The 288,358-nt window shown below is 36.6% G+C and overlaps 2 protein-coding genes across 10 annotated transcripts; both read left to right on the top strand.

Moving 5' to 3' along the window:
• Positions 1-10,625: 10,625 nt before the first annotated feature.
• GPR85 (G protein-coupled receptor 85) lies at positions 10,626-16,065 on the top strand. 8 transcript variants are annotated; one of them, XM_074036608.1, is made up of 4 exons: positions 10,626-10,945; positions 12,246-12,363; positions 13,036-13,112; positions 13,459-13,630. In XM_074036608.1, the coding sequence occupies exons 1-4, from the start codon at positions 10,867-10,869 to the stop codon at positions 13,581-13,583; spliced, it is 399 nt and encodes a 132-aa protein (XP_073892709.1). In that variant the 5' UTR covers positions 10,626-10,866; the 3' UTR covers positions 13,584-13,630. The 8 variants fall into 8 exon arrangements, with proteins under 8 accessions (XP_073892709.1, XP_005550614.1, XP_015303446.1 ...); XM_005550557.5 differs by lacking the exon at positions 10,626-10,945 and adding an exon at positions 11,558-12,052 and having other exon boundaries at positions 12,249-12,363; positions 13,036-13,108; positions 13,459-16,065; XM_015447957.4 differs by lacking the exon at positions 10,626-10,945 and adding an exon at positions 12,002-12,052 and having other exon boundaries at positions 13,036-13,108; positions 13,459-16,065.
• A 138,713-nt stretch (positions 16,066-154,778) lies between these two features.
• SAMTOR (S-adenosylmethionine sensor upstream of mTORC1) lies at positions 154,779-273,806 on the top strand. Of its 2 annotated transcripts, XM_005550555.4 has the most exons (5): positions 154,779-155,087; positions 171,613-171,754; positions 191,798-191,968; positions 263,513-263,627; positions 270,609-273,806. In XM_005550555.4, exons 1-5 carry the CDS (start codon positions 154,928-154,930, stop codon positions 271,236-271,238), a joined length of 1,218 nt encoding a protein of 405 aa, XP_005550612.1. In that variant the 5' UTR covers positions 154,779-154,927; the 3' UTR covers positions 271,239-273,806. The 2 variants fall into 2 exon arrangements, with proteins under 2 accessions (XP_005550612.1, XP_015303442.1); XM_015447956.3 differs by lacking the exon at positions 191,798-191,968.
• The last annotated feature ends 14,552 nt before the right edge of the window (positions 273,807-288,358 follow it).

Genomic DNA, 288,358 nt, shown 5'->3' with positions numbered 1-288,358 from the left:
TCAGCTATAATTCTGACCTACTTTGGTTCTTTCTCATTGCGTTTTTTCCACTGACTCTTCTATCATCATAGTACTCATGCTTGGACAATTTTTCATAAGCTCACATACTTTAGAATTGTAAAGTCTCTGGCTATCATCAGTCTGGCAAGGAGAAAAAAATGAAGGAAGAGGGGTGGACTAAATCTCAATCAGTGGTTTCCTCTGTGTTAATCAGACACCCAGGTTCCACAGAGCTGCCTGGATAGCTGCCAGAATCAAGCAGTAAGAGACTTTCAGGCTGTGGCTCCAGTCCCCAGCTCCAACCCTGCTTCACTCACAGCAGCTCTTTCATTATCTGCTTTATATGTAAGTTCCAAGTATGATCACATCTGAAAATTTGTATCACTACCCTAAGAAAAAAGTTCAAAAACCACTGTTAGGTGACTTTTTAAGGTCCTCAGTAGCTCTAAATTTTAAATCCTATGGACTCTAGTAATATAATAACAGTATTAGAGAAAAGAAATGTCTAGTTTAGACTTCTACTTATTACGTGCATTTTTAGATCAGTTGCGGCTCTGACAACTTGAAAAATTTGAATGAGCTTAGAGTAAAATACAGAAACCATTTTGGGATTCCAGCAGTCAACAGTACAGTGTAATAAACCTATAAAAGCCCAGGATATTTGTAATGAAGTTGGGGAACGCTTCTAAGGCAACACATTTTCTGAAGTCCATAAGATCTCAACCTTCTTGCCAAATTGAATCACATTCTCATAAAATGCTTTCCACAGTCCATCTGAATTTAAACAGAGGGAAGATACGAGGAGTGGGAATTTCCAAGTTCCTATGTCTCATAGATATTTGAACTTTTTTGGCTTTTTCTTTGTTTCATACAACTTTGCAAAAGTAGATAAATAAATAGCATTTAACATGCCTAAACAGCTGGTCTGGCCTTCATGGTTTGGGAGATGGAATGCAGTTCAACGGGTTCTGGTTAGTTAGGTTTCTATGTGACCAGTTGCTGAGAGAAACCTTACAAGCAGAGTGCCTCAAAGCCTAACCTCACTGACATAGTAGGGCAGCTGAGACTTCACCAGGGCTCGAGTCTGGGAAAGTGATTTTTCTCTTCACCTCTGGTCATCAACCTGACTTTTCTGCACCTGATTAACTCTGGGACTATAGGAATTCATCTAGGCATTATTATCCTTATCTATATACAAAGATTTTATGCCTGATGACTTAAAGCTGGTTGGAGCATTGGAAATGTATCTAATTTGAATTAAGATGTTCTACAAGTGTTGTATAATACACACTGACTTTTGAAGACTTAGTGAGAAAAGAATATATGAAATATCTCTTTAATAATTTTGTATTAATTATATCTTGGCATAGTATTTGGATATATTGGTTTAAATAAAATATATTATTAAAATTAGTTTTCCCTGTTTCATTTTACTTTTTTATTTCGGCTGCTTGAAAATTTAAAATTACATACATGGCTCACATTAAATATCCGTGGACAGTGCTGATCTACACCCTAAAGGGACTGTGGCATACTGAAAGCACATAATATTTAGTGTGAGAAAAACCTAAATCAAGTTTCTGGTTTTATTATTTCTTTAAGTAGGTCACGTAGCACAAACGCTAACTTTTCCATTGACCTTAGCAAGTTATTACGTCTCTGTGTGCCTCACATAAAATGAATTTTCTCATCAGTAAAATGGAATCATAAAACATACCTTATAAGGTTTTGTGAAAATGAAATAATAAATGTGAAGAACAAAACCTGTCATATTAATAGTACCATATAACTATTAATTATTCATATCTCTCAACTTGCTTTTCCTTATATTGAAAGGAGAATGATACTTTAAAGGATAAGGTTATAATCCAATGAAATAATATATTTAAAATTAATTTATAAATCATTACAACTAGGCACATATGAGTAACGGTTCAGCTCTAAAAGTCAACAAATCTAGGCAATGCTTGATGGTCATTAACAAGTTCAAGTCCTGCCAAAGTAAATATAAGTTCAGCTTTCACACCTTTTCACTCCAGTGTATCAGTAGGTTGGTCTACTATGCATACTTTTTTATTCTATTACAGACTGTTCAAAGTGAAGTTTTAGTAAAAAGTCAAAAAAACTCAGGATTGATGTTAACCTTGCCCAATACTTATGTATATACACATATGCTGGGCATTTAACTTGCTTTCTCAATAATTTTGATACTGAATAGTTACTAGGTTGACTTGAGGCTTTCTATGACATATTATCCTTTAGAAGTATGTGGACATACTGTGAGAAAAAAAGATTTCAATTGTCATATATGGTACAGCTCCTGAAGGGAAGGAAGAGATTATTTTTTAATTTATTTTCAAAGATGCATAAGTGCTTGAACATTTATTAAGAGAAATAGATGCAAAAGAGTCATTTAATTTTTAATTGTGATAATTTTTTTAATGAGACAAGGTATCACTCTGCAGCCTAGGCTGGAATACAGTGGCACAATCATAGCTCACTGCAACCTTGAACTCCTGGGTTCAAGGGATCCTCCCACCTCAGCCTGTGGAGTAAAGTTAGGATTACAGCTGTGTGACACTGTGCCCAGCTAATTTTTTTATTTTTTATTATTTTATATTAATTTAGTAGAAATAAGGTCTTACTATGTTTTCCAGGCTGGTCTTGAACTACCAGCCTCAAGCTACACTCCTACCTTGTGCTGGAATTACAGGAATGAGCCACCACTCCCGGCCCTCTGATAATTTTTTTAAATGGAAACATGCATTCATTTATTCCACTAATAATTGCTGAATGCCTACCTTGTGACAGGCACTACTATAGGAACAGGGACAGAAAGACAGTCAACCCAGACTGAGGTCTTGTCTTCCTGGAGCTATGCAGTATCAAAATTACAGACAGAGCAAGTTAAATATCAAGCATATGTATATATACATACACAACTTCAAGGGTGATGTTGGCATGCATCAATCCAACTTCCTTGACTTTTTACTAAAACACTATTTTGAACATAGTTTGTGAGTAGGATAAAAAATTCAGTCCATCTCTTCACCAAATGTCAAGTTATGTATGTTCTTCTGTAGTAGTAAGACTCATCATGAAACTCCAGCAAGAATCTCACCTATTTGATGCCAGATGGCACAAAAAGCAAACCATTTATAGAGTGGAGAACAAGTAGACTATACACAAAAGTACTGCTGCTGCATGATTCCTAGTCTTTCAACCAAGTTCCAAGGATTTATGTGCTTTAACCCCCATTAGAATTTACAGAAATCAACAGTGCATGAACGGAATAAACAATCCTTAACTGGAAAATGAAGTCTTGAAGATCCCCAAGATAAAAGCCTGTCTTTCATATGTTTTTAATAATAATTTTTTTAAAAATTGACAAATCATCATCATCTATATTTATGGGGTATAATGGGATGTTTTGACCTATGTATACGTTATAGAAAGAATCTATCAAGCTAATTAACATATTAGTCACCTCATCAATTTATCTTTTGTTGTGATGAGAACATAAAAAATCTATTTTAGCAATTTTGAAATACACAATACATTATTATTAACCGTGGTCACCTGTAGTGCAATAGGTCAGTAAAACATTTTCCTCCAGTCTAACTGAAGCTTTTTACCCTTTGATTAACATATTCCCTTTCTCCATCCTTCTCCCTGCCGTCCATTGCCTCTGGTAACCCACTGTTCTACTCTCTGTTTCTGCGAGATTGACTTTTTTAGACTCCACAAATAGATAGATCACAGTATTTGTTTTTCTGTGCCTACTTAATTTCACTTAGCATAATATCCTCCAATTCTGTCTATGTTGTCACAAAAGACAGAATTTCTTTATTTTTTAAGATTGCGTATTACTACATGGTGTGTGTGTGTGTATATATATATGTATACACCACATTTTCTTCATCTATTTTTATCCACAGTGATGGATAGGTTGCTTGCATCAAAGGAAGCCATAGCTTTGCTTACTCATCCACAATGATGGATAGGTTGGCTGTTGTGAATAATGTCGAAATGAACATGGCAGTACAGATATTTCTTGAATATACTGATTTCAATTCCTTTAGATATATACCCAGAAGTGGGATTGCTGGATGATATGGAAATTCCATTTTTAGTTTTTTAAGAAAGCTCCGTACTATTTTCCAAAATGGCTGTACCACTTTACATCCCCTTTAACAGTATACAGGGGTTCCCTTTTCTCCACATCCTGGCCAAGACTAGCTATCATTCATCTTTTTGTTAGTAGCCATTCTAAGGGCCTTTTAAAATCAAATTTTAGAACTGTTTAGATTGTAAGTGGAGAGCAGATCACACAATATTCTGACTTTGCTTATTGGAGGCTAACTGTTGAAGAGCTGCCTCATGTAGTGGAAAACACTCTCTGGGCCGAGTCTGCAGACCAACTGGGTCTTAGTCCCTGACTCGAGCATAAATGTTTTAGATGTAGAAAAGCCAGTGTATGTGAAAGTGTGTTATATAACGCTATGCAGCATATACAACTGTACCTGCATAAGAACATTCCTGAACTGGTGAATGCCTGAGAGGAAATTGTAAATTTTATGTGATGGAATTGTTGTTTTTAATTAACTGATCGGATCTACTATGAAAGAAATGGAAAAGACCCTTGGCTCCCTTACAAGAAATCTGCTAGAAAAAAGTTGGAGCTTACAAAGACCTGTGGTTGTTAAAGAGTTTAATACAAGTAAAAGTGAAATGATAGCAGTCCTGCAGCTGCACACCACACCCCCATAGTAACTAGAGGAGTCACCAGGCTAATTAAAATCGCCAGAAATTTCCACATTCAGAATTCTCATAAGAGGATAGGTCATTTACCTGGATGCCTTCCAGCTTTTTGCCTGGACTACTGCCTTTCAGTTTACCTAGACTACTGTTTGCCCAAACAACTAGCAACTAATTCTGAAAATGTTAGAATCATAGTTCTATTCTACAACTATAATTGGGATTAAGTGATATGAAATGCACAAGTCAGAAAATATTGGAACCCTGGGCATGGGACTATTCCTACCTCCACCTCCTAAGCTTGTTCACATGCCCACCACTATGCAGTATGGTGCCATTTAGAGAGATGATGGGTAACAGCTAGAAGTACAGATTACAGTGTTTGTAGATGTAAGGTATTTGGTATTTTGAATCTCTAGATTCAAACAAGACACATTTTTCATAATACATGCATGCAACAGTATTCTTCATATCCCATAGAAATGATTAAAGGCCCATTAACTATAGCCATGCCAGAAAACAACTGCTATAAATCACTTATCAACTGCCAATACAGGATGTTGTGATTCTAGGTCAGATAAAGTCAACCAAATTCTGTGTGCTGAAATTGTATGCACCCAGCCCTAGTCATTACTACCTTCTAAAAGTGAGCTGCTGCCACCCTGTTTTGAATTGTTGGAGGTTTCGTTCTGTGCTTCCTTGTTCCAGAAATTACAAAATCTTATTATCATCTCTGGACTGTGTTCAAGCTTAGAGGACTTAAAGAGTGATTTGGCTGGTAGCTTTTTTTTAATTATTATATTCAATTAGTAAGATGAATAAGCACTATTTTATATGAGACTTCTTATACTCAGCTCTAATTTAGGCCTGGTAAAGAAGGGAAAGGAATATCTTTTAAAAGGAGGACAAAGAAAATGAAATAAACTGTAATCCTGATTTTTACCCAAGATTAACATCATCTTGCAGTTTTTTTCTGAGAAATGACCAGTTTCTGTTTCAACCCTTTGTTTTCCGTCCTATAGGTAATTATTAATAATCCACAGGCAAAATTAGAGCAGAAAGTATCCATCATTTAAAAGGTTCTTTTTATACTATTGAGCTTTTTACTTCTGTACTGATAAATTAAGTTGTTTTTTTTTTTCAGGATGCACCACCCTTTTTGCTATTAAAAAATTAATGATTGTAAGTCCAAAGCCAGATAAAAGCTGCAGATATTTTGTCATCTATTTGAGCACCAGGTTGTGAGCTCAAGGCATAAAATATCTGCTCTTGGCTCATAATCTGCATGAGAGACATTAACTTATTAGAAAATGGTTTAAAATTACTGAGTGGTAAAGCAAATAAAGAACTATGTAAATGCTAATGTAATAAGGCTAAAAAGCAAGCAAAATTACCCCAAATCCAGAGTAAATCTTTAGCCAAAAAAAACTTTCTGCCCATCATACAAATAATTATCCCAACCTTACAAAATTAAGAGAAACAGAGAGTCCAGTTGGAGCCTGTGCCATTGTCTTTCTTCTTCTTTTATATCCTCCTCCCCAACAGTGCCTAGTACAGCATCCTTTACGTAGTAGGATCATAACTTCCCATTGAACAAAACTGTGCCGAGTATCTTTGATACACTGGGAATGAATAGTGACAAAATAATAGAGCTCATATTCTCATGGAAACTAGAACATTTATTAAATGTATGAAATAACGCTACCCCCCAGGACTTATTCTTAATAGAGTCCTTTTTCAGGTGAAATTAGACAGATGATAGCACACTTCTGTTTTAACCAAATTAAAGTAGTAACCATATTTATGAGGGGTGGGAATTTTAGTTTTGTCTTTGTTTTTATTTTATAGGGTTAAGTTGTAAAGTTAAAAAAAAAAAAGAGAGAAACGAAGGTGGAAGGACTAAACAGAATGCAAGTTTGGTTAGTCAATATGAAAAGCTCTTTAATTAGAGTCTAAGGTAACTTTACTTATCTTAGAGTCTTTACTTTCAGCCATGGTTTAATTATGTTCATTTGTCAAAAAGCTGAACACCACAAAAGCTTCAATAACCATAATCTGCTCATATCATTTAATAAGTGCTTACGGTAATGGTCCTAATGCATTGCATGACTGAGACAACCTCTGCATAGTCAGAGAAAAAAATACCTCCTACTTCAAGGTTTAAAAATCATATTGCATTTTTATTCATGAAAATTCACAATGCATGTAAGATATATGTGACTCTCCATTAACCTGAATAGTAAATTAACTTCCTATTTCTTAATTATTTTACCAACACTTGCTTCTTCTTCCCACCTACCCTTCCAATACATTCACATGCACACACACTCACACCCATGACATACCCATGTGGGGGTCACTTTTTTGTCTTACATGGTTGAGGCTAACTGCATACTAAAAACAAAAAGGCAAAGGTGAATGAGACAACTTAGAATATTTTAACAGACAAAGGGCTTTTCCTCTAAGCTCTGAAGTTTCACCAGGCACTAGTAGGAAAACTTGCATTTGCTCTTTTCATTCACAGGGTCACATTTCAGTAATGTGTAATATAAAAAGAGCTTAAAGACTTCCAGAAGAAGAAACCATGCTGTTATTTATTTTAATAACCATCACTTTGTTCATAAAACATCAAGAGAATTCACTCGAACTTTTATCACTGAGACAGTGCTGTCATTAACGACAAAATAGTTTCTTAGCCTGACCTCATAAGCCTTTAAGCCTGTGTCCCTCACTTGTTAATCCCTTATAGTCTGACTTTCTCTTCTGAAACTGCTTTCTCAAAGATTGCTAATGATTTTCCTCATCACCAGATCCAAGGATATCTTCTTATGTGTTGTTCTTCTAAATCTCCCAGTCACAACTGACACTGATGACCACTCCTTCTTTGAAATTCTCTCCTCCCTCAGGGTCTATATCATCGATGATCCTCCTCTTTTGGTTTGTTTTATGTCTGGTTCTTCCACGATTTTCCTGTTTCTTATATGTAGGCGTCCTCTTTGTTTTTCGGTTTGTTCAAATGGAGGGGAATGGGCATGCTTGTTTATTTGTTTAACCTCAAACTTCTTATCTCTCAACAATCTCTCTCGGCAATGTCGCCCAATAGTTTCTCTGTAAGGACTTTCTGAATTTGGGCTCTTCACTTCCAACTGAGTATAACACATCAACATTTGAATATTCCACCAGCATTTCACATTCAGCATGTCTAAAATTAACTCACTCTTTTCCTTATGAAACCAGCTCCTTCCTTTTTAATTTTTGTTTCCTCCAGTTAATGGTGTCTTCTGCCTCCCAGTTCTTCTCCAAGTTCCCAACCTGAGAGTCTGTTCTTACCCCTTGATCTCCTTTGCTTCCCTGAGCCACTTACTCCATAAGAAATATGGCTCCTCTTCCTTTGCTTCTCTTCATTTTTCCCACTCCACTTCCATCAGTTCAGGCTTTCGCTACTGTGATGTGTCCACCTGTAAAGTGGTCCTACCTCCCAATTTCTTGTAACTTGCAAGATCTAGCACAGTGCCTCACACAGTGTAGAAGGAGCTCAAGAAATATTTGTTAAATAAAGTGAATAAAGGAACGCGTCTTAAAGTTTTCTGAGAGGAGGAAATTGTCAACATAAAGGGAAGAAGAAAAGGTAAACTGCTGAGTTTTCAAAAGCCTGGCGGTTATCTTTAAAATTAAAAATGAATCATATTAACACTTTGGAACCTGTTATGGGGCAGAGCAGAGAGAAAAGTCTAACAAACGAACCTTTTAGCATTTTGGAAAGAAACATGCCAGATTTTTAATCTTTTAAAAACTCATTAACATTCTGAAAAAATTTCACTGTTTGGGATGTTCACAATTATGGTTATTCCCAACTCCCAAGACACAATTTTTCTAGCATATTATTTCATCATTCTGCTCCTCAAATAGATGAATATAATGCCCTAAAAACTTTCAGTTACTTAGATATCATTATGAAAAAGGTCACTTTTTGCAGCAACTAAGATGTGAAAACCATTATCAGCTAAGATGTGAAAGCCATTATCAAAACCATTATCAACTAAGACATGAAAACCATTATCAAAAAAGGGAGATATATAATCTCCCTTTCTATCGGTCACTTATTCCAGGTTAGTGATGTTTTTAAAATAATCAGTCAGAGAGTGTTTCTGTGCAAAAACCCTCAGTGAGAGCCTTTCTTACCAAGATAGCTAAAGTTTTTTTAAAAACTTTAAAAAGGCTCTTTTTCATATACAACTTTAAATTTTGGTAACAGTTGAGAGCACCAAGACACATGTTTTATGCTTTAAGCAGAAGACATGTTATTTGAAATGAATTACTAAAAATCTTTTTTTTTTAGAATGTTTTATTCTAGCCTATTATTCTCTGCAATTACCAAGTGTTATTTCCTGACACACATTTTCATGTAAACAATGCACAGAAAAAAAACACTGCTTTTGCTGAACATGATACTGTGCATGACTTGGCAAAAATCTGAAATAGATTAATTTTGAAAGGAAGGCCATTGGTTTTTAAAATAAAATGGTATATACTTTTTATAAGAACCAAATTAAGCAAATTACATCTGTTTTCCTAATACGCTGATCAATATAGTGCATGTAATATTCCAACAGTTTGTAAATCTTCAGAATCCTTCAAACCCAAGGATTATGGTGTATAGTTATGTTTTATTTGCTTTGTTCTTTTACTCTTAACCTGAAAATCAAATTTTCTGGGTTTGGTGATATAAGGAATAATAAAAAAAAGAAATTAAGACCAATTAAGACTATGATCTAAACAATTTGAATCCATAACTTTACATTTGAGAACTTGTAGATGATATGAAACTTTTGTCAACTTTTAGACATATTTTTTAAAGCCCTGCTGATGAAAGATGTAGCTTCCAGTGTTTTCTCCAGTAGAGTTAATGAACTAGATGGAAAATATCTCATTAATTTCTTAAGTCCCCTTGTGAGGCAAAAAAATGACATTCTTATCTAACAGCTGGAAAAGCTGAAGAATTAGTGGATGTAACTGTGCTCAACTGCAAAGGAAAGAAATAGCTTTAGTATACCCTGAGATGTGGATATGAAAGAATATTGCATACACACATACACTCTCCCTTATTTTTAAGGAATCAATATCTGCTTAAAGAATAAGGCTAGTTAAAACCCTTGGATCTTGGCCCTATAACTTTTGGCAGAGTATATTATTGCTTCATGACCTGGCAGTGCAGTGACTCTTTTAATTTACTTTTAAATAGCTTTTCCCTAATCTATACAACCTAACATCTGACCAATAGTGAATCTTCAGCAAACTTAAGTCTCTTATTCCATACATTTTTTTAAAACTGTAAAAATTCAGGAAATAACTTTTTGCAAAGTACATTGAAGCACTTACTGGGAAGCAAAAAAGCACAAGTTGAATTGATTTATAGTTGCATAAAAACGAATTTGACATTTTACTTAGAAGTTGCAAACCACCGCATGGTTTTGAGTTTTTGAATTCATTTGCTTTGCAAAAAGTGGGATGTTTCACTTGAATGGAAATGCCCTCAAGTTACTTTCAGCATGGCTGTAGGATTGATTTTTCTGGGTTAAGGGAGAACCAAAGTTTAGTGCCCTGTGTATATTCTTTTCTAAAAAAACAAACTATCATCCATGTATTTAAATGGACGTAGGAAATTCAAGAACAAATCAGGGAAATTTAACATCATTTCAGTATTACCAACATAGGGCTTTGTGTAACGACTGTGACATCAAGCTTTAAACAGATAAGGCTTTACCTCGGCTAGTCCAATAGAAATACAGTATGTAAATTAACCCATATTATCTGTATGCTGATTGGCCTGAGTTCCCCTGAATGTCACAATCTCACCATCCAGCAATGAGGTATTTTACTGCCGTCTCGAGATCAGATTATCACTGTAGAGAAGATTTTTATTTTTTGTTTCATTAACAGATTATTATAAAGCAATAAGCATGCAGAAAAAGAAGCAGACGTGTTACATTGGGAATTAATGAAAGCATGTCTGCTAGTTTTGGATAGGAGAACTGGGGAGTTCTTGCTTAAAATTTTATATCATCCCCACAAACAAAACTCTTCGGGAATGGTAAAATAAGAAAATGCATGATTCTAGAGGCATTCCTAAGCACCCACGTGTCAGGCTATGTGGTGTCTGTGGTATCATCCGACCTTTTGGACTGGTGTAAGTTTTACGTATTCGTTATGTTTCTAGTATTTTTCATCTGTAATAACAAAGGGGAAAAAAGGAAACTTGTACAGATAACTGCTTTGACATCACCCATCATTGGTCAGCTGAACTTGCAAGAAGGGAAAAGGAATACTGTTGCTTGGTGGGGTGGAATGCCAGGAATAGCCATTTAAACATTTTATAAGCCTGATTCTTTAGTGACATCCTTTAAGGTAGACTGAATGTAAATCATATTGTAGTTGTCCTCTGAACTTAGCTTTCTCCCTACTTTTACGCATATTTGCGTGCACTGGAGAATAGAAGATGACTAACAAAGACAGAGCTGCCCTAACTTGCCTCCCTTCTTCCCCATTGAAAAGATTTTTTGACTATGGGGAAAATAAATAAATAAATAACTTTTTTTCTTTTTTCCCATTCTTTTCTTGTCTTTTTCCAGCCAACCTGCAAATTTAAAGGTTAGCTGGAGACATCATTTTAAAAAAAAAAAAAAAATCTAAAAGAAGCCTCCGGTGGTTTGGACCACCCTAAAAGGAAAAGGAAGAAAATGTTTGGGGAAGGTTAGGGTTCCGGGAAGCTGAGGGAGGGGGCGGGCGTCCGGGGCACTGTGACTTCCTCGTGCGCTGCCTTTGGGAAGAGGATGGGCCTGAGGTCCTGAAAGGGCCTTTCCAACCCCCCACTACAAATGCAGGGGGCGGTGTGGGGGAAGTTCGGAAGCAGCCACGAAGGGACAAAAGCTTAATGCTGCCAGTTGAACTGGACAGGGCAGTCAATAAACCCGGCCAGCTCTGGAGACAGGTAGGGGCTCCCGTTGGTTCCACAGTGGCTGAAGCAGCCCTGCCGCCGCCCTCGCCACCGCCGCCGCCGCGGCCCCTGCGTTACTGGGGGAAACGGTGCCGCTGCGACAGGGGAGGACGCGGCTGGAGCTCAAGGAGGCTCCAGCGCGCAGGCGCCGCCGAGCCCTGCCTGGATGCTCAGTCAAGGCACTAAGGCAAAAAAAAAAAAAAAAAAAAAAAAAAGAAAAAGAAAAAAAGAAAAAAAAAAAGAATCAGCAATTTATAGAAAGAAGAAGCTATAGTCTGTCGGGATATCCAACGCCAACAGGTAGGAGGATATACTCTTGGTTAAGTTTGGGGGATGTGGGGCAATGCACAATGTTGATGAAACTGCAGGTTCACCGGGAAAGAGCCCTCCCTCAGGTTGTGTGTGTGTGTGTGTGTGTGTGTGTGTGTGGTTTTGTGTGTGTGTGTGACAATAAACTGCATAATGGAAGTACATTCAGACAATGCACCTTCAGTAGGGCTTACTGAGAGTTCCATTTCTGGAAAGCCTTTCAAGACTGAGGAATATCAGACTGCGAATCACCGGGAACGGTTCCTTTGCAGCACAGAAGCAATCTCTCTCCCCATCTTCGCGTATGTAATGCATGTCTCTCTCCCTCTCCCCCTCCTCCACCCTCCCCCCATTATAAATCCAGGGGTGGCGGATTTCAGGTTTCGTAATGTTGCATGATGCGATCGGTATTTACCCTAGGATGTACCGGTGGGGAAATTAAAATCATCGAACGCAGTTTTGCCTGGGCTTCCATCAGCATATTCCGGGCCAGTGAGAAGTGGCAAAGGAAACACGCTTGGTGGGAATAACAGAGGAAGCCGATTTCCCTGGTGTGGTCCAGGCACCTATGAGACAATATGCATTTTGTTTTAAAAAGAAGCCACTTGTGATTTGCAACAAAGGTTATCAGTGTAAATGGGAAAGCCTTAATTGCCCAAGAAATACAGGTTCATGTTATATTCATTTGAATCCAGGCAGCCAAGGTTTACAAATGGAAGTGCATTATTCCTCTGGGTGTGTTTCCCTGTCCAATATTTACATTAACCATTTTAATAATCATGTGGGCTTAAAAGATTTGCCAAAAATGGGGGGTAGGGTGAAGAGGGAAAGACAAATGATTAAATCACATCAAATCTTGGGACAAGTAAGTTCCTATTAATTTTGAGGTCCAATTTTGAAATTTTGCTTTAAGATGAATCAACAAATACTCTTATGCAGCATGAATAGTGGCACTTAAGACATATTTTGCACAGGTTCTTTGGACCCACATCAAACAGAGAAGCTGCCTGTGAAACACTGACAGATACTAACGGATCTCAAAGAAATGTAGGTAGTGTCTCTGCCTCCTAATAGCAATCTTGTAGATTCCATTGCAATTCTACTGGTTAATTCCTGGACTGGCAGATTTTACAAGAATGGGACATTTTATTCCTTCTCTCCTGAAGGTACCTAATCAAATATATATTGTCCAAAATAGGGACATTTTAAAATTCACTTAGCTTGGAAAACTAAACAAGCCAATTCTCTGAAATCTCAAGCAAAAATATTTAGTAAAGCAAATATTAGTATTGAAAATTAAAACTTTATTTGCTTCCCCATAAGTGAACAGCTTTATGTTAGCACTGTCTGACATCATTGCTTGTTAACTTAAGAACTGATAGCTCTTTTTTTTCCAGATATTCTGATGGCAAATCAAATGGAAGAAAAGAGGAAGCATGACTGCAGATCAGATCAGTTCTCTTTGCGGATTATATTTTCAGTAAAATGTATGGATCTATCTTTACCTTGTTCTTATGTCTAGATCATGAGACTTGACTGAGGCTGTATCCTTATCCTCCATCCATCTATGGCGAACTATAGCCATGCAGCTGACAACATTTTGCAAAATCTCTCGCCTCTAACAGCCTTTCTGAAACTGACTTCCTTGGGTTTCATAATAGGAGTCAGCGTGGTGGGCAACCTCCTGATCTCCATTTTGCTAGTGAAAGATAAGAGCTTGCATAGAGCACCTTACTACTTCCTGTTGGATCTTTGCTGTTCAGATATCCTCAGATCTGCAATTTGTTTCCCATTTGTATTCAACTCTGTCAAAAATGGCTCTACCTGGACTTATGGGACTCTGACTTGCAAAGTGATTGCCTTTCTGGGGGTTTTGTCCTGTTTCCACACTGCTTTCATGCTCTTCTGCATCAGTGTCACCAGATACTTAGCTATCGCCCATCACCGCTTCTATACAAAGAGGCTGACCTTTTGGACGTGTCTGGCTGTGATCTGTATGGTGTGGACTCTATCTGTGGCCATGGCCTTTCCCCCGGTTTTAGATGTGGGCACTTACTCATTCATTAGGGAGGAAGATCAATGCACCTTCCAACACCGCTCCTTCAGGGCTAATGATTCCTTAGGATTTATGCTGCTTCTTGCTCTCATCCTCCTAGCCACACAGCTTGTCTACCTCAAGCTGATATTTTTCGTCCATGATCGAAGGAAAATGAAGCCAGTCCAGTTTGTAGCAGCAGTCAGCCAGAACTGGACTTTTCATGGTCCTGGAGCCAGTGGCCAGGCAGCTGCCAATTGGCTAGCAGGATTTGGAAGGGGTCCCACACCACCCACCTTGCTGGGCATCAGGCAAAATGCAAACACCACAGGCAGAAGAAGGCTATTGGTCTTAGACGAGTTCAAAATGGAGAAAAGAATCAGCAGAATGTTCTATATAATGACTTTTCTCTTTCTAACCTTGTGGGGCCCCTACCTGGTGGCCTGTTATTGGAGAGTTTTCGCAAGAGGGCCTGTAGTACCGGGGGGATTTCTAACAGCTGCTGTCTGGATGAGTTTTGCCCAAGCAGGAATCAATCCTTTTGTCTGCATTTTCTCCAACAGGGAGCTGAGGCGCTGTTTCAGCACAACCCTTCTTTACTGCAGAAAATCCAGGTTACCAAGGGAACCTTACTGTGTTATATGAGGGAGCATCTGTAAATCTTTAGCCTTGTGAAAACTAACCTTCTCTGCTGAGCAATTGTGGCCCATAGCCATATCTTGAGAAGAAATTCAAGAATGGAATCAGCAGTTTTAAGGATTTGGGCAACATTCTGCAGTCTTTGCAATAGTTCACCTATAATCCTATTTTAAATCTCAGAGTGATCCTGCTGACTGCCAGCAAAGGTTTGTAATTAAGAAAGGACTGAACCACTGCCCTAAGTTTCTTTATGTGGTCAAAAACTAGATAATGAAAGTAGCAGGTGCTAAGTATCAGTGCTAAATGCTCTGTATGTCACTACATATGAAAAAACATCAAAAAACAATTAGCATTGGACATCTTAATAAATTAAGTTGACATGAGTTAAATGTGTTGATAAAAACTAATTTTAGAAGTTTGAAGACTTTAAAACATTTCATACTATTATTGTTTTGCAAAGACTAAAATATTTGGGGACTTAAAGTACTGTAATCCACTAAAGATGTGCCAATGAATTATTGGAATATCATACTTTAAAAAACCGCCTTGTAAGTTCCGGGGAGCATTCCAAAGCAGTATATTGGTTCCAATTAGAGTTTACTTTTTTGTATTAATACATTGCTATTTCTAAATACCACTTTCCTTATCTACTAGTAAGATTGCTAGCATTGAACTGTGTTATGTGGTTTTTGTTGATTTGGTATAAAGTTTTTCCAATTCATTTATATTTTACAAATGCTAGATATTGGTCTGGGAGGCAACATTAATGGTACCAGCCTGTCACAACTGAGCAGTTCTAATAATGCAGAATAAACACATGTTGCCTTAAAGGGTTATCTAGTATCCTTCATCTTATTTAGCATTGGAGCAAATAGTCAAGGGAAATCGAATCAGTAACTGGTCATGGTCATGCATCTGAAAGTGCATGGAAGATCATTTAGTACTTTTTCCTTTTTTCTCACATGGTTTGAAACTTAAAGTGCACATCACTGAAATAATGAGATTTTCTTTTGAGGTGTGCTACCCTTCCTAGAGTGTTCTAAGAAGCAGGCAGTTGATGTATGTTTATATTTTAAGTCAGCTGTCAAGGGGAGACCACAGCCTTAGTATGACATCCTGCACAATTTGTGAAGCATTTATTCTACTGAAGGCACAGTCTTGTTTATACTTTCTGCACATTCAGTGTATTGGTCATTTAAATTATTTCAGTTTTAACTTGTGAAAGCTTATAATATGATTTCTGGTATTTTAGAAATACATTAGAGTCTGTGAGTCTCATTCTTTAAGATACAGATGTGTGAACTTCAATATAAAGTTGCATTTGCCAAAATTTACCCGTGTAGCCTGTTAATTTTCTTGAAATAAGTTTTACATTTTTGGCACTTAACAGCTTTTTTTGAATCTGGGCGGCAAGCACAAACTAGGAAGACTAGCTTTATTATGGTTTTGTTTTTTGATTCTTGTAGCTACTATATTCCAGACTGGAAATGTATGAATGATAATCAACATAATGCTGATAAACTGACATAATATTATCTTTAAAAGCATTATTTGGTAGTTTATTATAATCATCCCTCTATTATTCTTAAATACCAGTAGTATTTAGAGATGTGTACCTGCTTAATTAATTGGCTCAGAATTCTAATATAAATATCACACTTTAATTTGGAGCATAGTACCATAGAAATTTGGGGTTCTAAATATACAACTTGTAAGAATGGTTTACACCAACATTATGGCAAAACTAGAAAAAGTTATTATTTTTGTTTGCTTTCTGTTGTTTTGTTCATTGGTTGGTTTTTGTGAAGTTTTTTTTTTGGTATTTGATAATTAAGATTAGGAATCTAATAGAACAGAAATCCTATTGCTATAGTACTTCTGTAAAGAGAGTATCAGTATAAGTAAGGAAAATAAATCAATGAAATATTTCGATGATATATGCAACTATTCAGTTTTGCTCATATAAGGACAGCTCAAGCCATGAATTAGTGAGCATTCTGACCTCATTTTTACTTTACACCAAAGTTGATTAGATCTGAGACAAAGTTTAATGCACAACAGTGAGTTGGATCTAGCAATAAAGTCTCCTTGGTACTGAAATCATTATCTAAAATAAAGGAAATCTTATCAAAAAAGATGTTCCGATAACATTGTGATTGCAACTCAAAAAAATTTACAGTAGAAACGTAATTGCAATGATGATAATGGTTAACTTTGCTTAGATGTTCAAATATCACCAGCAATCAGTAGAAAATTCAGCAATAATCTTAAGACTAGAGAGAACAGGTTCACCATTGCATAGACAAGAAAACAGGTATGGGTTAAGAGTCGGGGATTGAGGAGTCAAGAGCAAGGGCCACGTGAAGCTTCCCGACTCCACTGAGCTATTTGGAATAACCGATTCCCACAGTTTTGGTAAGTGACCAGCCCCGGTGATCAGTGAGTCAGGCTGAACTGCAGTGACTTTAAGCCTACTCCTGACTAAGTTGGCATTTGCAGGTCAAGCAGGAAGCAGTTGACAAGACACATCCTCAGTGAATCAATGCCATTTGTAACTCAACTGGTAACAGTGGTAATCAAACAAAATAAAAGGCTACTTCAGTGTCTTAATGACCAAATCACATTATCTATTTTAACACTCATTCCAAAATTCAGTATTTAATGTAATTAATCTTTAATCCATAAAAATACATTCCCACTGTAGCAGGACAGGGGGTGTCCAACTTCCCTGTGAGACTGATTATCAACAATAATGTGTCCCTCTTGGACTTAGCACACATCTGAGATGAATGGTCTTTAAATCGTTTTTCATAATAGTGATGATATGTTTGCTTGGATATGTCTGTACTATTTCATCTGGTTCGTTTTGCACATAATAGATTTATTTGTGAGATGCCTGGCTGAAGCTAGGCATTCAGTTTGCGACTGTGGAATCCTATGCAGGTATTAACCAAGGCAGAAAGAGGTGAGTAACTTGACCAGTTCTCCACTGAGACCCTATTTAAATAACACAAAATTAACCATAGTGATTAGATGAAAAAAATTATTTGTAGATAGGATAACCTATTGACTCAATTATCTTTTGCAGATATCAGCAGGTTGGATTTCAACACCATGATTGTCTATAGAAGTTAACTGATTTATGATTGTTAACACATAAATATGGCCACTTATCCACTTGCCTCAAATTCCTTGAATGCTACCTGAATTGTTTGTTCATTTATTTACTTATTCAACAAATATGTGCTGGGTGCTGGGCTTGGTGCTGAGTGCATAGTGGAAAACAAAGCGGAACAGTCTCTCATTTAGATTTTTTAATCTAGTGGGAAAGAAATAATAAATACATAGTAGCAATGAGTTTTGAGTGTTGATATGGTAAAAATTCCTAAGAAGAACTTGGTCATAATGGCCATAAATGCACTGTTCTCCATTTTCACTTCGGGGCCTTATCATCTTTCTTTGCCCAGTGTTATTTGGGATCTCATATATATTACACATACTCCCTCAACTGAGAGGGAACCCCCTTATTCTATTCAAAGCACCAGGAACCTTTCACCCACACTTAGACGAATCACCATGTTGTATTTTAGAACCAGCTCCCATGTAGTTAATTCTATCTTCATAATAACAGCAAAACCTAAATTTTCCCTTCCAAAGTTAACTTCATATCCCAACTATCCACTTCCAAAACAGAGATATTTCAATTTCTTCAAGAGACATGGAGGTGTCTTTTCTGACATACTCCTATCTTCCTGCAAGATAGGATGAAAATGCGTGGGTAAAATGCAATCAAAGGAATGACTTATTTGTGTGCATCTTACGATGACTTGCAGGGACCCTCCCAAGTTACTTGTGAAACAGGGTGCATATCTTTTATCATTAAAGCATGCCACCCCTTCAATATTTTTATTGCTCCTTAATTGGAATACAATAAAACTCCCTAATCGCCTATCAGCTGAAAAGTTGGTTTGCCCTCCAAAATGTACTTCTATTGCAAGTACGATGAAACTGATTTATAACCATACAGATTATATTTTTCAGCTAAACTGTCATAATGAGTTGGGTTGCACCTGGGATTACTGTAGGACGGTTGCAAACAGAGCCAAAACTCTTCACTTCTGTGTATTCACTATTGGATACATTTACTGGGTTTCATTATTTCATGCCATGTGTAGCATAGGCTGTATTATTATTAAAACAAAAGCAGTTTGCATTAATTTCTTATTAAAAAGAAAAGAAAGAAGCTAAGATGATAAATGGTAATATTTCAAATACTGGCTAAAGACATTAATCAAGGTAGATGGTAACCAGAATTGTCAGATATTTATGGTTCTAAAATCTTGTGAATTTATTGTTCTATGCAAAAATAGATCATTTTCATGTTTGTTAATATTCTCTTATGAATATTTTAAATGGAAATTGCAGGATATACTAAGAATTGTTTACTGCTGTAATTTTTTGTTGTTATTGTCAACTGTGGGCATGTCAGCGTTCTGTGAGTTTCCTGATTCCCTCAGAAACTTTTTTTACACCACATTAAAAAGGTAGAATTGTTCAGTTTTGAGGCAAAAATTCATAATTAGTCTGTATAGTGGTTAAAGTGAAAATAACATTTGCAAATGTCTGGAATTTGTTTTTTGGCCATCAGTCAAAATAGTAAAATAAGTTAAAGGCATATTTGAATTGGAGCAATGTAGAGAGAAGTTTTTGTTGTTGTTTGGTTTTTTTTTGATAACTTTTTTTGCCTAATGCTGCAATGTAACAGGCTCTAAATAATATATTAAAACCAAAAAGCTTTAACTGTATGAAAAGATTATATAAACAAGTCCTGGTTTTTAAAATGGGGCAGGAGTTTTACATCATCCCTTTTTGCCAAAGGGATGATGTCCATTAGCTGCTCAATCCCTTTGGATTAAAAGGCTTTTAAAGCCAGTTTTTCTCTCACCATAGCAGGCAGTTGTGACAAGGGCTGGCTCCCTGAGGAAAGCAAGGAGAATGTGTTTCCCTCTGAGTAACTGAAAAAAAAAAAAAAAAGCCTCAAAGCCTCAGGTGGTTTGGGGTTTGGAATTATTCACACCTGACATTCACAGCCGCTCCTTGGCTTCTGGGGACAGAGGACAACATCATGGTCAGAAAGACCTAGGTTCCAAGTTCAGTTTGGAGGCAGAAAGCAATTCCTTTTTCTTCTCTCTGTGTTTGGAAAATAATAGATTATTGACCCAAATATTAAAACTGATACTATAATGCGTTTCCTGGTTTGTGTGGTTTTGACAGACAATAAAGTAACGTTTCATTTATAAGGGTATTCAAGATTATTGAATAAAGAAGCAAGTCATTCATTATCCCACAATATAAGGAAGATGACTATAATCCTACAATATAAGGAAAAGTGATTATAATTTTTAAAGCTGAATTGACATTTGAGCTTGAACTAGCTAAAGTTAATTAATTGTTTCTTTTCATAGTTTTCAGGGGAAAAATCTGACTAAATAGATGAAAAAAAAGAGTTTGATCTTTTTCATCCAAAAAATTAAAAGTTAAAATATCATTTTCTTCCATGAAAAAGGGAATTTTTGAACATTTTTCTTAAGCATTTTTACTTAGACATAATTCAGTACAACAATCATTTATTGCACATCTACTGCATGCGTGATTTTGGGCAAGGTATTTAACCTTTCTATAAAAAGTGGACTGCAATGGTACATATGTCCTCCGGTTTTTGAGAGGATTCAGGGAGTGTGCATCCTTGTGAAGCCCTTAGCAGAGTGTGACATCTTAAATAAATGGTATTTTTTACTGAGTATGAGGGGCTGGCCCTCTCATGGTTCACCATGTAGCAGCAGAGATACCAACAAATTATGAGACGATGTGCTGAGTACTCTAAAGATGATATGTAAGATAAGTGTTCAAGGAACACAAACAAGCAATGAACTCTGTGAAAGTGGGAGCAGGAAGGTGAGATAGAAAAGGTGGCACTTAAACTCAGTCTTGAAGGAAAATTTTAATTTAATATGCTTGACAAAGTCGAGAAAGCCATTTCAGATAGAGGGAATAACAAGGCGAGCAAAAGGCAATGAGATATGAAAGCTCATGATGTGTTCAACATAGGGATTCACTAATCAGAGAAGTTTATGTGGTGTAGCTGGGATTTAGGTACTGAACTGGGAAGGCCAGCATGGTGTAGAGGTTAAAAAGCGGGACATTTGGAGATTTAAGTCCTTATTCTGGCCCTTACTAGCTCTATGGTCTTAAACAAATCAGTTAAACTCTTTGAGTCTCAATTTGCTGATCTCTAAATTGAGGAATAAGTAGTAGCAACATTTTAAGATTTGCTTTGAAGATTAAATGAGATAAAAACATAACTATTATTTATTAAGTACTTACTATGTACCAAGCTCTGTTCTAAGCACTTTTCATATATTAACTCAGTTGATTATCACAGTAATTAGATGCTGTGATTATCTATACTTTGCAAATGAAGAAACTAAAGCACAGAGAAGTTAAGTAACTTGCACAAGTTGGCAAAGCATTGCTGTAAAGCACTTAGTACAGTAACCAGCACATTGTGAACTTCAGTAAATTCTGGCTATTGTTATTGTCATTACTGCTGCTACTGCTGGTTTTGTTTTGTTTTGTTTTTGTTTTGTTTTCTTTTGTTCTTTTTAGATAGCTGACCAAGGTTACAGACTAATGGGAGCAGAAGTGACGGAGCAGAAACAGAGCTCCCAGCCTTCAGAATTCAGCTCCACCTTGCTGCGCTCTCTCTCCTTTCCCACTGAGAATCTGAAGGAAGCAAAGAATAGTAGTTCTAATATCCCTCTCCGCTTTCATATAGGATTGTATTATTGCAGAAATAGGAGAATCTATTTGATTTTTCAAATAACTTTTTAGAAGAACGTTGTTTAGATTTTAAAAGCGGGCTACACGGTTCACACCAGGTGGGGAGTTTACCTACATCCGGTTCATATTCTTCAGTACTAAATCAATTTTGTCACATTCTATGTAAAGTGATTTAAAGTTGATGATTATCATAGGCTGGGTACAGTCTTTTCTTGGAGTCTGTCAAGTCTCCCTTTAAAGCTCCACCTTCCAGGACCATTATTCCCAGTCCATGTCCCAACTAATTACACTTCTTTCCCTACTCTGATGTTGCTCTACAGCCTTCTGTAACACTAGTGTTTGTAGCTATATATAGTAAAGGGATAATTCATGGAGAATACAATGGCAGAATTACCCCATAAGTACTGTTTGCTTGGTATTTGCACATCACATGGTTTCCCCACTTTTCTAACTCTTGACTCGTGGTCAGCTGTTAACACAACTGGTCATTCGTCACCACATTTTGGTAGGCTGTTGTTTTGGCCATTTGGACCTCTTGCTTTCATTCCACTTGGGCTGGGCTTCCTTCTTTTTATCTGACCTCTTGCTTTACTTCTTACTGGCATCTTAAATAAATGGTATTTTTTACTGTGTCTGTGGGGCTGGCCCTCTCATAGTTCACCATCTAGAAGCAGAGACATCAACAAATTGTGAGACAATGTGATAAGTGCCATAAAGAAGATATGTGAGATAAGTGTTAAAGGAACTCTTGTATCAAGGTAGTTCCAACTTCTAACATAATAGTTGCTGGCTTCCTCCCATGCCAGCTTGGTGCTGTCTGTGGTCTCAGTAAACATAGCTTCTATTTAATTACCTTACGCAGTCAAGAAAAGCATGTCAGCCTAAATGTTAGACAGTGGGCTGCTGATCAGCTACAGGGCAAGGTCAATTCACTTGACCTCTTAGTCCCTTCAACTGTATAATAAAGGGGTCGAGTTCTAAAATTCCACTGGCTTGAAAAAAATCTATGATTTGCCCATCTGGGTCACTGATATTCCCCCGATATAAATGACATGGCTATTCTGAATCAACATAACTTCCCACAGCTGACACTGGTCCACTGAAAGCCACTTCCTATGTGTAGTACTCCACCTAACTAGGTTTCTACCTAAGCGGTTGTAGGCCCAAAGTGATCCCTGCTTGTTGATATCAACACTGGAGAATGTCTACAGCACATTAAAATATTCTTTCACTGGGATTCTGCTTTATTCATGTGCCAACTTCATAATAGCGCTTTTAATTTTAATCAGACAGACTTGATGCTCTGCTTCCATTTCAGATGACTAAATTATGGATATTTGTGCCCCATTATTTCTTTGTATTCTATTCCTTGTATTTTGTATGTTCTCTCTCCAATTATAAATATGTTATAAATAGTTCATGGATTTCTTTTAGAGGGTATCAAACCTGTTTCAAGTTTCTGTTTCAAACATACAAACCAAAAAATTTAGGAAGATGTTTTAATACCACCACAGTTTTCGATTACAGAAGGACCCATTTTTGAATGGATACTTACTAAGCACCTACTTTATACAAGGAGTTCTACAGGGTTGTTAATAAATCCTTTGATCAAACCTGCTACTGGCTTGGGTTTTAGTCTCAGAGACTTGCAAACTGAACATAAATCTAGTTTTCTTTTTATAGATGCTTTTGCTATGCCTACCATTCATTAAAAAAATGACTTTTAAATTTAACCCAGTGCAAAAGTGCATACTATTTTTAATTACACACAAGGCTTAGATTTAAATGTCTATAATTAATAGTACATTTTTATTGATACTTTCTGATTTATATTTTAAAATGATTTATTTTGAAACATTCTTTTTGTATTTTGCATCTAGCAGCTTGTTGACTTTTAACTAGAAAAGATATTCTTACCATGGTAGTAACTTTTTATCTACTATTAAAAATAAGGAAGTTGGTAGGTAATATAGTAGAGAAAATAATCATGCATCCTAGAATTTATAATTCAAAGAAACAAGTGTTCCTGTTTTTAGATGGTCTTGATACACCCACAGAGCACTGGATATTCAGAACAATTATTGCCATCAATGTTTCTGGATATAATGCAACTGAGTTTCTTGATGCAGAAAGAACCTGTATTCTTCTCTGTGGTGTTATTATTTGTTATGCCTGGAAGGTCTTGAGCATTTTCTGTAGTGCATGAGCTCCAGTGCTTTGTGTTTCCATCATGGGCATAAAAAACTGTCATTTTCAGGAAGAAAAAAAAAAAAAGAAGAGAGAAACACATTTTCTACTGTATTGAGTCTTACTGAGAAAGATTTGCTGTTATAATTTTAAAGCCAATTTAAATTGTATGTACATGAAAAAATAGATTCTCATAAATATTCAACTGAGAAACATTCTATTTTAAACCAACTAAAACTATACTTATATCGATAATCATGATCAATTATAATGTGTTCATCATAAGGATGAGGAGGAATATAATAAAGGAAATAGGAGACCCAGCTTCTTGCCTCAGATGCTTCTCCTTGGCAGAAGACAGAAAAACATAGTTAAATATATTTCACCATTAGCAGCAGAAACCAGGATGTACCACATACATAATCACCAAAGAGAAGTTACATAAAGAAATAAGAGAATGGTAGGCACCAGTGATACTCGAAAAAAAAATTATGAGTAGGAGAGTTTGAAAAGTTTGAAAGTAATTTTTAACAAAGGATGAGGCCAATTTTTTAAGTGGTTTAGAATTTGACCCCACTCTTTAAGAACCTTCAGTGTCTATTATATATCTGGGACCAAATTCAAGGCCCATTAATAAGATCCTTTATGATACAGCTTTATTTTTATCTATCCAGATCATTCTCTCATTCTTTTCTGTTTTCCATTCTTTATCACCATTCCATAAATAAACACACACACACACACACACACACACACACACACACACACACACTCCTACTTCTTTTTTATTTTTTTAAATACTTCAAGTTCTAGGGTACATGTGCACAATGTGCAGGTTTGTTACATATGTATACATGTGCCATGTTGGCGTGCTGCACCCATTCACTCGTCATTTACATTAGGTGTATCTCCTAATGCTATCCCTCCCCCCTTCCACCTCCCCACAATAGGCCCCGGCACACACCCCTACTTCTACCGGCATGTAGATACATACTTCTCCTTCTCTCCCAAGCTATCCAACTCAATCTATAGGCCCGTTGGCCTTTAATCACTTTGACCCACAAATTAATTTCTCAATTTTCTGCATGCCAAAATTATAGGTAATCAGTATGTGGCTTTACATGATGAGATGGAGTTCTCTAATTGCTTCAGATTTCTCTAGTAAGATTGTAAGCTCATGGGCCTTTTCTTCTACCTATTTCCTATTCCCACAAAGTATCCTAACTTAATACTAGGCAATAAGTAAATGTTTAATATGGAGAAATATTATTTACATATGATAGAAGAGAAAAAATACTAATTCAAAAAATTGTCCTATCTTTCTATCTCTTTTACTGGCACTCTTTTTGCCCTTGTCCCAGTTGGGATGCTAATTCAAATATTATGTCCAGAACAGGTGAGGTCAGTAAGGGAGGAGAGAGAAAAAAAGAAAATCTGTGATTACAATCTATATAAGCCTCTCCTCTCCCCTTTATGAATGAATATACTAAAATATTTTAACGAAAAAAGAACTTTAAAATTTTCTTTAATGATGATGAATTCTAAACTATTCATACTTTGTCACCTCACTCCCTTATGATTGGTTTCAGACAAATGGCCTATAGAATCAGAAAGGCTATATGACATTTTCTTTATAGCTGCAATTTTCATATAAACACGCTAAGCAATATTGAAGCAATATGTTCAACTTTTATAAGACATATTTTTATTTTAGGACATTTTTCACATTCAACGATATTCACAGATGGGGAACATTTTATTAATCAAGGATATCTCTTAATCTATGCTTCAGTAAGGACCTAAATTAGACTCCATTTAATAGATAATTCATTGCAACTTCAAAAAGTCATCATTTAGAAATCAGTTAAGTTCTAGTAGAAATTTTTTAAAGCCACACTTGCACAGATTACTGAGAACAAGATCAAGAACAAGAGTTATGCTTATCAAGTATAAAATACTGCCTTAACATCCATATATGTTCCCCAATAATTGAAATAAATTTATAAAATGTATTATAGAATAACCCAATTTTTATCAGATGTTTCAAATACAGTGATTGAAAAATCCCTCTGAAACATCATTAAGAATGAGTCCATAATTTCATATTCCATTTCATGTGTTAAGAACATTAACCTAATAGCAACTGAATTTTTAATATATATCTAAGTATACTTTAGAATAATTTTGTTTCATTTCAAATAGATTACAGGCTGTTAACATAAATGCTGTTGAGTTTGGTGTATAATGGCACTCGCTATTTTTATTGAATTATTGTTATCATGATCATAGTTATTTTAAGTCATAATAAATGGGGACAATTTGGGTGTCAGTTGGACATAAGAGTAAGAAAGGCTTATAATCTTAGTTTATCTGAGACATGAACACCCTGGGTATTTATCAGTGATAAAACTGGATAGTTGGATTTCTTGATTTCACAATTTTTTTTTAAAGCAAATGTTGTAAGTTCTAGGTGAACATAAGCCCATTTTTAAAGCTAATACCTTTTTTATACTAAAACCTTCAGTTTAAAAGTTCATCAGAGAATTAAATAATTGTTAGAACCAGGGACAAATAATTATAACCTTTGATTTTGTTAAAGGGTTATGAACTGAATGTCTTTCTCTATTCAGTTAACTGAACTTGGCTATGGTTTGGAATACTGAAGAAGGGATCATAAAGATTTTTCAATTGTTATAAATCACTTTTCATTCACTCATTCAACAAATATTTATGCACCACCTACATATGTATCTTACATTATACATACTAATCTGGACAGCTGATTATCTCAACTCCAAAAAAAATTTTACCTTTTTAAAAAGTATTTTAGTAACTAACGTTCCAACTCTAGCTTTTAGATTTTAATCATTAAAGAAGATAAAAATCATCCTACATATTCATACCTGAAACACCTTGTTTCTCAAATCAGGAAAGCAAGTGCTTTATTCTATTAAAAATGATTGGATTCTGGGCGTCTTAATTTAAGCAAAAGACCAGTTATATCATAAAAGTGCATTTTACAGAAAGATGTAAATAAGGGAATAAGACCTTTGGCTTCTAAGCCTACAGAGGTTCCCAACTATGTGGGGATGTGATTTTATGCAGTGATGCAATGAAGTGATTTGGCTAACCAGCTCCCCAAGCTTCCAGATAGAAGTTAAGTTTCAGCAACATACCAAGAGTATTCATCTATTAGGACTGTGTTGTTTGGTATATTCTGAAATTGGTAAAAAGGAAATGAATTATTATTGATTTTATTTGCATTGGTTTTTAAATCACAAGGAAAGATGCCAAAAAAATGGACATTAGGGATTTATTTTTTAGCTTAGGCATACCTACCCTGAAGCAAAGCCACATTTTCCATAAATACAGTCAGTGCTGGACAAGCATATGAGAAGAGCAGACTTGTGGCTGGACGGGATTCTATGCTGGTCACTGAGCATAGTACAACACTGTGGATCCGGGAGGACTGAGAGTGACCCATGGTAGCATCAATCCCCTTCAACAGTCAAGTAACTTTTAATTTTTGCAACTTTAACAAGCTGACACTGAAGTGGAGGTAAGATGAGAGACAAATTGGGCTCATTAGAAAGCAGAAGAAATTTATGAACACCTTTTATTTCTCTGGAGCTACTTCTATCTCTCCAGACCGCAATTCACCTGCCTTCCTTTTATAAAAGGACTAAAGCCTAATATCAGCCTGCCTCCATCATGTCACTGCCAAACACATCAGCAGTTGTTTTTTAGGTCAAGAGGTTCAAATGGCTGTTTTGAACAACCATTGCCAATATAAGCATTTCTCTACTGAATTTACTTTAAACTATTCTTCTATTTTGCACAAATTGATATTGCTTTTACTTTGAATTTCTGTATTATTTCAAAACTTTTTGTGAACATCTTTTTTTAAGAAACTCAGATCCAATTACACTGCATTCACTTTTGAAGAAGGCACATTGAAAAAATGCAATTTCCTATTTCTTTTTCTTTGTCACCATTATACAGACTTGAAATTGTTAGGTGCCTCTTCTTTGTAAAGAATTTACCATAAAATTAAGATTTTTCCAGGCTATTGTGGCATAAGGGATCTGGATAAATCCATGTGTGAATGGAAGCCCACAGAAGGGCACATCAGTGGCCACAAAAGCAAGGCCTCCCACCCCACACAGCCCTCAGGAACTCAATGACTGGGTCTCACACATCAACCAAACAGAAGAGAAAACACAAAACGAAGGTTATGATTCTTGTTGATGAAATAAATGGCACCATAGGAAGAATAATAAAAACAGCTCTTTTAAGTCTATCAAAATAAAAAGTAATTTCTAAGGTATAAATGCCACAATAGGAATGAGTTAATAGGAAAATGGAGTCTGAAAGGCTCTGAAGAGAATGGACTTAATCGTGTCTAAGCTTATGAATCTGATGAATATTCCTATGCAATAATATCACAACAGATTGAATTCTTAATATAGAACGTCACATTGTTTCAGGAAATTAAAAGGAATTACAAAGTCATTACATAGATTGAAACTTCAGGAGCACAGAAGTATTGTTTTGCTGGCCATCCTGAAAGGCTTCTCTGAAAGTATTTATGTCTCCCAGTTTCTATATGTTACTAATTAATGGGTCACTTTAATTTGTTTATTAGCATAGAACAAATAAGTTCCATGGGGAAAAAAATGTTATTAAGCTCTTCATAGGTTTTGTGCGTCCAAAAATGTATGTGTATTATTTATATTTTTACTTCTAAATGGATTACACCAGTGATACGGTTTGGCTGTGCCCCACCCAAATCTCATTTTGAATTCCCACATATTTTGGGAGGGACCTGGTGGGATGTAATCGAATCATAGGGGCAGGTCTTTCCTGTGCCGTTCTCGCGATAGCAAATAAGTCTCCCCAGATCTGACGGTTTTATAAAGAGGAGTTCCCGTGCACAAGCTCTCTCTCTTTGCCTGCTGCCATCCATGTAAGACAGGACTTGCTCCTTCTTGCCTTCCACCATGATTGTGAGGATTCCCCAGCCATGTGGAACTGTAAGTACATTTAAGCCACTTTCCTTTGTAAATTACCCAGTCCCAGGTATATCTTATCAGCAGCGTGAAGATGGACTAATACAACTGGCATATTTTAGAAATACGTCTTTTCACATATCATAACAGGACAAAGCATACAGTTCTATCCAAGAGCCAGAAGACCTGAATTCTAATTCTGATGCTGCCGCTAACTCACTGAGTGACCGTGCCAATGTCAGCTAATCTTTTGGGACCTGTTTCATTATTCTCAAAACAACCTCTAAGAAAAACTCTGCTCTCATCCTCAGCCAGTTTCTTTCATTGTTTCAACTATGCCTTTTAAATCTAAGATTAATATAATGAAATTTTCATTTATATTCACTGCACAATTTCTTTTAATGAGATTTTTAATGGACCCATATAATAACAATAATCCCTACTTCCATTAATAGTTTGAAAAAATGGTCTGAAAAAATTTACAGAGATTCTAAATGTGTATAAAGGACCTACTTTATGCACAAAAAGTCTTCATTGTATGGGAAACGACTTTAAACAAGTATGTGTGTGTGTGCGTCTGTGTGTATGTGTGTGTGTTTGTGTATGCGTATTTATATATGTTCATATATCCTGAAAGCTATACAAGCCATAAAATGACTAAGGAGAATTTTTTTTCATTGGGAAGAAAAATAATGAATCACATAATTATTTTAAGAGAGGGAAAGAATGACTGAAATAACAAATTAGATGGGTGGAACACGTGACGCTTCCAGATTCAGACCCAATGGGGACTTCAGAAGAAGCCACGTATTGTTTTATTTATGGTTATAGGAACCAAATTCCTATACAGACAGAAACTAAAAGCTAACAGCATACAATAAAAACAAGGAAAACTTTGATAATATAGAAATAATTACAGCTTTATAAGATTTGCACCTCAAAACCTATCATCTCTAGCAAAAAGGTATGTTCTCGATCTAGTCATAGAGAGTAGAACCATTACAGGTAAGGGGTCAGCTTGTAATATGGACAACTGCTAGTTAAGGCTAACCTTAAAAAGAGTCGATGACCACCTACAGTGTATTACTTGAAGAACCATAAAATTCTTTCTCCTAAAATATATATTACCTCCTCTATGGCCTAACATTCCTGTCCAACAAGAGGCGTAACCTCCAGAAGGACACTGTGAAATCGTGTATGTGTAACATCATCGATTTGAGAAAGTCCCACTGCCCAACTCATCCTCTCTCAAACTACAGAGAGACCTTGTCCTATCAATTGTCCCCACCACACTCCTGAAAGTTGAGCCTCTCCTGTTCTGCTGGCTTTTGCTTTCTTGTATTTGTCATTTAAACATGTTCATTATTCTCTTACCTCAAATAGAGGATGAAAAACCCCTCAATCCTACATCTCCCTCCAGCTGTAATGCCTTCTCACCTCTTCCCAATCAAGTATCATCTTCTAGTCACTCTTCCATCAATGGCAGCCCTGTTTCCTTCACCACTTCTATTCCTAAGGTCCAAGAATATCAGGGCTGGTAAATCTAATGACACTTCTTTATTTTGAGATGGAGTTTCGCTCTGGTTGCCCAGGCTGGAGTGCAATGGCACAATGTCGGCTCACTGCAACCTCCGCCTCCTGGATTCAAGTGATGCTCCTGCTTCAGCTTCCCCTAGTAGCTGGCACCATACCCAACTCAATTTTCATATTTTTAGTAGACATGGGGTTTCACCATGTTGGCCAGGCTGGTCTCGAACTCCTGACCTCAGTTGATCCACCCACCTTGACCTCCCAAAGTGCTGGAATTACAGGTGTGAGCCACCATGCCTGGCCCTTATGACACTTCTTGGTCCATGGGTTGCCTGATTTCTTAGCATCATCTGTCACACTTTACCACTCTGTCTTTCTTGTCATACTCTTTCCTTGGCCTCCACGATACCATGAGCACCTGATTTTCCTCCTACTTCTCTGGCCAGGCCATTTTGGTTTCTTTTGCAGGTTCCACTTCTTCCTTAAACATTGTTATTTATCCTTAAGATGCTACCATAGGTCATTCACACCTCTCTTTTGATAATGTCCTTGGAAAACCTCATGTGTCTGTGTATATATATATTTATATATATATATATAGCATGTATGTGTGTATATATAACACATATGTGTATACATATAGCATGTATGTGTACATATCTATATAATCTTATAATCAGCTGTGTTAGGGCCTCTGTTAACTATTTCAGCACCTTTGTGAAAACTAGAAAAAGATACTCCCTCCTTACTTAACATCTGCGAGATAGCTTTTACAAAAATATATAACTATACAATATCTATGATGTCAACCTTAGATGTGACACTTTTGTGTAGTGCCCAAACCACACAAATATATGGGTATGATTACAAAAGATGCCATCCTAGATTCGGATACAGCAATAGCTAACATTTAAGGCTTACTATGTGCCAGGCACTGTTCTAAGTACTTAACATATATTAGCTTATTTAATCTCACAACAATCCTATAAAGTAGGCACCATTATTATTCCCATTGGACAGACGATAAAACTGAGGTAAAAGAAGTTTATGTAATTTTCCCATGCTGGGGTCAGTATTTGAACCCAGGTGCCATCATACAATACTGCCTACTGAAGAAGTCTCATCTGACATCTCTTGAGACCTGAAATTCATCATGTACAAAACTGAGCTCATCATTCTTTACCAAACCTGCTTCTCCTGAATTTTCTGTATGTTGGTCTTGCTTTCATCTTTCTCACTGTTCGTTGGTTTTCAATCTATTTAATAAAATCTTTCTATTGCCATCTATTTCCTAAACTGGCTTCCTACTGATACTCATGAATCAGAAGACTAGAAAGGAAACTTTCCACCAGAATGTAAGCTCCATGACCTAGAGAATTTATCTTTTTCACTGTTGTATCCTCCTTGCCAAGCAAGAGTTCTTGGCACACAATAAGTGTTAATAAATATTTGTGGAATAACTGGATTCAGATATGAGCTTACCTTTTACTTATTTCACTTGTCTTTCATTTGACCCTCCAGGTCCCAGCCAGATGCCCTCTCTGTGGTACCTTAGCACATGGGTCCAATCACTTATTACAACCAGTCAGAATGCCCTTCTAGGCTGGGCCCTGTCTTTGCCATTCACCATATAATCCCTAAAATCCAGCACAGTGCCTGGAACAGAGTCCATTCATATTTGTCGAACAAATAAATAAATGAATTTCATTGCTCACTTGAATCACTGCAGAAGCCTTCAAACTGGAGGGACTGTGTCTGCTATTGCCCTCCTTCCAAAGTGTTTTCTGTATCTGTACTTCCTCCAAAATGAGGTTTCTGAAACCAAACTTGATGATGTTTCTGCCCAATTAAAAATCCTTGAATTGGCCGGGCGCAATGGCTCATGCCTGTAATCCCAGCACTTTGGGAGGCCAAGGTGGGTGAATCAACTGAGGTCAGGAGTTCAAGACCAGCCTGGCCAACATGGTGAAACCCCATCTCTACTAAAAATATGAAAAATTAGCTGGGCGTGGTAGCAGGCACCTGTAATCCCAGCTACTCAGAAGGCTGAGGCACGAGAATCGCTTGAACTCAGGAGGCAGAGGTTGCAGTGAGCCGAGATCGCTCCACTGCACTCCAGCCTGGGCAACAGAGTGAGACTCAGTCTCAACAAAACAAACAAACAAACAAACACCTTGAATGGCTTTCTAATGCTCTTAGGATAAAATCTAAACTCCTTGATACTGCTTATAAAACTACTTGTAACCTGAGCGCTGTGTACTTACGTCACCTCATCTATTTTCAATCCCTGTTTATACTCCATTCTCCAGCCATGCGAAACGTTTCCCATTACCATGAAGAAGTGATGCCCTCCTCTCATTGAGAGCTTTTGTACTTGCTTTGGTCTGGAAGACTGACTTCCAAACACCTGTTTCTCTTGATTAAGACAAAACTCTTTCCAGGAAGCCATTCCTAAACCCTCAATTCTGGATTCTGGTGCACATGCCATAGAAATTATTAGCATACAGTACTTCATTAGCCTACATCTTCTCCTCTTCACTGTAAGGCCTCTGGAGACAAATGCCGTATCCATCTCACTCATCATTGATTTCCACAAAACCTGTTACAGTGCCTGGCAACTGGTAGGTCCTCAGAATACATTGGTTGGATAAATATTCTCTAGCATTTTCCCATCCATTCAGAACACTTTCCTTGTCACGTTATAGGAACTTGAACTTGAAAGAAGAAAATAGTCGAGAGAAATAAGTTTGGAAGATGGGGTTGAGTGTCAATTTAAAGGAAAAATGTTCTGCACTAAAATTAGTGAATTAGGTACAAGTGGAGAGGACAAGCTCAGGAGTTCAGTGGCCTTAGGATATGACCCCTGTAACCATAACAGGACAGGGAAGACTGAAAATTTCTGAGGACTTTAAATTAAGCTTACTCAATGAGAGTCAGGAGTCTTTGAAGACAGGCTTGACTGTCAGCTCTGAGAATCCAACACACAGAAGTCAAGGAAAGGATGACAACAGCTAACCATGTATATATATGTATATAATTTATTATATATAATAATATATAATATAATTTATTATATATAATAATATATAATATAATTTATTATATATAATATATAATAAATATTATTTACATAATATATAATATATAATAAAGAATAAATATTATTTATATAATATATAATATATAATAAAGAATAAATATTATTTACATAATATATAATATATTATATATTATATATAATAAATAAATTGATGGATGAATGAGTGCAGAATTATATATAATATATATTATTATATGTAATAAATTATTTACATATTTATTATATAAAAATATATATTTATTTTTATATAATATTTTTATATAATATTATATAATAAAAATATATATTTATTTTTATATAATAAATAAGTTAATGGATGAATGAGTGCAGATTTCCTCCAATTCTCCAATAATGCACTTGGCTTCTGGGAGGTTCACAAGCTCTGCTGGAAGAGCAGACCATGGCAATGAAGAATCCAGAGGGACGCAATATAGTGCAGTGTGAACTAGCCTTCTTCCTTCCTCTCTCCAGATACACCATAAAGTTCCAAGTGAGTTAAAGTTATTATCTCACTAAATTCTCTGTGAAGAAAGCACGATTATTAATCTCATTTTGCAGAGGAAAACATCAAGGTTCTGAGAAGAGAATAACTCGTTCATGATAAATGGTGTCAGGATTCAAATATGTGTCTGCCTGCCTTGTAAGCCCAAGCTCCTGCTCACCATGCTGTCCTGCCTCACCCCATAATAAACATCATATTTTGGTGCTTACTCTCTGCCAGGTTAGTTTCATTAATTACCTAATTTATCCACTCCCTACTCTAAGATATATAAACTGAGACTTAGAAAGGAAAAGTATTTTGCCTACTGTCAGGCAGATAAGAATTGAAGCTGGATTTTAAACCTATATCTGCCTGTCTCCAAAGCCCAAATGCATATCCTCTGGATTGTTACCTCTGTTTTGAAAAATTGATTTTTATTAAAAGAGGGATCTTTGGTTAGGGCCACGTGATTAGTCAGGGTCAATTGAGGTTAGAGTCTGCCAACACTGAGCTAGAAGAGAAGGACTTGAATCCTGCCTAGAGAGAGCTCTGACCATGACGGATCTTAATAGAACCCAGTCAGGTTGGGATAAGTGATGAAGGCATGAGGGAGAGGCCTAGGAAGAGAAAGGACAGGAATTTGAGGCAATCTGGACAGAGCCTGTCCAGAGGACCAAATGGTTCCAACAATGCAGAATTGAGAACCAGTCTGGCTAAGATATCAAGCCAAGAATGAGTGGCTGTTGATAGAAATAATTCAGGGGAAAAATGTGATAACAAACCTATATTAACTACTTAAAATTTGTTTAGCAAAAGCTCTGGCTGTAAACCAAGACACAGTTCCATACTTACGCATATTTCCCTTTCTGTTCATTTTACATCCTATAGTTTGGTCATTCTGCAATGTTGCAATGAGACAGAATTTTCACTGCTCTAATCATTTAATATAGAGCATTTCTTTTAGGTTATAGAGACACTGCTGTGTGTGCTACCGTACCACCTAAATGAGGAAACTAGAGGAATAATGTCTTTTTCCAATCCAGGAAAGTAGCCACAATATGGAGTGATCTAGAAGAGACCAGCAGTGTGATAACTGTGACAGATTTTTTTCTTTCTCTCAGTTTGCATTAATTATTTTCTCCAATGTTTGTAATGCAATCGAATTATATTAAAAATAATAATTACTGTTAATTAGAATATGTAAATTAGGCTACAAATATTTTTCCTTTCTCATATGCTAATTGCAAAGAAGAAAGTCTATGTAGAAACCCAAGTGGAGGATCTACCAAATAAGGAAGAGCTGCTTTAGATGCAAAAGTGCCAACAGCAGTGAATTTCTTTGTTTGTTTCACAAGTTCATACATGGAGGTGTGGGTAGTTAATAAATGATATGTTAACAGATGATATTTGTATTCCCCTCTTTGTTAAGAGTCTGACAATACAGTGTGATGGCACCAGTGATAAAGTCAAGAATCTGGAGTCAGGTTGTAGATGTCCCACTAATTAGCCTCACAGCTTTTAGGCAAATATCCCTCCTGTAGGCTTCTTTTGTCTCATTTGTAAAAACAAGATATTGGGATACAGGGTTGTTAAGATCTCTTTCTGTTCTGAGATACAGTGATGCTAAGTGAATTGATTCTAACAGCTCTAGTAGTTTTAGTAGCTGAGTATTGAAATCCTGATTGTGAGCCTAGCAACATGACAGTAACACTTAATAGTAGTAATTCATATCACAGGAATCCCATCTGATGGTCATTCACCCCTCTTCCTTCAACCCCTAGTCTGTAGCTGTTTCTAAACAAAAAAATAAGGCTAGAATGGAAATGGAAGCCAAATTCCCTGCAGCACCCTGAGAGTAGTCCTGTAGCACCTGCTTCTCTATTCTGTCCATTAAAATAAAAAATAAAATCTCCTATGTCCATCTGGCATCATTCAAAGGTTGCCAACCTGGCTTCATTCATGGGTACTAAATCCACTGACTCTTATCTAATACAAATTTTATACTTTCTATTCATAGACCCAGCATGAATGGAATCAGCAAATTGCGCTATAACTAGTTAGCTGCATTTAATTCCAATAAGCAAACCACAAATTTCATGTAACCAATTTTGCTCTATGTGCTTCAAAACAGATTTAAGAGAGCAATTTAAATTTTTGGAGAAGATAAGACGATTCCAACAGTGCACAGAGTTTATTTTAAAATAGCTAATAATTTGAAATCTAAGGTCACACTAAATGACAGAAAATAATAGATAAGTATTCAATAACAAAAATGGAAATTATCATTTAATTGGATGTACACAAATATAATTCTATAAAATAATGGCTATTAATTTTTTTAAAATAAAAAGTGACTGTGGCTATTTACACAACCTTGGGAAAGTTCGCAATTAAAGAGGCAATAAGGAAACAGGAAAACATTGCACATTCATTCCAGTAAAAATAGTACCATAAGTATGAGGGGACTTCAAAAAGGTTGTGGGAAAATGGAATTAAAACACAAAAATAAGAATATAAACTTTACTTCTCAACATAAGCTCCATCATGTTTAAGACACTTATAAGTGATGGTATCAGCCACGTAGTCCATTTTGAAAGAACTGTGGGTCCTGGGAAGTTAATCATGTCAATAAAGTCTTTTTTACATTATTAACTAAAAAAAAATGGGTGTCCTTTAAAGATTTTTTAGTATTTGAAAACAAAAGGAAGTCAGAAGGAGCCATATCAGGATGGTAAGGTGGATGATAATGATTGAAACTCTTACAAAATTGTCCTTATTTGATGAGAAGAATGAGCAGGAGCATTGTGGGAGGTGAAAACTTCCTAGCAAAGCTTTACTGGGTGTTTTTCTGCTAAAATTTTAGCTTTGTCAACACATTCTCATAATAAGCAGATAATATCATTCTTTATCCCTCCAGAAAGTCAACCAGCAAAATGCCTTAAATATCCCCAAAAAACTGTTGTCATTACCTTTGCTCTTGACCAGCCTGCTTTTGCTTTGCCTGGACCACGTTCACCTCTTGGTAGCCATTGCTTTGATTGTGCTCTATCTTCAGAATCATACTGATAAAGCCATGTTTCATTTCCTGTTACAATTCTTTGAAGAAAGGTTTCAGGCTCTTGATGCCACTTGTTTTAAATTTCCCTAGAAAGCTCTGCTCTTGTCCGCAGCTGATCTAGGCACCATGGCCTTGGCACCCATCAAATGGAAAGTTTGCTCACCTGTGATTTTGCAGTTAAGATTGTGTAAGCTGAACCAATTGAGATGTCTATGGTGTTGACTGCTGTTTGTGCTGTTAATCATCAGTCTGCTTCAAACTGGACGCAAGTTAGATTCACTTTCTCTTCCCAAATTGATGTGGATGATCTGCCACTACAGACTTCATCTTTAACGTCATCTCATCTCTTCCTAAAATGAGTTATCCATTTGCAAACTGCTGACTTCACTGGGGCATTGTCCCCACAAAATTTTTGTAAAGCATCAATGATTTTGCCATTTTTACATCCAAGCTTCACCATAAATGTAATGTTTGTTCTTGCCTCAATTTTAGCAGAATTACTGTCGCCCTGATAGGGGCTCTTTTCAAACTGATGTCTTATTTCTGTTAGTGCCTCATGTTCAATTTTGTTCCGATATGCTATAATACATTATAAGAGAGTTTATTTTGATTCAAGAAAATGAAAACTATGCCTAGTTTTTTCATAACATGCATTTTCTATGAACTTTGTGTAGACATCTCATATACATAATCAACCTAATGGTCTAATGAAATTTCTGTTTGTTATGAAAATATCAAATATCCATTTTGGCTCTTTTCCATAACATTTTATGGAAAATAAAACAGACCGTAGACATCTCAATTGGTTCAGCTTACACAATCTTAACTGCAAAATTACAGTTGAGCAAACTTTCCATTTGATGGGTGCTGGAAAGTAAAAGTGAAATAAGTCACTAAATCTTTTTGATGGTGGAGGAGACATGGGGTAAGCTTGGTTCATAGTTATGAACCATCACTGTTATGAAAACAGACTTTATGGTCAATTAAAATTGCAGTATTTAAATGAAAATTGTTATCATATGTTCCCTAAGCAGAAGCAGAATAATATTCACCAATTATTAAGCACCAACTATGTTCCAGGCACTGTGTTATGTGCTTTACATACACAATTTTATCTAAAACTCCCAACAACCCTGTAAAACAAATGTTATTGTCTCCTTTTTAAAGATAAGAAAATTGAAGCTGAAAGAGGTTAATCAATTTGCTCAAAGTCACTGGGGATAAATGGTGGATCTGAAATTCAAATTTAGGTTTCTGGAATTCAAAAACATATGCTGTATTCATTAACAACAGAAGTCTTTATCATGTCAACAATGTATGGTTCGAAGACTACAAAAAAAATAAAAAGTTAAGTATTACGACCCTTCTTCATAGGTCCTCTAATTCCATCTTTCCACTCAATTAGGCAGCAAGAATAAGAGAGAAGTTATAAGCAGAAGGATTAAAAGACGTAAGGAGAGCTAGGATGAAGTGGGGAGAAGTACACTAGAAATTCTCAGGCCTACCTCAGAAAAGATATGTAAAGCACTAGATACGGCAGCCATCGCTGTGTTTTAAAAAATGTAGAACAGAATGCTGAGCATGAATCTCTTTTTGTGTTCCCAAGTGACAGCATTTTATGCATTGTTGCTTTTTTGAGGTTACAGAACAGAGAAGTACAGAATTTATCCTCCTGGCTTTGTATTTGCATTTTTTCAGAATTATGGGAGCGCATCTAGATGCAGACAGAATAAAGGCAAAGAATGCCTACACTGAAAATCGTCTGGAAAACAATAAATAGTATTCAGAGTAAATCTACAAAATGTATCCTAGAAAAACACACCAAGAGTACATATTTTTGGCAGATTTGTGCACCTTTACTCACCTACGTACAGAGAAAGAAAGACACAGACCTGTTTTCTCATTTATCCTCAAAATTTTCCTTTGAATTAGGAAATCCTTTACAGTAAGGAAAACTAAGCACAATAGTCACAAAATGTTGACCTGCACGTGTTAGATTCCGTAGTGTTTTTGTGTGTGGTTGGTTTGGGTTTGAGTTTTGCTTTGTTTTAAAAGATTATTCTATCATCTCTTTTTTAAAAAATGACATTTCAATGCTGAGATTACTAAGCTTAAATATCTCCAGATATCTGAGTGAAAAATTAAGTATGCACATACTTATTTGGCTATAATTACTCAATTATTCTAAAATTATTTATTTAACCCATTTATTTTATATCTATTATATGTAGGCAACATAGGAGAATAGGAGAAAGAATAATAAGATTGTATGCCTTCCACAAAGAAGCTTAGAATCAATTAACACAACAAAGGTGAATGCGTACATTATGATAATAATATAACTACTATCGTACTTATAGGAACTATGTCATAAAAGGGAAAAAATATATAACCAGCCAGGAGACCAGGAGTAGCTTGATGGAAAAGTAGCATTTGAGTTGGGTCTAGGAAATTATTTGACATAGGCAAAATGAGGAATTAAAAATGGCAGCATTCAGAAGCATGAAATATTAGAAGCATGAAGCTGGAAAAATTTAAATCATAATTTGGGGTATGGCATATATTCTACTTAAATTGTAGTCCAATATATATGTTGAAAATATTCTCAGAAAAGTAAATTTGGGTTCAAATTTGAAGGCTTGCAAGGGCTAACTGCACAGATAATTATGAGGAATACAAAGAGTAGAGGTGGGGTTTGTTGTTGTTGTTGTTGTGGAAGGAATGCAATGATTTCCATCTTTAGACACTAAGGGCACTATGTCATGTAGGCTCAACTTCACCAGCGTGGAAGAAAAAATAATTTACCAGGACCTGAGTCATATTTGGTAGACGGGAAAATAGAACTGAATAGAAAAGCCATAACAGCTAAGCAATAGCAAGGGCCCAGCTGAGATTGACAGCATGAGAGGATATGGGACCCGACAGTGCCATTTTGTCACTTTATTCAACAAAGTTGGAACAGATAAATAGGCAATGTGATTAAGGTTATCATTAATTAAAAGCATGTCACAAAGTCAAGACTGCAAAGAATTTTAGGATGCCACAAAAAATATTGAAGAGACATACCAAGAAGTCTGGCCTGGTTAAGAATGCAAGTGAATGCACAAAGTCATGTAACACAAGTCACATGGATGGCTTAGAGAATAGTGGGGAGTCTGTGAGTTGGAGATCATGAAAGGGAGAAACAGAAGAGTAGGCGTGAGGGAAAAGAAAAAAGTGGAGAAAGACCCTCTAAACCCACAGAACATTATTTCATGCTAATGGATTTCAAAATATATGTATTCCAATAGTGAGGATAAAAACACTGGTATTTATTTAAAGTGGAAAAAGCAGAAGGAATACTCAGAGAAGATTGAAGGGCTTTTGCAAAGCATAATGCAGAAACTCACAGAGGACAAAAAAGGAGAAGTAGTAGGATAGAGCAGGTGTGGAAAGAGCTGAAGTGGAATAAGTACAGGTACCATAAGAGGAAGAGGAGGTACTGAGTGTCACAGGCAAGAGAGAAGCTGAAAATTCCAATCGGGGAGCTGTTATGTGGGTGAATTTTTCTTTAATAAAATTAAAGAAGAGACTTGATTAGTCCTGGTGGACCAACTGAAATGGGGGTCATTGAAACTAGGCCATATAACAAAGGATCACAAACGAGTGGTTTAAATAAAAGCAAGGTATTATCTCATTGGTCTAGAGCATATAAGTCTGAGAGATCAAGGTGTTGGCCAGGTTGGTTCCTTCTAAAAACTGTGAGGGAAAAGCTGTTTCATGCTTCTTGCCTAGATTCTGGTGGTCTATTGGCAATCTTTGGCTTTCTTTGTCCCATGAAAGCATTACCCCATCTCTGCCTCTGCCTTCATTTTCACATGGTGTTCTCTGTTTGTGTGTGTGTGTATGTGTCTGTGTGTGTGTGGGGGGGGGGGTATGTGTCCAAATTTCCCCATTTTATAAGGATATGAGTCATATTAGAGCTCCACCCTACCCCACCATGACCTCATCTCAACTAGTTACATCTGCAAGGACCCTTTTTCCAAATAAGATCATATTGTGAGATACTGGGGTTAGTACTTCAACATACAAACTTTGAGAGAATATGCTTCAATCTATAACAGTCCACTTAGCATAATGTTTGTGGAATTGGAGCTATGAGATTCAGTCCCTCTAAGAACTTTATGGTCTTGATATCGCCTCACAGTTTCAAACACTGGGGAAGAAGTAGGTAATGGTGAACTACTGCATGTTTGGCCTCATGCAGACAGCCTTTGGATAACTGACTGTAGTTTTTGCATTTTGTATGGATGCTTAGACATTCATATATTCGTAAATACAATCTATGTGCATATAACTGTCTGCTAAAATGACCGTATACAAGTCATTCAAGTGTGAAGTGTAGAAGTGGGAATAATGCAAAGGAAGGCAAATTTGTAATATGATAATCCACAGGACAAGCATTACCATTCCATGCTGAATTCCTGAGATGTTTTCTCTGCAAGGCTGAAAGAGGAGTTCAGCCTTAGGCCATAAGACAATCAATGCAAGGTTGATGAACTGCAATTAAAACATGTCAAGATCTAAAAGTTATTGAAGACAAATGGTCCTTTATTGAAGATGTTTCTCAAAGATAGGATACGTGATAGTCCTAGGAGACAAGAAATCAGTTCTAGAAAAGTCTTGACCTAATAATTCTTCAAGAAAAGTTGACAACATTCAAAATGTCAAGGTTTTTAACACTCCAGAAAAATACCATTTATGCCTTTGATTTTCCAAAGAATTCCTCAAAAGTAAGTTCAAAGAATTTAATGATAAAAAGACTTGCCCTTTAGAATTCCAAAAAATAACAAAAAGGTGATAGATAAAACTTCCATCTGCCTAGGACAGAGCACCTGGGGGAAGGGGTGGCTGTGGGTGCAGCTTTAGCAGAGTTAAACGTTCCTGCCTGCTGGCTCTGAGGAGAGCAGCAGATCTCCCAGCACAGCACTTCAGCTCTGATAAGGGACAGACTGCCTCCTCAAGTGGGTCCCTGATCCCTGTGCCTCCTGACTGGGAGACAACTCCCAGCAGGGGTCGACAGACACCTCATACAGGAGAGCTCTGGCTTGCATCTGGCAGGTGCCCCCCTGGGACGAAGCTTCCAGAGGAAGGATCAGTCAGCAATGTTTTCTGTTCTGCAGCCTGTTCTGGGGATGCCCAGTCAAACAGGGTCTGGAGTGGACCACCAGAAAACTGCAGCAGACCTGCAGCAGAGGTGCCTGACTGTTAGAAGGAAAAGTAACAAACAGAAAGGAATAGCATCAACATCAACAAAAAGGATGTCCACATAAAAATCCGATCCAAAGGTCATCTACATCAAAGACCAAAGGTAAATAAATCCATGAAGATGAGGAAAAACCAGCACAAAAAGGCTGAAAATTCCAAAAACCAGAATGCCTCTTCTACTCGAAAGGACCACAACTCCTTGCCAGCAAGGGACAAAACTGGACAAAGAATGAATCTGACAAATTGATAGAAGTAGGCTTCAGAAGGTGGGTAATAACAAACTCCTCCAAGCTAAAGGAGCATGTTCTAATCCAATGCAAGGAAGCTAAGAACCTTGAAAAAAGGTTAGAGAAATTTCTAACTAGAATAACCAGTCTAGAGAAGAACATAAATGACCTGATGGAACTGAAAAACACAACACGAGAAATTTGTGAAGCACACACAAGTATCAATAGCTGAATCAATCAAGCGGAAAAAAGGATACCAGAGATTGAAGATCAACTTAATGATCTAAAGCGGGAAAACAAGATTAGAGAAAAAAGAATGAAAAGGAACAAACAAAGCCTCCAAGAAATATGGGACTATGTGAAAAGACCAAACCTACGTTTGATTGCTGCACCTGAAAGTGATGGCAAGAATGGAACCAAGTTGGAAAACACACTTCAGGATATTATCCAGGAGAACTTCCCCAGCCTAGCAAGACAGGCCAACATCCAAATCCAGGAAATACAGAGAACACCACAAAGATACTCCTCAAGAAGAATAACACCAAGACACATAATTGTCAGATTCACCAATGCTGAAATGAAGGAAAAAATGTTAAGGGCAGCCAGAGAGAAAGGTTGAGTTACCTACAAAGGGAGGCCCATCAGACTAACAGTGAGTCTCTCTGCAGAAACCCTACAAGCCAGAAGAGAGTGAGGGACAATATTCAACATTCTTAAGGAAAAAAATTTTTAACCCAGAATTTCATATCCAGCCAAACTAGGCTTCATAAGCAAAAGAGAAATAAAATCCTTTACAGACAAGCAAATGCTGAGAGATTTTGTCAGCAGCAGGCCTGCCTTATAAGAGCTCTTGAAGGAAGCACTAAATATGGAAAGGAAAAACTGGTACCAGCCACTGCAAAAACAAATACAAAATTGTAAAGACCATCGACACTATAAAGAAACTGCATCTAACGGGCAAAATAACCAGCTAGCATCAAATTGACAGGATCAAATTCCCACATAACAATACTAACCTTAAATGTAAACAGGTTAAATGCCCCAATTCAAAAATACAGACTGGCAACTTGGATAAAGAGTCAAGACCCATCGTTGTGTTGTATTCAGGAGACCCATCTCACATGAAAAAACACACATAGGCTCAAAATAAAGGGATGGAGGAATATTTACCAAGCAAATGGAAAGCAAAAAAAAACAGGGTTTGCAACCCCAGTCTCTGATAAATCAGATTTTTAACTAATAAAGATCAAAAAAGACAAAGAAGGGCATTACATAATGGTAAAGTGACGAATGCAACAGGAAGAGCCAACTATCCTAAATATATATGCACCCAATACAGGAACACCCAGATTCATAAAGCAAGTTCTTAGACAAAGAGACTTAGACTCCCACACAATATTAGTGGGAGACTTTAACACCCCACTTCAATATTAGACATATCAACAAGATAGAAAATTAACAAGGATATTCAGGACTTGAACTCAGCTTGGGACCAACAGGACCTAATAGACATCTACAGAACTCTCCACCCCAAATCAACAGAATATACATTCTTCTCAGCACCACATCACACTTTTTCTAAAATTGAACACATAATTGAATGTAAAACACTCCTCAGCAAATGCAAAAGAACAGAAATCATAACAAACAGTCTTTCAGACCACAGTGTAATCAAATTAGAACTCAGGATTAAGAAACTCACTCAAAACCACACAACTAGATGGAAACGGAATGACCTGCTCCTGGATGACTACTGGGTAAATAACGAAATGAAGGCAGAAATAAATAAGTTCTTTGAAACCAATGAGAACAAAGACATAACATACTGCAATCTCTGGGACACAGCTAACACGTGTTTAGAGGGAAATTTATAGCACTAAATGCCCACTGGAGAAAGCAGGAAGGATCTAAAATTGATACCCTAACATTGCAATTAAAAGAACTAGAGAAGCAAGAGCAAACAAATTCAAAAGTTAGCAGAAGACAAAAAATCACTAAGATCAGAGCAACACTGAAAGAGATAGAGACACAAAAAAACCCTTCAAAAAATCAATGAATCCAGGAGCTGTTTTCTTGAAAAGATTAACAAAATGGACCTCTAGCCAGACTAACAAAGAAGAAAAGAGAGAAGAATCAAATAGACACAATAAAAAAATGAAAAAGGGGATGTCACCACTGATCCCACATAAATAAAACTACCATCAGAGAATATTATAATCACCTCTATGCAAATAAACTAGAAAATCTAGAAGAAATGGATAATTCCTGGACACCTACACCCTCCCAAGACTAAACCAGGAAGAAGCTGAATCACTGAATAGACAAATAACAAATTCTGAAATTGAGGCAGTAATTAATAGCCTACCACCCAAGGAAAGCCCAAGACCAGATGAATTCACAGCCGAATTCTACCAGAGGTACAAAGAGGAGCTGGTACCATTCCTTCTGAAACTATTCCAAACAATAGAAAAAGAGGGACTCCTCCCTAACTCATTTTATGAGGCCAGCATCATCCTGATACCAAAACTTGGTAGAGACACAACGACCAAGGAAAATTTCAGGCCAATATCCCTGATGGACATTGATGTGAAAATCCTCAATAAAATATGGGCAAACCGAATCCAGCAGCACGTCAAAAAGCTTACCCACCACAATCAAGTTGGATTCATCCCTGGGATGCAAGGCTGGTTCAAAATACGCATATCAATAAATGTAATCCATCAAATTTACAGAACCAATGACAAAAACCATATGATTATCTCCATAGATGCAGAAAGGGCCTTCAATAAAATCCAACACCCCTTCATGCTAAAAACTCTCAATAAACTAGGTATTGATGGAACATATCTCAAAATAATAAGAGCTATTTATGACAAACCCACAACCAATATCATACTGAATGAGCAAAAGCTGGAAGCATTCCCTTTGAAAACCAGCACAAGAAAAGGATGATCTCTCTCACCACTCCTATTCAACATAGTATTGGAAGATCTGGCCAGGGCAATTGGGCAGGAGAAATAAATAAAAAGTATTCAAATAGGAAGAGAGGAAGTCAAACTGTTTCTGTTTGCAGATGACATGATCCTGTATCTAGAAAATCCCATCGTCTTAGCCCAAGGAAAGCTTCTTAAGCTGATAAGTAACTTCAGGAAAGTCTCAGGATACAAAATCAATGTGCAAAAATCACAAGCATTCCTATACACCAGTAATAGACAAACAGAGAACCAAATCATGAGTGAACTCCCATTCACAATTGCTACAAAGAGAATAAAATACCTAGGAATACAACTTACAAGGGATGTGAAGACCTCTTCAAGGAGAACTACAAACCACTGCTCAAGGAAATAAGAGAGGAAACAAATAAATGGAAAAACAGTCCATGCTCATGGATATGAAGAATCAATATCATGAAAATGACCATACTGCCCAAAGTAATTTGTAGATTCAACACTATCCCCATCAAGCTACCATTGACTTTCTTTGCAGAATTAGAAAAAACTACTTTAAATTTCATATGGAACCAAAAAAGAGCCTGTATAGCCAAGACAATCCTAAGGAAAAAGAACAAAGCTGGAGGAATCATGGCACCTGATTTCAAACTATACTGCAAGGCTACAGTAACAAGAACAGCATGGTACTGGTACCAAAACAGATATATAAACCAGTGGAACAGAACAGAGGCCTCAGAAATAATGCCACACATCTACAACCATCTGATCTTTGACACAGCTGACAAAAACAAGCAATGGGGAAAGGATTCCCTATTTAATAAATGGTGTTGGGGAAACTGGCTAACCATAGGCAGAAAACTGAAACTGGACCCCTTCCTTACAACTTATACAAAAATTAACTCAAGATGGATTAAAGACTTAAACATAAGACCTAAAACCATAAAATCCCCAGAAGAAAACCTACACAATACCATTCAGGACATAGGCATAGGCAAAGGCTTCATGACTGAAACACCAAAAGCAATGGCACCAAAAGCCAAAATTAACAAATGGGGTCTAATTATACTAAAGAGCTTCTGCACAGCAAAATAAACTATCATCAGAGTGAACAGGCAACCTACAGAATGGGAGAAAATTTTTGCAATCTATCCATCTGACAAAGGGCTAATATCCAGAATCCACAAGGAACTTAAACAAATTTACAAGAAAAAAATCAAACAACCCCATTAAAAAGTGGGCAAAGGATATGAACAGACACTTCTCAAAAGAAGGCATTTATGCAGCCAACAAACATACAGAAAAAAGCTCATCATCACTGGTCATTAGAGAAACGCAAATCAAAACCACAGTAAGATACCATCTCACCCCAGTTAGAATGGTGATCATTAAAATGTCAGGAAACAACAGATGCTGGAGAGGATGTGGAGGAATAGGAACGCTTTTACACTGTTGGTGAGAGTGTAAATTGGTTCAGTCATTGTGGAAGACAGTGTGGTTATTCCTCAAGGATCTAGAACCAGAAATACCATTTGACCCAGCAATCTCATTACTGGGTATATACCCAAAGGATTATAAATTATTCCACTATAAAGACACATGCACACATATGTTTATTACAGCACCCTTCACAATAGCAAAGACTTGGAACCAACCAAATGCCCATCAATCATAGACCAGATAAAGAAAATATGGCACATATATACCATGGAATACTATGCAGCCATAAAAAAAGGATGAGTTCATGTCCTTTGCAGGGACACGGATGAAGCTGGAAACCATCATTCTCAGCAAACTAACACAGGAACAGAAAACCAAACACTGCATGTTCTCACTCATAAGTGGGAGTTGAACAATGAGAACACATGGACACATGGAAGGGAACATCACACATCGGGACTTGTTGGGAGCTGGGGGGATAGGGAAGGGATAGTATTAGGAGAAATACCTAATGCAGATGAGGGGTTGATGGGTGCAGCAAACCACCATGGCATGTGTATACCTATGTAACAAACCTGCACGTTCTGCACATGTATCCCAGAACTTAAAGTATAATTTAAAAAAAATAATAAAAAGATTAAAGTAAATATTAGATATAAAATATCATCACCTTTGAAATTATTGCTACAAGTATAATAGAGGAGGATATGAAAAATTTTATTTTTATTTTCGTTTTGTCATCTTCGTGGTAATTTGAAAGGTGCCCCTTACGTGGCATTCAGTAAAAGAGATTATTAAGTCCAAGCACAATGAGCCTAAAATGCTCTCCCTCTCACTTCTCACCTACTCACCTTCATGTTTGAGCTAACTTCCCACTACCACCTTTGCCCCCAATTTATGTAGGGTTCCTGGAACTTTCAGAATATCACAGTTCTGACACACATGTGTATTTGTAAAAAATTGTTTAATTCCTGCTTCTCTGCATTAGACTCTAATGTTTACCAGAGCAAGTGAAGGGAAAATGTCTTTTTTGTTCACCATTGCATCCCCAGTGCAAATAGGTATTTCACTGTTTGTGGGAAAACATGAATAAACAAAGACTTTAAGGCAGAAGGACTAAATAGCAAACCGTATTTACTCTAAGTTGCTTGACTAGTTCCAATAAGAAAAGGGAAGATAATGTATATCTATTTGATAATATTCTGTGTAGATCTACTTTTTCTTAAATCTCCCACCATTTCCAGGCCTTCAGTTTCCACAGGAAATGTTGGAGTCAATACCAGGACTTCAAAAAGAACACTTTGGCACCATAAACACTCGATATCAGTAGTATCCAAGGATCACACTCAAGCAGCCAATTGCATGCTTTTCACACAACCCCAGAAAGTTGCAATCCCCCATTAGAGGACCAAAGTGGGAGAATAAATCTCTTTTCCTAGATTTTAGCACCTAATTATATCAAAACATAGACTGCCCACTAATTGTAGAAAAAACACAGAGATGGTATTCACCAAAAGTTAAAGTAGTGAAAAACAAGCTTTTACTCCACTATTTTGCAGTATCCATTAGAAAATACTCTCTTAACAGGTTCCTGTCTGGATAGGTTTTTGAATTCTGAAATGCCTTTCACTGTAATTGAAATGAATCATTCATTCCCTATGGAAATGTTCTACACTTGAAATTGCACACAACAGTGAACTGCAAAAATTAATTTATCCTGAAGAGGGAAATTTAATATTTATATAAATGTGCACACACACACACACACACACACACACCCTTGTTTTCTGTCCAGTGAAATTTGGAAACTGAGGAAAACATTCTTGTGCATCACATTTCTGTTATAAACTTTCCCTGTGCATGATGAGAACCACTTTCCCCTGGTTTATCCCTGAGGATAAAAGCAAACACCTGCTCTAGAGGAATCAGTCTATGTTCAATGAAGGCATACAGAACCTTCGTAATTCAAACACACCAATCTATGGTGATGGTGGGAAGTGAGGAGTGGGGAGAGAGAATGATCTAATACGTAAAGTGAAGGAGTATTAACCAAAGTTCTATAGCAATGAGAACTATATTTGCATTCAAACAATGAGCAATATTTGCATTCAAACAATGAGCAAGTTAGTTGAAATTATAGATAAGTCATATTTGACAACGCATTTGTAAGATTCTCTATGACAGCTTAAATTATTATTTGTAATATATACTCCATTTAATTGTCAAAAGATTTAGAACAGCTTGCAATAAAAGTAGATCATAAGTAAACAGGTGATTAAATATGAAAATAGATATCACAACTGTGAAATGGAAAGATATTTGCAGGATAGTGGTTGAAAAACTAAAATAATTACTAAAAATTGAGCACTGAATTTGACTAAGAAATGTCCTCATGGACAGTCCAAAAATGGAAACTTAATGGAAGTTTAGCTCTTCTTGATTAAAAATCTCATGTCAATTGCACTAGGGGGGGAAATCTTTTTTTCTCATCCTAAGTTCCACAAGAAATTTTCTGCATGACTTCTTATACAAATGGAAGATTAGATAATAACATAATGGACCTGTTCAAAGTGATTCTGAAAAATGTAAAACTGTTTTTCATTAACTATTTTTCATTTCGCCCCTCTTATAAATTGGATAGTAAAGCATAAATCATTGAAGGTATTCCTGAGGGTAGCTAAATTAATACAGTCCAAATATTTACTCTGGAGTGATCCAAGTAACTGCAAGGGACAGAACTGATAGACCATAGAAAACTGTCACTCAAACCGCTTTAAGCCAGGGAAAACTATTCCAGCTTACTGAGAAACTCGACATGTAAAACATAAAAGTACAGCTGCTCTGACTGAAGATGGGATAGGGGAAGTCTGAGACCCTACCTTTCAGTTCCCCTCTTTACTTTACTCCTCCACCCCTGTCTCTGGTCAGCTCCAAGGATCTAGTAGACCTCAGACTGGAGTATAGATGCACTGTGTATTATGAAAGAGAAACTCACATGCATAAGGGAGCCGAGTGTTCCCTTGAAAGTTATTACTAACAGACTGCCAAAGAAAAGTGTGTTTCTGAAGAGTGCCCTGCATAAAATAAAATAAATCAGTATCAAAGCAAATTATATATGAGTTCTCATGAGTTTAAGACAGAGTTTTAAAAAAATAAAATATACAGGCTTTTCCCCTAAATTTATAAGACATTGCTAATTATTGCTGAAAAGTTAGAAGATTCAGAGACCACAAAAATTAAAATGATATATAACCCTACTTCTCAGAGAAAACCAATAACATTTTATTATATATTCTTTTTGTATGCACTCATACATACTTTGAAAAAATAGATTAGGATGAATACACTTCTTGGAAACCTGTTATTTTTACATATTATAAGTATTTTTCTACTTTATTAAATATTCTTCCAAGGTATCATTTTTCATGTCTTCATGATGATTGTATGGTTGAAACAATCCTGCCAGTATCCAACATCTGGCCACATAAGTTATCTGTACAGTTAATCAACTGTGCTACAATGAACATTCTAGGATACATAATGTATAATCAACTGTGCTACAATGAACTTTCTAGGAGATACGTCTTTGCTTTTTTTCATAACGAATTTTTTAGAACCACATTGCTGAATCAAACGGCAAGCTATGTCTAAGTATTTTGATGCCCATAACTAGTTTGCCCTCACAACAAAACAAGAACGTTGTAGAAATTTACAGTTGCAGCAGGTTTGCTTCCTTAGGCAGCAAATTCTCAAATGGAAGTTAGTGTACTAGATGTTTCTTAAAGAGAGCTCTTAGAATCAATTTCTGTGGAAGGAAGGATTGTGCAGAGGTAGCAGCGGAGCCACAATGAAAGCTCAACAGTAACTCTCAGCTGACTCCGTGGGGAGCTCTGAAACTAGACTGGTTCTTCAGAATTGTCCTGAATTGGGCTGACACGACTAGGGATTTATACATCCCCATTTTTTCCACTGAGGCCATCCCTGAATCGCTGCAGATAAGACAGTTCCAGCAGGTAGCTCAAAAAGTGCTCCCTTGAACGAGGACATGGGCCACATATCACAATGTGGCCACACATCACAATGTGGCCACACACTAATATCTCCAGCACGTATGAGCAAGTCTGGTTTCCCTCACTTTGACACCACACTAATATGACACCTTTTGGTATCATAAACTATTTCACTCCTGTCATTTGAAAGGTGAATAATGGCATCTTGTTTATTGGCAATTTGGGTTTTTTGTAAATAAGTAGCTTATTCTTGATTTTTGCCCATTTTCCTATTAGAGTGATTTGCTTGGTTGGGGGGGATTGATTTGTTCTTTTTTAAAAAGCTCTTTACCTACTAACAGTATTAACCTGTTTGTAAACAATGCAAATATTCTTTCTCGGCCTATATGTATATCCAAAGTTGTTACAATATTTGATGGCAGAAACTTTCAGTTTATGTGGTTAAATCTTTTTATCTTCTTCTTTATGATTTCTGACTTGGGAACCTTGGTAATTGTGCTTAGAAAGGTCTTTGTCACCCCAAGAGTGTACCAATGGTGACCTGTATTTTTATTTATGTATAATGTTTATTTTATCAGGAAACTCTTGCCATAAATAAGGTAAAGAAATAACATTTCCCCAAATAGTCAACTATCTCAACACCATTTATTGAATTATTTATATTTTCTCTGATATTTTGAAATATCAGAGAAAAATTCTAATATTCTTACTATACTAACATCCAATGAATTTCTAATCTATTTTCAAAGTCCCTATTGAAAAAATGATTCATGAATAGTGTGCTTCAATGTGTCACACTGCACGGAATGCCTTGTATACATATTTTACCCAAAGTTTCCTAGTATCTCTCAAAAAGAGTAATTTGACATAAAAAAAACTAAATTAAACATTAAATATGAACATAACTTTCGATTCTGAATGGAGACTTTAAATTATGTCCAGCAACTGCTTTACCTATAGAATGCTAATATTATTTAGAATCATTATACACCACTTAGGTACCTTCTGTTTAAATAGCCAAGATGATTCTTTCTATTACTCTAAACCCAAGAGATTTAATCCTATTAAAAGTAATTCACATTAGCATCATTAAGAAGATAATCCTATCTGGCCTACATGCAGTTCCTTCCCTCCTTCGTTTCTTCGTTTTTCTTTTTCTTTCTCTCTTCTATTTTTTTTCTCTAAACAATACAGCTTAGCTGTGTGTTTCTTTTGCCTACAAGAGAAAGAAACAGAAAGATAGAGGGGCCAATTTGGACAATGCTATCTCTACAGCTCTTTCTGCCTTTACATCAAGCAGTCAATCTCTGTACAATAAGTTGATAATAAAATAGCAGTTACACACATTTAATAAAATAATTTAGTTGCTGAAATTCTGCCCCATGAAGGGCACCATACTCTGCCTTTTACCTAAATAAAGACGGTCAGTCATCTTTTCTGTTGGGGGAGAAATTAGTCTGGTTCAACTTCAAGCCCTGGGTCACCTGGAGGAGTTGGATTCCAATCAAAAGTTTCAAGTATATTTTCTACACGTATAGAGAAATGAGTGTAGTAGTCATTAATACCTTTGACCACACAACATTTCTCTTACCTTCTTTTGGAAACAGTGGTGCTTGCCTCCATTAGGGAGCTTTCCCTCTTCCTCCAGTTCTGACTCTAAGATATACTCCAAAAAGAATCTGCCCTGTTTTTACATAATCCTCTTGTGCACACTATCACAGGTGGATACCCTACCACAAGTGGGTACTCTTCCTAAGATGAGCCATTCAGGATTTCTCTTTTGGATTTTTTCTAATTAAACTAAGGAGAGAACTTATTTTCTGGGACAAAACATGTAAGGTAGGAAGCCAACAGGCATAAGCAGCCATAGGATCCTGCCTTCTGGGATATGTCAAATTGCAACAGGTGAAGCTGAAATGGAAAGACAGAGAAACAATAGAATCAACACGTGCCTTTGAGCCTCTGGTTCCATTCATCCACAAAGCCTTTCATAGTCGAATTTCATAAATAACAAATTCCCCATTTGTGCTTAAGCTACAAGAGTGATGATTTTATTACTTGAAATACAAAAATTTCTGACCAATGAAATTACTCCTTCCATTGGTCCTAAACAAAGAGCAAAGGGGGAAATTACAGAACACTAAGTTTATAGGAGATGGGGCAACATTATAGAGAACCCTGTAGGTCATGACAAAGAATTTGAAATTAGCAATGGGAAGCAAATTTGTAGGATTTGACCAGAGATGATATAATATAATTTGCACTTTTAAAGATGAACCTTATTGCTGTGTGCAAAACAGATTATAGATGACTGAGAAGGTGGGGAAGTATGAAAAACTTGAGACTCCTTAGGAAATGCTTACAGTGGTACTGGTGAGAGAGGCTGGCAGCTTACACTACTAAAGTAAGAGGAGTGAAGATAGTGAGAAGTGGTTGGAAGCTGGAGTTATTTTTGCAGTAAACCAACAGGACTTGTTGAAAGAATGCAGTATTTCCTTAGGATACATTCCTAGGGGGGATATTATGGGGTCAGAAGATAAAAATATCTTTCTTATGTCTTTTTTAAAGTGAGTATAACAATTTGCAAATCCTGATTATAAGGGACTCATTTCTCCCCTCCCCATGCTTAAACAAACACTGGATATTCTCATGGGTTTTTAGAAAATCTTTGCTAATTAGATAAGCAAACAAAAAATAGTATTGCATTACAGTCTTAATGACACTTGTAATATTGAAAAAAATGTAAGCATGGATTATTTTCTTTGTGGGAAAATGATCATTTCTTATTTTTTGTCCCTTATGTATTAGGTTCTTTGTGTATTTCTTATAAATTTATATGAAGTCATGTAAATATCTTTTGTTAAAAATATTAATCTTTTGTTCTATTCATTGTAAGTAGTTTCTTATGTTACTGTTTGCCTTGTGGTTTTGGATAAATCCTTTTTATTATTTGTAATGTTTCAGTTATTAATGAACTATCTATCCAACTTGTATTAATTTCTTCTTGATCAATTGCCTTTAAGCTTAGAAAGTTCACATAGCCCAATCAGGAAATCTTATAAAAATCTGTGCTTTTGGTGGTGGTGGTGGTGGTGGTGGTGGTGGTAGTAGTAATTTTTGGTTTAACTTTTTTCACTACATTTAACTGATTGAATCCTCCTAAATTCTATTTTGTTTGTGCTATGAAGGATCACAATTCACTGTTTTCCCAATTGTCTCAAACTGTATATTAGATAACCAGAGAAATATTATTAAAGAATAACAAAAAGTGTGCAGGCATGCAATATAATAAAATCACAGTTCTTGGTAACCAGCTAAGGGTAGTGAAAGAAATAGCATTAAGATTTCATACTCTAGAGCAACATTTTCCTAATCGGTATGCCTCAGAACATCAACCTTCTGAGCCAATTCCTGAAATAAGGGTATTACTTGAATAAGTTTGGGGTACCCTACTATATCCCCCTCCCACATGGAAGAATAGTGGGGCACATTTGTATCAAAAACTTGAGAAGTATTACTGCAATTTGTTTAACTCTACTAACTTAGTGTTTCCCAAATCTTTTAAAATAAGAACCTTGCTTCAAATAACTGCTATAAACTGAACGTTTGTGTTACTCCCAAAATTTGGATGTTGAAAGCCTAACTGCCAATGTGAAGGTATGATGAGACGGGGCCTTTAGGAGGTAATTAGGTTAAGAGTGTGAAGCCCTCTTGAATGGAACTTGTGCCCTTATAAGAAGACACAGGAGAGCTTGCTTCTCTGCTCTCTGTCATGTGAAGATATAGTGAGAAGACAGTCATTTTTCAGACCAAGAAGGAGGCCCTTTACAGAACCTGACCGTGCTGGCTCCTTGATCTGGGACTTCCCAGTCTCCAGAATCAGGAAAAATAAATGTCTATTGTTTAAGCCACCCAGTTTATAGTACTTTGTTATAGCAGTCATAACTGACAAACACCAGAAACAACAAAAGGCATAGGTGTACCATGGAACACACATGAGGTCATAACAGTAATGATTTCAAGATGTATTCAGACCAGTGCTCCATCTTCTGCAACATGGTTTATTGTGTTGAGATTCTATTTCTGTCTGCATATTATACCAAATAAGTAGCTGTTTACATACAAAATCATACTTAATTTTGTAATATAGTAACTATTTTTTAAAATCTTGCAGTTTTAACTCCATGATATACAGGATTCAAAATAAATGCATATAGTTCATGTCATTTAATATATAATGCTGTATTAGTCCATTTTCACACTGCTATGAAGAAATACCTAAGACTGGGTAACTTATAAAGGAAAGAGATTTAATTGATTCACAGTTCTACAGAGTTGGGGAGGCCTCAGGACACTTACAATCATGGTGGAAGGTGAAGCAAACATGTCCTTCTTCGCATGGCAACAGAAGAGAAAAGTGCAAAGCAAAGGGGGAAAAAAAGCCCTTTATAAAACCATCAGATCTCATGAGAACTCACTATCATAGCATGCCCCCATGATCTCCCCCCATGAACTGCTGCCATGATCTAATCACCTCCCACCAGGTCCCTCCCCCAACACATGGGGATTACAATTCAGATGACAATTCAAGATGAAATTTGGGTGGGGACACAGAGCCAGACTACATCAAATGCTAAGGTGTGTATTTCTATAACTGGAAAAAATGCTTCACCCACTCTGAAAAAGAGACTTTTTTAACTCCCACTAACATCATTCAGTTACTCTGATTAAGATAAATGAAACATAAGAAAGAAATGGTGAAGTGAGATAATACCTAAAATTTAATAATCCAAGATAATTTTTCATCCAGATACATTAGATAGGAACTTGCATTTGCATATTTTTCCAATTCCAATTTCCTTTTTTTTTTTTTTGAGACGGAGTCTCGCTCTGTTGCCCAGGCTGGAGTGCAGTGGCCAGATCTCAGCTCACTGCAAGCTCTGCCTCCCGGGTTTACGCCATTCTCCTGCCTCAGCCTCCCGAGTAGCTGGGACTACAGGCGCCCGCCACCTCGCCTGGCTAGTTTTTTGTATTTTTTAGTAGAGATGGGGTTTCACCGTGTTAGCCAGGATGCTCTCGATCTCCTGACCTCGTGATCCGCCCGTCTCGGCCTCCAAAAGTGCTGGGATTACAGGCTTGAGCCACCGCGCCCCGCCGCTATTTTCATCTTTCATAAATTGATAAGGTCACCTATACTATCCCTGATAATAATACACTATGTCTTTAATGTATGTTAATATAAATATTTGAACTAGTGAAACATCACCAAAGAACCAGAATCTGTCTTAAGAATAACATGACTTCAGATGACTTCATTCTCTAAAAATAACCACACACAGCAGTATTTGTTGCAACAAAAATTTATATACAATGTTCCACAAATATATCATGCAGGAGTCTAGAATGTTGACGATGCCTTCTTAGTATAAATGAAGGCTGAGTGAGTAATTTCTAGGCAGCATTTTTTAGGTCAATCTGAAAATGGTACTAGCAGGAAGATGCTAGAAGCATTCAAGTTAAAAAGCATTCAAGTTTTTTAAAAATGCAGATTTTGAATGGAGCATTATTCTCAGTGAATTAATTCAAATGTGCTTGCTTTGACTATATAATTATTATGATTTTTCTACTAGAACCTCACTATAATATTATCTGCTGTCACATGTCAGCAAATCTTAGTGGCTCTTCATTCAAAATATGTACAGAATTTAACTATTGCTCACCCTTTCTTCCACTACCACCTTAGAAGAAGCCACAGAAATCTCTCTCTCTGACCTAGGTTATTGTGATAGCATATTAAATGATTTCCCTGTTTGCACCCTTGCCACCTCTACAGTATATTCTCCACACAGCAGTACAAGTATCTTTGGAAAAATGTAAATTATGTCACTCTTCTGCTCAAAACCCTCACTTAGAATAAACACAAAGTCATTACAACAGCCTACAAGAGCCTACACGATCTGTGCCCCTCCACACCCCATCCATGCCACCTCCTGGGCTCCATTCCCCTAACATTCTCTCCCTAGATCCCTGGGTTTCAGCCTCACCCACTTCTTTGCTTTTCCTCTGACACACCGAGGACTTGTTCTCTGAAGGACTTTGTCTTTGCCTAGAATGTTCTTTCCCCAGATATAACTAAATCTTTATACTTCCTACATCTCTGTAAAAATCAAGGTTCAAATCCCAGCACCACCCACCACCAGTTCTGTGGCTGCCATGGTTACCTATTCTTTCTTCTTCCTCAATCTCTTCTGTAGAAATGGAAATAATACCACATGCTCAGGCCTTTGCCCTCTTTCCTGGATAATCACTATTCTGAGATTTCTGCTTACGTCTGCCTCATTTCCTTCAGGTCTCTACTTATAGCTTATATGGTCTTTTTATCAGAAATCTTCCCTGATCACCCCATATCAGATAGCACACACAACACCCCTCTGTCCTTCTTCTCCCTTTAACCTGCTTTATTTTTTTCACAGCATTTTTTACTACCTAATATATTACATACTCATTTGTTCACATCTGTCTTCCTCCACTAAAACAAAAGTTCCTTCTATTTTTAATTTTTCTATACTTTTTTTTAAATAGACAAGGTCTCACTTTGTCATCCAGGCTGGAGTGCAGTGGCTCAGTCATAGCCCACAGCAACCTTGAACTCCAGGACAAAGTGATCCTCCCACTACCTCACCCTCCTGAGAGCTACAGGCACACACCACCATGCTCAGCGTTTTTGTTTTTGTTTTCATTTGGAGAGATGGAATCTCACTGTGCTGCCCAGGCAGGTCTCGAATTTGTGGTCTAAAGCAATCCTCCCACTTTAGCCTCCCCAGAAAGCTTCTTTTTGATACAGACTTGTGACTATTTTGTTTATTGCTATACTCCACCATCTAGAATTGTGGCAAATATCTGGCAAATATACAGAGCTTATCAAATAACATATTTGTTGGATAAATTAAAGAAGAAATTAGTATGCATTTTACTTAAGGTGAATTCATTTTGCAAGTTAATAAGATAGATTATTACTTAAATAATACATGGATTTCAATATAACCCAAGGCTTGCCTGTATCACACAATATATATCTGGAGAATAGTAGCCTTCAGTTCAGCATGATTTATACTGTGTGGAATCACAAGGAAAGCTAGGGATGTAACAAAATAAATACCAGTCTAGATAATTCTGGCCTTCAGAGTAATTACATAGTGGTTCAAAATATGCATTTTAATAATCTATAATAACAAAATTATCTAACAGCCTTTTGAAACCTCTACTCCCTGTACATGTGTGAAGAGTTGGGGCATTAAATCCAAACTGAAGAATATCAGATCTGATTATCAAAGTGCAGATCCACATTTGTTGGCTCAAGGAACGCTGTTAGCAGAGTTCCCATGCTAATACCAGTTTAATTTACTGTCAATAGTACACATTGTCTTCCATAAAGAAGCCCTAAGAGGTTGCATACCTATAGTAACAGATTCATTTTAATGAACCCTTTTCCATATTTAAAATGATCCTACGATATATGTTTGCCACAAAGAGCCAAATGAAATTTAATCATCTACAATATTATTTGCAAATTTTTATGTTGGAGAGTCTATTTTATATTAGAAATATATCCTTTTTGAGTTAGAAGATAAAATCTAGGACCTCTCTTTGGAGACTATTTCCTTGACTAAAATAATACATATTCCCTAGCTTCTTTCAATAGCAGCTAATCTAATAAAGCTCAAATTAAATAGTATAAAAAGGGCCAACTTTATTAGATTGTTAAAATAGATAACTTCAAAATTAGATTTTCTGGGAAATTGCTAAAGAAAATCCCTTAATATTCAAGATAGACACCTTGTCAATTAGCCAAATCTATTAGCTGGCACAAATTAAATTTTTACCACCTTGTTTTTTCTGTCTATCTAAAATATTCATAATGTATTGCAAGATTCTGAGAAGTGGTAGTTTGGGGTTGTGTATTTTACAAGAGGCTTAATTTGTAAAGAAAATATAAGAAAAAATTTCATATTCATATAAAATGAAGCAGATGGCTACTAGTTGTAATTCTGCTAAATTAATATACACACATTGTTTTGTAACTGCTATGTCTGTGTATAATGTTGGCTTTTACAATGTGAGTTAATTGTCAGACAAATCACTTTCATGCTGAAGATGGTATAGAGAAAATAAATTAAGTCCAAATCCAATGAAGCTTTATTCCATTCTTTCCCTCCAGGAATATCAGAATTCATTTAACTATCCATTTGTCCTGATGAAATTCTCTGTTGTACACACAATACAGGTGAGCCAAGCGGCATTCTCAATTTCATCTGCTTTCACAAACCAAACAAACTACCAGAGTAGGGTGGTAGAAAGTACTGCAGACCCGGTTCCAGTACTGGTTCCTCTTTCGATTATGTGGCTCAATTCAGTTTCCTCACATGAAACACATGTGAGGAACACATGAAACACGGGAGGTAAAGCATGGGGCTTCAAACGTCTCTTGTTGGTATATTTTCTCCTATTTAAAACACATATCTCTAAAAGGGTCAGGAAGAGAGAGAGTTTGTTTCTTCAACAATGATTACACCTCTCACATTTTTCTAAAGCCACAGAAGAGAATTTTAGAGCTAATGAGACCTAGAGATTATCAAAGTGGGAGATTTGATGCTGTTGATTACCCCCTGCTTCTGGAACTTTTATCCAAGTTTTCTTTATAAAATCTGATCATGTCACCTCTGGTTAAAAGCTTTTGTTTCTCCACTTGCTCACAGGTTGATTTGGACATCTTTCAATGGCACTACAGAAAAAAATCCATATAATTGAACCCACAGAACCCACCGCTGCTCCATTTCCTGCCACGCCTCTCTCTCCTTACACATTTCAGCAGACAATATCCTGAAAAGGCTCTGTGCATTTATCTGCATACTGTTCCTTCCACCTCCAGGGTCCTTATTCTCGTTTTTCCTTGGCAAACTTATACCTGTAGGGCGCCCTCTATTGAGAGCTTAACAGCTATCTATTTGTATTTCTATCACAGCCTTTATTACACTGTTATGTAACTTCTCTATTAAAGACAATCTACTCACTAAAGTATTACTTTTGAGGGGTGGGGGAAGAAATTCTGTCTCACTCAACTTTGTGTTGCCAGTATCTGGTGCATAGTAAGTGTTCCATAAGCATTTGCTTTATGTGGAACTGTAGATAGATTTGGGCAATAAACAAGAACGGCTAGGAGCCAGCTCCAGCCTCAGTTGCTGCCTGGTGCTGTTACAGTTACCTAAAAAGTTATGGAAACATGCCCAGGATACATAATGTACTTCCTCATAGTAAATCAAGTTTTGACAGTTGAAAGATGAAAAAATATTCCTTTGATAGGTTTATCAGTCACAGAAAGAGTAGCACATTCTTCACTAAGGATTTTTTAAAAATAGAGCAACGAGTAGGTATAGACAGAAACTCATTTATAAACACTTTTTATTGCCCTCAGTGGATGAAACAACTCTACAGAGCATGCTTAGTAATAAAAATGTGGAAAGTTCAGGAGGTCAATTTTTCTAGGAAAAAAAAAATGCTTCAAGACATCCTTTGTCACCTGCAAGCGCCTTTGAGTATCACCATTTGCTTGCTGGTGCTGAGATGAAAATGTTAACGGGAAAGGATCTCTCCCCAAAGTCAAGGAACTGAACTCAAGCAAGGACAGACTTATGATTAGAAAATGTAAATCTGTATGTTGAAATTTATTAACACAAACTGTTAATCCACAAACTGTTAATCATTACAGCAGTAAAAGTAGCGCCAAACTATTTTAAGGAAGAGTCTCAAAAAAGTTCTTGCACTGAAATGGGTCTGCAAAATCAAAATGAATTCTTAATTCAGGCTCCTTGGTCACTTTCTATACCAAGGCAGAAAATTATGTATATCATAAAGAGCAGCTTCTTAAGGTCTTTTTAATATCAGACTTGATTTAACCTGCCAGAAATAAAAGCCACAAATATCTTCTTAGAAAGAAAGCTCCTATATAAACTACATATGCTACATTGTACGTAATACATGCTCCATCTGATAACTTATATTTACTGAGCACATACCATGTGCCAGGCCTAATTGCTTGCCATGTAATCATTCAATTAATCATTACAGTCCCTTGAGGGAGGAATTGTTATTGTCATGTTTTAGTTGAGAAAACTGAGGCACAGAAAGCCTACATAATTTTTTACCTAACTTGGCTGGTTTGGATCAGAGCTGTATTACAAATCTAAAGAGCCTGGCTCCAACACTCTCAATCACCCCACCTCATTCTTCAACATTGACTATGTTATCCTCCACACAAGAGCAAGTTTTTAACAAAAATAGCTTTAATTGGCAATTTTTTCTGATAGCAAAAGTGAGCCACGTTCATTGTAAAACATTTTTGCAATCAAAAAATAAAAAGAAAGGATACAGACCTCAAAGAGCTTATAAAGAGTGCAAACTGTAGCAGTGTGGCCATAGAATTAACTGTGGAACTTTGGAACCCACAGAAAAAGAGCAGACCTCATTATCAATTTGTGAGTCATGCTCTAGTCTATAGATGATACTTTTCTTGATTAGAAAGCAGCAACTGCCTCTACCATCTGATAGTTTATAAATAGGCTCAGCTCCAACATAAAAAATAGAGCATCAGTGGTCAGAATCACCTCTGGATAGTTATTACTCTCTGCAATGATTCATCAGATAATAAGTGCTTGACATAATCAAAGACATTTTTGTGCCAGCAAGGCATGTAATGACTTTTTCTAGTATATTTCCCAATGGCTTTATTTTGTTTAAGGAAAACATGGAAGAAATTACAGTAACCTCAAGAAAGCTTAAAGCTTTTCCTGTATCTTTTAAGAAAATGAATCTTTTTTTAAAAAAAGAAAATCTTGAATAAAATGAATAAAAATCACTTATGCCATGACTAAAAAAGAAAAAGATGTTCTAATTACATCTTTATCTTTTTAAAATTCAGATATATTGTATATCAAAACCATATAGAAATTTCTAAACTTTTCCTATGAGTTCTTCATATTTTGATCTTACATGAAATATGGGTTCACCCTAGAATACTAACAGGCTTCTCTGTGAAGCACTAAAAATTTAAAAGAGCGAAGTTTTAAGATTCTAAAATTCTACATATTCACCATATAAAATTTACAATATCAACAGTGTGTTCATGGTGGCCTCAACAACTTAGGTAAGTGTTTTCTGAAAAAACAAAATTATAGAAAATATAGGTTTGTTATGTTTGTTTTAAAATACCAAAATAGAAAAGTATATGTTATAAATTCATCCAGCTAACAATATACAATCAGCCTCCATAACCATGAGTTCTACATTAGTGGATTCAACTGACAGCAAATAAAAAATATTTGGAAAAAAATTTCCAGAAAGTTGCAAAAAACAAAACTTGAATTCAGTGTGCTGAGTACCACATTGAATTCACATGAATGAAGTGAGGTGTAGGCATTGTATTAGCCATCATAAGTAATCTAAGATTATTTAAAGTATAATGTGGATGTGCATAGGTTATATGCAAACACTACTCCATTTTATGTCAGGGACTTGAGCATTCTCAGATTTTGGCATCATATCTTTGGGGGCCTCTAGAACCAATCCTCCAAGGTTATTGAAGGACAACTATAATGTTGAAGACAATGACAGCCAGACTGTTAACATTTAGCATGATATAGGTGCAAGATAAATATTACATACTCAAAGTAGATTTTCCAAAACCAATACTCTCCTTTTTTATTTTTTGTTTTTTAAGACAGAGTCTTGCTGTGTTGCACATGCTGGAGGTCAGTAGTGTCATCATAGTTCTCTGCAGCCTTGAACTTCTGGTCTCAAGTGATCCTCCCCTCTCAGCCTCCTGAGTAGCTAAGACTACAGGCATGCACCACCACAGCTGGCTAATTTTTTTTTTTTTAAGAGATGGAGGTCTTACTGCATTGCCCAAGCTAGTTTCAAACTCCTAGCCTCAGGCATTCCTCCTGCCTCAGCCTCCCAAAGCTCTGGGATTACAGGTGTGAGCCACTGCACCCAACCCTAGCACTTTCATTATTCATCATCACTAAGGTTAAAATGAGACAACAGACATTGGCATGTGTGATATTTTCAATAATCTAAAATAAATTGGAATTGATTGAATACATCAAAGTGACAATTTAGTTTGGCTCTGTTTCCAAACTAAATTAGGATGAAATCTACATCTAAATCTATTTAATACATCCTGTATTAGAAATGACACAGTGGGCATGCAGTAATAAATCTGGTTAGTATTTCTCAGCCCTATTTTTAAAAACACAAAATTCTTTTTTTTTTATTTTTTTATTTTTTTAATTTATTTTTTATTATTATTATACTTTAAGTTCTAGGGTACATGTGCATAACGTGCAGGTTTGTTACATATGTATACTTGTGCCATGTTGGTGTGCTGCACCCATCAACTCGTCAGCACCCATCAACTCGTCATTTACATCAGGTATAACTCCCAATGCAATCCCTCCCCCCTCCCCCCTCCCCATGATAGGCCCCGGTGTGTGATGTTCCCCTTCCCGAGTCCAAGTGATCTCATTGTTCAGTTCCCACCTACGAGTGAGAACATGCGGTGTAAAAACACAAAATCCAAGCTGACCCTTTTATCAAAATAGACTGGAAGTCATATGTGATGGAATTTAGGTATTACTTATGATTAGAGCTATTATAATACTTAACAAGGAAATGTTTTCACATATCAAAACAATAATCCCACTTGATTTTTGTTGGTGTCTTTGGATTTATTTGAAATTGACACAGTGCTATATTTTTGTGCAAAAATTATTAATTGCAGAATGTGTCTCATCTTCAGAAAGCCTGCTACCTACCTTGTTTTATCAACCTTACCACATCAATGATGGAGAATGTAATTCTAGATATATCCAAAAATAGTTATATAGAAGTAAGTATTTTCTAGATTTCTACCTTTACCTTTAGATTTATTAAAAACTGGTGCCAAAATACACAAACTGTGCATTATTTCTTAGACTTTCCTACTTACGTTTTCTGGAGTTTATGTAAAAGAAGTTATTAATCTTTTGGGAATTATTAATCTATTAAAAATCTGATGATAGTTATCACAGTTTCCTTTTAAAAATGTATATATTCACAGTTTGTACCCAATTTCAGGACATCTACAGATCCCAAGTAAAGAATATGTTCTACAATGAATATTTATGAATACATCCCTTTTCTGGAAAGGACAACACTAAAAATTTATGATAATGCATTGGACTTCTCAAGAGAAAAATGAATCAGTGAGTTTACTGATGGAGAGCTGACATTTGAGGGGCTGATTACATATGGCAATGGAAGGGAAGTTCATCTGTCTAATGACAAACATATTTCACTCCCATAAGTGAATGTTTTTATAGCAACAAAAGGCCTATTCATCTCTTCGACAAGTTGTCTTCACCAAGTTTCTCATAATTCCCAACTCAAGTGGCTCAGCATTGCCAGTGCAAGTGAAATGGTTCCTCTTCTCCACATCCATTAATACATTAACCAGATATTTATTGAGTATCTACTATATGTAGAATCCTTCCTGAACAATACTAGGTGATATAGTTTGGCTGTGTCCCCACCAAAATCTCATCTTGAATTCCCACATGTTGTGGGATGGACCTGGTGTGAGGAAATTGAATCAGGGGGGCAGGTCTTTCTCATGCTGGTCTCATGGTAGTGAATAAGTCTCATGAGACTTGATGGTTTTATAAGAAGGAGTTTCCCTGCACAAGCTCTCTTCTCTTGTCTGCCGCCATGTAAGACATGTCTTTCACCTTCTGCCATGATTGTGAGGCCTCCCCAGCCATGTGGAACTGTAAGTCCATTAAACCTCTTTCTTTTGTAAATTGCCCAGTCTCAGCTATGTCTTTATCAGCAGCATGAAAATGGACTAATACACTAGTCTTTGAGGATACACACACAAACAAGAGATATAGTGTCCCTCACTCATTGAGTTTGAGTTCTAGTGAAAAGGAAGAGAGGCAATAAGCAAATAAGCAAATAACCAAGATAATTTCAGAAAGTAATCAGTGCCATGAAAATTATAAAAGAAGGCCATCCAATGAGTGACTGAGGCAGGGGCAAAGAATCTGTAGAATGTGATATTGATCTGAAATCTCAAAGGATGAGAAAGAGTTAGCTGTAGAAAGATTTGGACATAGTATGTAGCAAAGGGAACATAAAATAAAAGGTTGTGAGGTGACAGCTTACCTGGCATGTTCAAGGCACATAAATATGACTGGCATGGCTACAGTGTACTAAAGGTAAGATGAAGTAAGATAGGCAGGCTGGGTGCAGATTACATGGGACTTTACATGTCATGAAAAGGAGTTTGAACTTCATTCCAAATGTGACAAGAAGCCATTAGAGAGTTTTACTCAGGGAAGTGGGCAACACAACCAAATGTTTGTTTTTAAAAAATGTATTATGTCTGCTATGACCTTAGATCCAAGAGTAGCCACAATAAAAGATGCAGTAGTTTCCACTCAGGTCAGATATATGGAAATTTCTGCTGCTGAAACTCAACAAAGCAAGTTGTCATCTTATGATTAACAATATAATTTTTAAAATATTTGCTATTAACAATTTTATAATAATGTGAGATTTCAAAAGTCTTTAATTATACTAATGAAAGCTCTAACCCTCTCTCCGATTAACAAATAATTATCCAACAACTTCTATATAATAGATACTGGTCTAGCCCAGTACTTTTCAAAGTATCAGTGGTGAATAATCAGTTGTTTTTCTTTTTTTTTTTTTTTTTTTGCTTTTCTTTCCCAATTTATTGTGGACTAATATTTTTATAAAATATAATAAAAATAAGCCATTAGAAAATGAATTTTAACATATTATTAAATTCAAGAAACATAAAATTAAATTTCAATACATATAATCAGAAAAAACACAAAGGGGACAGAAGAATTACAATAAATAGCAAAATTGTATGTGTTGTTTATTAAAAGAAATTTAAAGTGTGCACAGGCAATTGATATAGAGACTTTCTAATACACTTGGAACTTTTTGTCCTTCCACAATAGTAACTAAAGAGTATGTAAAGAAATAGCAGTTGCCCATATTAAATGCCAATTCATACACTTTGAATAAACACTGATATATCAATATTTAAAGTTTTTAGTGCAATAAATGGGCTTGCATCTTGCTTGTTAAATTATCTAATCAAGGTTGGATTGACAACAATGCTACCTGAAGGAAATAATGAGTGCTAAACACTTTCTCTTTTGTTTTAATAACACACGGTAAACAAACCAGTCTCACAAAGGTATATTGATAGAAATAAAAGAGATTTTAAAGCAATTTTGGCAATTGCTTTAAATATTCATTATTACCTTTTATACAAAATGAGGCAAATGATATATTTTCATCTTCAATCCTTCACCATAGCCAATTCTTAACAACTTACCCAATAAAGTATTGTAAAAACTAAACTAGTCTATTCTTTGTTCAGTGAGCACAGGCCACAGTGTATAGACCTATCTTATGAGTTTACTAACTATGAACATGGATGTCATAAAAATGTCAAATTGCTATGAAAGCTTCTAAAGACTTGCTTCAATTTTTACACATCTCATCACAGAAAACAGTTATAAACAATTAGACCCACATCAGTCTAATCACTGTACTCCTCAAACTATGTGAGTGATAGTTTGAGAACAGTACTCTTCAAACTATCAGTTACATAGTTTGAGGAGTACTATTCTAGACTACCTCTTCTATAAACAAAAAAGCTATATGTTTTTAAAATCATTAAATTGACCATAGAAGGATACTTTCTACTCATCTTGCTTATAGATAGCAAATATTAGAATTAGTAGCAATAAAACTCAGTGTTAACCAGGAAGGATTGCTGTCCATATGAAAAAGGAATTTGGGATAATTTATGTCTCTGACTACCTGGCACTATTTTCAATATCTGGGACTTGTTCTAATATATACTTTCCTACAATGATTATCTATTTATAAGTACTCAGATCATTCTCTTGGGCCACTCCTCTCAAAAAAAAAAGAAAAGAAAAGAAAAAGATATTAAAGTAATTTAGTGTATTATAAAATCTAATAAGATTTTTTAAAAGTCTTATTCACTTAACCAATTTTATAATTTCAGCTTTTATTAGGTCAAAGGACTGTTACTATAAATGGAATCGTAACCAGTGGTGGGCTGGAGCTGGCTTATACTAGTCTGAGTTGAACCAATTGTGTTCATCTCTTCCCACTCAGCATTCAATGATTTCAGGTTGGCAGTTGAAATCGTGCTTGATGGAAGTATTTACACCATGGAAGTCAGCAAACACTACTAATCAAGGCTTTTTTCCCCAGAGATCTTGTTATTAAACATTTGCTGATTGTAATTAATGATAATTTCAAATTTCTTTAAAAAGGAATTGACAAGATGGCATTATAAAATTTGAAACATTTTAGGAACTATTTTTAAGACAGTCTGATTCACCATCTTTTAGCACTAGGCTAGGAACAAGAAAATATCCTCCTAGACTATATCATAAAATCTATCATTCAGTAAATTTACATTATTGTTTATATGTTTGTTCATATAGACATACGGGCAAAAGGTCACAAGTAGGAGTAGCTATGATGCAATGGGTATATAAGAAGAAGAGTATATTATGTATATATATGCAAATTTTTTTCAAACATGGGGTAATAATTATAATTCTATTGGCTGGAATATACTTGTAAAACTCCACTAATTTCTTCTAGGCAACAACAAAAACTAGATCTGGTGAAAATTTTTTTTGAAACAGTAAGAGAAAGAAAAGTCACTGTCTCAGGTAAAATGTAGGAGTGTTGGAAGTAGAACCCATATGCAAACAACCCATAGTGGTGTTTGCATCAACAAAGAAACAGCAGAGTGCACTAAAACAACTCAAATTCATCACTGAGAAATTATATTTTTTAAAAAATTATTTTTTGGTTGGGCATAGTGGCTCATGCCTGTAATCCCAACAAATTGGCAGGCCAAGGTGAGTGGGATAATTTGAAGTCAGGGGTTCAAGACCAGCCTGACCAACATGGTGAGACCCCATCTCTACTTAAAAAAATAAAATAAAATAGCCAGGCATGATGGTGTGTGCCTATAGTCCCAGGTACCTGGGAGGCTGAGGCATGAAAATCGCTTGAGCCCAGGAGACGGAGGTTGCAGTGAGCCGAGATCATGCCATTGCACTCCAACCTGGTCGACAGAGTGAGACTCTGTCTCAAAAAACAATTATTTTTTTAAAAAATGGGAAGAGGACAGATGCTAAGGATTTAATAAATGTTGGGTAGATGGGTAGATAAGTGGCAAAAAAAAAAAAAAAGAAAGAAATGAGTAAGTTGCCTTGCTGATTAGAGTGGGATTCCAAGGAGGTTAGGAGTCATGTCAGGCCCCTCTAATCTGTGATCCTTGACTGAACACAGTCTGACTGTTGCTCTTGAAAATGCATGCCTACAGACACAGCAGAAAGCCAGTAAATCCGGTGACCCACCATTACAAGCATCCTAATTCAGTGCACATGAATCTTGGGGGCAGTGAAGCAGTAAGTAACCCCAGCTTTTGATACCAGGGGTTTCATAAATCAGTAACATCTAGCTCATTATATTCATTTATTCTCCTAATCAGGCAAAAGTGCAGTGAAAACCAAATTGGAAATAAGAGTCACTTCAAACCTTAGGATAAATTTTTTCGAATATTGTGAAATAAAATACGTTTACAGAAAATACGTTTAACACATTAGCTTCACCTCCATCTTGTAACATTATCTGCTCAAAATAAATCTTCTTAAGGAATGCATATTTTCCCTTGAATAGTTATCTTTTTATGCTATTTGAATCTGAACTGATTTTCTCAGCACAGAAAAAAAAATAGGATCTTATGGAGAGATAAATGCTACTTAAAATAATGAAATACAGAATTAAGAAGATATTATAATAATTTAACCTTCCCATTTTGCAAAGATTTTCTTACATGGAAACATCTTTTTAGCAATTAGAAATTGCTAAAAAGAAAGTCCTCTGCTTTTTAAGTTATACAAAAAGATAATCTCTCTTTTCTCAGTTTCTTGCTCTCTTTTCTTTTCTTGTTAAGAGAGGGAAAAGGCCACATCACAGTGGTGCTCACAAGATACTTAACATTCTTCTTTTTCTAAGTGAGTTGTTGGTTCTGACACTGGCAGCCCTTTAATCACAGTGATAGCTTAGTGATTGCTTAGTAACCTATGTTTTTACCAACTATATGTATATTGTCCTTATATTTCTTAGTTTCAAAGACAAAAAAGGCTTATGTCAATATTAACTTCAACATAGTTTAGCAGCTACAAAAACATCTTTATAAAAATGTAAACAATGTGCCAAAATGTTATCAGTTTAGAAATAGAAGAAAAGCTAGATGTCCATTCCATTTTCTGATCTTTCTCTTATTGATTCAAAAGTTTTACAAATTAAAGATTAAAATGAAAAATATGATAGTGTTTTAGGAGTTTTTCAAAGGCTGCATAATCATAGTCAATATAATAATAATGTCTTCATTTGAGACAGTTTTCTTGTCACAGGATATAAACACACTTACTACTAAATAACAGTACTAAATAAGATGAATGAGTAATAAAAATCCTTTGCACTGAAGTTTCAAGAGGCATACTCCCAGGCATAATTATGTATTCACAAGTCATAAACTTAGCCTCATCTATTTCTTTACATTTAGGAAAATAACGAAAGAATAACCACACATTTAATTTAGAAATAACTGTATTTTTCTTGAATTGTCACGTGTAATCCTCATTCATAGAATTAACTATTCACAAAAAATAAAAATCAAGAAAATAAATTACCTCACCAGAGAAAATCATCTTCACTAGAGGAAGACAGGAATGAAAGAAAGAAGGCAGAGAATATCACAAAACAACCAGAAAACATATAACAAAATGGCAGGAGTTTTTCTTATTTATTAATAATAACAATGAATATAAATAAACTCTTCAATCAGAAGACATAGACTAGCTGAATGAATGGAAAAACAAGACCCACTGATGTGTTGCCTTCAAGAAACTTCATCTATAATGACACACATAGACTGAAAATAAAAGGATGGAAAAAGATATTCCATGACAATGGAAACCAAAAAAAGAGCAGGAGTCACTATACTTATATCAAAGAAAATAGATTTCAAGACAAAAACTATAAGAAAAGACAAAGAAGGTCATTATATACTAATAAAGGGGTCAATTCATCAAGAGGATATAACAATTTTAAAGATATATGCACCCAACATGGGAGCACCCCAATATATAAAGCAAAAATTTTTAGAGCTAAAGAGAGAGATAGGTCCCAACAAAATAATAGCTGGAGACTTCACCCCACTTTCAGCATTGGACAGATCTTCCATCCAGAAAATCAACAAAGAAACATCAGACTTAGTCTGCACTATAGACCAAATGGATCTAACAGGTATTTACAGACATTTCATCTGAGAGCTGCAGAATACACATTCTTTTCCTTAGCACATAGATGATTCTCAAGGATAGACCATATGTTAGGTCACAAAACAAATCTTAAAGCACTCAGAAAATTGAAATAATATCAAGCACCTTATCAGACCACAACAGAATGAAACTAGAAATCAAATACAGAAGGAATTTTGGAAACTATACAAGCACATGGGAACTAAACAATATGTTTTTGAATGATCAATTAAGAAATTTAGAAGGAAACTGAAAAATTTTTTTGAAACAAATGATAACAGATGCACAACATACCAAAACCTACAGAATACAGCAAACGCAGCCAGGCACGGTGGCTCGCGCCTGCAGTCCCAGCACTTTGGGAGCTGAGGCAGGCTGATCATGAGGTCAGGTGATTGAGACCATCCTGGCTAACATGGTGAAACCCCTTATCTACTAAAAATACAAAAAATTAGCCAGGCATGGTGGCAGGTGCTTGTAGTCCCAACTACTCAGGAGACTGAGGCAGGAGAATGGCATGAACCTGGGAGGCAGAGCTTACAGTGAGCGGAGATTGCACCACTGCACTCCAGCCTGGGCGACAGAACAAGACTCTGTCTTAAAAAAAAAAAAAAAAAAAGAATACAGCAAAAGTGGTACTCAGAGAGAAGTTTATAACTTTATAGGCACTTTATAAGTACCTATATCAAAAAAAGAAGAAAAACTTTAAACACAAAAAAGAAGAAAAACTTTAAATAAGCAATCTTTTTTTATCTTTTATTTTTATTTTTTATTTTTTATTTATTTTTTATTATTATTATACTTTAAGTTCTAGGGTACATGTGCATAACGTGCAGGTTTGTTACATATGTATACTTGTGCTATGTTGGTGTGCTGCACCCATCAACTCATCAGCACCCATCAACTCGTCATTTACATCAGGTATAACTCCCAGTGCAATCCCTCCCCCCTCCCCCCTCCCCATGATAGGCCCCGGTGTGTGATGTTCCCCTTCCTGAGTCCTAGTGATCTCATTGTTCAGTTCCCACCTATGAGTGAGAACATGCGGTGTTTGGTTTTCTGTTCTTGTGATGGTTTGCTAAGAATGATGGTTTCCAGCTGCATCCATGTCCCTACAAAGGACACAAACTCATCCTTTTTGATGGCTGCATAGTATTCCATGGTGTATACGTGCCACATTTTCTTAATCCAGTCTGTCACTGATGGACATTTGGGTTGATTCCAAGTCTTTGCTATTGTGAATAGTGCTGCAATAAACATACGTGTGCATGTGTCTTTATAGCAGCATGATTTATAATCCTTTGGGTATATACCCAGTAATGGGATGGCTGGGTCATATGGTACATCTAGTTCTAGATAAGCAATCTAACTATGCATCTTTAAAACTAGCAAAGCAAGAGTAAATCAACCACAAAATTAGTAGAATAAAAGAAATGTAAAAGATAGGAGTGGAAATACATGAAATTAAAATAAAAAACACTACAAAAGATCAATGAAACGAAAAGCTGGTGTTTGAAAAGTTAAAATTGGCAAACCATTAATTAGCCAAACTAAGAAAAAAAAGAGAGAGAGAAGATCCAAATAAATAGAACCAAAAAGGAGATGGTACAAGTGATAGTGCAAAAATTCAAAGGATCATTAGTGGCTACTATGAGTGAGTATATGCCAATAAGCTGGAAAATCTAGAAGAACTGGGCAAATTCCTAAATACATACAACCTACCAAGATTGAACCTGAAGAAATTCAAAACCTGAACAGACCAAAAACAAGTAATGAGATTGAAGCTGTAATAAAAAGTCCTCCAGTAAAGAAAATCTCAGGACCTGATGGCTTCACCACTGAATTCTATAAAATATTTATAGAAGAACTAATACGAATTCTACTCAAACTCTTCCAAAAAACAGAGGCTGAGGGAACACTTACCGACTCATTCTATGAGACCAGTATTACCCTGATACCAAAATCAAAGACACGTAAAAAAAGAAAACTACAGTCCAATATTTCAGATGAATATTAATGCAAAAATCCACCAGAAAATACTAGCAAACAGAATTCAAAAAAATGCATTAGAAGCATCGTCCATCATGACCAAGTGGAATTTATCTCTGGGATGCAAGAATGGTTCAATATATGCAAATCAATCGACATGATACCTCAGAGCAACAGAATGAAGGACCAAAACCATGTGATCAATTCAGTTGGCTGAAAACACATTTGATAAAATTCAACATCCCTTCATGATTTAAAAAAAAAAAAAAAAAACCCTTTAAAAACTGGGCATAGAAGGAACATAACTCAACAAAATAAAAGCCATATATCACAGACCAGAGCTAGTATCAAACTAAACAGGGAAAACTGAAAACTTTTCCTCTAACGTCTTGAACACAACAAGAATGCCCACTGTCACAACTGTTATTCAACATAGTACTGAAAGTCCTAACTAGAGCCATCAGACAAGAGAACACATAAAAGGCATCTAAATTGGAAAAGAAGAAATCAAATTATCTTTGTTTGCTGATGATATGATCTTCTATTAGGATAAAACTAAAGATTCCACAAAAAATTTATTAAAACTAACAAACAAATTCAGCAAAGTTTCAGGATAAAAAAAATCAACATAAAAAATCAGTAGCATTTGTATATACCATCAGTAAACAATGTGAAAAAGAAATTTTTTAAGTAATTCCCTTTACAATAGGCACACATAAAATTACATACCTAGGAATTAACTTAACCAAAGAAGTGAAGGACCTCTACATTGAAAACTATAAAACACTGATAAAGAAAATTAAAGAGAACACCAAACTATGGAAAAATATTTCATGTTCATGAATTGGAAGAATCAATATTGTTAAAATGTCTATACTACCAAAACAATCTACAGATTCAATACAATTCCTATCAAAATGCCAGTGACATTCTTCACAGAAATAGAAAAGACAATCCTAAAATATGTATGGAACCACAAAAGACCCAGAATAGCCAGAGTTAGTCTAAGAAAAAAGAACAAAACTAGAGAAATCACATTACCTGACCTCAAATTATATTACAGAGCTATAGTAACCAAAACAGCATGGTACTGGCATAGAAATAGACACATAGACCAGTAGAACAGAATAGAGAACTCAGATACAAATCCACACACCTACAGTGAATTCATTTGTGACAAAAGTGCCAAGAACATACACTTGAGAAAGGACAGTCTGTTCAATAAATGGTGCTGGGAAAACTGGATATCCATATGCAAAAGAATGAAACTATGCCCCTATATTTCTCCACATTTTAAAATCAAAATGAATTAAAGACTTAAGTATAAGACCTCAAACTATGAAACTAGTAGAAGAAAACTTTGAGGAAAATCTCTGGGACATTGGTCTGGGTGAAGAATTATTAAGTAATACCCCACAAGCACATGCAACCAAAACAAAAATGGACAAATGGGATCACATCAAGTTAAAAAGCTTCCACACAGAAAAGGATACAATCAAAAACAGTGGAGAGACAACCCACAGCATGGGAGAAAACACATGCAAACTACCCCTCTGACAAGGGATTAATAACCAGAATATATAAGAAGCTCAAACAACTCTTTAGGAAAAAACTCTAATAATCTGATCAAAGAAGGACAAAAGATATGAAAACACATTTCTCAAAAGAAGACATACAAATGGCAAACAGGCATATAAAAAGGTGCTCAACATCATTGATCATCAGAGAAACACAAATCAAAATTACAATGAAATATAATCTCACTCCAACTAAAATGGCTTATATCCAAAAGACAGAAAACAACAAATGCTGCTGAGGATGTGGATAAAGTAAACCCTTGTATGCTACTGGTGAGAATGTAAATTAGTACAACCACTATGGAGAATATAGTTTGGAGGTTTCTTAAAAAACTAAAAATTGAGTTACCATATGACCCAGAAATTCCACTGCTGAGTATATACCAAAAGAAAGAAAATCAGTGTATCAAAGAGATATCTGCACTCCTATGTTTGTTGCCACACTGTTCGCAATGGCTAAGATTTGGAAACAACTTAAGTGTCCATCAACAGATGAATGGATAAAGAAAATGTGGTACTTATACAAAATGGAGTACTATTCAGCCACGAAAAAGAATGAGATCCAGTCATTTACAACAAAATGGATGAAACTGAAGATCATTATGTTAAGTGAAATAAGCCAGACACAGAAAGACAAACATTACATGTTCTTACTTATTTGTGGGATCTAAAAATCAAATCAATTGAACTCATGGACAGAGAGAGTAGAAGGATGGTTACCAGAGGCTGAAAATGGTAGTAGAGGGTTGGGTGGGGTGGAGATGGTTAATAGGTACAAAAAAATTAGAAAGAATGAAGAAGAGCTACCATTTGACAGCACAATAGGGTAACTATAGACAATAACAACTTAATTATATATTTTTAAATAACTTAAAGAGTGTAATAGGATTGTTTGTAACTCAAAGGATAAATGCTTGAGGGGATAGATATCCCATTCTCCATATGTGCTTATTTTACATTGCACTCCTGTATCAAAGCATCTCATGTACCCCATAAATATATACATCTACAATATGTCCACACAAATTTTAAAAGGTAAAAATAAATAAAAATAATTAGCTATTGTCATTTCCGTTTTATGAATAAAGCAATGGGAGCAGAGGACAAATGAAATGAAACTATACTTATTCAATGCCACACATTTTATTCACAATAGAGATGCTAAATCAAACCTGACTTAAAAACCCAGGTTCTTCATCACCAGGGTATATTGCTTCATTTAGGTAACTGACAGGAAGTTTTGCAACTAACTCTTTTTGTAGGGTGCTTTAAGAAATCATCACATTACCTGACTTCAAACTATGCCGCAAGGCTAGAGTGACCAAAACAGCACGGTACTGGTACAAAGCAGACATATAGACCAATGGAACAGAAAAGGGAGCCCAGAAATAATGCTGTGCACCTGCAACCATCTGATCTTCAACAAAGTTGACAAAAACAAGCAATAGGGAAAGGGCTCCCTATTCAATAAATAGTGCTGGGATAACTCGCTAGCCACGTGCAGAAGATTGCAACTGGACCCCTTCCTTACACCACATACAAAAATCAACTCAAGATGGAAAAAAGACTTAAATGTAAAACCTAAAACTGTGAAAACTCTAGAAGTTAAGCTAGGAAATACCTTTCTTGACATAGGACTGGCAAAGATTTCATGATGAAGATGCCAAAAGCAATTGCAACAAAAACACAAATTAACAAACGGTACCTAATTAAACTAAAGAGCTTCTGCACAGCAAAAGAAACAATCAACAGAGTAAACGGACAACCTAAAGAATGAGAGAAAATATGTGCAAACTATGAATTTGACAAAGGTCTAATATCCAATATCTACAAGGAACCTAAACAAATTAACAAGCAAAACACAAACAATCCTATTAAAAAGAGGGCAAAGGACATGAACAAACGCTTTTCAAAAGAAGACATACACATAGCCAACAAGCATATGAAAAAAATGCTCAACATCACTGATCATTAGAGAAATGCAAATCAAAACCACAATAAGATACATCTCACACCAGTCAGAATGGCTATTATTTAAAACTCAAAAAATAACATACTGGTGAAGTTGTGGAGAACAGGGAATGCTTACACACTGCTGGCAGGAATGTAAATAAATTTTGCCATGTGAAAAGCAGTGTGGTAATTTCTCAAAGAACTTAAAACATCATTATCATTTGACCTAGCAATCCCATTAGGGGATATATGCCCAAAGAAATAGAAATTGTTCTACCATAAAGAAACATGCACACGGATATTCACTGCAGCACTACTCAAAATAGCAAAGACATGGAATCAACCTAAATGCTTATCAATGGTACAACTGATAAAGAAAATGTGTATATTTTATATACACCATGGAATACTATGCAGCTGTAAAAAAAAAAAATGAGATCATCCTTTGCAGCAACAAAGATGGAGCTGAAGGCTATTATCCTAAGTGAACTACACAGGAACAGAAAACCAAATACTGCATGTTCTCATTTATAAGTGGGAGCTAAATATTGAGTACATACAGACATAAAGAACGGAACAACAGACATTAAGGCCTACTTGAGGGTGGAGGCTATGAGAAGGGTGAGGATCAAAAAACTACCTATTGGGTACTACTATGCTTATTAACTGGGTGACGAAACAATCTGTACACCAAACCTCCATGGCATTCAATTTACCTGTTTAACAAACTTGCACATGTACTCCTGAACCTAAAATAAAAGTTAAAAAAGGAATCAATATAAATGCAGTGTTTTTGAAACTCATAGAAAACAATCAGAACTCATATGAATAATGATAATTTACATGTGTATAATCATTTACTAAACTTTCCTGCACATTCTTTCTTTGGAACATCATTGTATGAAACTCGGAGTTTCCAATCTGAGTGTTATCTTTTTTTTTTTTTTGAGACGGAGTCTTGCTCTGTCACCCAGGCTGGAGTGCAGTGGCCGGATCTCAGCTCACTGCAAGCTCCACCTTCCGGGTTTACGCCGTTCTCCTGCCTCAGCCTCCCGAGTAGCTGGGACTACAGGCGCCCGCCACCTCGCCCGGCTAGTTTTTTTGTATTTTTTAGTAGAGACGGGGTTTCACCGTGTTAGCCGGGATCGTCTCTCGATCTCCTGGCCTCGTGATCCGCCCGTCTCGGCCTCCCAAAGTGCTGGGATTACAGGCTTGAGCCACCGCGCCCGGCCTCTGAGTGTTATCTTTAAGCTTCCTTAAAGTTAACACACCCAGAAAAGTGTTTAGGTTAAATTCTACAGAGCAAGTCCAGGGCTTTTCACTGGGAACTATGTTGCCCTAACAACATGTACTTCACATAACCTCCAAATGGTGACCACACACAATCATGAGCATACTCTTAAAAGACTGATCAGGAGCTTCTAATTTTGAGCCCAGAGAAGATTAATTGTAGAAAGTTTCTTGTGACCTCATTCCTCACCTACTAAGATTTCAGAAGTTTGATATTGATGGATAATTGCCAGCCCAATGCTTTGTTTTCTCTTATGTGAATTTGGCCATTTTAAGAACAGGAATAGCTGGTTACGGTGGCTCATGCCTGTAATCCTAGCACTTTGGGAGGCCGAGGCAGGCAGATCACCTGAGGTCAGGAGTTCGAGACCAGCCTGGCCAACATGGTGAAACCCTATCTCTACTAAAAATACAAAATTAGCTGGACATGGTGGTACACACCTGTAGTCCCAGTTACTCAGGAGGCTGAGGCAGGAGAATTGCTTGAACCTGGGAGGTGGAGGTTGCAGCGAGCCGAGATTGCACCACTGCACTCTGGCCTGGGTGACAAGAGTGAGACTCCATCTCAAAAAAACAAAACAAAAAAAACAACAAAACAAAACAAAACCACATAAAACAGGAATAAAAACCAAAAGCTGTCACTGCTTCCTACAGAAGGATCAGGTAAGTTCAGGCATTCACCCACTCATCCCATCTTCAACAAATGTGTATGTAACCTTACTTTTTTTTGCAAACAGGGGAAAGAATATCTTAACATTATTCTTTGTATCTAAGGAAAGGCAAATAATTGGCATTTTTAGTTTGATGTGGCAATCTAATCGGAAGGGCTTCAACTAAATGTTTACAGTTGTATTTTCTTTGGGTGCTTACTATTTTGTATCTTATACCTACTATACTGTAACAAAATCATCCATCAATGTCTAAGGTCATTCTAAATGATCAGTGAAATCAATGGCATGCATGTAGGTCAATCAAAAAATTGACTGGGCCACCTATTTATAATTTGATTGCACTGTACTTGACTAGCTATATCTGAAATAACCTACATGATACAAAATAATCATATCAGCAATTCAGTACTTATTGGGCAAGCCAAAGTTTAAAAATAAAGCAGGTTTATTTTATGTCACATTCAAGTTACTTGCTTGCAACTAGACTTTAAGATACAATTTAAAAACACTTTATTTAATAGAAGTATCCTTTCCATTGTAAAGTAATGAATGCATCTTGTAAAAATTCAGACAATACAAAAGTACATAAAGTATCAAGTCATCTCATAATACTAACATTGTTTCTAGTTTTCTAGGCAAATCTCACTTTAACCTTGTAAAGTTTGCTTTTTTAAAGGATCTTCTTTTAAATTTCTTAAACAATTATATAATCTCAAAGTTATAAATGTAAAAATCAGTAAATTGTTATCTCTCGGTGCAGCAATACTTGTCGAGAGAGAGAAAAAAACAAATCCCCCTGTCATTTAACAGCAAGTACATATTGTTTACTCTTGCCTCTCAAATACATGTGTTTATTATTTATAAATTCAATTATTTTATGACTATTCGATATTACAAAAAGTTGTTCTTTTTAAGCATTCTTTTCCATGATCATTCATTTAATTTTTTAAATTAAATAATTTTTTAAAAATTTACCCATAAGAAAATAACTACTGTAATAAAATATAGAAAGTACATGTTCCCACTTGATTAAGTTGCTGGACTTACTTTCAAGAGACTATCAGTGGTTCTCAAACTTTAAGTGTGAGTTAGAATCACTTGTCAAAACACAGACTGCTGGGCTCCACCCCGATCTTTCTGAATTAGTAGGTCTGGACCGAGACTCACAAGTTCATATTTTGAGCAAGTTCCCAGGTAATCATGGTGGGTCTGATCCAGCTATCACATTTTGAAAACCACTATATAAAAGCATAAATGTCACTTCAGAACTCATCTTACTAACTGTTACTGAATCTTGATTTTAATGGACAATTTAGTGCTATGTATATAGAAGTTTTCTGTAAATGCTATTAACTAACCAGTTCTAAAACTAGATATAAAGCAAACTGGAGTACAAACCTACCAGCTACTAAATAATTCACCTTTTCCCCTAGTATGGCAATTGAGAAAATCTTGGCCTGGGCTTCAGAGAGCACAGGTGCATCAAATGGCCTTTGTTATTTTATTTTATTTACTGACAATAACAATTTCAGTCATCCTGATACAGGCAATGCAATGGTAAAATAAAATATGCTTAATGAAACGTGAATGAAATTGTTGACTCCAGAATTTTTAAAGCAATGTTTTGACAATAGTAAAACGTTATTTTTAAAACAAATGAAAGCACAGCTTGATTTTTTAGTTTCATCATAACATTAAACTCATTTGCTAACATCTGGAATGTGTATATTAGTTTGTTTTGACAATTATCTTTCGCCCTGAGTTACTAATTTAAGTAACATGTTTCTTCTATTTTTCACCCAACACTATGATTAATGTAATCAATTAATTAATTAAAGGAGATATTTAAGTTCTTTCCCATAGTTGCACCAGTTCTACCAAATTCTGAATGCTACTTAAAATATCAATGGAACTGGAAGAAAATAGTTAATAATTATTCTTTCCTTTGACAATATGTTATGGTATTCATATGACTCCCTCTGGTGGCAAATGTAGCTTGGAATGTTAATCTTTTTCAAGGAATATGCATGTATACATTTCTTTTCATATAAAGTCAGTGATTCTTTCCCTCCTATTGTCTTCTCTATCTTAATGCTCTCAAAATCTGATGTGAGCATTAGAAGCTGTCAAAAATGCCCAATTCAGTCAATATGGATACTAAATTTCTGTTAAAAATTGGCCTGGAAAATTGTGTCAAATCACTTATGCATCCTTTTAGGAATAAAACCAATACTAAAACAATTAATTAAAGAAAATGACTTCTCAAAATCAAATCTCAAACCCTCTAACTATAATGACTTCCCAAAATCAAATCTCAAACTCTCTAACTATAGTTAATTCACAGTAACATACAAACTTAGTCTAAGAATACCTAAGTGTCTGCATCAAAAAATATCCTCAGAGTTTCAGACAAATGAAAGTCAATCAGAGATAAATTTGAGTTTTACCTCTGCCACCTGGTGGATGGGTAACCTAAGTCAGATTATCTAACCTTTGTGAGATATGATTTTCATACCCATAAAATTGGATAATGCCTACTTTATGAACTTATTAAAATGATTAAACTAGACAATGTTTTTAAAGGCCCATTACTGTGTCTAACATTTAGTAAAACACTCACTATTATTGTAGTTACTACTTTAATTTAAAAATTGAAGCAAAGAGAATTAGAAAAAGAGTTAGAAAATTGAGACCTTCCAAGTTCACCCCATCACCAGGCCAGCCCCCATGGTCTCAGGGATCAAGAACCACCCCTGTACCATGTCAGCGGCCATATCTTCAGGGATCCAGGCTTCAGATAGCTCCTGTGGACACGAGCTTCAGGCCCACACCTATGGACCCAGCGGACATGACTACCCAAGTGGACCCCAGAACCAGGTCAGTTGCTATGGACCCAGGAGCCAGACCTGCCCTAGTAAAAAGCTCCAAGCACACCCCAGTAGACAAGCTCCAGGCCTGACCCCACAGACCCAGGCACCAGGCCAGCTCCTGGGGACCCAAGTTCCAGGTCCACCCACTTGGATCAGCTGATCTGTATCAGATCAGCCTGCCCAAAACCCTAGCAGCATAAACCTGCTACCCATGGACCCAACCCATAGACTCTGCCAGACAGTCTTTCCCGGAATCTTTGGATAAGATGACTAGCGAAGGGCTTTACCTGCCAAAGCTAGTCTACAAAGATTGAAATAGGTCCCTACTTGTTCAAATATGCAGACACCAACATATGGCCAAAAGGATCATGAGTAATCAGTGAAACATGACGCCACTAAGAGAATAAATTAAAGCATCAGTAGCTGGCCCTAAAGAAATGTAGATCTGTGGACTGCCTAACAAAAAACTCAAAACTCAAAATAATTGTAAAGAAGCTCAGAATGCTACAAGAAAACAGTTCAAAGCTAAATGAAATCAGGAAAACAATACATGAACAAAATAAGTTTATCAGAGATAGAAGCCATAAAAAGAACAAAACAAAAATTCTAAAACTGAAGAACACAATGACTAAACTGACACATTCCATGAAGAGTTTCAACAGCAGGCTCGGTCAGACAAAAGAAAGAATCAGTGAACTTGAAGACAGGTCATTTGAAATTGCCCAGATTCGGGGGAAAAGAATGAAAGAAGAGAGAGGAAAGCCTACAAGATTTATAGGACACCATCAAGCAAAACAATATATGAGCAAAGAAAGGGGCAAAACGCTTACTTATTTTTTAAAAATAGACAAAGTTGTATGTATTTTTTGTGTATAATATGTTTTGAAGTATATTTACATTGTGGAATAACTAAATCTAGATAATTAACTTATGGATTACCTCACAGAGTTCATCGTTTTCATGGTGAGAAGACAATACAGTTACTCTCTTAGCATTTTTCAAGAATATAATATATGATTAACGATAGTCACTGAATTAGTTTGTTTTCACGCTGCTGATAAAGACATACCCACTGCTGATAAAGACATACCCAGGACAGGGCAATTTACAAAAGAAAGAGGTTTATTGGACTTACAGCTCCACATGGCTGAGGAGGCCTAACAATCGTGGTGGAAGGCAAGGAGGAACAAGTCACATCTTATGTGGATGGCAGCAGGCAAAGAGAGCTTATGCAAGGAGACTCCTGTTTTTAAAACCATCAGATCTTGTGAGGACCATTCACTCAATCATGAGAACAGCACAGGAAAGACCCTACCCCATGATTCAATCATCTCCCACCAGGTCACTCCCACAACATGTGGGAATTATGGGAGCTACAAAATGAGATTTGCATGGGGACCCAGAGCTAAACCATATCAGTCACCTTTTTATAACAGATACCTTGAATTTATTCTTCCTGTGTATATAAAATTTTGTGTCCTTTGACCAATATCTCCAACACCTTCATCTCCCAACCACAAAAGCCTCTGGTAACCATCATTCTACTCTCCACTTATATGATAGCAACTCTTTTAATTCCATGTATGAGTGAGATTATTCACTGTTAGTCTTTCTGTGGTTGGCTTATTTCACTTTGCATCATGTCCTCCATGTTCATCCATGTTGTAACCAATGGCAGGATTTCCTTATTTTTTTATAGCTGAAGAGTATTCCATGTGTATATATACCACACCTTATTCATTCTTTCATTGATGAACACTTAGGTTGATGATTCCACATCTTGGCTGTTGTAAATAATGCTGCAATAAACATGAGAGTGCAGATATGTCTTCGACTTACTGATTTCATCTCCTTTGGAAATATACCCAGACATGGGATTGCTAAATTATATGGTAGTTCTATTTTTAATATTTTGAGGAGCCTCCATACTGTTTGCATAATGGCTGCACTAATTTACCTTCCCACCAGCAGTGTACAAGTGTTTTCTTTTCTCCACATCTTCACCAGCACTTATTTTTTAAAATCTTTTTGATAGCAGTCATTTTAACAGGTGTGAGGTGATATCACCTTGTGGTTTAAAGTTGTATTTCTCTGTGACATTGAACATTTTCTCACATACCTATTGACCATTTACATGTCTTCATCTGAAAAATATCTTTTCAGGTCCTTTGTCCTTTTTTTGTTTTGTTTTTTGAGACAGAGTCTCACTCTGTCTCCCAGGTTGGAGTGCAGTGGCGTGCTCTCGGCTCACCGCAAACTCCACCTCCCAGGTTCAAGCGATTCTCCTGCCACAGCCTCCTGAGTAGCTGGGACTACAGGCACCCACCATCACACCCGGTTAATTTTTGTATTTTTAGTAGAGACGGGGTTTCACCATATTGGCCAGGCTGGTCTTGAACTCCTGACCTTGTGATCCACCTGCCTCAGCCTCCCAAAGTGCTGGGATTACAGGCCTAAGCCACCACATCTGGCCTTGCCTATTTTTTAAATCAGGTTATTTGTGTTCTTGCTATTGAGTTGTTTGTGAGTTCCTAATGTATTTAGGATATTAACCCCTTATCAGATGTACAGTTTATAAATATTTCCTCCCATTCTGTATATTGTGTCTTCATTCTGTTGATTGCTTCCTTTGCTGTAAAAAAGATACTTAGTTTGAGGTAATCTCATTTGTCTATTTCTGCTTTTGTTTTCTGTGTTTTTGAAGGTCATAAACATAAAGTCATTGTCCATACCAATGTCATGGGGTCTTTCTACTATGTTTTCTTCTATTACTTTTCTATTTTCAGGTCTTACATTTAAGTCTTTAATCTATTTTGCGTTGATTTTTGTATTCAGTGTGAGATAAGGTTCTAATTTTATTCTTCTGCATGTGGATATTTAGTTTTCCAAACACAATTTACATAAAAAATATATAGAAAATTTATGTTAATTAATAAATTTTTCACTAAAAAAAAAAAAAAGAAAATTGAGACCTCTGCCTGATTTTTGTCTGAACTTTTCAAAGCAACTACTTTAGCTTAGGTAACTGTGTGAGGTTCAGGTCAGAGGAAGCCCACAAAAGTGAAGAATGGCATTCTTGAATCAACTTCCCAAGTGATTTCCCAAGTGTAGCTTCATACACGTATGAAGCTAATCTGTTGTTTAAATGTGTAGTGTTTTAATACATTAACAAAGCACATCTAACTGCAACAGTGGAATATCAGAGATCTCTCCTTTAATTCAACTTGCCTGTAATTCTATAGTTAAGTCAATATGTGCATGCTTGTTTCTGAGCTAAGAGGTAATGATTGATTTTTTATCAATTCACTTTTTATTGATTGACTGTGATGTCTGTGTGCACATCTTGATTGATGACATCTGTGTGCACATTTGTGTTAACAGTTTTGATTGGTCAGTTAAAATAAGTTACTTGGCCTGCGTCATTCCTCTGTTGTTTTGTGAACACATTAATTTTTTGAGAGTTAATGGAATACATGCATGGCCACAAATGTGTGTGTTTAAGGATCTTTTTAATTGTCACAAACTTCATTTAGTAAGGCAGACATTTTACATTGTGAATTATTTAACCTTTCTTCCAAGAAAAAGTGATGCAAATATAGATTGGTCAGGGACAAGAGCATTATAGTTGGGCCATAGTGCTAAGGACATGATCTGTCTTTCATCTGGGAGTCTGTTTCTGCTTCTGAATGTCACTTTGTCTTTTTGGATGCCTGCCAATGCAGCTGAAGTAAGAGGGACCAGGGCTGCTCCATTTCCTCTTGAGCTATTATCATCACTCCTTCCCCTAGCAATGGCTTTTTTTGTTTTTGTGTCTGTATTTGTTGTGTTTTGTCTTGTTTTTGCCATCATAGAAGTGCAATTCAATATATAAATATGAATTTACAGGGAAGAAAGCTACTTGGCTTGCTTTGGCTCCTGCTCAGATTAAAACCAAGATATCAACCAGTAGTGCGAGAGTCCTTTGCCTGACCATGACTCTGTGCAGATATTCTCATTGACAAACTTGTGGGGAGAATTGGAATGTATTACTGGGCTTCTGTGTACAAATTAAGAAAATAAGAAAGAATGAGAAGAAATAGCACTCTGTGCTTTTCAACCAATATAAGTAAATTATCTAAAAGTATAAAGTAACTTCACAGTAATATAGTCAGCTTCCTACAGTTAATCATTTCTGGACCTAGCAAAAATTGATATTCCACTGCCAAAAAAAAATCTGAAAAAGAACATTACCGGGGTGCTTTACGTCTTTTACATGTATTCAATGACAGAATTATATTTTATTCCTCCATTCCATTGCTCTACACATTTATTCACCAAGCCCTCTTGCCTTGCCTGTCTTCAAAACACCTCTCAAATGTATTACACATAGGAATTATCACCAGCAATTTCTCCCTTTCCTGCACTCTGTCTCACATAGAATAAATTCTTTAAAAGTAAAAAGTCAGATCTTTTCATCATAATTTCCAACTCCCCACAATCTACTTGGCATTACCCAATCACTCTCAGCTCATATTCTACCTTCTTCAAATCTGTCCTCTCTTTTTCATGAACTTATCTGCCCAACTGTTTTTCCTCCCTACCAAGGAAGTTAAAGTCCTTATTCCTATTTCATCCCCTCTCCTAAAAATTGGTTAGAATGTAGGCATTACATTCTCCTCTCAAGAAAGAGGAGGCCTATTTCTCAATTATAGTAAAAGAGAGTAGAGTATTTAAAAGGATTGAAAAATTACACAAATATGAAGATAGTTCTTTTGGGATTTCTTCTTACCAGGAGACTGGGAAAGTGAGGGCTCCAACCTGTCCCTCTGTTTCCACACAGCTAGGAAGATAAGCTTCCCCCCACACACACACTACACCTGGGCATTGAGGCAAATTCTTTGCCTCGTACACACTCTGCTGTTTCTTTCTTTTAAAAAAAATTTTGGAGGAGCCAAGATGGCAGACTAGAAATAACTGTGGTCGGAGGCTCCCACCAAGAAGAATGAAAACAGTGAGTGAATTCTGCACCTTCAGCTGAGGTATCCAGGTTCTCCTATTTTGACTGACTAGGTGGTTGTCATGACCCATGGAAAGTGAGGAAAAGCAGGGTGGAGTAATGACCCACCCAGTAGCCACGTGGGGCAAGGGGAGGTACTTCCCGAACCAAGGGAGGTAGTGAATGATTGTGCTATCCCTCCCAGGAAACCATGCTTTTTCCATGGATCTGTGCAATCTATGGATCAGGTTATCCCCTTGTGAGCCCATGCCAGCAGGGCCTTGGGTCCCAAGAACAGAGCTGTGCAGATTCTCAGTAGCCACTTGGCTGGAGACTGCCTAAGACTACCAAGATCCCGGAGGAAGGGGTGGCTGCTGCCGCCTGCTGCCTGAGATGAGTGAGCTCCAGGGAGAAGGGGCAATAGCCATCAATGCAGTGCCAATCTGACCAATAATGAGTTCTGAAATGACGTAGTAATAAATAGCCTACCAAGCAAAAAAAGCCCAGGATCAGATGGATTTATAGCTGAATTCTACCAGAAGTACAAATAGGAGCTGGTACCATTTCTTTGAGACTATTCAAACAATTGAAAAGGAAGAACTCCTCCCTAACTCATTTTAAGAGGCCAGTATCATCCTGAAACCAAAACTTGGCAGAGATACAACAAAAAAAGAAAGCTTCAGGCCAATATCCCTGATGAACAACTATGTAAAAATCCTCAATAAAATATCGGTGAACTGAATCCAGCAGCATATCATAAAGCTTATCCATCATGATCAAGTCAGCTTCATTCCTGGGATGCAAGGCTCGTTCAACATCTACAAATTAATGTAATTTATCACACTAAAAAGAACTAAGGACAAAAAAACACATGATAATCTCAATAGATGCAGAAAAGACCTTCAATAAAATTCAACATCCCTTCATATTAAAGACTCTCAATAAACTAGGTACTGATGGAACATACCTCAAAATAATATGAGCCATTTATTACAAACCCCTAGCCAATATCACACTGAATGGGCAAAAGCTGGAAGCATTCCCCTTGAGAACCAGCACAAGACAAAGATGCTTTCTGTCACCACTCCTATTCAACGTAGTATTGGAAGTTCTGGCAAGCACAATCAGGCAAGAGAAAGAAATAAAGGGTATTCAAATAGGAATACAGGAAGTCAAACTGTCTCTGTTTGCAGGTGACATGGTCCTATATCTAGAAAACGCTGTCGTCTCAGGCCAAGAAAAGGGTTTAAGCTGATAAGCAACTTCAGCAAAGTCTCAGGATACAAAATCAATGTGCAAAAGTCACAAGCATTCATATACATAAACTACAGACAAGCAGAGAGCCAAATCACAAATGAATTCCTATTAACAATTGCTACAAAGAGAATAAAATACCTAGGAATACATCTAACAAGGGAATTAAAGGAACTCTTCAAGGAGAGCTACAGACCACTGCTCAAGGAAATCAGAGAGGACACAAACAAATAGAAAAACATTCCATGCTTATGGATAGGAAGAATCAATATTGTGAAAATGGCCATACTGCTCAAAGTAATTTATAGATTCAGTGCTATTCCCATTAAATTACTATCAATATTCTTCACAGAATATTTTTAAAAACTAGTTTAAAACTCATATGGCAACAAAAAAGAGTCCATATTAGCCAAGACAAACTTACGCAAAAAGAACAAAATGACAAAATGGGAGTATCAGGCTCCCCAACTTCAAACTATACTACAAGGCTACTGTAACCAAAACAGCATGGTACTGGTACAAAACAGACACATAGACCAATGGAACAGAATAGATAGCTCAGAAATAAAACTGCACATCTACAACTATCTGATATTCAAGAAACCTGACAACAACAAGCAATGGGGAAAGGATTCCCTATTTAATAAATTGTGCTGGAGAACTGGCTATCCATATGCAGAAAATTGAAACTGTACCCCTTCCTTATACATTATACAAAAATTGACTCAAGATGGATTAATAACTTAAATGTAAAACCCAAAACTATAAAAGCCCTAGAAGAAAATCTAGGCAAGACTATTCAAGACTTAGGCACAAACAAAGATTTCATGATGAAAACGTCAAAAACAATTGCAACAAACGCCAAAATTGACAAATTGTATATAATTAAACTAAAGAGCTTCTGCACAGCAAAAGAAACTATCATCAGAGTGAAAAGATGACTATAGAATGGGAGAAAGTTTTTGGAATCTATCCATCTGACAAAGGTCTAATATCCAGAATCCTCAACGAACTTAAACAAATATACAAGAAAAAAACAAACAACTTCATTAAAGAGTGGGCAAAGGGTATGAACAGACACACTTTTTTGTCTGCAAAAAAAGACATTTATGCAGCCAACAAACATATGAAAATAAGCTGATCATTAGAGAAACGCAAATCAAAACCACAATAAAATGCCATCTCATACCAGTTAGAATGGTGATTATTAAAAAATCAAGAAACAACAGATGCTGGCAGGGCTGTGGAGAAATAGGAATGCTTTGACACTGTTGGTGGGAAGGTAAACTAGTTCAACCATTGTGGAAAGAGTGTGGAAATTCCTCAAAGACCTAGAACCAGAAATACCATTTGACCCAGAAATCCCATTACTGGATATGTACCCAAAGGAATATAAATCACACCGTTATAAAGATATATGCAGACATATGTTTATTGCAACACTATTCACAATAGCAAAGACATGGAACCAACTCAAATGCCCATCAATGATAGCCTGGATAAAGAAAATGTGGTACATACACACCATGAAATACTATGCAGCCATAAAAAGGAACAAGATCATATCCTTCACAGGGACACGGATGGAGCTGGAAGCCACTATCCTTAGCAAACTAATGCAGGAACAGAAAACCAAACACCACATATTCTCACTTATAAGTAGGAGTTGAACAATGAGAACACATGGACACAGGGAGGGGAACAACACACACAGGGGCCTGTCAGGGGTGGGGAGTGGGGGAAGGGAGAGCATCAGGAAAAATAGCTAATACTTACTGGGTTTAATACCTGAATGATGGGTTTATAGGTACAGCAAACCACCATGGCACATGTTTACCCATATAATAAACCTGTACATACTGCACATGTATCCCAGAACTTAAAATAAAATTTTAAATTCAAAGGGACCTGTGCAGGTTTGTCATATAGGTAGATTGTGTGTCGCAGAGGTTTGGTGTACAGATTGTTTCATCAGCCAGGTAACATGCATAGTACCCAATAGGTGGTTTTTTGATCCTCACCCTCCTCCCACTCCACCCTCAAGTAGGCCCTGGTGTCTGTTGTTCCCTTCTCTGTGTCCATATATACTCAGTGTTTAGCTCCTGCTTATAAATGAGAACATGTGGTGTTTGATTTTCTGTTCTTGTGTTAGTCTGTTTAGGATAATAGCCTCCACCTCCATCCATGCTGCTGCAAAGGACATGATCTCATTCTTTTTATGGCTGCGTAGTATCCTGTGGTGTCCATATACCACATTTTCTTTATCAGTTCTACCATTGATGGGCATTTAGGTTGATTCCAAGTCTTTACTATTGTGAATAGTCACTCTGCTGTTCCCTGCAGGCACACAACCACACTAGAGTTGTAGATAATCTTAGAGTCCAGCCTCCCAGGGTGTAGCTCATCGGATTTCTATATTGGGATTAATATTAAAACCTCAGCTTATCAAGGTCAGCTTGCTTCACTTCTGTTGAACAATCTTTGATTGCTCCCTTGAAGATCTTGAGGGTAAGGTGGTTTGAAGTAGGATTCAGATATACCTTTGTACTGGAAAAAAATACATTTTTTAGTTTTTTAAGTTGTCGCTGTTTTCATTTTTAATGTTTATTTATTTTTTAAAATACCATGTGTACATGGTTAAAAAAAAAAATTCAACAGGTAAGTGTTCCTCCTTCCCAAGTTCTGCCTCCAGAAATGTCTGTTAACTATATTTTACTATCACAATAATACTGTCTCTCAGTCTATGAATGGGGCTGTCATCATAGCCTACTCTGATGGCAGATAACAGATGGGAAGACAAGCAGGTGGCCTCAAACAGATTCTCACAGGTAGCAAATGTCCAGCTCTAATTTTGGGGAGGGCTTTAAGTTCTAGAAAACCTGAAAATGAGATATAAGGCTGACAGCCCAAAGATAAGCAGGACACAAGAAAAGTTTGGTACCAAAGCAAAAGGCAGATAACAGTTATCAGAGTAAGGGGCCAAAACTAGACCAACCACACAGATGGGCTGACCCTGAACCCCTCTGCTACCAGCCAAGTACTCCTTGAATTCCCCTACATCATAAATATGATTGTTTCCACACCAAGGACGGAGGCTAGGAGAGCTAAGTCTCAGAGAGTAGAGAATCATGGTAGAAGGAAGATAGGCAGAGCATCATGGGAAGAGTCATTTCTGCATTAACACACGGCTCCTACGCATTTCCTTTTTGTGTGCGTGTTTGTCTTATCTATCATTTCAACTATGAAGTCCTTGAAGATAAATACCAAGTTTTTTTCCTACATTTGTACACAATAAATTATCAAATTTACTTATCTTCTGTGTACAGTCCACTGTTTTGAGTGATGTGAGAATTTCACATATTGATAAAAAAGTTTAATTCTTACCTTTCCATTAGAAGTTTGATGGCCTTCTGAAGTGGGATACTTCCCTAAGGAAGTTAAAAGTGCTTCTGAAAAGTAAAATTAAATTATATTTCTGGTATATACACATTTTACCTACAGGTTGCCAAAAGCAATCAGATTATTTGGACTTAAGCATCAGAATCAAACTGAACTCCTTATTTTGACCTTGGATCAAAATGTTAATAGTATGATTAAATGATTGTTCAGAGTAAAACATAGTCAATTCTGGGAAGTTCAATATGATTAACATCTGATTGCTCTTTGCAATTTTGAATCCTTTTCTGGGGTTTTTATGTATAGTGTGATTGGATACACAAGAATAATCGGATAACACTCAGTCTGATATCAACCTCCAGGGAACCAATTGGAACACACACACACACACACACACACACACACACACACACAAGTTTCATGGAGCCTAAATACTCTTCAGGTGTACTGCATCCTTCAGAGGTATATGGGCTTTAATGCCTAAATTATTAGGACTGTTGTTCAGCGAAGCAGTCTTGCTACTGTATTCCTTTCTGATCTCATCTCCTATTATTCTCCCACCTGGCTCACTCCACTCCCACCTCAGACAGGCCAGACATACTACTAACCCCTTAAGCTGTAGATTGCCTTTTCCCTCTATCGGAGCACTCTTCCTTTGGATATCCTCATGGCTCACTCTGTCAAGTTCACTTCCTTTGTACGATTGCTTGGATCCATCTCCCATGACCACAGAGCAATCTATTATTTTCTTTTATAACATGTATGACAATTTGTATATTTAATTTGTATATGTGATTGTATTTATTATTTAATTTTTTGTTTAATGGAAAATTTTGTGAAGGAAGAGACTTTGTTTTATTCCCCACTGTCTATTTAACAAATAGCCATTAAGTCTAACTATGTACCAACTACCATTATAATGGACACAGTTGTGAAGAAAGAATTTACAGTCTAGAAGAGTGAGAGGGGCATAGATAACACACAAAAATGATAACATGTTATTTCAAATGGTAATCAAGGCTTTGAAGAATGTAGAACATGGAAATATGATAAAGAGTGACTAATGGTTGAAGGGCTCTTAAAATTGGCTGGTCAGGGAAGGCCTCTTTCATTGGATTGAGATGGGAATTATATGGTGGAGTCCATCATGAGAGGATCTAGTGGCTGAGCACTCCAAAAAGGGGAAATAGAAAGTGCAAAGGACCAACACTAGGAAAAGTTTTAACATAAGGTGTCACAAAGAAATTCATTGTGTCCAGGGGTTTGTGAATGGCAGGGATGACATTGAATGGCAATGACAGAAAGGGACCAGATCGTACAGAGCCTTGCAGATCATGCTAAAGCATTAGATTACTTTGCCTTTTATGTGTAGAATAGATTACAGGAGAGCAAGAGAAGAGGCAGCAGGGAGGATAAGAGATGATGATGACTGGAATCAGAGTGGTTGTAGCCAGAGAGCAGTGGGGAAAAGTTGAAGTATAGATTAAAGGTGAAATTGACAAGACTTTTCAATGGATTGGATATATGCAATAAGGGGAAAAGGGGAATCGAGGATGACTCCTGGACTTGAACTGGACCTATTTAGTTGGCAGATGTCAATTCCATTTACTAAGGTATATATTCAGTGCTTTGCACAAGTAAGTGCTCAATAGCTATTGAATACATGAATCAACACTGAGGTTCTTGGTAAAATTTTGTTTTAATAAAACAGTTTCTCTGATACAAACAGAGGTTGGAAACTACAGCAATTAGAGTGATCTGGAGTTGTACATGCAGCTTTTTTTCTCATTTGAGTGAGTTGAAGTAATGACTTTACTATTTTTCTTGGCAGTTCTTCACATCCCCATAATGTAACAGTGGGTACATGCACACACAGAGCGGGCTTCTGGTAGGACCAGGGTAATGCCAGGCTTGATATGGATAGTCCTGGAGAACTTTGAAGATTACCCCTAGGAAGCTGGGACAGCTTGGTTGTGAATAAGTTTTCAGTTGCAAAACAATGGCTTGGTCAAATATGGTAGTTCAGACTGAGCTTGCAGTGTCAGAGGAGGGAACCTTGGTCAGGTAGGTTGGCAGTAAGACTGAGAATTAGGAACTGAAGACCCTTCGTAGAGAGCTCCCTTGAACAGGACAGGAGTACAGGCTAGAAGAAGTCAGAGATCCCCCTCTAGAACCCAACTCAGACAGCAGAAGTCAGAAGAGAGAAGAGGTTTATGTTGATTAACAAGAAATCATAAACACTAGAGAAACAGAGTGAGTCGAAGTTTGAGTTTCATCAAGAAAGGATGATTGTGCCCCCCAATTTTTTCAATTCTTTTCCACAGAGTAATTTGATGTTTTCCAGACATGCTAAGTTTACAGGATGTGAACCACTGGAAATTGAATGGGGAGTGAGAATGAGGGGCAAGGTATAGCAGAATCCTTTAGCTGAGGGCCTTGTAAATCACACCATATAAGCAATGACTTTCATTGACTATGTGCAAGGCCACCCTTAGGTCTGATTAGTTGAATAAATTGATCACAGCATGGAAAGGTTATCCACCTATAGAACTGCTGGGAAGAAAGTGAGGAGCAGGATCAAGAACAGATGCTTTATCTCCCATTAGGTTGCACAAACCTGGAAAATCTAGAAATCTGCTGCCACTCCCAGCACCTCAGACAGCTAACAGCAACCAGTGACAGACTCCAACTACCCAGAATAAAAACTCAGTGGGGCATCTGAAGTTGAAGGTTATAGATGTCAGCTGATCTGGCCTCTTGGGAAAGCTAGTGCTCTATTTCAATAGGATTATGAGGTTTAATTGATTAGTGCTGCTAAAGTGTGTACCATCTAGTCATAGAGTTTGTAGTCTTAGCTTCATAGATTTGAGTTAATTTCCTCCCAAGGGAGGCCTTTGCAATTTTCTTAAGTGATAGATTTAACCTAATACCCACAGTGGTTAAAATCTTGATAGTTAAAAAGTAAAAGTTAATGAGTTTCGAACAATCTGTTCCCAATATCCACATAATTTGTTTTCTTTTTTATGAATATTCCCAGATTAAGGGTGAATTGGATGAAATAGAAGAAATGCAAATCTATTCTTCAGATTGGGTTTCTGAGGCAACATCGAGTGCCAAGCAAGGGAAATTTCCATTTTCATTAAAAACAAATTCCCATTTTACTGAAAAATACTATCATTTTCTGACTGTAAGGATTAACAGTACTGAATTAAAATTCTACCACTTATTAACTATGCAAATTTGAACAAGTTACTTAATTTCTCTAAGTCTCAGTTTCCTCACCTGTAAAATAGTGGTAACAATAACTGTGACTATTAAATGAGATAATGCAAAATAAAAGACTTAACACTTGCTTGGCAGATATATGCCACCTATTTATTGCTATTATTACTAAATGTTTGAGAATTGGTTTATCCTCTAATTAAGTAGCTACGGATGTGGGTATTTAATTTATAGGACTAAACTTGAACTCGAAAGCTTGAGCAAAGTGAACATTTTAAATAGTTTTTCAAATTATTTTTCTATTACTTCTCTGTGTCAAATCTGAGTCTAATTTACCTGAAAGATAACACTTAAAACTGAGGTGATTATTGTCCTGACAATTCCAATTATCCAGTCTTTTAAGGATCCTAATATGCATACATTATTCACTATAATCTTTTAATTTTTCAATGCTATCGGTTGGCTAAAGCACAGCTTGTTTGAGAAGATATTTCCTCATCTATATTTATAGAAAGAAAGGGTACATGCTACCGTGCTGTTTTGTTGAGTGAAATAACCCACAGAAAAATCCTAATCTTACTGCTAGGATAGTCTTAAAAAACAACAATCTACTTGAATTCAACTCTAAGCAGTATGTGCAAGGCACTAGGATACAATAATTAGTCATTAAGAAACAAGAGAAGCAGCTGCATTTCCTGTACAGTTCGTCTGAATCAGAAGCTGGAGAGCTTGAGAGAAATCTGTTTTAACAATTAAGAGAGATTTCTTAATCTCTATATGAACTATTAAGTAAGAAGAGTGAATACATGAATATATATTGAGAACACACCACCATTAAAAAAATCCATATCTATGTGTAAGGCTACATGTAAGAAAAGAGTTTTAAAGTCATAAAATGTGGGTCATCTTTGTGTGTTTAATCTTAAAGTTGAGTTAAGTTCTACTTTTGACCACACCTAACCAGGACTGAGCCATCCTCTGCCACAAACATCAGAAAATACAGACCAATATGCTCCCCAGCAACAGAGTAAATTCAAAATATCTGATGGTAGGAGAGGCAAGTTGTGCTTATCCTTTGGGCCATTGAGCAAATTTGGAATCATAGAAACCGTTTTTTTCCTACAAATACTTAGACTAGGAAATGAAAACAACAAACAGCACTTAAAATGATAGCATTGGAGCATGAAGACTTTGAGTATTATAATGAAAATCATTTTTATTTTTTTATTTATGAATTGCTTATTTCTGGAATTTTCCATTTAATATTTTTGGACTGCGGTTGAAATCACAGAAAGTGAAACCCTGGATAAAATGGGGATTACTTGTATTTCTTTTTTTAAAAAACTTTTATTTTAGGTTCAGAGGTACATGTGCAGGTTTGTAATATAGGTAAACTCATGTCATGGGGGTTTGCGGTACAGATTATTTCATCATCTGGGAACTAAGCCTAGTACCCAATAGTTATTTTTTCTGATCCTTTCCTCCCTCCCACGCTGCACCCTCAGGTAGGTCCCGGTGTCTGTTGTTCTCTATGCGTCCATGTGTTTTCATCATTTAGCTCCCACTTATAAGTGAGAACATGTGGTATGTGGTTTACTGTTCCTGCATTAGTTTGTCAAGGATAATGGGCTCCAGCTCCATCCATGTTCCTGCAAAAGACATAATCTCCTTATTTATGGCCACATAGTATTCTATGGTGTTTATGTTCCACATTTTCTTTATCCAGTCCACTTTTAATGGGCATTTAGGTTGATTCCTTGTCTTTGCTATTGTGAATAGTATTGTGAATGGTGGTGCAATGAACATTTGCATGCACATGTCTTTATGGTAGACTAATTTCTATTCCTTGAGTATACACCTAGTAATAGGATTGCTGGGCCAAATGGTAGTACTATTTTTAGCTCTTTGAGGAATTGCCATACTGCTTTCCACAATGGCTGAACTAATTTACACCCCACCAATAGTGTATAAGTTTTCCCTTTCCACCACAGCCTCTCCAGCATCTGTTACTTTTTGACTTTTTAACAAGAGCCATTCTGACTGGTGTGAAATGATACCTCATTACGGTTCTCATTTGCATTTCTCTAATGATCGGTGATTCTGAGCTTGTTGGCCGCATGCATGATGTCTTCTTTTTTTTTTTTTTTTTTTTTTTTTGAGACAGAGTCTTGCTCTGTCACCCAGGCTGGGGTGCAGTGGCACGATCTCGGCTCACTGCAACCTCCACCTCCTGGGTTCACGCCATTCTCCTGGCTCAACCTCCCAAGTAGCTGGGACTACAGGTGCCTGCTACCACGCCTGGCTAATTTTTTATATTTTTAGTAGAGACGGGGTTTCACCGTGTTAGCCAGGATGGTCTCGATCTCCTGACCTTGTGATCCGCCCACCTTGGCCTCCCAAAGTGCTAGGATTACAGGCGTGAGCCACGGCACCAGCCTAGCCACATGTATGTTTTATTTAGAAAATTGTCTGTTCATGTCCTTTGCTCACTTTTTAATAGGGTTGTTTGGCTTTTTCTTGTAAATTTGTTTAAGTTCCTTATATATGCTAGATATTAAACCTTTGTCAGATGGATAGATCACAAAAATTTTCTCCCATTCTGTAGGCTGTCTGTTTACTCTGTTGATAGTTTCTTTTGCTGGACAGAAGCTCTTCAGTTCAATTAGATCCTATTTGTAAATTTCTGCTTTTGTTGCGATTGCCTTTTGTGTCTTTGTCATGAAATCTATGCCTGTTCCTAGGTCCAAAATGGAACTGCCTAAACTATCTTCCAGGGTTTTTTTACATTTAAGTGTTTAGTCCATCTTGAGTTGATTTTTTTAATTTTATTTTTTACTTATTTATTTATTTATTTATTTTTGAGATGGAGTCTCCCTCTGTCATCCAGGCTGGAGGGCACTGGCTCGATCTCGGCTCACTTCAAGCTCCACCTCCCAGGTTCACGCCATTCTCCTGCCTCAGCCTCCTGAGTAACTGGGACTACAGGCACCCCCTACCACACCCGGCTAATTTTTTTGTATTTTTTAGTGGAGACAGGGTTTCACTGTGTTAGCCAGGATGGTCTCGATCTCCTGACCTCATGATCTGCCCACCTCGGCCTCCCAAAGTGCTGGAATTATGGGCGTGAGCCACCGTGCCTGGCCGAGTTGATTTTTATGTATGGTATAAGGAAGGATTCCAGTTTCAATCTATTGCATCTGGCTGACCAGTTCTCCCAGCACCTTTTACTGAACAGGGAGTCTTTCCCCATTGCTTGTTTATGTCAGCTTTGTCAAAGATCAGGTGGTCTTAGGTATGTGACCTTACTTCTGGGTTCTCTATTCTGTCCCATTGGTTTATGTGTCTGTTTTTGTACCATTACCATGCTGTGAAAAGCTTTTTAAATACCACAAAATTGACATTCACAGTTAATCTCCAACCTCTTTTACCAATTATTACTTCCTTTTCAGAGAACATCATTACTTATGCTAAATTATTTAGTATATTAATGAGCAAAGTTTTATCTATAAAGAAATAAGTAATATATTTAGTAATTGTTATAGATTCTGATATACATATACATCAGAATCATAATCAAAACGTGCTGTTTTTATTAAAAAGCAGTAAGCTCACTTGCAAGTTAACACGTTCGCCTGACACACTTTTGTGGATACTGATAGAAGAGCCTCCTGAATCAGAAACAAAGGACCATTCATTACTCAGAGCAATAGCAGTAGCCAGAGTAACATTTGCATTTGCACCAGAGCCCCAATTCCCATAGGTTTATATTGTAAGAGTGGAACCCTGAGCTTAGGAGATCCAAATCTTTTATAATAGGCAGTAAGAGTATCTGCCCATTGCTGCAGAGGGAGATACTATCTCTATGTCCCAAGGCCATAAGCAACCCTATCCTTTCACTGGAAAGAGACAACATCTCTATCTTCCAGATGTTTTCTCTTAGCAAACATGCTTGAAAAGATGGTGGAGAACAAAGGGTACTTAGTGCCTTGCTTTGCAAGATGTGCAGAAACCCATAGATAATTGCCTTATAACAATACTAAGTTTCAAAGGGAGACTTTAGAGGAAAGACAGAATCCTCTCCTGGTGAGTTTTCTGGTGCTGAGGGAGAAGAGTCCCCTTCATGCTCGGTAGGAGAGTTTGGGGAGAGCTTCCAGTTACTTGTGCCCTCACAAGAAGAAAATTTCATCTCCTATTCTTCCTTTTTTTTCTGTCCCAATCTCTCAATTTCCTGGAACTTGTTACCGTTGAGGTCTTGGCATTCCAAGACTTGACTTGAAAATCAATTGCCTTAAACATAATTTATAATGGGTGCCAGATTCCCTGACTATTCCTCTCACTGTCTCCAAACTGTCTCCCCAAAGGCCCTATTAACCCATAATGTATCTGATTTATAGAACATTCAGTTTCAAATGCATTGTAAATTAAATAAAGTTGGCAGGCTAGCTGGAGACCATAACCACCACTTATGGAGTGTCTCATGTGGGAAAATGTGTTCTTATTAATGAATCTATTTAACTAATGGCTTTATGGACCATGCCTCTTATTAGATTTTATCTTTTTATTTAATAATCACATTTTTAGAATGTCATTAGAGGAAGTTTACTTTTGCAACTGTCTTTGAAAGATGGCACTGTTTTCTGCAGCAGAAAAAAAAAAAAAAAAAGTTTTCCTAAGCCAAAAGCCTGGAGAAAAAGTCTCTAAAACGGGATTAAAGCTAACAGTGTATAAACCAACATGCTCTCAGATTATCATAATTCTCTCCCTAGAGAAGCATGATGGCCAGAAAACAAATAGTAAAAGAAAAAAAATAACAATATTTCACAAAACTCTCAAAAATTAGTTTGTAATATGTCAGGAAGGAAAAGAACAGAATTATCTCTCACTAGAAGAGGATTCTAGTTTTGAGAACATCACTGAGTATTCCCAGTTTACATTCAAATTCTTTTATGTAATGGGGGCTCTTGTTATACAATAGAACATTACCATTTGTCATTACCATCAAAACTTCTCTAGTATTCCACTTTCAAGTGTGTTTTTGCTTAATTTTGTCCTATTTCACATAGCTGTAAAATCTTTTACTACATATTTTCTTATCTGTTTTCCCATTTAGAACTTATCAAACATTTTTAGCATTTCAACATTTTTATATCATACTTATTTTTAGAATTTATGCTCCAGTTTTTTTTTTTTTGTTTTTTTGGTTTTTTGTTTTTTTTGCTGGTTGAAAATTATCCAGTTAGTTATATTTTTCCCATATGGAGAGACAGAAAGCAACTAGCAAAGCCAAGTGTAATCTTCCCATGTTGTAGTGAAAGGGGCAATCACTATTTCTGTGCTAAAACAGATTGCTGACATTTTTTGTTTATCAAAGTGAGGTTTTCGGTAACTCTGCCACCTTTAACTGTCCTTTATTTTGCTGTTTTCATGAGATCTTATTTCATGCTGATCTTGGGGGAGAATGCCTCCTGGTTCTTCTGTAATTGTGGTTCTCCATCTCTTATCTATCTTATTGTTGAATTTGTGACTTATTTTCCGTATTTCTAGGGCATATTCTTGAAATGTTTCAAAATGTTACTATTATAAAATTATCAAGTTACTAAATTACTCTAGGAAGTAATTTTGAATATTATAGTAAAGCTCATATTAATTAACACCCAAAACTTAAAAATCTAAGTGAACATTATCTTCTTCAACATAACTGCCTTAAGAATTTCTACTTTAGTCCATCGATCTTGCCATCAATTAAAAACACTTTCAGGGACTCCTCTTAAAGGTTTGCATTTAGAACCTGCTGCTTTGTTTCAAATGAACCCAGTGGCAGCAAATGCTAATTTTTTAAGTGTAGACGTTAATTTTTGGATAGAGATAATTGTCATCAGTAGTGAATTGATTAATGATCCAACTAGAAGACTATTTGGAAGTAAAAGTATCTGATTATAGGGAATCAGAGTAGTAGTCTTGCCTGACTAAACTGGCTCTGAAGACAACTTCAGAAAGAACATCCAGAAAGTCTTGAGCCTTCTCAGGGGCCATTGGCTGCCCACATGCCTCTGGCTCCTTCACAAATCCCTGGTTCAGCCGGTGGTGGTGATGCATCACATAGTTCCTGGCATGCCATTGTCCTGAATTCGCCTACTAATTTTACCCTCAGAGAAACACAGAGTCTTTGGAGAGCTGTGAGGAGATAAGTGACATAAACTGGCATGTTCTGAAAGAATCACTCTGGATGCTGTGTGGAGAAAACACTGAAAAGGTAAGAGTAGAAAATGGAGTAGATACCAAGGGTTTATTAGGAAACTACTGGAATAATCCAGGCAAGAGATGATGGTGGCTTGACAAAGAGAGAAAATGGAAGTGGTGGGAGTGGTTGAATTCTGAACATATTTTGAAGATACAGTCAACAAATTTCCCAAACTTTGTCTAGACTGGGTCTCAACCAGAAGCAATTTTACCCCTCAAGGGGTATTTAGCAATGTGTGCAGGTATTTTTGATTATCAAAACTGGAAACATGCTGCAGTTGTCTAGTGGGTAGAGACCAGGGTTGCTGCTAAGCATCCTATATTGCACAGAACAGCATCTCACAACAAGATTTATCTGGTCCACAGTGTCAATTATGCTGCTGAGATTGAAAAACTGTGCTCAAGATGCACTTTGGGCATCCTTACTGTATGGTTAGGAGCGCTATAATTGTTTTTCCCATTATATTTTTTTCTGTTTTCCTTTTTTTAACTGATACATAAAATTGTATATATTTATGGTATACAGCATGATGTTTTGAACTATGTATACTTTGTGGAATGGCTAAATAAAGCTAATTAACATATGCATCACCTCGCATACTTATCATTTTTTTGGTGAGAACCTATCTATTCCCTCAGCAATTTTCGATTATACATTATTACTGAGTATAGTCATCATGCTTAACAACAGATCGCCAGCACTTACTCATCCTATCTAACTTTGGCCAATATCTCCCCATTCCCACACCACCACTCCCCACGGACACTGGCAACTATCATTCTACTCTGCTTCTGTGTGCTCAACATTTTTTATTTCACACAAAAGTGAGATCATACAGTATTTGTCATTCTGTGTCTCACTTATTTTACTTAACATAATGTCCTCCAGGCTCATCTGCATTGTCACAAATGGCAGGATTTTCTTCTTTTTAAAGGCTGAATAGTATTCTAATGTGTATATAAAGAGACAAAATTAGATAGAATATATATAACACTTTATTTGCCAATGGACATTTAGGTTGATTCCATATTTTGGCTATTGTGAATAATGCTACGTATTCTATGAATACATTGTATATTCTATGAATACATTGTAGCATTATTCTATAAATTCTATTCAATGTATTCTTTATCACAGTATTCTATTGTGTACCTACATAAAGCCAAAATTAGAAAGAATATGTGTATAACACTTTATCTGCTGATGGACATTTAGGTTGATTCCTTCTTTTGGCTATTGTGAATAAGGCTACAATGAACAGAGGAGTGCAGATATTGCTTCAGCATACTGACTTGATTTTCTTTGGATATACACTCAGAAGTGAAATTGCTGGATCATATGGTAGTTCTATTTTTAACTTTTTGAGGAACCACCATATTGTTTTCCATATTGGCTGTACTAATTTACATTCCTACCAAGAGCGTACAAGAGCTCCCTTTTCTCCACATTTATCTTTCATATTTTTATTATAGCCATTCTGACAGGTACGTGAGGTAGTATTTCCTTGTGGATTTTATTTGCATTTCCTTATTGATAGTGATGTTGAACTTTTTTTCATTTACTTATTGGCCATTTGCATATATTCTTGTTTTGTTTTGTTTTGTTTTTTGAGATGGAGTCTCGCTCTGTCGCCCAGCCTGTAGTGCAGTGGCGCGATCTCCGCTCACTGCAAGCCCCGCCTCTGGGGTTCACGCTATTCTCCTGACTCAACCTCCGGAGTAGCTGGGACTACAGGCACCCACCACCACGCCTGGCTAATTTATTTTTTATTTATTTATTTTTTTTCTTTTTTTGAGATGGAGTCTCGCTCTGTCCCCCAGGCTGGAGTGCAGTGGCGCGATCTCGGCTCACTGCAAGCTCCGCCTCCCGGGCTCACGCTATTCTCCTGCCTCAGCCTTCTGAGTAGCTGGGACTACAGGCGCCCGCCACTGCGCCCGGCTAATTTTTTTGTATTTTTAGTAGAGACGGGGTTTCACCGTGGTCTCGATCTCCTGACCTTGTGATCCGCCCGCCTCGGTCTCCCAAAGTGCTGGGATTACAGGCGTGAGCCACTGCACCCAGTCCATATATTCTTTTAAGAAATGTCTATTCAGGTCCTTTGCCAAGTTATTAATCAGGTGTTTTATGTTCTGGCTATTGAGTTATTTGAGTTCCTTGTATATTTTAGGCATTCATCCTTCATCAGGTGTATGGCTGGCAAATTTTTCTCCCATTCCGTAGGTTGTCTCTTCCGTAGGTTGATTGTTTCCTTTCCTGCACAGAAGCCTTTTAGGTTGATGCAATACCATTTGTCTATATTTGCTTTTGTTGCTTGTGCTTTTGGAGTCATATAAAAAAAATCATTGCTCAGACTAATGTTGTGCAGTTTTCTCCCTATATTTTCCTCTAGTAGTTTTTACAGTTTCAGATTTTATATTTAAGTCTTTAGTCCATTATGAGTTGACTTTTGTATATGGTGTCAGATAAACATCCAATTTTATTCTTCTGCATATAGGTATCCTGTTTTACAACACCATTTATTGAAAGACTGTTTTTTTCCCATTGTGTGTTCTCGGCACCATTGTCAAAAATCCATTTACTATAAATGGGTGGATTTATTTCTGGACGCTCTATTTTGTTTTATTGGCCTGTATGTCTGTTTTTATGCCAGCACCATGCTGTTTGTAGTATATTTTAAAATCAGGCATTGTGATACCTCCAGTTTTGTTCATTTTGCTCAAGATTGCTTTGGCTATTTGAGGTCTTTTGTAGTTCCATATGAACTCTAGGATTGTTTTTTCTGTTTCAGTGGACAATGTTATTGGAATTTTGATAGAGATTACATTGAATCTGTAGATTTTGGGGGGTAGTATGGACATTTTAACAACATTAATTTTCCAATCTATAAACACATGATATCTTTCCATTTATTTGTGTCTCTTTTTATTTCTTTTATTAATGTTTTATAGTTCTTAGAGTACATATCTTTCATGTCCTTAGTTAAATATATTCCTGTGTATTTTATTTATTTATTTTTGTAGCTATTGTAATTGGAATTGTTTTATTGGTTTCCTTTTTTGGATCATTCATTGTTAGTACATAGTTCATTGTTAGTACATGCTACTGATTTTTGTATGTTGATTTTTCACTCTGCACCTTTACAATATGAAAATATTCTGTTAAAATATTTACTAGTTCTGACAGTTTTTTGGTGGAGCCTTTAGAGTTTTCCACACATAAGGTAATGTCATCTGCAAACAGGAAAAATTGAACTTCTTCCTTTCCAATTTGGATGCCTTTAATTTCTTTTTCTTGCCTAATTGCTCTGGCTAGGACTTCCTACTGTATGCATTAGGGGAGCTCACTATAAAAATTTTGATGATAAGCTAAAACTATTGTTCAAATGTCCATAGGAGAGGATAGACTCTAGTAAAATCCATTCATCCAGTGGACTCAAAGCCAAAATTCAAAAGAAGCTTCCCAGTGGACCTACTGCAGGACTAATGAGTACATCTTTTCAGATTTGGTTTGATCTACTAATGAATCCAGAAGGAGGTCAACTAAAATCAGGACTTTTGCTCAGACACCCAACATCTGGCCTCCACATCAGCCACTGAAGTACACATGCATGCAGGTTCCCTCTGATTTCCCTGAGATTGAGCAACAAATTAAGATAAATCTTTATGAGTCCAAGTGAAGCCTGCTCCACAAGTTTTCCAGTCTCGCTATGCCAGAGGAAGAAATCTGTTGTCCACCACAGCAGGGGGAACCACTGTACATATTTGCCATTTTAAGGATTCATCTACTTGGGGTTTCCTCACTCCATAAAGACATACCAAGCTCTGTGATATGCACCAAATAATGGTAACTTAGAGCACTACTCCATGAATGTAGGCCTTCTTTGACTTTTGGAAACATTTGGTTTGAGAAAATGATGATCAAGATTCTAAATCCCAATTCTAGGAGAAGTGGCTACTAGGTTGGGGCAAATAATAAAGTACCATGGGTGTTTCTCTTATCCATAACACATTAGAAAGGGCAAAGCCGTAAGACTCTCTCCCAGTCTCAATTGACAGTAAAATTAGGTCTTTCTTGTTATCCATATATTTATTATTCAAGTCCTCAAACTTATAAGGTTTCATAGGCAGGCAGATGTAATATGATATAAAAATATGTGTTAAGGAACTGACCACACATGATATTCGTTTATACTCAAACATTCCTTCCTGCTTCACGTTAACTCTTATCCTATGCATCATTTTCATATCTTTGGCATTTTCTTACAAAAATTATGGCATGTTACAATTATCAGTGAAACTGAAAATCTTGCAAAAGAAACAGACTTTCATGAAGTCTATAAAAGTGAAACTGGAAAACAACTCAAACCATTTCAAACCATTGAAAAATAAAGACTTGATGACAAAGTAAATCCTTCAAAGGACGGTTTGAAGAAGCCCTTGAATAGTTTGCAAAGATAACCTTCTTTATAAGCATGTCACAAAAGTCAAGTTAGAAGTGAAGGATGCCCTATTGTGCTATTCTATAATTTTGTTAGGAAAATTAACCCCTCAAAAAGCCTTTGATTTATTTTTTGTGCATCCTAAGAATTAGCACAATTATATGCAAAGTCTAACCTAGATGCTGTTAATTAGGAAATAAAATTAGCACCCTCTTATAATTTATAGACTAAACTAAAATCCTAGCTTTTCTTTCCAATATAAAAATAAACAGAAATTTTCCCCCAATTCCCTTATTCCCTGACATTCCACCATTCACATTACAAATTCAGTCCTTTCTTAAAGCTATGGTTTGCCTCTGCCTGTTTATTAAAGTGTGACATGTATCCTCCATCCTCCGGCTAGGACAACTTCCTTTCTTTTCAGTGGTTAAGTACTGGCTGGATTATTCACTTCCAGTAGTTGGACACTTAACTCCAGTGAGCTGCTAGGACACCTGGCCCAACCTCTCAAACAGGCCTTGGTCCTGACCTAACCCATCCTGTTCAGTTAGGTCAGGACCAAGGTCTATTTGAGAAATTTACTACCTAAACAAATGGATGGTCCTTTCAAAAAGCCAGAGGGTCCCGAGTTCAGAGCAGCCCCCAAAATGGCAAAACAGTTTGAAACTCAACATTTCAAATCAATGTCTAAACTTTAGATGATTCTAACTTGGTCTAAATTTGAACAGTTCCCCTGTCACTTTCAGAGCCAAACAAAACTCTTGTTGTGCTCCAAAACTCTTGTTTGTTTGTTTCAGAGCCAAACAAAACTCTTGTTCTTCCTCTTTTAAACTTCACAGATTGACCTGGCTGCAGAATGGCTTTATCCCAGTTTGCTGACCTGCCCTTCAGTTCAGGCCTAGCTCCTGTGAGCCTCCATTTTAAAAATGGAAAATGCAGGTTTAGAAGGATTAAGTGTTACTCAAGGTCATGAACCGAATAAGTAGCAGAGCTGAGATTTGAACCCTGGCAGCTTGATTCCAGAGCCTACGCACATCACCATACTGCAATATTGACTCAATTAGCATAGGAATATCAGGCAAAAATTGGAAAGAAGGCTAGTACTGTAGCAAGCCACTTAGAGAGAAACTGAATAATGATGACAGTTTCATGGTGAAACTTGGATCATACCAGGAGCAACTGCCTGCAACCCCTACACATGAGGGTGGATGCACCCATATAGGAATTAATAAATTTAAATCCCTAGAAATTTCTTCCAAAACAAAGCTGCTAGAAATCTTATATTATAAAAAAAAAACATTGTCTGGTGTTTAAAACTGGACTAAAATTTGAAACAAAAATAAACCAACAAAACCTAACATAGTGATTCTGATTCTTGCATTCAGTATACCAATCCTTGGGTATTTCCTGACTCTTCAGGAAATCTCTGTGCTTCTGTATGTTCATCTTAAACATATAACAACGCAGGTAATAATGCAGCTACACTCTCTCAATGAGTTTTAAATGTCAGTATTTTCTGAGACCATCAGAAAAAGAGTATCACACAAATTCAACATGACTCATCTTTTGCTTACTTTTAGCCATTCCTGCCATTTTTACATTCACTTGTATTACACTCTAATCTCTCTTACTTGATCATTGAAAGTCACAGCCTGTACTTTGTATCATATGAGTGTACAGCTACATAAAGAAACATATCCATCATTACTCATTTATCATTAAATTGGTTTTGTCATCAAACAACTGAAAAGGTTCCATCAAGAAACCAATCCATAGAAAACTAGATCATTTTTTAAAATCAGATAAAACTGCCCTTGTATTACATCAAAGACACATCAATTATTTTATCCTCTAAAAATTATATCATTTTTAGTGTAAAAAACCCATAAATTTGTTTCCTCCTTCATTATTGCTCTAACATTTGTGCAGTCTCATCGGGATATCAGCATTTGATTTTTTTTTTTTTTTTACATAATTCAAGTGATTTTTTTTGTACATAATTCAATGCGAAGTGTTTTTCTTTTCCACTGAATGTTTTTATTTGTGTCTCATTTTCCTTACCAGGTATTATTTTTGGTGATAGTGGACTAAATATCATTCACAATCTCCAAAATGATTTCATCTAGCCCTTTTTTAAAATTTCCGTGTGTGTGTGTGTGTGTGTGTGTCTGTGTGAAGCATATTGTGCTATTCATTTGAAGTTCCCTTTTAGGGGCTATGTTAATGGGACAACAGGAGAGCCTCAATTAACTGTGTAAAGCTTTGACATTATTATTACATTTAAGCAAACAAGCTTTCACAAGTTAAGATTTGTTAAGATTTAGGCTCTCTTTTGCTACTACAAAAGTTTCATTATAATGGTGGTTCCCAAAATGTGGTCCCAGGACCAGTGACATCAACATCTTCTGGGAACATTTTCAAAATTTTTGCTCCCCGTTCCCATACCCACAGAATCAGAAAGTATAAGGTTAGGGCCCAGCAACTTTGCTTTAACAAGCCTTCCATGTGATTCTGATGTACACTAAAGTCTGAAAGCCACTGCATCATGGAGATTGTTTTTAACGTCCTTGAGAGCAGGAATAATGTATTTTCTTGTTTGTATCACTCACCTGAGTGTCCAGCACTGTGACTGGCACATAATATAGGTGCCTATTAAATAGTCTTGGTGTGCATAAATCCACTGATCAATTGTTTCTAGGATAAATTTGGCATTGTTCTCTCCTGACTTCTGTCTTCTTCACACTTGTCATCCATAAAATTGAGATGATTCTGTGAAGAGGCGTTAAGTATGAAAAAACATGACTCACGTTAGGCTCTGTCACTGTCTTCTCAGCACAATACTCTCACAGTGCCCAGTGTTACTTTTAAGTTCTCCATGATGAGTGGTTTTTCAGGACACTTAGAAGTAACTTGCATATCAAGGAGGAAGAACACAAAGAAACTGCAGGATATTGAACTCTGCAGAGCGCTACATTACGCTTTTATCATCACATCATTTTATTTCCCTCCATAATGCAAGAGAGGAAGTCTATCATCAGATAAGCATTTAGCTTAAACACAGTTTCTGCTACATTGTTCCCAAAATATAAAGCCAAGAAGATTAACCGTGATATCTGAAACTGTAGTTATAATTCTATGCTCCAGAAGTAGTATTTGCCTGACCTGAGAATTATATAAGAAACACAGGGGGATTTTTTCCCCATCAGAGAAAAAATTGCCTTTATGAAGCTTTATGAAAAATGCTGCATGCATTTCTGTATTTCATGAAATATTTATGGATAATGACAGGTTTGCTAAAATTATGTAATCAGCTATTTCTAAATTGGTGCTGTTATAATTAATGTTTATTTGAAAATCCTCAGAGAGGAACAGAAGATACATCTCCAGTTTTGTAATGATCTGAGGTTATTCTCCTGGCTGCTCTTTCAAACACCTGGGCTAACACCTATGTAAATCAGATAATGCTAATAAGCACATATTAATGAAGGTCAAGCTTTACTGTTCACATAGCTAATTAAAAAAAAAAAAAAAAAAACTACTTTCCTCCTTTGGACAGTATTATTATCACAGATTCTTACCTGCAGATCAAACTACAGAAACCTCCCCCATCAGGCTTCAAGCCCCTCATCTCCCCTATTTTAAGATCCTCTTGCTTGCCATTTCTAATAGTTTTGTCTGATATATTGTGAAGTCTGCTATTGTAGGAAAAGACTTGTATTTGGATTTCAAAAACCTGGATTTCAATTATTTAGCTACCATTGAAGGCAATCATTACTCCTTTGAACTGCAATTTCCACATCTGTAAAGGAAAAATGATAGGTTGGTGAAAGTGACCTTTAAAAAGTCAGTAACTATAGTTGCTATCAAAAGGAAAACAAACAAACATAAAATAACAAGTGCTGGTGAGGATGTGACAAAATTGGAACCCTTGTGCACCATTGGTACGAATGTAAAATGGTGCAGCCACTACAGAAAACAGTATGACTGTCCCTTAAAAGAATTAAAAATAGAATTACCACACGATCCAGCAATTTTACTTCTGGTTGTATACTCAAAATAATTGAAAGCGGGGTTTTAAAGAAATATTTGTATACCCACGTTCATAGCAGCATTGTTCACAATAACCAAAACGTGGAAGCACCCCGTGTCCATTAATAATGGATAAATAAAATGTAGTATATACATATAATATAATGGAATAATAGTCACCCTTAAAGAGTAAGGAAATTCTAACACACGCTGTAAAATGGGTGAACCCTTTATGAGAATATTATGGTAAATGAAATAAGACAGTCACAAAAATGCAAATATTGCATGATTTCACTGATACAGGGTATTAAGAGTAATCAGACTCATAGACACGGCAAGTAGAATGGTTGTTGCCAGGATCTGGAGGAAGGGGAAAATGGAGAGGTTGTTACTTAATGGGTATAAAGTTTCAGTTTTGCAAGATGAAAAAGTTCTGAAGATTGGTTGCACAACAACATGAATATGCTTAACATTACTTAACTGTACATTTTTAAATGATTAACATAGTAAGTTTTATGTGTATTTTATCACAACTAAAAAATAAAAATAAAATCATTTGCTATACAAAATGTAACTTCTTATAATCTCCTTCCTTTGTCCTAGAATTCTGGAGTGAAAGTTTCATGAATATAAAAAGCAAGACAAGGAAGGGGCTTACGCTTAAGACCTTAAAGGCAACCACTGTGACAATCCAACCATTCTCTGGAGAATTCAGCAGAAAGCCAGTGGGAAGTAATGTTTTTTGTTTGTTTTTCTCTTTTTTGCCCTCCTGGCTATAATGAGAAGCCCAAGAAAATAAGTCTTTCCATTGCAGGTTAGCTAAATTGTACAAGCATTCAAATTTATCCCCTTTGACCCATATTCTGTCATCTCTATTTTGGCTTCCACTTTTGGAGAAGGTCTCCACCCCCTACCCCGGTCCTATCCTCACTGCCCCATGCTTTGAATGCAAACACTCCAGATTCTCAACCTTCCCTCCTCCATTTCCGACTTCTCTTTCCCAAGAGTCAAAGCTTTTTCTGTACTAAATCTCTCAGATTGATGACAAATCAACTAAACTGCTATACTGATTTACGTTAGGTTTTGATTGTTGATTGTGGCTTACTCCAAAAATAATTTCAATTTTAGAAGAGCATTCAATGCCCAAACACAAAGTATTCATAAACCTAAGGTAAGAATTTCAGGCACTGTGTTTTATCCACTAGATTAAGGTATCAAGCAGTCCTTTTTGCCTTTCAAATCATGCCAAGTAATCAGCCGCTTGCTCTGCTGTATAAAGAACTATCTCTGCTCTTTAAACTATCTCTGTTCTTTAAACTCATGCAGTTATTCATTCAATAAGTACTTACTAAGCCTGAGCCACATACAGAGTACTGGCCTGGGTACTGTCAACATTTCTTCAACAGCCCAACAGGCAGCCTTTCCGTGCCTCTCACTAAAATACCAATAAAAACACAGAAAGAAGAACGGAGCTCCCCACAACACCGACAATCAAGATGGAAGCCAGCCTACCTCTGGCTGTGGGAAAGATTAATGATTCTAAAGCAGAGAGAGACATCTTCTCAGAAATAAGTACATGGCATTTTGCACCTTCAATCCACAAAAAAAAAAAGATGTCCTGAGAGAAAGGGGAGGAAGAAGCAATAAATAGTGTGTTGGCATAGATCCTAACACGGAGTTTAGAGGACGGTAAAGATTTTATGCAAGAAAGTATGACTTATGATAGAAAGTGTTTTTTCTCCATTTAGTGTTCCCTTTGTCTCCACAGGAGCCTGGTTCTTCAGGCTTCTGCAGAGTTCATGTATCGCTGGGTTTAAAATACAGTGCTATAATTGAACAGGTTTTACTTTCTCTGTTTTAAAATTATTCTGTGTATTTAACCTTTTAAAATAAAATAATATGTTGAATACATTGTTGCCAAATTTGCGTGGATAATTGGCTCATTTATGCATTTTGTTTTTGGATAATAGCATTCTGTGCCTTTAAACCATGCTGCATTGAAAGTATACTAACATCCCCAGAGCTCACACAGTTATTTTTTAATATTACTCCTATTTAAAATCTACTCCTATTACTGATTTTCATTGGTTTCTTCCAGTCCTCGATTTTTAAAATAGTATCTGAAGTGTAGAGCAGTTGAACAATCAATACAATTCCAGTGAAATTGTTTTTACAGGGAAAGCATATCAAAAGTATGATGTAAGTAAAAAGCAAAAACTGATCTCTGCTCTCAAGCAAATTCTAAAAAAAAAAAAAAAAAAAAAAAAAAAAAAATTATCTTTACCTAGTTGTATTTGAAACAAATTAATAATTACTGGAGATGACAGTAAGCTGGCATGAAAAATACTTGAATTATTCTATCTGAAGGAAAGAAAACTCATGGTAGACAAAATAATTTTATTATACAATGGATTATTTTTATTTTTTAAATGGATGCCAAATAACAAACTCAACCAAAAATTAATCCCCATTTATAGATGAGGAAACTGAAGTGTTCTTTAATTATTGATAAATACATAGAGAGGAATAGAAAACTTTCTAAATTTGAGGGGGGTTTTTGTGTGTGTTTTGAGTCTTGTGCTGTAACCAATATTCCACTTTTTAATCTTTCAAACTTATCACCAAATAAACAGAATGCAGAGAAAAGGACATGAAAAACCTCAAGCTTAAAATGGCGTACAAACAAGACTGGAACATATAAATTAGTAACTTAGGCAGAACTGTGTTTGCAAGCAAAAATTTTGTAGAAAATTATAAATTATGATGTGAGTATAATGAAATAAAATTGTAATAATGTTCAATAGCTGACTCTCCTTAAAATAATGTTATGGGAAACTTTCATTTTATAGCATTTATTTTCTTTTATTAAATATTATATATCATAGCTCAGATGTAAATCTGACCTACCTTTTTTCACAACATAGCCCATGAGAATGCTTGAAAAGTTAAATGTCAGGATTATGCAGAGCCAAAATTAGCCAAGCATGGATAAAAATCAGAAAAGATATACCACAAATTGATAACAGTGGATGCCTTTACAGAATGGATTTGGACTTGGGGAAAGAGGGGGATTATTCTCTCGTGTCATGTATTTTGTTTAAATTATTTTGTTTAAATTAGTTATAATGATCACATATTACTTTTATGATTTAAAAAATTAAGCATTGAAACTTCTGATCAGATGTCAAATAATGCTGCTTCTGAGCTCAAGCAATTTCTGACTTAGGGGAAAAATATCTGCTAATGATCCATAATTTAATTTCCACATCTCCACATACATGAACAAGACTCAGAACTATTGCCAGTTGAGGTACAGGAGGGTGCAGAAAGGGAGGAGTACAGGTAGATGGAATTTTTTGACAATCCATGCATCCAAAAGAGTGAGTAAGGGAAGTTGTGGACAGGATGAACAGACTCTGAATCCAGATTCCCAAACAGGGCTCTGGCCCAAGTAAAATACTTCCTGAATTATTGTTATTATTAGTATTTCCACTTCAGTTGTTACACCTCATAAAATTCTACCAAGAAGATTATCCTTTGGTTTACATCTTTCTTAAAATGCAAATACTTCTGGAAAGGGTGAAGTGCTATCCACTATACACACATTAGTAAATGTTAGTTTAATTTCATGTCCTCATAATAGCCAGCTGAAATTAGCTTCTCTGAGGTGAGAAAAGTCAGACTATTTCTAACCTTATTTTCTTCTTTCTTTCTTTTTATTTATTTATTTATTTATTTATTTATTTATTTATTTTTGTTTGAGACAGAGTTTCACTCTTGTTGCCCAGACTGGAGAGCAGTGGCACAATCTTGGCTCACTGCAACCTCTGCCTCCCAGGTTCAAGCAATTATCCTGCCTCAGCCTCCTAGTAGCTGAGATTACAGGCGCCCACCACCACGTCCAGCTAATTTTTTGTATTTTTAGTAGAGGCGGGGTTTCATCATGTTGGCCAGGCTGGTCTCGAATGCTTGACGTCAGGTGATCAACCTGCCTCAGTCCCCCAAAGTGCTGGGATTATAGGCATGAACCCTCTCCCGCCCTGGACATTACGATCCACCTCGCAGGGGGTGGACAACCCCTGCGAGGCGGGGAGTAATATCACCCCCCTCTACCCATCCTGGAGATTACGACCCACCTCGCAGGGGGATGGACACCCCCCGCGAGGCGGGGAGTAATATCACCCTCCTCTCCCCCCCTGGATATTACGATCTACGTTGGACTGACAGCTTGTTTACAATGTCGTGAGTAATATCATCTTCCCCTCCGGAAATTACGAACTATTTCCAGACAGATATACACCCTCTGCAGTATTGGGAGGAATATCATCCTCTCCCCGCCCTTGATATTAAGAACAGTATCACAGGAGTGTTTTTACTCTCTGCGATATTATGTGTCATATCATCCTCTCCCACCTTGAAATTAGGAACAATATCACTGGGTGAGTGTACACGTTCTGCAATATTGAAAGTAATATCCTCCTCTTCTCTCCTGGATCATGGGAACAATATCACTGGGGGGTGTACACTTTCTGCTATATTGAGAGTAATATCATCCCCTCCATCTTTGAATATTACAGGCAATCTCATAGGGAGTCGTACATTCCCTGCGATATTGAGAATGATATTATCCCCTCCCCCCTCCCGCATACTAAAAAAAAAATCACAGAGTGGCTTTACACCTCCTGCGATATACCTCCTGCGATGCGTAATATCATCTTCTCCCCTTCTGGATATTAGGAACAATATCACACGGGGGTGTACACTTTCTGCGATATTGGGGATTATATCAACCTCTCGGCCTTTGAATATTAAGAACAGTATCACAGGGTGGATGTACACCCCCTGCGATATGGGGAGTAATATCAGCCTGTCTCCTCCATGGACATTAGGAACAATATCCCAGGGTGGGTGTACACCTCCTGCTATGTGGGGAGTAATATCATCCTCTCCCTTCCTGGATATTAGGAACAATATCACAGGGTGGGTGTACACATCCTGCGATACTTGAAGTATTATCATCCTCTCCCCCTCTGGATACTAGGAACAATTATCACAGAAGAGGTGTACGCTCCCTGCGATATTGGGAGTAATATCTCTTCTTTTGTGAATATTAGGAGCAACATCACTGGGTGGCTGTACACCCCCTGCTCTATTGGGAGTAACGTCATGCTCTGACCCATGGATATTAGAATCAATATCACAGGGTGGGTGTACACATATGGCGATATTGAAACTAATATCATGCTCTCCCTCCCTGACTATTAGGAACAATATCACAGTTGGGTGTAGACCCCGTGTGGTATTAGAAGTGATAATAGTGATATCATTATTAATCATTAAATATTAATATTAATATTTATTATTAATAGTAACTAATACTGATTTCTAACACAATGCTATTATTAATTTTAATATTAATATTTGTTATTAATCAATATTGCTGATATTTTATTTACTATTGCTATTATTGATAGTGATTATTAATATTAATAACATTAATTTTGTTGTGATCACTAATTACTAATATCAGTGATTAATATTAATTAGTGTCATTTTATTAATATTAATAATGGACATTAATTTTAATTATTAACATTAATAAATATTCTTATTCCTGATATCAGGGGGGAGACGATGATATAACTCCCAGTATCGCAGAAGGTGTACACCACCTGTGTTGTTCCTAGTAGCCAGCGGGTAGAGGATGACATTACTCAAAATATCACAGTGGGTGTACGTCCCTTCTGTGATATTGTTCCTAATATCCAGCGGGGGAGAGGAGGATATTACTCCCAATATTGCAGGGGGTGTAGACCCCTCCTGTGATACTGTCTCTAATATCCAAAGGTGGAGAGGATGATATTTCTCCCAAATTCGCAGGAGGTGTACACCACCCCTGTGATATTGTTCCTAATATCCAGGGGTCAAGAGGATGATATTAGTCTCAGTATCACAGGAGGTCTACACTCCATAGTGATATTGTTCCTAATATCCAGGGATGGAGAGGATGATATTACTCCCAATATACCAGGGGGCGTACACCCCTGCTGTGACATTGTTCTTAATAGCCAGCGGTGGAGAGGAAGATTTTAATCCCAATATCATAGCAGGGGTATACACGCCCTCCCCCCGCCCCCGTTATATTGTTCTGAATGTCCAGAGTGGGAGAGAATTATATTACTCCCAATATCTCAGGGGGTGTGCATCTTCCTGTGATATTTTTTCTTATATTAAGGGGGGAAAAGATGGCATTACTCCTGATATCGCAGGGGTTGTACACACCTCCTGTGATGTTATTCCTAATATCCAGAAGGGGAGGGCATAATATTACTCTCAATATCTCAGGGGGTGTACACCTCCCCTGTGATATGGTTCTTAACATCCATGATGGGAAAGGATGATATTACTCCCAATATCGCACAAGTAGTAAAACCCTTTCGATAATTTTCCTACAATCCGGGGGGAGAGGATGATATTACTTCCAACATGGAAGAAGGTGTACACCCTCCCCCGTGACATTGTTCCCAATATCCACATTGGCAGATGATGATATTACACCCAATATCGCAGGGGATGTACACCCACCTTGGGATATTGTTCCTAATATCGAGAGGGGGAGAGGATGATATTACTCCCAATATCACAAGGGCTGTACACCCAACCAGTGATATTGTTCTTAATGTCTGGAAGGGAAGGGATGTTATTACTCCAGATATCGAAGAGGTTGTACTCTCCCCCTGGGATATTGTTCCTAATATCCAAAGGTAGAGAGGATGATAATACTCCCAATATCGCAGGGGGTTATACACCCCTCTTGTGATACTGTTCTTAATATTTAGGGGGGGAGACAATGATATTATTGTCCATATCACAAGGATGGACAATACCCCTGTGAGATTGTTTTTAATATTCATGGGGGAGAGGATGATATTGTTCCTAATATCCAGGGGAAGAGAAATGATAGGACTCACAATATGGCAGAGGGTGTACACCCTCTGCATAATATTGTTCCTAATATCCCGGGGGGATTAGAATGATATTACTCCCAATATCACAGGGGGTGTACACGATCCCTTTGATATTGTTTCTAATATCCAGGGAGGGAGAGGATATTACCCCCAATATCGTAGTGGTTGTACACCCCCCAACATTGTTCCTCATATTTAGTTGGGAAGAGGATGATAATACTCTCAATATCTCAGAGGGTGTACACCCTTCTTGGGATATTTTTTTTTTAATATCAAGTGGGGAACAGAATGATATTACTACCAATATCGCAGGGGGTGTACACCTCCCTGTTATTTTGTTTTGAATATCCAGGTTGGGAGAGGATGGTATTACTGTCAATATCGCAGGAGTTGTACACCCCACCTATGATATTATTCCTAATATCCAGAAGAAGAGAGAATGATACTAGTCCCAATAGCGCAGGAGGTGTACACACCCCTGTGATATTGTTCCTAATATCCAGTGGGGGAGACAATGATATTACTGGCCATATCGTGGTGGGTGTACACCACCCCTGTGATATTGTTTTTAATATCCAGGGGGAAGAGGATGACATTACTCCCAATAACGCAGTGCGTGTACACCAACTCTGTGGTATTGTTCTTCAAATCCGGGGAGGGAGAGGATGATATTACTGTCAATATCGCAAGGGGTGGACACCCTGTCTTTGATATTGTTCCTGATATCCAGGGGGGAGAGCATGATATTAATCCCAATATAGCTGTATACACCCCTTTTTGATATTGTTCGTAATATCCTGGGGGGGGAGTCTATATTACTGGCAATATCACAGGGTGTGTACACCACCCCTGTTATATTGTTTCTTATTTCCAGCAATGAAGAAATTGATATTACTCCCAAAATGGAATGGGCTGTACACCTCCCATGAGATACTGTTCCTAATATCCAGGGGGGAAAGGATGATATTACTCCCAATGTTGCAGCGGGTGTATAATCCGCCTGTGGTATTCTTCCTCATATCTGGTGGGACTAAGGATGATATTACTCCCATTATTGCAGACGGTGTACACCACCCTTGTAATATTGTTCTCAATATCCATGGGGGTAGAAAATAATATTACTCCCAATATCGCAGGTGGTGTACACCCCCCCATGATATTATTTCTAATATCCAGGTGAGCGGAGGATTGTATTTCTCTCAATATCGCAAGTGATGTACACAATCTCTTTGATATTTTTCCTACTATTTACTGGGAGAGAGGATGATATTACTCCCAGTATCGAAGGAAGTATACACGCCCCCTGTGATATTGTTCCTAATATCCAGGTTAAAAGAGGATGATATTATCCCCAGTATCGAAGGGGGTGGGGTGTACACTCCGCCTGTGATACTATTTCTAATATCCAGGGGCAGAGAGAATAATATTACTCTCAATAGCACAGGGGGTGTACACACCTTGTGAAATTGTTCTAAATATCCAGGGAAGGAGCCGATGATATTACTGGCCTTATCGCAGGGGGTGTACATCCTTCTGTGTTATTGCTCCTAACATTCAGTGAGGAAGAGGACAACATTAATCCCAGTATGGCAGGAGGTGAACCCCTGTGGTATAGTTCCTAAAGTACAGGGAAAAGAGAATAATATTACTCTCAATATCGCAGGGGTGTAAAGCTCCCCCTATATATTGTTCCTAATATGCAGCGGGGAAGAGGCTGATATTACTCCCAAAATTGCAGGGGCTGTACATCCCTTCTGTGATATGGTTCCTGCTGTCCAGGGGGCTTGTGGTTGATATTACTCCCAATAACGTAGGGAGTGTACACCCACCTGTGATTTTGTCCCTAATAACCACATGGGGAGAGGTGATGTTACTCCCAATATTGCAAGGGGTGTACACCACACCTGTGATATTGTTTCTTATATCCAGGAGGGAAGAAATTAGTTTTACTACCAATATTGAAGGGGTGGACACTCACCATGTCATATAGTTCTCAATATCTAGGTTGAAAGAAGATGCTATTACTCCCAATACAACAAGGGGTGTACACCCCGCCTGTGATATGGTTTCTTATATCCAGGAGGGGGAAGACAGTGTCATTACGAATATGGAAGGGATGTACACCCCCATGTAATATTGTTCTCAGTATCCAGGTTGAAAGAAGATGCTATTACTCACAATTTAACAAGGGATGTACACCACACTTGTGATATTATTCATAAAATCTAGACGAGAGAATGATATTACTTCCAATAGTGCAAGGGGTGTACACCTCCCCGTGATATTGTACCTAACATCTAAAGGAAGAGATAATGATATTACTAACAATATGGCAGAAGGTGTACACCCCCCTGTGGTATTGTTCTTAATAACTAGTGAGGGAGAGCAAGATATTACTTCTGCCGTGGCAAAAGCTGTGCACCCTTGTGATATTGTTCATAATTTCCAAGGGGTAGAGAAGGATATTACTCCCAATACAGCAGTAGGTGTGCACCCACCCTGTGATATATCTCCGAATATTCAGGGAATCACAGGATGATATTATTTGAAATATCGCAAAAAATGTCCAGTCCCTTTATGATATTGTTCCTAATATCCGGAGGGGGCGAGGATGACACTACTTTCAACATCGCAGGCTGTGTACACATACCCTGTGAAATTGTTCCTAATATCTAGACTGGGAGAGGATGATATTACTCCCCGTGGAGAAGTAGGGTGGACACCCCCCTCTTCCCCCCGGATATTACCACCCACCTCGCAGGGGGATGGACAACCATCAACCCATCACCTACATTAGGTATTTCTCCTAATGTTATCCCTCCCCTAGTCCCCCACCCCCCAACAGGTCCCGGTGTGTGATGTTCCCCTCCCTGTGTCCATGTGTTCTCATTGTTCAACTCCCACTTATGAGTGAGAACATGCAGTGTTTTGTTTTGTCATCTTGTGATAGTTTGCTGAAAATAATGGTTTCCAGCTTCATCCACATCCCGGCAAAAGACATGAAGTTATCCTTTTTTATGGCTGCATAGTTTTCCATGGTGTGTACATGCCACATTTTCTTAATCCAGTCTATTTTTGATGGACATTTGAGTTGGTTCCAAGTCTTTGCTATTGTGAATAGTGCTGCAATAAATATATGTGTGCATGTGTCTTTATCATATAATGATTTATAATCCTTTGGGTATGTGCCCAGTAATGGGATTCCTGGGTCAAATTGTATTTCTGGTTCTAGATCCTTGAGGAATCGCCACACTGTCTTCTAAAATATGTATTCACATTAGGATATTTCAGCAGGAAAAAAAACAAAGCTTCCCCATTCCTACAAATGTGTTTATCAAATCAGTGAAAAAAAAAAAAAGACATAAAAACCACAATAGATAGATGAGAAAGAACCTGAATGAATCAACGGGTCACAAAAGAAGCTGATTGAAGAAAATATACAACCTCGCCAGAATTCAAATATACAAAATAAAATTTAAAAATATTTTAGCATGTTATAAACTGTCCTAAATAAATAATAATATACTTTTAGATGATAAAATTTATAGCAAATGATAATATGAAAATGATGTATTTTAAAATTAGGTAACTTTGAGCAAAGTGTAAAAGACTACAAATATTTGGGTAAAATACGATAGCATCTTCATTAACCCGTAACAATTATGAATCTTAATTCAATTCTTCTGTTCCATACAGATTTAAACAGAGGATTTTTTCTCTCAAGTTTTTTTCAGGGTTCGTCAACTGTTGGAGTTAAAATGTTACTGTACCCTTTCTCATTTTAATAGTTATCTATGATCTCAGCTTACCTTTAACTTAGCTAGTAAAGTAAGTTCCCAGAGGGTTAACTCGTTTCTTCAGAGTTCTAACTTTTCCTTTCTTATAGAATTTGACAGAAAGAGACCATGGTATAGGTCCTGCATTTCCCAGAATAACTTCCGTGTGACAGAATTTTTCAAATCAGCAGAAAAATTTCCTCTTCTGACCATATTTCTTTTTCATATCTATTCTTCTCCCTTTTTGTAACCAGGACTTATTTAAATCCAAATTCCCACAGCACACTTGGGCTCACATCGCATTTTGCCTTTAAAGCGATAGCAGGCTTTAGCTCACTTATAAGTCTACTTCTTGTTATTTAAGAAGACATATCTTTTCATTTGAAAACAAACTATAAAATACATTTAAACAGATACATAAAATTGTTTCTTTCTCTATACCAACTAATTTGTCCTCATAGTTGTACAAAAGCACAGATTCAATCTATTATAGCATTCTTTTAATTCAGTGCTCCCAGAAAATGAATTATGATATTCAGAAATGTCATATTTCTTAGTCATATCATTAATTTAAACTCTTGATAAAACAATGCTACGTATTTGAAAACAGATAAATATTTGTGATCTCACATTACCGACAAGACATTTTCAGTGATTACAAATAAACTCTCTGTATTTTTAGTAGCTCAGTTATTTTTTTAAATTCCTATTATTTCAGAAACCACATAAGAGTAAAACTAAAGATTCTAAAAATAGTAAAAAAAAACCTTGAAATATTCTTCTCTATTTTTCATTGAAATATTCTACGTCTATAATTACTTTTAATTAGGAAAAAATTCTAATTTTCTTACAATAGAAAAATATTACCACTCCAGTCTCATTTTCTGTTAACCCTTCCCTGCCCATTATTATATCTAGTTGCCTGAAATGCCTCTGGGTTTTCCTTTGCATTTTACAGATTCTTAATCATTTTTCAAGACCAACTCAAAGTCCTATATGAAGCCATCATTAACAACCAGATTTGAATCATTCATTGCATTATCTGTGGTCCTCTAGGTTTTTATTCATACTTCTTTCTACACATTTAGTATCTTTTCTTGAAGTTTATCTCACATGCATTTATATCTCCTTTCAGATTGTCAGATTCTTAAGGGCAAGCATAATGTCATCTTTTACCTTTATATTTTCAAAGTCTGGCAAAGTTGCTGGTACAAAATAGATGCCACATAAACATTTAATGAAAAGATAAATCAGTGTTAAGATGAGGAACACAGGCAGAGCAGTAAGACCTAGACAGGAACCAAAATACTTCAGCCAAGACGGAAGGAAAGGTTGTAAATAAACAGTATTGCTCCTTCATAAAGAAGCTTTCACCATTTCAAGGGTGAGGTGAAAAAAATCTTGGGAAGAAAATTCATCCAGATAATTATGAATTTGTTTTCAAAGCATTCATACTTTTGGTTTGGCCAAACTACAAATAGCTATGAATTGATTTCACAACATATCCTCTAAGAAATCAGGAAGAAACCAAGAAAAGCACGATTCAGAAAATTAGAGAATCGTTCAATGGGGTGATTAACATCTTTTTTTTTTTTTTTTCAGCTGTTTTTATTTTTTATTTTTTATTTTTTTGCTTTCTTTTTCTTTTTTTTTTTTTTAAATTTATTTATTATTATTATACTTTAAGTTGTAGGGTACATGTGCATAACATGCAGGTTTGTTACATATGTATACTTGTGCCATGTTGGTGTGCTGCACCCATCAACTCATCATTTACATCAGGTATAACTCCCAATGCAATCCCTCCCCCCTCCCCCCTCTCCATGATAGGCCCCTGTGTGTGATGTTCCCCTTCCTGAGTCCAAGTGATCTTATTGTTCAGTTCCCACCTATGAGTGAGAACATGCGGTGTTTGGTTTTCTGTTCTTGTGATAGTTTGCTAAGAATGATGGTTTCCAGCTGCATCCATGTCCCTACAAAGGACGCAAACTCATCCTTTTTGATGGCTGCATAGTATTCCATGGTGTAACATCTTATCTATTATCAGACCAGGCTGTCGTTAGAAAGAACAAATGCAGCTTAATCCTATTTTAGGACCAGAGTGGGGAAACAATAAGCCTATGAAACCTTTAATATCTTTTGTATTAGCCAGAGTTCTTCAGAGAAACAGAACCATTATATATATACACTATCTTATAAATATATAAACATTTATAGGATACAAATATATCCTATTATTATAGGAATTTGTTATCTGGATTATGGAGGGTAACAAGTCCCACGTCTGCCATCTGCAAGATGTAGAACCAGGAAAGTCAGTGATATAACTCACTCTGAGTCCAAAGCCCTGATAAGAAAAGACCACCAGTTTCCAAAGGCTGGAGAGTATAGATGCCTCATCTCAAGAAGAAGGAGAAAATTTATTCTTCCTCTGCCTTTTTGTTCTACTCAGTCCCTCAATGAATTGAATGAGGCCCACCCACACTGGTGAAGGAAATCTTCTTTACTCAGTCTATTCAAATGTTAAGGGTCCATAAGGACTTTCATTTGACATGCCCAGAAATAATATTTACCAGCTATCTGGGTGTCCCTTAGCCCGGTCAAGTTGACACATAAAATTCACCACCACAGTCTACAATATCCAAATAGACATGTATCTTCTTCTTCCTCAAGGGCACTAAGTAAAGTCTGTCTTTAGTTGAAACATGTGAGTGGCCTAGGAATATTTTAGATAAACTAGTTCTTATACCTCAAGCTAGTCAGAAGCTGTTCTCCAGTGCAAGCAATTGTAAGACTTTGCATGTATTCTGGTCAGAGTAAGCAGAATGTGAGAGTAAACACCTGAAAATTCTTGCCCGTGTTCCCCTTCTCCAAACTCCTGTAGCCTTTCCCTCTTCTGTAAACCAGTCTGTCTTCATATATATGTTAACATCATTAATTAGATTCTAGTTCCTTTCACATTTAATCATATTTCAAACATATTTCTAGGCCTTATTCTTCCAAATTTGATGAATAAAGTATACATAGATTTGATAATTTCATGAACTACATGAAGGTTTTAGTAATTTAACTCTTAGGATTTAACCTTATATTTCTAGTTCTGAGATAATCTCGTGCTAGCCTTCGGTACACTACCTCTAAATCTCAGTGGGTTACACTAATTTTATCTGTACATGTCTAATATTATAAGCCTTTGTGAAAACCACAACTCGACAAAAATAAGGTCCTTAGGCAACTCCTATAACCATTATTCACAGAGAGTCAACTCTAGTCTTGTTGAAGTGGAAGATTTTTGCAAAAACTTGACATTGTCCAAAATAAGCAGCTTGTTTAGAGCCTGAAGTATAGATACACAGTTATCTTTAATTGAGAAGTCTTCTGAAATTTTTGTTGTTGTTGTTCAACTTTGACTTTCTAATCTTTCGAATTTTCTAATGACTCATAGAGACACTATTTTTTGGGGCTTCAAATAAGGTAGCAAGCTTTTATAATATATTGGTCATAAGAGCTATAAAGATAAGTTCTTTTAAAACGCCCTACATCATTTCCCCAGAAGTCATACTTGATCTTCTTTCTCTCACAGCCCACATTCAGACCTCTTAGAAAATCCTGATGGCTCTGCCATCAAAATATATCCATAATCTGAATACTCCTCCCTCCCTACCCTGAGTGCTACCACTGGTCTAGGTCCTCTTATTAGTCCGTTCTCAAGCTGCTAATAAAGACATACCCAAGACTGGGTAACTTAAAAAGGAAACAGGTTTCATTGACTCACAGTTCAGCATGGCTGAGGAGCCCTCAGGAAATTTACGATCATGGCAGAAGGCAAAGGGGCAGCAAGGCTCTTTCTTCACAAGGAGGCAGGAAGGAGAAGTGCAAGCAGGAGAAAGGCCAGGTGCTTACAAAACCATCAGATCTTGTGAGACTCACTCATTGTCACGAGAAAAGCATGAGGGGAACCGCCACCATGATTCAATTGCCCTTGACACATGGGGATTATGGGGATCACAATTCATGGTGACATCTGTGTGGGGACACAGAGCCAAACTATATCAACCCTCATGAGTTACTATACCCTGAATTAATATAATTACCTCCCCACAACTGCTTTGTTTTTATCCTTTCTTCCCTCTAGTCAACACAGAAACCAAAGAGATCATTTTAAAACATTGATTTGTTCTCTTCTGCTCAAAACTCTATAGTGGCTCCCTATTTCAGAGTAAAAGCAAAGATCCTTACAGTGGCCTACAAGGCTCTGCATGGTCTACTCCTCCATCCCATCCCCTGCATTACCTCTCTGGTCTCTTTCCCTGTCTCACTCCACCTAAAACACATAGGCCTCCTTGTTCTTCTTCAAATATATCAACCACTTGGCCACTTAAGATGTACACATTGGTTGTGTCATTCATCTGCAATTATCCTTTACCTCTTTCAAGTCTATATTCAGTATCATCTCCTCAATGGGGCTACATGACCGCCTGGTTTAACATGGCAACTTTATCCTCTCTCTGGTACTGTTGATCTCCCTTATCCTGCTCCATCTTCTCTTTCTCATAACATATCATCTTCTAATAAACTAAATAATTAGTTTCTTCATTGTTGACCCACCATCTCTACAATATAAGCTTCTAGAGAGCAGGTATTTATCTGTTTTGTGCAGTGACATATCCCATCTACCTAGAACAGTACCTGGCTCATAGCAAGTGTTTAACAAATATTTATGAAATGAAAGGATGAATGAAAATGTTCCTATTATCAGTTAAACCAGTTATGAATTTAGAGTTCTTTTGCATGTAACAAAAACATGATTGCTGTGGTTTATATAGGAGTTATTTTTTCTCATGTAGACAGTCCCAGTTTTAGTACCAGATTTCTTATGTTTAAACCCCATCGCCCTTAGCATGGAGTTCCTTCCGTAGGTCCTTCTGAGGGCTGCTGAACGTACAGACACTGTCCACTAGCTGAGTCTGTACCTTTTCTGGATTCTTAGTCTAATGACTTCTGATTGCATCTCATTGGCCAGGCAGGAACAATGGCATTCATAGCTGCAAGGAAAATTGTGCAGTGTCTATATTTTTTAATGGACATGTTGCATCCCATAACAGAAGATTAGAGTTAACACATGTAAATGTTTAGAACAATACACAACATAGAGTAAATGAGGCATGTACATGTTAGCCATTACCATCATCTTTGTCTTTTATTTTTTAATTCTGAAAGTGTTCTGTGAATATTTAGCCAATGAGAAAATTATAATGACTACATTGAATTAATATAATTAATATATTAAAGCTCTTAATTTATAAATAAAAGAATGATTAAAGTAGTTAAAATTCATTTGCTGTAAAGAACAAAATTGACAATAAGATCTGAGAGTTTAATTTTATGTAAAATCTACACATTAAATGCTACTTTGCTTTGAATCAGGTTAATTTCACACAGATAAAGTCATACTTATGTATGTTTTCTCAAATATTACTGATTTATTTGTATGCAAATACCTATTTTGCATCAAGAATTTTTCTAGGAACTACTCTATATTCTGTGGCCAAAACAGTAAAACCAAAAATGTTTTTCCAGAGTTTGCATTCTAATCACAATAATGGTATGGAATTTATATTTTTAAAAAATCTATCTATAATCCCAACTCTCCAAATAACTTTCTAAATTAATTTACCTAATTCCTGAATATGAGAAAACTTCTAGAATAAACAACTTATTTAAAAATATGTTCCCCTGACTTTGAGGCTGCAGTGAGCCATGATCATGCCACTGCACTCCAGCCAAGGCAACTGTCAATAAATAAATAAATAAATAAATAAATCCTCCCTATCATAAGTCTTAGATAAGAATATCATGCAAAGTGTATTTTCTTCATGTTACAGGATAAGCAGTCTATTTCTTCCAAATTTTATAAATAACTAGAGTTTATTTTGTATATGCATAGTGTACTTGCACATGTACACTAATATTTCATTTTGTTTTAAGTCTTGATGTGCTATTCTTAACAAATTTATTCTGTTGAATTCATGTCTGTAAACATTTTATGTGTAAAGAACCTATTGATCTAGACCTAGAGAAATCATTTATTTGTAAAATTATTTTGCAGAGTCATAAACATTAAATAACGTTCCTTTAAATTACTCACAAATATATAGGATAAGTTTAGGAGTGGGGAGAAATGGAAAAAGGTAATTACATTTAAAAATCCATCATTTGGAATAAGCTGTTAGCTGAAACCAATCTGAAACTATTTTATATCTTACGTTAGGTCAAGTCTAAAATAGAGAGCAATCATTTGGGAAGGAAATAAGCAACACAACTCAGAAATCCTATGAGAGAATTTTCAAGAAAATATTTATTTCAAATTACAGTATTTCTGTATTGTGGTGGGGGAATCATCCTTACCAAGGTTATTCCTGGCTGTCAGGGACTCGGGCTCACTTCCTAGACCCCACTTGTACCCCAGGCTCCCTGTGTATCACTCCTAACATAGCAACCTTGGGCTCAGTCACTTCAGTTCTGAAAATTGCTGTTCTCATTATAGACCTATTTGGTGGAGATTGAAGGAGCTATCTCAGCCCTCTTTTCAGCTATCAACTAGTACTTGCAGTTTCTGCTCACTTTTTGTTTTCTTCCTAGTCTTTGCTCATGATAGAAGCAAAGAGGTCAAAAAACAGCTCAATCAAAAACCTAGAATAAGGCTAATAGCCCAATTAGGCTATGTTGTCAAAGTTACAGCTTGAAATAATATGTCAGAAAGTCTGAAGAATTGGTTAACCTATTACCTTTACCCCAAACTGTTCACAAAATTGCAGTGTTTCAATCACAGTTATAAATCCTGGATCTTTCAGACAAACAGTTCAAACACAGTAACAATGCTTTAAATAACCACCTTGTTTCTTTTTTTTTTTTCTGTTTTATTTAATACGGTCATTGACTACATAACATATACGTATTTAGTATGGATGTCCATTCTGCTTGAGGTGAAAATAAATTTTTGCAAAATACTTTACCCTTTTGGCACTGAATTTTGTGGAGATTCAGTACATAACACTTATGTTCATATCTCTACTGACCATTTCCAATTAGGACAACTCAGAGTACTTCTTTTTGTCAAAGGCTTTTAAATAATCTTTCTGGTTCTTAATTTCTGCTAAAAATAATGTGTGTGTGTGTGTGTATGTGTGTTTGTGTGTGTGTGTGTGTGTGTGTATTTAAGGTTAAGTGAAAACTATTAGAAGTAATAAGAATATTTAAAAAGTCATAGGTTACATAATTAACATTAAATATCAATAGCTTTCCAATATTTAATCAGTAGCCATATAGAAAATCTAATGGGAGAAATAGTCTCATTTGTAAAAAAAATTAAAATATAAAATACCTGTAAACTATAAACTTATAGGAAATACACATAATCCATATGCCTAAAACTTGCAAACTATACTAAGGAATTTTTTTTAAAAGACTTAAATAAATCATAATACACACTATGTACTTGTACACTATGGAGATAAAAGTGTAAAGATGTCATTTCTCCCCTAAATTATTCAATAAGTTAAATGCAATAACAATTAAAATACCAAAAGGATTTCTTTTTCAACTAGACAAAATTATACTAAGAATAATCTAGAAAAAAAAACATGTAAGGATATTAAGAAAATTCTAAAATTGAAGAGTGAAAGGGACTAGCCCGACTAGCTCTTAAGATGCCATGTAGCTCCAGTAATTAAACAGTTTGGTACTTGAGAAGAAACAGATTATTAAAGTCAAGAAATAGACCAAAATACATATAGATATTACCTTTATGTCAACGTTGAGTTTCAAATCAATGTGGAAAAACTTCTGTTTAATGAAAACTAAAATTACAACCATAAACAGAGTCAAACAACACACAAGAAAAAGATTAACATGCAAAAAAATGATTAATTTCATTAATTTACAAAGAAATCATACATAGGAATCAGTATGGAAAAGATGAAAAAATCAAAGGGGACAATGGTAAAGATACACTTGAGTGTTTCAATAGACAAGAAATACAGATTGCCAATTAGCAAGTAAAATTTTCAATCTCAAGTTAACAATTTAAGAAATACAAATCTAAAAATATTTTATAAATAAGATTGACAAAAATGTAGAAGTCTAACGATATCCAATGCTGGTAAAGATTTGAGATGAGGACACTCTTACATACTGGTTGTAGAGGTACAAATTGATTTAAGCTTTCAGGAGGGTATTTGGCAATATCAATCCAAATTTTGAAACCACATGCTTTTTGGCCAGAAAATTCTCTGCTAGGAATTTACCCAGTGGAATGTTTACAAAGGTGCAACAAGATGTATGTGCTAGAATCTCTGTGGGATATTGGTTTAAAATATTAAGCTACAATCACATAATGGAATATGCAGGAATTTATAAAGAATGAGGGGATTTATATATGCTAATAAGGATATAATTCTAAAATATAAAATTCTTAAATGAATTTTCAGATGAGGAACTATATATATGAGTGTATTTATATTACATATAAAATATTATATATAATACTTTGTGAGAGAGAAAGAGGGAGGAAAATTTTTTTTTTTCTGGAACAAAGAAAGAAAAAAGTGCCTGTGATTACTTAGACAAAAAGTACCAGGGTCATAAGTTAAGTTATTGGGAAGGAGATAGAAAAGGGAAGCTTTTCCCTTTCAGTTTGTATCTTTCTATACCACATAGATTTTCCTTATCACATTCAAGTATTTATTTAATATATCAATGCATTACCTAGGTGACAAAATTTTAGGCCGGTATTTACTTTCATTATTTTATTTATCTAAATTAAAAATAAAACAAAAATTAATGCCATTTTAACATTTCAGATAAATTGCTTTATGTTGTCTATAATTCACTCTAAAATACTTCAGTATAGACAATATCATAGACTAGTTTCAGTTTAATCTTGCCCTAAGTAATTATCATTTGAAGTGTACTAATCAGGAAGATCTACTTCAGGGGTAGTTAGTGTTGACCCAAACCTGCAATCCAGAGGCAGCTACACCAGCCTTTCAAGTACAGTATTTTATCTCTGGTCAACACCAAAGGTTTTAGATATTAAAAGTGATTTTCACTGGTGAAATGTGTTCAGATGCATGCATAGGTTAGAAATAATGTACAGATTTTCCCACCTTTGAATGAATGGCTTAGTATCTAGGCAACTAATGTCCTAACACTTCTGAATAAAGCCCCAGCTTATGATTATAAATAAATTATTTGACTGCCTGATGGAGGATTTTTGTCACCTGACTCTGCTAAATGGTTAGCTGCATTTGACACTGAAACATACATTTGTCTCTATTGATGTTCGTATGCAAGTTTCTGTTAGAGTGACTAAAATGATGCGTTTGCAGAACAGGTTTTATGACTGTTTTTTTCTTTTTTCTTTTTTCTTTTTTTTTTCATAGAATAACGTATTCCATTTTAATAATTCCTTGTCACCAACCTCGATTTTTTTTTTGAGTAGCATTAGGTGTATTTACGTTTTATTTTTTTATTATACTTTAAGTTCTAGGGTACATGTGCATAACGTGCAGGTTTGTTACATATGTATACTTGTGCCATGTTGGTGTGCTGCACCCATCAACTCGTCAGCACCCATCAACTCGTCATTTACATCAGGTATAACTCCCAGTGCAATCCCTCCCCCCTCCCCCCTCCCCATGATAGGCCCCGGTATGTGATGTTCCCCTTCCCGAGACTGTTTTTTTCAATAAACATTGCCATGAAATTTTCGTATGTGCAGAAAATTTGGTCTGAGACTCACTTTCATTGTAACATGTCATCTCATAGTGAAGTTATGGAGGAGGAAACCTACAGCCCTCACCTCAATTTGAATTATTGGAAGTCACTTCACATATCAACCCCAAAAAGATGAGTTATTGTGAATGACCAAATTATTTTAGACAGCATGCAAGAAATTTATAATAGAAGTTTTAAGAGTAGGAGCTACAAGAAGAGAGCTTAGCAACAATCTCAGCATGGTAAACTCCCTCTCAGTTATCATACCCTATCTCCAGAAATACAGACATGAAATTAGAAATTTAATATTTGATTATGGCACCTTTATATTTCTTTATTAGCTTATAGAATTATCTATTCCCCCCAACTTTCCTGTGTCATTTGAGATCACTATCATATTTCCAATTCTCCACCCCAATGAGCATTTTGCCTGGCACGTTGGCAAATTTTCTCTGCAAATATGAAAGTATTCTGCTGCTTTCTCAATAAGCAATGCCCAAGGACTTGTTTAGGGCCTTTCATCATTCTGCCAAAAGCCATGATAAAATCTTCTGACTGCAAAAAATCCTGAATTTGCAGTCAAAATATAGTCCTTCATAACATAAATTTCTGTTTTTATTCCAATTATCTTCATTTAGCATTGCCAGAGTACCCACATTACCTGAAATAACAGTTGCATTTTGTGGACAAAGTTTATTTTCTCACCAGTTTTACTCTTTGGGCATGTGTCACTTTTTAATTCCTATACACAAATTTAAATCATCTAATTATTTATTAACTTTTAGAATTTCATCCCACTTAGGTCTGTTTTGAAATATGTTCATTCTTTAAATCTAATGTAGTTCCAAGAGTAGTTAAAGTAAGTTTGAATATCTTTCCTTTGCAATTCTAAATCTTCTGTGTGATTGATGGGTAGTTTATGCTGGTATATCACTTTGGCATTATAAATTTAAGTTATATTTAGAGCTCCTCAGTCTCATAAGATCCTCCCCAATGTCCCTTAACAAAATTCTGATTGAGAATATTAATTATACATTATTTAATCCTCAAAGAAGATACTATCATCTATATTACAAATTAACTCCTTGACTGGGAAAAATTACATGAGACTATTTTATTCTTCTCATCTGGAGATGAAACTGCACGTCTTGCCATGAATTTTACACTGTGCCCTCAGATCACCTGATACCTGTGAAAACAGTTCTAATTACTAGAAACACAAAATCTGCTAAAGATCTCAGGGACAGGCTGGTTCAGTACAGTTATTTTAAAGGAAAATTGTGTTTCTCAGAGAGGTTTAACAGGTTGCTCAGGGTTATTTAGCATGTCAGTGACAATGGGAAACCAGAACCCAAATTTCCTGACTAGCCAATTTCCCCCAAGGCCACTTTCTTCTTCAATTAACTGATTCACTGAGGGTTTTTTCCTGAATAGTCTGGAACAGCCATGTCAGCAATGAAGAGTATGGTGAAATTGAAATAAAATCCACATGGAAATTTTGAACTCCATTGTTTAGATCTAGATAGATACCCTGAAGAATAGCAACATTAATTCCTTATCACCTTTAACAACAACAAAAATAATATCTGTTTTATGCTTTGTCCTTCATATTCCCAGATTAAGGGAGGTATGAAATTGATGGCTTTATTCCTTTTTTTCCCTTTGTAGTCATCATATAAAATTAGAAACCCTGAAAATCTTTCTCTGATTGAACTCCCCTGAAGCATACTTTTCAAGTTTCATTCTTTGTGTTTCACATTTCATTCCTCATTTTGCTTCTAACCCTAAAACTGTGAACTTCTTTCCCTGTCCTTTTCTCAATGTTAAATTAACAAATGATGGGCAAATAGGTTCATAAATAGGTGAAATTATAAAGTAGGTTCTTTCACTCTGAAGCCAAGATAATTTTTCAGTTATACACATTTAATGCTTTCTAGTAATTGGCAAAGAATCTGAATAGTGCTGCATTCAAATGAATAAATTACTCCATAGCATGAAATAGTATGGTAATAATATGGGATATGCTACCCAGAAAAAGTAAGGATTTTATATCTACCAAATTATGGACAAAATCTAACATCTGTTACAATCATGAAAGGTGTGGGTTAAAAGTTTTTTTTAAATTAACTAAGATATACAATGTCTTAGAAATGCCTAAATATTGTTGAATATTGCCAACTAATTTTTTTAAATTTAGCTTGGCATTTTCTCATTTCCTTTGACAACATGTTTTGTACTGAACTTTTTAGTACCCTTCTCTTAAAAACTCAAGGAACTTTTACCATCTACTCCATAGTGTCAATGCATTTTCATTTCTCATTCTGTAGTTCTCATTTCTCATTCTCATGGTGTGGTTCTTTGTTTTTATTTTGTTTTTGTTTTTTTTTCAAGAACCAGATTTGCAAGTAGAAAGATCTGTGTTTCTAAATGCACGGGACATGATACACTTGGAGAAGTGACTACCAAAGAGGCATGTTTATAACTGAATTCAGATGTAAGGGAATGAAAGACATTGCCAATTTTTATTGTTTTTTATTCTTTGAGGAATTATCTCTGTGGTCACCTTCTATGAAACATAATTTCCTTATCCATACAACAAAGATCCAAAATACATCATCTAAGTTCTAATTATAGGAAATTAAAGCAGCTACTTCAATGTCTATCCTATAACATAGCATAGTAACATAATCAGGTAATGTTATCCAGCAATTTCTTAGCCCACAACACTCCCCTTTCCTGTTGCCTGCCTGAACTCAGGTTTGGAATGAACACACATTTCCAAAAAGCCCATAAAGGTGTAATTATGAGATTTTTCTACTCTGGTAGCAGGTCGACAAATAATGAAGTCATAGTCTCTTCAATTGTAAAATCACAACACATGATATGATAGGCATTGTGATAAACCTAACACCTTACTATATTCAGGATTTGGAAGATGAAATTAAGTAGATATTCTTTGAAATTGCTGCTGCCCAATACACTTAAATACCCCTTCTCCCCCTTGGATTTTTGACTATTTCCTTTGTACAGCTAAAACAGAACAAAAACTGACAGATTTGTATTATGCTACAACATAAAGTAGAACTCTGAGTAAGACAGACATCATACATTAGTATTATAAAAGTATATAATTATAAAATTGGGTTATAGATTCTTGTGATGAGGTATTTATTTTTCTTACCAACACTGGCATCCAGTCATAGGAACTGAACTGTAAAGTAAAAGTGACCCTCCTTGACAAGAGTAAACACAAGGAATTAAGATGAAAGATGCCTTAGTTTATGTAATGTTTGGACTTCAGTGATTATTATTCTGAAAATAATCTTGAGTGGCACATTTGACATTTTCTGAAGCCAAAGTAAGTTTGATGTTAGATTTTGAAATGCAATGATTGAGATAGTTCATTGTCAGGTTTTCTACATTTTCTAGAAAATTTTAGAGTTATTCAAGAAATGTTAAGAATCAGTTCCCTTAGATGTGATTCTAAGGCTACCTGTCTTCTTATTTGTGAATACAGATGATTTTAAAATAAAGAGAAAAAGGGAGAAGATGGAAAAACTTAAGAAAAAAATAGTATTATCTGGTTAAAGAATCTTAAATAGTCATTAGTTATAAATCCTAATAATTAACATCATTACTTTAATAATGAATAATCAAGAAGATTTAAAACTTGGTATATTAGTCTGCTCAGGTTGCCACAAGAAAATATCACAAACCGTTGGTTTAAACAATAAAATTTATGTTCACTCGGAAGTCTGTGATCAAGATGCCAGTAAATTCAGTTTCTGGTGAGGGCTCTCTTCTGGGCTTGCAGACGGCTGCCTTCTCAAAATGTCCTCAACATGGTCTTTCCACTGTGCATGTGTATATATAGAGAAAAAGCCCTTGTATCTCTTTGTCTTCTTAGAAGGACATCAGTGCTATGAGATTAGGGTTCTACCCTTGTGACCTCATTTAACCTTAATGATTTTTTTAAAGGCTCTTCTCCAAATACATTGGGCATTAGGGCAGCACAAAATAAATTTGGGGGAAGGGAGAACACAATTCCACTCATAACATGTATGTTTTGGAATACCCCAAAATATTGGCTTTTCTACTTCAGGTCAAGCATTTCATGATAATTGCCATAAAATGTTTACTAATTGTGATAATCACAGAAAGTTAATTTTTAATTTGCAAGACCATCTCAATATTATCATATTATAAGAGTTTTATGCTTTGCCCCCAAGAAAAACAATGCAGAAAGATTGTAACACAATATAGTTAGCAAATTTATGTTGAAACGAGAATGTGAATGTGTCTGCTCCCTTCTTTAAGTAAGCTCAGTCCCCCTTCTTAAGACCATGCCTTTCATAATTCTTGATAAGTTACAAAGAAGGATTATGAGATGGGCTCACATACAGGGAAATTTCTCCTTATAATAATGGTAACAGTACAGCAATAGCAGAGTAGCTAGTATCAGACTAAATCTCTTGTAGACATTAATTACAAATTACAAGAAAAAAATACAAACACATACACAGCTATTTGAAAGCAGTATAAAGTGTTCAAAAGCAGGTAGGAACTGAATAGGAATTTGATTATTGAAAGGAGAAAACAGTACTCAATAAGATCCATATTTATATATTTTCCCCCTAAGGCCATAGAGCAATTAGAACACAAACAGAAAGTCACATTTTTATTGGCTTAAGTATCAGAGGACAGAATTTGAGGATGCTGATAATTGGAAACTTTGTAAATAAATCCACAAAGGAGGGTGCCATAGAGAGGCAAGACTTAAAATCTTGATACAGACTACTTTTAAGCCTTTGGATAACCCCAAACTGCACATGTCTAGGGCAGAGTCCAAGGAGGACAGGGAACGGCAACTGAAGTAAGGTTTTAAAAGCTGGACAAGTAATCTAGCTGTTGACTACATCATAGAAAATGGAGTTTGAAGTTTGACTTTAGTCCAGTTGAAGGGGCTTGGTAAATGCCTCGAGCTTTCCATGGAAATAGCAGAACAATCATAATTTTTGATTCTAAAAAAATATATATTTTCTAAAATTGAATTATATATCCTAAGACTAAGAGCAAAGCTAAACACTAAGATTATGGGTAAAACCTTCCCTAACAAAGAATAAAATGCAAGCCTTGACAAGTTCAAGGTGATCAGCTAGTAACTTCACTGACAGGGCACATAAAAATTAACACTTCTCAGAGAGATATTTAAATATCCTGAGTCTCTATATTGCAACATTCACAGTGTGCAATCAAAAAGTACTAGACATGCCAAGAAATAAAAGAGTAAAACCCCTAGTCGAAAGAAAAAAGAATCAATAGAAAAAGGTCTCCAATTGGCCTGGATGTTAAAATTAGCAGGCAAGGACTTTTAAAGAAATAATCATAAAGATGTTCATGACTTAAAGAAAAAGATTATCAAAATGAGTGAACAGGTGGGCAAATCTCAGCAGAGAAACAAAATTATAAAAAAGAACCAAATAGCAATTCTATGACTTTATTAGTCATCAGGGAAGTGCAAATTACAAACACCATGAAATACCATTTCACACCCTTAGAATAGCTACAATTTAAAAGGTAACAACACCAAGTGTTGGCAAGGATGTAGAGCAACCAGAAGTTTTGAACATTGCTAGGAAGAGTAAAAAAGATAAAGCCACTTTACAAACAAGTTTTGCCACTTTCTTATAAAGTAAAATACATACCTGTCCTAGGAAATCTCAACATTTCCATTCTTAGGTATTTATTAAAAAACAAATTAAAAATATTTCTACATAAATATTGCAAACAAATGTTAATAGAAACAACTCAAATGTTCATCAGCGGGTTATTAGACAACTAATTATGATCTGTTTATACAATGGAATGCAACCCAGCAATACAAAAAGAATGTACTAGTGTGCAACAACATAAATAAATATGAAAGACATCATGTTGTCTGAAAGAAGCCAGAGGCAAAGGAGCAAACTGTATCCTTCCTTTTATAAGAAGTTCAACAATAAACAAAATATCCCTGTACTGACACAATCAGAATATTGATTTCCTATGGGGAGCAGAGATTGATTGGAAAGTACATAGTGTAACCTCCTGGAATGATAAAACAAATTTTCTATATCTTGTTTAAATTGATGCTTACATGGCTGTATTAATCTACTGAAATTCACCGCCATGTATGTATATTTTATATGAATTTTAAAAATGGTATCAGAAAGCATCTGCAGACTATATATTCACTTATAAAATTTAAATTCCTCAAGACCATTAGAGAATATGAACCCACTGCATGTAATTATTCTCCATGATAAAGCATTGCTATGTATAGTTGTCCATGTGATCAAAATAAATACTAAATATAGAAAGCAATGTGAGTACAAAAAAAGAAAAAGGAACAAGAAATTTTCCAGTCTTACAAAATAGTGCTTACTTGGGAAAGGGAAACTACAGATATTTTCTGTTCCTTGTTAAAATTCTTTTTGCCCTCAGAAATTTACATTTTAAGTGGGAGAGAATTCAAATTGCTCCACTCCTTTGGAATAGATTCTGGGTCCAGCAAAGCAGAGTAAATTATTATAACATAGCATTTTAAATTGCATATTCATTGTATCCTAAAATCTTGTAAGTTAAAAAAAATAGTGACAAATTGAAAGTTAACTCACTTATATTCTGATTTTTAAAAAGTTGTCACTAGAGGTACATTATTTTTTAAAAAGGCAATAAGGAGTGTGTGATTCTAAAGCAACTGTTCTCAACCCTAGCTGTACAATAGAATCACTTGGCCAGATTATAAAATACTATATACCAGGGCTTGACTCTTATTAATTAAAGCAGAATCTTTATGAGGAAAGAATTTTGTTCTATTTTATTCATTGTTATGCCCCCAGAGCTTAGAACAGTGCCTGGCACATGGTAGGCTCAATGAATATTTGATGAATGAATGAATGAATGATAAACAAGTTTTTGAAAGCCAAGGAATCATTTCGGTCTTATACATAATGGCAGAATCCCTTTAGATGACATAAAAGAAGCAATGCCAAGCTGCTATTTATTAAAATGTTTAATAATTTGTATTAACTTTAGCTGAAAATCATTAAGTTTTTATTGAAATTTCCTATGGATCAGGTATCATGCTCAGAGTAAGGTTTATAAATGTGAAACGACGTGGTCCTACATTTGGGAAATTCCCAGTCTATTGTAGATTAGTGGTAAAGAGAAAGTCTAGCATATAAACATTCACCCATTTATCTATTAATTTAGCACTTATTTATTAAGTGCTTATTATGTGCCATACACATATGTGCTAGGATACACTGTGGCAAACTAGGCAAATATAATACCTCTCCTCAAGGAGCTTACTGTTTAGTAAAGGAGAAAGACAATAAATAAGGAAACAAATAATAAAATGTGCAATGAATTCAATGACCTAAGTGAGTATAATGTTGTTATGTATTAACACAATTTTGGTCAGGTGGAGAGCATTATTTTATATTGGATGGTCAGAAAATACCTCCCTAGGGAGGAAACATTTGTGTTGAGACATTCATGATGAAAAGAAGCCAACAAAGCAAAGTGCTAAGGGAAAAGAGTTTCTAGCAGAAGAAAAAACATGTTCAAAATACTTGAGGTAGAAAAGAATTTGACATGTTCAAAGACCTGAGATAATTCAATTGCTGGAACATAAATGGAAAATAGAACAAGTTGAAAGTGGAATAAAAGGTGGGGTTATAAAATGCACAGCCTGGTAGGCCATGGTAGACAGTTTGAATTTTATTAAGTACAACATGAATCTATTAAATAGTTTTAGGCAAAGAAATGGCATGTTGCAATTTGTATATTTAAAAGATTATTTCTTTTTCCTTATGTAGAATAGACTCAAGTGTGGACAAACATGGAGGCTTGTAGACTAGTTAGGAAGCCTTTGCAGAAGTCCAGGTGAGAGATGATAGAGGCAATACGTTGGTGCAATCACAGTGGCAAAGGGGAAAAGTGAGCAGCTCAGAAGGAATTGTTAGGACTCGGTGAGGGGTTGAGTGGATGAAAGAGAAGGAAGAATCAACAATGAACCCCAGAGTTCTGAGTTTTATAAATGGAAGGATTGAGGAAATATCTGCATAGATGAGAAAAAATAGGTCAATTCCACCATTTAAAATTTGAATAGAAAAGGAACCAACCAGGAGTAACCAGGATGGGGAAAAACAACAATAACAACAACAACAACAACAACAAAAACCCTAGAGCATGAGGAATCTCAGAATCTAAAAATCTCCCTTAAAAAGGAGAGTATTTCAAGAAGGAAGAAGTGATCAAATATGCTCAATGGTGCTAAGCAGCTAAGATAAGGGCAGAAAAGAATCCACTGAATATGACAAAATGAAGATTGTTGGTAATCCTAACTGAAGCAATTTCAGTAGAGTGAGTGAAATAAAATTCAGATAGGAGTAGGCTGAAAAGTGAATGGGAAGCAAGGCAGTTGAAGAAGCTGAAGCAGACAACTCTTTCAAGTTTAGTTTTGAAGGGAAGCAGAAAAATGAAATGAGAGCTGGAGGAAATTATTACTGAAGAGGAGATACCAGAGCATATTTGTGCATTGATGGGAATGCTCTAGTATAGACAAAAAGATTGATGATTCAGGGAAAGAGGGACTGTCAATAAAGAAGTCAGAAAGAGGAGCATAGTAAATTAGGGTGTTCTCAAAAGAACATGACACCAACCCACACCAGTCAGAATGGCTACTATTCCCCCCACCCCACCCCACCCTGAGACGGAGTCTTGCTCTGTCACCCAGGCTGGAGTGCAGTGGCATGATCTCGGCTCACTGCAACCTCCACCTCCCGGGTTCAAGTGATTCTCCTGCCTCAGCCTCCCTAGTAGCTGGGATTACAGGTGCCCGCCACCAAGCCTTGCTAATTTTTGTATTTTTAGTAGAGCTGCAAATAACAGAGGTCTACTTGGGTGAACTTAACAATAAAAAATAAATAAATAATAAAATTAAGGGGGCTGTTCAATAAAAGGGTACAGGTATCCTATAGAATCCAAGAGTGGGAATACAATGACAGCCTGAGAAGAGGTTAGAATATGGCCAGTACTTTATCAATAATTTATCCTTTTCTTTCCCAGTCTGTTTCCTTCTTCTCCATTCCACATATTATAATATGGCAACTACCTAACTCATAATTATATTCTTTATAGGGGGAGAATAATTGACTCCATTCAAGTGTTCACTCTTGTTTCAATCAACTATGGCTGAAGAGTGAGGAGACATTTTGAATAAATATGGTTTCTGGAGGCCCATTCCTGTGGACCGTCAATATCATGGAAGATGATATTGTTAGAAGCTAGGCAGGCAGTTCTCAAACTGTGAAGCTATTGGAAGGTGTTTTTGTTTTTGTTTTAAGCATGGCATGGAAGGAACATGATCAAATCCATCATTTAAAAAAGAGAACTCCAGCAGCAATATGAATAATAGATTGGAAGGGAGATTAACCAGATTCAAAGAGGTAAGCCCAGTGAGAAAACCATTAAGAAAAATTACAGGCAAAAAATAAGAGAGTATTTTTTGTATTGGCAGAGTAATAGTAGCAACAGAAAGGCATGGGCAGATACTGTACACATTTCAGAGGTTGAATGGACCATATTTGAATATAAGTAGTGAGGAAAGGTGTAAAGGAAATGAATACTTCAAGATTCCTAGCTTGGGCAATAGGATAGATAGGACTGCTGAGAATTGAGACAAGGAAAACAAGAAAAAAAATATAAAGTTGGAGAGGGCAATCTTGAGCCTGAAAAGTTACAGTACATTCAATGTCAGATCCAAAGCTTAAGAATGTTGAGTGATCAGTATTTGAGAGATACATAGGTAATAGTTGTAGCTTCAGGATCACACAAGATTATTCAGAAAGCTCATGTAGAGTGAGAAAAGAGAGTAGTTTGCTCAGAAGATTCCAGCAGAAGAGATGGTACTAAAAGAAAGATAAAGAGTAAACAGAGACACACGAGAAGAATAAGAGCTGCATCTTAGAAGCCAAGAAGGAGTTTTAAGTGGAAGGAAATGATAAACAATCAAATTCTGCAGAAAAGAAAAGTAGGATGAGAGCTGAAAGAGGCTAACATATTTGACAATCACATCATTGCTGAGCTTTCTCGAAGCAATTTCCATAGAGTTGTTTGTGAAAACTAGATTGCAGTGGGCTGAAATTAGACCCAGAGACAAGGAAGTGGAAACGGTGCCTATGACCTGATCTTTCCAGAACTGTGCATTAACTGAAGTATATACTGCTATATAATGGTTTATTCTGTTAAAATTTATTTTATCACTATATTGTTTGGACTAAAACTAGATCATTAATAAAGCTCGCATTGAACCATGGACTCCTGACTTCCACATTTCTAGAAGTCATCTTACCTGCAGGCAAATTAATTCTATAGACTTCTGTAGATGTATTTCTAATAATATATCTCATCCTTATTTTCAGTGGTATTCATGGTATTTATTTTCAGTGGTATTCATGGTATTGTCTCCCACCATCTTTCATTTTTACTCCATCTCAGCGCTCAGACACATGACCTTTTTGCCAATCTCATTAAAGCTTGTGCTCATTTTGAGTTTCCTATCATTTGGGGTAATTGCTTCCTACACAAAACCCAGTCTCCTATTAACTGGCTCATTACCTTGAGTTAAAGGTTCAGAAACTTCTTCAAAGTGAAATCACTGTAGAGTCCTGAAAAGAAACTATTTTTGAAGATGCTGACACAAGTGTATGTCAAGACAATTCTTGGGTTGTATTCAGTGATTTACAGACCCAACCCATTCCTTGTTAAGTTTCTATCAGCATTGATTTTCCTCCTTCACTATAATGGTACATTTATTACTCTCCAAATCATAATAGCAGACATATAGAGTAGTAGAAGACAAAATCAGTTAATATGTTGATCACAGCTCTATGCTGATAGAGCTAACGTGGTTCAGAAAAGAAATACTATTAAACTTCCTCTAGTTCTCTCTCCAGCTGAAGACGATTAGCTTAATAAACATTTCTGCTCATTATTTCCATGCTAACTAGTTTTATCTTTGCATTTTTTAGGCTTACCTCATTGAGGCTGAACATCTTAAAAAGCTTCTGCTGCTTTGAGTCAGTGAAAAAGACCAAGAAACATGAATTTTTTTAAAAAAAAACCATTTTTTTCCAATGTTATAAAATAAATAATATGAACTCTTACCTACAATGACTAATTTAAATTCTTCTTTGGTAGCACAGGTAAATATCTTCTCAAATAGATTTCTTAAGCATCTGTATAAGTTCAAGATGTACATCACTTCATGTAGAATAACATCTCCTGAAAAGAACTAAAATACTTCAGTGTACAACCAATGACCTGGCTATCAAACACTTATTTAGCACACATTACATGATGGACACTGTGATGTAGATATGGACCTTGGGTTGTGTCCTCAAGGATCATACGGTGGGTTGAGGAGATAGGATATGCTATCCATAGGAAAGTAAATAATAATATGACAGCATATTTTCAATGAGAAGTGAATAGTACAAAGAATAAGAGCTGTCAGATTTCAAAAGGAAAGAGCTATCACACTGAGGCAGAATAATTAGAAACTTTTCATGAAGGAAGTGATCTTTGTGCTGGATCGTGGAGAAAGTATAGAATGTAGATTAGCAAAAAGGCATGGAAAAGGCATCATAGGTAGGACAGACAAGTTAGGCAAAGGTCCAGTAGAATTGCTCAAGCTATAATAAACCAACTTGGCCTGAAAAAGGCCTGGAAGTATCCCCTTTTGTGCTCTGTGAGAAATTTGCCACCATGTAAAAAGTCTAACTACCCTGAGGCTACCATGCTCTGAGAAACCCAACCCATCCAGGTGGAGAGGTCCTGTAGAGAATTGAGGCCACTGGCCCTGAGCTCCCAGTTGAAATAGACAATATCAACATGTCAGCAGGGTGAATGAGATCATCTTGGAACTGGGTCCTCCAAGAGTCCATCCTGCCTAAATTTCAGCATTTTGAGCAAATAAATGATTTATACCATTTTAAATAACTATATTTTTTAGTGAATCACTGACTTTTTTCTTAATTAAGCATGGGTTTAAAAACTATCAAAACCCTAGAAGAAAACCTAGGCAATGCCATTCAGGACATAGGCACAGACAAAGATTTCATGATGAAGACCCCAAAAGCAACTGCAACAAAAGCAAAAATTGACAGACGGGATCTAATTAAACTAAAGAGCTTCCATACAGCAAAAGAAACTACCATCAGAGTGAACAGACAACCTAACAGAATGGGAAAAAAATTTTGCAATCTGTTCATCTGACAAAGGTCTAATATCCAGCATCTACAAGGAACTTAAATAAATTTACAAGAAAAAACAACCCCATTAGAAAGGGGGCAAAGGACATGAACAGATACTTCTCAAAAGATATACATGTGGCCAACAATCACATAAAAAAAATTCAACATCTCTGATGATTAGAAAAATGCTAATCAAAACCACGAGATACCATCTCATAACTGTCAGAATGGCTATTAATAAAAAGTTAAAAAACAACAGATGCTGGCAAGGTTCTGGAGAAAAAGGAATGCTGTTACACGGTTGGTGGGAGTGTAAATTAGTTCAACCATTGTGGGAGACAGTTTGTCATTTCCTCAAAGACCTAGAGACAATGACTCAGCAATCACATTACTGGGTATATACTCAAAGGAATATAAATCATTCTATTACGAAGATACATGAATGCGTATGTCCACTGTAGCATTACTCACAATAGCAAAGACATGGAATTGACCCAAATGCCCATCAATAATGCACCAAATAAAGAAAATGTGGTACATATACACCATAGAATACTATTTAGCCATACAAAGGAATGAGATCATGTCCTTTGCAGGGACATGGATGAAGCTGAAGGCCATTATCTTCGGCAAACCAAGGAACAGAAAATAAAATACCGCATATTCTCACTTACAACTGGGAGCTGAATGATGAGAACATATGGACACATATAGGGCAACAACACACACTGGGGCCTGTTGGAGGGTGCAGGGGGGAGGAGGGAGAGCATCAGAAAGAATAGCTAATGGATTCTGGGCTTAATACCTAAGTGATGAGATTATCTGTGCAGCAAACTACCATGGCACATGTTTACCTGCGTAACAAACCTGTACATCCTGCACATATACCCCTGAACTTTAAAAAATTTGGTTTAAATTGTGAGATAAGGAATCAAGAGGGCCTCTTGCTTCACTATTGTTCACTTCCCTAGCTTTAAGTTTTCTCTTCTACTTATAAGTATTTATCTTTAAATGCCATGTCAAATGATGACTGGTTAATTAATTATTATTTTTTAGTTAAAGGGTCCCTTCTTATGTTATTTATTTTTGAACGAGGGAAGACAGGAATATTTTCAAGACTCAAGTATTTAAAAAGTTGGAGGTGGGGTAGGATGGGGGTATGTAATGAAGTAGAAAGAAAAGGAAACATGTAAAATCACCATGTAGGAGTCCAAAGTATCCAATATAAGCTACACCGTTTTGTGTTATCTAGCTCATAATTCTTTTTTGCCTAATTTCTCTACTTAGAAATACCATGTCACTTGTGGTACATTTTTAATTGAGAAAAGTTAATTACTAACCCTTGTTTTATAAAACTCATATGCTAATTTATGCTAGGCTAAAATCAACTTGGCAGATAATTATTTTTACATAACAAACAAAAGACTTTTCCTATCTGATGCTTTTCCCAAAACATGCAATATGAACCAAAGAGTAAAACAAAATAATGTATGACACTTATCTTCAACTAGTCTACCAACACTTCTGTTTAACTGATTTGATACATTCAGGAAAAATTTTCTTTAAAAGACATATTCTTCTAAAACTAATTCAAAACAAAACTCTTATTAATATTTTCAGTTCCTACCACTATCAATTATTTGGAATTAGACCGGGTTAAGAATTTAAAACTTTGCCTATCCTTTTCTATTTTAAAGTCATGGGTATTGATAAGGGACAAATATTCCCTTTGTGCCTTATAAGGAATTATTCCCTGATAAGGGAATTATTTAATCCCTAATTAATTATAAATAATTGCCTGACAAGGAATTATTTGATGTCTTTCATTTCCACTTATCTTCTCAGTTAACAGGTATGCCGAGCCTCTGCTATTTTCACAATAAACTGATTATTTGGTTGATTTAGGTAGCAAAAAAGATAATGAATCTGTATCAAATTTCTACTTACATTATTTTATGTATAGTAAATAAAAATTTCATTGCTGTGCATCCTGTTACTAGTAACTACAAATTTTACAAAAATACAATTTTTTTTTTTTTTGCCACTGAAGCTGCAATGACTAGGAGAATGTCTGGCATATAACAAGTGCAGAATTATTTTTAATAGCTTTATTAAGGTATATTAATATACAATAAAATACACACATTTAAATTGATCAGTTTTGACATATGTACAGACTCATAAAACCCTCACCAAAATCAAGGTAATCAACAAATTCATTATTCCCAAAAGCTTCCTCATGCTTTCTTTGTAATCTCTCCCAACAATCACCCCACACCCCATCCCCATGCAACCAGTGATCTGTTTTCTGTCACCACAGATTAGTTTGCATGTTCTAGAATTTGATATAAGTGAAATTGAACAGTATATATTGTTTTCTGCCTGGCTTCTTTCACTCAGCTTAATTGTTTTGAGATTCATTTGTCATGTGTGAAACCATAGCTTATTTATTTTTATTCCTTTTTTTGACTAGTATTCGATTGTATGGCTGTACTACAGTTTGTTTATCCATTCATCTGTTGATGAATATTTGAGTCATTCCCAGTATGGGGCTTTTACAGATTAAGCTACTGTGAAGATGGGTACATAAGTCTTTATATAGACATGCTTTCATTTTTCTTGGTTGATACTTCAGAGTAGGATGGCTGGATCATATGGTAGGTGTATGTTTGACTTTTTAAGAGACTGCCAAACTGTTCTCCAAAGTGATGCTACTATTAAACATTTTCACCTGCATTGGATAGCATTCTCCCTTCCTCTCACTGTTGGTATGGTCAGTCTTTTGAATTTTATCCACTGTCATAGGTATACAGTGGTATCTCATTGTGGTTTTGCTTTTCCCTAATGTTTAATGATGTTTAGCATTCACGCATTTTTTTGCCATCTGTTCATCATTTTTAGTGAAGTGTCCTTATGTCTTTTTCCCATTTGGTATAGGAAGGGAGTTGGTTGTTTTCTTATTACTGAGCTTTAAAAGCTCTTTGTATATTCTGGATATAAGTCCTTTATGAGACATATGATTTCAAATATTTTCTCCCATTCAGTGGCTTATCTTTTCAGTCCTTTAACAGTGTCTTTCAAAGAGCAGAAGTTTATGATTTTACTAAACTCCAAGTTATAAATTTTATATGGATTGTATTTTGAGTCAAACCTAAACAAAAATTGCCTGACTGAAGGTCATAAAGATTTTCTGCTATATTTTCTTCTAGAAGTTTTATAGTTTTACTTTTTATATTTAGGTCTGTGTTCCACTTTGAGTTAATTTGAAGGGATTTTTGGTTTTTGTTTTTTGTTTTTTTTTTTTTGCATATAGATGTCCAATTATTTCAGCATTATTTGTTGAAAATATGATTCTTTCTCCACTGAATTGCTTTTGCATCTTTGTGGAAAATTCAGTTATTTATACACGTGTGGGTCTGTTTCTGAACTCTGTCTTCTGTTCCATTGATCTATCTGTTATTTATGCCAATACCACACTGTCTTGATTACTGTGGTTATATACTAAATCTTAAAATATTCAACTTTGTTCTGTGTTTTCAAAATTGTATCAGATCTTCTAGTTTCTTTGTTTTTCCATATGAACTTTAGAATCACCTTTTCTTTTCTTTTCTTTTTTTTTTTTTTTTTTTTTTTTTTTTTTTTTGAGAGAGTCTCACTCCATCACCCAGGCTGCAATGCGGTGCCAATGATCACAGCTTACTACAGCCTCAACCTCCTGGGCTCAGGTGATCCTCCCACCTCAGCCTCCCGAGTAGCTGGGACTATAGGCACACACCACCATGCCCAACTAATTTTTGTAGTTTTTGTAAAGACAGGGCTTTGCCATGTTGCCCAGGCTGGTCTCAAACTCCTGGGCTCAAGCAATCCTCCCACGTCCACCTCCCAAAGTGCCAGGATTACAGGCATGAGCCACCATGCCTGTCCCAGCTTATCAATTTCTACCAAAAAAAAAAATCTTGCCAGAATTTTGCTTGAGTCTTTTTTTATTCTTTAGGTCAATCCAAGGAAAATTGACATATTATAACCATATTGAGACTTCTGACTCATGGCTCAATGTATTTTTATTAAATAAAAGAAGAATTTTTGAAACTTGAGTTTTGGAATAATTTTCAGAAGCTCCAGGAAAATTAGAAATATGTTTAACTGCTGAAAGAAACCATAGATGACACAAACGAATGGAAACACATCTTATGCTCGGGGTAGGGGGAGCAAATCAATATTGTGAAAATGACCATACTGCCCAAAGCAATCTATAGATTCAATGCAATTCCTATGAAAATACCATCATCATTCTTCACAGAACTAGAAAAAAAATCCTAAAATTCATATGGAACCTGCATAGCCAAAGCAATACGAAGCAAAAAAGAACAAGGCTGGAGGCATCACATCACCCGACTTCAAACTATACTACAAGGTTATCATTACCAAAACAGCATGGTACTTGTGTAAAAATAGGCATATAGACCAATGGAACAGAATAGAGAACTCAGAAATAAAGCCAAATACTTATAGACAACTGATCTTTGACAAAGCAAACAAAAACATAAAGTGGGGAAAGGACAACCTATTCAACAAATGGTGCTGGGATAATTGGCAAGCCACATCTAGGATAATGAAACTGGATCCTCATCTCTTACCTTATACAAAAACCAACTCAAGATAGATCAACGACTTAAATCTAAGGCCTGAAACCATAAAAATTCTAGAAGACAACATCAGAAAAACCCGTCTAGATACTGGCTTAGGCAAAGAATTCATGACCAAGAACCCAAAGCAAAAGCAACCAAAACAAAAATAAATAAATGGGACATAATTAAACCAAAAAGCTTCTGCACATCAAAAGAAAGAATCAGCAGAGTAAACAGATAACCCATAGAGTAGGAGAAAATATTCACAAAGCATGCATCTGAGACAGGACTAATATCCAGAATCTACAAGGAACTCAAACGAATCAACAAGAAAAGAAATAAATAATCTCATCAAAAAGTGGGCAAAGAACATGAATAAATAATTCTCAAGAAAGATATATGAACAGCCAACAAATATATGAAAACATGCTCAGCATCACTAATTATCAGGGAAATGCAACTTAAAATTACAATGAGATACCACCTTACTTCTGCAAGAATGGCCATAATATGAAAAAGACACTTGCATATGCATGTTTATAGCCACAAAATTCATAATTGCAAAAATATGGAACCAACATACCTGCCCATCAACCAATGAGTGGATAAAGAAAATGTGGTAGATATACACCATGGAATGTGGTGTATATACACTCAGCCATAAAAAGAAATGAAGTAATGTATGTCGCACCAACTTGGACAGAGCTGGAGGTCATTTTTCTAAGTGAAGTAACCCTAAGGAATGAAAAACCAAATAATGTATGTTCTCACTTATAAGTAGGAGCTAAACTGTGAGAATGCAAAGGCTTAAAATGATATCGTGGGCTTTGGAGACTTGCGGGGAAGGATGGGAGGGGGGTGAGAGATAAAAGACTACACATTGGGTACAGTGTACACTGCTCAGGTGACAGGTGCACCAAAATCTCAGAAATCAAAACTAAAGAGCTTATCACTGTAACCAAAAACCACCTGTTCACCAAAAGCTACTGAAATTTTAAAAAGAGATAAAATAAAAATGCATAGTTTAAAAATGTAGATAGATTCATATGGTTCAAAACTCCAAAATTATAAAAGAATACAGAGTATCCCTCCCACTCTTGCCTCCCAGGAACCCAATTCTCATCCTCCATGATCTGCACATTAAAGGCTTCCTCATTCATTTTTATGACCCTGGATATAGGGCCATAAAATGGCCTGTGGGAATGTTCCATAATTTATTTAATCAGTGTCTTAGTGAGGGACATTTAGATTACTTCTAATTCTTTGCCACTACAAAAATTCCACAATAAATAACCGTATACAATCATAATTTCCTACATGTGTGTACATAGCTGAAGAATAAATTCTTTAAAATGGGATTGACACCTCAAAGGGTATAGATACTTATACTTTTGATAGTTATTGCCAAATTGCCATCCAAGGGTAATAGAAACATTTATATTCTCAATTTTTAGACCTTTGTAAATTTCATAGATGAAAAATGTCATTGGAGTGCAGTTTTTTATTTCTCTTACTATGAATGAGGTGAGTATATTTTGATATATTTTAGAACAATTTATATTTCTTTGTATGAACTACTTAAATGTTCTTACTTTCGTGTCTTCATTTGTACCTCAGTTTCCTCATAGGGTTGTTGTAAAGATAAAATAATTCATATGCAGAAATATCAAGAACAGTGCCTAGAACATAATAAGCACCATGTAAGTGGTTACTCTTATTGCCATCATCATCATTTGTTTATATCCTTTACCAATTTTTCTACTGGGTTGTTGATCTGTCTTCCTGTTTTTTGTAGAAATTACTGAAATGTAACAAGGGTGGCCACGTATCACACATCTCAGTTTGTCTGAGAAAGTCCCAATATATGCCTATTGTTTTAGCATAATAATTAATAATGCCGCTGTGCACTTTCAAATGGTAGTGATTTGAAAGATATGGTCACTTTCAACCGGTAGTGATTTCAATGAGGTAAAGTAAATTAAAACTGCATCTGGAATCAAAAAAAAGACAAATACATAGAAACAGAGAGTAGAATGGTATTTACTAGAGTGGGGGTTGGGGACACACAAAGGGGATGGGGAAATGGAGGTAAAAGGGTACAAAGTTGTAGTTGTATATAGGATGAATAAGTCTAGAGAATAAGATTAAAGATCTAATGCATAGCATGAGGACTACAGTTAATAGTATTGCATTGCATGCTGGAAATTTGCTGAGAGAATAGATTTCAGGTGCTTTTACCACACACACAAAGGCGGAAAGGTAACTATGTGCGAAGATGTGTATATTAATTTGCTTGACTGCAGTAACCATTCCACTGTGTATATCAAAACATCATGTGGTCAGGAATAACAACTCAACCCTGTAATCCCATTGCTTTAGGGAAGGCAAGGCAGGGAGGATCCCTTGAGACCAGAAGTTCAAGACCAGCCTGGGCAACATAACGGGACCCCCATCTCTAAAAAGGAAAAAAATTAATTAGCCAGGTATAGTGGCATGCACCTGTGGTCCTAGCTACTCAAGAGGCTGAGGGAAGAGGATCACTTCAGCCCAGGAGTTTGAGGTTACAGTGAGCTATGATTGCGCTACTATACTCCAGCCTGGGCAACACATTAACGCCCTATCTCTAAAAAGAAACTTTAAATAAAATAATTCAGTATATATAATTTTAAAAAAAGAAATATCATGTTTATTAAAATATTATGGTAGTAAATTTTGATCTGGCTTTTCATAAAACATTTATTCTAATTATCTTACAAAAAATTTTGGGGAGAGATAACAGTCAACTTTAGGAATTATATGGTGATTACTTCATACTTTGACAAATAAAACCTTGTAATTTCAGCGCTAATACGGGAATATGTTCTACCTTCAGGAAAAGAAAAAAAATGGGAAGTCAGTGACAAACTATTAAAATATAAAGAGAGACTGGTGTACATTTAATAAAAGAAGTGTAAATTTAGCTTCCTGCATTTAGAAAAATTTCACTTTTTCTGGCCCCTTAGAAACAATTAACATCTATACTATTTATTCACATTTGTACTTTTTTAACTTTTTGAAACACTTTCAGTCTATAATTTCTTTTTATTCACACAACTTTGTGAGGTAGGAATGGTAAGTTGTCATTCCTCAGTTGACAGCTGAGGAAACCAAGGAACCTAGCAGATAGCAGATCACTTCCAGTCACAGAGAAAGCTAGCGAACACTGCTTCCTGATTACCTAATTCTCTTCCAGAATGTCTCAGCACTAGCCACCCCTGTGCAATAAAAAAATAGAACTCACCACTGCATTCCAGCCTGGGCGACAGAGCGAGACTCCATCTCAAAAAAAAAAAAAAAAAAAAAAAAAAAAAAAAAAATAGAACTCGCTTCAGCTAGTTCAGATAGAAAAGGCATCCCAGATCTCCACAAGGACCAGAGAGGCAGACTTGGAGACTACGCAGCCCAGATCCCCACATAAGTTGACCCAGCAACTACTCTGGGAAAGACCCATTGCCCCTATTATTTGGCTTATAAAGCAAATGTTAGACATGGAAGGTAGACCCTCAGGCTTGGTGATCCTAAAAGAACTACATCTCCACTCTCCCTCAACAGGCCAAAAGATTCCCTGTAGCTTCTACTTCGTCATTTTGCTCTCTTCCAAATAGATACTTCATTCAGAGACTATGATTAGCAGAGTCTAGGTCACTTCTCTGAGCCCGCATTCAGAATGTAAGAAATCTCCCAAGGTAAAAATGATGTTTGAAAGGACTGAGTAGCCTCAACATAGCAAGGTACATCTCATAAAGCTTTCTCAAAATCAATGTGAGTCATAGAATTACTGGTTTGGGGACTGAAAGGGATCTTTCCAATTGCCAGTATTTTATAAATTTTAGGCCATGATTCATTAGAGGGCCATAAAATCAACATAGTGCACCCTATAGTTTTAAAAAACGAAAAATAGAATGGAAAATACCACCATGCACTGCATTAGTGAAGATAAGTATTGCTTGGTGAAACTTTTGTCCTCGTTATCTATGTGGGTATATATTCATATGTGTATATTTAGTATATGTCTAAGTATATTTAGTATATTTAGTATATGTCTAAGTGTCCTGTGCCCCCAGGTAAAATGTATTCCTTACTAGAGTCACGGTAAAAAAAAAAAAAAAAAAAATTGAAAAACACTAGTCAAATCCAACCTCTTCATTTTACATTTGACAGAGGATAAAAAAGGCTCAGAGAACCTTGCTCTGTTGGTTAATGCAAAGCTGGAATTAGGACACAGAAAATTTTAGTCCTACATTTCACTGTAAGGACATTATCTATCACTTAGAAGAAGCGTATTTCTTTTCTATGTAAATCTATTCCTACATTAGCCCTGTTATGATTATCAAATATATTTCATTAATTAGTATATTGCAAAATAGTATGTTTTACAATTGTATTTTGAGGTAAGCCTTAATTAATGATTGTCACTTGGTTAACACCAGTCTATTAACTTTTGAAAGATAACAAATCTGCGTGTTATTTTGAATACTTTTAATGTTCGCAGTTAAATTATGAATTGCAGGGAAGTCATTGATTGACATAATAGTGAAAGACATACATTTTTAAAGAAAATAACCCTATTAATAAATAGGATTTTTAAGTTGTAATCTGCCATATTGAATAGAAATATATCACTAAAAATATTTTTCTTGTTAGTTCTCCACTGTTTGTTTCTATCAAAACATTAAATATGGAATTTTCCAAAGAAAGTTTCTATGATTTGAAATAAAATATGAAAAACAAAAGGCTTAACAGTTTCTCAATAATGTGCTCAATTAATGATACATCTACTTTTTAAAATTCTGAATATAACAAATCATTTAAACTTCATGGATATTTTTATATTCATGGGTAAGAATTTTGCAAATAGTGGTAAATATTTTCAAAATAACATAGATTTTACTTTTCCAGTCCTCATTTTAACTGAATTCCTAAACATTCTATTTCTAAATAGTCATGAACCACGGATTTGTCCAGCTTGGAATACAGCCGTATCTTCAATAATAAAGCTGATCAAGTCTTTTTGCACAACTGACATACACTGTTGTTTTAACATTTTTATGTTTTAGAAACAGAAGTTTAATATTAATACTTTTATTTTGCAACATTAAAATCTGTTTTTATGATTTTTATAATAAAGAGGGCCAAAGCAAAGTAGATAATACCAAGTCACTGAAGAATAAAAATAAATAATGCTTTAGATCATTCAAAGAAGCTCAGTTTTTTTGTTTTTCTTTTTTTTCTTTTTTTTGTTTGAGACAGGGTCTCACTCTGTCACCCAGGCTTGAGTACAGCGGCACAATCATGGCTCACTGCAGCCTCAACCTTCTGGTCTCAAGCGATACTCCCACCTCAGGCTCCCAAGTAGCTGGAACTACAGTTGTGCACCACAACACCCTGCTAATTTTTGTATTTTATGTAGAGATAGGGTTTCGCTCTGTTGCCCAGGCTGGTCTTGAACTTCTGGGCTCAAGTGATCCTCCCAACTCAGCCTCCCAAAGTGCCTGGATTACAGGTGTGAGTCACCACATTTGGCCAAGAACCCCAATTTCTATTATGTAGCCTTCTCTCTTCTACAGGAATCCTCAAGAGGGTCAGAATGAAATGTTCAACACTTTTACAAAGTACACCCAGAATCTACTGGTTAACTCAGTGCCTCATCCCAGATTTTGATATGGATTTTTAAGTTTACTTTTCATCACCCATTAATTTTTTCAAACTCCCACTGAGAATAGAACATATTTTATTATCGCAATATATTGACCCTTTACATCCTTTGTAGGAATATGTGTTACTTATAAAAATATAACTGTAAACAAAGATGACAAGGTATTTTTCTCACCAAAAACATTTTTTCTGTACTGAGTGCTTCTTGAACACAGGAAGCTTACCAAATGTGAAAGGAATTAGGTGCAGACCGGTTAGGTAAGGCAAAGAATGAGGATGAGAAATTTACTTATCAGGGGTTTAGAGCAGTCATTAGAAAAGCCTCTTCTTCCCAGACTGGTTTGTCCTGCTCAGTGAAGAGTGTTTTATTCCAATATCCTCTTTCCCTAACAGGCATTTAAAATAATGAGAGAATTTTTTAAAAACAAGATATTTACAGTAAATAAAAACCTGTCACCACACGGGGGGGAAAGTTGCTGACATTTTCCTGGGCATAGGATATGCTCATTGAATATTGCACCAAGCCTGCTCCCTTCAGTGAATCCATTTTATCAGCAATTAGGACAGTTGTTTCCCTTAAATGGAGAATTCCATTACAATTCCTCAGCAACCTTAACAGATAGAAAGCTTTTTGTAATATTACTAACTACACAGGAGGAAAGTAGTTATAAACTCCCTTTTCTATTGTGGTAGATAGTCAGTTGAAAAAAAATGCCTTAAAATGTTTCTCAGGACATGTTGGCCTATCCCTCATTTGAATTTATGCATCTTTAAAATAAAATCTGCGCCTAGTGTGGTGGCTCACACCTGTAATCCCAGCACTTTGGGAGGCTGAAGTGGGTGGATCACCTGAGGTCGGGAGTTTGAGACCAGCCTGACCAACATGGAGAAATCCCGTCTCTACCATAAATACAGAATTAGCCAGGCATGGTGGTACATGCCTGTAATCCCAGCCACTCAGGAGGTTGAGGCAGGAGAATCGTTTGAACCCAGGAGGTGGAGGTTGCAGTGAGCCAAGAATGCGCCACTGCACTCCAGCCTGGGCAACAAGAGCAAAAGTCCATCTCAAAATAAAATAAAATAAAATAAAATGTGGCTGTCCAGTTGTTATTTCTTCAGTTGCTTCTCAAAAAGTGAGAAGTCAAAAAGTAATTTTAAAAGGTAGGACTCTTCAATCTGCTTGAACAATGACAACTAGATAGTCTTAAATAAGTTCCTTTTATTTTTTTTACATGAGTATTTTAAGTTAAATATTATACCTATAAGAATAGCTAGTTATGAAACAGCAGGAAATTCCCCATATTTATTAAAAATAGACATGTTTTGAAAATCTCATTAATGACTTTGTAAATTGTAATACCTACCTTTGGTAAGCGTGCAGTGAAATAAACAACCACAGGTACTACTGGACATGGCATAGATTGCTACTATCATTCAGAAAAGGCAATTTCACAATATACATCAAAACCCTAACATGTTTGACCCTTTGCTTCAGAAATTGAACTTTTAGGAGTTTAGACTGATGGAATGTATAATTAAAAAAAATGGACAAACACTTGTGTGCAAATGTGTTTGTCATGACATTATTTGTAATACAGAAAAGCTGGAGAAAACAAATATACAATAACTGGGAATTGGTTAATGAAATAGTAGGCTGTTCATACAATAGATTGCCACATAGGCATCAAGAAATATCCCGTTTGAAATCAGTATATACAAAGAAAAAATGTTAACAGTTGTTATCTCTCAGTCCAGATGACTTATTTTCTTTACTCTTTTCTGTACTTTCCAAATTTCCTTCAGTGAACATTTTCATTTAAGAGGACTTAAAATTTCATTTGCTAGTAGTATGCTGAAAAGTTCTATATTTTTAAGAAAAAAAAAAACTAGTTCTGCACAAGTGAAATTTAATGCTCTTTCTACTATCATTGTATCTTTCGAATATTTGCACCATTATTTGCCTTCCATATAAATTAAAATATGGAAAGAGCCAAAAGAGATATGTCATTCAAGCTCCCCTTTCTTCCCAAATGAAATTCCCCCAAACAAGACCACCACATTCCCAATTTATTAGGCACTTCCGTGTAACTTCTCTTCATAATTATAATGAGTTCTTTTGAAGTTTACATGTCCCTATCTCTGTTTGACCTGTCTCTCCACTGGGCTGAAGGGACACATCTTCCGCCTTTAAATTCCATCAATCTCCCTTCACCTCGCGCTTCTCCTGCGTCCTAGACAGTGTGTATAATTCTTTGCTCTTCATCGTATTCAATATAAAGAAGATAGCATATAAAAGTTACATAACGCAAGCTTTATTCGTTAGAAAATCATCAAAATGTTCCCATTGCAATCATTTCCGTAGACTGTCACGTAACCAACACCTGCAATGGGGAAGTGGTCCACAATCCTACACAATTCATTAGGGGCTCTCAGTCTATTGAATCTCTGACACTCCAGCAGTCTCGGTGCCACTTCAGGAGCCAATGCAGTCTACCTCTCTCCGGAGAGCAGTGTTCCACCTTAATGGGACAGAAGTCAACAATCACGTTCCTCAAAAGAAGGAAAAGAAGTGGCGGAGGGTGAACAGGTTGCCAAACCCACTTAGATACACTCCGCATAGGCTAATTGTCCAAATTAAAAGGCAGGAGGTTACCTGAGCCGACCATAAAAGCTCAGAGTGCTGAGGCGAATAAGGTCAGGGCAGGCTGCTTATTAACACCGTGGTCACTACAAAAGTTCTTGAGGGCATCTGCTGTGAGTTTTCCATCGTTACTTGTTGTCCTCCTGCATCTCCTGTTGCTTTTCTTGGCCCTCTCCATTTCGCATTTTCTATGTCCTTTGCCTAGCAGCAGTACTGCAGGCATTAACCATTGTCGACCTGAGAATTAAATTAGCATTTGGTAGCCAGACCTCTCTCCTTGAGCCTTAGAAAGCTTGTGTGCTTGAGTTCCCTGAAGTGTAACGTCATCTCAAAGCTCACGTAACTAAAGGGAACCTATATGTGACAAGGTGCAGCGGAGGTTCAAGCAGAGTACCTCGGCCGCATCGCAACAGATTATAAAGCGTAGGGGGTGAAAATAATGGAAGACATCAGAAAGCCGGGCTGTAAAAAAGCCCAAACTAAGCAAACTGAGACGCGCACGCGCGTTGCTCACAGCTCCTCTCCCGAGGCCGGGCCACAGCGCCTGCGCACAGAATCCGGGGAGGGTGGGGGGAGAGATGAGCACCCAGGCCTAGCGCTCCCACTGCCTCAGCCTCCCTACCCCCGCAAGCTCCGCCTCCTCCAGCTGCTCGCCTTCCCAAACAACCGGGTTCGCCGCCGGCGCTTTCTGCCCATTGGCCCTTAGTCTTTTCCGTTTCCGCCCAGCCCTCAAAATCCACCAATCAGCTTGCACTTTTGGGTGAGCGTCCACCTCCTAGGCTGTCGCTGTCGCTCCGGCTCCTCTGCCTCCTCCGGCTGCTGCCTCCGCTGCTCCCTCCTCCTACCCCACCTCCTCTATCAGGGGAGCGTCTGCGGGGGCTTGAGGGGCGGCGGCGGCGGCTGCGATATGGAGCCAGGGGCCGGAGGGCGAAGTACTGCTCGTGGGCAGAGGGCCGGGCCCCCGAACACTCCGCCGCCCCGGGAGCAGGAGCGGAAACTGGAACAGGAGAAGCTCTCCGGTGTGGTGAAAAGCGTCCACCGGCGGCTCCGCAAGAAGTACCGAGAAGGTAAACAGCGCGCTGAGCGAGGGGGGAAGGGGAGGCCTTATCAACCCCAACCCCTTGTCACCTCTTCCCTCCTCCAAAGAGGCCACCATTAAAACCTAAGGGATCTGCACGTCCCCCAAGCCGCTGCTGCTCTCACGGGCCTGGTCTGAGCCCCCTAGTCCGCATCAGACGCGCTCCTCCCCGCCCCCTTTTCTTCGAGGGCCCTTCGGGAGAGTTCTAGGCCTGTAAAGGAATTGAGTCCCCACCCCCTCCAAGCCCCTGTCCTCAGCCGGGGTGCTGAGGTTGTTGTCACGATACACACAAACACATACACGCTCACGGAGGACGTGGGGGTCGCTTTTTCCAAGAGACGCCAAGGTAAAACAAGACAGGTAAAATCCCTTTGTAAAAGATGGAAAGAAACCTGAGTTGTCCCTCCTTTATGCTTGACCTGCCAGCTGTCCATCTGCTTCCTCATCAGACTCCCTTCCTAGTACTTCATTCCTACAACCATGCAGAGCCTTCCTCGCGTTGGCTTCCAGGGCTGCGAAGTCAGCAGGCCTTTGAGCTGACTGGACTTAACATTATTAAAAGGGGGACGGGCTACACCCGTGGCCCCCAGTCCCGTTTCTTAAATACTTGGTCTTACTGTTTATTTAGACGGGTGAGGAAGAGATCTGGACAGGTTCTGAAAATACCGTTTAGATTGGAAGCCCCCTGAAGACACGTGCGGATGAAGCCCACCTTCGGCTTCCATGGATGGGGTTCCGGTGAGAACCTCCTCTATGGAAGCTCATAGGGGAAGAAGCCTTAGTGGCTTTTGCCTGTACCTGAAGAGTGTTTATAGTTAGAGTCTACAGTTATCCTTGATATCTTTAAATATAGGCTTTTGTACACAGCTATTTTATAAGATTTTGACAGTGAAAATTCTGTGTTTTCATAGGCTCAGGACAGAGACTTCTCCTAAGTACCGAAATGAAGAAAGCTTTCCACTGGTTCTCATTTTAGCTTAATTGCAAACTGAAAAGTCAGCAGTCTTCTGGTGTTAGTCTTATACTTAGTTAATAATTTAGGATTAGAAGGAAAATTATGGCAGTGAAGGAACACAGACGGGTGAGATCATGTTACTGTTGATTTTTACACACGTTTCAACTACTCTAGAAAGTTAAAACTTAGTATCCTTTGTTCTTTTGAATGTAGTTGATATGTTTCGTTTTTCAAACTTTAAAGGTTTCTTTCCTTAGCAAATCAAGGTTAGCTTTTAATAGAGGCTGCTTAAATAATCATCCCCAAATGCGGCTTGTAGTTATTGTTTAACAGATAACAATAGAAAGAATCTTATCAGACCTACTTAAGAGGTTGAAATATGTTTTTTTGAAAGAATGCTACCCAAACCCACAATTTAGTCAATAAAATGAGTAGTTACCATAGCAACAACTGCATCATTCTTGATATTCAAAGAATGCTCTTACATAATGGCATTCACTGTAGATTTCATGTTATTTGGAGAAATTAGGAAATAAATGGACACACTTTCCTGCAATTTGCCCTGCTATTTTGTACAAATTTAAGTGCATCTTTTTAAAGAGAGAAATGACTAGCATAGAATTCCATTTCTATTTTTACCTTTTAATAATTTCATTATTCATAAATGAATAAGTTCCACTCAAATTAACACACTAATGTGTCATCTCTTCAAGTGCTGTTTATATGTGCTTAGTTCCCACACGTTTAAACATGTTTTAAGCCTGAATATTAACCACAGGAACCCTTGTTTATAATGAGAATTGGAAGTTACCAGATCTAGAATAGATACATGGAGTTCGTAAGTGAATGATCTAGTATGCTTCTGGGGAGTTAATGTCCTGGCAGTTTAAACATTTGAATGAGACTATTCTTTAGGCGTTTTAATACCCTGAATTTCACTAGTGATCTAGACTTCTCTAGGCTTTGCTCGAATGATATACAAAGCCCCATCAGTGAATTAGCAGAATAAGTGATCCTAATGAGCATGTTCCTTCTGCCTTTATTTCTGACATATAGGCTAAATATTAGTGGTAAAAAAGCCATCTGTGAAAAACACTGCGCACATAATAATACTACGGAAATAATTTTTAGTGTTTTACTTTGAGGACTTAGTATTGTGGTAATAGTCCCTAATCTGTAAACATATTTTACAAGTTCATTTGCAAGTCAGCTGTTATCATAATCTGAAGCGTGCTTAAGTGCTAGATCAGTCTGCAGAGGCCTATTGAATCAGTAACATACCTGAACTATAGCACCAATAACTATGGAAACTGTACTCCTTTTATCACAGTTTCTCTACCAGCAAATGCAGTGAAAATTCCAGCTTAGGATCTTGGAGTTTTAGACTAGAAGGAACCTCTTAGCATTTAGCAATGATTCCCAAACATGGATGATCAGCAGATTCAACTGGGTGCCTCTTAGAAAATTCCTGTATTCTACCTCAGATCTATAGTTTAAGATCCCTATTATTAGGAATTAGAAATTGTCAGCCAGATTTTAGAGTGGTGATCTAATAGTTTCTTCATTTTACAGATGAGTGAGCTGAGTCCTAAAAAGATTAAAATAACTTTCTTGATGCTTTGGTAGTTCATTGTTAATACTATACATATTTTCTGGGAATAATACAGGTTCCCCATCCCCAACTCCAAACCTAGTGTTAGTGACTCCAAATGTTAGAATAGGAGGGAAAATGGGAAGCAGGAAGTGGTTCTAGAATTTGCATTAGGGGAAAAGATATAAATTGATGGGAATGGATGATCCATAGGCTAGGTATGATTAGCTGAGTTGGGGCTATATGAGGGGAGGGTTTTCTGGGGAGAGAGGGCAGGAAAGGAAATAAGTTAGAGTGGAATAAGGAGACAAAACGGTCATTGAATATTAAGGACAGGAGTGAGGACTAGATAATGACCGGGAGGTTGGAGAACAGAGCCTTCTTTTCCCTTATCTCTGTTAGTGGAATTGAAAATAAAACAGGAAAAAGAATGAAAATAACTTTTGTTGTTCTTTTTTGCTGTGATAAAAAAAGATTTTTTTCCACTGTTCTCCATCCGTTTGCCCAACTGATGCTAGTTGATGATGATGAACAGGCTTGAGTTGGGGAAGGGTGGACAGGGTTGTAAAGAGTAGCAGGTAGGCTTAATGCACTCTTTTCGTTTACCATTTTTCACTCCCCACTTTACGGCCTGCCCTGTGTCACCACTTAAGAGACTCTGCCAGTTTGTCTAAAGGTAAAGTGAGAACTAGAGATAAAGGTGTGTTCCAGGCAGCACTCATATCTGAAGCAGTTACTAAAATGAAATGATAGGGAGATGCCTAGCAGTGGTGATGCGAAGGAGTATTTCTGGTATCTGCCATTGATAGTTAAGAGTCAGTCTTTTAAAGTGAGGTTATATAAATGGAAATATGCTTGCACATATAGGTGTTTTCTGTCTTTGCCATACATAATTTTAAAAATTTGACCTCCATGTAAACCAAAAATATTTTAAATGTAAAAGAATTATATTATAGACAGTCTTTTAATAAAAAACTAGTTTTGCTTTTCAAACAGGGACTTCATTATTTAATCAGATGAGCCTGACAAATATGTATCACATCAAGAACTGAAGTAGAGCCACGTGTGTTTTTGGTTGTCTTTGTAGGATTTTTTTTCCATAATCGTATTCACATGAACCCTTTCCTATAATGATTGCTTTTATGCCTGGCATTTCTCTTTCTGAACTTAAGGCATTCATGTAAAAATTCCAAGAAAATGTAAAAGGCTGCAGTTGTCAGGAGTAAAAGTACACTTTTAATTCCATTTCGTTTTTATTTTTTTTAACCTATCTTATTAATATCTTTGGGACATTTTATCAAATTATTCAATTCTTTAATTTACTTGTTCTGCATACCAAACAGATTTAAAACAGTTTATCACATAAACACCTGCAGCTTATAAATCAATCACAAAAAAATAAAAGTATGTTCTAAACGGTGGGGGGTGATCTTAACAGGTGAATTAGAATAGCAGTGTAGGATAAGCTGAAAAATATATTTGTGATTGACTATTCTGCAGCAAACACTTAAAATGAGAATTGTGGGGGAAGGGGAAAAACCTTTGTATTAGAATAATTTTAAACCAAAAAGTCTAAAAATAAAAGAATGAATGTAATGTTGGTGTTTTTCCAGAAACAAAGTTTTAAATTTGTTTTAAAAATTAGAATGAGACTCCTTTTAATTGAACTTTTCTTATTTTTTTTTCTCAGTGGACTTTAAACATAGCTGCTTTAAAATTTTGACCAATTCCAAGACCTTAAGAAACTTTGAACAGATTCTTTTCTCAAGTGAGGTTTTGCTGTTTTCTTTTTATGTTGTTCTTATACTTATTCTGATACAGAATCAGAAAGCTTTTTGTGATAGAATATTTGCCTGATCAGTGAAATAAATAAGGTGAAGATTGTCCGCAGAAAATCCTGTTAAGTTTGCACTAGGAGAGTTTGAACTGCCATTCCCAGTAGAAGAAAAAATAATGAAAAGAGTTCAGTAATCAGTAATACTAAAAGATAAAGGGACCATATATATAGTCAGTTCAATGAAGTACATGTAGGTATACAATGTACATTAGTATTTAGCTGTTTGATTTTGTTATTATTAGTGTTCTTTGTGACAGGTTATCGTTTTAGGGGCTTTTTGCAGTTGAAAAGATACACTAGAAGCCAAAAGCATTGGTGCAGATTCCTTGTTTAATGGAAAATAAACCCACAAACATAGCGGTTCTTAGCCTTGGTTCCACATCAGTATCATCTTTGGAACTTTGTGGAACACAGACATCTGTATATTTAAAAGCTCCCAGAGTACACAGTGGACAAAGAGGTTGAGAAACACAGCTGTTGTAGTAGGAGGAATCTAGGAGAAAGGAGGCTTTTATACTAACCTGATCCAAAGTTAATAATAGCTTAAATAACAATAGTGATGATGAAAATAGAAGAAGACAGACTTTGAAGATCAGAATAGGCAGTTTTAGTGAAAATAAAGAAGGGTCAAAGATGATGCCAATATTTCTTTCCTGGGAAAATGTAGATAGCTATTAGCATACGCTTTGGAAATGGTAGGGATTGGGGGCAAGAGGAACAGGGTAGTCAGGCAGATTGGCTTGTTATAGGGATAATGGTAATGATTTAGTTTGCAGTGTATCCTTTGGAAGTTTAGAATTTGAAAGCCTTCTGTGGAGGTTGAAGCTTTGAGGCAAGTAAACTGCACAGTGGGGTTATAATATAGAACTGAGGACAGATCCTTGGAAGACACCAGTAGTTAAGAGTTTGCAAGAATAAAGTGGAACCATCACAGAACACAGGGAGTACACCCAGGGTTCGGGTGTCTGCTGTGCTGGGTACCAACACTGTAGTAGAACTATATCTGCCGCCATTTATGCATCATTTACAGTAGAGTGAAGGTGATCATAGTGACAGTCTAAAGTCCTCAAGAAAAGGTAAAATAATGTTTACTATAATATTGCTTAAGAAAATATTGGTTTGCTTTGATTTTCAAAGAGTCCCAGTCTTTCAGAATCAAATCAGTATTTTCAGTTGGTTTTGGTGCATTTGTTTTCTTTAATAAGTATATATCATGTTTGCAGCTTTAGAGCATCCTAGGCAATGGTTCTTAAAATGTTAGTGGACTCCAGGATCTTCCAGTGAACTTTTTAAAATGCTGATTCTTAGGTCCCCAGAAACCAATTTGGTGGATCTGAGATTTGGGGCCCAGGAATCTGCATATTTAATGTCCCTCATGTGATTCTAATTCAGGTGATCATTAGAACACTTTCTGAGAAAACATTGAACTAAGATTTTTCTGTTGCAAAGAAAAGCAGAGTACTTTACTAAAGGATGTGCTTGTCCTGGGAGTTCAAATTGTTTTTCACATTCATTCCTTACTCATGTGTGCTTATGAAATACTTATTTCTGTCATAAAAATACAGTATACAGAGTAAAACATCAGTTGAGATAACTGAATGAGTTAATGATTTTTCAGTAATAGGTAGTCTCGCTACACCTCTGTGTAAAGAGCTACTTGTTTTGAAGGCACACATTAAGAAGTTAGCTTTAAATTTCTGCATTGATAGTTTTGACACATTTTTATATTAGTTTTCCGTCTTTCGGGAGCCATTTCTATACTGTCTAAATAAGTCAGGCACATTTGTCACATAGTTCCTGTTGTAATCATCTCTTCTTGCAGTATTCTTGTAAATTTCCTAGAGCAATCTCATACATTGTCCACATTTGACAATTAAGTTGAGACTTTCTTGTTTTATCATACAGTACTTTTGGAGCTCCTGTTTTTACTAGTCCTGGCTAATTAGCAAAAGCAACAGTATCCCTACCCTCTTCAAGTAATGAAAATAATAGTAGAGGCGTTAACCGTAGCTATTCTGTCTTTATGTCTTCAGGGTAGCATTAAGGATTGGATGACTCCTGGGCATTATCCCTGCCCCTCTCCCTTCCGCCACCGATTCAAGTAAAATTTTCTCAAATGTTCCTCTTTAAATCAGAAGTAATGATGTTCTGGAAGTTTAGCAGCATAATGTTTTCAACTTTAAATGTAGAGGATTGTGGCTTAGAGTCAGATCTTCAGGCCTCTTTTGAAATGACCTCTTCGTGGTTGGTCTTTTAGGCCTGTTTATTATAGTGTAAACTCTTGAAACAAAGATCTGGGTTTTTATTAATCATCACAACCCCATCCCCACAAACACAGTTGTGTACAGCACCTAGCACAGAATCCTACATAAGGTCCCTACATAAGTACCCCTCTTACCTTGTGCTTCCATAGCATGATTGTGCCTACCTTTATAGTGTTAATAACTTACCAATTCATTTGTCTGTTTTATCTGCTAAACTTAGTTCCTTGAGTAAAACTCTGCCTTTTATCTCTGTAGCCTTAGTACACAGCACCAGACCTTGTAGATTTAAGGCACACACACAAAAGAAGCTAATATAAATATTTCCAGATAGTTGAGTTTTATCTTTTTATATTCATAAGTTTAAAATTTTACTTGTGGATACCCATCTTTTCTAATTTATGCTCATGTCTTCTTAAATCGAGTATATTAGATTAATTTTACTTTTTTAAATGGTCCAAGTTATTCTGAATAGCATTCTATTTTTCTATAAATATAATGGTAAATATATCCTTACAGTCATTATGGTATCGTTATTTGTTCTCATAAGGATGTTGTAGTGGGTATAATGTATGTCTCTCTGTATGTTGGTAATAAAAATGGTAATAGTGAGCTGGGCATGGTGGCTCATGCCTGTCATCCCAGACCTTGGGAGGCTGAGGTGGGTGGATCACGAGGTCAAGAGAGAATGAGACCATCCTGGCTAACACGGTGAAACCCCGTCTCAACTAAAAATACAAAAAATTAGGTAGGTGTGGTGGCACGCGCCTGTAGTCCCAGCTACTTGGGAGGCAGAGGTAGGAGAATCTCTTGAACCTGGAAGGTGGAGGATGCAGTGAGCCGAGATCATACCACTGCACTCCAGGGGTGACAGAATGAGACTCCATTCTGAAAAAAGAAAAAAAAAAGTAATAATTTTGTGTATTTATTTATATTTACAGATAAAAATTTTGTAACCCCAGTATATCAGTCTCTTAAATTTGAAGTGAAATTTATACTGTTTATAAAATCTAACATCTGACAACCACTAAACTATACTGATTTATTGTGCTTTAAGTGTAAATACACTAATACCCATTGCTGTGGTTATTTTAGAATAAATGGTTAATCTTCATACATTTAGAGCAGCATGTGAGTATCCATTTCCATTTATATAGAAATTAGGATAAGACTTTTTAATTGAACATATGAAAATCAAGTTCCAAAAGGCTGTTCATAAATCCTTTTGTTTGAAAGTTGAACTAAGCAAGTACTCTGTGTGGTCATAGACCCATCTGTGTGAAGTTCACTTTCACAAGGGAATAACATGTTGGTGACATGGGTTATGTTTTTTCTTGATTTCTTTCCATCTCCCTTATAGGATGTGTTCAGAGACTTGCATTTTGGAGTATTTTTATCATTGATATGTTTATAATAAAAGGCTATTCCAAGAACAGAAGATATACCATGAGCCAATGTTTGTAGATATTAAGTTCAATTCATGCATTTTTTTTTTAATTAAATTGGACTCTTAAGGTTGTCCCAACCCCCTTGCTCTCTATATTATTTTGCCAGGCTTTTAAACTCACAACCTTGCTATACACCGTTGGTTTTAAGCCATAGCTACCCGTTGGATTCATCTGGGGAATGTTAAAATAAATGACCAGTTGCCACTCCAGACCAGTTAAATGAAACTTCTGGGTGATTCCAATGTGCAACCAGAATTGGCAGCCAGAGTTGAGAACCATTGCCAGAAATCTAACTAATAATGCAGTTGCACAGACTAAATAACTGCATTTGACTGACAAAAGACCATTTGTTTGTGGTTAGTAGAGTCTGTGTACTTTCCTCTATTGCAAAGCTCTGCTCATATCCATAAAATTTCATGAATTAAAAACTTATGAAGAGAAGCAGAGTTTGTGGTTAGGAGCATGACTTTAGCTTTTGACTACCAGGTTTGTTGTGTAACCTTGGAAAAGTTAATCTCTCTATTTCAGTTTCCTCATCTATAAAGTAAAATATATGTCTCAATGGATTGGTATTGTAATTAAATGAGTTAATATTTGAAAAGCACTTAAAACGACATTTGGCATATAGGAAACACACTAAGCTTGTAAAATGCAGAAATTTAAAAATAACAGCTCTTTTATCTGTAGCTATACTGCTTCAATGCATTTAAGGACTATGACATTAAAGATTGAATGACTCCTGGAATTTTTACCTAGACTGTTCTGTAGTTTTCTCAGTATTAAAATGACTTTATCTTTTTCTTTTCTTTTTTTTTTTTTTGGTCCCTTTTGCTGTTTGTGTTTCTAAGTTTTTATATGAAAAGTCCAACATTTTTAGCATGTCAGATTATTGGTGGTATTTTCTTCCCACATTAGAGAAGTGACTATTCATAACATGTTGGCTATAAGATGCAGGTTTTCAAACTTTGTGTTTTCTGGTTACTTTTTGGTTCTTAATTACCGAACACCTTGGATGTTTTTTATCCCACTTTTAGATGTGTCACTGTATCAGGTACTCAGGTGCTGAGAAGACTGGTCTGTGTATGGCTTAACTATGTGAGACAATCTGAATTCCGAACATTTTGTTTTAATGCCTTGAAGTGGTAGCTGAACTTGTTTGCACTTAGTCATGATTTTCTTTGCTTACCTTGTGTTAGAGAAAATGACCCTTAAAGGTACTTTGAACTTGAATTTGGTAGTCTGTTCATCTACAGATAAGGCATCTTAGGTCCCGTATTTGGCAATATGCCTAAGTCAGAATCAAATAAATTGTTCTGAATTTCTAAAAGTTTAAGACTTTTGATACTCTTTTTTTTTTTTTTTTTTGCTTTTGTAGAGAATTTGATGGCCCTCAAATTTAATGAAATATAATTTTAATTTTGTAACATATACCATGCTTGTGGCACATCATTTTAAAAAAATTTTATTGAGGTATGATTCATATACAGTGAATTATGTCTATTTAAAGTATATAATTCCATAAGTTTTGACAATGCATGCATCTCTGTAAAACCATTACCACAATAAGGTATAGAACATTTTCATCACTGCCAAAATTTCCTCATACTTCTTTGCAATCAGTCTCTCTGTATACTCTCAGTCCCACATGTCTTTTCACTATAGATTCACCTCCATTTATTTTCATTTCTTAGCTATTGTGAGTAATGCTGCAATGAGTATAGGATTGCAGATATCTCTTTGACATACTGATTTCGTTTCCTTTGGATAAATACCCAGAAGTGGGACTGTTGAATCATATAGTAGTTTTAGGAACCTCCATACTGTTTTGGCTGTACTAATTTACATACCCAACATAAGTATACAGGATTCACTTTTCTTCACATTCTCTCCAACCCTTGTTATCTCTGGTCTTTTTGACAATAGCCATCCTAACAGATGGGAGGTAGTATCTCATTGTGGTTTTAATTTGCATTTTCCTGATGATTAGTTATGTTGAGCACCCTTTTATATACCCATTGGCCATTTTTTGTGTTGTCTTTCGAAAAATATCTATTCAGGTCATTGCCCATTTTTTTTGTCAGATTATTTGTTTTTTTGCTATTCAGTTGTATGAGGTTTTTTTATCTTTTGGCTATTAACCCCTTATCAGGTATATGGTTTGTAAATATATTCTTATCTTAAAATGGCATCACATGTATACTTGCTAACTTTCTTATTTTCTGTGCTTTGTATGTTTTAAAAAGGAGAATTAGGATAGAGTTATTGAGAAAAAATAATATTTTTATATACATCAGGTGTATAAAAATCAAGTGGTTCTGGCATGTAAAAATGCATGAACCTTAGCACCACCTATTCATTTTTTTCACATATAAGTAATTATGTATTTGGTAGTGTTACTGTTGATTTCTCCTTGAGCTAATAAATTTTTCAAAAAGATCTGTGTACTGTTATTAAAGAACTTAATGAATATGACTGGACTGTCAGCTGCAGTTTTTTCTTTTGACAATAACACAAAATGGAAAAGCCTTTTTTAATAAACTTAAAACAATGGTCTCTAGAAAAATGACGTTGAATTTATTGCTTTTCTGACCTTGGAACTCTTACTTTGAAAACAGTAACTATTTTGAAAAATTTAAATTGTGCTTTTGAGTCACTACTACTTGCTGACAGCCATCAATTGTAGTTTGAATTTTATCTTAGAAACTAATTTGATTTGTTTATACTTTTGGCATTTATTTTTTGAGCATGATGAAAATTTAAATATTTTGTCCTCCATTGACTGAGCATCCTAATTAACTTCTCTAATTTATACAAATTATAAATCACAAGTAGTCTTTGCTTTTCCATTTATACTTTCTATTGGGAAAATCACACCTGGTTTTAATAGACATGTATAAATGAGTGACAAAGTATGATAAGGATGGCAAATGGGGGAGGTGTAAGATGATAAAGTGGGAGGCAGATAAACCGTCTTGAAGAAAATATGAATTCAGTTACATTTTGAAGGAAAAAAATGCTGTAGCAGATGGCAAGAGAGAGGTTAATTCATAAAGAAAGAATAGTATCAACTCTAAATAAATAGTGTAGGGATTCCATTGGTTCACTTGAGTTTGAAACTCTTTTAGAGCTGCACTTCTGGATGTTATGTAGAGCAAAAATACTTTTAAATTCATTTCCTTCTACTTGTTTTTTTACAAAGGCAGTTGCAGTGTAATAATATCTTAATCCCAGCACTTTGGGAGGCCGAGACGGGCGGATCACGAGGTCAGGAGATCGAGACGATCCTGGCTAACACGGTGAAACCCCGTCTCTACTAAAAATACAAAAAAACTAGCCGGGCGAGGTGGCAGGCGCCTGTAGTCCCAGCTACTCCGGAGGCTGAGGCAGGAGAATGGCGTAAACCCGGGAGGCGGAGCTTGCAGTGAGCTGAGATCCGGCCACTGCACTCCAGCCCGGGCTACAGAGCAAGACTCCGTCTCAAAAAAATAATAATAATAATAATATCTTAATCACAAAGTTATTAAAAATGGAACCCTTTTTAAATTAATGAATGTGCTATTCTTTCCTAGTTGTCGCTGTCTTTTTATTAGTAGCTCTTAATTTATTTTTTAGTTGTGACATATGTTTTTGAAGGTGAGTTTAGTCAATGCAGTAGTTACGGTATTATCTTGATGTAAGATTCAGAATAATTTGGTTCATTGATTATATTGAACTTGGTTTTGCAACTTTAAGTTGGCATCACTCATGTTTAAAATTATGAATTTGTTTTTTAAATGGGTGTTTAAAAAAATTTAAATGTTATGGGATAACAATAAATAGAAGTCATATTAATGTGACCGTTTTCTAGAATTTTGTAAGACAATTTAAGCTGTAGAGCATGTATTTTTAAATTGTGCTTTCTAGAAATAATTTGTGAATTCCCTGTAGTTGGTCAAAGTAAAATGTATGTACTCCATTGCAGATTTTGTTCTCCACGCCTCCCTTTCCCCTTGTACCTGTCTGTCTCTTTCTCTTTCTCTCACTTTTACTTTAAAACACATGTATTTTTTTCTAGAACGCTTATAAGAAATTGGTAAGAAAATGGGTTATTAATCACAACAATTTTGAGTCATTCACAGATGCCATTATATTAAAATAAATCACAAGGCTAATTATTAATTCATTGAGAGTTCTGATTGAACTTGACCTAAATGTTTCTTATACTATGTTGACTAGACCTTTCATGCAAACTTCAAGAACTTCTAGCTCCGGATTTACCTTTTAATAATGAAAAAATATTGTCCTTTTAAATAGTATATCTTTTAATTATTAGTTGACCTAATAACTAAGTGATAACAAATCCTTAAAATTGAGTTTTAATATTTATATATGTAGTTTGAGTTGGTAGAGGAGTTTTAAATATGTATACTGGGGACTGGGGGACCCTAATTTTTTTGGATTTTAGAACCTGAATCATAGATTACTTTGAAAAACTTTGCTCAAAATTGAAATACCATTATTTTAAATACTATAAAAACAAAAAAAGGGCTATTATGAAAATGCTTATCTCATTCTGTTTTAATAATTTCGTTTATTTTTAAAATTACCTTAAGCTTTCAGAGATATTTTGGGAAGTGGAATTTTCTCATAACTAAAGGCCAGCTATGTTTTTTGTTCAATTTTGTAACCACCAGACTTTTAACAAAATGTATACACAGTAGTCAGAGTTTGAAACATTTTTGTTTTATAAATAATATGAAATAAAAGTTTTGGGTCCAAGATGCCTTACGTAGCATATAGGGAACATATCAGGTTCATATCTCTTTTATAGCATTTACCACATTTTCTTTACATGTCTTCTCCCCTTTTTTCGATACCAATGCCTGCTCATTAACTTTAATTATTTTCTGTAGCATTTAATATAGAGTATTTTTTAAAGAAAATCTGTTCAAAGAAGGAAAAGTATATACAATTGCATCATCTACTGTCAGTTATATATTTAAGTATACTTCACTTTATGAATCACATCAGTTTTCAGTGTCAACACACTTTGTGAGAGTCTGCAGACTCTTCAGTGTTAATGAAAACATTAAATTGAAGTTGTCTGTGGTTAATCTGAGTTGCATTAGCCTACCAAGTTTGAATTCTTCCTTAGAACTTCAGTTAGGTAGATAGCCATAAAATTTCATAAAGTGGTATTTCAGGGAATTGTGTTGAGTATGAAAAACTCGAGGTCTTCTAAAAAGTTGTAGGGTAGTAGGTTTCTGTATATTTTCAGTTCTTTGCATCTTATAGCTAGTAGAATAATTATAGAGTAAATTGAGTTTCAAAGTATATAGTGACATGGCAGGGACTCTTAAGAATTTGTAACACTTCTGTTGCCTCACATTGCACACCCTTTGTCCTCACCCATGGTAGATAGACACTTTGAGCTCAGAGTCAGCAGCCCTTACATAGACCCACTTTAAATGAGTGCTGCTTTTTTGTGTTCTGCCTTTCTCCCACACTGCTGGAGCCCACTGAGATTGTCCCCTTATTCAGTGGCTAAGTGCAGACTAGCAGTGCAGATTGTTAATAATTCTCAGTTAATACGGGATAAGAACTTAGAGATAAATGCCGTGGCCTCCCGTTCTTTAGATGCACAATTCTGGACACATTCAGTATGCTTCTCAGTTTGCCAACAGCAGCAAACTCAGTAATTCATCCTTGTATTAGTTTTTTCTCCTTGCCATCTTTCTGTTCACTTCCTCACTCATATTTCCTAGGATTCTCACCCAAATAAACTACATGGACCCAGTTCTTTGTCTTAAGTTGTACTTTTTTTTTTGATACAGAGTTTAGCTCTTGTCGCCTAGGTTGGAGTGCAATGGTGTTATCTCGGCTTACTGCAACCTCCGCCTCCCAGGTTCAAGCAATTCTCCTGCCTCAGCCTCCCGAATAGTTGGGATTACAGGCATGCACCACCACACCCGCCTAATTTTGTATTTTTTAGTAGAGGTGGGGTTTTACCATGTTTGTCAGGCTGGTCTCAAACTCCTGACCTCAGGTAATCTTCCCACCTTGGCCTCCCAAAGTGCTGGGACTACAGGCGTGAGCCACCACACCCAGCCAAGTTGTACATTCTGTAGACTCCAAGAAGTCTTGCGGAAAGGAAAAGAAAATGTGTTTGTGTTAAGCATAGCTTTTCCCAGGTATATTTTGTCATAGAACTTTTGTTTGAATGACTCCTATTAACAGCACATGTAATACATTTATGTATTTATTTATAATGTGTATATTCTATAGGACAGTGAAACTTAAAAGTTCGTAAAAAGGCCTTCTAAACCTAATGATCCAATATAATTATTGTATAATTAAAATTATACAATACCTTAATGAATGATTTAGTTTCAAATTTGGTGGATAAAGTCGGAAATAGTGTTGTGAACCATCATGGGTTTATGAAAGTGTCATTAATTAAAATATCGTTTCAGACACCTCACTTTCTGAAGTTCTATTTAGAGACTTGATAAATAACTCCATCTGAAAGATGTTGCTAAAACTGAGGAAAGCAGTAGTGTGTTTAGATTAATATTCCAATACAGCAGGCAGACCCTCAAACTGTTTCTTCAATAAACTTTGGTATGTGGTATTCTCACAGGAGCATTTGTGTATACCTTCTACTTGAACAGTGAATCTGTCTCAAACTTCACCCTTCTTTCTTTTTCCTTGGACTTGTGTTTTATCAGTAGTTATTTTATCACATAAGGTCATTTTAAAATGAAACTGCTGGAAAAAAACATTAATAGGAATTCAGGTCAAACTGCTAAAAAAAGAACATTGGCCATTATATTAAAATAAATCATAATTTATTACGATTTAACATGATCGAACTTGAATACCTAAACATTTCTAAAACTGAGGAATTTTTATTTGAGAATTTAGAAAACTTGTGCCTGCTTTTTTTAAGCTAATAGTTATTGCCAGTCTGATATGTAACAAATTGAGAGTCCAGTCGCTACCCAAATGTTAGTGATTAATGGAAATATTTGTATACGAGTACATAGCCCCCTCAAAAATAATTCTCTCAGGTTTAAAATCAGTATTCAGACCAAGACTCAGACTGATGTATAGCCATCTTAATAATGTGTGAGAGGGTTTGTTTGTATCCTTACCCTTCTTTCTTGATCAAATTAGAGGGCTAATAGTTTGGTTTTCAACTTGGTACTTATTAGACTAGACCCTAAAATACCCCGTAAATGGGATTAATTGAAAGTTTTTCAAATTTGAATAGTTAAGTATTTATTATTACATTTGAACTATTTTAATTCCTTTTCTGTTTAAAAAAAAAAAAACCTTAAGTGTAAGAATTCAATAATCTTAAGTGGAAGAATAATTTTAGTATAATTATCTCCCACATTTTGCTGTTCTATTTATAGTTTTAAGTTTATTCTGTCCCCAAATAATGGCCTACATTTCATTATGGGGCATGAGGACCTAACTTCTATGTCCAAGGACAGTGAGTGAAACTACCTTGATAAATTTTGTTTACTCTTTTACCATTACAGTTGCATTAACGTCCTTTATTTAGCGATAACATTTTCCTACCTTTATCAGTCATTACAGTGATGTTTCCAATTTCATATTGTGATGACTGATTTAATTTTATTTTAAAAAATGTAGTAGCTGAATGGATAATATAGTCAGCTTATAGTTTTTATATAGGACATTTTTTAAGGCTTACAAACTTTGGAGAGGCTTCCAAAGTAATTTCCTTCAAGGCAATTTTTGACATTTTTGACCTAGAATTATAAATTTTTAAACTACATTATGCCTAGAGCAAGTCCAAGTGTGTAAATAGAAATATTTACTTGATTGCTTAATTTACATTGTCATCTTACCTACCAACCCCTTTTTAATAAATGTGGAAATACAAGAAGGTAACAGTCAATAGAAACACAAGAAAATAACAGTCAAGAAGCAGGTTTACGTGTTTGTACTCAGCTCCTGCAAAGTCATATTGCCCAACAGTGACAGGAAAATTAATTCTTGAGTACTCAGCTGTGATTGTTTCTTACCAGCATGTCTTTGGATTATTAACTGATAACTCATATATACAATATCTGCTTATATTTTGTCAATTTTTCCAGCTTCACAAACCTGTTATCAATCATTCATTTATTTATTAAATAATAATAATTAAAATGATGCATCCCTTTACATAAAGGAACTTTTATTTAAACATTTTTATTTTTATGTAAATATATATTTTTATTTAAGTACTATTTATACAATATTTAAACATGTAAACATTTAAACATTTTAAATGTTTAAAATTTTATGACGTTTTACTTTATAATTTTGCTTGTATTTATCTTTAAATAATTTCAGATTGTGCTGAAACTTATTTCAAGAGTCTGACATGTTTCATGTAAACTTAATTACTTTATCTGTTTGTTTTTAGTGGGAGATTTTGATAAGATCTGGCGAGAACACTGTGAGGATGAAGAAACTCTTTGTGAATATGCTGTTGCAATGAAAAATTTGGCAGATAATCATTGGGCAAAAACTTGTGAGGGTGAAGGTCGTATTGAATGGTGTTGCAGGTAAGTACTTTTATGAATTAACGTTTTTGGTTTCTAATGTATTGTTGTAACTTTTTTTTTTTATTTTTTTGAGACGGAGTCTTGCTCTGTCACCCAGGCTGGAATGCGTGGCATGATCTCAGCTCACTGCAACCTCCACCTACTGGGTTTAAGCAATTCTGCTGCTGCATCCTGCTGAGTAGCTGGGATTATAGGCACCCACCACCGCGCCCGGCTAACTTTTGTATTTTTAGTAGAGATGGGGTTTCACTATCTTGGCCAGGCTGGTCTCAAACTCCTGACCTCGTGACCTGCCCGCCTGGGCCTCCCAAAGTGCTGGCATTACAGATGTGAGCCACCGCACCTGGCAGAAGCTCTTAAATCTAAGTGATGCTATGTATAATTCATAGTACCAAAATAGAATACCAGAAATACTATGAAAGAGATCCTGTCTTTTAAAACAACTTTTCTCCCTTGTGCTTCACTTTCCCTATGTCTATTTCATTCACCTTTTTAAATAAAAATGTTTTTGGCACATTTGTTCTAACTTTTAAAAAATATGGCTTTAAATGCATTTAATACATACAATACATTTAAATATAATGATTTAATACTTGACTCCTTAATAAGTTATGGTATAAAAATTTCTTTGGATAATTATATTTGGATTCAAGTAAAAGTTCTATAAAGTCTTAAAACGTCTTAAAATTTTTATATCTTGAATTTCTGATGTATGATTCAGGGTATTCCAGCATTTATATTGACTTTGGATAATGTTTATTTTCTCATAATATAGATGCTAATGTTAACAATACCAGAAAATGAAATAATGCTGATACTAGTTCTCTCAATGTGGTAAAATTATAAGAAAGGATAAGTATATTGACTAAACTTAAACATGAATTCCCTGAAAAACTACTTATTCGGTACTATGCTTATTGCCTGTTTGGTGAAATAATCTATATACCAAACCCCTGTGACATGCAATTTACCTATATAACAAACCTGCAAATGTAACCCTGGACCAAAAAAAAAAAAAAAAAAAAAAGCTAGAGACTAAATAAAAAAACATTGTCTTTCTCATGGACAGTAAATTTATGATAACTTCTGGTTTACATTTTCTTTCAATTTTTATTCAAAAATTTTTACATCTCATTTTAAAACTGTAATAATGCATTCATTCAACAAATAATTCAGAGAAAAATATGCATTTAACTTAGTTATTTAATAAATAATATTTAGTAATTGTCTGCTTTGTACCAGTCATATTATAGGCACTAGGAGTACAATAAAACTCACAAAATCCTTGCTCTCATAGAGCTTACATGCTAGTGGGGGTGAGTGGCCAGAAACAATATGTTGGTTAAATTTATACTAGTTCAGACAGTGGTGAGCGCCATGAGAAAAATAAAACAAGGAAAACCAAAACAATTTTAAGTAAGATTGGGGAAGAGGGTTTCACTGTTGTGATATGTGCCAATGATATAAAGGAAATGAGAGAGTAAGCCAGCCCTACCAAGTCTAAAGATCTTAAAGTAGAGGCATGCTAGCATGTTTCAGAAATAGCCAGGAGAAAAGTGTGGCCAGAGCAAAATGACAGAGGAAGAGAGGTAGAAAATAAGGTAATGAGCACTAGATTTTGTAGGGTCTTGTGAACCATTTTAAAGACATTGTCTTTTACTCTGACATGGGAAGTCATTGGCTGTTTTGACAAAAGAAGTGATAGGATTTTATTAACCATCTGCAGGTGTCAATAATTCTTAAGAATTAATTTCTGTGTTAAGAATAGACTATAAGAAGAGCAAGGGTGTCAGTAAGGGAACCCAGTTAGAAAACTACTTTAATAATCATGGCGTGAAATTATAGTTAAACAGTTGGTGAACGAGATAGTGAGTTGACAGGACGGTGTACCAGGATTAATGCTCAAATAAATATAATGACTCAGAGAGGAGCCAGGGAGATAATGGGGCACACATTTTAGTGATTATGATGATATGTAAGGGAATTGAAAATACAAAGTATAGTGAGAAAGTGGTACCATCAGTGGATTATGGAGTCAAAGAATAATGGAGTTGAGGAACTAAAGAAAGGTGCCAGAATAATAGGAAATGGGATGATTGGGGTTAAATGTTTTTATTTGCATTTCTAGAGAGAAAATGGTTATAAATCTGACTGTTCTGCAGAATATACATTTTCTCCCTCAAGAAACACAAAATGAGGCATACTACTGAACCAAATAGTTCCCCTGTAACAGAAAGTGGCAGTGTAATCCAATCAGGAAATCAGCACTGTTGCTGTTTAAGATCATCATTGTTGGATTTTAGCAGTAGTACTTTTAAATTACTATTACAGTACAGCAGGCAGGCCCTCAAACTTTATCTCTTAAATGAACTTTGATATGTGGTATTCTCATAGGAGCATTTGCTTTTACCTTCGGCTTAAACAGTGAATCTGCCTCAAACTTCAGTCTTCTTCCTTTTTCCTTGGATTTGTGTTTTATCAATAGTTATATTATCACATGAGGTCATTTTTTATGTAAACTGCTGAAAAAAATCATTAGGAATTTAGGTCATACTGTTAAAAAAAGAACAGTGGCAAGATATGGTTAAATTTATTATTTTTTTTACTATCAGAAGTAATACTAAGAGAAGTTATATAATGTCTTTAAACATAAAACTAGGTTGAGGGAAAAGACTTTGAAACAATATTACATTTTGAAACTTGAGTTTTATATAATTATGAGCTATATGCAGTTTTTTTCTCTTTTTGATAATTCTAAAAGTAATGTCAGTTTGAAAGCTAAAGTGGGCTTTAAAAAGGGTTGGACAAAAGTTTGCTTTTGTTGTACTTAAAACTTATGGGAATATGTTATATGAGGTAAGCCTTGCATCCTGCTAAGGACAGAATAATAAAATTTTATATGTAATATGAAGCATTAAAAGCCAGGAAAAAAATGCAATATATAGGTATAGCTATACCTTCAATAAAGGAATTTGCCCTTTTTAGCTCTTTTAAATACAGAGAAACATATACTATAAACACACTATTTCCTGAAGTATTTGAAAGTAAATTGCAGATAACATTACATTTTATCGGTAAATCTATTAGCATACATCTCCTAAGAATTAGGAAATTTTTCTACATAACCACAATGCCATCATCATATTAAGACAGTTAACAGTAATCTTCTGATTTTCTAAAATATTTAGTTCATGAGATCAGATTTTTCTCACTGTCTTCAAAATATATTTTAAAATTTATATATATATATATATAATTTTTTTCTAAATCCAATCAAGTCTCATACATTGGTGGTTACAATTCTTTAGGTTCTTGGGTTTTTTTTGTTTTTTTCATAACATTGAGTTTTTAGACAAATGTCAGTTAATTTGTAGAATATCCCACATTCTGCATTTTCCAGTTATTGGTTCAAGTTGGTTAATAGTGTTCAATATTCTATATATATTTACTGATTTTTCTTTCTTGGCTTTTTAATCTATCAATTACCAATAAAGATGTTTTTAAGATACCGTTTTTCTCGGTTTTTCTATAATAGTTACTTGGCTCTTTAGAGATTTAATTTTTCTGTTGAAGTTCTCTGTTTTTATCCATTTGGGTTGTCTTTTTCTCTATTTTAAAAAAATAAATTTATAGTACTTATTTTAAAGTTTTTGTCTGCTTATTCTAACATGTCTTATCTGTGGGTCTGTTTCTTTTGGCTATTTTTTTCTTTTGGTTATGGATCATTTTTTCCTGCTTTATGTGTGGTAATTCTTTTTTTATACTGGCATTGTGTTTAGAAGAGATTGGCATAAATACCATTTTTCTCCAGAGAGGCATGCTTTTTTTGCTCTGACAGGAAGCTGGAATGAAAGACTGAACACTTTGATACCATCAGGAGTTGAGCTGTATTGGAACTGGATGACCGCTTTAGATGGTTTCAATTCACTTCTGGTTTCAAGTGCTTTGATAGTGAATGAATCCTGTTCTGTGTATATTACAGGTGCAGTCCTCTTGCAGGACATAAACCTAATCTTTTTCTGCTTTTTAGTCCCACTTGCAGCCTCCAGTGCTGTTGCTGCCTTCACATACTCATAAATAGACCTGTGGAGGAAATCAGGAGGAGAATGGGGAGAATTATCTCTACATTTGAGTTTCTTAAAGATTTCAATCTGTCACACAGCCAAGCAGTTGTTAAAAGCTCTGCCGTTTCCCTTTAATCCAGCAGAGTATTTCTACCCTAGAAGGCTTGATTCTCTGCAGCCCAGGTACCATTTCAGCACATGCCCCAGTTCCTGTGATCCCTTCTCATTTTGGAAGGACTTGTACTTGTCTGTTATTTAGTTCCTTTAGACCCCTTTGCATTCTCATCTCTCATTATTTCTTTTTAATATGTTGTTTTTTAAATTCTATCATATGAGCTGCTCTGATAATCTGTATCCTAATTCCAAACTAGTTTTGTGTCCTACGTTCAGGTTTATCTGATTGTTTTCTCATGGTACCAATTATTTATTTCCTCAGTCTCATTTATTTTCTGTAAACTGAAAGTTGGGTCTGAAGGATTGATTCAGGTCCGGTATTTTTGCAAAAATATCTATTAGATGAAGCTTTATACATCATTTTGTGTCATATTAGTAGATTTTTATTGTGAGGTGTACCATCATTAGAGATACTAAATGTTGTCATTTGTTTAAGGTGGTATCTACTCAATCTTTTCATTGTAAACTTATCCCTTTATAATTAACGAGTAATATGTAGAGTGGTATTTTGGCTTGTGGAGCAATCCTCTTTCCTAACAGTCTTTCAACAAACAGTTTTACTTCCATTTGTTAAATAATATTTCATTTGGGGTTACAAAATAATTATTTTTAAAATTGTATTTTTTCTTGACATTTATTAGCTGGCATTCTTTTGTAAATAAAAGTTTTCCTTTATAAACAGTGAATGATGATTACATGTTATCCAGAAAAGCAGAATAAAAAAATATATGTAATTCTGTTTAATTACCAGTTTTCACAAAAGCAATTGGTATAATAGTCAATTACAGTTAGAATAAATGGGTTGTGGGTTTTGTTTTGTTTTTTTTTTTTTTTGGAATGTCACAGTAACATCTTAGATTTTTATTCCATTTTTCATTGTTAGTCTTTTTTGGGGGGTAGGGTGCTCAAATAATTTCATATTAGGCAGCAGGAGCCCAGTTAAAGTTTGCTTCTGTGTTTTGCATCACCTGTGAGCACTTTCTTGCTCTCTAGTACAAAGATGAGTCTTTGCTTCCCCTCGTCGAGACCTGGAATCAGACTCTTTCTTCAAGGAGTCCTAGTTTCATTTAGTGGGAAATGGCATTTGAAAAGTAACATCTGGGCACTAGATGTGCACAGGGTATGCTTTATTCTGCATCTTTTTGGTAAAGAGAATTAGAAAAATATATATGTTATAATATATAGTGTTATATATAAATATTCAATCAACTTCATAATTGATATTTTCCACTCCAATTTAATATACAAGATTTTTGCTTAACAACTTTGGTTTACATTTATATTTATTTTTGCTTAACTTCTCTGTTTTTTATTTCTCTTCTGTTACCCAGAAGGACTTGGTTCTGAATTACAGTAATACATTAGCCTTTTCCTACAATTTATATAAAATGATTTAAAAATTGCAGTACTGATCTTCTAAAAATAAAATAATTGAAATTTAAGATTTCTTTGCAGTTCTTTTGTCTTTAGAACATATCCTACCAAGGATCAGAATATATGCTTAAAAATTGCTTGAAATAGTTCTTTTCTGTATGGTTGTAATACCAATTTTGCTATACAGTTGATTTCACTTTATTTTCAATTTTGGGGGGTTTTTATTCTTTCTTTAATTTTGGAGAATATAAAACATTTACATGGTTCAAAAGTCAAACTTTATTAAAAAGTATACTCAAAAAAGACTCCTTTTTATTTTCTTCATTTACACCTGCCTGTTACCAACAAAGCTGATTCCCCAGAAGATGGGGTCTTTCCCTGTTCATTGTCACGAAACCAGTACACAAAACCAAAAGTGAGTATCAAGTAGTGCAGGCTTTATTTGATGGCCATGGAATTGAGAAGCAGGAGCATGGCTCACAATTCAACTTCTCCACTAGTGAGAGGCTGGGTGGTTAAAATACAGGGTTTTCGAATGAAGGCATTGGACATTAAAAGCAAGAGGATTAATATTCATGTCTTTTCTAGAAATGGGCAGTGAACGTTCTAGAACTGGAGTGCCACTGTCCTTTTTGTCCTTTTATGGCTTCTTCCAGTTGTTATGGTCATTTGCCAACAGTCATGGAACTGGTGGGAGTACCATTTCATTTAGCATGGAAATGAGATGGTAATGAAATGTGAGGTCTTTTCATTAGGTCAGCTATCTTGGTTCTAACCAGTCTCAGCTGGTCTCATTATTTCAAAGGGAAGTTTTTATTACAGGTATCCTGTTTCTTAAAGATAAGCAGAGTTGGGGCAGGGGGGCAGGGTCAGAATTCAACTATGTCATATAGGCATTACACCGGGTAACACCTCCTATGGGTAACCATTTTCATTTGTTTCGTTTTTATCCTACCAGTGTTTGTTTTTGCAAAAATAAACAAATTCATATCCATGTACATACGCATATGTACATATATCCACCTTTTCTTATCCCTGTAGGTGGTGGTGTGTTGTATACTGTTATATACTCTGTACCTTTCTTTTTTACTTAATATGAGAATCATTGTATTTGGTAGAGGTCAGAAGTCTTCAGAGAAACAGAAACAATAGGATGTGTCTGTTAGTATGTATAGTAAGATTTATTATAAAGAATTAATGCATATGATTATCAAGTTTGACAGGTCCTAAGATCTGCAAGGTGAGTGGGCAAGGTGGCAGTCCATGAGAGCTGAAGGTATAGATCCAGTCTAAAGGCCAGCAGCCTCTAGACCCAGAAAGAGCTGATGTCTCACTTTGAGTCTGAAGGCGGGAAAAAGCCGGTGTCCCAGTTCAAAGGCAGTCAGGCAGGAGGAATTCTCTGTAATTATTCACGAGAGAGTCAGCTTTTTTGTTCTATTCAGGCATCAACTGATTGAATGAGGCCCTCTCACTTTAAGGAAAGGCAGTGTGCTTTATTTACATTCTAACAATGTAAATATTAATATCGTCCAAAAACACCCTCAAGGAAACACCCAAGATAATGTTTGACAACTGATACCTAAAATTAACCATCACAGGTATACAGATATATTCCTCATTTTCATAACTTGTTTACAAGCTTTTGCTGTTACAAATAGTGCTGTAATGAATAACCTTGTGTATGTGCATTTTGTATTTTTGTCATTGTATATTTGTAGATTCCTAGGTGTGGAATTGCAGAAATGGAGACTAAATGCATATGTGATTTTATTAGATGTGCTGCCAAATTGCCCTGTGTAGAGGTTATATCATTTTGCAGTTTCACCAGCAAATAAATAAATAAATAAGAATACCCATTTCTCTATAACTTCACCAACATAGGTTGTGGCTCAGCTATTGAATTTTTGTCTGATAGATTGGAATTGGTATCTCTAGCTTGAGTTTATGTTACATTTCTCTCATGAATGAGGTCAAGTACCTTTTTGTATATTTAAGAATCATTTGCCTTTTTTTCTGTGAATTATGTGATCATGTTTTTGATAGTTTTTTGTGTTGACTTTTGGTTTCTAATTTTTCTTGATTTTTTAGAGCTGTTTATATCATTTATAGATACGTGTGCCCTTTGTCTTTGACTCTATCTTTTGCCATACAGAAAGTTTTTGCTTTTACGTAGTTAGATGTATCAGTCGTTTGTTTTATTGCTTCCAGATTTTGATTGTCTTAGAAAAGCTTTCCTAATTACCAGACTGTAGGAATTCAAATAACAATTTGTTATTCACTCATGTTTTCTTCTAATACTTAGGGGATTTCTCTATTATTACATTAGATCTCTGATCTGTTTAAAAGTCAAATTTGGTATTTCTTGTGAAGTGTTAATCTAATTTTTTTCTACCAAAGTTATCCATTTCCCCAACATTTATTAAAAACTTTACCTTTTCTTCAGTAATTTGACATGACACTTACATGATGTACTAAGTTTCCCCACATAGTTGGTTTTGTTTTAGCTTTTCTGTCATATTCCCTTGTATATATCATTGATCCTTGCCTAATACCACCATTTTAATCATAAAGACTGATAATGCTGTTTTGTAGCATCTTCTTCCCATACCCCCCTTTCACACTATTCTTTTTCAGGGGTTTCTTGGTTTTTCTTGCTTTTGCTTTTTTCCACATGTACTTTAGGATCAACTGGTCCAACTACATTTTAAAAAATTGCTTTTATTGAGATTACATTAATTTTTCATAAATTGGGAACAACAGGTATCTCATTAATGTTGAATCATCCTATCCATTAAAAAGATATGTCAGCCGGGCATAGTGGCTCATGCCTATAATCCCAGCATTTTGGGAGGCCAAGGTGGACAGATTAGAGGTCAAGGGATTGAGACCATCCTGGCCAACATGATGAATCCCCGTCTCTACTAAAAATACAAAAATTAGCTGGACTACAGGTGGTGTGCGCCTGTAGTCCTAGCTACTTGGGAGGCTGAGGCAGGAGAATCACTTGAACCCAGGAGGTGGAGGAGGTTGCAGTGAGCCGAGATCGCACCACTGCACTCCAGCTTGGCAACAGAGCAAGAGTCCAGGAGATCGAGACCATCCTGGCTAACCCGTTGAAACTCCGTCTCTGCTAAAAAATACAAAAAAACTAGCCGGGCGAGGTGGCAGGCGCCTGTAGTCCCAGCTGCTCGGGAGACTGAGGCAGGAGAATGGCGTGAACCCGGGAGGCGGAGCTTGTAGTGAGCTGAGATCCGGCCACTGCACTCCAGCCTGGGCGACAGGGCGAGATTCCGTCTCAAAAAAAAAAAAAAAAAAAAAAATGGCTTTCCATTTGTTCTAGTCTACTTTAGTCAAAAGTAGCAGACTACTTTTGCAAAGCAGGGTTTTAAGGTTTTCTGTATAGTGGTTATGCACATTTCTTGTTGTGCTTACTCCTAGGTATTTTATCATTTTTATTGCTGTTGTAAATGTCCCCTTCCCTTCTGTTATACAGCTATGCACTGCATAATGACATCTCTATCAGCAGTGGAAATATATATACTATATACAATGGTAGTTCCATAAGATTATAATATCATAATTTTACTATACCTTTTCTATGTTTAGATACACAAATACTTAACCATTGTGTTACAGTGGCCTACAGTATTCAGTATGGTAACATGCTGTAGACATGTAGTAAGCTATACCATCTATGAAGTATACCCTGGTGATTTCACAATAATGAAGTCACCTTAATGATGCATTTCTTGGAACATATCCCCATTGTTAAGCAACACATGACTATATTCTCTCAGGCTATTGTGTGTGTGTGTGTGTATATATATGGATGATTTTCATTTTTTAGTGTTTTACATCCTACCATTTTATTGAATTTTCTTACTGTTTATATGAGTTTATGATTGATTCTCTCCGGTTGTCAAGGTATATCTTTTATGTCATCTATAAATACACAAAGTTTTATTTCTTCCTCTCTTACTCATTTGACTAAATCTTTTTCTCTTGTCTATTACATAGCTGTACTTTATTCATTTTGCAGTAATGTATGTGGTGTATCCTCATTAAGTTGCTGGCTTTTTGGCTTATATATCTATATATGCATACACATGTATTTCTAATATTAAGGAAGTGTTCACCAACTTGTATTTTATTGAGTGTTTATATTAGGAATGGGTGTTGGATTTTGTTGAATGACCTTTCAGGATCTATGGAGAAGAATAAATGTGTTTTCTTCTTAGATTTATGAATATAGTGAATTATATTAGTGGATTTTCTTATGTTGAACCATCTGTGCATTCCTGAAATACATATCACTTAGTCATGTTTAATTATGTTTGCTAAAATTTAATTTCATATTTTTATTGATATTTATAAGTGATATTGGTCTTTATTTTTGTAATCTTTATCAGATCAGATAAGTATCATTGTAATTTTGCTCCCTGAAAATGAATTTGGAAAAATGTTTTTGTTTCTGTGGTTTGGAACAGTTTAAGTACTTTTGGGGTTGTCTCACATGCATCAGTGGAATTTTAATTTATAGAGGTGACTGAGGAAAACATGGAGTGATCAATGCCATTGAAATGATTATTTATTACTTATATTTCCTGAGAGAAGGGGACATACCACACTATGCAGGGCTACAAAGGAAGCACCAGATTTTGTCAGGAGTCAGAAGCAGGAGCTAAAGGAAAGCCTAGACCAGAGCCATTATTGACCTTTCATGGAAAAGACAAGGCAGGGCAGAGTAAACGGTTTAGGATTGGCTAGATTGAGTAATTTCAGTAGGCTGTGGGGACTAGGGGCTGTCCGTTGTTGTCTGGTGTATGGTCTTGAGTTGATTTAATAGTGGGGAATTATTGGCTTGTGTGTAAAAGTTAGATAGTGGTTGGCTTGCATATGAGACATGTTTTCTGAAGTAAGTTTACCTCCTTAAGGAATTAGCTGGTCCTGAGAGGGCAGTCTCTCTCTGGATGTATAAGCACACCCTCCAACTCCCCTCCCAAAATATCAAAACATGAAAGATAAAGTAAAAAACATGATTAATACAGGGGTTATCTGGTTTTTGAAGGCTTATACTGGTGCTTTTTGGTTAGATTAACTCTGATAACTATTTCATCTTTGGATTTTTGTTTTGTTTAAACTTTTTATTTCTACACATTCAAGTTTAAGAAATTTTCCTATTCTATATATTTGGTGTATTTTTCTAGAAAACAAGTTTCTCAAGTTGCGCAAATTTTTGTGTATTTGTTGGCACTCTCTTGTTCCTTTCTTTTGCTTTATTTTTCTAATCCTTTGAGTTCAATGTTTATTTCATTTAATTTTATTTTTTGTTTTGATATAAACATTAAAGCGTCTCAGTTTTCATCAGATTGCTATTTTAGTTGCATTCCTTAGCTTCTGACTTGTAGTGCTTTCATTAATTTTTTAAGATTTTTTTTATTTTATTAGTATTCGCCCTCTGACCCAAGTTACTTTTTAAAAAAATAGCAGATAGAATGGATTTCTTGTTTTTGGTTAATTCTAGTTTTATTGCATTGCAATTGTATAATTTTGTCTGTATTTTTTCATTATGGTTTTTACTGTGGTTTTCTTCGTGACTTAATACACGTATATGGTAATTTTTGTGACTATTCCATGTGTAGTTAAAAAGAAGCTGTTCTCTCTGAATGCAGAGTTATCTTCTAGCAATAAGGTAAACTTTATTATGTTTTTTAGGGCTTCTGTAACCTTTTCATTCTCTTGATTGAAAGTGGAATGTTCCCTATTGTTGGTGTTTGTCTGTTTCTCTATACATCTCATGGAATTTCTTCTTTGTAAAGATGGCTGCTATGATAAGTGGTACATAACTATTTATAATAGTTATAACTTTACTCGGAATTGAAGTGAATTGAATGCCTTTAGCATTTTAAAATACCCCCCTTTTTTTAGTGATTTTAATGCTTTTTATTCCCTACTTCTTCACCAACATTTCCTAATCATCTCATAGATGAAGTTCATCTTCCAGTAGATTCTTTTTTTTTTTTTTTTTTTTTTTTTGAGACGGAGTCTCGCTGTGTCGCCCAGGCTGGAGTGCAGTGGCCGGATCTCAGCTCACTGCAAGCTCCGCCTCCCGGGTTTACGCCATTGTCCTGCCTCAGCCTCCGGAGTAGCTGGGACTACAGGCGCCCGCCACCTCGCCCGGCTAGTTTTTTGTATTTTTAGTAGAGACGGGGTTTCACCGTGTTAACCAGGATGGTCTCGATCTCCTGACCTCGTGATCCGCCCGTCTCGGCCTCCCAAAGTGCTGGGATTACAGGCTTGAGCCACCGCGCCCGGCCTCCAGTAGATTCTTTAAAAACAACTTGGAATTATGATGTTCTCTGAGTTCACCCATCTTACAAACTGGTTTTGTATAATTTTGTTACAAGATATGTAGTTTGGATGGTTATAAAATCCTTGACTCACACTTTCTTTCCTTCAGCTTCTGAAAAAAATGTTACTCTACTTGGTCTTACTTTTTTATCTTGTTCCCCTTTCTCCTCTGGGTCCTTTTTCTCTCTTGCTCTCTGCTGAACCTTTTGAGAGTCAGTTACGGAAATTACCCGACTTTTCTTCCTGAATACTTCGATGTGTATCATGTAAGAATATTCTTCTTTGTAATCATAATACAACTATCACACTACAGAAATTTAATATTAATATAATGCTAACTAATAATGTAATCTGTAATCAGATTTCCCCAGTTTTCACAAGTGTCCTTTATACCTGGATTTTTTTTTTTTTTTCAATCCAGGATCCCATCAGGGATAACTCATTGCACTTAGTTGTTAAACCTTTTTGGTCTTTAATCTAGAAAAATTCTTCATTTTTTTTCTTTTCTTTTTTGTCTTTTTATGTTACAATTTTTTTTTTTTTTTTGAGACAGGTTCACTGTTGTTGCTCAGGCTGGAGTACAATGATGCAATCTTGGCTCACTGCAGCCTTTGCCTCCTGGGTTCAAGCAATTCTCCTGACTCAGCCTCCTGAGTAGCTGGGATTACAGGCACCCGCCACAACACCCGGCTAATTTTTATATTTTAGAAGAGGTGGGGTTTTACTATGTTGGTCAGATGGGTCTTGAACTCCTGACCTCAGGTGATCTGCCTGCCTCGGCCTCCCAAAGTGCTGGGATTACAGATGTGAGCCACTGTGCCTGGCTGATACGGCCATTTTTTAAAAGTCAGCATTTTACAGGTTGCCTGTCAATTTGGATATGTGTAGTTTATTTGTGATTAGATATAAGTTAAGTGTATCATTAGCAAGTGTTTTGCATAGGTGATGTTGTGTCCCTCTCAGTGTAATACATCAGGAGATACATGATATATTTATCCCAAGGTTGTTTTGTTTTTCTCTTTTAAGTAGACTTTATTTTTTAGAGCGGTGGGTTTACAACATGATTGACCAGAAACCCACAATAAAATTGACCAGAAAGTACAGAAAGTTACCATATACAACCCACTCCATCCCAAACATGCATAGCCTCCCTGTCAACATCCAGCACTAGAGTGGTACATTTGTTACAGTTTTTAAACTTACATTGATCAATCATTATCACCCAAAGTCCATAGTTTACCATAGGGTTCATTCTTGATGTTGTACATTCTGTGGTTTTTGAAAAACGTGTAATGACATGTATCTTCCATTATAGTATCATACAGAATAGTTTAACTGCTCTAAAAATCGTTTGTGCTGGCCTTTTCACCCCTGCGCAATCACCAAATTTTTTTTTTTTTTTTTGAGATGGAGTTTTGCTCTTGTTGCCCAGGCTGGAGTGCAATGGCACGATCTCAGCTCACCGCAACCTCCACCTCCTGGTTCAAGCAGTTTTCCTGCCTCACCCTCCCAAGTAGCTAGGATTACAAGCATGTGCCACCATGCCTGACTGATTTTGTATTTTTAGTAGACACGGGTTTCTCCATGTTGGTCAGGCTGGTCTCAAACTCCTAACCTCAGATGATCCACCTACCTCGGCCTCCCAAAGTGCTGGGATTACAGGCGTGAGCCACCACTCCCGGCCTGCAACCACCAATTTTTTTACTGACCTCATAGATTGCCTTTTCCAGAATGTCGTATAGTTGGAATCATAAAGTTTGTCACTTTTTCTGATGGGCTTCTTTTACTTAGTAATTAGCATGTAAGGTTCTTCTGTATCTTTTTATGGCTTGATAGCTCATTTCTTTATAGTGCTGAATAATACTCTGTTGTCTAGATGTATCACAGTTTATCCATCCACCTATGGAAGGACATCTTGGTTGCTTCCAAGCTTTGATAATTATGAATAAAGCTGCTGTAAAAAGTGTAACATTTTGCATTCTCATCAGCACTTGGTAAGCATTCTTGTTGCTTCCAATCTGTGTGTCGTCTTTGATGAGATGTCTGTTCAGGTCTTTTGCCTGGTGTTTAAATTTAATTGCTTTCTTACAGAGTTTTAAGAGTTATTTCTATATTTTGGATGACAGTTCTTTATTGTATATGTCAGCAGTCCTCAACCTTTTTGGCACTCGGGACTGGTTTTGTGGAAGACAATTTTTCCATCGACTGGAGTGGGGGCAGGTGGTTTTGGGGTGATTCAAGTGCATTACATTTATCATGCACTTTATTTCTATTATTACATTGTAATATATAATGAAATAATTGTACAACTCATCATAATGTAGAATCAGTGAGAGCCCTGAGCTTGTCTTCCTGCAATTAGACGGTCCCATCTGGGGGTTTTATGGGATACCGTGACAGATCATCAGGCCTTAGATTCTCCTAAGGAGTGTGCAACCTAGATCCCTCACATGCACATTTCACAATAAGGGTTCGTGCTTCTATGAGAATCTAATGCTGTCACTGATCTGACAGGATACAGAGCTTAGGCAGTAATGTGAGTGATGGGGAACAGCTGTAAATACAGATGAAGCTTAACTAACTTACCTGCCATTCACCTCATGCTGTGCAGCCCAATCTGACAGGCCACGGACAAGTATTCGGGGTTGGGGACCCCTGATATATATGATTTGCAAATATTTTCTCAGTGTCCGTGGCTTCTCTTTTCATTCTCTTGACAATGTCTTTCACAAAGCAAAAAGTTTTAATTTAGTGACATTCAGCTTATCAATTTTTTCTTTTATGGATCATGCCTTTGGTGTCATGTCTAAAAAGTCATCACCATACCCAATGCCATATAGGTTTTCTCCTCTGTTACCTTTTAGAAAGTTTATAGTTTTGCATTTTGCATTTATGATGCATTTCAAGATAATTTTTGTGAAATGTATAAGGCCTATGTCTAGATTTACTTTTTTTCTTTTTTGCATGTGGATGTCTAGTTCTAGCATGACTTGTTGAAAAAATTTTTTCTCCATTGTATTGCCTTTGCTCCTTTTTCAAAGATCAGTTGACTATAGTTTTGTGGGTCTATGTTTGCACTCTCTAATTCTGTTCCATTGATGTATTTGTCTTTTCTTTCACCATTGCCACACTGTCTTGATTACTGTAGCTTTATAGTAAGTCTTCAAGTTGGTAGTGTTAGTCCTTCAGTTTGTTTTTCTCTGTCAGTATTGTGTTGCCTATATTGATTTTAGGTACGATGGAATATTATTCACAACTTTACTGATTCATAAGGTACACAGATATTTGGCTGAACATTATTTCTGGGTGTATCTGCGAGTATGTTTCCAAATGAGATTGACATTTGAATCTGTAGACTGAGTAAAGCAGATTGCCCTCTCTGTTGTGAGTGAGTAGGCCTTTTTTGAGGCCTTCCCTCTAGCTGGGACCTATACCATTGACACTTCGGTTCTTAGGCCTTTGAACTTAGACTACAACTTATAAAATGGTTCTCAAGCCTTTTTGGACTTGGACCAGAACTTATAAAATAGTTCTCAAGCCTTTGGACTTGGATTGGAACTATACCATGAGCTTTCCTGGTTTTACACCTTAGACATAGCAGATTGTGGGACATTTCAGTCTGCATAATCACAGGAGCCAATTCCTTATTACAAATCTCTTTTTAGATATCTATTTATATGTATATATATGTACAGATATAATAAATTTATCCTATTGGGTTTTTTCCTCTGAATATATGAATAGTTTATGCACTACAATTACAGTATTGAGTATTCTGAATTTAACTATGTATGTACCTTTACCAGTGAGTTTTATATTATACTTTCAGATGATTTCTTATTGTGTGTTAGCATCCTTTTCTTTCAAGTTGAAAAATTCTCCTTAGCATTTCTGGTAAGGTAGATCTGGTATGAAGTCTTTCATCTTTTGTTTGTCTACATATTTCTCCTTTGTGTTTGAAGAATAGCTTTGCTGGGTATAGTATTCTTAGTTGAAAATTGTTTCCTTTTTTTTTTTCCTTCATATTCATTGAATATGTCATCTCATTCCTCTTGGCCTGTAAGGTTTCTACTGAGAAGTGTGCTGCCAGATGTATTGGAGCTCCTTCATTTGTTACCTGTTTCTTTTCTCTTATTGCTTTTAGGATCCTTTCTTTGTCCTTAACCTGTAAGAGTTTGATTTTATGCCTTGAAGGTAGTCTTATTTGGGTTGAATCTGCTTGATGTTCTTTGATGTTATAACTGCATATTTGTATCTTTCTCTAGGTTTGGAAAACTGTTTTTATTTCTTTGAATAAACTTTCTACCCCAATGTCTTTCTGTATTTCCCCTTTAAGGCCAATAACTCTTAGAATTGCCCTTTTGAGGCTGTTTTCCAGACTTTTAAGCGTACTTCATTCATTCTTTTTCACTCCTTTTTTCTTTTTCTCCCGAGTCTGTATTTTGAAATAGCCTATCTTTGAGCTAATTCTTTCTTCTGCTTGATCAATTCTGTTTACATAGTAATACATATTTTTGTTCATTAATTGAATATTTCAGCTTCGATATTTCTGTAGGATTCTTTAAATTATTTTAATCTCTTTGTTAAATTTCCCTGAAAGATTTATGAATTCCTTCTGTTTTTTTGAAGTTTGTTGAGATTCCTCAAAAAGCTGTTTGGAATTCCCTGGGAAGTCGTATATCTGTACTACTCCAGGATTGGTCACTGGTGCCTCATTTAGTCTCTTTGGTGAGGTCATCTTCTCCTGACTGTTCTTGATGCTTGTGGATGTTTTTCAGTGTCTGGGCATAGAAGGGTTAGATACTTCTTCCAGTCTTTGTAGTCTGGACTTGTTAGTATCCATCATTTTTCACAGGGCCTTCTAAGCTTTCAGAGTTAAAGTAATATCTAAGCCTGTGGTCACTGTAACCATTTCAGCCCTAGAGGGCACTCTAAGCCCAGGTATGCCGCAACTTCTGCACATTCCTGAATTCCCAGTCCTAATGGACTTAAAGGGAGAAGTTGCTGGGTTCCCAGGCAAAATCCCTCTTCTTCCCCCAAGTGGAATGAGTGTCTCTTTATGCTGGGCTGGCCGGAGTTGGGGAAGAGGTGACACAGACAATCTTGTGGCCACCATAGCTAGCCTCATGCTGGGTCATTTTTGAACTGCCATTGATGTTTACTGAAGGCCCAAGGCCACTTTAGTCAGCAGGTGATTAATCCTGTGGGGACTTGGGTCCATCCCCCCCAGGGCAGAGGATTCCCTTCTGTCGCAGGGTGGGTCTAGACGTGCCATGTGGGAACAAGAGCCTGGAATCGGGGGCCTTAGGATTCTGACTGGTGCTTTGTTTTACTGTGGCTGGGCTGGTGTCTGGATTGCAAGGCAAAGTCTCCTATACCTTTCCTCTCCTTCCCCCAAGTGGAAGAAGTCTCTACTCTGCACTGCCTAGAATTGGGGGAGGGGTGATGCAGGCATTCCCATGGCCACCACAGCTGGTGTCACACTTGGTTGTAGTACCCTGGGCCCACAGCCTCTGCTGAGACCAGCACAGCACTGAGGCTTACCCAAAGAGTACAGTTGCTATGGTCTGGCTGCCACTGACATTTATTGGGAGCCCAAGGCCACTTTATTCAGCCAGTAGTGAAGCCGGCTAGGACTCAGATTTCTCCCACTAGGGCAGCAGATATCTCTCTGTCTGTTCAAGGATGGTCTAAATGCCCCCTGTGGGCACCAACAGATTTCTGTCCAGTGGTGTGTTCCACTGTGACAGGGCAATGTGGAGTTCCAGTGCAAAGTCCCACAATTTCACTCTCCCTCCCCAAAGCACAAAGATTATCTCTCTGGGGTGTGCTGCCTGGGCTTGGGAGAGGGATGGTATAGACAGTTCAAGACTGTCCTTCCTACCTTCTTCAATGCATCTTTTCTTGTTAGGCTAAAACCAGGTACTGTGATCTCTTAACTGATTTAGTTCTTATGAAGGTGCTTTTTTGTGTGAATAGTTACTCAGTTTGATATTCTTGTAGGTCTAGGTGGTGATTGCTGGAAGATTCTGTTTGGCCACCTTTTCATACATTTCTCTGTTTTATGCAGTCCTCATGTAACTCTGTACTTTGAGTGGCCTCCAAAGCCAATTCAGTCTCAGATTTTTATTTTTTCAATAACAGGTAAAATGAAGTGTTATTTTTTATTTCCTTGTTTTGCCATAGGTATGAACGGTAAGTGCTTTTATTTGCTCTCTTTATTGATCTATATTTTTTTGAGGGTATATGGAGATATTGGAATTTAAATGGTTGTCATTATTCTATGAGAACCTAGAATTTTAGCCCTTTAAGTATTTTACTGCCAAATTTCTTAGTAGCTATTAGGTTAGACCACATAAAATTGCAATTTTTGTAGCTCAAGAAATTTTGAATATCACCAGTTTTATATGGTTCTACCTGATAGAAACATAAGCTTTTTAGTATAATTTCAAGTTGATAAAGTCTACATTTTTATCAACTTTACTGAGGTATAATTTATATACAATAAAATGCATACATCTAGTGTACAGTTTAGTGGGTATTTACAGTTGTTTACACTTATGTAACCACCAGCACTATCAAGATATAGAACATTTTTCTCCAGAAAGCTCGCTTGTACCCCTTTGCACTCATCCCCACACCCTACCCCAGGCAGCCTCTAAACTGCTCTCTGTCATTAGATTAGATTTGTAAAGACCACATTTTAAAACTGACCTATGGATCTTGTGTGATTTGAAGCTTGCACACCTTGACTCTCCATCCTCTCTATATGTCCACTAGGCTCAGGGGTTTTTCTTTTGAGAATAGGTCCACTCATCTTCTGCCTAGTACTTTAAACTTCATGTACCTTGAACTAAGGTACATCTCTGAAGATTCATTCTGCTTTTCTCTTTCATGTCTTTGCTTATGCTGTCCTTTCTGCCTAGAAAGTTTCCACTCAACTTCACTTTCCTGGCTTATTCCTACTTACCTTTCTAAAATCAATTTATATTGCTGATTTTAGGTTGGGTTAGGTACTTCATTTATAGAAATAACTATCTTTGTTTATCTGTTAATCTCAATCATGTTTTTTATTATTATATATAATAATTATTTGTGTCCTTTACTGAGGTAACAGTAGCTTCTTGAGGTTAAGAATTATGCCTTCTGCAATTTGGCCATCATGCACCTCTACACATGATACGTACTTAATAAATGTTTAATTCATGCTTAATAAGTTTCAACTTCTGCATATAGAGTTAAAACTAAATCTACATAGTATAAGTTAAAGAAGTCTTACGTAATAGGAACTAAGAAAAACTGAAGTTGAACTAATGGGTTCCTGTAAGCGTGAAGGAGAAATGGGCATAGTTCCCTTGGACTATAGTTGCACTTGCTGAAACCAGTTTTGCGTGAATTCTTTGCTCTTCAATTCTTCTTTTGCCATATATTTTTGGAACTTCACCAAACAATGTCTGTGGAGAATGATAAAGTAGCTTTGTGTAAAGTGTGAGCTATATGTAGTAAATTAAGTACAAATAAGAAGAAAAGCGAGCCCTCTCTCTATATATATATACACAAATATACACAAATATATATACAGATATATACACAAACATACACACACACACACACAGGCACACACACACACTCATCCTGACTTTGTTATCATAAACCAAGAGGGACCTCAAGAACAGCTGTTGGGTTATCTGTCTACTACTAGCAAAGCCAGCTCGAAATTAACTGTGACTACTATTCCTTCTGGATGTTGTCACTGCATAGTAGACTTATGTAAGCTTTGCTGGAGGAAGTTTTAGTCAAGAGAGAAGTTCAGTGAAACATGTACAGGCACATCTGTAATCCTGAAAAAAAACGTATTTTTTATTTACTAAACATAATTTGTGATCATTCTTTATTGTGTAGTAATTTTTAAAATTTTGAAAGTGCTACAAGGTGCTCAAACTTATCTCAGTTTGACATTTTCAAAGCAGAAATCTTAAATTTGAAAGTTTCCCATCTTGATTAATAAAAGCCAGTTTTTTCTGTTTTATTTTATAGTCATACACAGTATGTTAAAATACAGCCTTATTTTTATTTGTAGTGTATGCAGAGAATATTTCCAAAATGGTGGGAAGAGAAAAGCACTTGAGAAAGATGAAAAAAGAGCTGTACTTGCCACTAAGACCACTCCAGCCTTAAATATGCATGAGTCTTCTAAACTTGAAGGTCATTTAACCAACCTCAGCTTTACAAACCCTGAATTTATAACTGAGTAAGTATACTTTCTCTACTTTGATTATCCTGGATAACTATTAATGTAAAATAATGCAGTGGTTCATACTAAACAATGAGCAGTTTACTTGCTTTTCCAGTAGTTACATAATAGGCTGAGAAATGCAGTTAGGTAATATTATTAAATTAAAAACTAGCATAAAATTGTAAGAGCTATCTGGAAAACTAGTGGTTCTGTAGCATGTGTTGTTCTAAATGGAAAATGAAAAAGAATAGTTCCATAAATATGATTATATAATTATATATTATGTTATATAATTATATATATTACATATATGTTATGGCTATATGTGTATATATAACATAATTGTTATAATAGTATTATAGTTATAATGTACAGTGTAATATATAATTATATAACAATATGTAATTCTTATGTAATTATCAAAACAAAGAATCAAAACAGAAAAATCCAATTAAACCATTTAAAGTGGCTATCCACTAAGAATTTACGAATAAGGAAAAATAATGGAAGGTTATTAATAAAACCAGTTGCCATTGTTTTATTGTTGATAAGCAAATCTGCCTGCTAGTAAGATTATATGCATATAGGCACAAATTTTGTAAGTACATGACTATTATAATACAATTAATTATTAGTACAGGCATACCTCATTTATTGTGCTTTGCTTTATTGTACTTCGCAGATACTACATTTTTTACAAATTGAAAGTTTGTGGCAACCCTGAGTCAAGCAAGTCCTTTGGCACCATTTTCCCAATAGCATATACTCACTGTGGCTCTGTGATATGATTTAACTGTGTCCCTACCCAAATCTCATCTTGAGTTGTAGGTCCAATAATCTCATGTGTTGTGGGAGGGACCTCGTGGGAAATAATTGAATCATGGGAATGGTCTCCCCCATACTGTTCCCGTGGTAGTGAATAAGGCTCATGAGATCTGATGGTTTTATAAGGGGTTTCCCCTTTTGCTTGGCTCTCGTTCTCTCTTGCCTGCTACCATGTAAGATGTGCCTTTCTCCTTCCACCATGATTGTGAGGCCTCCCCAGCAACATGGAGCTATGAGTCCATTAAACCTCTTTTTCTTTATAAATTACCCAGGCTCAGGGATGTCTTTATCAGCAGCATGAAAATGCACTAATACACTGTCACATTTTGGTAATTCTCACAATATTTCAAACTTTTTCATTATCATGATGTCTGTTTTGGTGATCTGTGATCAGTGATCTTTGATGTTACTGTTGAGATTGTTTAGGGGCACCATGTAGGACAGTGAACTTATCATCCATATAAGACAGTGAACTTATTCAATAAATGTCATATGTGTTCTAACTGCTCCATGGATCCACTGTTCCCCAGTCTCTCTCCCCTCTCCTCTCTCCCTACTCCTCCTTCTCCCCCTCCCGCCCTTCCCTCTCTCTTCCCCCTCACCCCCAGGCCTCTCTATTCCATAAGACACTAGGGAAATTTGGCCAGTTAATAAACCTACAATGACTTTCAAGTATTCAAGTAAAAAGAGGCACATGTCTCTGACTCTAAATCAAAAGCTAGAAGTAATTAAACTTAGGTAGGCATGTCAAAAGTTGATATAGGCTGAAAGCTAGGCCTTTTCTGCCAAAGAGTTAACCGAGTTGTGAATTCAAAGGAAAAGTCATTTTCTTTTCTTTTATTTATTTTATTTTATGTTATGTTATGTTATGTTATTTTTTTATTTTATTTTATTTTATTTGAGACAGAGTCTTGCTCTGTCGCCCAGGCTGGAGTGCAGTAGCGCGATCTTGGCTAACCGCAAGCTCTGCCTTCCGGGTTCATGCCATTCTCCTGCCTCAGCCTCCCAAGTAGCTGGGACTACAGATGCTCGCCACCACGCCCAGCCAATTTTTGTATTTTTAGTAGAGACGGGGTTTCACCATGTTGGCCAGGATGGTCTGTATCTCTTGACCTCGTGATCTGCCTGCCTCGGCCTCCCAAAGTGAAGGAAAACTTATTTTTAAAATTAGAAGTGCTATTCAGTGAACATGGAAATGAGAAGAAAGTAAAACAACTTTATTGCTGATGTGGAGAAAGTTTGAGTGGTCTGGATACAAGATGAAACCAACCGCAGCATTTCCTTAAGCCAATGCCTAATCCAGAGCAAGAGTCTAATTCTCTTCAATTCTTTGAAGGCTAAGAGAGGTGAGGAAGCTTCAGAAGAAAGTTTGAAGCTAGCAGAGGTTGGTTCATGAGGTCTAAGAAGCCATCTCCATGACATAAAGTGCAAGGTGAAGCAGCAAGTGGTGATTTAGAAGCTGCAGCAAGTTATCCAGAAGATCTACCAAAGACCATTCATGGAGGTGGCTATAGTAAACAACTGATTTTTAATGTAGATTTAAAAGCCTTCTATTGGAAGAAGAAGATACCTTTTAGGACTTTCTTGGCTAGAGATCAGAAGTCAATACCTGACTTCAGAGCTTCAAAGGACAGGCAGCCTTTCTTGTTAGGGGCTAATGCAGCGGGTGACTTTACATTGAAGCCAGTGTTCATTTACCATTTGGAAATCCTAGGACCCTTAAGAATTATGCTGAAGCTACTCTGCCTGTGCTCTGTAAATGGAACAAAGCCTAGATGACAGCACATCTGTTTAAAGAACAGTTTACTGAATATTTAAAGCCTACTGTTGAGACCTGCTGCTCAGAAAAAAATATTCCTTTTTTTTTTTTTTTTTGAGACGGAGTCTCGCTCTGTCACCCAGGCTGGAGTGCAGTGGCGTGATCTCGGCTCTCTGCAAGCTCCCCCTCCCAGGTTCACGCCATTCCCCTGCCTCAGCCTCCGAGTAGCTGGGACACAGGCGCGCACCACCACGCCCGGCTAATTTTTTACATTTTTAATAGAGATGGGGTTTCACCGTGTTAGCCAGGACGGTCTTGATCTCCTGACCTCGTGATCCGCCCACCTCGGCCTCCCAAAGTGCTGGGATTACAGGCATGAGCCACCGCGCCTGGCAAAATATTCCTTTCAAAATATTACTGCCCTTTGATAATGTACCAGGTCATCCAAGAACTCAGATAGATATGTACAAAGAGATGAATGTTGTTTTCATGCCTGCTAATACAACATCCATTCTGCAGCCCATGGAACAAGGAGTAATTCAGACTTTCAGGTCATATTATTTTATTTTTTTATTTTTGGAGACAGGGGTCTCACTCCGTTGCCCAGGCTGGAGTGGAGTGGCATGATCACAGCTCACAGGAGGCTTGACCTCCTGGGCTCAAGTGACCCTCCCACCTCAGTCTCCCCAGTAGCTGGCACCACAAGCATGCACCCACCACCATGCCCAGCTAACTTTTTTTTATTTTTTGTAGAGTGTTGCCCAAGCAGGTCTCAAATTTCTGGGCTGAAGCAATCCTCCCGTCTTAGCCTCCCGAAGTGCTGGGATTACAGGCGTGAGTCACTGAGCCTGGCTCAAGTCATGTTATTTAAGAAATACATTTTATAAGGCTGTAGCTGTCATAGCAGTTTCTCTGATGGATCTGGGCAAAGTCCATTAAAACCTTCTGGAAAGGACTCATCATTCTAGATGCCATTAAGAACATTTGTGATTCATGGGAGCAGGTCAGAATATTAACGTGAATATGAGTTTGGAAGGAGTTTATTCCAAGCCTCATGGATGAAATAACTGCAGATGTGGTGGGGAAAAAAAGTAATAGAACTAGACTTAGAAGTGGAGCTTGAAGATGGGACTGAATTGCTGCAATTTCATGATAAAACTTGAATGGATGAGGAGTTGTTTCTTACGGATGAGCAAAGGAAGTGTTTTTTTGAGATGGCATCTACTGGTGAAGATGCTGTGAACATTGTTAGAATGACAAAGGATTTTGAATATTACATAAAAGTTGATAAAGCAGTGGTTGGGTTTAAGAGGACTAACCAATTTTAAAAGAAATTCTTTGAGTAAAATGCTGTCAAGCAGCATCACATGCTGAGGCTGCAGAGAAGTAATTCATGATAGCTACAGTCCAATGTATGTGGCAAACTTTAGTGTTGTCTTATTTTTAGAAATTCTGATAGCACCCCAGCTTTCAGCAACCATCGTGCTGATCAGTCAGCAGCCATGAGTATCAAGGCAAAGCTTCCACCAGTAAAAAGATTACAACTTGCTGGAGGCTTAAATGATCACTAGCATTTTTTAGCCATAAAGTATTTTAAAATTAAGGTATGAACACTGTTTTTTAGACAATGCTATTGCACACTTAATAGACTACAGTGTAGTGGAACATAACTTATATGCACTAAAAAACCAAAAAAAATGTGTAACTTGCTTTATTGCAGTAGTCTGGAACCAAAGCTGTAGTATCGCTGAGGTACTTAACTGCAATATTAAAATTGTTCCCATACCCTTTTACCCTACTGGTTTGTAGTATCAAGTGTATTTTATTAATTACTTGAAAATGCTAAACTTGAATAGTTTTATAAATATTCTTGATAGACACAGAAAATAATTATGAAAGTAAGATACTCTTAAGCAGTTCCAAAACTATAGATAACAACAAGCATTACTTTTGGTTACTTTGATTTTAAATCATATTGAAAATATCTAGTTTTAAGCAATTACATTTAAAAATCAAAATATCTTTAATTACTTCTGTAGGGAAGCATAAGGCATCTTTACCTTTATTCAGAGGTTGCTACCAAGCATATAATGCATAATGACTTACTAAACATCCTTTAACTCATACGTTATGGACATTCTTAAACATTAATATTTTAAGTGTTGGCCAGTTAAAGAAATTATATAGTTATACTTCTATCAAACACAGATATGTATGGAAAATATCAGCTTTAGATTTCTATATATTTCTTTTTTACAGCTCTGTTATATTGTTGAGATTCCCTTATTTATTGAGTCATTGTTACTGTATTTTCCTTTGATTCTTTAAGCATGATTTCCTTAAATTTGTTGAATATTTTTAAGACTGGGCATATCGATTGACTCATGCCTGTAATCCCAGCACTTTGGGAGGCCAAGACAGGTGGATTGCTTGAGTCCAGGAGTTCAAGACCAACCTGGACAACATGACAAAACCTGTCTCTAAAAAAAATAACAAAAAAGCCAGGTGTGCTGGCATGTGCCTGTGGTCCCAGCTACTCGGGAGGCTAAGGCAGAAGGATCACTTGAGCCTGGGAGGTGGAGGTTGCAGTGAGTAGAGATCATACCACTCACTGTACTCCAGCCTGGGTGACAGAGTGAGACCCTGTCTTAAAAAAAAAAAGTATATATAAAATATATATAATATATAAATGATATATATCATATAAATAATATATTTATTATATATGTATGTATGTATACTTTCTTAAATTTGTGTGTGTGTGTGTGAGTGTGTGTATATATATATTTTGTAATCACTGCCTTAAAGTTTTTGTCTGTTTAATCCAACATTTGGGCTCACTCAGAGTCAATTTCCATTTACTGCTTTTTTCCCCCTGAGTATGGACTATGGTTTTCTGGTTTTTTTGGCATGTCTCATAATTTTTGGTTAAAAAGTATAGACACTGTCATGGATTTTTTCCCCCACAAGGGTTAGTGGTAGTGGTTGTTTCTCAGTAATTTGCGTAGACTTAATCTGTGGAATCTGTCTCCCTTATTATGCTTAGTTGTTTTTTTTTTTTCCCAGAGGTGGAGAGGGTTGTTATTTTTTATTTTTTAGGCTGATTTCCTAGGGGTTGCACCAGTATCTGTGTAATTTAGTAGCCAAACAATGATAGATCAGAGGTTGCGCTCAAACACCTCAGTCAGTAAGGCTTCCACCCTCTTCCAGTAGAGTGTGTCTTGATGGGGGAGTGCATTAAACATTGAGGTGCTTTTCAAATCTGCCTCAACTTTTACTTTCTTCTAGGCCCTCTTGGGTTTTCTCTGCATATTCACATAGCCTCCCCATCAGCCATGGCTTTGTGGGGAGCTTATCTCACTCCTCTGTACCTATCTCATTTCCAGGATCTTTGTTAAATTTCTAACTAATCCTCCATTCTGCAGCTCAACCCAACCACAACTGCAGTCTGAGACTAGCATAGCTACTGACTTTCTATACTTGTTTCTTCCAAGTTTGCTGCTTTTACTGACACTGCTCTGTGTAGGTTTTATACCCTTTGCTCCAAATCAAGTTAGCCGCCTCTAGCAGTAAAGCTGCTATTTTTTAACAGCCAGGTCTGTCCTGGAGGAAGTTTCATACCAGCTAATCAGGGTTTGGGGGTGGTGAGAGCAGCTCCAGGCAAAGATAGGGCAGATCCTTACTGTTCCTAAACTAGGTTCAGCTGGTTTTTATGAATAAACACTTTTCATCTTATTTGCCTTTGTTTGAGCCCTGAAGTAGTTGTTTTTGATGATTTTATCCAGTTTTATAGTTGTTTCTTGAATCGTGGAGGGGATTAACTTAGTATTGAAATGTAGCAGTAAAATGATTTAGCCCTGGATGGCTTGGTTTAGATTTTGTTCATTATAAAAACTCTGAACTCCTTAATATAGCATCAGTCCCCATTGTGTGTGTGTGTGTGTGTGTTGGTGTGTGTGTGTGTGTGTGTGTGTATGCGTTCTCATTCTTCCTTCTCCTCCCACTATTCTTGCAGCCTGTATTCTGGTTACATGGACCTATTTTAAATTCCTCTAGTGTGGTACATGTTTGTTCTCACTTTCTGGCAATTGCAAATGGGATACATTCTAATTCTGATAAATTATTGTTGTATTTTATATTAGACTATATTCGAAGCATGTTCTCTTCCAGAACTTTGTAGAACTTCCCAAAAGAATTGATACTCTTTGATACCAGTATTGAACTTTATAACTCTGTTGTGGTATTTATATTGTGTTAAAATTCACTGTTGAACATTTTTCTAAGTACAAATGAAATTGAGGTATGAAAAATTTGCCATAGAACAGATATTATAGACATAGAAAAAAAGATCACTTAATCCTGGTTACATTTAGGTACATTTCTTTATATTCTTTTTACTAGGCATTGTTATTTACACAAAAGACGCTATGTTGCATAAAGTATTTTGTAAACTTCTCTTCCCATGCCACTAGACTGCTGTTTTGCATAATATTTCATCATGAAAATCTTCCACTGTATGTGTCTAAATATAAAATGATCTGAAATACCAAGTAATACTCCATTTTTCCAAAGAGAAATCTTTCTCTCAAGCATACATACCCCACATACCACTTTTAAATATGTAGATGAAATAAAGGTCAGATGTTTACTGGTTTAGTCACAGATATTGTCATATAGGAAGATGTGTATCCTTTACTATCAAAATCTATTCAACTTTTTAGTTTAGATAGCAAGTTCAGATATCAAGAGTTACCTTCTTTTCAGGCTTATCTCCAAATATCTTTCAAGTCATTTGATATCTGGGTTCAGATAGCAAGGATTCACATCGTAAAGATATATTTTTTTACACTTAGATTTCATGCATATCAAATTTTTGTTACTACTGGAGTCACCTTTAAGTCATCTATATCTCAGAATTTAGATATAGCACTTTTTGAATATGTGTATAACATGATTACTGGAAATTTTATCCCAAACCCCAATTACCCATTCCCCTAACACTAGGAAAGCTGTGTGTCTACTTCTCTTTCATTGTGTACACATATATTTGTAATTATCACAAAATACTTTGCTGACTTTTTAAAAGCATTTTTAATTTTTCAAAATATTCAAATATACTACATATTTGGCCATAAAACACACCTTAACCAATTTGAAAGATCATTTTACAAAGTATGCCTTCTCTCACACTACAACAGAATTAAACTAGAAATCAGTAACAGAGAACTGAAGAGTCCCAAAATATTTGTAGATCCAACATCACACCTCTAAATAGCACAAGAGTCAGATAAGAAGTCTCAAAAGAATTAGAAAATGTTTTTGAACTAACTGAAAATGAAAATACATCTCATCAAATTTGTAGTGTGACAGTACTTAGAGGGAAATCTGTAGCATTGAATGCACATGTTAGAAAAGGTGTAAAATCAATATGATAAGCATCTATATTTGGAAACTAGAAAAGTAAGAGCAAATTATCTAAATAAGCAGAAGAAAAGAAAAATTAGAACAGAAATTAATGAAATTGAAAACAGGAAAACAATAGAGAAAATCAGTGAAACCAAAAGGTTTCATTTGAAAAGATCAACAAAATTGATAGACCGGTAGCCAAGCTAACCAACAAAAAAGGAGATAAGACACAAATTACTAATACCAGAAATGAAAGAGAGCTCATCATTACTGATTCCATCAATAGTAAAAGAATAAAAAGGAATATTATGAACAATTCTACGACTACATATTTGATAACTTGGATGAAATGGACTGGTTCCTTGAAAGATACAGTCTACTGAAACTCAGACAAGGAGATATAGATAATATGGAAAGCCTATATCTGTTACAGAAATTGAAGAAATAATTAACTGCCTTTTAAAACAGGCAGCACCAGGCCCAGATGGTTTCACTGGTGAAATCTACCAAGCATTTAAGGAAAGAAGAATACCAGTTCTCTACAGTCTGTTCCTGAAAACAGAATCAGAGGGAACTCTTTCTAACTCATTCTGTGAGGCCAGCAGAATGAAGTTTAAGACACTGAACCAGTTTTCCCATTCCAAATCTGAATTAACATTTTCTTGTTCCTGACTGATGTATAAACATGATTATTAGATAATGACTGAATCTGTATTTGGGGGTTAAGTTACACTTTGGTTGCTGGTGATGGAAACAAACCTAAGGCCAGTAGGAAATTGGAGAATTTATCTAGTTGCCTGATGACATGGCTTTTTAATATCATCTTTTTAAAAACTAATAATATGATCTTATATTTTTTATTTATTTTTTATTTTTTTGGAGACGGAGTCTCACTCTGTAGCCCAGGCTAGAGTACAAGTGGCACATTCTAGGCTTACTACAACCTCTGCCTCCCAGGTCCTGGTTCAAGCAGTTCTTCTGCCTCAGCCTCCCAAGTAGCTGGGATTACAGGTGCACAACCACCATGCCCAGCTAATTTTTTGTATTTTTAGTAGAGATGGGGTTTCACCATGTTGGCCCAGGCTAGTCTTGAACTGCTGATCTGCCTGCCTCAGCCTCCCAAAGTGCTGGGATTACAGGAGTGAGCCACCGCGCCCGGCCCAGTGTGATCTTTTAAAGAAAACATCCAATAATTGCTACTGGAAAGCTGTACTTCAACGTATAATTACCAAATTGGTACTAAATGTCTTTGCTTCTGTGCGGGGGCAGGGAGATATGGTGGAACCAAGTTTATGAAGTGATTTCTTACTAGGTAAGCAACCAAGGTACACTGTGTGAAGTCCTTTGAGGCCAGTGTTAGTTTTCCCCAAAACAGTCTTCATTGTTCAAAGTAAAAAAAATGAGAGGGCTGAATAGCATAGAGACTTTATAGGGCTCAAACATAAGCTGATGCTCTCTTTTTTGAAGGACAGTATGGTAGAATCTTGCTTTTATGAATTGTTCTTTCATTGGACGTTTAGGTTGTTTCCTTTCTCACAGCTGTTTTATTTCAGCAATAAAATCTTTGGGCTTGAGTTTGCATGTATTTGGGATGGATTCCCAGAAGTGGATTTTTAGGTTGAAGAGTATAAATGGCCTCTTGTACATATTACTGAATTCCTTTCCAGAAAGATAACATTAATTCCGTTATCTCTAGCAGTATAAATGCCCATTTAGCCAAAACTCACTAGCATTAAGTATTTTCATTTTTTCACTCTTTATTAACATGATGGAATAAAATGGTATCCCATCTGATATGATTTGGCTGTGTCCCCACCCAAATGTCATCTTGAATTGTAGTTCCCATAATCCCCACATGTCATAGGAGGGACCTGGTGGGAGGTAATTAAATCATGGGGGTGGTTACCCCCATGCCATTGTTCTCATGATACCAAGTGAGTTTTCACAAGATCTCATAGTTTTATAAGGGGCTTTTCCCCCTTTTGCTCAGCACTTCTCCTTGCTGCCACCTGGTGAGGAAGGACATGTTTGCTTCCCCTTCCACCATGATTGTAAGTTTCCTGAGGCTTTCCCAGCCATGCTGAACTGTGAGTCAATTAAACCTCTTTCCTTTATAAGTTACCCAGTCTTGGGTATGCCTTTATTAGTAGTGTGATAACAGGCTAATACAGTAAATTGGTACCACAGAAAGTGGAGTGTTGCTATAGAGATACCCAAAAATGTGGGAGCAACTTTGGAACTGGGTAACAGGCAGACCTTGGAACAGTTTGGAGGGCTCAGAAGAAGACAGGAAAATGTGGGAATGCTTGGAACTTCCTAGAGACTTGGGGGGCTCAGAAGATAAGAACATGTGGGAAAGTTTGGAACTTCCTAGGGACTTGTCAAATGGCTTTGATCAAAATGCTGGTAGTGATATGGACAATGAAGTCCAGGCTGAGGCTGAGGTGGTCTCAGCTGGAGATGGGGAACTTGTTGGAAACTGGAGGAAGGGTCACTCATCCTATGCAAAGAGACTAGCAGCATTTTGCCCCTGCCCCAGAGGTCTGTGGAACTTTGGACTTGAGAGAGATGGTTTAAAGTATCTGGTGGTAGAAATGTCTAAGTGGCAAAGTGCTCAAGAGGAAGCAGAGCATAAAAGTTTGGAAAATTTGCAGCCTGATGATGCTATAGAAAATAAAAAGCCGTGTTCTAGGGCTAAATTCAAACTGGCTACAGAAATTTGCATAGGTAACACGGAGCCCAGTGTGAATCACCAAGACAATGGGGAAAATGCCTCCAGGGCACATCAGAGACCTTCACAGCAGCCCCTCTCATCACAGGCCCAGAAACCTAGGAAGGAAAAATGGTTTCATGGGCTGATCCCAGGACTGCCCTGCCCTGTGCAGCCTCGAGACACGGTGCCCTGTGTCCCAGCTGGTTCAACTCCAGCTATGGCTAAAAGGGGCCAATGTACAGTTCAGGCCATTGCTTTAGAGGGTGTAAATCCCAAGACTTGATGGTTTCCACGTGGTGTTGAGCCTGTGGGTGCATACAAAGTGTGTGAATAGAAGAATTGAGGTTTGGGAACCTCTGCCTAGATTTCAGAGGGTGTATGGAAACATCTGAATGCCCAGGCAGAAGTTTGCTGCAGGGGTGGAACCCTCATGGAGAACCTCTGCTAGGGCAGTGTGGAAGGGAAATGTGGTCTTGGAGCCCCCACACAGAGTCCTTACTGGGGCACTGCCTAGCAGAGTTGTAGGAAGAGAGACACCATCCTCCAGATCCTAGAATGGGTAGATCCACCAGCAGCTTGCCTCGTGGACCTGGAAGAGCCACAGACACTCAACACCAGCCTGTGAAAGCAGCCGGGAGAGGGGCTGTACCCTACAAAGCCACAGGGGTGGAGCTGCTCAAGGCCATGGGAGGCCATCTCTTGCATCAGCATGACCTGGATGTGAGACATGGAGTCCAAGGAGATCATTTTGGAACTTGGAGGTTTACTGACTGCCCTATTGGACTTATATGGAACCTGTAGCCCCTTTGTTTTGGCCAGTTTCTCCCATTTGGAATGGGTGTGTTTACCCAGTGCCTGTACCCCCATTGTATCTAGGAAGTAATCAACTTGCTTTTAATTTTACAGGCTCATAGGCAGAAGGAACTTGCCTTGTCTCAGATGAGACTTTGAACTTGGACTTTGGGTTAATAATGGAATGAGTTAAGACTTCGAGGAACTGTAGGGAAGGCATGATGGTGTCTTGAAATGTGAGGACATGACATTTGGGAGGGGCTGGGGTAAAATGATGTGGTCTGGCATTGTCCCCACCCAAATCTCATCTTGAATTCTAGTTCCCGTAATCCCCACGTGTTGTGGGAAGGACCTAGTGGGAGGTAATTGAATAATGGGGCAATTACCCCCATGCTGCTGTTCTCATGATAGTGAGTGAGTTCTCACAATATCTGATGGTTTTATTAATGGGCTTATAAAACCCCTTGCTCTGCACTTCTCCTTGCTGCCACCATGTGAAGAAGGATGTGTTTGCTTCTCCTGCCATGATTGTGTTTCCTGAGGCCTCCCCAGCCATGCTGAATTGTGAGTCAATTAAACCTATTTCTTTTATAAATTGACCCATCTCGGGTATGTCTTTATTAGCAGCATGAGAACAGACTAATACACCATTGTATTGTGTACATTTCTAACAGATACATAAAATACAACAAGGAAAAGCACATTTGTAAAATAGAAGGAAAATAGTGTGAAATTGGGAAAGTAAAATGCATTCTGTGAAATTCTAGTACTTGCCATGGCAGAAGTATAGCATGCATGTCATCATCACACTTTCCAAAATCTATGATAAACATAGGTAATTTATCATAGGATCATTCCTACAGAGCCTGGACTTGGCCTCAGAATGCTTTACGCACAGCACTCTAGAGCATTACCAGTAGTCAGTTTGAGAAAAGAAATTCATCCTCATCTGCCATTTATGTCCATTACCCTTGCTATAAATAGGAATACAGTTTTGACTTTAAGCTTCTTGGCAACTAAGTCATGGCTGTGAATAGGATCATTTCTTCATTTCCTTTTTTGCTGTTTTTTAGAATTATCTGTTTGGGGATATTAAGTGTTTACCGTTTGAGTTCTGTAGTACTCAAGATATACTTGATACGTGTAGTTATTGGAGGAGGGGCTTTAACACAGGCTTCTCAGGTGAAAGAATGAAAGACAGACAAAAGGAAAGAAGGATGGAAAGAATGGAAGGACATATTTAGAATAGCAGGGTCATGTTTTTATAACAATCTACTTGAGATTGTTAACTGGAAAAAAGGAAGAGGAGAAGGACTAGTGGCAGTCAGTCAAAGGAAAGAGTACAAAACATGCTAGATGGTCACTGCCAATCCAAGAGTCTTACTATAGGCCTTATCTCCATTCTGCCTTAAGATATAAAATATTGGACATATTCTTAAAAGATTTGTGACAAAGAGGTAATGTAATGCATGACAATAGGAAATTATCTAATAAAAAGGTCTGATTAGATATTAATGATTTTTGCTAGTTCAGTTTATAACAGTTTAAATGTGATTTTTTAATATCCTTTTTAATGTTCTGTGGCTTAGAAGTTTTTTTTTTTTTTTAAGTTAGCTGTTAATTTCTGTTCAGTTTTAACATTCTTTTTATTTTCTTGGACTTTTTAATATTGGAGGTGATCCTAGTGAGCAAAAGATGTACCAGTAGTAAAGGAGGAAGTTAAATGTCCTTTTTTTTTTTTTAAGATGTTACAGTAGTAAAGGAGGAAGTTAAATTTATTGTTGTTGTTTGTTTGTTTTTTGAGACGGAGTCTTGCTCTGTTGCCAGTCTGGAGTGCAATGGCGTGATCTGGGCTCACTGCAACCTCCGACTCCCTGATTCAAGCAATTCTCCTACCTCAGCCTGCCAAGTAGCTGGGATTACAGGCGTGTGCCACCACACCCAGCTAATTTTTTTATATTTAGTAGAGATGGGGTTTCACCATGTTGGCCAGGATGGTCTCAATCTCCTGACCTCATGATCCGCCCGCCTCAGCCTCCCAAAATGTTGGGATTACAGGCGTGAGCCACTGCACCTGGCAGTTAAATGTCTTTTTAACATAATGTCTTTGGATCCTTAGGGTATCACTTTTCCAGCCAGAAACTCCTATGGCTGGTGGCGCCTTTGCCCAAGTTTTGCTTGAGCCCACTGGGCTCATTTTGCCAAATCAGCCTGGCAGGCTGTTATCAGCTTATGCTGCTGGTCCAGATCCCATGCCTGCCAAGGGCGAGCCAGGTGCAAAGTGGCAAGGAGTGCGTTGAGTGAGCAATGGGCCACTGCACACAGCCAGGCATGCCAGCTGCTGTGGCGGGGCAGGCAGCTCCAGACAAGCCTGCTGCTGGATCCAGTGTACCACAGGCAGCTTCCACTGTGAGCACCCACGTCTGAACAAGGGGAATGCAGGGTGTCTGGAAGCATGAAGACACCAGAAACCCCAAAGCCCCAAGGAGGGTTTCATAGCCTTGGCTCAGGGAGCCCATCAGTCTGGGCTCCCCGAGGGGCCGCAGCTCTTCCCCCCTTGTTGCCTGCAACGTGTCAAGCCGGGTAGGAGGCCATTTCAGCCCCCTATTTTGTTACAGCTCTTTCAGTCCTGTCATTGGGTGGGTTCCTAGTTCTTTTCCCATATCCAGGAAAAATGAGGTTCACAGACAGCTGAAGGGTGGGCAAGGTAGAGAGGAGCTTTACTGAGTGATAGAACAGCTCTCAGGAGACCCAAAGTGGTAGCTTCTCTGCAGGCAGGTTGTCCTGACGTGTCCAGCTCTCAGCAGAGAGGAGACCCAGAGTTGGTAACTTGTTTCTGTAGGCAGGCAGTCCTGAGTGTAACCCTCACTGGAGGGGAGACCCGGAGTCAGTAGCTCTTATTTGCAGGCATGTCATCCCGATGAGTCGAGGAGACCTGAATTGGGTAGCTCCTTCCTACAGCTGGTAGTCCCAATGTCTGTTTGAGTCTAGCTGCGTCAAGGGATGGCCTGTACTGATTGGGCCATTGGCAGGCCCAGAAAAAGCACCATAAGCTCTCATTATGGGTGGCAGACTCCACCTGGAACTGACAACTCAGCCCCCTGGCTGAGTTGAGTCTTCAAGCTATCCCTGGCTTGAAGGTGGCACCCAGGCTATTCATGCCAAGGGGTGCCTGTGCCAAGCTGCCCTTACACCACCCTTGGCCTCCCTCCTATGCTCGTCGGTGCCCAAAGTCTGGAGGGGGCCAGGGTGGCAGGGGACTGGAGTGTCAGCACTGTACATGCACACCCAGCCAGGTTGCAACAACATCCGAACTCGGCCCACAACTTTGCTCTGAAATTGGAGTGGGTGGCAGGAGCAGGCCCTTCTGAGCCTGCAGGGCAGTGGAGCTTCCCAGGCCCCCAAGAGCGCTGGGATGCCCGGGTCTGCAGCCGCAGCTGAGCAGCTGTGCCCAGGAGGGCACAGCTTTCCCTTCCAACTTGGAAGGGGAAGGATCTTCCACCTGTTCCCAGGTCCTGCCAGCTTCATGGAGTGTGTAGCTCTGGCCACACCTCCCCTGCTGCAGCCAGTGTCTTTGCAGCAGCCACTCCAGACGGGCTGCCGCTGCCGTCAGTAATATACACATACAAAATTGTAAGTATTTCAATGATGGTTTTTAATAGTTTTGCTTCTAGTTTGAAATCCATTATATATTAATCAAATATATATACACAAATGTATTTAAACCTGAAAGTTAAATCCTACATGTATTTTGCTGAAATCCTAATTGGATAAGTTTGTAATTACAAATACCAGATGTCTCTGGAGGCTTAGTATTTAATACTAAGATATTAAGTCCTGTGTAAAAAATGCATAATATAGTTTTTAAAGCTGTTTATGCAGAAAGAATGCTTATTATCAACATCAGAATTGTTAAGTTTCCCTCCATAGATTTTCTAGACTTAAAAAATTATATTGAAGTTTATTAATAAGTGGAATGCAAATAATCTGTGCTTATCTGTTGCTTCTTTACAGTTTCTTACCTGATTTTTAGCACTGGCTCGGGGAATAACTTTGGGGAAATATCTAACATTCGGAGTCTCTTTTTTCTTCTATAAAAAAATGTATGATCATCTAGCTGGCTTTTTGGTGGGAAGAACTATGTTAAAAAACCCCAAAGCTCTACGTTTTCTGATCATGACCCAAAGCTCTAGACATTGAAAATGAAAATAGTGATTATAAGGTTCAAATCATCATTTGAGTAACAACTCAGTAGGCAAATTCTTTTTAGAAGAATGTCATGATCCAGATTTCTGTAATGTGACTGTATAAATGAAAATGATGATTGCAGAATATTTTCTACTGAAAGAAATTGTCTGGAGAGATTCATAAAGTAGATGTGTTTCCTTAGAGGTACAGCATGTAGTTCTGTATATTATGTCCCTAACTAGTAAAGATTTACTATCTAAAACAAGTTGTTTTATTATTTTAGTAACTAGAATTGAATCTAATTTAATTAAAAAGGTTAACTAGACTTCTATGTAAAATTGTAGAAAGATAATTGAGTTTTTACTGTTTAGTTTTAACTAACACATGACTATTTTCAAATGAGTTTTAAGCTAAAACCCCTACCAGAGCAAGTATCTGTGAATGTTACTCATTTTGTGGGCATGGCAGATGCATGTTCTACAGGTTAAGCATTCCAAATCCGAAAATTCAGAATCAAAAATGCCCCAAATCTCAAACTCTTGAAGCTCCGATATGATACTTGAAGGAAGTGTTCATTGGAGCATTTCAGATAAATATAAGGCAAGTTATATATAATGCAAGTTTCAGATAAATATATGCAAATAAATAAAATGCAAATATATTCCAAAACCCAAAACACTTCGGTCCTAAGCATTTCAGATAAGTACTCAGCCTGTATTAGCTTATTTTGTGGCGATAATGGCAATTTAGTGGTTACCGACAATCAACTTCTGTATTCTCCTATCTTCCATCACTGCAATGTTATCTTCTTTTAAAAATCTTCATCTTAATTCTTGTGCTATAAAAGCCTGTTTTTTAAAAATAAGTCCATCTACTTGTTTCATAATAACAGTATTTTCCCTTTCTCTGTGTCTCTCTTAATTGTTGGTCCCGGATTCTCTGCTCTTCACACTCAGCACATGGCAGCCGCACATGGTGGCTTAATTAACTCCTATAGCTTTATTTCCACATATATGCTGATTATTCCAGATCTCTGTCTTCAGTTCAGACCGCCAACTTGACCTGCATATATTTAGTTGCCCACTAGACCTCTCTGTTTGTGTTTGTGCCAGTGAGATATCCTTGTGTCATAAGTGAGCTAATTTTCTCTCCTTTCCTACCTCCTGAATCACTCGCATTGATTCTTCTTCCAGAGTTCCCTATTTCTAATTAAATCCATATACACACCCAAGCCAGAATCTTTTAACATTTACTTTTGACCCCTTCCACTGTTTTACTTCCCACATCTGGTTAATCACCAAGTCCTACCATCAATTCTAAATTCTCAATTTTGCGTTAGTCTGTCTACCTCTATCTCATCTCTTACTAAGGGTATTGCAGTTAGTCTCTTTTTCCCGTCGTACTCCCATCTGTTCTTCACAGTTCAACTTGAGAGTTCTTTTGAAACACAAACCCGAAATGCCAGCTCTTTTACTAAAACCTTTTAGTGATGTCACTTTGCCTTTGAGATAAAATTCAAGTTCCTTAATATAACATAAAAAGTCCGTTATGATAGACCTTTGCCTCCCTTATTTCTCAGTACATTTTAAACTATATAAGTCAGTAATATTGAACTTCATTTTGCTTCTGCAAAATTCCAGCTCATGCCTAGTGCTTCCCTTCTGCCTAGAACATCCTTTTACAACCCATTACTTATTCCCTTTACCAGGATAATTTCCTGTTTGTCCTTAGACATAGTGTTAAATATTAAACTTTCTGATAGAGAACTTCCTTTACTCCTAGAGTTGTTATCATCAACAGGCTGCATACTTCTCTAGCACAGCACATCTCAGTGTGCTCTGTGGATCCCCAGGAGTCTGAGAAGCCCTTTCATAGAGTGGGGGGAGGAAGAGAATGGTCTGTGAATTCAAAGAATTTTTATATTCATACTAAAACATTATTTGCCTTTTTAATTGTGTTGCAATTTGTACTGATAGTTCAAAAGCAATGGTGGATAAAATTGCTGGCACCTTGGCACAAATCAGGGCAGTGGCACCAAACTGTAGTAATAGTCATTGCATTCTTCATACATTAGCAATTTCTTTTAAAGCCAGTTTTACTTAAAAATGTCATGGATGAAGCAGTAAAAATTAATTTTACTAAACTAAACTCTTGAGTAACTGTCTTTGTGTTATGTGATGAAATGGGAAGTGCGCAAAAAGTACTTCTGCTACATGCTAAAACATGATGGCATGACAATTATCCAGCCATTTTCTGTTTAGCCATTGTGTCAGGCTGTTCTCACATTGCTATCTATAAAGAAATACCTGCGACCGGGTAATTTATAAGAAAAGAGGTTTAATTGGCTCATGGTTCTGCAGGCTGTATAAGAAGCATAACATCAACATTGCTCAGCTACTGGGAAGGCCTCAGGGAGCTTTTATTCACAGCAGAAGGTGAAGCAGGAACTTGCATGTCACATGGTAAAAGCAAGAGCAAGGTTGGGGGACTTGGGGGAGTTGCCACACACTTAAACAACCAGGTCTCACAAGAACTCACTGTTGCGATGATAGTATTAATCCATGAGGGATCTGTCCCTGTGATTTAGACACCTCCTACCAGGCCTCACCTCCAGCATTGGGGATTACAATTCAACGTGAGATTTGAATGGGGACAAATATCCAAACTATGCCAGCATACACCAGAAATTTACAAAAAAATGTGATTGCTGTTCTTATTGATAATTTTTTTGTTTTGAAAACCGTGGTTCTTTTACTGAAATTTTGTTCGCATAGGATGGTTTTATCATTGCTATTTTCGATGAATTAATAAATTTTTAAAAAATATTTCACCTATACGTTCTAATATGGTAAATAGCAATACATTTAACCCACATAAACAAATGCTTTTTGGGGTATGTGGTAATTTTTAAGAGTACAAAAGGATTCTGAGACCAAAACGTTTGAAAACCCATGCTCTAACACATTGTATTTTTCTTATTCTAACTTTTCTTACATTTTACTATAATTATTTATGGTCTGTCTTTCCTGTTAGAACACACCATAAACTCTCTGGGGGTAAGGTCCACATCTGCCTTGTGGATAACTTAGCTCCTAGAAAACTGGCAGCACATACTAAGCCCTCAGTAAATACTTGTTAAATTAGTTCAGCAAACATGTGCTGTTAACATAGGTTAGTCATAAAGGATTACAAAGATAAATAGAGCATGTTTCTTACTCTTTTGCACCCTCTTACATTTACAATGATCTTATAGTCCAGTGGACCATGAATGCAACTAGCAAGAGAGTGTTATAAATGGAGTAAAAGGGAATGAGGGAATGTGCTGTGAAGGCAGAGGAATTAATGATAATTTTTATGGGAAGATTTGATGAATTAATCACAGAGCTAATATTTGACATGAGCCTTGAAGGATGACTAACAAAGGAATGAGGGCTTAACAGTGAGAAGGAAAAGATTAACAAAGACTTATAAGTACATAAATATGTTGTATTTTCAGAAAACAGTGACTTGTACAGCTGACTGAGTTTTAGATAATAAAGAACTTTGATTATGCCAAGCAATTCATCCTGTGTTTCTGCAGTAGAGGTGAAGCCATCTTAACATCTTAAGAAACAATATATTTTAAGAGGAGGTCTCTGCGTCCACATGCTATTATATGGGTTGAAAGATACTCTTTAGCAGAGAAACTAATTACAATAGTAATAGACGAGACTGTGAACTCTGGGTAGAGCCAGAGAGAAGATGAGTACAAGAGATTTTACGGAGTTGTAATACCTGGTTGAGGTAGGGAAATACAAAGGTTGTGCTGAACTTAGCATTATCTCACAGAGTAGAAGACATATTATGGAGTAGAGGACATATTATGGGGTAAAAAATGAGGAAGAGTTTTAAGGAATGGGAAGATTAGTATGGTTTTGGATAAATTGAATTTGTACATATTTCCAGGACTCCTGTGCCAGAACCTTGCATGTTGTTGAAAATATGAGTCTGGACCTAAGAAACAAGTTCGAAAATCAGAAAATAGATATAGAAGTCTCAACTACAGTCCAGGTGCAGTGGTGCATGCCTATAATTCTAGCACTTTTGGAAGGTTGAGACAGGCAGATCGCTTGAGGCCAGGAGTTTGAGACCAGCCTGGGCATCATGGCAAAACTTCACCTCTAAAAAAGATAACAAAAAATAGGCAAGCGTGGTGGCATGTGCCTGTAGTCCCAATTACTTGGGACACTGAGGTGGGAGGATTACTTGAGCTCAGGAGCTGTGGTGAGCTAAGAATGCACCACTGCACTCCAGCCTGAGGGACAGAGCAAGACCCTGTTTCAAAAAAAATAGTCTCTACTACATTTGGCATTATTTTGATTGGTGGAACCACATGTCATCTGGAACATAACCAGAATCAGTCTGGAGAAAGATGATAGAATAGAAAAAGAGAAACTTCAATTGTGGAACTTTAGAGAAGGCTTACCTATAATGGTGATGAAGCCACAGTGAATGTAACAGTTCAGAAAGACAATCATCAGTGGGATACAGATTAAGAGGATGTTCTTGGATTTAATGGTTAAGTCATCATTGACTTTGAGAGAGATTTGTGCAATGTTAAGGGTGACATCTAAATTTCAATGATTTGAAGTTCAAGTGGGAGGTTTATAGAGATGATACTCATAAGAGAAGTGTGATAGGGAAAGGTTAAGGGGTAATGCCTTGAGGGAAATTCAGATCAGTTCTACCTAACTGACTATAGCACATATTTTTATTTTGTACGTGTAAGTCTATAGAGAAAAATATTAATCTTTTGAATATCTAAGATGAATTTATTTTTAATGCTAATATACAGTATTAACAAAATTAGGGGATGGAGAAAGCTTAGAAGAAGAAAAAAGATAGAGACTATTGGAATTAAAAAGTTATTCAGTCTGAAAAGCTGTAACTGAAAAGCAGAAGAATGTTCTGCTTCTGCTTTATCCATGACAGTATTAAGTACCCTCAAGCAACCAGAATGTTACTCACACAACCGGTGGGTTTGATCACTTGCTCATTATCAACCCAGTGACCACAACTAAAGATGAAGGGAATTTTGTTACTTATTACAAGTAAGGAGAACACCAAGGAGAGTTTCCAAAGCAGTGCCTCTCTGAGCTGGGGGCTGGGTCAGGTTTTATAAGCACAGGGTGATGAGGTGAGATATGATTGGATCTTGCAGTCAGGTGATGACAGAGGCATCATCTGACTGAATCCTGCCATGGGTGATACCAGAACTCAATCTGATTGGATCACGGATACTGCCATGCAGCGTCCACTTCTTTCTTCAGTCTAAGCACTTAGATTCCTCCTGTGATTGCATGCTTGGTTGATCTGGGCTTATCAGGTTATGTGACCTAAGGGTCCATGGCCACTGAAGAATAGCTCACAGCTTTTTTGCATAAAAGTTGAGCCAGATTGCTTTTATGTGGTTATGACAATACATACAATGATATAGTTTCAGTCATTCAGAATAATATTTGCTGAGTGTTACTGTATTTCTAGCTGCCTGTGCTAGGTAGTAATAAAAGAAGGGTAAGGTTTTTTTAAAACGTCAAGATTAAGACAGATAAATATATGTAAAGTTACAGGTGGCTAAGTTTATATTTAATTCAACTTCATATTTCTGTATTATTACTCTTGGTTGCTTTATTTTTATTTTAGATTCAGGTGGTACTTGTTACAAGGATATGTTGCATGATGCTGAGGTTTGGGCTTCTGTTGATACCATCACTCAGATAAGTGAATAGAGTACCTAATGGGAAGTTTTTTATCCCTTGCCCTCCTACCTCCCTCCCCTGTGTTTGGAGTCCCCAGTGCCTTTTTCTCATCTTTATGTCCCTATGTGCCCAGTGTTCAGCTCCCACTTACAAGTGAGAACATGCAGTTTTGGTTTTCTGTTTCTGTGTCAATTCACTTAGGATAATGGCCTCCAGCTGCATCATGTTGCTGCAGAGGATGTGATTTTGTTCTTTTTTATGTCTGCATAGTATTCTGTGGTACATATGTATCACATTTTCTTTAATCCACTATTGATGGACACCTAGGTTGATTGTGTGTCTTTGCTATTGTAGATAGTGCTGTGATAAACATAAGAGTACAGCTGTCTTTTTGGTAGAACAGTTTATTTTCCTTTGGGTATATACTTAGTAATGGGATTGCTGGGTCAAATGGTAGTTCTAGTTTTAGTTTTCTGAGAAACTCCAAACCACTTTTCATGTAGGCTAAACTAATTTACATTCCTACCAGCAATGTGTAAGTGTTCCCTTTTCTCTGTATTCCTGCCAACATCTGTTTTTTGTCTTTTTAAGAATAGCCATTCTGACTGATATGAGACGGTGTCTCATTGTGGTTTTTGATTTGCATTTCTGATGATTAGTGATGTGGAACATTTTTTTCAATGTTTGTTAGCCACAGGTATGTCTTCTATTAAGTATCTGTTCATGTCCTTAGCCCAGTTCTTAATGGGGTAATTTGTTTTTTGCTTGTTAATTTAAGTTTCTTATAGATTGTAGATACTACACGTTTGTCAGATCCATAGTTTGCAAATGTTTTCTCCCATTCTCTAGGTTGTCTGTTTATTGAGTTTCTTTTGCGGTGCAGAAGCTCTTTAATTAGGTTCCACTTGTCAGTTTTTGTTTTTGTAGCAATTGCTTTGTAGGATTTAATCATAAATTCTTTGCCTAGGGCAGTGTCTGCTACAGTATTTCCTAGATTTTATTCTAGCATTTGTATAGTTTCATGTAAGCCTTTAACCCATCTTGCGTTAATTTTTCTGTATGCTGAGATGTAAGGGTCTAGTTTCATTCTTCTGCATGTGGGTAGCCAGATTCCCCAACACCATTTATTAAATAGGGACTTCTTTCCCCATTGCTTATTTTTGTTGACTTTTTTGAAAATCAGTTCATTGTGTGTGGCTTTATTTCTGGGTTCTTTATTCTGTTCCATTAGTCTACCTATCTGTGTTTGTACTAGTGCCATGCTATTTTGAATACTGTAGGCTTGTATTGTAGTTTGCAATTGGGTAATGTGATGTCTCCAGCTTTTTAACTTTGGCTTAGGATTGCTTTGGCCATTTGGGCTCTTTTTTGGTTCCATGTGAATTTTAGAATAGTTTTTTTTTTTTTTTTTTAATTCTATGAAAAATAACATTGGTGATTTGATAGGAAGAGCATTGAATCTGTACATTGCCTTGGGCAGTATGGACATTTTAACAATACTGATTCATCCAGTTGATGAGCATGGGATGTTTTTCCATTTGTTTGTGTCACCTATAATTTTTTTTTAGCAGAGTTTTGTAGTTCTCTTTGTCAGAGATCTTTCACCTCCTTGGTTGGATATATTCCTAGGGATGGGTGTGTGTGTATGTGTGTGTGTGTATGTGTGTGTGTGTGCACAGCTACTGTAAATAGGACTGCATTCTTGATTTGGTTCTTAGCTTGAATGTTACTGGTGTAGAATGGCAATTATAAATAATACAGAAATGCTACTGATTTTTTAAATTTCTTTTTATTTTTTTACTACTAATTTTTATACATTGATTTGTATCCTGAAACTTCACTCACTGTTGAGGAGCCTTTTGGTGGAGTCTGTAAAATTTTCTAAAGAATAGAATCATATCATCAGTGAAGAGAGATAATTGACTTTCTTCCTGTTTGGATGCCTTTTATTTCTCTTTCTTGATTGCTCTGGCTAGGACTTCCTTATAATTTTATGCTAAACTGTGTTGAATAGGAGTGATGAGAGTGGACATTCTTGTCTTGTTACAATTCTTAGGTAGAATACTACCAGCGTTTGCCAGTTCAGCATGGTGTTGGATGTGGATTTGTCATCGGTGACTCTTATTATTTTGAGGTATATTCTTTAGATGCCTAGTTTGTTGAGAATTTTTATCAGGAAGGAATGCTGGATTTTTCTATTGCCTTTTCTGTATCTAGTGAGATGATCATATGGTTTTTAATTGTTTATGTGGTGAATGACTTTATTGATTTGCATGTGTTGAATCAATCTTGCAACCTAGGAATAAAGCCTACTTAATCAGGAATTAACTTTTGGATGTGCTGCTGGATTTGGTTTGCTAGTATTTTATTGAGTATTTTTTCATCCACATTCATCAAGGATATTGACCTGTAGTTTATTGTTGTTGTTTATTCATTGTGTCTTTGCTAGATTTGGTGTCAGGGTGATACTGGTTTCATAGAATGAGTTAGGGACGAGTTCCTCCTCCTCGATTTTTTTGGAGGGATAGTTCCAGTAGGATTGATACCAGTTATTCTTTGTGCATCTGGTAGAATTTGGCTATGAATTCCTCTGTCTGGGTTTTATTTATTACTGATTCAATTTCGGAACACATTATTGGTCTCTTCGGGGTTTCAATTTCTTCCCAATTTAATCTTTGGACATTGTGTGGTTTTAGGAATTTCCTCTAGAATTTCTATTTTGTGTGCATAGAGGTGTTCGTAGTAGTCTCTAGGAATCTTTTGTATTTCTTTGGGATTGGTATAATGTCACCTTTGTCATTTCTGATTTTGCTTATTTGAATATTCTGGTTGTTTTCTTTGTTTAGCTAGATAGTGGTCTATCAATCTTGTTTATGCTATTAAAGAACCAACTTTTCATTTCATTGATCATTTGTATGTTTTTTTGTTCTTGATTTCATTTACTTCTCTAATTTTAGTTATTTTTTTTTTCTGCTAGCATTGGCATCAGTTTGTGTTTTTCCAGTTTATTTAGGTATAATAGTAGATTGTTAATTTGAGATCTTCCTATCTTCTTGGTGTGGCATTTAGCACTACAAACTTTTCTCTTAATGCTGCTTTTGCTGCATTGTAGAGGTTTTGGTATGTTGTGTTTATATTTTCATTTGTTTCAAATCGTTTTTTGATTTATGCCTTAATTTCATTGTTTACCCAAAAGTCATTCAGGAGCAAGTTGTTTAGTTTCCATGTAATTGTGTGGTATTGAGAGTTCCTCTTGGTATTGATTTCTATTTTTATTCCACTGTGATACGAGAATATGCTTGATATGATTTTGACCTTTTTAAAATTTATTGAGACTTGCTTTATCACTGAGCATGTGGTCGATCTTAGACGATATTCTGTGTATAGATGACAGAAGAATGTATTTTATGTGGTTGTTGAGTGAAGTTGTCTGTAAATGTCTGTTAGGTCCAGTTGGTCAAGTGTCAAATTTATGTCCAGAATTTTAGTTTTTCGCCTCAATGATGTAAGCTGTGAATGGGTGAAGTCCCCCACTATTACCCTGTGGCTGTCTGAGTCTTTTCCTGACTATGGAAGTAATTATTTTATGAATCTACATGCTCCAACATTGGGTGTTATATTATTTAGGGTAGTTCAATCTTCTTGTGGAATTGAGCTCTTTATCATTATGTAGTGCCCTTCTCTATGCTTTGTTACTATTGGTTTAAATTCTGTTTTATCTGATAAACAGAATTTTATCAATAGATAAAATTGTGCAATAGATGCAATTTATGCAATAGATCTTTCTCTATCCCTTTACTTTGAGACTGTGTGTTACTACATGTGAGATGGGTTCCTAAAGACAGAAGATGGGTGTTTTTTTTTTTTAATCCAGTTTCCAACTTATGTCTTTCTGATGGAGCATTTAGGTCAGTTACATTCAAGGTTAATATTGATATGAGAGGTTGTGTTTCTTTCATAGTGTTACTAGTTGCTTTGTAGTCTCAATTACGTAGTTGCTTTATAGGATCTGTGGGCTATGTGCTTATGTATGCTTTTGTAGTAGTGAATATTATTCTTTTTCCTTGTTTAGAACTCCCTTAAGTATCTCTTGTAGGGCCTATCTGTGATGGCAGTGAATTCTCTTAGCGACTGCTTGTCTGAAAAATACTTTATTTCTCCTTCATATATTAAGCTTAGTTTGGTGGGATATGAAATTCTTTGCTGGCATTTCTTTTCTTTTAAGAATTTTTTTTTAAAAAAGACAGAGCGGGAGCCCAATGTCTTGTGACTTGTAAGATTTCTCCTGAGAAATCTATTGTTAGCCAGATGGGTTTCCCTTTATAGGTAATCTAGCTGCCTTTGAGATTTTTTCTTTCACTTTGACCTTGGATAGTCTAGTGACTGTGTGCCTTGGGGATGGGCATCTTGTCTAGTATCTCACAAGACTTCTCTGGATTTCTGCGTCTGTATGTCGACCTCTCTACCAAGATGGGGAAATTTTCATGAATTATGTCCTCAAATATGTTTTCCAAGTTGCTTGTTTTCTCTTCTTCTCCCTCAGGAATGCCAGTAAGTTGCAGATTTGATCGCTTTACATAATCCCTTATTTCCCCCAAGGCCTTGTTTGTGTTTTTTTCTTATTATTTTTATTGGACAGGGTTGATTTGAAGAACCGGTCTTTGAGCTCTGAAATTCTTTCTTCTGCTTTGTCTGGTCTGTTAAGGCTTCCAACTATTTTGAAATTCCTGTAGTGAATTTTTTAATTCCAGATGTTCTGTTTGATTCTTTCTTAATATGGTTATGTTATCTTTCAACTCCTGGATCATTTTTCTGTTTTCTGTTGAATTTCAACTTTCTCTTGAATCTCGTTGAGTTTTCTTGCCATCCATATTCTGAATGCTATATCATTTCAGTCATTTTATTCTGATTAGAATCCATTGCTAGGGAGCTCATGTGATCCTTTGGAGGTGATGGAACACTGGATTTCTATAATTGCCGAAGTTCTTGTGCTTGTTTCTTCTCATCCAAGGAAACTGGTGCTGCGTTTTTTGAATTTGCTATCATTGGGATGATTTTTTTTTTAATTTTTATGCCTTATTTCTTCGAGGATATGACTGTGGTATACGTTGAATGTAATCATTTGACTTCATTTCTGGGTGCATTCAGAGGGCCAGGGCTGTATTACGGGTTCCTTGGTTGCAGATAGTTTCTACAATGTCTTTCTCAGATGTTGCTTGGTGTAGAGATGTATTCATGTTTGGTGGTGTAATTCAGGCTGCAGTCCCGTAGATGGCGCTTACGAGTAAGAGCCAGCAGGAGGCGACAGAGGCAAAATAAGCACCTTTCCCCTACCAGTGCCACTGGTCTTCAGCGGGAATGGAGCTGCTGGACAGACCTGCACAGCACCTCTCTCAGCCCACACTTTCTGGTCCCCAGCATGTAGAGCTGCTGCCACATCCATTCCAGTGCACTAATGAGCAGGGCTGGGGGCGAGAGATTACCCCCCTCTCTGAGTTCATTCCTTGGCTTCACTGTTGCCCCCTTCAGTGGCTTGTGCTTCACTTGTGTTTCCTTTGACCCAAGGAAGGCTTTGGCAGGCCACATTCCTCCTTCTGTTGGGGCAGTCCACACTGAAGGTTAAATCTCCAGGGGACTGGACACTCCTTCCCTCTCTGTCTTTGGACTGGTGGGCTACTCTCCCACAACCAACCAAGGAAGCAGCCCGGGACACCCAGCAATGACCATGCAGACTGGTTCCAGGTCACAAAACTGTCCCTGCCTGCAAGTCAAACCACGTAGGAGAAATATCAGCTTCAGCAACTCTCCTCCCACTCCGGTCTTGCAACAGGAGAGAGCCTAATTCCAGCAACTACTGCTGGGGCACTCCCCATACTCACTGCTTGATTCTGGCTGTGGGGGCCCTTTCCGTGCCCCAGAGCAAGCACTCCAGTCTCTGGCTGATACTAAAATGTCTGTAGTGGCTGCTGTTGCCAGGTGGCCAGTGACTGACCTTGTATGAGCCTGAATTTGAAATGGTGTCCTTCTCTCAGTCCTAGGTCTGGGAAAATGCCTGTAGCTTCCTGGTGTCTTCCCCTCTCTGTCTCAGCCTCTCCCCACACTGCCTCCCAGTTTTGGGAGAAACAGGACACTCTTCCTTTGTCTGGGTTACACAGATAACTAGCAGAAAAGTGAGACACACAGGAAGACAGACGGCCCCTTTCACGTACTGGGGCTTTCATTCATGTAACCTGCCAAACACCTTCACGAGGATTGCTGGCCTACCTTCTCCTCCCCAGGTCTAGGGTGTCCTTCACTAGTCAGGTTAATTCCCGTTTTCCTTCTTGAATTACAGATTGATCTTTACGCACTATTTTTGCTGTTTCCAAGTGGCTGGGGAATGCCAAAAGCCTCTAATCCACCATTTTAGGGGAAAAAAGACAAGACTCTTGGTTGCTTAATAGTAGACATAGTAGTTTGCAAGTGTAAGGTGTTCTTGAGCAGCAGTCCCCAACCCTTTTGGCACCAGAGACCAGTTTCGTGGAAGACAATTTTTCCATGGACGGAGTGAAGGATGGTTTCAGAGTGAAAGTGTTCCACCTCAGATCATCAGGCAGTAGATTCTCATAAGGAGCACACAACCTAGATCCCTTGCATATGCATTTCACAGTAGGGTTCATGCTCCTATGAGAATCTAATGCTGCTGCTGATCTAACAGAAGACAGAGCTCAAATGGTAATGCTCACTGGCCACTCACCTCCTCCTGTGCAGCCCGGTTCCTAACAGGCCACAGATCAATACCAGTTTGCAGCCCAGAGGTTGGGGACCCCTGTTCTAAAGCAAAGCCATAATTTTTCATGTTTTGCTTTTAAATATTAACTGTATTTGGTAAACAAGCTAACTGATAGGCATTTTATTTAAATATAGTTCTTTTCTGCTGAGTTTAGAAAACGTCTTGTGCTTTTTAGATTGTTATTCCATGCTTTATGATTTATCCATTCAGGAACATTATCCAAAAGTTTTGACACATAAAATCCTATCCTATTACTATAGTAAGAAAATAATTTTACTTAGACTGTCAGCATACTAAGTGGCATTGTACCTATAGACACCATAACTTCTTCATGTACGGGTAGTTTTGTATCATAAAGAATTCTCAAAAATTTTTATAAGAGTAATATGAAATACAGAAGTTGGACAGTTATAAGAAGCCTTTTAATTCTATTTCCTTGAGAAATAGAAAATTCCTAATTATGCCTCATGCTTTGAACAGAATTAGTAACAATATATTTTCAGTAGTTATATATGTTCTTTAATATTCATAAAATTGAGTACACGATTGAAGTTTTAGCTTTTCAATTACATGTCCAGTGATTACGAAATTGAGAGGTTGAAAATTCACTGTTTTAAGCAAGCTTAATGCATTTTATCTTTGTCTCAATTGTATTGAGATTGACAACTAAGCTTCTTATCCCTGGCACTATTTTAATTTTCATTTCATTCCGGTTAGGATCCATTGCTAGGGAGCTAGTGCAGTCCTTTGGAGATGTTGAAACATTTGGCTATATTGTGTTTCAGTTTTCCAGTAATTTGTATCAAATGATGGATAGTACAAAGAAGTATAATTGACAATGGCATATGTAGGGGAAAACAAACCCCAGTTTTTAAATTCCTTCATCTGGTATTTAATGTCTTCCCCGCTTTGTTTACAATCTCATTCTTTTGAGAAAGTATAGCAGTAACTTTGTTTGAAAGCATCTTGAGAGGAGGAAAAAAAACAGGTAAGAAAAGCAGGGATTAGTGTGAAGTCTGCTGCTAATTGGAAAACAAAGGAAATTTTTAAACACTTCCGAGTTCTAGTATTCAGGCCTGGGCAGAGTCTGTGTTTGGGACCTACAGTGGAGAATGGGGGTTGAGTCTTTTGGCTTTCTAAACCTTCTACCATGAAGCTTATGGGGCAGCTGCTATTTAAAGAGGCACAACAGAAACTGAAACTCTATTAAAAAAAAGAGCCCTCTTCTTGGGTTGCACCCCACTCCCTTCCTGACTTCTTTTGTTTTACCAGGCAACAGCTGTGTAGCCGCAGGCAGGTGGCCACTAGAACCCATGCCCTTTCTTCCCTGGCTCTTTTCACTCTCCCTGTTTCACTTGGCCTGGGGAGATTACCTAGCTGCGGGTCGGCCAAAGGCAGACGTGGCTTCTTTAGTCGTACTGTTGCACAGAGTTCTGAGATGTTCCCTATTCCAAATGTTATAATATATTCCATAGTAAGCTTATTCTTACTATGTGGATAATAGCCAACTTCCTAGTATTGAGCAACTGTATATGGAAGAATATATAGACATTTAATCTCAAATCTTATTCTTCATTTTTTAAATTGCAGTCCTCATGTAGCATTGTACATTTATTATATTGTGTATGGTTCACGTTCTTCCTCAGTTCAGCTCTCTATATAGAAAAGCATATAAAAATAATTCATAAAGCATTTTATTTATATAGCAATTACCTAAATTATATTTTTGCTCTGTATATTTAAGGATAATAGCTTTGTCTTCTTTATCACTGTATTGTTGAAACCTATGGAATGCCTGGCATGTAAGTACTTAGTATATAAATAATCTAATATAGAATGTTAGAGGGTAATTGCTTTATTTCTGAAGAATATCATGAGTTTTTTAGGTATTTTGTTTTAAGAGACAGGGTCTCACTCTGTTGCCCAGGCTGGAGTGATGTGGTGCAGTCATAGCTTGTCATAGTGAACTCCTGGGCTCATGCAGTCCTTCCCCTCAACCTCCCAAGTAGCTAATATATATATATTATATTATTCATATATATATATATGAATGAATGAGATGGGATACCAGGCGCAGTGGCTCACGCCTACAGTCCCAACACTTTGGGAGGCCTAGGCGGGTGGATCACAAGTTCAGGAGATGAGACCATCCTGGCCAACATGGTGAAGCCCTGTCTTCACTAAAAATACAAAAATTAGCTGGGTGTGGTGGTGGCATGTGCCTGTAATCCCAGCTACTTGGGAGGCTGAGGCACGAGAATTGCTTGAACCCAGGAGGCAGAGGTTACAGTGAGCTGAGATTGCACCACTGCACTCCAGCCTGGTGACAGAGACTCAGTCTCAAAAAAAAAAAAAAAGAGAGAGCAAGAGATGGGGGTCTCACTGTGTTGCATAAGTTGATCTCGAACTCCTGTCCTCAAGTGATCCTCCCATCTTAGCCACCCAAAGTGCTGGGATTACAGGCATGAGCCACTGCATCCAGCTGAGATTGCCAATTTTAAAATTAAGAGTATAGCATTAATCTTAAATTTAACCAAAGGTGAAATGTAAACTTCAGATGGAAGCCATCTTTGAAATACAGAAATTTTTAGGCCAGGGCTGGTGGCTCACACCTGTAATCCCAGCAGTTTGAGAGGTCAAGGCAAGCAGATCACTTGAGCCCAGGAGTTTGAGACCAGCCTGGACAACATGGCAAAACCCCATCTCTACAAAAAATGTAAAAATTAGTGGGGCAGCCAGGCGCGGTGGCTCACGCCTGTAATCCCAACACTTTGGGAGACCAAGGGGGGCGGATCAGGTCAGGAGATCAAGACCATCCTGGCTAACACAGTGAAACCCCCTCTCTGCTAAAAATATGAAAAAATTAGCTGGGCGTGGTGGCAGGTGCCTGTAGTCCCAGCTACTTGGGAGGCTGAGGCAGGAGAATGGTGTGAACCCAGGAGGTGGAGCTTGCAGTGAGCCAAGATTGCACCACTGTACTCCAGCCTGGGTGACAGAGCGAGACTCCGTCTCAAAAAAAAAAATTAATGGGGCACGGTGGTACACGCCTCTATCCTAGCTACTTGGGAGACTAAGGCGGGAGGATCACTTAAGCCCGAGAGATCAAGGTTGCAGTAAGCTGTGATTTTGCCACTGCACTCGAGCCTGGGTGACAGAGAGAGACCCTGTCTCAAAAAAGAAAAAGAAATATATAAATTTTTGAAGAACTTTAGCCATCTGAATTATTTTCCCACCTCAGTTCTCCTAAGCAGTAGTTCTGGACTTCAAAGAAGTATTGTTACCTGTGTTAATTTGACAGTGGTTAAAACACAGAACTTTCAGCTGTAAATATGAGTGTAGAGTAGTCAAGTACTTCAGAGTGAAGTCTATCTCACTCTCTAAGCCTTTAAGCAGTGTTTAAGAATCATTCTTAAGGAAAAGCCTATCCCCCCAAAGATCTTTGTCCTGTTATGGATTAACTTCAGGTTGAATACAAATAGAATCCACAGTATCCTATCATTAAACTTTATCATAAAAACACAGGAGAACCCATGTCCAAATGCCAGATTTTTTTTTTAACTTTTAAATTCAGGGGTACAAGTGCAGGTTTGTTACATAGGTAAACTTGTGTCATGGGGGTTTGTTTTACAGGTTATTTCATCACCCAGTTATTAAGCCTAGTACCCATTAGTCATTTTTCCTGATCCTCTCCCTTTTCCCACCCTCCAATAGGCTTCAGTGTGGGTTGTCCCCCTCTGTGTCCATGTTTCCTCATTATTTAGCTCCCACCTATAAGTGAGAACATGTGGTGTCTGGTTTTCTGTTCTTGCGTTAGTTTGCTAAGGATAATGGCCACAGTGGTCACTGTCCCTGCAGAGGATATGATCTCATTTTTTTATAGCTGCATGGTATTCCGTGGTGTATATGTACCACATTTTCTTTATTCAGTCTACTGTTGACAGGCATTTAGGTTGATTCCAGTCTTTGCTATTGTGAATAGTGCTGCAGTGAACATACATGTGCATGTGTCTTTATAATAGAAAGATTTATATTTCTTGGGGTATATGCCCAGTAATGGGATAGAAAGTTATTTCTGTCTTTTGGTCATTGAGGAATCACCACACTGTCTTCCACAACTAGTTTACACTCCCACCAGCAGTGTGTAAGCATTCCTTTTTCTCTACAACTTTGCTAGCATCTGTTATTTTTTGACTTTTTAATAATAGCTATTCTGACCAATGTGAGATGGTATCTCATTGTGGTTTTCATTTGCATTTCTCTAATAGCAAGTGATATTGAGCTTTCTTCATATGATTCTTGCCTGAATGTATGTCATCTTTAGAACTTTGCTCACTTTTTATCGGGGTTGTTTTTTTTTCTTCTAAATTTGTTTAAGTTGCTTGTAGATGCTGGATACTAGACTTTGTCAGATACATAACTTACAAAAATTTTCTCCCATTCTGTAGGTTGTCTCTTCACTCTGTTGATAGTTACTTTTGCTGTGCAGAAGCTCTTTAGTTTAATTAGATTTCATTTGTCAATTTTTGCTTTTGTGCATCTTCATCATGAAATCTTTGCCTGTGCTTTTGTCCTGAATGGTATGGCCTAGGTTGTTTTTCAGGGTTTTTGTAGTTTTGAGTTTTACCTGTAAGTCTTTAATCCATCTCGAGTTTATTTTTGTATATGGCTTAAGGAAGGGATCCAGTTTCAAACTTCTGAATATAGCTATCCAGTTATCCTGACACCATTTATTGAAAAGGGAATCCTTTCCCCATTGCTTGTTTCTTTGAGCTTTGTTGAAGATCAGATACTTGTAGGTGTGTGATCTTATTTCAGGGTTCTCTATTCTGTTCCATTGGCCTATATATCTTGTTTTTGTTGTTGTTGTTGTTGTTGTTGTTGTTTTTAAACCAGTGCCATGCTGTTTTGGGTACTGTAGCCCTGTAGCATAGTTTGAAGTCAAATAGTGTGATGCCAGATTTTCATCAGCTGTCATAGTGGCTGAGAGCTTAAGAAAGGGTTAGAGAATTCTAACTTTTTTTTTTCTTTTTTCTTTTTTTTTTTTTTTTTTTTTTTTTTTTGATGAGTCTCATGCTCTCACCCAGGCTAGAGTGCAGTGATGTGATCTCAGCTCACTACAACCTCCACCTCCTGGGTTCAAGCGATTCTGCTGCCTCAGCCTCCAGAGTAGCTGAGATTACAGGTGTCTGCCAACACACCCTGCTAATTTTTGTGTCTTTAGTGGAGACAGGGTTTCACCATGTTGGCCAGGCTGGTCTCAAACTGCTAACCTCAGGTGATCCACCCACCTCGGCCTCCCAAAGCGCTGGGATTACAGGCATGAACCACCATATCCAGCCCGGGTTTGAGAATTCTAAAACCATTAATTCTTCACTTAATAAGTGGCCCAAGAAGCATTTTAATTTTCCATACCATTGTATTAGATTGTAAAGCTCCATGAAAACATGTTAGAACTATATTATTTTCTGCTATGTCTCAAGGCCTGGCACCAGTAGCCTTGCATATAATGCAATCCAATAATTGAGTGAATGAATAAATTCTTTGTGAGAAGGGACCATAGAGTTAATTTTAATCCAAATTTCCCCCAAATTTCCCATAGTGCCAATCCATGATTAAGTTAACTCTAATGTTATAATATGGAGATGACAACATTGAAGTTAGAAACAGAGAAAATTAATAATCCTCTGTTTTCTTTTTACCCCTAGAAGATCTCTTCCATGTTTTGTTTGTCTCAAAATAAAAAACAGTCTCACTCCTGTCGCCCAGGCTGGAGTGCAGTGGCGTGATCATAGCTCACCACAACCTCCACCCGCTGGGCTCAGACAATTCTCCTGCCTCAGCCTCCCAAGTAGCTGGGACTACAGGCATGTGCCACCATGCCTGCCTAATTTTTGTATTTTTTGTAGAGACGGGGTTTCACCACTGTTGCCCAGGCTGGTCTGGAACTCCTGAGCTCAAACAATCCACCCTGCCTCAGCCTCCCAAAGTTCTTGGATTAAAAGCCTCAGCCGCCATACCTGGCCTCTTTTCAGTTGTTTACCATTTAGTACAGTGATGTGACCCAAAGTATTTAGAATAGGATGGAGTCATAAATACAACAGATTAAAACATTAATGGATGATCCCAAGGAGGAAAAACAAAGGATTAAAATGTTAGGAAGTAAACTATTTAGGAAAAGGTTTTTTTAAAAAGGGGACTTTATATCTTCAGAAGATGTTGGTAATCTAATGGCTGTACTATTTAGTTCCTTACCCTAGTTTGCATAAGACAGTAAGTCCACTTTCAACTGACTTGTATTTAATGAAGAGGAGAGAATTTGTCAAGCATAGCAGATTAGAAACCTGAAGAAGACAGAAGAAGGATCGAATTTATTAATAACAAAATGTGACAGTGAGTCAAGGGACCAACTGTTTTTAGAGAAAAGTGATAAATAATTCCAGAAACAGCCATATTTATTGTAGAAGCCAAGTCCTATATGTCTATAAAAATCACTAATGGTCATGATGAATGCTATTATCAAGAAATTCTGTTGTCTTGAGATGGGGTCTGACAGTGTTGACCAGGCTGGGCTCAAGCAATCTTCCCACGTCAGCCTCTCAAGTAGCTGGGACTACAGGTGCATGCCACCACACTCAGCTCACTAAGTCATTTTTAAGAAGACTGGTAAGTCTGTATTAAATCATAAAAAGTTTCTATTAAATATGAAACTTATATTTAAGCACTAGATACTTCCCCTTGGTTAAAGAAACGTGTCCTACCACAAAATTGAGTTGTCAAAAACTACTGCAATATAGTTTTCCAACAAGTTATTTGTGCTATAAATAAGAGATGAGATAATTGAAGCAAATAATATTTTAAAATATTATAACTCATCTGTGTTGTAAACCCATATCTCAAGACATAATTACTTAGGGCAATGTCATGAGCAAATGTAAATCTGTATTTACATTAGCCTTCTTTATAATTTTTTCCAACTTTTGTCAGGATCTGATTTAGTCATTTTTTGCTTCACTGTTGCAAAGAGTGTTTTTACTAGGAACAAGTATCAAATCTATTGACTTTTTTCTTGCATTTGCATTAGTTTTAGTTTTTTTGCAAAGAATCTTGATGAGCTACTCTTTTGTGAGACTTAGTTTAATTAAGTCAATAATTCACTGTATGCACTTAACTAAGAGCAAGGAAACTCAATACAGTCACAGTATGCAATAAGGGAACGAATAGCAGTGATGCCATTGTTATTCCCCCTTAACAAACAAAAAGCTCAACCATCAGATAACAGGGTTGTCTGTGTAGGGTTGTGTATTAGGGTTCTCCAGAGGAACAGAACAGAATAGAATGGGTATCATATATAGTCGTGTGTCACTTAATAACAGGGATGCATTCTGAGAAATGTGTCATTCGTCAGTCATTGTTGTGTGAACATCTTAGAGTGTACTTTCACAAACCTAGATGGTATAGCCTATACATACCTATAGGCTATATGGTATAGTCATTCGCTCCTAGGCTACAAACCTGCAAAGCGTGTTTTGTACTGAATACTGAAGGCAGTTGTAACAATGGTATTTGTATGTCTAAACATAGAAAAGACACCGTAGACATATGATTATAAAAGATTAAAAATGGTATACCTGTATAGTGCACTTACCATGAGTGGAACTTACAGGACTAGAAGTTGCTCTGGGTGAGAGTGAGTGAGTGGTGAGTGAATGCGAAGGCCTATAGCATTACTCTATACTACTGTAGACTTTATAAACGCTGTGCACTTAAGCTATACTTTTTAAATTTTATTTTCAATAAAATCAGTTGTAGCTTACTGTAACTGTTTTGCTTTATAAACTTTTTAATATTTTTAGCTTTTTGACTCCTTTGCAGTAACACTTAGCTGAAAACACACATTGTAAAAAAAAATCTCTTCCTTTATATTCTTATTCTATAAGCTTTTAAATTTTGTGGTTTTTTACTTTTTAAACTTTTTTGGTAAAAACTAAGACACAAACACATTCATTAGTCTAGACCTACACAGGGTCGGGACCATTAATAACGCTGTCTTCCACTTCCAAATTTTGTCCCACTGGCAGGTCATTACTGGCCAAGGAGCTCTCATCTCCCATGGCAACAATACTTCTGGAACATTTCCTGAGGGACCTGCCTGAAGGAATACACTCTAATATAACAAAAGTGTAGTAAATACATAACCAATAATTAGTATCAGGTATTATGTACTGTACATAATTCTCTGTGCTTTTCTTTTCTATGACTGGCAATGCAGAATTGTTTTACACCAGCAACTCCACAAATGTGAGCAATGCATTGCACTACAATGTCACTAGGCAATAGGAAGTTTTCAGCTCCATTATGTTTATGAGACCACCATCATATATGCCATCCATTATTGACTGAAAACGTTGTTATGTGGCTCATAATTGTATATATAGAGAGAGAAACTTAAGGGACTGATTCACATGAATTGTGGGGGCTGACAGATCCAAAATCTGCAGGGCAGGCTAGTAGGCTGGAGACCCATGGAAGAGTTGATATTGCAGCTTGAATCTGGAGGCTGCATTTCCTCTTCTGGGAGCAAACTCAGTCTTTTTCTATTAAGGCCTTCAACTGATTGGATGAGGCCCACCCACATTGTAGAGAGTAGTCTCCTTTACTCAAAGTCTGCTAATTTAAGTGTTAATTTCATCTAAGTGCCTTCACAACAACGTCTAAACAGGTATTTGATCAAATATCTGGGTACTATGACCTAGTCAGGTTGACACATAAAATTAATCATCACAGGGTCTCAAGTGTCATTTCATGTATTAAATATCAATACAGCTTCATTTCTTTCAGAAATTAAAATCACAAATAAATAGAAGTTCTGATACTGGCTTCCCATACTTGTAAGTGATATTATATATTCTCTACTTTTAGGAACATAGTAATGGATACCCTGTACACATAGCCTTACTTGTTAAAACTCAAAGATGGATGTTTCATTAAGTATATACACTTTCACAAGTAAATCACTGACATATATTAAAATCATATTAGTTTGAATTTATGATTAACATCTAATCAAAAATTTATTTTTACTATAACTGGAAAAAGGATTTTTAGTAAATAATGTAAGAAGTATTTAAGCATTTAAGAATAACAACTTGATTTTTATTTTAAAAATTATAGACATTTAAAAAATATTATGTAATGATTTTACTATCAGAATTACTATTATCTTCTGTTTTCTTATATATTTTTGCATTGCTGCTTTCAAAATCTGTATATTATTTTATATTCTATTTTTACCGTCAGGGTAAACATTCTGTATCTAGTGTGGTCTTCATGTTTATTTCTAATGGCTGTATAATCAAGTTCATGCTTCATGTCTTTGTTTCTATCATGTTATCCTTAAGAGAAAATTTATAGTGATATTGCAGTTCAAAGACAATGAATATTTCATCGTTCTTACTAAATATTTTCATTTTGCTTTAAAAGTAATTTAAAAAGTTGCCACTAATAGTATTCAGACTCCACACCACACAAGTTAGCCACATCCAAGGAGTAAGCCTTTCACATGGGTAGACATTTATACTGACTTAAATAAGAGCAAATGGTGGTCCTGCCTCCTGACCCAGCCCTGGAGCAACAAAAAAGACCATCATGATTTATTACGCAAATACTCATAGTATTGCTTCCTCTTTCCCAGCCATATTGTGCATGGCAGGGGACACCTCACTCACCTACTTGCTGTTCTAGGAGGCCCAGTGTTTGCTCACCTCCTACTCTGACCCAGACAAGCTCATCTCACTGGGACGTCATAGGTTGCTGGCAGTGTGTGCATTTACAGGTTCAGGATATGTGTGACTTACACATTTGTACAGCCAGGTTGCTTCTTCATGGGCTCTGGAAAGCTTCTCTGGACAGGCAGCTTGGGCAGTTGCATACAGTTGCTCAGTTTGTACAGCAATAGACTAAACATTTTTATTTGAAGAAGCTGGGGCGACCTTTTCTTTTAAATTCTTCTTCTGTGATGCAAAGACACAATATAGATCAGCACAGCTCTGAAATTTTTTCATTTTGTCACTGGTGTGTGATGATTGTATATATATAAATTTTATAGTTTTTGCAATTTATAACTTTAGATATATGTTTGTATTTGTTTTGTGATTTCTAATATAGATTAGTATTAATGGCTTTCAGTTTGCTTTTTACTTTCTTATTGTATTTGTTTATATTTTTACTCAAACCATTCTTTTGTGGTTTTATTTTAGCGCTGTAAAGATAAAAAGAACATTTTACTGCTGACTTCATTAGTTTTTTTCTTTAGCATAAACTCTGTATATTAAATACTTTGCATTCAGATTATATGGAACTTATTATAAACTCATAAGTTTATATATGGAGCTGAAGCTATCTGTATTCTGTTCCTTTGTTCAGTTTTTATTTACTATATAGTTTTGAATAGTTTAATTTCTGATTTTTCCTCGTTTTTTTTTTAGTTCAAAAAGAATTGTTTTAGGAGATACTTATTTAAATTGAATTCAATATGTAAATACATTTGGATGATAAATATTTTTACATCACTTTTCTTGTACAGGAACATTATTTGAGATAATCAAAATATTAATATTCCCTTGTGTTTTCTATCTGTTATTTGCAAAAGCTGTTAATTTTGAATGCAACTTTTTCAAGTACTTCAAAACTATAGCAAAAAAGATATGCAGAGGTCACTGCTGCTAAGCTGGTATTTGCTTCTTTACATCCTCAAAGAAGTAAATAAGATAAATAGGCTAGGCTTCTCATGCCTGTAATCCCAGCACTTTGGGAGGCTGAGGCAGGTGGATCATCTGAGGTCAGGAGTTCGAGACCAGCCTGGCCAATATGGTGAAACCCCATCCCTACTAAAACTACAAAAATAAGCTGGGTGTGGTGGCTCAATGCCTGTAGTCCTAAGGTGACTGAGGCACGACAACTGCTTGAACCCAGGAAGCAGAGGTTGCCACAAGCCAAAATCACACCACTGCACCCCAGCCTGGGCAACAAAGTGACACTCGGTCTCAAAAAAAAATAAAAATAAAAATAAAATAAAACAAAAATATAAAAAAGTAAATGAAAAATAAGCTTTTCTTTTTTAAAAAGTCTATAATTCAGGTATTAATTTCTACTGCCATTGTGATTTTTCTTCATTTTGTAACAGTCCAATCAAAATGACATTCATTTAACCGAATTTCCGACTTAGTTGTATACTCGTTTATATTCATAGCTTCAAAGAAACAACATAAAATTCAGCGTTTTTTATTAGCAAATGTGCCCACATATACACACACATGAAACACTAAAGTCTCAGTCTTTCTCGTGTCACTCTCTAACCACAGAAGTAAAAATTCTGAATAAACTCCTAAAACTATTAGTGGCTAATAGAAAGTAAAAGTTTTTTTTTTTTTAATCCCCCCCAAGGATGGTGAGGTAGGCAGGATTCTGAAGATGTCCCCACTTCCAAAATTTTTATCCCTTGTTAATTGAGTCAAATGCTAATCTAGGTACTCCCAAAATGGTTTTGCAGAATCAGTTGACTTAAAATAGATTATTTGGGTAAACTTAATCTAATCACCTAAGTCCTTAAAAGCCAAGAACTTTCTTGAGATTTAGCAGAAGAGGAGAGGAAAAGAGGATGTCAGGGAGATTTGAAGCATAAGAAGGGTTCAATGTGCTATTGACTTTGAAAATGGAGGGGGCCGTGACCTAAGAAATATAGGTGGCCTCCAGAAGCTGAGAATGACTCCCAGCAGACAGCCAGCAAGGAAACAGGGACCTCAGTCCTACATCCATGCAAAACCAGATTCTGCCAAAATCCGGAATGAGGCTTAAAGTAGATTCTACCCCACATAGTCCCGAGATAAGAACCCAGACCTTGGTTTCAGCTTTATTAGAATCTAAAAAGAGTACCAGCCCTGCCTGCCTGCACTTTTGACCTATGGAATTGGATATCGTTTTAAAGTTAAGTTTGTGGTAGTTTGTTACCCAGCAATAAAAACCTAATACCTATGGTGGTTTTCAAAGTGATATATAACATTCATAGTATATATTTCCATTGCATATTAATCTTATGCATGGAAAACAGTTAAGATGTATCCAAACTGCCATTTCCTTCTATATTAGAAAGTATAAGTATTAAAAGCTCAGGCTGCTAAATATTTTAATCCCATCTGAAATCACTTATTAGCTATATGATCTTTGGTGTACTAAGACTTAGTCTCCATCTATAAAATGAGAGTAGTAGTACATACTGATAAGAACTTTGCATTGCTGCTGCAGTGGCCGCTGTCATTGTTATATGGTAGTGATATTCATGATGAGAACAACACAAAGAATATTGTCAATAAGAGCAGGAATCTGTACATTTACAGGAGAAAAGCCATGGCTAAGATCTTTTTACTTAATTCTTTATACCTTTCTCTGAGCTCTGTATATGGAGTTTCTGGGTTATCCTTTTATTTTTTCCAAATATTTTACTTAGAAACTAGATATACTTGCCTTTGTTAAGCCTCTATTCCCAGATCTCTGGTTTCAGTTTTCTAGAAAAGATCTGTAAGATAGTAATATGTTCTTGAAAAGGGAGTTTGTCAGCAAAATAAATTTGGGGAAACATTGGACTAAAGAAATAGAGTTCCTTAACCATACAGCTATTAGATGGTTACGTTCTTTGTGTAGCTTTTCAAAAAGAGAATATATTTCCCACATTCATTGACCTATTGACTAAAGAGCTTCTTGCAAGACTATTTCATTAAATGCTCTTTGAGAAAAACTTTTTTCAGATATAAATCATTAATTCTATGAGCCAATACCTGTTCCTTTCTTTTCTTGTTAAAACTTGTTAAGTATAGTATGATAGGCAGAATTTTTTTAATCTACTTTGTGCAGGTTGTTTAGCCCATAAGTAACCTTTGATCACCACACTTACCTCTTACAATGAGTTTTTTATTTCCTAATCACCAAAATACAGAGGAGAAGCTGTTGTCTGACTGTTACACATTGCAATCAAAACCAATAATCTTTAACCAGTCAGTATTTCAGGGATTTTTTATGCATACAGAAATGAAATGGATTATATAAAAAATGCTAAGGGTAAGTTGCCAAATAAATGAGAATAAGCCTAGTCTCATGCACAGTCAGGAATTTTGTAACTATTTTTTTTCTGCTGTTCCTTAAATGACTGAGACAAGAGGAACTAATGATTTTATGTCATCTCAGGTATCTAGTAATAAATTTTACCCACTTCTCATCTAACAGCCCCAAAAGTAGACATTAGAAAAATTTCTCATGTATATGACTGTCATGAATTCAAGAAGTGACAATGCTGTTTACATACTGACTTTCAACGCATTTTCTTTTTTAATTTTCCCCGTTCTAAAAGATACGAGATAGAAACCTATTTTTCTCGTTCCCCTACTTCAAAGCAGCAGAGATGATCAATAAGGCCTGGATCATTGATTTCAAAGTATTTGAACCATAGAACCCTTTATTCAGAAGAAACCTTTTATGGAAGCCCACCATATGAAGCAAAATTGCTGTTCTGGTTGAAGGGTATAAAAGGTATAGCCTCCAGGTATATCTCCCATATCTGCCTTTGCCGGCCCTTCACTGACTCTAGAGAATACCTCCGGCTCTGTAGAGAGCACTTTGAAAAAACAACAACAAAAAAGCTACTGTAAACTACATATTTGGATAAATATTGCCAAGTTTTCTTATGTAATAAGCAAAAAAGCTTACTTAGAGTTACAGCTCTTTCTTAACATGTCTTGAGTAGTTCAAAATGCTGTTGTCAACACTGGCCACACACCAAACAGAAAATTATGTAGGAAATAAAAATCCTATATTTCCTTATTAAAATACATAACCAGCAGGGTGGGAATCAAGGGGGAGAGAGTAAAGAAATATGATCTTGAACTCTGTTTTGGAAAAGAAAAGACAATATTGACTTAAAAACCACACATGAAATTTAAATGTAAGTAGAAAATTATAATTTGAACAGCTTATATACATCATTATATATACCAAGGGTTTTTCCTCAATTCTTTTCCACTGAATAAAGGAAAAATTGTCAAGTGAAAGTTATAAGGGCTGTAAATTCTTAAGTTATAAAAATATTTTTAAATAATGCAGTTTTAAGATTCTCTGCATAAATTTGTCTAAAGAATCAGAAGTGAAAATTTAAGGAATATAAATGAACATTTCAAAGTAACATTAAAATGTAGAGGCAGCATAACAGAAATAAACTTTTTAGCCAAGCTTTGTTTTCCAATCAGTGTGTTTTATCACTTTACAAAATGTAAATGAAGAAATGTAGGGCAGATATGCTGAAAAGAGAAACCAGCCTAACAGCATTTTAGTTCGTTGTCCTTTAGAGAGTCTTTTGATTCTAGGTGACAGAGTCTCTTTACACTCTTGATTCCATGTTGAGGCAGTGAAAGAAACTCTGGTTCATTATCATTGGATGTTACAGTGCCAGGATTACACCAGTTTTTATTCTATATATGACACACTGAGAAAGTTCTTGTTAGAGCTTTGCTGCTTTTAGATGTATATTAACCTGACTTATTAGATTTTCATGAAATGTGGCTCCTAATTTACTAGGTAGTAATTTTTAAATAATTTACAGCTGCAAGTTGATATAGAAAAACTAGAATTGGGCAAGAGAGTAGTATTTTATTCTGTCAAGGATTGACCAAAAATTTTGTAATTATTTTTTACTTTTTTCTTATTATTTGAATAGATTTGAGGAGTACAAATGCTTTTGTGTTGCGTGGATACATGGCGTCGTGAAGTCTGGGCTTTTAGTGTAAATGGTACCCAGTAGGTAGTTTCTCATCCCCCACTCCCCTCCTACCTTTTGGTGTCTCCAGTGTCTATTATTTCACTCTGTTTGCCACATTGACAAGGTCAATATGTTTGTCACATTGCTTAGTTCCCACTTACAGGTTAGAACATGTATTTGGCTTTCTGAGTCATTACACAAGGTAATGGCCTCCAGTTCCATCCATACTGCTGCAAAAGACATAATTTCATTTTTTATGGCTGTGTAGAATTCCATGATGTGTGTATGTGTGTGTATATATATATACACACCACGCTTTCTGTATTTAGCCATCCATTGATGGACACAAGTTGATTCCATGACTTTGTTATTGTATATAGTGCTGTGATCAATGTACGAGGGCAGGTGTCTTTATATATAATTTCTTTTCCTTTGGGTAGATACCTAGTAGTGGGATTGCTAGATTGAATGGTAGTTACATTTTTAGTTCACCATTTTCCATAGAGGTGGCACTAATTTACATTCCTACCAATTGTGTGGTGGGAATCCTTGCCAACATCTGTTGTTACTTGACTTTTTAATAATGGCCTTTCTGACTGGCATTAGATGATATCTCATTGTGATTTCACATGATTAGAGCTACTGAACATTTTTTCATGTATTTATTGGAAACTTGTATGTCTTTGGAAGAATGTCTGTGTTCATGCCCTTTGCCCACTTTTTAAATGGGGTTGTTATTTTTCTTCTTAGGTTGTTTGAATTCCCTTTAAATTCTGGATATTAGCCCTTCGTAGGATGCACAGTTTGCAAATATTTTCTCCCATTCTATAGGTTGTGTGTTTACTCTGTTGATTACTTCTTTTGCTATGCAGAAGCTTTTAAGTCCCATTCGTCTGTTTTTGTTGCTTGTGCTTTTGAAGTCGTGCCTAGACCAGTGTCCAGAAGAGTTTTCCCTGGATTTTTCTTCTAGGGTTTTTATAGTTTCAGGTCTTATATTTAAGTCTTTAATCAATCTTCAGTTAATTTTTGTGTATGGTAAGAGATAAAGGTTCAGTGTCATTCTTCTGCATATGGCTATCCAATTTTCCCAGCATCATTGAATGAGTAGGTTTTTTTCCTCATTGTATATTTTCATTGACTTTGTCAAACATTAATTGGTTGTAGGTATGTGGCTTTATTTCTGGGTTCTGTTTTGTTCCACTGATCTATGTGTTTATTTCATACTAATACTACACTGTTTTTGTTATTATAGCCTTATGGTGTAATTTGAAGTCGAGTAATATGATGATTCCAGCTTTGTTCTTTTTGCTTAAGGTTGCTTTGGCTAGTTGAGCTCCTTTTGGGTTCCATATGAATTTTAGACTTGTTTTTTCTAATTCTGTGAAAGATGTTGATAATTTAATAGTGATTGAGATTGCTTTGGGCTGTATAGTCATTTTAACAATATTGATTCTTCCAATCCATAAGTATGGGATGTTTTTCCATTTATTTGTGTCATCATCTACATTTTCTTTCATCAGTGTTTTGTAGTTCTCCTTGTAGAGACCTTTCACCTCCTTGGTTAAGTGTACTCCTAGGTATTTTATATTTCGTAACTATTGGAAATGGGACTGAGTTCTTGATTTGGTTCTCCATCTGATCATTATTGGTGGATAGAATTGCTACTGACTTTTATATGTTGATTTTCACTTTACTGAAGTCACTTATTAAACAAAAGGTTCTTTGAAAAGATAAACAAAATTGATAGACTGCTAGCTACACTAACTGAGGGGAAAAAGGTGATTCACATAAGCAACAGTTAGAAATGACAAAAGTGACATTACAACTGATACTGCAAAAATACAAAAGATCATCAGAGACGCCTTGAGTCTTGCACAAACTACATGCACAAACTAGAAACCCTAGAGGAAATGGATACATTCTTGGAAACATCTAGTGCCCTGCAACATTGAACCAGGAAAAATCAGAAACCCTCAACAGACCAATAATTAATAGTGAAATTGAATCAGTAATAAAACCTCTCCCAACAACAACAACAAAAAGCCAAGGACCAAGTTCACAGCCAGTTCTACCAGATGTACAAAGAAGAACTAGTACCAGTCTTAAACTGAAACTGTTCCCAAAAATTGAGGTGTAGTGAATTCTTTCTAAATAATTTCTGTGAAGCCAAGATCACCCGGATTCCAGAGTCAGGCAAGCACACACACACACACAAAGACTACAGGCCAGTATCCATGGTGAATATAGATGCAGAAATCCTTAACAAAATATTGTTTTGTATCAAAAATATAATATACCACGAATAAGTGAGTTTTAGTCCAGGGGTGCAAAGATGGTTTATTTTTTTTTGTTGTTGTTTTGAGACAGAGTTTCACTCTTGTTACCCAGACTGGAGTGCCATGGCACGATCTTGGCTCACTGCAACCTCCGCCTCCCGGGTCCAAGCAATTCCCTCAGCCTCCCAAGTAGCTGGAATTACAGGCATGCACCACCACACCCGGCTAGTTTTGTATTTTTAGTAGAGATGGGGTTTCTCCATGTTGGTCAGGCTGGTCTCAAACTCCCGACCTCAGGTGATCCGCCCATCTTGGCCTCCCAAAGTGCTGGGATTACAGGCATGAGCCACCACGCCCAGCTGCAAAGATGGTTTAACATATGCAGTCAATAAATGTCATTCATATAAAAAGAATTAAAAACCGTATGATCACTTCAATAGACACAGAAAAGGCATTTTATAAAATCTAGCATTCTTTCATAAAACCCCTCAACAAACTAGGCATTTCAGGAACATACCTCAAAATAACAAAAGCCATCTATAACAAACCCACCGCCAATATCATACTAAATGGGGAAAAGTTGAAAACACTCCCCTTAAGAACTGGAACAAGACAAAGATGCTCACTTTCACCACTGCTATTCAACATAGTACTGGAAGTCCTAGCCAGAGCAGTCGGGCAACAGAAAGAAATAAAGGGCATCCAAATTGGAATTTTCTCTGTTCAAATTTTCTCTGTTCACTGATGATGTCTTATACCTAGAAAACCCTAAAGAGTCCTCTAAAATTGTTAGTTAGAATGGTCTTTGGAGGTCATCTACTTCTACCCCCTCATTTCATGTTTGAAGAAACTGAGACCTAAGGAGGATACGTAAAATTCGTAAGGTCACATACTAGTAAGGTGTGGGTAAAGATAGAGCTCTGTTGATTATCTGTCTCCAGAGCCTTTTTTTACTGTACCAAACTATTTTCTATTTCTGTGGAGGGAAATTACATTGTGATTTTTTTATATTAAAGCATAAGTTGGTTTGAAAAATACTTCCATAGACATGTGTGTTTATTAGTGGAAGTAGAATTGGATTTAATAATCTTGCAGAAACCAATGAAAGAACCATTTAAGATATTTTCTTTTTTTAAACTATTTTTAAAATCAAAGTGAGTTTTAAAGCACTGTTAAGGGTAGGGGAAAAAAGTAGCACTGGATAAGTTTTGGGTTTTTTTAGAGTCTCGCTCTGTCACCCAGGCTGGAGTGCAGTAGCACAATCTCGGCTCACTGCACCCTCTGCCTCCCAGGTTCGAGCAATTCTCTTGCCTCAGCATCCCGAGTAGCAGGGATTACAGATGTGCACCACCACACCTGGCTAATTTTGGTATTTTTAGTAGAGACGGGGTTTCAGCATATTGGTCAGGCTGGTCTCGAACTCCTGACCTCGTGATCGCCCGCCTCGGCCTCCCGCATTGGAGAATTTTTAAAGAAATATAGTGAAATAAGTGACTGCACAACATTTCAAAAGGCACTTTTACAGTGAGATTCAGAGTCTGTGGAAAGTTCATACCTACTTAGAAACATACACCTTTTCAGTTAACTATGCTTTCTGACTGGAATGATAGTCACCCACCTCAATAGTCTTCTCCTTTACTCTCCACCATCCCCCCTCCATTTGATCCTGGGAAAAGCTTGCTTCTTATGCAGGCTCCAGAGCCCCGAGTTTCCCTTCCCTTCCCTTCCGTGAGTGTTCTACTCCCATAAGATTTTGTGTACTCCTCTACCTAATGCAAACATTGCACTGTTTACATGTGTGTCTTCTTCACTGGACTAATTTCTTGAGTATCTGGACTCTCTTACTCAACTTTATATCTCAAGCTCTGAAACAGGCTTAACAGATACAACAGGTATTCAATAATATGTCAAATTATAGGTATGTATACATGTAAAACTATTTTTTAATGATAGTAAAGGTACTTGAATTTTTATAGATTTGAAATACTTTTTCACTGAATTCCAAATGAAAATAATGATTTCTAAACTGAGAAACAGTTTTAATAGCTATATATTATAATTATAGCTACTTGATATAAGCCTCTATTATTTATTGTCTTTCAGAAGAAAATTGTTTTAAGATACAGAGTCTCACTTCGTTGCCCAGGCTGGAGCTCAGTAGCATGGTCATAGCTCACTATAGCCTCTAATTCCTGAGCTCAAGCGATCCTCCCACCTCAGCCTCTTGAGTAGCTAGGGCTACAGGAATGCACTACCATGACCTATAATGCTCATTTTTTTCTTTTTTAATTTTTTTGAAGAGACAGTGACTAGCTATGTGGTGTGGGCTGGTCTTAAACTTCTGGCCTCAAGCTGTCCTCCTGCCCTAGCCTCCCAAAAGCACTGGGATTACAGGCATGAGCCACAGCGCCTGGCCTATACTCATATTTCTGTTTTTAGAACTTGGGTTTTTTAGGTTGACAGTCCTTATAGTTGTAATATTTTTTCTTTTTCTTTTTTTTTTTTTTTTTTTGAGACGGAGTTTCGCTCATTGCCCAGGTTGGAGTGCAGTGGCACAATCTTGGCTCACCACAACCTCCACCTCCTGGGTTCAAGCAATTCTCCTGCCTCAGCCTCCTGAGTAGCTAGGATTACAGGCATGCACCACCACTAATTTTGTATTTTTAGTAGAGACAGGGTTTCTCCACGTTGGTCAGGCTGGTCTCAAACTCCTGGCCTCAGGTGATCCGCCTGCCTCAGCCTCCCAAAGTGCTGGGATTACAGGCATGAGCCACTGCATCCTGCCTATAGTTGTAATATTTTCCACATAAAAAATTACAAATTATGATCTGAACACAGGTTTATCTTGTGTATTTTTGGTGGGTAGTGCTCTGTAAATAAAAGGTAATCTGAAATATTGTTTGGATAACAAAAAACTGGAATGTTCAGGTCCTTTAATTGTAGTAAGAAAGAATAGTTCAATTAGTATTATCAAGAAAAATAAAGATCCTGTTGTACTATTTGAGTATTTCTGCTGTTAAATCATTTATTCTTAATTTGCTAAGGCAGTTTTTTGAAATCCAGATATCTAACCACAAACTTTACCATTTAACTTGCAAATAAGATTTTTCCCTTAGGTAAAGTTACACTCTGAGAATTTGCATAAGGATTAGTGCTAGAATTTAGTCTTTTTTTTTTTTTTTTTTTTTTTTGAGACGGAGTCTCGCTCTGTCGCCCAGGCTGGAGTGCAGTGGCCGGATCTCAGCTCACTGCAAGCTCCGCCTCCCAGGTTTATGCCATTCTCCTGCCTCAGCCTCCCGAGTAGCTGGGACTACAGGTGCCCGCCACCTCGCCCGGCTAGTTTTTTGTATTTTTTAGTAGAGACGGGGTTTCACCGTGCTAGCCAGGATGGTCTCGATCTCCTGACCTCGTGATCCACCCGTCTCGGCCTCCCAAAGTGCTGGGATTACAGGCGTGAGCCACCGCGCCTGGCCGAATTTAGTCTTTATCAATGTTGTTGATTCCATACATAAAAATTATCTTGATGTGAAAGTAGTTCTTATAGAATGACTTATTTTGGACTACATGATTACAAATCCTGTAAGAACTTACCATAGTAAGTCTAAGAGAAACCAGGGTAGCTATACATAGCATTAATGTAAAAAATTCTCTTGAGAAACAATTATAAGCAGTAATTAAAATGGGAAAAATGAGTAATTCAGTTTAATTTTATTCATATTTATATTAGGTATTAACTAATTTGCAGAAAATTTCTAGAATGCTCATATTCCGAAAAGGATATAAGTGGCTTATAAAAACAGATACAATTTTTTAAATGAGGAAAATAAAATGTATGAATATGGAACCAGAAGTGAGATAAATATAAACAAAACCTGTGGAAATGCTGGTGTGCTTGTTAGAAGTTGGCCACATATTTAGCTCATAATCACCGTAGGTTCCCTAGAAAGTTGTTCTATTCCTTTAAAATAGTTTTCATTTGACAGCCTTTTCTGTGTGAAAGGAACCTGTCCAGGTTTACTTCATTTGACACTTAACCCTTTATGGGGTCCATGAACAACAAGAGAAAACTCTTTTCATTCACCTTTTTTTAACTTATGTTTTAGGCTCAGGAGAACACTGTAGGTTTGTTATATAGGTAAACTCATGTCACAGATGACTTTGCCACCCAGGTACTAAGCCTAATATCTAATAGTTATTTTTTCTGATCTTCCTCCTCCCAACCTCTACCCTCAAGTAGGCCCCAGTGTCTGTTGTTTCCCTCTTTATATCCATATGTTCTCATCACTTATAAATGAGAACATGCACTATTTGGTTTTGTGTTTCTGCATTAGTTTGCTAACTGTGATTACAAATACTGTAAGAACTTGTAAATCTAAGAGAAACCAGGATAGCTATACGTAGCATTAATGTAAAAGAATTCTCTCTTGCCAAAAAAAAAAAAAAACAATTGTACAGATTATTTTGTCTCCCAGGTACTAAACCTAGTACCCAACAGTTTTTTCTGATCTTCTCCCTCCTCCTGACCTCTGCCCTCAAAGTAGGCCCCAGTGTCTGTTGTTTTCCTCTTTATGTCCATGTGTTCTCATCACTTATAAGTGAAAACATGCACTATTTGGTTTTCTGTTCCTGCAGTAGTTTACTAAGTATGATGGCCTCCAGCTCCATCCATGTTCCTGCAGTGGACATTATATATTGTTCTTTTTTATGGCTGCAATACTATTTCATTTTCATTATCCAGTCTACCATTGATGGGCATTTAGGTTGATTCCATGTCTTTGCTGCTGTCAATAGTGCTGCAGCGAACATACACATGCATGTGTCTTTATCGTAAAACGATTTGTATTCCTTTGGGTATACAGCCAGTAATAGGATTGCTAGGTCAAATGGTATTTCTGCTTTAGGTATTTGAGAGATCACCACACTGCTTTCCACAATGGTTGAACTAACTTACACTCCTACCAGCAGTGTATAAGCATTTTCTTTTCTACACAACCTCACCAGCATCTGTTACTGACTTTTTAATAATAACCATTATGACTGGTGTGAGATGGTATCTCATTGTGGTTTTTATTTGCATTCCTCTAATGATCCGTGATCTGAGCTTTTTTTTAATAACAAAAATGTTATTGGCCATGTGTATGTATTCTGTTGAGAAGTGTCTGTTTATGTACTTTGCCCACTTTTTATAATGGGGTTGTTTTTTCTTGTAAATTTGTTTAGGTTCCTTATAGATGCTGGATATTGGACCTTTGTCGATGCATTAGTTTGTAAATATTTTCTCCCATTCTATAGCTTGTCTGTTTACTCTGTTGGCAGTTTCTTTTGCTGTGTGGAAGCTTTTAAGTTTAATTAGATCCCATTTGTCAAAGTTTGCTTTTGTTGCAATTGCTTTTGGCATCTTGGTCATGAAATCTTTGCATATTCCTATGTCCAGAATGGTGTTGCCCAGGTTGTCTTCCAAAGTTTTTATCGTTTTAAGGTTTACATTTATGTCTTCAGTCCATCTTGAGTTGATTTTTGTATATGGTGTAAAGAAGGGGTCTAGTTTCAATCTTCTATGTAGGGCTAGTCACTGATCCCAGCACCATTTATTCAGTGTCCTTTCCTCATTGCTTGTTTTTGTCAGCTTTGTCAAAAATCAGATGGTCGTAGGTGTACAGCTCTATTCTGGGTTCTCTATTCTCTCCCATTGGTCTATGTGTCTATCTACCAGTACTATGCTGGGTATTTTTTTGTTTTTTTTTTTTTTAATTATACTTTAAGTTCTAGGGTACATGTGCATAATGTGCAGGTTTGTTACATATATATACTTGTGCCATGTTGGTGTGCTGCACCCATCAACTCGTCAGCACCCATCAACTCGTCATTTACGTCAGGTATAACTCCCAATGCAATCCCTCCCCCCTCCCCCCACCCCATGATAGGCCCCGGTGTGTGATGTTCCCCTTCCCGAGTCCAAGTGATCTCATTGTTCAGTTCCCACCTATGAGTGAGAACATGCGGTGTTTGGTTTTCTGTTCTTGTGATAGTTTGCTGAGAATGATGGTTTCCAGCTGCATCCATGTCCCTACAAAGGACACAAACTCATCCTTTTTTATGGCTGCATAGTATTCCATGGTGTATCTGTGCCACATTTTCTTAATCCAGTCTGTCACTGATGGACATTTGGGTTGATTCCAAGTCTTTGCTATTGTGAGTAGTGCCGCAATAAACATACGTGTGCATGTGTCTTTATAGCAGCATGATTTATAATCCTTTGGGTATATACCCAGTAATGGGATGGCTGTGTCATATGGTATTTCTAGTTCTAGATCCTTGAGGAATCGCCATACTGTTTTCCACAGTGGTTGAACTAGTTTACAATCCCACCAACAGTGTAAAAGTGTTCCTATTTCTCCACATCCTCTCCAGCACCTGTTTCCTGACTTTTTAATGATTGCCATTCTAACTGGTGTGAGATGGTATCTCATTGTGGTTTTGATTTGCATTTCTCTGATGGCCAGTGATGATGAGCATTTTTTCATGTGTCTGTTGGCTGTATGAATGTCCTCTTTTGAGAAATGTCTATTCATATCCTTTGCCCACTTTTTGATGGGGTTGTTTTTTTCTTGTAAATTTGAGTTCTTTGTAGGTTCTGGATATTAGCCCTTTGTCTGATGAGTAGATTGCAAAAATTTTCTTGCATTCTGTAGGTTGCCTGTTCACTCTGATGGTAGTTTCTTTTGCTGTGCAGAAGCTCTTTAGTTTAATGAGATCCCATTTGTCAATTTTGGCTTTTGTTGCCGTTGCTTTTGGTGTTTTACACATGAAGTCCTTGCCCATGCCTATGTCCTGAATGGTATTACCTAGGTTTTCTTCTAGGGTTTTTGTGGTATTAGGTCTAACATTTAAGTCTCTAATCCATCTTGAATTAATTTTCGTATAAGGAGTAAGGAAAGGATCCACTTTCAGCTTTCTACTTATGGCTAGCCAATTATCCCAGCACCATTTATTAAATAGGGAATCCTTTCCCCATTTCTTGTTTTTCTCAGGTTTATCAAAGATCAGATGGCTGTAGATGTGTGGTATTATTTCTGAGGACTCTGTTCTGTTCCATTGGTCTGTATCTCTATTTGGGTACCAGTACCATGCTCTTTTGGTTACTGTAGCCTTGTAGTATAGTTTGAAGTCAGGTAGCGTGATGCCTCCAGCTTTGTTCTTTTGACTTAGGATTGTCTTGGTAATGCGGGCTCTTTTTTGGTTCCATATGAACTTTAAAGCAGTTTTTTCGAATTCTGTGAAGAAAGTCATTGGTAGCTGGATGGGGATGGCATTGAATCTATAAATTACCTTGGGCAGTATGGCCATTTTCACGATATGGATTCTTCCTATCCACGAGCATGGTATGTTCTTCCATTTGTTTATGTCCTCTTTCATTTCACTGAGCAGTGGTTTGTAGTTCTCCTTGAAGAGGTCCTTTACATCCCTTGTAAGTTGGATTCCTAGGTATTTCATTCTCTTTGAAGCAATTGTAAATGGAAGTTCATTCATGATTTGGCTCCGTCTGTTACTGGTGTATAGGAATGCTTGTGATTTTTGCACATTAATTTTGTATCTTGAGACTTTGCTGAAGTTTCTTATCAGCTTAAGGAGATTTTGGGCTGAGACAGTGGGGTTTTCTAAATATACAATCATGTCATCTGCAAACAGGGACAATTTGACTTCTTCTTTTCCTAACTGAATACCCTTGATTTCTTTCTCTTGCCTGATTGCCCTAGCCAGAACTTCCAACACTATGTTGAATAGGAGTGGTGAGAGATGGCATCCCCGTCTTGTGCCAGTTTTCAAAGGGAATTTTTCCAGTTTTTGCCCATTCAGTATGATATTGGCTGTGGGTTTGTCATAAATAGCTCTTATTATTTTGAGATACGTTCCATCAATACCGAATTTATTGAGAGTTTTTAGCATGAAGGGCTGTTGAATTTTGTCAAAGGCCTTTTCTGCATCTATTGAGATACTCATGTGTTTTTTGTTTTTGGTTCTGTTTATATGCTGGATTATGTTTATTGATTTGCATATGTTGAACCAGCCTTGCATCCCAGCGATGAAGCCCACTTTATCATGGTGGATAAGCTTTTTGATGTGCTGCTGGATCCGGTTTGCCAGTATTTTGTTGAGGATTTTTGCATCGATGTTCATCAGGGATATTGGTCTAAAATTCTCTTTTTTTGTTGTGTCTCTGCCAGGCTTTGGTATCAGGATGATGTTGGCCTCATAAAATGAGTTAGGGAGGATTCCCTCTTTTTCTGTTGATTGGAATAGTTTCAGAAGGAATGGTACCAGCTCCTCCTTGTACCTCTGGTAGAATTCAGCTGTGAATCCATCTGGTCCTGGACTTTTTTTGGTTGGTAGGCTATTAATTATTGCCTCAATTTCAGAGCCTGTTATTGGTCTATTCAGGGATTCAGCTTCTTCCTGGTTTAGTCTTCAGAGAGTGTAAGTGTCCAGGAAATTATCCATTTCTTCTAGATTTTCTAGTTTATTTGCGTAGAGGTGTTTATAGTATTCTCTCATGGGAGTTTGTATTTCTGTGGGGTCGGTGGTGATATCCCCTTTTTCATTTTTTATTGCATCTATTTGATTCTTCTCTCTTTTCTTCTTTATCAGTCTTGCTAGCAGTCTATCAAGTTTGTTGATCTTTTCAAAAAACCAAGTCCTGGATTCACTGATTTTTTTGGAGGGTTTTTTGTGTCTCTATCTCCTTCAGTTCTGCTCTGATCTTAGTTATTTCTTGCCTTCTGCTAGCTTTTGAATGTGTTTGCTCTTGCTTCTCTAGTTCTTTTAATTGTGATGTTAGAGTGTCAATATTAGATCTTTCCATCTTTCTCTTGTGGGCATTTAGTGCTATAAATTTCCCTCTACACACTGCTTTAAATGTGTCCCAGAGATTCTGGTATGTTGTATCTTTGTTCTCATTGGTTTCAAAGGACATCTTTATTTCTGCCTTCATTTCATTGTGTACCCAGTAGTCATTCAGGGGCAGGTTATTCAGTTTCCATGTAGTTGAACAGTTTTGATTGAGTTTCTTAATCCTGAGTTCTAGTTTGATTGCACTGCGGTCTGAGAGACTGTTTGTTATAACTTCTGTTCTTGTACATTTGCTGAGGAGTGCTTTACTTCCAATTCTGTGTTCAATTTTGGAATAAGTGTGATGTGGTGCTGAGAAGAATGTATATTCTGTTGATTTGGGGTGGAGAGTTCTGTAGATGTCTATTAGGTCTGCTTGCTGCAGAGATGAGTTCAATTCCTGGATATTCTTGTTAACTTTCTGTCTCGTTGATCTGTCTAATGTTGACAGTGGGGTGTTGAAGTCTCCCATTATTATTGTATGGGAGTCTAAGTCTCTTTGTAAGTCTCTAAGGACTTGCTTTATGAATCTGGGTGCTCCTGTATTGGGTGCATATATATTTAGGATAGTTAGCTCTTCCTGTTGAATTGATCCCTTTACCATTATGTAATGGCCTTCTTTGTCTCTTTTGATCTTTGATGGTTTAAAGTCTGTTTTATCAGAGACTAGTATTGCAACTCCTGCTTTTTTTTGTTCTCCATTTGTTTGGTAGATCTTCCTCCATCCCTTTATTTTGAGCCTGTGTATGTCTCTGCATGTGAGATGGGTCTCCTGAATACAGCAGACTGATGGGTCTTGACTCTTTATCCAGTTGGCCAATCTGTGTCTTTTAATTGGAGCATTTAGTCCATTTACATTTAGGTTAATATTGTTATGTGTGAACTTGATCCTGCCATTATGATATTAACTGGTTATTTTGCTCGTTAGTTGATGCAGTGTCTTCCTAGCCTCGATGGTCTTTACATTTTGGCATGTTTTTGCAATGGCTCGTACCGGTTGTTCCTTTCCATGTTTAGTGCTTCCTTCAGGGTCTCTTGTAAGGCAGGCCTGGTGCTGACAAAATCTCTAAGCATTTGCTTATCTGTAAAGGATTTTATTTCTCCTTCACTTATGAAACTTTGGCTGGATATGAAATTCTGGGTTTAAAATTCTTTTCTTTAAGGATGTTGAATATTGGCCCCTACTCTCTTCTGGCTTGGAGAGTTTCTGCCGAGAGATCTGCTGTTAGTCTGATGGGCTTCCCTTTGTGGATAACCCGACCTTTCTCTCTGGCTGCCCTTAAGATTTTTTCCTTCATTTCAACTTTGGTGAATCTGGCAATTATGTGTCTTGAGTTGCTTTTCTCGAGGAGTATCTTTGTGGCATTCTCTGTATTTCCTGAATTTGAATGTTGGCCTGCCCTACTAGGTTGGGGAAGTTCTCCTGGATGATATCCTGAAGAGTGTTTTCCAACTTGGTTCCATTTTCCCCCTCACTTTCAGGCACCCCAATCAGACGTAGATTTGGTCTTTTTACATAATCCCATACTTCTTGCAGGCTTTGTTCATTTCTTTTTCTTCTTTTTTCTTTAGGTTTCTCTTCTCACTTCATTTCATTCATTTGATCCTCAATCGTTGATACTCTTTCTTCCAGTTGATCGAGTCGGTTACTGAAGCTTGTGCATTTGTCACTTATTTCTCGTGTCATGGTTTTCATCTCTGTCCGTTCGTTTATGGCCTTCTCTGCATTAATTATTCTGGTTATCAATTCTTCCACTCTTTTTTCAAGATTTTTAGTTTCTTTGCGCTGGGTATGTAATTCCTCCTTTAGCTCTGAGAAGTTTGATGGACTGAAGCCTTCTTCTCTCATCTCATCAAAGTCATTCTCTGTCCAGCTTTGATCGTTGCTGGCGATGAGCTACGTTCCTTTGGAGGGGGAGATGTGCTCTTATTTTTTGAATTTCCAGCTTTTCTGCCCTGCTTTTTCCCCATCTTTGTGGTTTTATCTGCCTCTGGTCTTTGATGATGGTGATGTACTGATGGGGTTTTGGTGTAGGTGTCCTTCCTGTTTTTTAGTTTTCCTTCTAACAGTCAGGACTCTCAGCTGTAGGTCTGTTGGAGATTGCTTGAGGTCCACTCCAGACCCTGTTTGCCTGGGTGTCAGCAGAGGCTGCAGAAGATAGAATAGTGCTGAACAGCAAGTGTACCTGTGTGATTCTTGCTTTGGAAGCTTCCTCTCAGGGTTGTACTCCACCGTGTGAGGTGTGGGGTGTCGGTCTGCCCCTAGTGGAGGATGTCTCCCATTTAGGCTACTCAGGGGTCAGGGACCCACTTGAGCAGGCAGTTTGTCCGTTCTCAGATCTCAACCTTTGTGTTGGGAGATCCACCGCTCTCTTCAAAGCTGTCAAACAAAGTTGCTTGCATCTGCAGAGGTTTCTGCTGCTTTGTTGTTGTTGTTGTTGTTGTTGTTTAGCTGTGCCCTGTCCCCAGAGGTGGAGTCTACAGAGACAGGCAGGCCTCCTTGAGCTGCTGTGAGCTCCACCCAGTTCGATCTTCCCAGGGCTTTGTTTACCTACTTAAGCCTCAGCAATGGCGGGCGCCCCTCCCCCAGCCTTGCTGCTGCCTTGCAGTTAGATCGCAGACTGCTGTGCTAGCAATGAGGAAGGCTCTGTGGGCGTGGCACCCTCCCGGCCAGGTGTGGGATATAATCTCCTGGTGTGCCCGTTTGCTTAAAGCGCAGTATTGGGGTGGGAGTTACCTGATTTTCCAGGTGTTGTGTTTCTGTGTTCCCCTGGCTAGGAAAAGGGATTCCCTTCCCCCTTGCACTTCCCAGGTGAGGTGATGCCTCGCCCTGCTTCAGCTCTCGCTGGTCGGGCTGCAACAGCTGACCAGCACCGATTGTCCAGCACTCCCCAGTGAGATGAACCCAGTACCTCAGTTGATAATGCAGAAATCACCTGTCTTCTGTGTCGCTCGCGCTGGGAGCTGGAGACTGGAGCTGTTCCTATTCGGCCATCTTGCTCCGCCTCCCATATGCTGTTTTGTTTACTGTAGCAGCCTTGTAGTATCATTTGAAGTTGGATAATGTGATGACTTTGTTGTTTTTGCTTAGGATTGCCTTGGCAATTTGGGCACTTTTCTGGGGTTCCATATGAATTTTAAAATAGTTTTTTCTAGTTCTGTGAAGAATGTCATTGGTAGTTTGACAGGAATAGCATTCACTCTGTAAATTGCTTTGGGCAATATGGCCATTTTAACAATATTGATTCTTCGCATCCATGAGCATGGAATGTTTTTCCATTTGTTTTGTGTTGTCTCTGATTTCTTTGAGCAGTAATTCTCATTGTAAGGGATCATTCACTCTCCTGGTAAGCCATATTCCTAGGTATTTCATTTTTTGTGTGTGCCAGTTGTGAATGGCATTGCCTTCCTGGTGTATAGAAATGCTAGTGATTCCTGTACATTGAAACTTGTGTTTGATGAACACGAGTTCTGTGTCCTGAAACTTTGCTGGAGTTGTTTATCAGCAGAAGGTACTTTTGGGCCAGGACCATGATGTTTTCTAAATGCAGGATCATCACGTCATCAGCAAACAGGGATGGTTTGACTTCCTCTCTGTTATATTTGGATGCCCTTTATTTCTTTCTCTTGTCCGACTGCTCTGGCCAGGAATCCCAGTACTATGTTCAATAGGAGTGGTGAGAGGGCATCCTTGTCATGTGCTGGTTGTCAAGGGGAATGCTTCCAGCTTTTGCCTATTCAGTATGATGTTGGTTATGAGTATGTCATAGATGACTCATTATTTTGAGGTATATTCCTTCAATGCCTAGTTTATTGAGAGTTTTTTTTTAATACTTTATGTTCTAGGGTACATATACACAATGTGCAGGTTTGTTACATATGTATACATGTGCCATGTTGGTGTGCTGCACCCATTAACTCATCATTTACATTAGGTATATCTCCTAATGCTATCCCTCCCCCCTCCCCCCACCCCACAACAGGCCCCAGTGTGTGATGTTCCCCTTCCTGTGTCCAAGTGTTCTCATTGTTCAGTTCCCACCTATAAGTGAGAACATATGGTGTTTGGTTTTCTGTTGTTGTGATAGTTTGCTGAGAATGATGGTTTCCAGCTGCATCCATGTCCCTACAAAGGACACAAACTCATCCTTTTTTATGGCTGCATAGTATTCCATGGTGTATATGTGCCACATTTTCTTAATCCAGTCTGTCACTGATGGACATTTGGGTTGGTTCCAAGTCTTTGCTATTGTGAATAGTGCCGCAATAAACATACGTGTGCATGTGTCTTTATAGCAGCATGATTTATAATCCTTTGGGTATATACCCAGTAATGGGATGGCTGTGTCATATGGTATTTCTAGTTCTAGATCCTTGAGGAATCGCCATACTGTTTTCCACAGTGGTTGAACTAGTTTACAATCCCACCAACAGTGTAAAAGTGTTCCTATTTCTCCACATCCTCTCCAGCACCTGTTGTTTCCTGACTTTTTAATGATTGCCATTCTAACTGGTGTGAGATGGTATCTCATTGTGGTTTTGATTTGCATTTCTCTGATGGCCAGTGATGATGAACATTTTTTCATGTGTCTGTTGGCTGTATGAATGTCTTCTTTTGAGAAATGTCTGTTCATATCCTTTGCCCACTTTTTGATGGGGTTTTTTTCTTGTAAATTTGTTTGAGTTCTTTGTAGGTTCTGGATATTAGCCCTTTGTCAGATGAGTAGATTGCAAAAATTTTCTCGCATTCTGTAGGTTGCCTGTTCACTCTGATGGTAGTTTCTTTTGCTGTGCAGAAGCTCTTTAGTTTAATGAGATCCCATTTGTCAATTTTGGCTTTTGTTGCCATTGCTTTTGGTGTTTTAGACATGAAGTCCTTGCCCATGCCTGTGTCCTGAATGGTATTGTCTAGGTTTTCTTCTAGGGTTTTTATGGTTTTAGGTCTAATATTTAAGTCTGTAATCCATCTTGAATTTATTTTTGTATAAGGTGTAAGGAAGGGATCCAGTTTCAGCTTTCTACTTATGGCTAGTCAGTTTTCCCAGCACCATTTATTAAATAGGGAATCCTTTCCCCATTTCTTGTTTCTCTCAGGTTTGTCAAAGATCAGATGGTTGTAGATGTGTGGTATTATTTCTGAGGGCTTTGTTCTGTTCCATTGGTCTATATCTCTGTTTTGGTACCAGTACCATGCTGTTTTGGTTACTGTAGCCTTGTAGTATAGTTTGAAGTCAGGTAGCGTGATGCCTCTAGCTTTGTTCTTTTGGCTTAGGACTGTCTTGGCAATGAGGGCTCTTTTTTGGTTCCATATGAACTTTAAAGTAGTTTTTTCCAATTCTGTGAAGTAAGTCATTGTAGCTTAATGAGGATGGCATTGAATCTATAAATTACCTTGGGTAGTATGGCCATTTTCACGATATTGATTCTTCCTATCCATGAGCATGGAATGTTCTTCCATTTGTTTGTGTCCTCTTTTATTTCATTGAGCAATGGTTTGTAGTTCTCCTTGAAGAGGTCCTTCACATCCCTTGTAAGTTGTATTCCTTGGTATTTTATTCTCTTTGAAGCAATTGTGAATGGGAGTTCACTCATGATTTGGCTCTGTTTGTCTCCTTGTGATTTTTGCACATTGATTTTGTATCCTGAGACTTTGTTGAAGTTGCTTATCAGCTTAAGGAGATTTTGGGCTGAGACAACGGGGTTTTCTAAAAATACAATCATGTCATCTGCAAACAGGGACAATTTGACTTCCTCTTTTCCTAATTGAATACCCTTTCTTTCTTTCTCTTGCCTGATTGCCCTGGCCAGAACTTCCAACACTATGTTGGATAGGAGTGGTGAGACCAGGAGTTTTTAACATGAAGGGATGTTGGACTTTATCAGAAGCCTTTTCTGCGTGTATTGAGATGATCATGCGGTTTTTGTCTTTAGTTCTGTTTATGTGCTGAGTCACATTTATTGATTTGCATATGTTGAACCAACCTGACTTCCCCGGGATAAAGCCTGCCTGACTGTGGTGGATTGGCTTTTCAGTGTGCTGCTGGATTTGGTTTGCAAGTATCTTGTTGAGGATTTTTGCATCAGTGTTCATCAAGGATATTTATTTTTTTGTTTTCTTTGCCAGGTTTGGTATCAGAATGATGCTGGCTTCATGGAATGAGTCGGGGAAGAGTCCCTCCTCCTCAGTTTTTTGAAATAGTTTCAGTAGGAATGGTACCAGCTCTTTGTAGTATTCTACAGCTGTAGAAGTCTGTGAATCCATCTGCTCCTGGGCATTTTTTGGTTGGTAGGCTACTTACTACTGTAGAGCTCATTATTGGTCTGTTCAGGGAATCAGTTTCTTCCTGGTTCAGTCTTGGGAGGGGATATGTGTTCAGGAATTTATCTGTCTCATAGGTTTTCTAGTTTCACTCCAATTAAAATTTAGCAATTCTTTCTTTTATGAATGTAGGCAGCAAAACTAGTATCTATGACTTTATTAGAGAAATTACAGATGTTTGTATCATATTGTAGTTATATATCAGAATACTTATTCTCATCACTACTTTGAAATTATGGTAGTCAGTCATTGCATTGCTGAATCCTCATTATTTAATGTGTTACTTTAACACATATGTAATACTTGTTACTATATCATAGCTTTGTTTTTCTTGTAATAGTATAACTATTTCTGAATAATTTATTTTGTGATTTGATTTATTCATGCATTTCTGAAAGCATTTTGAAAAGGGATCTGTCTTCAGACTGCTTAAAGGGGTTGAGGGTCCAAAAATTATTTTAAAACCCTTGACTTAGACGAAGAAGGTGCACATGGTTGCATGATACAATCTTTGAAGAGTCAAATTTATTCATTAATTAGATGATTTAAATATTTGCTGAATTTAAGTTATAATTGTTTGGCAAAGGAGTTTTATTTGTTTGAAAACATTTAAGCAACTGAACATGCATTTTCAGGTAGTTACTCATGTTATAACAAGCACTTCTCTGTAGTTTTAGTTTTTTAATAATTTAATGAGGGACTGATTCTCAAGTTAGGTTCTCCTGCTATGTGCATTGCATATATTAATATGGAAGTAAAGTGTATCAGTTAAGATCACTTAAGATTGGCCCTCTAGCCTTTTTTTTGATGAAGAAAGTACAGTCTTTTAATAGATTATTCAAAGTCTGTTGTCTTTAGCATACTTAATGTATTCACGTAATATATTACTTTCACATCAATGAACAGTAACAAAACACTACCACTGTTTATTTACATACACTTTCATAACTATTGGCTATGTTGTCACAAACTGATTTTATGCTGACTACTTAGACTAAGATAATTTTATCTGTTTACATATTCTACTTTAAAAGTTAAACTGGAATATGATTATCTAGATATTCTATCCAATCTCCCAAACTGAAAACTTTTTTTAAATGATGGATAAATCTTCTTAGGTAAGAACTGATAAGGCCAAAATCCAAATAATGGCAAGAAGCCAGAAAAGTGAGCAAAGCATAAAGCTTCTGTTGAGCTGAGAGCATTGGTCCAAACTGGCAAACCTGAGCTTTGGTTTTTACACTCCTCTGATAGAGTTGAATCTCCAAACAGCTGCTTTCTCAGTTTGGTGAACCAGAAGTAAATCGGTTCCTTCATCCAAAGCAGACAGACCCCGAACAGGTTGAAACCATCGTACATCCCAAGCACAAATTCATAGTTCAAAAAACCTTGTATTTATTTAGTTGAAAGTGGCCCTAAACTGGTGGTGCTCCAGGTAGCTTGATACAGCAAAGACATTTCTACTCAAAGAATTTTCATAAATAATTTTTCAAGAAATGTAAATTGCTTATAGTAAAAATCATTACTAAGCATGTATGAAAACACGGTATGACCTAAAGTCAGCAGAGGCAGCAAGAACAGACGTAAAGGCTTTGTATATTAGAATTATGAATTACAATTTATAAAACAAGCTATTTTATGGTTCTGGGTCTTAGGTTTAAGTCTTTAATCCATCTTAATTTTTGTATAAGGTATAAGGAAGGTGTCCAGTTTCAGTTTTTTGCATATGGCTAGCCAGTTTTCCCAACACCATGTATTAAATAGGAAATCCTTTCCCCATTGCTTGTTTTTGTCAGGTTTGTCAAAGATCAGATGGTTGTAGATGTGTTATTTCTGAGGCCTCTGTTCTGTTCCATTGGTCTGTATATCTATTTTGGTACCAGTACCATGCTGCTTTGGTTACTGTAGCCTTGTAGTGTAGTTTGAAGTCAGGTAACGTGATGCCTCCAGCTTTGTTCTTTTTTCTTAGGATTGTCTTGGCTATACGGGCTCTTTTTTGGTTCCGTATGAAATTTAAAGTAGTTTTTTCTAATTCTGTGAAGGAAGTCAATGGTAGCTTGATGGGGATAGCATTGAATCTATAAATTTGGACAGTATGGCCATTTTCATGATACTGATTCTTCCTATCCATGAGGATAGAATGTTTTTCCATTTGTTTGTGTCCTCTCTTATTTCCTTGAGCAGTGGTTTGTAGTTCTCCTTAAAGAGGTCCTTCACATCCCTTGTAAATTGTATTCCTAGGTATTTTATTTTCTTTGTAGCAATTGTGAATAGGAGTTCACTTATGATTTGGCTCTCTGTCTCTTATTGGTATGTAAGAATGCTTGTGATGTTTGCACATTGATTTTGTATCCTGAGACTTTGCTGAAGTTGGTTATCAGCTTAAGGAGATTTTGGGCTGAGATGATGGGTTTTTTTCTAAATATACAGCCATGTCATCTGCAAACAGGGACAATTTGACTTCCTCTTTTCCTAATTGAATACCCTTTCTTTCTTTCTCTTGCCTGATTGCCCTGGCCAGAACTTCCAATACTGTGTTGAATAGGAGTCGTGAGAGGGGGCATCCTTGTCTTGTGCCAGTTTTCAAAGGGAATGCTTCCAGTTTTTGCCCATTCAGTATGATACTGGCTGTGGGTTTGTCAGAAATCGCTCTTATGATTTTGAGATATGTTCCATCAATACCTAGTTTATTGAGAGTTTTTAGCATGAAGGGGTGTTGAATTTTATCGAAGGCCTTTTCTGCATCTATTGAAATAATCATGTGGTTTTTGTCATTGGTTCTGTTAATGTGATGGATTACATTTATTGATTTGTGTATTTTGAGCCAGCCTTGCATCCCAGGGATGAAGCTATTTTAGAGAAAAGAATTGCTTGAAAATTTCTATGGGGAATAGAAACTTTTAAGACTAGCCATTTGGAAAGCCAAAATTATTTAACATAAACTCAGTATATGGAATGAATTGAAGGGGAATTATCAAACTAGGAAACATTATCATCCAGATAACATTATTATCTTGTCTTGCCTCACACAGACAAGAAAATGTAAAATACAAAAATAAAATGGTTAAAGACAGAAGATAAAAATGAAGTATAACTTACATCTTTATTGGAGTTGCAGAAGGAGAGGAGGGAATAGGAAAGCCAAACCTCACTTAAAAGAAATTCTAAAGCTATCTTTCAGGCAGAAAAAAAAGTGATCCCAAAGGGAAAGTCTAAGGTGAAAAACAGGATGAAGAACAAAAAAATAAATATGTTGCTAAATCTAAACAGATATACACCATTAATAATAATAGATTTAAAATACACAAAATGTCTAATTTGTGTGGTTAACAGAATTTTAAGTGTTCTCAAGGTTTTGTATGGTCTGGGTGTGAAGACAAAGGCAATGTAAAATTTTCAAGTTAGCAAAATCAAAAATATGGAATTACTGAGATTTAAAAAGGAAAAATCTAAAACCAGTTCTCAACTTTAGCTATACAATACATTCACTTAGGGAGCTTTTGAAAATCATAATGCCCAGACTCCATTGTATCCCAATTAAATCAGAATCTCTGGGTGTTAAAACTTCCAGTGTGATTCCAAAGAAAGTATAGAATGTGAGAAAAGAAACATAGAATAGGTAAAGCAGATAGAAAGTACAAAAGTAAAATAATATAGATCAAAATATTCCAATTAAAACATAGATTGTCAGACTCTGCATATAAAAATCCAATTTATGCTCTTATGAGAGATACCCAAAACATCAGGCTTTAGAGTATCAGTGCTAGAGATAAAGGAGACATTTTTCATGATAAAAGGTGTGATTTAGTAGGAAAATATAACGTTTTTAAAATTTGTACCTAATAGTATTGCATGCATATATGAAACAAATATTGAATAAATAATGAAATTTATTAACACTTTATATATATAATGAAAATTGACAGACAAATCTACAGTTGTTTTGGGGAGATTTTTGATGGTGGTTTGATCCAGGATTCATCAAAGATTACATATAGCAGCTAGTTAAATATCTCTTGGACTGCATTAATACAGAAAACTCCCTATGATTAATGTTTCTGGTAAGCATGCTACATAGGTGATATTGGGCTCTCAGGGCATCTCAGGGGCAAATGTCAATTTGTCCCATTTTCAGTGATGTTTGATCTTTTGACTAAGGTGATGTCTACTAGATTCCTCCGTTGTAAAAGTACCTTTAATCTGTAATTTGTGGAGTGAATTATACATGAACACCAAGTGAAGTTTCTGTTTTCACCAGTGGCTTTAGCATCCGTTAATGGTCTTGCGTAAATCAAGTTGTTTTTATTACAGTGGTTGCGAAATGGTGATTAATTTCTATCGTGCTTAAATATATTGGTTGGCATTCTTTTGTAAAAACATCTTTCCCTTCTCCCCCTTTCTTATTTGTTTAAGTACCTGTAGACTCAGATTTTAAATCATTGTGTTAAAGTTCATTCTTATGATGGTGAAATCATCCCAAATTAGGCCAATGGAAATGCCTTTAAAGTAGTTTCTTTTACCTTTTCCTAGTGTTTGAGCAGTGCTTTACTTTTTTGTACAATAAGATCATTCAGGCTTACCATATACTTTCTCTGCTTCAACCCTGGCATAAGCTATTCCTCTAAGTAGTACAGGTTCCTTTTAGTGAGAGAATGGTATTTAGAAACCAAATTTAGAAACCAAATTCTGAGTATTAGATATTCTCTTCATTACTGTGGTGTCACTGCTTGGACATCCTTTCTTATGAAACCTCTAATTCTAATCCATCACTGCAGGGTTTTTTCCATCCGTTCCCTCATTCTGAATTTGTATCTCCCAGCAACTTTAGTTTATTTGCCATTTGCTCAGCTCTTCAAGACACACAAAATAATTTCAAAATGACTATATCAGCACCACCACAACAACAAACATAAAAATTTTTCATGATAAAACTTCAGGGTATTTTTGCAGCCCTTTTTTTTTTTTTTGTCCTTAGAATATTACCCATCAAGATTATTATCTTCAGAATAGTATGTTCAAGTGGTATTGAATTACTGGTTTTCCTTCTGGGTTATTTGACATTTAACTAGACTCATTAGTTTATCTTCTTATTGCATTGTATTTTTCTCTAGTCTACTGATTTTATTTTTTGAATATGTAAAACATTAACAACCTTCAAAAGTCAAAACTACAATGAAAGGTATACTCAGACATCCCATCTCATACTTAAAGCATCTTCTTTGTTCCAAATATTCTGAGGTTTTATTAGTTTCTGGTTTATCCTTTCTAGGTTTCTTTTTGCAAAAATAAACATATATATGAAAATAACAAAATACCTTTAAATCAATTTGCAGAGATTATTCTGGTTTTTTTTTTTTCTTAATGGTGGAAGATTGAGGAAACATTTTAAGACTATCAAATATTTGAACAACATGGTTAGCAAACTTGTCCACTTATAAACATAAATGTAAAATCCTGAAAATACATATACACAGTCAGTTCTCATTTGTAAATTCCCTGTGAATTACCTAACTTACTAAAACTTACTTGTAACACCACAATCAATATTTGTGATAAAAAATTTGACTCATTCTACACACAAACTTCCCAGCTGAGGTCCAACAAGGTGAGCTATGCCTTTTTTCTGCTGTCTTACACAAATACCCTTTTCACAGCCTATTTGGTGTTACATTTTTTGTTTGTGCTTTTTGTTGATGACTTTGCTTTTAAAACAACCCCCACATACGGTGTTGAAGTCTAGTGTTCCTAAGCACAAGAATGCTGTATAGTGCCTTACAAAGAAAATACATGTGTTATGTAAGCTTCCTTCAGGCATGAGTTATAGTGCTGTTGGCCCGAGTTCAATGTTAATGCATCAACAATATGTATTAAATATAGTGCTTTTAAACAGAAACACATAAATTCAAGGTATGTGTTGATGAAAATGTTGTGACCAGAGACCTAATCCTGTAGTTTCCGTAAGAGCCATTGTTCAGCATTTAGTAATTCAACATTCATGGTCACTTTATAGAACCAAATGACTACAAGTAGTCAGAATTGACTATATATACACACAGACATATAAAACAAATCCTTCAGATTATGAAAAGAATTATATATAGAAACCAAATTAAGGCCTTCCAAAGAATGCAAGATTGATTTGACACTGTACAATTAATGAATTTTTTTCTACCACATAGTCATAGCTGCACAAATATATAGAATGCATTTGATAAAATTCCACATGGATTTGTGTCAAAAAAAGAAAAACCACCCTAGCTAAGCATAAAAATGACTTCAAGAAGTCCTGGCCGGAGCAATCAGGCAAGAGAAATAAAAGGAACAGATACGAGCAGAGTCCAACTATCTCTGTTTGCAGATGACATGATTCTATATCTAGAAAACCCCCTAGTCTCTGCTAAAAGCTCCTAGATCTGATGATCAACTTCAGCAAAGTTTCAGTATACAAAATAAATGTACAAAAATCAGTAGCATTCACATACATCAACAACATTCAAGTTGAGAGCCAAATCAAGAATGCAATCCCATCCACAATTGCCACAAAAAGAATAAAATACCTAGGAATACAGCTAATCAGGAAGGTGAAAAATCTCTGCAACAAGAATTGCAAAACAATACTCAAATCAGAGATTACACAAACAAATGGAAAACATTTCATGCTCATGGATAGGAAGAATCATTGTTGTTGAAATGGCCATACTGTCAAAGCAATTTACAGATCCAATGCTATTTTCATCAAAATACCAATGAACATTCTTCACATAATTAAAAAAAAACTATTTTAAAATTCATGTGGAACCAGAAAAGAGCCCAGATCACCAAGGCAATTCTAAGCAAAAATAACAAAGCTGGAGGCATCACATGTTACCCAACTTCAAATGATACTACAAGGCTACAGTAAGCAAAACAGCATGGTACTGGTACCAAAACACACACAGACCAATGGACAGAATAGAGAACCCAGAAATAAAACCTACAACCATCTGATCTTCGATAAAGTTGACAAAAACAATGGGGACAGGACTCGCTATTCAGTAAATGGTGCTGGGGTAACTAACCATATACAGAAGATTGAAACTGGACCTCTTTCTTATACCATACACAAAAATAAACTCAAGATCAGTTAAAAATACTTAAATATACAACTAGAAAAACTTTGGAAAATAACCTAGGAAATACCATTCTGGACATAAAACCTGGGAAAGATTATGACAAAGATGCTAAAAGTAATTGCAACAAAAACATTGACAAGTGGGACCTACTTAAACTAAAGAGCTTCTGCACAGCAACAGAAACTATCAACAGAATAAACAGACAATCTACAGAACGGGAGAAAATATAACTATGCATCTGACAAAGGTCCAATATCCAGCGTCTATAAAGAATTTAAACAAATTTACAGGCAAAAAACAACCCCATTAAAAAGTGGGCAAAGGACATGAACAGACACTTCTCAAAAAAAGATAAACGTGTCTAACAAGCATATGAAAAAATGCTCAACATCACTAAACGTTAGAGAAATGCAAATCAAAAGCACAATGAGACACCATCACAGGCATCAGAAGGGCTATTACAAAAAAGTCAGAAAATAACAGCTGCTGGCAAGGTTGCTGAGAAAGGGCAATGCTAATACACTGCTGGTGGGAATATAAATGAGTTCAGCCATTGTGGAAAGCAGTGTAGCAATTCCTCAAAGAACTTAAAATTACCACTAGACTCAACAATCCCATTATTGGGTATATACCCAAGGGACTATAAATCATTCTACAATAAAGACACATGCACACACATGTTCATCACAGCACAGTTCACAATAGCAAAGACATAGAATCAACCTAAGTGCCCCACAACAGTAGACTGGATAAAGAAAACGTGGTACATGTACACCATAGAATACCATGCAGCCATAAAAAAAGAATGGAATCATGTCCTTTGTAGCAACATGGATGGAGCTGGAGGTCATTATCCTAAGCAAACTAATTCAGGAACAGAAAACCACATACCTCACATTCTCACTTATTACTGGGAGCTAAGTGATGAGAACACGTGGACCCAAAGAGGGAAACAACATACACTGGGGATTACTTAAGGGTGGAGACAGAGAAGGGAAGAGGATAAAAAACCTACCTATTGGGAACTCTCTTTATTACCTGGGTGACAAAATAATCAGTACACCAAACTCCTTGTACACCAAACTCCTAAGACACGTAGTTTACCTATGTAACCTGTACATGTACCCCTGGACCTAAAATAAAAGTTTATAAAAAAGGAACTTCAACTTTATCAAGGGTAGTATATAAAACCTATACCAGTTATTATATTTAATGGTGAAACATTGGAATGTTCCTTCTGATCTAGGATTAATAGCGTCCATCCACTTGCCCACTTCTATCTACCAACATATTGGAAGTCCTGGGCAGAGTGGTAAGGGGGAAAAAAATGGATGGGTAGGTGGGTGAAACACAAATGTCATTTTTCACAGTTTAGGAACTTACGTACCTAGAGTACACAAAATAATATACAGATAAGCAATCGAGATAAATTTAGTAAAGCTGCTGGATCTAAAAAAGATATGCATAGTAGCCACCCCTCCTTCACAGAGAATACATGCCAGCACCCCCCATGGAGGCCTAAAACCACAGCTATTACTGAATCCTATATACATACTATGTTTTTATATATACATACCCATGATAAAGTTTAATTTATAAGTTAGGCACAATAAGAATAACAATAAAATAGAACAATTATAACAAAATACTATAAAAATTATGTGAGTATGGTATCTCAAAGTATCTTACTGTATTTCACTTACCCTTATGATGTGAGATGATAAAATGCCTATACAATGAGATGAAATTAGGTGAATGACATAGGCATTGTGACATAGCATTAGGCTACTGTTGACCTTCTGACCATATATCAGGAGGAGGAGGATCATCTGCTTTCAGTAATCCTAAATCATGAAGCCATGCCTATGTCCATTGTTAGATATCAGGATCATAAGATATCCTGTTAATGGCTAATGTAAAAAGTGTGGATACTTTGGACAAATGGATGTGATTCATGTCCTGGGTCTGACGGTGTGAGATTTTACCATGCTACTCAGAATGTCACGCTATTTAAATCTTATGAATTGGCTTATTTCTGGAATTTTCTGTTGAACATTTTCATACCATGGTTAACTATGGGTAACTGAAACCACAAAAGGTGAAACAGCAGATAAGGGGGGACTATTGTATCCAAGTCAATTGCATCTCTGTAACCAACAATAAAAAATGAAATTTTAAAAAAAAAAAAAAACAGTAAAGTGTTCCATGGGAAAAGAGATAATAAAAGCATCAAAAACTAGGAAATACCAAGGAATATAACTCCAACAAAAGATGTGAGGAAACTTTTTAGAGAAAATGATCAAAACTATTGACAGTTTTTTTAAGTAAATGGATAACTATTCATGTTCATGGATTTGAAGATTGAATATTATAAAGATGTTAATTCTCCTTAAATGATCTTTAGACTTAATGCCATACTAATAAAAGTCTTAAGTATATACTATACAGCAGTAAAAGTGAATTATAGAAGCACAAACAACTCAAAAACATAACATCAAATGAAAGCAGCAAATCACAAAACGTAGTTTAAACTAAACTGTAGACATAGATACTTAAGTCTCTAGTACTCAGTCATAGGTACTTAAGACTATAAAAGGAAATCAAGGGAATAAATAAGGATAAGTGACTAAAATAAGGATAGTGACTACCTAAAATAAGGATAGTGACTACCATTTTGGAAGGGTGTGGGGGATGTCATCAGGGAGGATCATGTTTCCAGGGTGTAGGCATTATGTCTTGACCTGAGTGGTAATTACGTGGTCACTCACTGAGTGACTATTCTTTAAACTGTGTATACTTTATGCAAATAAAAAAATAAGGAGCTAAGCCAAATAATTTGAAATAGACTAAGTATATTACTGAGAATTGATCAGTTATTAAGCTCATCCATGATATGATTAAGTTATTGGTGATTGTTCCATAATGTTGAAGTAACTTGAATGGTTTAAGTTACTTCATTGAGATAGAAAATTCAATTTATAAGAAGTATATATTTTTTAAGACTCTCAGAAATGTTTTGCTACTCAGTTTACTAGAATTTATACTACAGAATTTAGCATATAGCAAATTCTACTTTTACTATACTTGGGAAAACCATTAGTGGAAGAAATACAAATTTTTTATATAACATGGTAATAGAGCGCAATGATACCTATCACTTTTTAAGCACTTGCCATGTACTAGGCATAGGGTCAAGTATGAAATGTATTATCTTATTAATTCTGGAAAAATGTCTAAGGGTGAATACCACTATTATCCCCGTATTACATGTTAAGGGTCAGAGTCAGGTTATGATCTTAGCCTTTCTGATTTGAGAACTCCTTAACCATAGCCCAATAAGGATTAGAATGAGTATCTAGTAGTGTGTATAGTATTACATATTATTACAGATTCTCATTTGGTTTTTACTCTCACTCTCTCATGAGGGTAGAGTTTTCCAAGAGACTACATAGCATGTGATATTGCAACAGCCTGAATGCAAAAGTAGATATTAGAATTCATTCATTTTCAATTAAGCCAGACATTAGAGACTTGAAAAAATATATTTTTTTAAAATGGGGGTTGGGTGGGGGGGCAGGCACAGTGGCTCATGCCTCTAATCCCAGTACTTTGGGAGACTGAGGCTGGAGGATCACTTGAGCTCAGGAGTTCAAGACCAGCCTGGGCAGCATAGCAAGACCTTGTCTCAATTTTTAAAAAATTAAATAAGTAAATATATATAAAACAAGGCTGTACTTTTTTACTGTCCTTTTTAAGTCTAATAAATGAATATATTTTAAGACTTGTTCATCTTAACTTCAAATATGATCATTATTAATAGATATAACTCACAGAAATGAAAGTTCATTGGGGGCCTCAGTAATTTTTAAATGTGTAAAAGGGTCCTGAGACCAACAAGTTAAAAAACTGATAATCTATGTGATTTATTAAATTCTTATGTTTGATTTTGTTCTTATAAAATATGTGTTTTTAGGTTGCTACAAGCCTCAGGAAAAATCAGATTACTTGATGTTGGCAGCTGCTTTAACCCATTTCTGAAGTTTGAAGAATTCCTAACTGTTGGCATAGACATTGTACCTGCTGTAGAGGTATGCATAGTTTTGTTTCAGAGTTCAATATTTTACGTGTATATTTACAAAAGAAAAGCACTGTCTTTGTATCCCTAAAATAGCAAACATATTTCATGTGTACCCATTAAGAAGAAATTTCTATTCTAACTAAATACATTTTGTGAAAAATTGAGCATTTAAGCAAATTTTGTCTTTATCTTCTTTATCATCTAAATAGCCATAATCTAGAACTATGTTAGAGTAAAAGCTTAGCAATTAAGAAACTTCACCTGGGCATGGTGGATCATGCCTGTAATCCCAACACTTTAGGAGGTCAAGATGGGCGGATTACCTGAGGTCAGGAGTTTGAGACCAGCCTGGCCAACGTGGCAAAACCTAAAAAATAAAAAAATTAACTGGGCATGGTGGCGGGCACCTGTAATCACAGCTACTCAGGAGGCGGAGGCAGGAGAATCGCTTGAACCTGGGAGGCAGAGGTGGCAGTGAGCCTAGATCGCGTCACTGCACTCCAACCTGGGCGACACAGTGAGACTCCATCTAACAATAAAAAGAAACTTCAGTAGATTACAGAATTCCACATAGCTGTAGTGTTTGGGTTTTGCATTTTGTTGTATTTGGTTTATTATTTTCTTTTAATGCATCTCTTTCTGAAATATATAGTGTTGTAGAGCCATTATGGAATGGTAGAAAGAGGCAAGGGCTTTTGCATCAGCCAGAACTTTATTAAATCCAGCTTGTTTGTACTTGAGTCAATGAAACTACTTAACACTTGGCCTGGTAAATTGTAGGAACTCAGTAAATGATAGATTCTATCCTTTCTTTTGAGAACATTTCCTATGGGTCAGTTATTATGACACTATCATTTCAATTCAGTGAAGCAGGATCGCCTCCTTATCAGCTTGAACTTTAAGACGGAGTTTCGCTCTTGTTGCCCAGGCTTGAGTGCAGTGGCGTGATCACTCACTGCAACCTATGCCTCCTGGGTTCCAGAAATTCTCCTGCCTCAGCCTCTGAAATAGCTGAATTACAGGCATGCACCACCATGCCCAGCTAACTTTGTATTTTTAGTAGAGACTGGGTTTCACCATGTTGGTCAGGCTGGTCTCGAACTCCTGAGCTCAGGTGATCCACCTGCCTCAACCTCCCAAAGTGCTGGGATTGCAGGCATGAACTACTACACCCAGCCAGCTTGAACTTTCTTTTACCTTAATCATGTGATGCCAAGAGTTTGTGTTAAAGGCATTTTTTAAAGATAGATGACTCTAAAGTAGGCACATTATATCAGAAAAAGATTTTTTTCCAGAATAACATTAATTCATTATGTTTACCATTTTACTCTTGATAGAACTGCAGACACAAAAAAATTTTTTAAATGCATTTAAATATTTATAAAATGCATTTTAATGTTATTTTTAAAGTATGGATTAGAATATTAATATATCAGTTATTAGGGATTTTTTCCCTCTACTGCTGTATTCCCAGTACCTAGAAGAGTGCCTAGTATATTTAATACTTTTTTAAATAAAAGAATAGAATATTTCCAACCTAGGTTTGAACCTCTCCATCACCTTTTTCTAGTCTCTGATCCTCAGTTTTCTCACCTGTATAATGGGGTTAGTAGTGGACCACATTTCATAGGATGTTGTAATGTTTTCTTGGGGAAAAAAAAAGTATTTAAAGCACCAAGCATAGTACCTCTTATGTAGTGCCTCCTAAATAAATGTTTGTTGTTACTACTGGTAAGTTCCTGCATGAAGATTTAACTTTAATTATGTATCAGTTTGATGAGCATGATTAAATCGGTATAACACTGAGGAACAAGCAAGTCCTAAAACCATTCCTGTTAGTTCTACTTTTGTCTTCTCTATGCTAAAATCACTGTTCTTAGCTTACCACTGCAGAGAATTTCTGTGCCATCAGGAACTAGTTTTAAAGCCCAAGTGGCTTCATGCATGAATTCTCTTCCCTTCCTTCCTCAAGACATACATGATTCAGGGACTGCTGAGACATCATGACCATTTGATCTGATCCTTAAGCTTAATATTAAATCTATCTATGGATAGGGTTATAAACACTGAATTGTATAGTCACCAGGGAAGACGAAAGAACTGCTATAAATAAGTGTAGAATCAGAGTTTCACAGTTCAGAATCCTATAATTTTAAAACAGAGTAAAGGGACTTACTCTTCCAGCCAAGATGGGATAACAGACCAGCTTTATCCTCTTCCACTTGAAGCAACAAAAATGTGGACATAATATTTGAAATAATTTGACACTGCACATCAGGTAATGAAGGACAGTGATCTCTGAGAGATGGAAAACAAATGAGACAAGCGCTACAGTTACTCTAGGATATTGCCTTGAGAGAGTTTCCAGGATGTAGCACAGAGAGAAACCCTAGCAGAGTTCAGGTGATTCCGTGACTTGTGAAGATGGAATTGTGAGTCCTCAGAGACCGAGGCAGCTCGTGTTTCTAGAATGGTCTACTGAAAATAAGAAAGCCATAGAAGGAAAACTCCAGAGGCCTGCAAAAGGTCCCCCTTTGAATACTCAGCTGAGTACAGATCAGCACACATGTATATGAGAAGACTACATGAGACTGTACTGTCCGAAAGGATTAGAGGTTACAGTGGCCAGCACTCACACAGGGAAGTACTAATATGGTACCTGTTCCCATCAGCCATACTGGAACATTCAAGATTCACAGACATTTAATAGAGTACACAGAGAAGGGTCTTACCTCAATAATGGAGAATAATTTGCCTTAGACTAAACACTAGTGCTCTAGTCCCACGTAACAAATCTTAAAAGCAAGACCCAAAAAGTTCAGGTTGTCTCCAGGTATCTTAACTACATCCCAGAACACAGTTCAGAAATATTTATAGCAATCCATAGTTATGTAGAACCCACCAAGGTAAAATTCACCATGTCTAGCATCCAAAAAAAATTATAGCCATGCAGAGCAGCAAGAAAATAGGACTCACAGTGAGGAGATAAATCAGCCAACAACGACCAACCCTAAACTGACACAGAAACAAGGACATTAAAATAGAGATAATACCCGTTTGGGAAAATTCCTTAAGCTAAACATTTACACAGTTTATATTCTTCCGTTATGCATGTTATGCTTCAATACAGTGTTATTATTTTAAAAATATCAAAACTGTATAAAAAGCTAAGAAGAAACTGTTCTAGAGACAGTACTACAATGTGTGATGTGAAAATGCATACCGGATAGGATTAATGCATATTAGATGTTGCAGAAGGAAAGGTAAATTGAAGATAATAACACCTATCCAAAATGAAACACAATTTTTAAAATAGAAGAGCATCAGTGATACAAATCTAAGCAGCTAAATATAAACATAATTGGAATCCCCCAAAAGGTGGGGTTAAAAAAATAATGGCCAAAAACTTTCCAATTTGATGAAAGCTTTAAACTCACAAATTCAGAGAAGCCCAACAAACTCCAAACAAAAGAAACATGAAGAAAAATTACACCAAGGAACATCAAATCAAACTTCTAAAACTAGTGATAAAGTCTTAAAAGCTCCCAGAAATTGTAAAGACACCTTAAAGTACTGAAATAAAAAGTCACCTAGAATTTTATACCCAGCCAAAATATCTTTCAAAAATGAAGATGAAATTGATTTTCTTCAGATATCTAAAAACTGAAATTATTCAATATTAGCAGGCTTATATTACAAGAAATGTTAAGTTGGAAGTGCTTTAGCCAGGTAGAAATATGGCTCTACACAAAGGAATGAAGAACACTAGAAGTGGTAACTATACAGCTAAAAAGATTTTCTCTTCTTGTTTAAACTCTTTAAAGATAAATAAAAATAGATATTTGTGTGTATATATACTAGCAGCAACCAATCAGAAATTTAAATTAAAAACAGTACCATATACTCTAGCATCAAAAATATGAAATATTTTATATGTAAACATATATAAAATATGTAGCTCATAAATCTGACAAAAGTAGAAAAATCCAAATGCTGCAAACCACAAATTAGGAGAAAGTAAAGATGACCTAGGCTGGGTGCAGTGGCTCACACCTGTAACCCCAGCATTTTGGGAGGCCTAGGTAAGTGGATTGCTGGTATCCAAAAGGTCGAGACCATCCTGGGCAATGTGGCGAAAACCTGTCTCTACAAAAAAAAAAAAGAAAAATTAGCCAGATGTGGTGGCACTTGCCTGTAGTCTCAGCTACTTAGGAGCCTGAGGTAGGAAGATTGCTTGAGCCCAGAGGGTGGAGGTTGCAGTGAGCTACGATCACACCACTGCACTCCAGCCTAGGTGACAGAGTGAGACTCTATCTGTATAGAATCAGTGCAGTCCTCACCAAACTCTTGTGGGCTTTTTTGTAGAAATTAAAAAACTTACTCTGAAATTTGTGTGGAAATTGAAAGGACCTAGAATTAATACCTCAAAACAACTTTGAAAAAGGACAGTGTTGGAGAGTAACACTACCTGATTTCAAAATTATAAAGCTACAGTATTCAAGACAGTGTGGTATTGATGTTCAAGAATATCAGTGAAATATAATAGATGGTTCACAAATAGGCCCAAACTTAGATACCTGATTTTTGCCCGAGATGGAGAGCATAGTCTTTTGCACAGTGGTGTTGAAGCAAAGGGGTATCCATATACAAAAGAAGAAACTTCAGACCATACCACACTCCATATAAAAAAAAATGAACTTGGCCAGGCACGGTGGATCATGCCTGTAATCCCAGCACTTTGGGAGGCCAAGGTGGGCGGATCACAAGGTCAGGAGTTCGAGACCAGCCTGGCCAATATGGTGAAACCCCGTCTCCACTAAAAATACAAAAATTAGGCAGGCATGGTAGTGTGTGCCTGTAGTCCCAGCTACTCAAGAGTCTGAGGCAGGAGAATCACTTGAACCCAGGAGGCAGAGGTTGCAGTGAGCCAAGATCATACTGCTGCACTCCAGCCTGGGCAACAGAGTGAGACTCCATCTGGAAAAAAAACTCAAAATGTATTATAGACCTAAATGAAAAAAACAAACTATAAAACTAGTAAAGGAAAACATTTTGGAAAAAAAAGTCTTTATGACCTTGGGATAGGACAAGACTTCTTAGACCTGACTTCAAAAGCAACATCTGAGAAATAACAAATTGATAAATTAGTCTTCATCAAAATTAAAACTTCAGCTCTTCAAAGGACACTGTTAAAAGAATGAAAAGATAAGCCACATGATACTAAGAAAATATTTTCAAGTCATATATCATAAAGGACTTGCATCAAGAATATATAAAGAACTCTCAAAACCCAGTAAGAAAATATTTAAAATTTAAGGAAACCCAATTATTTTTAAATGGGCGAAATATTTGAACACTTTAACACAGAAGATATCTGGATGGCAGATAAATCTGGGAAAAGATGATAAACATCACTAACTCATTAGGAAAATGTAGATTAAAACTGCAATACCACTACACACCTATAACAATTACTAAAATGAAATAGACTAGCTATACCAAGAGTTGATAAGGATTTGGAGGAACTGGAACTCACATACTCCTGGTGGGAACATGAAACTACATAACCACTTTTGAAATCAGTTGGGAGTTATTTAAAAATTAAACTTACTACACCACCTACTGTATGATCTAGCCACCCAAGATATTTCCCCAAGACAAATTAAAGAATGTTGGTTCAAACACATGAATGGGAATACTCACAGCAGCTTGAATTGTAATAACCAAAAACTAGAAACAACCCAGATATCCATAAACAGATGTATATGGATAAACCAACTGTGGTACATCCTTGATACAATGGGATACCGTTCTGCAATTTAAAAAGGAATAAACTATTAATACCTGCAAGAAAAATCTCAAAATTATTATTTATATGAAATTCTAGGAAATACAAACTTGAATATAGTGATAGAAATCACATCAATGATTGCCTGCTGGCAGGGGAAGAGAAGGAAGGGACTATAAAGGGGCATAAGGAAAATTATGGGATGTTGGATCTATTCATTAACTTGACCATGCCCGTGGTCTCATGAGTGTAAAAATACATCACAACTTGCCAGACTTATGCTTTTGTGTCACTTATACATGAGTAAAGCTGCCTTTAAGAAAAAGGGAAGAAGAAAAGCATCTTTTTTTCTGGTACTAGAACATTACGTATCACTTTTCCTAATAAACAGTCCAGATGACTATGTGGCCAGCTTGTATATACACTAACATGAGTGAGGGATTAAGGTATTAGGTCATATCTTCGTTAATAACTATTGGTATATGACAGAGTAATTTTTGTCTGATTTTAAAATTGCTTTCTTCTGGTCCATTTCCATAGTTTTAAGATTTAGCAAATTATATAATGTTGTTTATTCCTTTAGTTGTATTGTTTCCCATGGCCATTTGTCTAACTAAATTTAATTTGTTCCAAACCAGGGATTAGCTTTTTAATAAAATAAAAGTAATGTTGAGGGTTACTTTTTAAATGCTTAAAGTTAATGATTTCAAATAACTTAAGTTTTGGAATCATTCTGCTTGTACAAATTTTATAATGCCTCTTTCATTATCCTCTTTAATTTATTTGATTCATCTTTATTTCATGGTATTTCTTGTTTAGAGTTTTTATATTAGCTTGTTTTTGGTAACTGTAAATGTTAAACTGAATGTAAATAGAAATGTCATTCCTGTAAACTCCTACCCAAATTAAAATTCATGTAAGTCCTAACCCAAAATACACACTTAAATTATTTCCCATTTTAAATTGTTAGGCAAAAATATATATTTAAATGATGATTAGCAAGTCTTTGGACTTAACTACTTTGAGATTTTTGTAAAAGTTGTGGTTGAATAAATCTGTTCAAATTTAAAATTTAAAAGGAAAAATGTATAATCAATGCTGGAATTATTACTATGATATGTGAAATGGTTTGCTGAAAAGTCTATGTATTAAAGTGGAAATAATCTTGAAGTTCTTAATATGCCTTGTTTTCTGTTTCTGCAGAGTGTCTATAAATGTGATTTCCTGAACTTACAGCTTCAGCAACCACTCCAGCTTGCACAGGATGCTATAGATGCTTTTTTGAAGCAGCTGAAAAACCCTATTGATTCTCTTCCTGGAGAACTTTTCCATGTGGTTGTTTTCTCTCTCCTCCTTTCTTATTTTCCATCTCCTTACCAGCGATGGATTTGCTGCAAGAAAGCCCATGAACTGTTAGTGTTAAATGGTTTATTACTTATCATCACACCTGATTCCTCCCATCAGAACCGTCATGCTATGATGATGAAAAGCTGGAAGATTGCTATAGAGTCTCTGGGCTTTAAACGCTTCAAGTACTCAAAATTTTCACATATGCATCTGATGGCATTTAGGAAAATCTCTCTAAAAACCACAAGTGACTTGGTTAGTAGGAACTACCCAGGAATGTTATATATTCCTCAAGATTTCAACAGTATAGAAGATGAGGAATATTCTAATCCTTCCTGCTATGTTCGATCAGATATAGAAGATGAACAACTAGCATATGGTTTCACAGAACTCCCTGATGCTCCATATGACTCAGATTCTGGAGAAAGTCAAGCCAGCTCTATTCCTTTCTATGAGCTAGAGGACCCCATATTACTTTTAAGTTAATATAGAAGCAAAAGGCCCTTTCAGTCCAGGCTCCTAAACTAATTGCTTACACCAATTGGAAATACTAACATGAACTCAGTACTGAAAACCTGGTTTGCATAAAAGAAATGCAGAGGTTTACAGAGTTTGCTATTTTTTTCTACTTCTCAATTTTAAAATTTATTCTTATATAGAAAGCTTAAAGTTTCATGCAGAGTGACTCATGTCATAGCAGAAACTTCTGTTACTTTAGCATTTAGCACTATCATAGAAAGGTACCTTTTTCTCTTTAGTGCTATTGTGAAAACAAGCATAATTTGCTATATGTTTTCCTTTTCAACTTTTCAGTGTTGACTATAAACCATTGAATGGGAAACTTTAAGATGTAGAAAGCTGTAGATTGCACTTTGATGACTCACAAGTTAAATGTGATACAGAAAAATAGATCGGTTAGTTGTTTTGTGATGCACTTATCTTTTTCTTTTTTCTAACTAAAATTGTGATGTTACAGAAAGTCATTTTATCTTCCTTTATATTTCCTGAACTTTTTGTAATTGGTGATAATTCTTTTTCTTTTTTCCTTCTATTAAAAGCTCATTTGACAGCATCAGACATTGGGGGAGAGATTTCCCCCAAAGTATGTATTCTAATTTCATTAGCCCTATCCATTAAACACCATTGCCAAAGTAGTATTTTCGTAACTGTTGATTTGGGCCTTGGTGTGAAGTATATTTACCTGAGAGTTCACTTTTACTTTTCTTAAACTTAGGTTTCATTTACAAAATGTTTTATTTAAGCAAGGAACAATGTAATACTCAATAATGACCTAAAACACCTTTTTGAAAGGGTTTGCACTTGGAAGAGTTTATGTTCTGTTGAAACCAACTTTGATAGGGTCCTCACCTTTCTGTGAAGGAGGTGCCGCACTACAAGTTTCAAATTATATGGAAAAACTTAAAATTAATCCTCTGTTGGTGATCTCATAAAATGGTTTTGACCTTTTGGTATCTTAATTTCTATCTAAACTCTATCAGAAAATTTTCTTTGACTATATCAATTAGTTGGCTGTGGGAATTTTCCCTTTCCACATTAATAAATGCCTTTCTGTGTTTCTGAATCAGAAGCAAATGATTAGGGAAAAATATATGTCCAAACAAGACAAGATTAGTTTAAACAGTTAAGAACATTTAGTCCACATTGTCTTGTCAGCCAGCAATTGTCACGGAAACTATCATTTTTAAGAGTGCCACTGTGTGGATTTTTTTTTTCAAGTGGTTATTACATTAAAATTACCTCATACTGAGGTTTTTGCACTGAAATATCACAGTTTCAGATTTCATGGTTAATGTTGTGCGTATGTTTGTATGTTTTTAAAGGAAACTTGCATTTTCAATAGTTGATCCTAAATTTCATAAACTGCACTTCTTTACTCTGGTAAAGCTGATGTTTTTGTGCTTATTGTGAATTGCCGTAGTACCTTTGAATGTCAAACTTTATTTAGAAATATAAAACTTATCCTTTATGATATAAATGGTTGAGTGTATGTACCCAGTATTTCAAATTAAATTTCACATTGCTAAATTAATGAAAGTAACAAGATTGTGATTTTTTAAAGTCAGTTGATTAAATGCAATAAATATTGGTTGCTCAAATATGCCACAAGTAACTCAAAATTTTTCATTTACTTTCAATAGCATAAGATTGCTTAATATTTAGGATTGACTGTTGTTTCCAGTTAAGCACTACAGGATTATGCCTTGTAGCTTCCCCAAGAGAAGGGGGGAAAAAAGCACTGTGTTGATAATACAGAACTATTTTGAACAATTTTGGTAGTAACTTTTACCATACTGTTTGCTTTTTGACTTGGGTAAATATCTTAAGAGAAAAGAAAACAATACACCAAATGAAAATGCTTTGAAAGTAAATGAAAACAGCACTTTTGAAAGGCTGGTGTAGTATGACCCTGGAGTCAGCCTTTGTGTTATAGCTAAAATGTTGGTGCTATAAATTCTGATTGTTTACAGATGTTGATTCTGCTTATGCTCCAAAGTGTGCATGATGTATTTTACGTAGTACTCTGAGGAAGTCTCTTTATAAAACCTACTACCACTTAGTATAAATTTGTTTGAATTTATATCATTTGTTACTGTAAATTCAGCTTATTCAAATTAGGTTGGCACAGATTTAAACTGATATACATTCCACCAAAGCCAATTCAGTGTATAAGTATTGAAGTATAAGCAGTCATTGCAGCTTGATGCCAGATCATGTATGTAATAACAAGTGGAAGTTAATAGGGCCTTCTAATACTGTATGGGTACTCCTAAGAATTATTTCATTTTGGATGTAAAGAAGTTATAAGGCCTCCTGTCACATTCACAGCAGGTTCTCCAAAATAATTTGGTTGTTTCAAAAACAAATGGTAATCATTTGGTTGGATTCTTCAGGATCATGACTAGATCATATGGTTTTACCATAGTTGCCAAGTGGTGGGAGGTAGCATACCTGAAAATGTACGTGTGTGTTTGTTGTATTTTTTCACATTTTGTGAACAAAGCACATTTATTAAAAATTTTAAATTTTCTAGTATTCTTTGTCTGTTACTTGTAAACCGAAAGTTCTGTGGTCTTTGATGTATCTCACTAAGTGATTTTGGCATTGGGAAGCAATTTAGAACTTGAGTGACTTGTACAATTTTCCAACTGGGTTTCATTTTTGTTAAATCCCTTAATGTCATAAATTTATTTACTGAGATCCAGAGAACTCAAGTGACTTCCCATTGTCATGTTTTGTCATGTTTATGACAGAAGCAGGGCAACAGCATAAATTCTACTTCATTATGTGTCAACCATATCATATTCTTTTTTTTGAAAGTAAACTACATAATAATTTATCAGTTCTTTCAGGGCAGCAGATGTCTTTCTCGTAATATGAAAGGTTTTTTGTTGTTGTTGTTTATTAAACAAATGTTTGAATTCTGCCATGTGCTGTATTGCTGGGAAAGCAGCAAGGATTGGAGTGATCATTGTCCCCTGCTCTCGTGGAACTTATGACCTAAGAGTGAAGACAAGCATGCTACGTGTACTTAGTATCTGTATACAAGAATGATTACCTGCTGATCCTATAGTTTTGCCCCTGCTTAAAATCCTTAATTCACAGACGTAGAACAGGAAATAAGAAAAGCTTTAAACACAAAACTAGCAAATTACATATTGTGGATAAGAGATGTATTGTTCATACCTCTAGAAAAGTATAACCTAAATATAAATTCTGATGTAAAAGCAGAAAAAAAAAATGGATTCAAGCTTTTTGTTCCATTTTCCCACACTTTCTGAGCACCATGCAGCAATGCTATTCCTCTGCCAGAGTCCACACACTAGGTCAGCAGAAATGTAAATCAAAGATTTGGTTCCTTCTTGGTTTTGTGAATTGCTTGTTAGATGGTAACAAAGGTAGAAAACATTCTTTGTTACAAAAAAAACAAAACAAAACCTGTAATACAAACATTTACTACAAGGAATGTTTGTATTATAACTATTCTTCAAAAAAAAACTGAATTGCAATAACCATGATAGTATGATAGTTCATGTTAAAGTCATATCCATGAGCTACTGTGAATGCAAAGCTCCCCAAGTATATTAGTGGTGGCCTATATATATACACACACACACACACACACACACACACTACAAAACCCAACGAACAAGCAGGCTACAATAGCTAACAATTTTAAAGATCTCTAAGTGCATAAAAGGAGAGAGATGCTGGTTTTTCTAAACGTTTTTCTCTGATGAGAGAAATGCAAATTTCAACAATGGGAAAACCTTTTAAATTTACCTTAAACTTTGGTTTGTATGCTTTTTTCTAAATTTGTTTCAGAATCTCAGTAGTTTTCTGGCCAGGTGCGGTGGCTCACGCCTGTAATCCCAGCAGTTTGGGAGGCCGAGGTGGGTGGATTGCTTGACGTCAAGAGTTCAAGACCAGCCTAGCCAACATGATGAAACTCCATGTCTACTAAAAATATAAAACTTAGCCAGGCATGGCGTGACTGTAATCCCAGCTACTCAGGAGGCTGAGGCACAAGAATCACTTGAACCTCGAAGGCAGAGGTTGCAGTGAGCTGAGATCACGCCACTGCACTCCAGCCTGGGTGACAGTGAGGCTCGATCTCAAAAGAAAATAACCATCTCAGTAGTTTTTAAATTAGTATGCATCTTTTTTTTTATGAGGATCTTGTTACATATGGCACTATTGAGTATAAACTTCTAGTAAATATAAGTTAAGCAGTTCAATTTATTTTGAATTTTATTTTCAACCATAACACCTTTGCTGAGTTATGAGAAAGCTAGTCTGCTTTTTGTGATAGTATAAAATATTTACCGTCAGTGCTTGTTTTTAGTAATCAAAAATGATAGCTAAAACTATTTTGCATGATAAATCTTTTAAGTTTGGGCCCATCAGTAGTATCAAAGATGGTACTTCTATGTTTTTTAAGTTAAAGGAAAACTACAAAAAATTAGAGCATAGTCTTTGACTGCAGAATTGTTTCTTGAATTTGTCATTAATAATTTGAAAGCTGTAAAACAAATCTATTGTTGGATTGGAATGCCTATGTAAACCATAAAAATGGTAAGGAGCATTACCCCCCAAAAAATGAAAAAGTATTTTCTAGATCCAGCCCTGTTTGCAACTCTTTAGGGAGAAAATGCAAGAAAATATACTTGCATCCTTTTACTGCATATATCCAAGTAAATTATTCAGTAGTGTCCTGATGACAGTATTTCTTCTGTAGCTCTTTGAACTGGTGTGGGAAATCAGCTACTGAGAAGAATATGTTTTGTGGTCACAGATACTCTATATGAAGCTATAATAGAATCCATATTTAAGTTGTTTACATTTACATTCATCCCTAGACCTACAAATCCTTTTTGCAGTTAGCTAATCCACTCTAGCTATGCCCGTTGTCTTCTACAAGGAGAAAGAATACGAACAATGACCATGGCCAGTATTAATTTCCTTCTCCCTTAAACTCCTGTTCTATAATGCGTCTCTGGATAAAAGAGTTTTTGCATTGACAGGCTAAAACATGAAAGAATAATGAAGTCAGGAAAAAAATGGTGTCCAAATTGCCACAGATACTTCTAATAGAAATCCAAGAAATAACATGTTTCCTAAAGCTAGGCATGGATGAAACATTCCTTGGAAATAAATGGGTGATTACTGGAAAAAGGAAAAATCTTTGAGACTGTCTGCAAGAAGAAAGATGCTTAAGACAGAAAGAGGGCCTAACAGCTTAACTAACTGTATAACGAGCTTTATATTCTCTGGCCCCTCTGAATCATTACCACAGATTAAAGTACTGGAGTACAGTGTGATGGAAGTAGAACAGGGACCTGGGAATTTGAAAGTAAGAAGACATATTTTGATAGGAAAGGGGAATGGTCTGAAGCTTGTAACCAGAAAAGGTGAGGGCAGGTGGGGGAAGGGGAGGGCAGAGGGGAAGACCCTGTGGGCCTAGGGAATGGTGCCAATTGGAATGAAGAGATACAGAATGGGAGTCAGGATGTCACAAATCATCCCTTTAGTCTTAGGGTTACACTAAACTGAACTGCTAATATCAATTCTATAACTGAGAAAGTTCCAACAAATTATTTATAATGAACAGGCTGGGTGTAGTAGCTCACACCTGTAATCCCAGCACTTTGAGAGGCCAAGGTAGGTAGATCGCTTGAGCCCAAGAGTTCAAGACCGGCCTGGCAATATAGTGAGACCTCATCTGCACACAAAAATTTAAAAAATCAGCCACGCGCAGTGGCGCACACTTGTTGTCCTCACTACTCGGAAGACTGAGGCACAAAGATCACCTGAGCCTGGGAGGCAGAGGTTGCAGTGAGCCAAGATTAGGCCAATGCACTCCAGCCTGGGCAACAGACTTAAGAGCTTGTCTGAGAAAAAAAAAAAAAACGACCAACATTTTCCTCCCTAAAATTGATCAAATGTAAAGAAGCAACATTTTAACATCACGCTGTAGAAGACAGTATTGTAAGTAAATGTAGGTTAATAGTAATACTTCTGTGAGATACTTATGTAATACACAGTCCCACAGAATGTGAAGCATGAAATTCAAAAGAAAGCAAGCACAGGTCTGTGACAAATCACTTTATATAGAGTATTACCTAAGACATTATGTACTTGGAGTTGTCTTGAGTAATAATGAATTTTCACTGATCTAGTAGGCCTTGTGGTTCCCTTTTTATAACTACGAGGACTATTTGTGGGAATAACTAGCTCAAGTTAGGGGTCATTTGTGGCAATAACATAGTTAACTAGTCTACACCATTCAATCAATATTGATTCACTAATTGAGAATTTCTGTGCCATGGCGCTGGATTAGGTACTGTAAGGGCTGACAATGGGAACTTAAATACACTAGCATTAATACGAGGCAAAAAATAAAAACAAACATTACGGAAAACATTCTTGCACTGCAGCATCTGGTGGTACATATAAATGAAACCTGTTCACTTCTATGACAACTGTTCATAACCCATCTAGAGGCAATTTACTTTAATATGGATACCCCTTATCATAAAGGGGCCAAATGTAAATGATGCGGCCCCTCCCTACCTTTCCAACTTCCCACCATTCTCTCCTTGACCTTCTGTGGGGGAAACACACACACACACACACATCATGTGCCCACCTTTGCACTAGCTAGTCCCTCTGCCTAGAATTTCTTCCTCCTATATTTTATTTCCATGGCTAGTTTGTTTTTGTTATTGAAATCTCTGCTTAAATGCCACATCCTCTGGGACACCGTCCTAGTTCACATAATTGAAAATAGTCTCTTCACAATACCATAAAGTCTCTGCATAGCTCTAATTATCTGAAGTTTATCTTTGTCCATGTTCATCTGTATATATGGGCAAAGCCCCTTTCTATCCTGTATCTTCAGCCTAAATAAGTACCTTGCATAAAGAAGGTGATTGAATACAAATTTCCAAGTGGTTAATTTCACCTTCCAAAATGCAACTGTGATGATACAGGGCCACTGCTGATGCTTAGTTTATGAATCTTTTGGGGTGGTCTGGTCCTGTTTATATTAATTAATGTGTTCTCATAATTAAGATATAGCTCAATTTATACTTCAGGAAAGTCTAAATTGGTTTGTATAAACTGAGGCTTAGATCAATCCTAAGTAACCTGGAGCCATATAATTTCTCTTCTGTGTATTCCCACACATTCATTAAAATGAATTATATCTAAACCTAAAATGCTACTTTCTTGCCATGTCCGTCAGTACTCTCTCTTCAATGGCCAGCTCCCTCTCCTTGCTAGTAAAAGAATTTAAGTTTGTAAACCATCATTAACTTTTACATCTTTAAAAGGAATATTTACCTAAATGATCTCTTCAACCCCACAAGAGTAGTGGTACTCCAGAAGTTTCTTTATTCGTATAAGGGATACATGATTTGTACTACTTTCCACTGGCTTTTGTATCCAGAAAGATTTCCATCACTAACCCTATGAAAACTTATTGGGGCAAAGTTCTTCTCAGAACCTGCTTGTTAATCCACAAAATTCACTTTGCAAGGTTATTGATAGGTTTAAAAATGATATCTGTAAAGCAGATAACATCATCTTGTCACATAGTAGGGATACGACATATAGTGACTATTATTTCTTTTGGCAAAGTGCCTTTAATAGCCCCATTCCTTCTCTTCATTCAGTCTTGCCTGCTCCGCACACATTCACTATTTCATCTCCACCATGAACACCCAATTCGAAGTCTGATATCAACTCCTTAGAATCATACAGAGCAAGATAATCAGTGTTTTCTTATCTTCAATTTTTCTTCCCTATGAATTCCCAGAAAATGATGTAAGATACGCACTTCACTACAACCTACCCTACAAGATTTCAATGGAAACTACAAAACAAGTCACAATACAAGATTGTCTTGTCTTTTTATCTATGAATTCACAAAGACAGGGGACCACTTATTCATTGTGTTTGAATCAACTATTAAGCCTGAGAGAGGGTTCCATAAATATCAAGCTTGGCTGTGTTACGCCACTCTTGCATTGCTATACTCAAGACTGGGTAATTTATAAGAAAGAGCTTTAATTGGCTCATGCTTCTGCAGGCTGTACAGGAAGCATAGTGCTGGCGTCTGCTTCTTGAGAGGCCTCAGGAAGCTTTTACTTGTGGCAGAAGGCAAAGCAGGAGCAGGCACTTCACATGCTGAAGGCAGGAGGAAGGGAGAGTAGGGGAGGTGCCACGCACTTTAAACAACCAGATCTCGTGAGAATGAACTCGCTACCCAGAAGACAGCACCAAGCCATGAGGAATCCACTCCCATAACCCAAACACCTCCCACCAGGCCCCACCTCTAACACTGCGGATTACATTTCAACACGAGATTTTGGTGAGGACAATTATCCAAACTATACCAATGGCAGTTAATATGAACTAGGAGGATCACCAGCTTTAAGAGTAGGATGGGATTAGCAACATCACAGCATTAAAGAGGGAGAAAACCCTTGAAACATTTTAATTCAGTTTCTAAAGCACTGACTTCATGAGCTGTATAAAAGCGCACCTAATGTTGCTTCTATTATATTCTAAATTACTCAGGTGTAACCTCATCCAAGGAGAATACTTGTTGGAGGCACCAACTCAAGTTATTGATAGCATTACTGTATATGCAAGAACAGATTGGAGGCCTAGTATCCCCTTTTGACATGACAACAGCCTAAAAAATTACAACAGGAGCAACAGAAAAAGCAACATTTTTATAAAATACCATTTGGTTCTAAATAACGTTCTTTAATTATCTTGATAACTAACATAAAGCAACTATTATGTATCCAGTATTGTGCTAAGCACTCTACAAACATTGCCTCACTATAAAGTAAGTACTATTATTACAATTTTACTAGTGAGGAAAGCGAATCTTTGAGATGTTAGTCAACTGTCTAAATTTACAGAGTTAGGAAAGTAGTTCATCCAGGATTTAACTCAGGCCTCACTTCAAAGCTCATGTTCACTCAGCATATTATCTGAGTTACCTAATCAATTAAGCTGTCTAAATTACTATATATTTTTGAAATTAGTTTCATAAACATTAGACACTGTATATAGTGCTGTGAGGATGCAAAGTTGAATAAGGTATCTATATAAATGTTTGCATTACTGTAAGGGATTATTTTAGGTACTGAGTCAGATACCGAGATTAATCAGACACATTATGCCTTCAACAAGCTTCCAGTCTAGTAGGGAAGACAAAATATATACTTGAGAATTATAACACATGGTTAGAAAAAGATGTCACAAAAGAAATTGAAGAATCAAATATTTTCTCTTTTAAAAAGGCACAAGAGCCAGGTTTGACAGCTTAATTTTTTCAAACTTGAATGATTTTTTTGAAGTCTGTTTTAAAGCATTGAAAAAGAAAACTTTTCAGCTACAGTTTTGTTTCTAAACTTGGAAAGCACACAGATGAAACCATAGGCTATGTTAATTTTCTTTTGCCACTCTAACAACCTTTCCCGGCTTAACACAACACAAATCTATTATCTTACAGTTCTGTAGGTCAGAAGTCCAAAATGGGTCTCAATGAGCTAAAATCAAGGCATCAACAAAGCTGCATTCTTTTCTAGATGCTCTAGGGGAGAATCTATTTCCTTGTCTTTTCTAGTAGAGGCTGCCTCCATTTTAAGGCTCATAGTACACTTCCTCTGTCTTCAAATCCAGTCAAGTCAGCACAAGTCCTCACATCACATCTCTGTGAACTCTCCTCTGTTGCTGCGTCTCTTTCTCTAGTTGCAGCTGGAAAAGGTTTTCCCTTTTTAAGGACTTGTGCAATTCGATTGGGCCAATGTAGATAATCTAGAATAATCTTTTTAGCACAAATTTGTTAACTTAACTCATATGTGCAACGCCCCTTTTGCTATGTAAAGTAGCTTATTCACAGGTGTCACGAATTAGGACATCTTTGTGAGGCCATTAGTCTGCCTATTCACAGGCTAATTCCACTTATAACTGTTAATGCCAAACAACTAAATAAAATACTAAGAAGAAATCACATAAAAGTAATATGACACAATTCACTACTACCCAAGAGGATTCTTTTCCTTCCAAGAGTGAATTCAGGCGAGTAATAAATAATGTAAGTCATTATATCCACCAAATTAACATATAAGTTAAAGACAAAACTCAAATGATCATCTGGATTCTGGAAAAAGCATTTATTTAACACTTTCATATAATAAACTTTAACTCAGATTAATAGAAGAAATCTTCCTTAACATCTCAAAAGGCATCTACCACAAACCTATAGAAAACCTCATATTTGATTAACAAACACTAGTAGCCTTTCTTTAAAGACAGAAAGAAGAATCATGGTGCCCAATCTCACCATGACTGTTCAATATTGAGCCAATAGACTTACCTAATTCAGTAAGATAAGATAAATAAATGAAGTACAATCACTGGAAAGGAAGAGACAAGACTCATTATCTATAGATGGTACCATTGACTAAAAAGTGTAAATGAAATGGCTGAAAAACTACTAGAACTGCAAGAAACTTCAATACAGTAGATTTCCTAAAAATCAGCAAAACCCAATTAGCAAATACAATGGAAAAATCCTATTCGAGGTTGCAAAAACAAAACAACTATAAAAATACTTATCAATAAGCAAAATATTAAAAAAGTTTTGAGACCTATTTAAAGAAAATACTACAACTTTACTAAAGAACAGAAGACTGCAGAGACTGCCAGCTTCCTGATGAGAAGACTAAACATCAAAAATATGTCTGTGCTTTGGGGAGATATCAAATTTGGAAAATGTCAGATCTTCCCCCAAATTAACCTAGAACTCATTGCAGTCTCAATCAAAATTCAAATACAATTTTGTATGGATTTTATAAGCTAATTAAAATTTCATATGAAAGAAAAAATGGACAGGGACAACAAATAAATTTTTTGAAAAAGAATAAAAATGATGATATAAAAGCAGACTAAAGGCCAGGTGCAGTGGTTCATACCTGTAATCCCAGCACATTGGGAGGCCAAGGTGGGAGGGCCCCTCGAGACTCGGAGTTTGAGACCATCCTGGACGACATAGAAAGATGCCATATCTACCAAAAATAAATAATTAGCTGGGCATGATGGCATGCACCTGTGGTTCCAGCTATTTGGGTGACTGAGGCAGGAGGATTACTGGAGCCTGTGAGGTCAGAGATGCAGTGAGCCATAATCACGCTGCTGCACTCCAGTGTGGGCAACAGAGTGAGACTCTGTCTCTAAAGTTAAAAAAGAAAAAAAGCAGACTACAAAGCTACCATAATATAAATGATAGAAGATAAATGCAAATACATTAAAAGAAGAGAATAAAAAGATCAGAAACTGTTCAATGTACATATAGGAAGTTAGTATGACAAACATGACATTTCAAATCAGTAGAAAAATAATGGACAGTTCAATAGTATTGATGGTAGACAATTCAATAAATAATAACCATGAACAAAAATGGGAACTGACAGTTCATATAAAAGGAAATACAAACGGCAAAAAAGAAAATCAGGAGCTCAACCTCACCAGTCATGAAAAAATGAGCAAATTAAAACAACAAGGAAATATTATTTTCATCCACCAGCCTGACAAACTGAAAAATAAGATGTACTACTGACTACAGTTGTGGGGATGTGAATATTATCCTTCACAATTGGTAGAAATTTGGTATGAACCCAAAAAGCCTTTTTGGAGAACAATTTAGCAGCATAACCATTTTGAATAAGCACTTAACCCAGCAACTTCTACTCCATAAACATATCACCATGTGTGTAAATTTTACACATTCACTGAAGCACTGTTCTTAATAATTAAAAACTGGCAAGCCTAAATGTCCATCAACAGAAAAATAGTCATATAAATCTTGGTAAATTTATTCTACACAGTTTAAAAATTTTTTTAAAAGCACACACACACAGTGGGTCTCTGCATTTGTTTTGTGAATATCTCTGAGATATGTTGCTAAAAATGAAAAGAAAGTCAATAACATTACTGAAGGAACATAACTACAACCAAACAAAAAACGAAATTATACATTTGTAAAACTCTGTAAAACTCTTATTTAATGCATAGATAAAAGTGATGATTCTCAAAATTTAGTATGATTAAGAATGACCAAAGTGCAGCTTCCTAGTTCCTACTTCCAAGAGATTCCAATTCGGAAGGTCTGGGTTGATGCACAGGCACCTCCATTTTTAACTAGCTCCCCAGGTGGTTTGAAGCAAGGGCTTTACCAGGAACATTCTGAGAACTACTGATTTAGAAGGATATAGTATACTAAATGGTAACACTGTGTTCCTGTAGGTATGGGAATGGCTTTGGCAAAGCGCTGAACTCCCACTCTTTCCTCTGCATAGTTTTACTTGTTTGAATTGCATGAATTAATGTAATCTGTACATTTTTAAATTAAAATAACAACAGGAAAATAAGTGAAAAAAATGTGAAGTGTCTTTAGTCACTTGACAGATAAAATCTATGAGAATTCAAAGGAAGACACCATTTGCACCTGTGGCACTCAGGGAAAACTTCCTAGAGCAAGTGGCATTTGAAATGAGCTTTGAAGGAAAAGCTAAGGTTATAGGACAAGTAAAGCAGAAAACATATTCTACGCAGAGAAATGGATGAGAACACAGAGAGGGGAAATGAGGGCCCTTAATTAGTGAGCATTTCCATTTGATAGAGTTTAGGGCAGTAAAGAGAAATATTAGGAATAAGAAATATAATAGTAGTACATGAGATATTTTTGGAAGTTCTTTGCTATCAAGCTGAAGAATCTGAACTCTGTATAAAACAGTGAACAATCACTGAAAGATTTTGAGCTTAAGAATTGTGTGACAGATGTTGCCATAAAAAAGAATGAGATAATGTCTTTTGTGGGAATATGGATGGAGCTGCAGGCTATTATCCTTAGCAAACAACACAGGAACAGAAAACCTGTGTTACAGAATATGACATGTTCTCACAATTGGAAGCTAAATGATGAGAACTTACCAGCGCAAAGATGGAAACGACAGTCATGGGTCTACTTGAAGGTGGAAGGTGGGAGGAGGGAGAGGAGCAAGACAACTATTGGGTATTGGGCTTAATTCCTGGGTGATGAAATAATCTGTACAACAAACCCCCATGCATGAATTTACCTATGTAACAAATCTTCACATGTACCCCCGAACCTAAAATAAAAGTTTTTTTAATTGTGTAATCATTACACTACAATAGAACAAAATTTTAGGAAGGTTAATCTGATACCAGGATGCATTAAAGAGGCAGAAGGTGGAGGGGACACTATAGTGCATTCCAAAAGAAATGAGCAGGAATTTTTATAGAGGCAGTAGAAAGAGAAGAAGGTGGAGCCCGGGTGATGAGTAGAGAATACATAATGAATGAAAGAGAAAGATGAGAGGGGAAGGGTTTGTTTTCAGAGATACAGAATTTAGACAAGTTTAAAATGTGACCTCAGTTTCCCGAGAGCTTGAGGTATAACAGGCTTGGGAATCAGCTGCAGAAAAGTGAGAGTTAATATCAAGATCTAACTAAGAGAGCAAACAAAGGAAGACAGGACCAAAATAGACTCCAGGACTGGGGGGTGGGGGACCTATTTAAGAGAAAGTGGGATCCATTTTTTAAAAACTGGAACAAATAAAATGAAGAAAAAGTAATCAGAGATGTAGAATGAGAACTAGAATATAGATCTTCCAAACTAATAGAGAAAGGATGGTCAATCACACCACCACTCTCCCCAACTACCCTCACCAGTCTTGAGTTTTCACTTTGTTTCATTTCTCAATTGGTTAGAACAGTGGTTCTCAAAACTGGCATTTATCACAACCTTCTGGGAATGAGGACATCAAAGAATTCAGGTCTGGAGATTTTGTTTGAAATCTCAAAATCTGTCTATTTAAACATTTCCCTTACAGCTTATGGACCACTACTTCAGATATAATTTGCTTTATAGTAATAAAGGAAAGGTGGTAAACACTAAAATCAAATACACTTAAAAATTATTACACAATTGAAGGAAAACTTAAAATCTTAGGATATGTGTGAGAGTTGGATAAGTAGGAGGAAAGGGGGAAGCAATATAGGGCTAAATCTGTTTACATGTAAAAGTCAGAAGTTATTCTTTTGTCTTTGTTTTTGTAATTAGATGTGACAAAGATAAAAGAATGGATATTACATTATGAGTATTTGTAGACTTCTCCCCTCTCCCTGCTTCCTAACAAGGTTCCTGGCCTCCCTGCTGAACGCTGGGTACTAAGGTGCCAGTCTGAAAAATGAAAGAAGAGGAAAACTGAAAGAAGCCTGACTCAATTAGCCTATATAAAAATTAAAATAGCTAACAACTGGGAACTTACTGTCAGGCTAAGATAATTGAGAACCTTACTGTAAGGTATTTACTGTTCTAAATACCTAACATATATTAACTCATTTAATTCTCACAACAATGCTCTGAATTAAATATTATTACTATTTCTATTTTACACATGCGAAACAGAGCTAGTAAGTGGCGCAGATGGATTCAAACTCAGGCAGTCAATAGCTCCAGAACTTTTGCCGGTCTTAATCACTACCTTATACACTTCAGATAATAAACAATGAACAGACCAGGCGCAGAACCTCACACCTGTAATCCCAGCACTTTGAGAGGCCAAGGCAGGTGGATCATGAGGTCAGGAGTTCGAGACCATCTTGGCCAACATGGAGAAACTCCATCTCTACTAAAAATACAAAATTAGACATGGTGGTACACGCCTGTAGTCCCAGCTACTCGGGAGGCTGTGGCAGAATTGCTTAAACCCGGGAGGCAGAGGTTGCAGTGAGCTGAGATTGTGCCACTTAAGCCTAAGCAACAGAGCGAGACTCCACCTCAAAATAAATAAATAAATAAATAATGAACAGATAAGGAGTGAGGCAAAGAGAAAATAAACCAGTGGAACGCATTGAAAAAGATACTTTTGAGAGTACATGGAGAACAGATAAGAGATATTAAAACTAAGTGTATTAATTAAAAATATGAATAGGAGGCACTTTTACAACTAATAAATTAGAAAATTTTTTATTTAAATGGTCAACATTTTATAGACCAATTACACTTTGTTCCCATCCCAGAATACATCTTGGGAATAGATAGCTGATCAGGCCTGACCCAGCAAACAACTGCCAGGGAATTCTGATGGAGAGTTGTGTGGTGAACCCTGTGATCAGGGAATGGGAAATGGACACCAGTCCACTTTCTAGCCCTGCGGTGAGTAGAGGTGCTGAGCAATACCACCTACAAGGGTGGGGGCATGATGAAATCACAGAGACTATTAGGGAGTTGACCTGGGCAGGCATTATAAGGTCAGTGCACAGCCCATACAACAGCCCTGAATGGCCCATGCAGAAGCCTGATGGAACACAAAGAATAGCAGTAGATTACTAGGAATTAAGTAAGGTGGTCCCCCCCACCCCAGTGTATGTGGCTGTTCTCAATATTACCTCTCTTGGGACAAGGGTAGGAGAAGCCATGGGCATATGCCATTTGGTTATTGCCAGCCAATGCCTTCAGCATCCCCCATTGCCCCCAGAGAGTCATGACCAATTTGCATTCACATGGGAAGAAAAATAATGGACTGTCTTGCCCAGGGATACCAACCTGGAGAGGATACATGTTTCCTATGAACTTTTAGGTCTTTTTCTGGCAGATAATCTGCACAGCCCCCACCTTACCCTCTCACTTGGCGAACAAAGGATTGGCGGTCAATGCACACAAAGACCAAAGGCCAGGTTTGCCAGTCTGGTTGTCATCTGGTTGGGTAAGATGAAAGTCTTTCAGTCTGCTCTTATGGACAAGGTGTAGGCCTACCCATGTCCTACCACACCAAAGCACTTGCAAATTTCCTTAGGCCTCCTAGAGTGTTGGTATCCTTTTATTCCTCATTTGGCCCAACTCCTTAGGCCCCTATACTGCTAGTCAAGATGGGTGCCCACCGGGACCGGTCCACAAAGGAGGATGAGGCCTTTGAACAAGCTAAAGTTGCAGTGAAACAAATACAAGCCTAGGACTTGTAGTGCAAGGGCAGCCTTGTGAACTGAACATAGCCAGTTACCCTGAGGGGTTTGGGTGGGGCCTGTGGTGAAGGCAAGGACATGTGTGCCTTTTGGATTCTGGTCGCAACTGTGGAAGGGGGCTTCAGCTAGCTAGAGTGCCACAACTCTGGGCTATGTATACTTTACAGTAAGTGGAGGACATTACAAAGTGGGTCCTGGTGCTATTACGCACCCAGTACCCACACCAGGTTGACTAAAGGGTACCTTCCAGAAGTTAAAGCCTGGGAATGCCCAAACACAGATTGTAGCCAAAAGGCATGCATACCTCAACAAAGGGGCATATTCATTAATAGCCCCTTGAGCACAGAGCTCCATTTGGTGCTCAGTACTGTCACCTATGTGACAACTGAATTGAAAGAGGCCGCTGAACCTCCACAGATTCCCTCCTTTGTACAGGAGGGACAGGGCCCAATTCTTGACCAGATCTGGTACACAGAAAGCTTGCTATGAGGCAATCCTTGCATGTGGACAGTTGCAGCCATCCAGCTGTCCACTGATAGGATCTGGCTTGATACAGGCCTGGGACATATTAACTAATGGGCTGAGCTGAGATCCACCTAGATGATCCTCCTCTATGAGCCGGACCCAATAGTCTTGTGTACCAACAGCTGGGCTGTCTTTAAGGGACTTGCTATGTGGCTACCACAAGGAGAAGCTCAGGATTGGATGGTAGCAGGCTGCCTGCTTTGGGGTGCTGGCATGTGGAAGGACATTCTCTGTTACATCCAGGGAATGCATGTAACAGTCTTCCATGTGGATGCCCACACAGCATCTACACCATCTGGAAATCAACATGAGAACAAGCTAGCCTGCATTTGTCTCTTCAAGTTAGTCTCCACATACGCGGCCCAATGGCTACCCAAAAAGACAGGACACTGGGGACAGCGTTCCCTTTGGGCCATGGTGAAGAATTGGGGCCTGCCACTATGACATAAAGACACAGTACACCTCTGTCAGCAATGTCCTACCCATGCACA

The sequence above is a fragment of the Macaca fascicularis genome, chromosome 3 (assembly GCF_037993035.2).
Source record: "Macaca fascicularis isolate 582-1 chromosome 3, T2T-MFA8v1.1".
Classification (NCBI taxonomy): domain Eukaryota; kingdom Metazoa; phylum Chordata; class Mammalia; order Primates; family Cercopithecidae; genus Macaca; species Macaca fascicularis.
The sequence above is the reverse complement of the archived record's forward strand: the minus strand, read 5'-3'. Positions and strand labels throughout refer to the sequence as shown.

Bases quoted from the DNA above. Each gene is read 5' to 3' on its own strand.
- GPR85 (XM_015447960.4), top strand. From the start codon at position 13,629: ATGGCGAACTATAGCCATGCAGCTGACAACATTTTGCAAAATCTCTCG.
- SAMTOR (XM_005550555.4), top strand. From the start codon at position 154,928: ATGGAGCCAGGGGCCGGAGGGCGAAGTACTGCTCGTGGGCAGAGGGCC. The intron at 155,088-171,612 runs GTAAACAGCGCG...GTTTGTTTTTAG, and splicing joins CCGCAAGAAGTACCGAGAAG to TGGGAGATTTTGATAAGATC. The intron at 171,755-191,797 runs GTAAGTACTTTT...TTTTATTTGTAG, and splicing joins CGTATTGAATGGTGTTGCAG to TGTATGCAGAGAATATTTCC.